The 231,340-nt window shown below is 44.1% G+C and overlaps 2 protein-coding genes across 2 annotated transcripts; both read right to left on the bottom strand.

Moving 5' to 3' along the window:
* Positions 1-35,758: 35,758 nt before the first annotated feature.
* On the bottom strand, positions 35,759-124,411 carry LOC311130371 (melanopsin-A-like; the record flags this gene model as incomplete). Its single annotated transcript, XM_084163095.1, has 10 exons — positions 35,759-36,007; positions 53,011-53,181; positions 53,271-53,466; positions 66,030-66,137; positions 69,705-69,869; positions 70,023-70,194; positions 72,385-72,588; positions 94,493-94,626; positions 95,400-95,545; positions 124,220-124,411. The coding sequence occupies 10 exons, from the start codon at positions 124,409-124,411 to the stop codon at positions 35,759-35,761; spliced, it is 1,737 nt and encodes a 578-aa protein (XP_084019221.1).
* A 13,086-nt stretch (positions 124,412-137,497) lies between these two features.
* On the bottom strand, positions 137,498-222,925 carry LOC311134702 (ubiquitin carboxyl-terminal hydrolase 54-like; the record flags this gene model as incomplete). The annotated part of the gene is made up of 21 exons (XM_084168468.1): positions 137,498-138,117; positions 138,438-138,666; positions 139,340-139,471; positions 150,264-150,400; positions 150,540-151,510; positions 154,143-154,350; positions 156,400-156,519; positions 157,218-157,379; positions 161,227-161,360; positions 161,504-162,098; positions 162,554-162,730; positions 163,303-163,482; positions 163,818-163,986; positions 167,254-167,403; positions 167,925-168,071; positions 169,746-169,851; positions 175,335-175,417; positions 175,589-175,702; positions 177,127-177,261; positions 184,451-184,543; positions 222,779-222,925. 21 exons carry the CDS (start codon positions 222,923-222,925, stop codon positions 137,498-137,500), a joined length of 4,809 nt encoding a protein of 1,602 aa, XP_084024594.1.
* Between the last annotated feature and the right edge of the window lie 8,415 nt (positions 222,926-231,340).

Genomic DNA, 231,340 nt, shown 5'->3' with positions numbered 1-231,340 from the left:
GACCTACCTACCTGTTGCATCATACTTTATAAAGCCAGGACATACAGTAACAGAGTCATTTCACTACAGGGCTCACATAAATGATTGAAAGCTAGGGTGTAGTTTGAGTCTAACCAGAATACCCAATCTATTACATCTTATATAGTGTTATATAGTGACGTTTTGGAGGAGTTATCCCTAAGAGACATTGTCTCTGTTTGTGTGTGTGTGTGTGTGTGTGTGTGTGTGTGTGTGTGTGTGTGTGTCTGTGTACATGCTTGTGTGTTTATACGTAGCGCACGGTTGTCCTCAGCCGTTGAGTCAACCACAGTGTGATGGGGTTACCATATATTTTGATGGGGCGTGTCTATAAGTCCTCTGACTAGCCATAACATCATTCAGGACTAAAAAGGAAGTGAGATTCCAGCTATGTAAACTAAACCTGAGATGCGGCTTTATCCACCCAGCAAAACCCATCTTGATCTTCCAGAACACAACACACGTTTTACACTGCCAAGGAACCTCAAGACTTCTTCGAGAAGCACATCAAACCGAACATTCAAGGGGACAAGCCGAGAGATGGAACCCCATGACTGGCTCATTATTCAGGTATGCTATCCATGCACAATCATGCAGCCTAGCCTATGGCTATGATGCTGCACTCAGAATAAGACAATGATGAGGATAACCCTCATGTTTGGGTACAAGGAACAATATTACTATTATTGCTGAGCATTGAACTTGTTATAATTATATTACCTATGGCCAGCACATTTAAATAGTGATAACACCAGGCCAATTAATGAACAATGGACAATACAGTATATTCGGAAAGTATTCAGACACCTTGACTTTTGCAACATTTTGCTACGTTACAGCCTTATTCTAAAATTGATTAAATTGTTTTTTTCCCTCATCAATCTACACACAATACCCCATAATGACAAATCAAAAACAGCTTTGTATATACATTTTTAGATACATGACATTTACATAAGTATTCAGACCCTTTACTCAGTACTTTGTTGAAGCACCTTTGGATATGACGCTACAAGCTTGGCACACCTGTATTTGGGGAGTTTCTCCCATTCTTCTCTGCAGATCCTCTCAAGATCTGTCAGGTTGGATTGATGCACCTGAGCTCAATTTCAAGTCTCATAGCAAACGGTATGTAAATAAGGTTTTTTATTTTAAATACATTTGCAAAATTGTCTAAAAACCTGTTTTCACTTTGTCATTATGGGGTATTGTGTGTGTAGATTGATGAGGGGGGGGGGGGGGGGAATGATTTAATGAATAAGGCTACAACGTAACATTTTACATTTACATCATTTAGCAGACGCTCTTATCCAGAGCGACTTACATGAGCAATTAGGGTTATAGTAATACATTTTTAGTGTTGATAAGCCCATAGATTTTTTTTTTTTCTAAAGCTACCTGCCACCCTGTAACAAAATGAATACTTTCCAAATGCACTGTATATGGATCCTACAGCTATCCTATTTTGTTTTACTATTTAGGCATTAAGGCTTGCATATCTGGGGGCGGCAGGTAGCTTAGTGGTTAAGAGCGTTGTGCCAGTATCCGAAATGTCGCTGGTTCTAATCCCCGAGCCGACTAGGTGAAAAATCTAGTCAAGCAAGGCACTTAACCATAATTGCTCCGGTAAGTCGCTCTGGATAAGAGTGTCTGCTAAATGACAAACAAAATATATATATCTGTCATATCTTATTTTTGTTTTCATCCTCATATTTTTTTCTTAATTACACACCCTTACTCATAAAGTCTGCTAACTTAATTGTTAAGGTCTGAATTGGTTACTTATTTTGTTTTACTTTATTATAATAATAATTGTTTTATACCTAAAGACCAAAAATATGCTGCTTAAGAGCAGGCTGCCACTCACCGCTATGCTACAATCCTGGAATTATAGTGCATGGGGAGGGGAACTGAGGAGGGAAGGCTGGGGGCTAGGGGGAGGGGGGCTGGGAAAGGGGGGCAGGGAAGAGGGAACGATTTATAGAAAGGGTCTTCTGGGTGGGGAGTGACCAATGGGTGGGTTTCCCTGTGGGTCCTGCTTTAGAAAAAAAAGAGCAACATCTTTTTTTGCGGCAGTGCAGCATGCCAGCAGTAACCGTCTCTGATTGATTGAGAGATTCAAGGAGCTATCGTTGTTAAATAACATAATAGATGTAAAGCATTGAATATTTACATTCATGCACTTCGAAATACATTTAGTAATTTTTTTTTTTGGGGGGGGGAGTAGATCAGCTTAATATTGCAGATAGATTGTAACTTCCATCAATGTAATTGTCTGCATCACTTCCAATCCCCCATGTTTTATATATATATATATATATATATATATATATATATATATGGGCTTATCAACACTAAAAATAACAAATACATTTTAGAAAAACAATGTAGAATTTGAAAGGCCTTAATATTCCTATCAAGCGTTCCAGCTGTCTTGATATACTAGCAAGAAACCATATTGATATAGCAATGCTCCAAGAAACACATCTGCTCCAAAAGGACACACATAGAATAGAGAATCATTTGTACAAACTGGCTGATTTATCACCATCCCCAAACAAAACCAAAAGGTGTAATCATAATGATACATAAGAAACTCAAAATCACCATCCTTGGTAAAGGTGAAGACCAAGAAGGCAGAAACACTTTCCTTAAATGTATCCATAATGTGTATGCTCCAAATTCACATATACGTTTTTTGATTCTCTGAACAGCATTTTGTTAGAATTAACTTAATTCCAACTGGTTATTGGGACAGACATGAATGCCATTCTGGACATGCGGGAAAAATCGAATAAGACCATCTACAATCCACAGGGAACCAAGGCTCTCCAACATATACTCTCCTATTACAACCTGGCATAACCCTAAAGCAAAAGAGTACACTTTCTACTCAAACAGGCCCAAAACATTCTCCCGAATCGATTTTGCACTATTATCTACTCCTCTATTTTATTTAATCAAGAACATTTAAATTTGACATATGAGCCTATCTGATCCTCATGCTTCTTACTGCCAGATACAAATGTCATAATATCCTAAAAAAAGAGTCACAAGATAGCGCTTTAATGAATCTTTACTACAAAATCCTATTTTCTGTTAACAATTTGAAACTAAATTGAATGAATGTATAAATGATTAACAAAAATTCATTTGACGATCCTCAGATCAACTGTATTTGTATCTGGGCTGAATAAATTACAATTAAAAGAAGATATTAGAATTGGAAAAGTTGTTAACAACGTTAGAGCGTTCTCAACAAACACTTTTTTCAGACCAGGAAGCGACTACTCTCTTAAAAGTCAAGTCAGAACTAAATCTATTGATAAGACAGACAGCAGAATTTGACATCCATCGAGTTAGACTCAACCATTACTGCCAGGGTAATCGACCCAGTTGTCTACTGGCAAACAAGCTTCGCAGTAATGATCAATTTGCGGATATTGCAACTATTGAATCTGAATCAGGTGAATGACTATCAGAACCCAAATTAATCAACCAAAGATTCTCCTGTTTTTTAAATGTATTACTATAACCCTAATTGCTCATGTAAGTCGCTCTGGATAAGAGCGTCTGCTAAATGATGTAAATGTAAAATGTTACGTTGTAGCCTTATTCATTAAATCATTCCCCCCCCCCTCATCAATCTACACACACAATACCCCATAATGACAAAGTGAAAACAGGTTTTTAGACAATTTTGCAAATGTATTTAAAATAAAAAACCTTATTTACATACCGTTTGCTATGAGACTTGAAATTGAGCTCAGGTGCATCAATCCAACCTGACAGATCTTGAGAGGATCTGCAGAGAAGAATGGGAGAAACTCCCCAAATATATATTTTGTATTTTACCCTATTTCGTCATATCCAATTACGATCTTGTCTCATCGCTGCAACTCCCCAACGGGCTTGGGAGAGGCAAAGATCAAGTCATGCGTCCTTCGAAATATGACCCACCAAACCGCGCTCCTTAACACCCGCCTGCTTAACCCGGAAGCCAGCCGCACCAATGTGTCGGAGGAAACACCGATCAACTGACGGCCGAAGTCAGCCTGCAGGTACCCGGCCCGCCACAAGGAGTCGCAAGAGCGCGATGAGCCAAGTAAAGCCCCCCCGGCCAAACCCTCCCCTAACCCGGACCAATTGTGCGCCGCCCTATGGGACACCCGGTCACGGCCGGTTGTGACACAGCTTGGGATCGAACCCGGGTCTGTAATTACCCGGGTCTGGCCCGGGTCTGGCCACTCTTCCATAAAGCCCAGCTCTGTGGAGTGTACAGCTTAAAGTGGTCCTATGGACAGATACTCCAATCTCTGCTGTGGAGTTTTGCAGCTCCTTCAGGGTTATCTTTGGTCTCTTTGTTGCCTCTCTGATTAATGCCCTCCTTGCCTGGTCCGTGAGTTTTGGTGTGCGGCCCTCTCTTGGTAGGTTTGTTGTGGTGCCATAGTCTTTCAATTTTTTTATAATGGATTTAATGGTGCTGCGTGGCATGTTCAAAATTTCTGATTTTTTTATATAACCCAACCCTGATCTGTACTTTTGGAGAGCTCCTTGGTCTTCATGGTGCCGCTTGCTTGGTGGTGCCCCTTGCTTAGTGGTGTTGCAGATTCTGGGGCCTTTCAGAGCAGGTGTATATATACTGAGATCAGGTGGCACTTAGACTTTATTTAACTAATTATGTGACTTCTGAAGGTAATTGGTTGCACCAGATCTTATTTAGGGGCTTCATAGCAAAGGGGTTGAATACATATGCACGCACCACTTTTCCGTTATTTATTCGTTCGAATTTTTTGACACAAGTAATTTTTTTTATTTCACTTCACCAATTTCCATTACATGAAATCCAAATAAAATTCCATTTAAATTACAGGTTGTAACGCAACAAAATAGGAAAAACGCCAAGGGGGATGAATATTTTTGCAAGGCACTGTCTATTGCCCTATGGAGACCATTGGGAAACCCAACTACCGACATTTCCAATGAAGGGATTTATCAATAAACTATCTGTGCTCCCGAAAGGACTGATCTTTATAATACATAAACAACTTTTGGAAAGCTCATATTCTGAGCTAGCCATGAAAAAAGTATGGTCCACAGATCTAATTGAATCTGAACAACCCTTTAACTGGAACAGAATATGGACAAATATTACCTTGGCATCCTGCATCAATTTATGTTACGTTTGTTAACAGACAGTATTTAACTCCATGGAAATGTTTTATGATGAAATTGGCCCCAACTCCCAACTGTTTACTGTGTCCCCTGAATCAGGTAGGCACATTCCTCCATATGATGTGGGAGTGCCCTGTAGTTAAATGCTTCTGGGGCAAAGTTACGAAATGTATAACTAATAATGTAAGCATACTGTGTCCATAATAAGTATATAGGTTGTAGGTTGGGAGCTTTTGTGAAAGAGCTCAGTTAGAAAGATATGGCATATAGAAGCAAACCCGATGGACATCATGAAAATGATCGGAGAGGTTGAGAGTAGAGGAAGTTCAGGAGAAAAAACAAACAAAATATAATTATTGTAAAATGTACTGTGTCCATAAAATGTATATAGTAAGTATAAGCTGGAAGTAGAGGCCTAAGCATTGTTGTTCACTAGTTTACTCAAAGTAGGGAAAGGGTGGTGGGGTTGGAAAGTAATAAAGGGGAATATATATTTTTTAAAGGATATGTATGTGTGTATGTATGTGTGTGTATATGTATATATATATATATATATATATATATATATATATATATATATATAAAACATGGGGGATTGGAAGTGATGCAGACAATTACATTGATGGAAGTTACAATCTATCTGCAATATTAAGCTGATCTACTCCCCCCCCAAAAAAAATAAAGTATGAAATGTATTTCGAAGTGCATGAATGTAAATATTCAATGCTTTACATCTATTATGTTACTTAACAATGATAGCTCCTTGAATCTCTCAATCAATCAGAGACGGTTACTGCTGGCAGGCTGCACTGCCGCAAAAAAAGATGTTGCTCTTAGATGGCAATCATTTCACGCTCTCCCAATTCGCCAGTGGCTACAGTTAATATTAGAAGTTAGTGACATTAGAATTATCAACAGCAAGAATGAATGGTGCTAGTCAAGAAACAATTGATGCATGGAGAAATATATTAATCTCAGTTAAAGCCCAACACATAAACTCAGCAAAAAAAGAAACGTCCTCTCACTGTCAACTGCGTTTATTTTCAGCTAACTTAACATGTGTAAATATTTGTATGAACATAACAAGATTCAACAACTGAGACATAAACTGAACAAGTTCCACAGACATGTGACTAACAGAAATTGAATAATGTGTCCCTGAACAAAGGGGGGTGGGGGGGGGGGGGGGGGGGGGGTCAAAAGCAAAAGTAACAGTCAGTATCTGGTATGGCCACCAGCTGCATTAAGTACCACAGTGCATCTCCTCCTCATGGACTGCACCAGATTAGCCTGTTCTTGCTGTGAGATGTTACCCCACTCTTCCACCAAGGCACCTGCAAGTTCCCTGACATTTCTGGGGGGAATGGCCCTAGCCCTCACCCTCCGATTCAACAGATCCCAGACGTGCTCAATGGGATTGAGATCCGGGCTCTTCACTGGCCATGGCAGAACACTGACATTCCTGTCTTGCAGGAAATCACGCACAGAACGAGCAGTATGGCTGGTGGCATTGTCATGCTGGAGGGTCATGTCAGGATGAGCCTGCAGGAAGGGTACCAAATGAGGGAGGAGGATGTCTTCCCTGTAATGCACAGCGTTGAGATTGCCTGCAATGACAACAAGCTCAGTCCGATGATGCTGTGACACACCGCCCCAGACCATGACAGACCATCAACCTCCAAATCGATCCCGCTCCAGAGTACAGGCCTCGGTGTAACGGTCATTCCTTCAACGATAAACGTGAATCTGACCATCACCCCTGGTGAGACAAAACCGCAAATCGTGGGAGGGGGGGGGGGTGTACGTTTGGGTGACGGAGGCCCACATCTTTTTTTGTTTTATTTTCCTGTTTATATTTAATTTATTATCACTTAAACTTTATGTATTATTATTATATTTTGAGTGGAAGCCTACAGGTACATGTTTTATAAACTTATAATTTGAAATGGATAAAAAAAAGATTATAAAAGGAGGGGTCCGCCTGAGTTTCCATATACCATTGTGTATTTAAACCCACGGTATCACCCCAGGATCCCTATCCATACACACACACCAACATACACACACACACACACCATCATACACACACCATCATAAACACACACACACCATCAGACTACTGATCACCTGCTCTGATTTTCCGAACCTTAGCACACATGCACTCAGTCACGCTCACACCCACACGTAAGCATTTCGTTGGACGGTGTATACCATGTGTATCCCTGTACATACAACTAATAAAACTTGAAACACCCTTCCAGGCTGGCCTACCATCCAGGACAATCACAAAAGGGAGGAGGTTTAATCCTAGGCGGATATAGTGTGCCGGGTGCCCTCCCTGGAACTCAGTCTCTTAAGAGAGCCAGTGCAGACCTAGTACCATTGGTCCTATTCCTGCCAAGTCAAACAAGCTCAGAGCTATAGTCTATCATCGGCTGTGTGTCTCTGAAACTCTCTGAAAGATAGGCCACCTGATGTTTAGGCAAAGGTAATTGTGTCTGACAGACACGTCAACCATAAAACACAGCATAAACTGAAGCTTCCTATTCAGGTATTCCTTTCTGAAAGTATTTTAAGAGCAAACCAAAATGCCTTTTTATGTGGGGACTATATATGTGACTTAAGTATAATGTTATCATAAAACAAAATATACAACCTGGGCTGTTGTACTTAGCTATGCTAATAATAGAGATCCTCATCAGAAGTATCTTGTTAGCTAGGCTGGAAAATATCTCTGTTACTTAGACTGAGGCACAGGATATGACAGAAGACTATATCCACCCAATCAGCTATGATATAACACTCGCTGAGTATGAGCACAGCTATTAGCTCAGTTATGCGGAACTTGAAGTTGTTGAGAGCGCAGCAAATGTTCTAGCAACTCTTGTCCCCTCCTGTTATAGCAACCCTCTGGTCAGGCGAGCAGCGATTGGCGTGTGACAGCCTGTGAGGTCATCCACAATGAGGTGGCTTTATCAGACAGTTGAAGGCATGCGATGGTAGACGGGTGGGGGTGAAGGGGTGATGCTCAGTCTCTCTGGTCTGCTAACTTCTGAGAGAGAGCCAGGAGCAGATTCTTTAATATGGGCATGGGAAAGCACTGGCACTGGTGTTGGTCTATGTATCTACTTGACTGCCTCCTTTGACTAGAATTCAATAACTCCCTCCACATTGCACAATCCTTGAGCCATATATATGTATACAGTTGAAGTCTGAAGTTTACATACACCTTAGCCAAATACATTTAAACTCAGTTTTTCACAATTCCTGACATTTAATCCTAGTAAAAATTCCCTGTTTTAGGTCAGTTAGGGTCACCACTTTATTTTAAGAATGTGAAATGTCTGAATAATAGAAGAGATAATTATTTATTTCATCTTTAATTTCTTTCATCACATTCCCAGTGGGTCAGAAGTTTACATACACTCAATTAGTATTTGGTAGCATTGCCTTTAAATTGTTTAACTTGGGTCAAACGTTTCGGTAGCCTTCCACAAGCTTCCCACAATAAGTTGGGTGAATTTCGGCCCATTCCTCCTGACAGAGCTGGTGTAACTGAGTCAGGTTTGTAGGCCTCCTTGCTCGCACACGCTTTTTCAGTTCTGCCATCACATTTTCTATAGGATTGAGTTCAGGGCTTTGTGATGGCCACTCCAATACCTTGACTTTGTTGTACTTAAGATAAGTTGCTGTCCATTTGGAAGACCCATTTGCGACCAAGCTTTAACTTCCTGACTGATGTCTTGAGATGTTGCTTCAATATATCCACATAAGTTTCCTTCCTCATGATGCCATCTATTTTGTGAAGTGCACCAGTCCCTCCTGCAGCACAGCACCCCCACAGCATGATGCTGCCACCCCCGTGCTTCACGGTTGGGATGGTGTTCTTCGGCTTGCAAGCCACCCCCCTTTTCCTCCAAACATAACGATGGTCATTATGGCCAAACAGTTCTATTTTTGTTTCATCAGACCAGAGGACATTTCTCCAAAAAGTATGATCTTTGTCCCCATGTGCAGTTGCAAACCGTAGTCTGGCTTTTTTATGGCGGTTTTGGAGCAGTGGCTTCTTCCTTGCTGAGCGGCCTTTCAGGTTGTCGATCTAGGACTCGTTTTACTGTGGATATAGATAATTTTGTACCTGTTTCATCCAGCATCTTCACAAGCTCATTTGCTGTTGTTCTGGGATTGATTTGCACTTTTCGCACCGAAGTACGTTCATCTCTAGGAGACAGAACGCGTCTCCTTCCTGAGCGGTATGACGGCTGCGTGGTCCCGTGGTGTTTATACTTGCGTACTATTGTTTGTACAGATAAACGTGGTACCTTCAGGCGTTTGGAAATTGCTCCCAAGGAAGAACCAGACTTGTGGTGGTCTACAATTTTTCTTCTGAGGTCTTGGCTGATTTCTTTGGATTTTCACATGATGCCAAGCAAAGAGGCACTGAGTTTGAAGGTAGGCCTTGAAATACATCCACAGGTACACCTCCAATTGACTCAAATTATATCAATTAGCCTATCTGAAGCTTCTAAAGCCATGACATCATTTTCTGGAATTTTCCAAGCTGTTTAAAAGGCACAGTCAACTTAGTGTATGTAAACTTCTGACCCACTGGAATTGTGATACAGTGAATTATAAGTGAAATAATCTGTCTGTAAACAATTGTTGGAAAAATTACTTGTGTCATGCACAAAGTAGATGTCCTAACTGACTTGTCAAAACTATAGTTTGTTAACAAGAAATTAGTGGAGTGGTTGAAAAACGAGTTTTAATGACTCCAACCTAAGTGTATGTAAACATCCAACTTCAACTGTATATAAATATACAAAAACAGTGCATTCGGAAAGTATTCAGACCCCTTTAATTTTTCCACATTTTGTTACGTTACAGCCTTCTTCTAAAATTGATTAAATTATTTTTTCCCCCCTCATCAATCTACACACAATACCCCATAATGACAAAGTGAAACAGGTTTTTAGAAATTTTTGCAAATGTATTCAAAATAAAAACAGTAATACCTTACTTACATAAGTATTCAGACCCTTTGCTATGAGACTCGAAATTGAGCTCAGGTGCATGCTATTTCCATTGATCACCTGTGGTAAATTCAATAGATTGGACATGATTTGGAAAGGCACACACCTGTCTATATAAGGTCCCTCAGTTGACAGTGCATGTCAGAGATAGTGGACAGAGTACGAGAGGAAAAGGTGGCGGAAGTGGATACTGAGTTCGAATCAAGCAGTGCATCAAGCAAAGTTGGTGAAGATGAATGTTCTGAATGGACAACAGTAGTAGCAAAAACTGGAACAAAAAGGAGAGTGGAGGACACGGGTATGAATGATAATGAATCATTAAGCTAGAAGGCGTGGATTATGAGTAAAGATGAAACTGTATAAAATATGAGAGCTGAAAGATGGAAAGTAGTTGCTCTGCAGACCAGCTCGGCTCTATTGCTTGTGTAATGAAGTCTATCTTGATTCTACAAAAACACTGGAAGTGCTTTATTTTTAATGAGGATAAGGACAATTTTTCTACAACAGGATGCATATGTGGGAAACCCGTTTCAGGTGTTGAAAAGAGTGAAGTATGCGCTGGGAAAAGTGGAGTCTGTCAGAGTGACCACGGGTGGTCTTATTTTGATTCATTGTATTTCTGAAGAAGAGAGGAAGATTGCAGGGAGCCTCAAAATAATCCGAACAATGGAAGTTTTGTGTTTTGAACTTTGGAGTAGAGCACCCGTCAAAGGAGTCATCTCAGGGGTGATGACGGATGTTCAGGTTGAATAGCTGAAGAAAATTCCTGGTGTAGTTGGTGCCCGTTGTCTGACCCGCTGGGTGAATGGAGAAAAAGAACAAAGTCTGTCGGTCCTGTTGTGTTTTGATAAAGAGCAAATATCTACGCATGTGAAGCTTGGTTATGTAAGATACACTGTTAGAGCTTTCGTCCACAATCCATTGCAGTATAATAATTGTAAAGGATTTGGCCATGTTTCAAGTGTGTGCAGACGGACAGAGTATATTGAAGAACGGTGTGTAGAAGGACGACAGTGTTGCAATTGTGGTGGGGATCAAGATCCCGAGTTCCTGGAGTGCCCTGTAAGGGTGAAGGAGATTGCCTCCCGAGTGGTGCAGCAGTCTAAGGCACTGCAGTGCTTGAGGCGTCACTACAGATCCAGGTTCGATCCCGGGCTGTGTCACAGCCGGCTGCGACCGGGGGACCCATGAGGCTAGGGGAGATTTGGCTGGCCGGGAGGGTTTGGCCGGCCCGGGATGTCCTTGTCCCATCGCGCTCTAGCGACTCCTGTGGCGGGCCGGGCGCATGCACGTTGACACGGTCGCCAGTTGTACAGAGTTTCTGCCGACACATTGGTGCGGCTGGCTTTCGGGTTAAGCGAGCAGTGTGTCAAGAAGCAGCGCAGCTTGGCAGGGTTGCTCTCGACCTTCGCCTCTCCCGAGTCCATACGGGAGTTGCAGCGATGGAACAAGACTGTAACTACCAATTGGATATCAAGAAATTGGGTAGAAAAAGGGGTAAAAACAAATGTTTAAGGGGTGAAGGAGATTGAGATGGCAAAAGTTAGAGCGGTCAATTTAATCTCCTATTGGGAGGCGATTAAAATAATTTAGTAAACAAGTGATGCTAGTGAAGATATGGTAGTGGATGCACCATAGCCTTTAGTAAATGTTTGCTGCCAGTCAAAAGAGACCCTGTGTGTTATTAAGGTGGATTTTGTGGCGTTCATTGCCAGAGTTATAAACTGTACGGCTCAAAGAAGTCTAAGAAACTGGATATTATTGTGGCTGCGGCAGAAAAGTTTTTGGGCTTAAGGATTTTACATCTGAAGACTTGCAAGGGGTACTGGCACCGGAAGACCCGCCCTCCCAGGTTCCCCTTGAACTTGTGTAGGGATCAGATCTGTTTAATTTTTTTTACAGAATAGTTGTTTGATTTAGTGTAGTTTATTTATAGATTTTTGGGTAGTTTGGTAGTTATTTTTTTTTTTTGGGGGGGGTAAAAATCCTGTTTCCATCCTGCACAGTAGATGGCGGGATGCACATTAAATTGTGCGATCACCAATATACTGAAGAAGAAGAAGAAGAAGAAGAAGAAGAAGAAGAAGAAGAAGAAGAAGAAGAAGAAGAAGAAGAAGAAGAAGAAGAAGAAGAAGAAGAAGAAGAAGAAGAAGAAGAAGAAGAAGAAGAAGAAGAAGAAGAAGAAGAAGAAGAAGAAGAAGAAGAAGAAGAAGAAGAAGAAGAAGAAGAAGAAGAAGAAGAAGAAGAAGAAGAAGAAGAAGAAGAAGAAGAAGAAGAAGAAGAAGAAGAAGAAGAAGAAGAAGAAGAAGAAGAAGAAAAACCAAGCCTGAGGTTGAAGGAATTGTTAGTAAAGCTCTGAGACAGGATTGTGTCGAAGGCACAGATCTGGGGAAGGGTACCAAAACATTTCTGAAGCATTGAAGGTCCCCAAGAACATTCTTTAATGGAAGAAGTTTGGAACCACCAAGACTCTTCCTAGAGCTGGCCGCCCAGCCAAACTGAGCAATCGGGGGAGAAGGGCCTTGGTCAAGGAGCTGACCAAGATTCCGATAGTCACTCTGACAGAGCTCCAGAGTTCCTCTGTGGAGATGGGAGAACCTTCCAGAAGGACAACCATCTCTACAACACTCCACCAATCAGGCCTTTATGATAGAGTGGCCAGACAGAAGCCACTCCTCAGTAAAAGGCACATGACAGCCCACTTGGAGTTTGCCAAAAGGCACCTAAAGGACTCTTAGACCATGAAAAACAAGAATATCTGGTCTTATGAAATCAAGATTGAACTCTTGGCCTGAATGCCAAGCGTCACGTCTGGAGGAAACCAGGCACCGGTCATCACCTGGCCAATACCATCCCTACGGTAAAGTATGGTGGTGGCAGCATAAAACTGTGGGGATTTTTTTCAGCGGCAGGGACTGGGAGACTAGTCAGGATCGAGGGAAAGATGAACGGAGCAAAGTACAGAGAGATCCTTGATGAAAATCTGCTCCAGAGTGCTCAGGACCTCAGACTGGGGCGAAGGTTTACCTTCCAACAGGACAACAACCCTAAGCACACAGCCAAGACAACACAGGAGTGGCTTCGTGACAAGTCTCTGAATGTCCTTGAGTGGCCCTGCCAGACCCCGGACTTGAACATCTCTGGAGAAACCTGAAAATAGCTGTGCAGCAACGCTCCCCATCCAACCTGACAGAGCTTGAGAGGACCTGCAGAGAAGAATGGGAGAAACTCCCCAAATACAGGTGTGCCAAGCTTGTAGCATCATACCCAAGAAGACTCTATGCTGTAATCGCTGCCAAAGGTGCTTCAAGAAAGTACTGAGTAAAGGGTCTGAATCCTTATGTAAATGTAATTTAAAAATATATATAAATTAGAAAAAAAATCTCTAAAAACCTGTTTTTGCTTTGTCATTATGGGGTATTGTGTGTAGCTTGATGAGGGGAAAAAACGTCATCAATTTTAGAATAATGCTGTAACGTAACAAAATGTGGAAAAAGTCAAGGGGTCTGAATACTTTCCGAAGGCACTGTATCCCAACCAGAAGCCATAGATTACAGGCAACATCTGCACTGAGCTAAAGGTTAGAGCTGCCGCTTTCAAGGAGCGGGACAATAATCTGGATGCTTATAAGAAATCCCGTTAGGACTAAAATCAAATCCTACTACACCGGCTCTGACGCTCGTCGAATGTGGCAGGGCTGTAAACTAACACTGATTACAAAGGGAAACACAGCAGAGAGCTACCAGACGAGCTAAATTCTTGAGGGCAATCAACACTGAACCATGCATGAGAGCACCAGCTGTTCCTGACGACTGTGTGATCTCGTTCTCCATAGCCTATGTCAGTAAGACCATTAAACAGGTTAACATTCGCAAGCTGCGGGGCCAGACAGGAATATCAGGACGCGTACTCAGAGCATGTGCTGACCAGCTGGCAATTCAATTACATTTTCAACCTATCCGTGACCTGGTCTGTAACACCAACTTGTTTCAAGCAGACCACCATTGTCCCCGTGCCCAAGAATGCCAACGTAACATGTCTAAATGACTATCGCCCTGTATCACTCACATCTATAGCCATGAAATGCTTTGAACGGCTCACATCAACACCATCATCCCAGACACCCTGGACCCACTCCAATTCGCATACCACCCCAACAGATCCACAGATTACGCAATCGCTATTGCACTCCACACTGCCCTCACCCGCTTGGACAAAAGGAATACTTATGTAAGAACGCTGTTCATTGACTACAGCTCAGCATTCAACACCATAGACCCCTCCAAATTCATCACCAAGCTCAGGACCCTGGGACTGAACACCTCCCTCTGCAACTGGGTCCTGGACTTCCTGACGGGCCGCCCCAAGGCGGTGAGGGTAGGCAACAACCCATCCGCCACGCTGACCATCAACATGGGGGCCCCTCAAGGGTGTGTGCTTAGTCCCCTCCTGTACTCCCTGTCCACCCATGACTGCGTGGCTGTGCACAACTCCAACAACATCATCACATTTGCTGACGACACGACGGTGATAGGACTGATCACCGACCGATGATGAGGCAGCCTATAGGGAGGATGTCAGAGACCTGTCAGTGTGGCGCCAGGACAACAACCTCTCCCTCAATGTCAACAAGACAAAGGAGCTGTTCGTGGACTACAGCAAACGGAGGGGCGAGCACGTTTTGAACTAACTACACTGCTCAAAAAAATTAAGGGAACACTTAAACAACACAATGTAACTCCAAGTCAATCACACTTCTGTGAAATCAAACTGTCCACTTAGGAAGCAACACTGATTGACAATAAATATCACATGCTGTTGTGCAAATGGAATAGACAACAGGTGGAAATTATAGGCAATTAGCAAGACACCCCCAATAAAGAAGTGGTTCTGCAGGTGGTAACCACAGACCACTTCTCAGTTCCTATGCTTCCTGGCTGATGTTTTGGTCACTTTTGAATGCTGGCGGTGCTTTCACTCTAGTGGTAGCATGAGACGGAGTCTACAACCCACACAAGTGGCTCAGGTAGTGCAGCTCATCCAGGATGGCACATCAATGCGAGCTGTGGCAAGAAGGTTTGCTGTGTCTGTCAGCGTAGTGTCCAGAGCATGGAGGCACTACCAGGAGACAGGCCAGTACATCAGGAGACGTGGAGGAGCAACCCAGCAGCAGGACCGCTACCTCCGCCTTTGTGCAAGGAGGAGCAGGAGGAGCACTGCCAGAGCCCTGCAAAATGACCTCCAGCAGGCCACAAATGTGCATGTGTCTGCTCAAACGGTCAGAAACAGACTCCATGAGGGTGGTATGGGAGCCCGACGTCCACAGGTGGGGGTTGTGCTTACAGCCCAACACCGTGCAGGACGTTTGGCATTTGCCAGAGAACACCAAGATTGGCAAATTCGCCACTGGCGCCCTGTGCTCTTCACAGATGAAAGCAGGTTCACACTGAGCACATGTGACAGACGTGACAGAGTCTGGAGACGCAACGGAGAACGTTCTGCTGCCTGCAACATCCTCCAGCATGACCGGTTTGGCGGTGGGTCAGTCATGGTGTGGGGTGGCATTTCTTTGGGGGGCCGCACAGCCCTCCATGTGCTCGCCAGAGGTAGCCTGACTGCCATTAGGTACCGAGATGAGATCCTCAGACCCCTTGTGAGACCATATGCTGGTGCGGTTGGCCCTGGGTTCCTCCTAATGCAAGACAATGCTAGACCTCATGTGGCTGGGGTGTGTCAGCAGTTCCTGCAAGAGGAAGGCATTGATGCTATGGACTGGCCCGCCCGTTCCCCAGACCTGAATCCAATTGAGCACATCTGGGACATCATGTCTCGCTCCATCCACCAATGCCACGTTGCACCACAGACTGTCCAGGAGTTGGCGGATGCTTTAGTCCAGGTCTGGGAGGAGATCCCTCAGGAGACCATCCGCCACCTCATCAGGAGCATGCCCAGGTGTTGTAGGGAGGTCATACAGGCACGTGGAGGCCACACACTACTGAGCCTCATTTTGACTTGTTTTAAGGACATTACATCAAAGTTGGATCAGCCTGTAGTGTGGTTTTCCAATTTTGAGGGTGACTCCAAATCCAGACCTCCATGGGGTTGATAAATTTGATTTCCATTGATAATTTGTGTGATTTTGTTGTCAGCACATGCAACTATGTAAAGAAAAAAGTATTTAATAAGATTATTTAATTCATTCAGATCTAGGATGTGTTGTTTAAGTGTTCCCTTTATTTTTTTGAGCAGTGTATTTTGCACTGACTATATGCACACACTGGAGTCTACCCACATACTCACACATACTTACACTGACACCCCAACACACACACACACACACACACACACATGTGCACACATGCATATTGACATACACTCCACATATGCTGCTGCTACAGCTCAGTCTATTATATATCCTGTTGCCTAGTCACGTTACCCCTACTTACAGTGAGGGAAAAAAGTATTTGATCCCCTGCTGATTTTGTACGTTTGCCCACTGACAAAGAAATGATCAGTCTATAATTTTAATGGTAGGTTTATTTCAACAGTGAGAGACAGAATAACAACAAAACAATCCAGAAAAACGCATGTCAAAAATGATATAATTTGAGTTGAATTTTAGTGAGGGAAATAAGTATTTGACCCCCTCTCAATCAGAAAGATTTCTGGCTCCCAGGTGTCTTTTATACAGGTAACGAGCTGAGATTAGGAGCACACTCTTAAAGGGAGTGCTCCTAATTTCAGTTTGTTACCTGTATAAAAGACACCTGTCCACAGAAGCAATCAATCAATCAGATTCCAAACTCTCCACCATGGCGAAGATCAAAGAGCTCTCCAAGGATGTTAGGGACAAGATTGTAGACCTACACAAGGCTGGAATGGGCTACAAGACCATCGCCAAGCAGCTTGGTGAGAAGGTGACAACAGTTGGTGCGATTATTCGCAAATGGAAGAAACACAAAAGAGTCAATCTCCCTCGGCCTGGGGCTCCATGCAAGATCTCACCTCGTGGAGTTGCAATGATCATGAGAACAGTGAGGAATCAGCCCAGAAATACACGGGAGGATCTTGTCAATGATCTCAAGGCAGCTGGGACCATAGTCACCAAGAAAACAATTGGTAAGTGTTGTGGTCAGATGAGACCAAAATCGAGCTCTTTGGCATCAACTCAACTCGCCGTGTTTGGAGGAGGAGGAATGCTGCCTATGACCCCAAGAACACCATCCCCACCGTCAAACATGGAGGTGGAAACATTATGCTTTGGGGGTGTTTTTCTGCTAAGGGGACAGGACAACTTCACCGCATCAAAGGGACGATGGATGGGGCCATGTACCGTCAAATCTTGGGTGAGAACCTCCTTCCCTCAGCCAGGGCATTGAAAATGCGTTGTGGATGGGTATTCCAGAATGACAATGACCCAAAACACACGGCCAAGGCAACAAAGGAGTGGCTCAAGAAGAAGCACATTAAGGTCCTGGAGTGGCGAGACCTTAATCCCATAGAAAATCTGTGGAGGGAGCTGAAGGTTCGAGTTGCCAAACGTCAGCCTCAAAACCTTAATGACTTGGAGAAGATCTGCAAAGAGGAGTGGGACAAAATCCCTCCTGAGATGTGTGCAAACCTGGTGGCCAACTACAAGAAACGTCTGACCTCTGTGATTGCCAACAAGGGTTTTGCCACCAAGTACTAAGTCATGTTTTGCAGAGGGGTCAAATACTTATTTCCCTCATTAAAATGCAAATCAATTTATAACATTTTTAACATGCGTTTTTCTGGATTTTTGTGTTGTTATTCTGTCTCTCACTGTTCAAATAAACCTACCATTAAAATTATAGACTGATCATTTCTTTGTCAGAGGGCAAACGTACAAAATCAGCAGGGGATCAAATACTTGTTTCCCTCACTGTATATGTACATAGCTACCTCAATTACCTCATACCCCTGCACATCGACTCAGTACTGGTACTCCCTGTATATAGCCATGTTATTTTTACTCCTTATTGTTATTCACTGTGTATTTGTTCCTCATGTTACTATTTACATTTTGTATCTCTAACATTGCATTGTTGGAAAAGGACACATAAGTAAGCATTTCACTGTTCGTCTACACCTGTTGTTTATGAAGCATGTGGCAAATAACATTGGATTTGCAGTGCACACATGTAAATCGGTTCAACCTGCCCAAGAAATGCCCACCCCACCCTAAACACACCTATACAATTATTCCACAATGAAGGAGCGGTAATGCACCTAACATGCTGACCACACGGCACGTAAGACGGTGCATGAGCATTGCAAAATACATTTACTCATACATGTTATTCAATCAGTTCATAAAAACTGCTCGCTAGCCAGGTGCTAAAATAGACCTTGGTTCTATTTTTGGTGCGCTCCAAGTCCCACCTAACCCATCTCCTCATTGGTTTTTAGGAGTATTTCAGGTATTATAACAACCCAATGTTTATATCCCAGGACAAATTAGCTAGAAACAGCAAGCTAGCTAGCTAAATGACCATGAATATTTCATGTGTTTCGACCTGTCTCAAAATTAATATAGTTGGTTCAGAGTTAGTTTTGATATTTCAACCTGAGTGTCTTGATCGCATCTGGTGTGGATTGCCAAATCAACATACGCGCGTGCCTGGTCTAGTCAGCATGTAATACTGTTATGTAGACCGCCATAAAACCCCAACGAAGAAGAACATTCCACACTGAAAGTTACAGGTGAGACTAGCACCATCCCACAGTTGATGACGCCAATGAATTCCTAGATGAGATGCAGCATAATTGAATGGGATTTTCAGTTCAAGCTCTTGCATGTATAACCAGAGAAAGTGCTGGTTTATGGCTGTTGTGACAGACAAACACGAGGTCCCGTCCAGTGAGCCTGTTGCATCCGCGACAAATTATTGTAAAGAGCTACAACTGCTTCAAATTCCATTCAGTTCATGGCTCACCGTAAAAGTTCTAAACACGCTGACGGCTTTTACTACCTGCCGTTGTTATTTGCGGTTCTCCTCTCCGTCCCCTCGTGTGTCGCAGCTATGTCACTCGGGACAGCTTTATCCGATCCCCGGGACCACGGGCTACGTCAACTCCCGGTAAAAGGGAGGGAGATTAACGGGGGATTTTCTTTAAAGTGGAATTATTAAAGCGACAGTCGTCTATCTACGGGCCATGTCAGAGACACATGTTGAAGCACCAAAACATAAATTAAAAAAGACGCACACTATTTCCATAAATAGAAGTCAGACAATTCCACACATGTCAATTGACCAATCAGATTTAGGACTAAACTGCCAATCTCAATAAACACCCTGCAGATTCACTGTATGCATAGTTTCAGTTACCCAGAAGTAAAATTCTCTCGCGAAAATTAGTCATTTCCTGTTTTCATCTGTCAACGAGAGTCTGTTCACGAGAGATTTCTGTATGCAGGTTTGGTGTCAATGTTGTCAAATGCACAGTAGGCACTAGGCAGGTAAATTCAGTATGGGTATAGATTAAAGTATTTATTAATCTCATTGCAGGGGAGATGACTGTCAGCTTGATGAAAATTATGTGTCAAGAAGATGATGAATATGGCATTTTCTATTCCAGGTGAGATAATGACAGAAAATAATGCCAGAATGTTTTCATGCATTGACTCTGTATAGCTCACCTCCTCAGAAATGCCAGCATAACCCAGATGTGTCAGTCACAGCAGACCTGGGATCAGTGAGGAATGAATGTACACAGGGGTCTGATCTCCTCCATGTCAGCCCTGGATGCCTCACCTGCCTCCCAGGCCCTGAGCTCTGAGCACACATACCCTCTCTGTGGGGGGAATCCAAATGGAGAAGGAAAGCCATGATTCTTCATGGTTGTCAATTCCATCGGTAAGGAAAATCATTATAAGTGTATTTTTCCTGCTTCAGAGAGAGTGAGGGTGTAAATACTAGAGCTGGGCGATATGGACCAAGATCCATATCACAATAAATTGACTGAATTATCACAATAACAATAAATTGAACGATACGTTTTTAAGAATGTGCACCACAGTTATGTTTTATATTACCCTTAAAACTACTACTACGACTTTGAATGTTGTAGCTATCAATTGTCCCATTAACAATCACCCATATTGCCAAAGTTATTTAATTTCAAACTTCACATTTCTCTAGTAGGGCCCTATAGGTTATTTATCGTAATGAATGATGTCAGCAAAATGTCCACGATAAGTGGTCGGTTTGTTCGGTGTCGAGAATGTTCGGTTTATCGTCCCAGCTCTAGTACAGTAAATGCAGTGGTATGCTATACATATAACCATAGAAAGCTACACCAATGCAAACATGTTACAAGTGATACAAGAATATCCCCATCAAATGAGGCATGTTACCTGATGTCTCAGCCTCTGTCCATCCAACCTTTTATACTGACCTTGTTCTGGGTTTGCGTGAAGAGCTCTGGCACACTGTAAAATTCCCAAATAGACCCTGAATCTACAAAAAAAAAATCTGTGTGATAATGTGTCACAGTATGATACATGCCCTTGGATGAGAGTGGTGCTAGATAGCCAACAACAACATAGGCAATTTGCACTGCAGACAGATCCATATCACACACCATATTTATCAATTTTCCTGAGTCCATTGCTATCATTAAACTGTAAATAATAACTGCATTAAATAATAGACCAGATACATATATACATTTTGTCTGTCTGGAGGATACTGTCTGACTTTTCAAAACACCTAAGTATGCTCAAAAAGTGTATGAAATAACAAGAGGCCTCACAGATAGGAAAACAACAATTTGTTTCTCAGAAAATCTGTCTGTTCGGTGAATAACAGCCTTTATTTACATTTACCAGATGCTCTTATCCAGAGTGACATACAGTAGTGAGTGGATACATTTTCATACTTTTTTTTCCATACTGGTACCCCGTGGGAATCAAACTCACAACCCTGGCGTTGCAAGTGCCATGCTCTACCACCTGAGCTACATGGGACTCAATCTATGAAGAGCTTATTTCCTGTAATCAAAGATACAGTATGGCAATGATCTATTTGCATATAGACCTACTCCAGCTCTGATTGGTTATGCCACACCGGTTTGTATATAGTATGGGCTGAGTCTTGTGCAATACAATCCTACTCTGATGTGTTCTGCCTACAACAAAATCTCTTGCATAGTTCGTTTTGTTTCGGTATGTTGCATTGAAAGTGGCTAATATTGCGTTGATTCGATCACATTTGCCACAGTAAAAGGAAACGTTGATAGTATTAACCAACAGGGAAAACTCTGTTACTGCGCACCCCCCACACGCGCGCAGCTTAGAGGGAACATTGGTTGAGACCCCAACTGAGTTCCAAAATATGAGGACCCTCAGTGTCCTCATATGTGTCACGACTTCCTCCGAAGCTGCCTCCTCTCCTTGTTTGGGCAGGCTTCGGCGTTCGTCGCCACCTGCCTTCTAGCCACTGCCGCTCCATATCTCATCATTCCATTTGTTTTGTCTTGTCAATTACACACACCTGGTTCATATTCCACTCATTAGTAAGTGTATAAGTGTTCCCTCTGCCCCCTTGTCCTTGTGGGTGATTGTTTATTGTGAGGAGATAGTAGCTCGGTTGAGTTCAGTGTATTTTGTATTGCTGGGGTATTTTCCCTGTGTGCCTGTTAATGCTGTATTATGGAATAAACTCTGTATACTGTGATTTACCCTCCTGCACCTGACTCCTTCAAATCATGCATCACAATATGTACTATGGCCCTGCTTGTGTCCATTCTTACATATAAATGGACAGTTGATTGACAGGTTCAGCCCTTAGGCAATCTCTTTCATTTTCCCATCATGTTCTGTAATGTGTGACTGATAGTATGAATCCATTATCAGGGACATGACTAGGGATGCAGCAAGCAATGCCAAAGCCCCAATGTACAGTGGGGAAAAAAAGTATTTAGTCAGCCACCAATTGTGCAAGTTCTCCCACTTAAAAAGATGAGAGAGGCCTGTAATTTTCATCATAGGTACACGTCAACTATGACAGACAAATTGAGAAAAAAATTCCAGAAAATCACATTGTAGGATTTTTAATGAATTTATTTGCAAATTATGGTGGAAAATAAGTATTTGGTCACCTACAAACAAGCAAGATTTCTGGCTCTCACAGACCTGTAACTTCTTCTTTAAGAGGCTCCTCTGTCCTCCACTCGTTACCTGTATTAATGGCACCTGTTTGAACTTGTTATCAGTATAAAAGACACCTGTCCACAACCTCAAACAGTCACACGCCAAACTCCACTATGGCCAAGACCAAAGAGCTGTCAAAGGACACCAGAAACAAAATTGTAGACCTGCACCAGGCTGGGAAGACTGAATCTGCAATAGGTAAGCAGCTTGGTTTGAAGAAATCAACTGTGGGAGCAATTATTAGGAAATGGAAGACATACAAGACCACTGATAATCTCCCTCGATCTGGGGCTCCAGATCTCACCCCGTGGGGTCAAAATGATCACAAGAACGGTGAGCAAAAATCCCAGAACCACACGGGGGGACCTAGTGAATGACCTGCAGAGAGCTGGGACCAAAGTAACAAAGCCTACCATCAGTAACACACTACGCCGCCAGGGACTCAAATCCTGCAGTGCCAGACGTGTCCCCCTGCTTAAGCCAGTACATGTCCAGGCCCGTCTGAAATTTGCTAGAGTGCATTTGGATGATCCAGAAGAGGATTGGGAGAATGTCATATGGTCAGATGAAACCAAAATATAACTTTTTGGTAAAAACTCAACTCGTCGTGTTTGGAGGACAAAGAATGCTGAGTTGCATCCAAAGAACACCATACCTACTGTGAAGCATGGGGGTGGAAACATCATGCTTTGGGGCTGTTTTTCTGCAAAGGGACCAGGACGACTGATCCGTGTAAAGGAAAGAATGAATGGGGCCATGTATCGTGAGATTTTGAGTGAAAACCTCCTTCCATCAGCAAGGGCATTGAAGATGAAACGTGGCTGGGTCTTTCAGCATGACAATGATCCCAAACACACCGCCCGGGCAACGAAGGAGTGGCTTCGTAAGAAGCATTTCAAGGTCCTGGAGTGGCCTAGCCAGTCTCCAGATCACAACCCCATAGAAAATCTTTGGAGGGAGTTGAAAGTCCGTGTTGCCCAGCGACAGCCCCAAAACATCACTGCTCTAGAGGAGATCTGCATGGAGGAATGGGCCAAAATACCAGCAACAGTGTGTGAAAACCTTGTGAAGACTTACAGAAAACGTTTGACCTGTGTCATTGCCAACAAAGGGTATATAACAAAGTATTGAGAAACTTTTGTTATTGACCAAATACTTATTTTCCACCATAATTTGCAAATAAATTCATTAAAAATCCTACAATGTGATTTTCTGGATTTTATTTTCTCATTTTGTCTGTCATAGTTGACGTGTACCTATGATGAAAATTACAGGCATCTCTCATCTTTTTAAGTGGGAGAACTTGCACAATTGGTGGCTGACTAAATACTTTTTTTCCCCACTGTACATGTGCAGACATGTTGAAATACATTTTATTGCATATTCAGTAGAGTTAGATTGTTACGGACTCACCAAGACAGATCATATGAAATTAGTGGTTTTTAAAAACCGATCTATCCAGATAGTCTTAGGGAAATATGGATGAGAACTCATGACTGCATGTCTCAAGACTGCATGTCTCTTCATAGTTGGATCAAGCTATGCTTATATTTTATGCATGTTGGTGAAAACTGCTGTTGGTGAAATACCTTCCATTATTTGTCAGGAGACCGTATCTGACAATACATTCTATCTTTGGTCAAAGTTCAATTAGCAACATGAAAAGGTTTAGGATGCCGATGTCAAGTGCAATGGAAACTCATTTTATCATTCACATGTATGGAGCCCATAGGGTCATACATTCTTCTCATACACATTGAAAAACGCACACATTTATCAGTTCACCCACTTAAGGGCGTACAGGCCCACTGCTTTTGTCATCTGAGATTTCCTGTAACTTATCTATGGAGGGAATGCTGTAAATAGAACCTGCATAACTGTCGCCCTCTCACCCTCTATCCTTCTTTCGCTCCCTCTCACCCTGTCCTATTCCCCCATGCACTTGCAGTCGCACACATATACACACAAACGCACATGCACACACACTAACAAAGAAAGCCACAACACGCCATTTCAAGTGCCAAATCTGTAACTATGAGATATATTTTGTGGAGAATATTTTCATAAACTGTATGGCTCTGAGTATTGATCCTATAGGTGTTTTGCAGTTCAACCTCTTACCAGAGGAGATCCGGTCAGTTCTGCTAGTGGCCAATGGCCACATACTTTGGGCTCAGAGGGTATCTAATGAGAACAAAGGGGATAACAATAATAATTCTTCATCCCTAAATTCACTACTGGGGGCCATAAATCTGCTGTTTCACAAGGCCGAGCCACCTGCAACTGTCCCTCACCTGACTCAGGAAATCAGAGGTTTTAAGGGAAGACCTCTGTGTGTGAGTGTGAGTGTGCATGCCAGTGCATGAGTGCATGTGTGTGTGTGCATGTGCGTGTCTTCACACAGCAGCCTTCTGATAACAGCATTCCACACTGGACCTCCAGGGAGAGAAGTCAATGAGGTAATGACTGCTGACAGGGAGCAGGGAATGGGCAGAAAGAGACTGGAGAAACCTCTAATGGTGAGGAAATTGCAACAACCACATACTGTGCAGAGTGGTGTAGTTGCAATTTTACATTTGCAATCATAGTAATTATGATGTCTGTGGACCTAAGCTGTCAAAACGTCTCACATTTTGAATCTTTTATTATCTTATTTGCCTCTTGTATTATTATTTTTTTGTATTTGTATTTTTTTGATTTTTTAAATTTATTTTAGGGGGGAGATCAGCTTTAATATTGCAGATAGATTGTAACTTCCATCAATGTAATTGTCTGCATCACTTCCAATCCCCCATATATATTTTTTTGCATACATACATACATACATACATACATACACATATACATACATACATACATACATACATACATACATACATACATACATACATACATACATACATACATACATACATACATACATACATACATACATACATACATACATACATACATATATAAACACACATATCCTTTTTTAAATATATTTTCCTTTATTACTTTCTAACCCTACCACCCCTCCACTAATTGGAGTAAACTAGTGAACAACAACGCTTAGGCCTCTACTTCCAGCTTATACATACTATATACATTTTATGGACACAGTCAATTTTACAATAGTTCATTTTGTTTGTTTTTACTCCTGAACTTCCTCTACCCTCAACCTCTCCGATCATTTCCCTGATGTCCATCCGGTTTGCTTCTATATGCCATATCATTCAAACTGTGCTCTTTCACAAAAGTGCTTAACCTATAACCTATATATCTATTATGGACACAGTATGTTTTACATTAGTTATCTTGTTGTTATTAGTTGTTATTAGTCCCAACCTTCAGCTCCATTCAACCCCTCCTGTCTATCTCCCTACACCATCCATATTGGATTTCTATTTGCCATATATTTTTCAACTGTACTGTGATGTTTCACAAAAGTTCTGAACTTTTCTATTTTCATTGTTTCTACAGGTGGTAAATTGAAAATAAAAATTTTTGCTAAAAGTATTATTATATTATTGATCGATTGACTATGACTTTTCAGATCACCCAGTACTGCTATCTGCAGGGTTAGCTCCAGGTAAATATTGCAATTCTTCAGCCATTCCTGCACCTATGACCAAAAACAAGCTACAAATGGACAGTACCAAAACAAATGATCCAATGATTCTCTCTCTTCGCAGCAAAATCTGCAGAGCTGGGAAGATTGTATCCCCCATATAAATAACATTCTATTGGTTGCAAGAATTTTATATAATAATTTAATTCTAAATCTTGAATCCGACGTCGTTCTGCGTATCAGGCTATGAACCATGTGCCATGGAATCGGTATGTGAAAAATCTCTTCCCAATTATTTTGCAATCTATATGGGATGGCTGTCAATCATTTGGTCCTTAAATGAAACTGGTATACTTTCTTTTCTATTTATCACAATTTTCCTTAACCAACTATGGTCTTTAATGCAGGGACGACAGACAAGTTCCTTACTTTTTCCCCCTTCCACTTTCCTCTTCCTTTTTTGCGGTAATGCTGCAATTATTTGGTTGTAATTTTGGGTAGAGCAGACATTTCCATATGTTTTCGTTAGCTGCATGTGCAACATACAGTGCTATGAAAAAGTATTTGCACCCTTTCTAATTTTCTCTACTTTTGCATATTTGTGATACTGAATGTTATCAGATCTTCAACCAAAACCTAATATTAGATAAAGGGAACATAAGTGAACAAATAACACAACAATTACATATTTATTTCATAAACAAAGTTATGCAACACCCAATTCCCCTGTGTGAAAAGGTAATTGCCCTCTTACACTCAATAACTGGTTGTGCCACCTTTAGCTGCAATGACTCCAACCAAATGCTTCCTGTAGTTGTTGATCAGTCTCTCACGTCGCTGTGGAGGAATTTTGGCCCACTCTTCCATGCAGAACTGCTTTAACTCAGTGACGTGTGGGTTTTCAAGCATGAACTGCTCGTTTCAAGTCCTGCCACAGCATCTCAATTGGGATTAGGTCTGGACTTTGACTAGGCCATTCAAAAACTTTCAATTTGTTGCTTTTTAGCAATTTTCATGTAGACTTGATTGTGTGTTTTGGATCATTGTCTTGCTGCATGACCCAGCTGCGCTTCAGCTTCAGCTCACAGACGGATGGTCTGACATTCTCCTGTAGAATTCTCTGATACGGAGCATAATTAATGGTTCCTTCTATTAAGGCAAGTCGTCCAGGTCCTGAGGCAGCAAAGCATCCCCAAACCATCACACCACCACCACCATGCTTGACCTTTGGTATGATGTTCTTACTGTGGAATGCAGAGTTTGGTTTTCGCCAGGCATTACGGGAACCATTACTCCACCAGTACTACCTATGATATCATTTCCGAAGATGGTTTTTTATCAATTAGTATATTTGAGTTTAACCACAATATTTGTGGCATTATTTGTTCTGTCGTTTCTGGAGGCTTAAATTGAAATTGCAACCAACTTTTTATGGCTTGTTTTAGAAATAGTGGTATTTGGGAGATGATTTCCTTTTCAAATAACTGAATGTGAGAGGTTGCTATCTGAATAAAGGGAAAAAGGCCATTCTTGAACATAGGGTGAGACAATCTTACTAATTTGCTAGAGAACTAGTTCGGATTTAAGTATTACTTTTGTATGACTGAAGCTTTTAGTGATTGGTCTAATCCTTTAATATTTAATAATATCTGTCCTCCGAATTCATATTCATTACATAAATAGGCCCATTTAATTTTGTCTGGCTTGCCGTTCCAAATCAAATGGAATATTTTTTTCTCATATAATTTAAAAAACTGTTCGCTAGGAGTAGGTAAGACCGTAAGCAAATAGGTAAACTGGGATAATACTAGAGTTAATCAGGGTGATTTTTCCACAAATAGACAGGTATTTACCTTTCCATAGTAGCAAGATCTTATCTATTTTTGCTAACTTTCTATTAAAATGTATTGGAGTGAGATCATGTATTTATTTTGGGATATGTATACCGAGTATATCCACATCACCATCAGACCATTTTATTGGTAAACTACACGGTAATGTAAAAGTTGTATTTTTCAGTGATCCAATACGTAATATAGTACACATCATAATTTGGTTGTAATCCAGAGAGGTTAGGAAATGTATCTAGATCCTCTGAGGCTGTGGAGGGATTCAAGTTGTGGATTTAAAAGAAAACATGAATCATCAGTGTACAATGACACCTTTGTTTTTAAACCATGGATTTCTAATCGCTTGATATTATTGTTGGATTTGATTTTAATAGCCAACATTTCGATGGCCATAATAAATAGATATGCCAATAGTGGACAACCTTGTTTTACTCCTCTTGACAGTTTAAAACTTTCTGAGAAATAGCCATTATTTACTATTTTACACCTAGGGTTACTATACATGATTTTAACCCATTTTATAAGAGATTCTCCAAAATTGAAATGCTCCAGGCATTTATATATAAACTCCAGTCGTACTTTATCAAAAGCCTTTTCAAAGTCAGCTATGAATAGCAGGCCTGGTTTCCCAGATTTTTCATAGTGTTCTATTGTTTCCAGTACTTGCCTTATATTATCTCCAATGTACTGTCCATGAAAAACACCTGTCTGATTGGAATGAATAATGTCCGACAATACCTTTTTAATTCTATGCGCTATACATTTTGCTAGAATTTTTGCATCACAACACTGAAGTGTAAGGTGCCTCCTTTCAATGGACTGGATCTTTATAGTTCCCACTTGTGTCTTGTTTCAGTAATAATGAAATCAGACCTTCTTCTTGAGTGTCTGATAATCTACCATTTACATAGGAGTGGTTAAAACATGCTAATAACGGTGCTCTGAGTATATCAAAAAAGGTTTGGTATACCTCAACTGGTATGCCATCCAACCCTGGAGTTTTCCCAGACTTAAAGTCTTTAATTGCATCCAGAAGTTCCTCCTCTGTAATTTTGCCTTCACATGAGTCTTTCTGTATGGCTGTTAATTTTACATTATCAATAGAAAAAAATCCATACAATTAGCTTCGGAGGAGATGGAGGCGACTGAAACGAAAACATATGCTTAAAGTACTTTGCTTCCTCCTTCAAAATATAATTTGGTGAATCATGGGTGACTCCGTCATTTGTAACCAGTTTCAGTAAATTATTTTTGGTAGCATTTCTATGTTGAAGATTAAAACATAATTTGGTGCATTTCCCCCCATATTCCATCCAGTTTGCTTTATTTTTGTAATATATTTAACTTGATCTTTCTTGAATAAGTTCTTCCATTTATTTTTGTTTTTCCTCTAACTTATTCTGATCTTCTATGGTACAATTGTTTAAAAATACTGACACATCATAAGGTGGAGGATACATAGAGTAAAATATATTTATTTAGAAAAAAAAATGTGAACAACACTGATTAGACATACTATAGCCAAAGTAACAAATCTACAATAAATCCTTTTTCATATTTCCAAACATATCGTCCTTTTCCTGTAAGATAGATGCTTGTCAATAATACAAATACACAAACAAATGTAGAATTAAACATCTGCATTTAAGCTCAACACCATTATACTACAGAACAACAAAATGGATTACAACTTAGCATTTGATAAGACTGAATAACATTTATTTGTAAAACATACTGCAATTGAATCTATTTTAGAAACACTTTCACCTCAGATACTGAGAGCAGAGCGGGAAAATAAGCTTTCATCGTTAGGAATACTTTTGAATCAACCTTTCAATTCCTCCATCTGGAGTGAAGCTGAACTCTCAAGTCTCTACTTTTCTGGCCATGAGACATTAGCTGTGTTCGAATACCCATACTAACGTACTGTATACTACATACTTAATGAGTATATACTACATACTATATACTATTAGTTAATTTTAGTATACTGTAAACGAACGGTATCGTTTCAGTTGAGCGTACTAGAGCTTCGCCAGTCTACCGGAAGTTGATGCTGTTGCTATGCAACCTCTTGCTAGCTTGTTAGCATAACAAATGACTAGCTAAACATTTTACAACTTCGGGTGTGTTATTAAGGGTGCCTTCGTAAATTCACTCTAGAGTGCCAGAGTGCGCTCTGGGGGTTTGTAAATTCAGAGTATTGTCAGATTGTCTGTTCGTAAATGTAAAGTGTTTCACTCTCGCAGAGTTCAGAGTGCACACTGGACGCTCTGACCGAGGAGTAGGGTTGATCCGAGCGTTCAACGGCAGTCAAGCGCCCAAGCTAACGTTGGCTAGTTACTTCCAGACACAAATGAGAGAACACATCACTCTGACCATTTTACTCGCCCTAGCAGAGCTGGTTAGGCTGTTTTCATGTTATCCAGAGCGTTGGTGACTGTAACTGTGCTGCTGGCTACAAGTAATTACGCATTTTTTGCAAACGTTAACTGACACCGGCCATCTTCAACAGGTGTTGAGTGTTCGTAAATTCATCAGTTATTCTGCGCAAGAGTGCTTTGAAATTGGCGTAGATAGCCAGAATGAACAATGTCCATTGAAACGCACAACGACTAACGTTATACCACTTAGCTAAGAATGATGTGAATAATCAAGTCAATAAACGTTGGGTAGTTAGTTAGATAGCAGATAGTTAATATACTGCCTTGCAAGTTCGATGTATTAGTAGCCAACTAACAAACTTAGGTAAGCTAACTAGCTAACATACCGGTACATACTGCTGTAATGCTATGCGGTTCATAAGGATAGCGTAGCTAACAAATTATCAGCCAACATAACGTGTATCGTAACTTATTTGAAAAGTCATTACTTTATTACATTGCTCAACATAATTAGTTAAAGCAATGATTTTGTATCCGCTCTCGGACTTCAGCTGCATTTTCTTCAAATCTGAAAACGTTGTGAAGCCACGCCCATTTCCTGAAGAATTGCATTATGCCCTAAAAGTACGGAAAAGTTTCCACTGCATGTATACTTCGTATTTTGCCGAATTTAGGGAACTTTTAGCATACTAACTATATCCATACTATGACCAATAAGCATACTAGCTTATATACTCAAACCACGTCAAAAATAGTATGGTTATTGCGGTTAGTGTGAGTATTCGAACACATCTATTGTGAATCACTAACCACGTTTCCATCCAGTTTTTATGCAAGTAAAGTCAAATCATATTTTTTTAAAATCACTACAGCTGTGAGCCTGTGATGTAATTAGGAAGTTTCGGTAAAATTGTATAAAACCTGACAGATAATTTGTTCGTTCGACATGGTGGGATCTTTTTGTGTCGGTGAAATTAATTATGCTAGAAATGGCGGTGGAAACACCTTTACGCGCAAATATTGATATAATAACCATCATATCGGAGTAAACTTGGAGTCATGCGATGATATGGTGTATGGTCCTCCCACTACGACTCGGGAAACCATGCAGTTTATTAGGCTACAGATGAAATAAGTTCTGATGAACTTCACATGCCTTTCCATGATGATCGATGCTTGACTGCTGTTTGACAAATAAAAAGTATCCATATTAATCTCATCATGTAAACTAGCCTACCCACACTGTATATATCTGCGAGCTGTTGTTGGTTAGAGCGCACATGCCAAAACCAAAGTTGGCACATTTGCTATTTAACGCAACAGTTTTTGTGACAAACTATTGGCAGAGCTGAAAATGTGATGGAAACACATTAAACTTTAGATTTTGATTCAGTAAATGAAAACTTACGCGAAAACTTACTTTTTGTGTGCACTACCTCATCACACGCTGGTTTTTATCAGCAACAAGTCCATTTGCTGGAAACACACCACTGGTGCAAAATAATGTGCATCTTTTCTTTATGCAGGTTTTTGAATATTCGCATGAAAATCTGTCGCCAATTAGATGGAAACCTAACTACTGGGAACATTATTTACACCTCACTGTGGGGCTTAAATCAGATGAGCTAGAATGTAGTGAGTGAAATAATACATTTCACACCTGTGGGGATCTATTTTCTCATAACTGGATGGGATGACTAACTTAGAAGGAATGCATTAATGATTAACATTTACATTTACATTTACGTCATTGAGCAGACGCTCTTATCCAGAGCGACTTACAAATAGTGGGATAACCACTTTACAATGTTTTTATTTTTATATTTTATTTTTATTAAAGCATAAAAGGTTTGTACTGTACTGATATGAATTGTTTCGCATAACAAGCTGTGATTCATGTGAGGAACGTTAGGGGGTAGGATGAGATAAGACTTGTATTTCTTACAGATAAGACTTGTATTTCTTACAGATACGAACACTGCCTCTTTGTTGTCTGTGAACCGTCCTTGAACGACGGTACTTAGAGTACAGTGGAACGGTGTCTATGGGCACTGACTCTACAGGTTGTTATAACAACTTATGCCTGGCAACAGTGTGCAACAGTGGAGCGCCAAGGGACTGGGACCAGCCGGTGCGCCAACGGATTGGCTGAGTAAGTCTAAACCACGCTCAGTCTCTACTCTGATAGGCCCAGCAGGGAGCGGGAACTATCTCCGTCAGAGTATTTTAAGAAGAACTCATAACAATGGCTTAGTTCTCTGTCTGCCCTGCGTGGTATTTCAGTGAACCTGTATACGAACCATCATACTTTTCATACATACATTTTGCATATAATAAATTTAGCTTGGATTGAATATCTCTTGATTATGCTTTCTCTTATTCCAATACCAGATTTGAAATACGCAATTTCTAACACACCTCAGAATGGTGTGTCACCATGTGTCACCATGAAGGACAGTTTCCCTTTCCCAAAACAGTATATGGATGCCACTGCCCACTGAGTTGCCAGTAAAATATAATAACCAAGCATGCAAGATCTGACAAACAGGCTTTCATGATAGAGCGCAAATGCAATTGCCAAGGGGTAATTTTATGGGCAAACAAGGGTATATTTACTCTGATGTATCAATCAACAGGAAGTGTGTTTCCCACTTCCTGGGGACAAGGCTCAGTGGGAAACATAATGTATCTCACTGAGATAGCTTTGTAAAAGAGTAGAAGGCCTGCTCATACAGGCAGATAAATTGCAAACACTGGGGAGGTGAGGTTATTTTCTGTTCGCATTCGACCATTCCAAATTGGAAAACAAAACAAGCACTTGCACTTCGCTCAATATTTTATGTTTAATATTTCTGAGCTATTGTAGAGTATGATGAAATCTTTCATACTCTATAATATCATTATAGTCACATATATTATAGTCGTGCTCTGTATTGAAACTCACTAGAGACCCAATTTAGTGTAAGCTATTTAACAGCTGAAGTATAATCAACAATAATGTCCCTTTTGCCCACCCATACAAGCACAGGGAAGGGAACATTGGATTCATATTCTACAACACTGCTCAAAAATTGTACAATTCACTTTACGGTGACTTCAAAAGCATCACAAAATTAATATCTAGACCTTAAAGTGCTTCTGCAGATCATTTTGAAGTTTGCTTGCACAAGGAGTTGAGTTATCATTATCCATTATTACAACATTTACATTTACATTTTAGTCATTTAGCAGACGCTCTTATCCAGAGCGACTTACAGTTAGTGAATACATATTTTTTTATACTGGTCCCCCGTGGGAATCGAACCCACAACCCTGGCGTTGCAAACGCCATGCTCTATCAACTGAGCTACATCCCTGCCGGCCATTCCCTCCCCTACCCTGGACGACGCAGGGCCAATTGTGCGCCTCCCAATTGTGAATCTCCCGGTCGCGGCCGGCTGCGACAGAGCCTGGATTCGAACCAGGATCTAGTGGCACAGTTAGCACTGTGATGCAGTGCCTTAGACCACTGCGCCACTCAGGAGTACAACTGTGCCATTAGAGCACTTTGCTCCATAATGAATTGTCTGATACCGATTCTCCCAATAATTACAATCAGAAAGACCCCCGTGGTACAGAAATATACAGTTGATGTCAGAAGTTTACATACACCTTATCCAAATACATTTAAACTCAGTTTTTCACAATTCCTGACATTTAATCCTAGTAAAAATTCCCTGTCTTAGGTCAGTTAGGATCACCACTTTATTTTAAGAATGTGAAATGTCAGAATAATTGTAGAGAGAATTATTTATTTCAGCTTTTATTTCTTTCGTCACACAAATTACTTGTGTCATGCACAAAGTAGATGTCCTAACCGACTAGCCAAAACTATAGTTTGTTAACAAGAAATTTGTGGAGTGGTTGAAAAACTAGTTTTAATGACTCCAACTGAAGTGTATGTAAACTTCCGACTTCAACTGTATTTACGTATGGTTATCTTAGTGTGGAAATCTTTTCAAAATATTAGGTATGTTGAAATTCAATACTCACTGGTAATAAATGCAGCTTCTTACAAAGCAAATTTTACACTGCTTAATTACAAGCATGATCTAAAAAGCAGGAGACCATAATAAATAGGCGACCACACACTCAGATGCGCATGGACTGTGTACCTGTACATATGAATACCTCTTCTTGTGTCGTCATTACAAGTGCTATCAGTCACTCTCTCTGACTCTCAACCATTGTGTCCTTCAGTCTGTCAGTCTATTTGGTTCCATCAAAACACAGTAGTACCAGTTAACACTAGTCTGGTGATTGAAGTCAGAGGAACTGATGAGAAACTGAGGCTGGAATTCAAATCCACCATAGATAATGTTAACGCAGTGTCTTTGTTTACCAACTAAGCTACTGCCCATGGACCAACCACTTCTTATTCTGTAAACTGGATGCATCTACAACAGTTAAAACCATTCTGTGATTTTATTTGTCCATGGGGAAAAGAGCTATACTGTGTAAATACAGCAACAGAATACTGTATTGCCCATGAGAAGGAATTTGTCTTGCACAATTAAAATGCAGATTCTATCGAATTCAGCCCTGAGTTGTGGATCTATTGTGCAGCATCCTAAACATTGTAATGCTCAAGACATTTAAGGCTCTCTTTCTCGAGGCCCATGGCCTGTGTGATAGAATCTGGGCTGACTACAGCCTGGACCCACATTAAGGACTTCAATCAATACCCTGGACCAGTGGTTTTCAAACCTCTCCTCGGGGACCCCCAGATGCTTCACAATTTTGTTGTAGCCCTGAACTACTGTAACACACCTGATTCACATAGTCAATGGCGTGATGATTAGTTGACAATTTGAATCAGGTGTGCTAGCTGTGGATTAGTTAACATACATGGAATGGCAGCGTCTCCCAGCTAAGATAGATCCCTCAGATAGCCATTTCCAGCTCAGCTCTGCCTTTTTTAGTAATGTCTGCATTACTTCACACAACAGTTCTATTTAATCTGTTTCAGCCTCTAGCAGATCTTTGAGGAGGGGACCTGGGCTAGGGGAAATGTTTGAAATAAGTTTGAAACGGGTTTGAAACAGTTGGGCTGCTGTCTGACTTTATGGACTTCCTTACGATTGTAGCTCACTCAAGAGGACCTGGTGAAAGCTTAGCAGACAACACAACCAATCCCATGTGATAAGAGACTCCCCTGCAGACAAAACATTTGAGTGGCCTCCCTGTTGATGACGGAGATACATTGTTTTAGTTTTAAAGTACTTTTCCTACACATTTTGCTATGTGGTGTAGAGAACAGTATGTTGAGACCTGAAATGAGTTCCTGGTTCGGTGGCCCAATGGCGGCTGGGGCCCCTAAGCAACCGCTTACGTCGCTTATGCCTGGAGCCGGCCCTGGTTGTACCACATTAATAAATCAACAAAACAAAACCTTTTCAGTAAAGAACATACAGCAAGAGTATTCACATGGGGGTTAACTTGACTTGTAGAAAAGTTGCATGTTGAGTACAGACCCTGGCATTTACTATAATTTATAATGTATTGTACATAAAAATTGGGGGAGGTTGTGATCAGATGAGTGGTGTAGAGGCGTCACTGTTAAAGGAGTTAGAGGGAAGTGTTGACCTCTGCTGGACACTCTCCTGTGGCTCCTTATTAACAGACCCCACATCTATACTGCCATTGGATGGCCTTGTACGGGAACCATGGGAACTGGCCCTAAGGACAGGTGGGGAGAGGCTGGTCTCAGAGGTGATGACGATGCTGGGAATCTGGCCAATCATTCCTCTCGTTACGATGACTTCTGACGAATCACCTGCCTGTCGAAGTCAAACAAAAGGTGAGATGAGAAACAGTGAACATATGATATGCCAAATGATCGATTTTTGCACCCAATTATCTATGCAACATGGCAATTTAAGACAAAGATTGGATTTCTGGTTTAATATTATTTTCCCTAAAAGCCGGTCTTGTATCCGAAGCAAATCTTGAAGATCTGTTTTCCTTTGTCTCCAGCCTGGTCATGTATTTTGGGTATGGGAGAAAATATTTTAGATTTTCTTCCTAATTACTCAGAGATCGATAGGGCCACCATATTTTATGACAAACAACTTATATACAGTATGTCCTCTACCATTAGCAACTGTAATTTCATTTATAGGGTAAATTAGTTGAATTTAAAATCACAGAGAACAGAACTACCGCAACGTTACTTTTGTGCCTGAAGGCGGTGCGGGAGTTAAAGGCGCTGCATGGCCGTGCAGCATTTACGGTGATACAGCCTCTGCAGAAGTCTGGGCATTCATACTTATTGCGGTTCGCGGAGCAGCGCAGAGCTGTCAAGTAGAGCTGTTGTCAAGGAAGTGAGTTCGTGTTTATATAGTACCTCCCACCCCCACCTACCGTCAACCAATCATGTCAATGCGGAGCAATACGGAGCCCTCCACATTGTTACAACATTTGTGAGGCGCACAGCGATGCGGTACCGAGTTCAATTTGGCCTCTGCATGCCTACGGAGGCTCCGCAATTGCGTCACACCCTCCATAAGGAGCCTCCGATCACATTTTCGGATCAAGCATAAATTGGCTTTAACACAGTTTTGGGACGGAAGTAACAGTTGGCAAGAAGCGCACAATATCTGTCTTATCGCCATGTTTCTGGTATGTAATGCTCATTACTTTCAAGAAATGTACTAATAGCCATAATTTCATGTTTGTGTTGATTTGAATAATTAATGCTATAGGTTAGAAATTTATGAAAATGAACCATGCGTCAACATCGCCTTACAATATTAATTGGACTAAAATGGATCACATCATCTCACTTCAATGGGAATGTAGTAAGATATGTTTTTCACCATTTTCAATGACTATTCATGCATAGCACTACCAATCAGGTGCCCTCCAGCTGTCCTTGTCATGCTCCTCGTGTCTTGATAGAATACATGTTTTTATACTCTTCACAAACGGCAAACTCATCATGCTTATCACATTTCTATGGCTTGACAAAAGGTAATTGACCCTGTTGGGATCTATTTTCTTGTAATTAGATGTGATGCCTAGCTTAAAAAGAATACATTAATGATTAAACATAATAGGTTTGTGCTGTACTGATATAGATTGTTTAACATAACAAGCTGTGACTAATGTGAGGAACCGTTAGGGGGGAGGCTGAGATAGATTTGTGACACACACACACACACTGCCTCTTTGTTAAACCGCTCAAGGACATGTGTACTGCAACAATGAAGAAGAGGAAACTATGTCTGAGGGTGCTGACTCTCGAGACAAGTTGCAAAAAACAACTAATGCCCGGCAACAGTGAAGCACCAAGGGGCTGGGACCAGCCTGTGTGCCAACGATATGCTGAGTAAGTTTAAACCACGCTCAGCCTCTACTCTGACAGGCCCGCTTTGAACGGGAACTATCTCTGTCAGAGTATTAAAATAATAACTTTGGGTTGGGACAGTTAGTTCTCTGTTTTGCCCTGTGAGGTGTTACAGTGAACCCGTATATACGAAGATTGCATTTACCATTTATTCGCTTGACTAATTATAATAATAAAAAAGCTGAGAATATATTCAGTGACTTAGTGTTAAATTCTGTTCTGATACCAGATTCGAATGACGCAACTTAACAACCCCCAGAATCATAATGATATATATTTTTAACCACTAACCTGTCCATAAAAGCTTATGTGAGAAGCTGATCGATCAAGTCAATTGATTAAGGCATAATTCTAATGATGCCATATATAATATTCAAACATTCAGTCACTTGTTGATATTTTGCTAACATTATGAAAGCAATATGAACTATGACAATGGCCTGTGCTTAAATATTATTTTATTCCAGGTCATTAGTTAACACTGTGTTACTTACGGCCCACCTGTATCTCCTGTTACTTCTCCCAGGCTAACACCCAAGACTAGCTATCATGATACTTGAAACCTATGCTGTCATTTAGTTTTGGAACCTTAAACAACTAAACAACTCTACAACTGAAAAACCCTTCCGGGTCCCCATTTTTTGGGGCCGATAACTCTGCGATACATGGGTGGACTGGGCTGTTTTTTTTGCAGGGACCTCGTTCTCCGCAATAGGAACGTGCTGACTTCACTATGTAATTCTAGCTTCTATGTGTCACGCCCTGGCTCTGGGGACACTGTTATGTTGAGCCAGGGTGTGTAATTCTATGTATTCTATTGCTATGTTGGGAGTTCTAGTTTGTATTTCTATGTTGGCCTGAGTGACTCCCAATCAGAGGCAACGCGTGTCAGCTGGTTGTCTCTGATTGGGAGCCATATTTAAACTGTCTGTCTTTCCCTTTGTTTTTGTGGTTTCTTGTTCTTATTTGGTTTGTGTTCAACCGTAGACATCACGTTATCGTCTGTTTTGATCGTGTGATCATTCGCTAATAAATATGTTCACCTTCAACGCTGCGCATTGGTCCTCCTCCTTAGACGATCGTGACACTATGTTATCGGAGAAAAGTGTTACTTTCGCCCATGTTACTTTCATCCAGACTCTCCTCTACCTACAATCCGTATTACATGTAACAATGATCTGGTTACTTAAAGGGATACTTCGGGACTTTGGAAATTAAGCCCTTTACTTCCCCAGAGTCAAATGAACTCATGGATACTATTTTATGTCTCTGCATCCAGTATGAAGGAAGTTAGAGGTCGTTTCGTGAGCAAATGCTAACTAGCGTTAGCAATTGCACTAACACTAGTTAGCAACTTCCTTAACTGCACGCAGAGACATACAAATGGTATCCACGAGTTCATCTGACTCTGGGGAAGTAGATAAATGGCTTCATTGCCAAAATCCCGAAGTATCCCTTTAAGACAGAAGGTTACTTAATACAGAAACAACAGTAGGGAGGTTTGTTGGGGAGGATGGGTGGGCACATAACGCAAACTTCTAGCAACCCAAAGGTTGCATGTTCGAATTGCATCAGGGACAACTTTAGTATCTTAGCTAATTATCAACTTTAGCTAACCACAACCATAGCTATTTGCAAATACTTAGCATGTTAGCTAACCCTTACCCCTAACCTAGTTAACGTTAGCCACCTAGCTAACATTAGCCACAAATGCTAACGCAAGAAGACATATGATACTGTATGACCGCTAAGACGTATGATACTGTAAGGCTGCTAAAACGTATGATACTGTAAGACTGCTATTCCGCCACCGGACCATTCGTAACATATCATACGAATTGGAGGACGTACTGTAACATATCATAAGACATGAAGGGACACAAAAAACATAATATAATGAGAATGGGTGTGAGAAAGCGTTGTTGTCTCTGCAGAGTGAAAGTCTGTCTCACGTCATTATAATCTGCCACTGCCGTTCCTACTCTGACATTATCAGCATTGACTACAAATTAAAGAGCAAGTGGCAATATTTCTCCCCCTGTAAGCCTGCCACCAGGCATGTCACAGAACAGTTAATTCTGTCTCTCATTGATAAGCCTAGTTAGTCTGCTGTGACATTTATTGAGATTAAACTGCAGTGATTTAATAAGGCCACTTGTTCCGTGCCATCCATATGCCTGCTGTCTGCTCATGGCCAAACCCTGCCAGACTGCACAGGAATGCACTAGCATCCGTCAACACTAAACGCACTGAAATCGTCTTTGGCTAAGGAGACACTATGGGAGCCCATTACCTAGCTGGGCTAAAGAGGGTAAAAAACAGGGGAAGACGTGTAATGTTATATTGCAGACTCAGCCAAGGTTTAATAGGGCACCAGTGCTGCTTTGTTGTCTATTGGAGGTAGGTAATGGCCACACTGGTCGATACAAAACAAGTGGAATTGACTGACACTTTTGGCTCATTATGGGTACTTACAGCTAGAGGCAAGCTGCAGTCTTTGTGACCTATGCCTGTCATGGAAATGTCATAAGAGCTCTAGAAGATACACAATTCAGGTCTTAGAGGTTGGTTCCTGCTATTATATTGAGTGATATATTGTAATTATGCTTTGAGTCACTTCAATGCTACACTCAATTAAATACCAGTCACATGTAAGTAAAGAGTTTAACACATAATTTTGCCTTAATAAAATATTTGATCTTGAATGGGCGGATAGCGACCACAACAAATCAGGCATGAAGTCCGGGTGACACACAGTATTAAGCATCTCCAAACATCTATCAAGTCACACCACAGATCACTTGTTACCAAGGCCCAAAGCTTTTAGTCCATCTAAAACACTTGGGTTTCACTCAACCATTAACTCAAAAGAGGCAAAGAGGATTTTCTAATTCAACCTGAAAGAGCGAATGCCCCTAAAAACCAACTAATCCCTTTGAAAACGGCCTGTGGCATCAATAGGAGTCAGAAACATTTATTCTAGTGTAAATATTGACTACAAAGTGTACGGTAAATAGGATAATTTTGGTCATAAAGTCAGTCTCGTCTAAAACAGAGTTTGGAACGAGTAAATTAAGGTTGGGTTTGGATTACAATTATGTCAACAAATCATGCCCCCTTTTGCCAAGCTCCATGTGCAAATTGTCACTTCGCCCACTTCACTACCATTCATTGAATTGGGCTCTGTTGATTCATCGGCCCCAACGTATTCAAAGGATCACGGCCGTTTTAGACTGAAAAGCCCTATACGGAATGACCATGCAATGCAGGATTTTGATAATCATTATCACTATCATCGCTAGCATAGCTGAAGTTAGCTACCTAGCTAGCTAGCTGGCTAATGTTAGCCTACCTCAATACAACTCAGATTTTGCTTGGAAATGATAACATTTCAAAAGAATACATTTTGTCATGATTGTGATGTCGCCAGATTGACTTTAGATGCAGTATAACTTTAGCCAGCTAACTTAGATTGAGGGGACCACTGTATTTTAGCTAGCTAACATTAGTATTGCTAGTAACTGTAATGACAAAGTTGTTTCCTACTAATTATTTGCCTACTTTAGCAATTTCATCGTATTTCCATGCCACTCTAAGTTAGTGTAATTTAGACGAAGCAGTCACATTAGCCTCCGAGGTGCAACCCATGTCTACGGCACAAATAAATATTGGATGCATGTTGGCACTAGCTAACTCATGTCTGACTACAACACTTTACTAACTAGCAACAACAAACTCAAACCAACCCAGGGCCATAGCAAAATATGTCACAGTTGCATAGTGTAACGGCTTCACTGGCTTGAATCTAATCCAACGGAGCCAGTCAGTCTACATCTGTAAAGCATTAAATTAGCTTCCAATCAAGATTACGTTATTTCTCGAGCTATCTTGTAATTGAGGGAGGATGACAATTGTTGACCCTGTTTATCTGTTAGACAAAGTGTACAGTTGGGTGCCAGACTGATCCCCTGGTCATGAACAGATGCTACCAGAAGGAGACCTACCAGAAGTAGTAAGGTGGGTATCATAACATGTCCATCAATGTGATTGCAATGGTTTAGCGACCTCCAAAAATCATTTCATTCACTGTTCACTTGCTATTTTCACAACTTGTCAGACAAGACCTTGTGACACCTCCTCCATTGTTATCAGAGTCTCCCTCGACTCCTATGAAAAGGACATGCCACTATGAGGCCTCTGATAGTGACCCCAGTTACTGCCCTGATGACACAGACAGCTTCATCAACCATGACAGGTAATGTGTGTTATGTGAAATGTAAAAAGTTGTATCAAAAAATACCCGGCTTGATAAACTAGTAGGCTAATTCCCCAGCTAAGCAGATACAAACTAGTAGAATACTTTTGGTTGTGAAGTGCATTTGCAAAAAGCTTTGTCCTTTCATTAGAACAAAATGCAATTTACCACTTGGCTGTCTATTATATCACCCTGTCACAGGCCCTCCCAGTCAACACCACCTCATAAGATTGCCTTCTGTAGTTGTTAGGGAGCTGTCCAGTTTGCAGCCGAACATGCAGCATAGAGAAGACCAGCAAGGGGGCCCACATCAGCATCATGCAGACATGCCCTCGCTGTGAGCGTTCCTATGAATGGAACTGTAGCCACATGTTGGCAAGTATCCAGCCAGCAACCTTCACCTTTCAGCAGCAACAGCTTTCACAGGGTCATCATTTGTACAAATACAGAAGGTAACCCACTTCATTACTTTGATATATTTGATAACCCAATTGTGAAACATAATTTATGTAAACAGACATTATTTGTTGCTTATTTTTTACTTCTTATATGCATATAAATGTCCAGGGCATAACCTAGTCTGATGGAACCAGCCTGATCGTCTGAAGTGAAATAGAAAGGTAAACGCAGCGATCAGGTTGGTTCCACCAGGTTATTCATAACCACCATTGATTATGTGATCAGTGCTCTCTCTTTCTCTGTGTGTGTGTGTGTGTGTGTGTGTGTGTGTGTGTGTGTGTGTGTGTGTCACCTATCCCTAACTGCCATTGGTAATAGGACAGTGACTGTGTATATGTGTTCACAGATGCATGAGATGCAGCGAGACCTGGCACTGAACACATCCACTCAACACATCCACAATGGGGTGATTACTAATAATACAGCACAAATGTCCAGTAATAGCAACTCCCTTTTTTGTGTGTCACTGATGAACACAGCCTCAACTCTGCCTATTTCTACAGATGGACTGGAGATGCTTTTGCCAGACGGCAGCCCCCTTGATGGGGAGACCATAATTGGATAAGTTTTATCAGTTTTTACAATATGTTTGTGTGTCAGATATCACCTATCCCTAACTGCCATTGGTAATAGAACAGGTGACTGTGTATTTGTCAGTGGAGGCTGGTGACATGAACAATTTAGGAGGATGGGAGACCCACGGGATAGGCGCGGACCGCACGGAGACGTCAAAGTGTGTTTAAAAAATCGTGAAAGACTAATTATTTTAACCTAAAGCATTTAATAAAGACATTTATAGTACAATCTTATGGGGAATGGGAATGAGAGGGCTACTTACACAGTGTTGGGAAGGGATCACAGCAGTGATTGAATGAGGATATGAGGCATGAGGTGAGGTGTTCAGAGGCTTGATTTCAGTGCAGGACAGGGTTTGAAGTGACCAAAAGTATGTGGAAACCTGGTCGTCGAACATCTCATTCCAAAATCATGGGCATTAATATGGAGTTGGTCCCCCCTTTGCTGCTATAACAGCCTCCACTCTTCTGGGAAGGCTTTCCACTAGATGTTGGAACATTGCTGCGGGGACTTGCTTCCATTGAGCCACGAGCATTAGTGAGGTCGGGCACTTATGTTGGGCGATTAGGCCTGGCACGCAGTCGGCGTTCCAATTCATCCCAAAGCTGTCTGATGGGGTTGAGGTCAGGGCTTTGTGCAGGCCAGTCAAGTTCTTCCACACCGATCTCGACAAACCGTCTAGAATGTCATTGTATGCTGTAGCTCTAGCCCGAACCATGAAAAACAGCCCCAGACCATTATTCCTCCTCTACCAAACTTTACAGTTGGCACTATGCATTCGAGCGCAGGTAGCGTTCTCCTGGCATCCGCCAAACCCAGATTCGTCCGTCAGACTGCCAGATGGTGAAGCGTGATTCATCACTCCAGAGAACGCATTTTCCACTGCTCCAGAGTCCAATGGCAGCGAGCTTTACACCATTCCAGCCGATGCTTGGCATTGCGTATAGTGATCTTAGGCTTGTGTGCGGCTGCTCGGCCATGGAAACCCATTTCATGAAGCTCCCGACGAACAGTTCTTGTGCTGACGTTGCTTCCAGAGGCCATTTGAAACTCTGTAATGAGTGTTACTTATGCGGCCTACCACTTGCCGGCTGAGCCGTTGTTGCTCCTAGACGTTTCCACTTCACCATAACAGCACTTACAGTTGACCGGGGAAGCTCTAGCAGGGCAGAAATTTTACGAACTGACTTGATGGAATCCTATGACGGTGCCACGTTGAAAGTCACTGAGGCCATTCTACTACCAATGTTTGTCTATGGAGATTGCATGGCGGTGTGCTCCATTTTATACACTTGTCAGCAACGGGTGTGGCCTAAATAGCTGAATCCCCTAATCTCCACATGCTTTTGTATATATAGTGATAGGCTACAAAAGCTATAGGTCATTTATCTTAATAATAGCTTATTCGGGGACTTGCTCTTGGCAGGCTTGCTCTTGCCAATTGCTGAAAGTAAAACAGGCCTACAGCAGCATAGAAAATGCATGTCGGGGGAAAGTTGAGGAGAGGAAGTGCATTGTTGTGATCACTGTTTCACTGATGCATTGTATATAGTTGCACAGGACATACAGAGATGAGCACAGTGAAAAAGAAGACCCAATGGAATTGACAAGAATAGGAAAAATGGAAATCACTTGCAAACCACTTAAGCAATGAGGCAATGATATGCTGTAAAAGATGCTCAGGCTAAATGGTGTTTCTTGTTTTTGAATTGCTACATTTATATAAGAGTTACTATATTAGTTTTCATTAGGCCTAGATGTACATTTAAGTCTACCCTTTAGCTACAGCTCAGCATTCAACACCATAGTGCCCTCAAAGCTCATCACTAAGCTAAGGATCCTGGGACTAAACACCTCCCTCTGCAACTGGATCCTGGACTTCCTGACGGGCCGCCCCCAGGTGGTAAGGGTAGGTAACAACACATCTGCCACACTGATCCTCAACACGGGGGCCCCTCAGGGGTGCGTGCTCAGTCCCCTCCTGTACTCCCTGTTCACCCATGACTGCATGGCCAGGCATGACTCCAACACCATCATTAAGTTTTCCGACGACACAACAGTGGTAGGCCTGATCACCGACAACGATGAGACAGCCTATAGGGAGGAGGTCAGAGACCTGGCCGTGTGGTGCCATGATAACAACCTCTCCCTCAACGTGACCAAGACAAAGGAGATGATTGTGGACTAAATGAAAAAAAAAGAGGACTGAGCACGCCCCCATTCTCATCGACGGGTCTGTAGTGGAACAGGTTGAGAGCTTCAAGTTCCTTGGTGTCCACATCACCAACAAACTATCATGGTCCAAACACGACAAGACAGTCGTGAAGAGTGCACGACAAAGCCTATTCCCCTTCAGTAGACTGAAAAGATTTCTACAGCTGCACCATCAAGAGCATCCTGACTGGTTGCATCACCGCCTGGTATGGCAACTGCTCGGCCTCCGACCGCAAGGCACTACAGAGGGTAGTGCGTACGGCCCAGTACATCACTGGAGCCAAGCTTCCTGCCATCCAGGACCTCTATACCAGGCGGTGTCAGAGGAAGGCCCTCAAAATTGTCAAAGACTCCAGCCACCCTAGTCATAGACTGTTCTCTCTGCTACCGCACGGCAAGCGGTACCGGAGTGCCAAGTCTAGGTCCAAAATACTTCTACAGCTTCTACCCCCAAGCCATAAGACTCCTGAACAGCTAATCATGGCTACGCAGACTATTTGCACTGCCCCCCCACCCCCACCCCATCTTTTTATGCTGCTGCTACTCTGTTAATTATTTATGCATAGTCACTTTAACTCTACCCACATGTACATATTACCTCAACTACCTCAACTAGCCGGTGCCCCCGCACATTGACTCTGCACCGGTACCCCCCTGTACGTGGTCATCTGTAGCTCAATTGGTAGAGCATGGCGCTTGTAACGCCAGGGTAGTGGGTTCGATCCCCGGGACCACCCATACGTAAAAATGTATGCACACATGACTATAAGTCGCTTTGGATAAAAGCATCTGCTAAATGGCATATTATTTATTATATTATATATAGCCTCCCTACTGTTATTTTATTTTACTTCTGCTCTTTTTTTCTCAACACTTTTTTGTTGTTGTTTTATTTTACTTTGTAATTAAAAAATAAATGCATTGTTGGTTAAGGGCTGTAAGTATGCATTTCAATGTAATGTCTACACCTGTTGTATTCGGCGCATGTGGCCAATAAAATTTGATTTGATTTGATTTGCAGTTGTCACTATGACAATGAACACAAACTGAAAGCACTGAATGGTCACTCTGAACCAGTATCTGTGTGTTACATGCTGACTAGACAGGGCACGCTCGTGCGCCATCGCACGCATGTTGATTTTGTCCATCCACACCAGACACGATCAGAACACGCAGGTTGAAATATCAAAACCAACTCTGAACCAACTATATTAAGCTAGCTAGCTTGCTATTGCTAGCTAATTTGTCATGTTTATAAACATTGGGTTGTTATTTTACCTGAAATGCACAAGGTCCTTTTTTTTGTATCTTTGTAGAATTTTGACCTATTGAGTCAATACATAATCGTGTGTTCTCTACTCCAACAATTAATCCACAGATAAAGGGGAAACCTAGTTCGTTTCTAGTAATGTCTTCTTCTTCTTCTGTGCACTTATATGGCGGTTGGTAACCAACTTTAAGGTGCATTACCACCACCAACTGGACTGGAGTGTGGAACTCAGTTCATATTTCAATCATCTACGTGGGTATATGCTCCTAAAAAGCAATGAGGAGATGGCAGAGGCGGGACTTGCAGCGCGTCAAGCGTCTAAAATAGAACCAAGTTCTATTTTAGTGCCTGGCTATGCAGACGCCCGCAAGCAGTTTGGATGAAATGATTGAATAACATGTATGAGTACATTTATTTTGCAACGCTCGCGACGCAATGCGGGCAGAGTGGTCAGCATGTTAGAGACCTCATGAATGGTCTTGTGGTACGACCTTATTAATAGGCAGCGTGCAGTAGGATGCATTGATCAGTTGATTGACAGGTGCAGGACTCTAGAACGATAAACTTTCCTCTAGTGTGGATGCTCACCAATGTTTTATAGTTATATAGCCTATAGTTTATCATTATAGTTATTGTTACAGTTATTGGCTTGGTGGATGGCCCGGGCCTTAAATAACTCTACCACAACACAACTAAAATTATTATCATAACAGAACTAGCCTACTAGTAGGTCTGTCTAGCTAACAATAGTGAACTTGAATTAAATAAATATAAAATTACACTTATACACTTCCACTTGTTTACTTCACTTTTATACTCTATAAACTGACTCTTTCAAATAATTTAATCTGGCAAGTTTGCCACCAGCACGCTGCAGTAGGGAAGTAAAGTGGAAGTCGATTCCATAATTTCCATTGTTTGGCCGTGCACATAGCACAGAACTTTTTGAGGATCTGAGGGCCCATGCTGAATCTTTTCAGCCTCCTAAGGTGGAAGGGACATTGTTGTGCCCTCTTCACGACTGTGTTGATATGTGTAGACAATGATAGCTCCTTAGTGATGTGGACACCGAGGAACTTGAAGCTCTCGATCTGTTCCACAACAGCTCCGTCGATGTGGATGGGGGTGTGCTCAGCCCTCCATTTCCTGTAGTCCACGATCAGCTCCTTTGCCTTGCTGACGGTGAAGAGGTTGTTGTCCTGGTACCACACTGCCAGGTCTCTGACCTCCTCCCTGTAGGCTGTCTCATCGTCGTCGGTGATCAGGCCTACCACCGTCGTGTCGTGTGCAAACTTAATGATGGTGTTGGAGTCGTGTGCGGCCACGCAGTTGTGGGTAAACCGGGAGTACAGGAGGGGCCTAAGCACGCACCCCTGAGGGGCCCCCGTGTTGAGGGTCAACATGGTGGATGTGTTGTTGTCTACCATCACCACCTGGGGGCGGCCCAACAGGAATTCCAAGATCCAGTTGCAGAGGGAGGTGTTTAATCCCAGGGTCCTTAGTTTACTGATGAGCTTGGGGGGCACAATGGTGTTGAACGCTGAGCTGTAGTCAATGAACAGCATTCTCACATAGGTGTTTGTCCAGGTGGGAAAGGGCAGTGTGGAGTGCAATAGAGATCGTGTCGTCTGTGGATCTGTTGGGGAGGTATGCGAATTGGAGTGGGTACAGGGTGTCTGGGATTATGGTGTTGATGTGAGACATGACCAGCCTTTCAAAGCATTTCATGGCTACAGATGTGAGTGCTACGGGGTGATAGTCATTTAGACAGGTTACCTTGGTATTTTTGGGCACAGGGACTATGGTGGTCTGCTTGAAACATGTAGGTATTACAGACTGGGTCAGGGAGATATTGAAAATGTCAGTGAAGACACTGGTCAGCGAATGCTCTGAGTACGTGTCCTGGTAATCCGTCTGGCTCTGCGGTCTTGTGAATGTTAACCTGTTTAACCTTTTACTGCAGTGGGCTTAATCAGGGTCACCCAGAGTGTTTCTTGGTAGCCTTAAACAAATCTACTTTCAAACAAAAAGAAAACACCTCAGACACATGGTTATGGGCTTTTAAAAAATGAAGACACCCGTACCATGTCAGATATAGAGTTGAAATGTATTACATTTTGAGTTTGCATCCCAATATTACACTTTATATACACTACCAGTCAAAAGTTTGGACAAACCTACTCATTCAAGGTTTTTCTTTATTTGTACTATTTTTTTACATTGTAGAATAATAGTGAAGACATCAAAACTATGAAATAACACATATGGAATCATGTAGTAACCAAAATATATTTGAGATTCTTCAAAAAGCCACCCTTTGCCTTGATGACAGCTTTGCACACTCTTGGCATTCTCTCAACCAGCTTCATGAGGTAGTCACCTGGAATGCATTTCAATTAACAGGTGTGCGTTCTTGAAAGTTAATTTGTGAAATGTCTTTCCTTCTTAATGAGGGGGGGGGGGGGGGGGGGGTTATTCAGAAGACAGCCCTATTTGGTAAAAGACCAAGTCCATATTATACAGAAGACAGCCCTATTTGGTAAAAGACCAAGTCCATATTATGGCAAGAACAGCTCAAATAAGCAAAGAGAAACGACGGTCTATCATTACTTTAAGACATGAAGGTCAGTCAATATGGAACATTTCAAGAACTTTGAACGCAAAAAACATCAAGCGCTATGATGAAATTGGCTCTCATGAGGACCGCCACAGGAATGGAAGACCCAGAGTTACCTCTGCTGCAGAGGATAAGTTCATTAGAGTTACCAGCCCCAGAAATTGCAGCCCAAATAAATGCTTCACAGAGTTCAAGTCACAAACACATCTCAACATCAACTGTTCAGAGGGGACTGTGTGAATCAGGCCTTCATGGTCGAATTGCTGCAAAGAAACCACTACTAAAGGACACCAATAAGTAGAAGAGTCCTGCTTGGGCCAAGAAACACGAGCAATGGACATTAGACCGGTGGAAATGTGTAATTTGGTCTGGAGTCCAAATTGGAGATTTTTGGTTCCAACCGCTGTGTCTTTGTGAGACGCGGTGTGGGTGAACGGATGATCTCTTCATGTGTAGTTCCCACCGTAAAGCATGGAGGAAGAGGCGTTATGGTGTGGGGGTGCTTTGCTGGTGACACTGTCTGTGAATATTTAGAATTCAAGGCACACTTAACCAGCATGGCTACCACAGCATTCTGCAGCGATACGCCATCCCATCTGGTTTGGGCTTAGTGGGACTATAATTTGTTTTTAAAACAGGACAATGACCCAACACAACTCCAGGCTGTGTAAGGGCTATTTTACCAAGAAGGAGAGTGACGGAGTGCTGCATCAGATGACCTGGCCTCCACAATCCCCCGACCTCAACCCAATTGAGATGGTTTGGGATGAGTCGGACGGCAGAGTGAAAGAAAAGCAGCCAACAAGTGCTCAGCATATGTGGGAACTCTTTCAAGACTGTTGGAAAAGCATTCCAGGTGAAGCTGGTTGAGAGAATGCCAAGACTGTGCAAAGCTGTCATCAAGGGAAAGGGTGGCTATTTGAAGAATCACAAATATAAAATATATTTGGTTACTTTATAAAAAACTTTTTTGGTTACCACATGATTCCATTCGTGTCATTTCATAGTTCTGATGTCTTTACTATTATTCTACAATGCAGAAAATAGTAAAAATAAAGAACAACCCTTGAATTTGTAGGTGTGTCCAAACTTTTGACTGGTACTGTTGTACATCACATAAGACTGAAATGTAAGAAAACCGTTTGACATAGAAACACCGGCTTTTCGGCAGCTTTTTTGAGGTTTATTAATTATGAAATTATGAAAAATATTATTAATGTTTCACCCATGAGGCCACTAGGTCATTTGACTGCAGAAAAGGGCTACAGGTCTTACTCACATCGGCTACGGAGACCGTGATCACACAGTCATCCGGAACAGCTGGTGCTCTCATGCATAGTTCAGATCGAGCATAAACCAGCATTGGCCGACATCCGCATAGCAGATGTTTTGATGGTATTTTAGGTGTAACTGCGGTATGAGCTGACAAATCGATGAGCGGTTGCTCTTGTGTGTCACCAACCACTCTCTGCCTTATTATCCCTACCGCATTAGAAGTTCAAATCGGAGATAGAAAGTGTAGGCTTTATCGATGATAGAGATAATGACAGACTAATGCATGTTGTCATGTGAATTTGGATGGATTTGGATTATAGCCTATGAGTCTAATCGAAGTGTAGACAATAGAACATCAATTATTCGAGTGTTTGAACTTGTAACGTGGATGCATGTGATTTTTCAGATATAAAGTTGGGTGTGGTTTCGTTACCTTATCATAGACACTGCATCCAACGGCAGTGTCTGCGATAAGGTAACGCAAGGAGCCACTTGTGGATTTGAAAGCTCTTACACGGTTTCACCTCCAACACCGCCACAACAACTGCTATGCGGATGTCAGTTAGTGTGGCTCTGATAGAATCTAGCCCTAAACGCTTTGGGGGGGTCAAACCTCTGAATACTGTAATACTGTGGCTCCAACCCAGATGAAAGCCAGCTAAAATTGATTAGACTTTTCAAAGTGAGTGAACAAGGGCAAATGCACCAAAGGGGGACAGTTAATTAACAGTGAGATCGAATCTCTATCAATAATTGTATCATAATGTTATAACAATATGTTGTAAAGACATTTAAGAAGCATTTTAAAGACAACTTTTCTTAGTCATGAACCCTGATAACACACATCATCTATCTCTATATACCCGCTTTACAGAAATGTCTGCTCTATGCCTATAAATAAAAAAAATGGATTCTAATCCTTCGATACAGATTGCCTCTACAAAGACTGTGCCCCATGGAGGTACCCTATTCCACAGTTATTAAAACCCTGCCTTAGCAGTTGCCATCACATTTTAAATGATAACACTGAAAGACACCATAAAGATGAACACACCCTTCAAACATGTCATAATTCGATTAGACATCTATGGTACTGCAAAGCCCTCCTAGAGCTTCTTCCCTGGAGTGATTTTCCGTTGCACCATTGTACCATCCTGTCTGTAACGAGGAGCCATGCGATTGGCTCACACAAGTCCAGGGGTGCATTACAAGCCAAAATATGGTTTAATTAACCCCCTAGAGTCTATTGGCGCACTGGTTGTGTCAATCTAAGTAACATAATAAAAAATCCCATCAAAATGTGTCAGTTTAAGCTAGAGATCTGTTTTTTTGCATGGCCTGCGTCTCAATCCACCGCATCTGCCTATGTCGCCCTTCCGCATATGCGGTGGAAAGTGGCAGAGCTACAGCGCTGTTTCTCAGGCCAGAAGACATCCCAAAAATCGGTCTTCTCACGAAAACGTCTGTAGCATCTGAGCGGTTTGGCCTACTAATATGACCACTCTATTGAAAGGGGAGACTCTCACAAACATGGTGGTGTTCTTCGCTTTGTTCTACGATCCCCACAAGCCCCACGGGACTGAAGTCGGTAACGCTGATGTGCTAACTTTTGTCTGTAGCATCCAAACCGTTTGGGCTACAAACTAAAAGTAACCCAGACAAATGAATGGAAGTATGGAGGTAGTTTTGTGCTTACAAAAATAAGGGGTTAAATATGTGTAAAAAAAAGAAAATATGGGCCTCCTGAGTGGCGCAGCACTCTAAGGCACTGCATCGCAGTGCTAGAGGCGTCACTACTAACCCGGGTTCGATCCCAGGCTGTATCACAACCGGAGTCCCATAGGGCGGTGCACAATTGGCCCAACGTCGTCCGGGTTAGGGGAGGGTTTGGCCAGGGAGGCTTTACTTGGCTCACCGCGCTCTAGCGACTCCTTGTGGCAGGCCGGGTGCCTCCAGGCTGACCTCGGTCGTCAGTTGAAAGGTGTTTCCTCCAACACATTGGTGCGGGCGGGTGTTAAGAAGCACGGTTTGGCGGGTCATGTTTCGGAGGACGCATGACTCGACCTTCGCCAACGGCTTAGACTTTAGATTTGTGGCGGATTACACAAAAATAGTAATTTGTACTTAGTTCTTGCCTAATTCCCATTCAAGTCTTATTGCATTACAGTAAAGACAGATTGCTGCAGCTGTTTTCAAGTGTGTTACTGTTTGATTAGGTGCTTCTCAGGTAGATGCACTGAATAATAGGTAACATTGGTGAGATTAACATGTATTGATGTTGGGAGAATAGCACATGTGATAGAATTAAAAGTGCCTTAATAATAATGAAATAATATAGAATCATAATGTATACCAGTAAGTAATATGCTATTAATTTATCTAAATGTTGATAATACGATCTGTGTGCTCTATTGATGTCTGATCTGAGTTTGATTGGTTATACCTAGGAATTCCTATAGGGGCGCACGGGGCTTCCCTGCTCACTCATTCCAAGTGACTTGAAGCCGAAGCTACATCTCTGTGTGATTTATTTATATATTTCAGGGTTATAACACACATAACTGCAAGTAAGGTGAGATTTTTTTTTTATCCTGATGTTGACTCTTACTGACCTCTACTGTGTTAGACATGTGTTAGACAACCATTCACACTGTTCTGCCTTTAGAGCCCAAAATATCCTCCACACATTCAGAACATTGTCAAACATGTGGAAGGGAACAGAGAGCAGGCTTGCCGCTTGACTTGACCTTGCCCTGATGTGTTAGTTACCTTCTCAAAAATGCCAGAGTCGTGGCTCTTCATCTTGGAGTTGAAGCTGGAGGAGCTGTAAGGCTTGAAGGCTGGGAGCTTGGCTGTGTCCTTGCTGATATCACAGGACACCTGGCGGCTAGCCGGCCTGGAGCCCATACTGGAGAGGTCAGCCTCCGTATCTGTCCAGCCCTGGGAGAAGGAACCATTACATAACCGTCAGACAGACACCTGGACAGACAGACAGACATATGCATGCATCAGGACATATTTATCCGTACTGATTCGCTGTCGGAGGCGGAGGAGAGGCGGGACTTGACGGTGCTGGTGCGGCGTAAGCGATCGCTGATGTCGGAGGTCTGGCTGGTGACAGTGGAGCGTCGGGTGGACATGAAGCTGCTGTTGGTGGAGCGCAGGTCACGTCTACGTACACACAGCAACACCCCCAGACACGGGATGTACTTGGCTATGGCCATCCTGAAGACAGAATGGAGGGGGCAAACTAAGGATATGTACCCACATGAAAAAATACTACAGTTTACTATCGAATACTACGGTTCTTAGTATCCCTCGATCATGTGTAGTACTTTTATTATAGAATGTTAGTATACTGTAGAACAGTGTTTCCCAACCCTGGTCCTCCAGTACCCCCAACAGTACCCATTTTTGTTGTAGCCCTGGACAAACACACCTCATTCAGCTCATTGAGGGCTTGATGATTAATTGACAAGTTGAATCAGGTGTCCTTGTTCAGCGTTACAATAAAAATGTGTACTGTTGGGGGTACTCGAGGACCAGGGTTGGGAAACACTGCTGTAGAATACTACAGTAAATACTACTGTATTATCCGCAACAACAAAAAACACTGTAGTAAATACTACAGTAATGTATGCAAAAACACTACACTTTTTTAACTACAGTAAATACTACAGTATTACATTTGCAAATATCACAATTTGTGCCACCCATAAGTGACAAACCTACATGCCAATATGCGAAGGTACAAGGTATTTTAGGAAGATACAGTATGTACATGAAGGCAGGGTAAAGTGACTAGGCATCAGGATTAGGACCACCACACCTGCAGTCATGAGTCATGACCGCAGTAAAATTCCATGTGAACGTTGAGTCACTGTAATATCCATTTATACACTCTGGACATGCCTTTGTAGTACGCAACTTGCTAACTACCATCAGATCCTAATGGGCTGGTACTATTGTCCCTCTAACCACTCTGACATCAATGCAAATGCAATCGAAAATCACAGGCCTATAGTACTTTTAAAACTCACCTCACTGAAGGCTGATCAATTTGAAGAAAGAACTTCAACAGCAGGTTGAAACTGAGTGTAAAACATGGTCATTGTGGATGTTGTTTCAAAGCCTAACACAACGAAATGAACAGTGCTTTATAAGGTGATGATGAATTAAAAACACCCATATGCATATTAGAGCTTATGCATATGCATATAATCAGGATAGATATTAATAAGAGTAAAATAAAGGACAGAGTAGCAGCAGTAAGTGATGAGTGTAAAAATGTGTGTGTAATATGTATGTATGTGTGTTTGTCTTGTGTCTGTCTGCGTGTGTGTGTTATGTCTGTGTGGGCGTATGTAGTGTATGTGTGTGGTTTTGTGTGGTAGTGTCAATGTAGTTTGTGTGAGTGAGTGTGCATATGGTTTGTATACATGGTCTAGTGAGTGTGCGTAGGGTCAGTGACTAGCCAGGGGCCTGATGTATCATGTCAGAGGAAATTATGACTAACACTGAAAACCTCTGGACATTCAGTACTACAGTACAACTCTTGGCATCCCATCCTATTCTAACTCCCTCTCACCGGCTGTGTATTCATGTTACCTGATGAAATTGCTGTACAATATGATCTTGTTGCCATCTGATGCACAGTCAAATGTCATACAAAATCAACACAGCAAAGCTCTCCCTCTCTGCCGTGCCAAGATTGTATTACTGCTGATGATATCTGGAAATGTGCATGTACACCCTGGCCCGTCTACTGTTGCTAGCCCCAAATCTGACTTGTGATCAGATTTCGGCTTCACTGATTTCTGCCCTCGTAAAAGCTTGGGTTTTCTGCAAGTTAACACTAGAAGCTTATAACCTAAAATGGATCAATTGAAAGTGTGGGTTCATAGCTCCAATCCAGATGTGTTGGTCATTACTGAGACATGGTTAAGAACGAATGTTCTGAACACTGATTTTAAAGTTTCTGGTTATAACCTTTTTCTGCAAGACAGATCTTCCAAATGTGGTGAAGTGGCAATCTTTACCAAGTAACACCTTCAGTGCTCGGAACACCTTCAGTGCTCCACCAAGTCTGTCCCCAAACAATTTGATTTGCTGGTTTTAAGCATGAATCTTTCAAATAGCTCTTTGTTTACTGTTGCTGGGTGTTATCGTCCACCATCAGCACCAGCCTGTACCCTACCTGCCCTAAGCTCTCTCCTGGCCCCTTACACTAAGTCTGAAATTGTCCTACTAGGCGACCTAAACTGGGACAAGCTTAAACCACCTGACCAATTCTTAAAACAATGGGACTCCCTAAATCTCTCTCAGATTATTACCAATCCCACAAGGTATTTTTTAAAAATGTTTTACATCATTTAGCAGACGCTCTTATCCAGAGCGACTTACAAATTGGTGCATTCAACTTATGATAGCCAGTGGGACAACCACCTTTTTTTTTTTTTATGATGGGGGATGGGGGAAGAAGGATTACTTTATATTATTCCAGGTATTCCTTAAAGAGGTAGGGTTTCAAGTGTCTCTGGAAGGTGGTCAGTGACTCCGCTGTCCTGGCGTCGTGGGGGAGCTTGTTCCACCATTGGGGTGCCAGAGCAGCGAATAGCTTTGACTGGGCTGAGCGGGAACTGTGCTTTCGTAGAGGTAGGGGAGCTAGCAGGCCAGAGGTGGATGAACGTAGTGCCCTCGTTTGGGTGTAGGGTTATCTACTAAGTAATTTTTCCAACAATTGTTTACAGACAGATTATTTCACTTATAATTCACTGTATCACAATTCCAGTGGGTCAGAAGTTTACATACACTAAGTTGACTGTGCCTTTAAACAGCTTGGAAAATTCCAGAAAATGATGTCATGGCTTTAGAAGCTTCTGATAGGCTAATTGACATCATTTGAGTCAATTGGAGGTGTACCTGTGGATGTATTTCAAGGCCTACCTCAAACTCAGTGCCTCTTTGCTTGACATCATGGGAAAATCAAAAGAAATCAACCAAGACCTCAGAAAAAAAATTGTAGACCTCCACAAGTCTGGTTCATCCTTGGGAGCAATTTCCAAACACCTGAAGGTACCACGTTTATCTGTACAAACAATAGTACGCAAGTATAAACCCCATGGGACCACGCAGCCATCATACCGCTCAGGAAGGAGACGCGTTCTGTCTCCTAGAGTTGAACATACTTTGGTGCGAAAAGTGCAAATCAATCCCAGAACAACAGCAAAGGACCTTGTGAAGATGCTGGAGGAAACCAGTACAAAAGTATCTATATCCACAGTAAAACGAGTCCTATATCGACATAACCTGAAAGGTCACTCAGCAAGGAAGAACCCACTTAAAAAAGCCAGACTAAGGTTTGCAACTGCACATGGGAACAAAGATCGTACTTTTTGGAGAAATGGCCTCTGGTCTGATGAAACAAAAATAGAACTGTTTGGCCATAATGACCATCGTTATGTTTGGAGGAAAAAGGGGGTGGCTTGCAAGCCGAAGAACACCATCCCAACCGTGAAGCACGGGGGTGGCAGCATCATGCTGTGGGGGTGCTTTGCTGCAGGAGGGACTGGTGCACTTCACAAAATAGATGGCATCATGAGGAAGGAATATTATGTGGAGCAACATCTCAAGACATCAGTCAGGAAGTTAAAGCTTGGTCGCAAATGGGTCTTCCAAATGGACAATGACCCCAAACAAACTTCCAAAGTTGTGGCAAAATGGCTTAAGGACAACAAAGTCAAGGTATTGGAGTGGCCATCACAAAGCACTGACCTCAATCCTATAGAAAATGTGTGGGCAGAACTGAAAAAGTATGTGCGAGCAAGGAGGCCTACAAACCTGATTCAGTTACACCAGCTCTGTCAGGAGGAATGGGCCAGAATTCACCCAACTTATTGTGGGAAGCTTGTGGAAGGCTACCCGAAACGTTTGACCCAAGTTAAACAATTTAAAGGCAATGCTACCAAATACTAATTGAGTGTATGTAAACTTCTGACCCACTGGGAATGTGATGAAAGATATAAAAGCTTAAATAAATCATTCTCTCTACTATTATTCTGACATTTCACATTCTTATGATAAAGTGGTGATCCTAACTGACCTAAAACAGGGAATTTCAACTAGGAATAAATGTCAGGAATTGTGAAAAACTGAGTTTAAATGTATTTGGCTAAGGTGTATGTAAACTTCCGACTTCAACTGGCATTGTTAACAAGCACGCCCCCATATAGAAAATGAGAATTAAAAACATGTTCAGTCCCTTGTTCAACCGTGATCACCATTTGGCGAAGGGCTCAGCACACAAATACTCAGGCTGACTGGCAAATGGGAAATAAGTTCAGGCAAATGGGAAATAAGCGCACTCAGGCTATCCGGAAGGCCAAAGTTAGTTACTGTACTTTAAGAAGCAGTTTTCTCTCCGTGGGTCTAACCCCAAGAAGTTCTGGAAAAAGGTGAAAGACCTGGAGAATAAACCCTCCTCTTCACAGCTGTCCATGTACCTTAATGTTGATGATGTGGTTGTTACTGACAAGGAGCGTATGGCTGAGCTCTTTAATCACCACTTCAAGTCAGGATTCCTATTTGACTCAGCCATGCCTCCTTGCCCGTCCAACACTTCCTCTTCTCCCAGCCTTTCTAATGCACCTCCCTCTTTTTCCCCTGCCCCGCTACACAGCTTCACCGTGCAGGCGGTCACTGAGTCTGACGTGCTAAAAGAGCTCCTTAAACTTGACCCCAAAAAACCATCTGGGTCAGATGGTTTAGAACTTTTCATCTTTAAGGTTGCAGCCCGTATCATCGCCGAGCCTATCCCTCACCTTTTTAACCTGTCTTTCCTCTCTGGAGAGGTTCCCAGTCTTGGAAGGCAGCCATTGTGCATCCTTTATTTAAAGGGGGAGATCAAGCTCATCCTAACGGTTATAGGCCAATTTCTATCTTGCCTTGTTTATCAAAAGTGTTGGAAAAACTTGTCAATAATCAACTGACTGACTTTCTTGATGTTTATAGTATTCTCTCTGTCATGAGCCTCTCACTCCACCGGGTTACCACCTTAATTTTCTTCCACTCTGCTCACCACTCTCTCTACTCAGCCTAACTAGCTCCACCTGTCCCTGCTCTGCTCTGCTCTAATTACTCTGCCAGCTGCGCTGCATTACCCACTACCTCTCCCAGTATTTAAGGCCCTGTCTTTCAGCTCTCCGGTGTCAGATCGTCTGCAAAGCTCACTCCCGGAACCTGTTTGCTCGCGCTTCTGGCTCACCCTGGTTTTGTGACCCCGGACCTGCCTGATTTTTGGATACTCTTCTGCCCCAGGAGATCCAGACCTGCTTCTGCCATTACGACTCCTGACTACTCTTCAATCCCGGTAACTCTGACCAGCCTTCTGCCTTGCTACTACGTATTTTGGATTTCCCTTGAACTGTACTGCTGCCTTGTTTCATTCCGCCCTGTTGTGTCTGTGTCTCCCCCCCCCAGGACTTCTGGACCACCCACCACCGGCTTCATAGGACGCATCGCTGCCACTGGGGGAGGCACAGACCCAGCACATTGGACGGGATCCCTGTTACCCCTGGAGCCTTCATTCACTCCCTACTTCCCTTTTCCCTTAAGTTTTAATAAACTTTCTGGTGTGACGCAATTGTGGTCCTCTGGTCGTCTGTCTGAACCGTGACAGTACGATCTGACCATTATGGACTCAGCGCACACTTTTCCCGACATGGAAACCGATGAGCATGAGCAGCAGTTCCAGCAGCAGCAACAACAACTCGCCATGATCATTCAACTCCTCACCAACCTTACCCCAGCCAGTCTGCCCACCAGCCCTGCCCCCGAGTTACCTGCCCCGGTCATTGCAGCCGCTGCTCCGGAACCCAAGATTGGAAACCCCGAGCGGTTCAACGGCGATTCAACCCAGGTCCGGCCATTCCTGACTAGCTGCCGACTTCAGTTCTCCTTGCAGCCAAGGACCTTCGCCACGGAGGGGGCTAAAGTTGGGTATGCCATCACTCACCTGACGGGCCGAGCTCGACTCTGGGGAACAGCAGAGTTCGAACGTCAAACCCCCGCATGTGCAACCTTCGACCTGTTTGCTGAGGAGATGCTGAAGGTGTTTGACCTGGATTCACCAACCGCAGAGGCGTCTCGTGAACTGTTCAGTATTCGACAAGGCAGACGTACAGTCGCAGACCATTCCATCGACTTCCGAACCCTGGCTAGACGAAGTTCTTGGAACACACCATCGTTGGTGGACGCGTTCTTCCATAGTTTGGCTGACTATATCAAGGACGAGTTGGTCTCCCATGAACTGCCTTCCACTCTTGATGAAGCCATCGCACTGACTGTCAGGATCGACAGAAGGATACAGACCCGTCGTCGTGAGAGGGGGCGCCAAGGTCCACCTACTACCGGCATTCGGAGAGATCCGACTGGGCTCCTGTCATCTACTGCCACTCACCCAGGTCAGCTTGATCAGTCTGAGCCTATGGAGATTGGGCGAGCCTCTCTCACTCCTGCAGAGCGCCAGCGCCGCTTCACTTCAAACCTCTGCCTCTATTGTGGAGGTGATGGACATCGTGTGGTAACCTGCCCTTTAAAGGGCCGAAGCTCACCGGGCATAGGGGGAGTCCGGTTGAGTTCAATGACCATCCAGTCCTCCGACCGCAAACCCCTGCTGCAAGTTCACCTCCGCCTCTCTGACTCAACTCACACCCTGGCTGCTCTGGTGGATTCTGGCGCCGAAGCCAACATAATGGACATCAAGCTGGCACGCCAACTGGGACTGGAGAACCTCCGTTTGACACCTCCTATTCCTGCCCGGGCACTGGACGGACACTTACTCGGATCGGTCACTCATGTCACGGCCCCGGTCTCGATGGGTCTGTCCGGAAACCATCAAGAAACTATCCAGTTTCACCTGCTCCCCTCTCCAGGCCAACCCCTCATCCTGGGTTACCCATGGCTCCGCCGGCACAACCCTCAGCTCGACTGGGTGACCGGGGTGATCAGGGAGTGGGGAGAGGACTGCCACCGAACCTGCCTGCTTGCTGCCGCACTACCCCCTCGGCCAGTACCTACTAACTCCGCTCCTGACCTCTCCAATGTCCCAGAATGCTACCATGGTCTCAGAGAGGTGTTTAACAAAGCAAGAGCCACATCTCTGCCCCCTCACCGACCGTACGACTGTGCCATCGACCTCCTCCCTGGAACAGCCCCTCCAAAGGGTCGTCTTTATTCGTTGTCTGCTCCTGAAAGAAAGTCCATGGAGGACTACATCAATGGCTCTCTGTCCGCAGGATTAATCCGTTCATCTTCATCTCCTGCTGGTGCTGGCTTCTTCTTTGTGGGGAAGAAGGACGGATCTCTTCGCCCCTGCATCGACTACCGGGGACTCAACGACATCACAGTGAAAAACCGTTACCCTCTGCCTCTGCTCACCTCTGCTTTTGAGTTGCTCCAGGGAGCCACTGTTTTTACCAAGTTGGATCTCAGAAACGCTTACCACCTAGTGCGGATCCGGGAGGGAGATGAATGGAAAACCGCATTCAATACACCAACAGGCCACTACGAGTATCTGGTTATGCCTTTTGGTCTCACCAATGCTCCTGCTGTGTTCCAGGCTCTAGTGAATGATGTACTGCGGGACATGTTAAACAAGTTTGTCTTCGTTTACCTGGATGACATCTTAATCTACTCCAGAAACCTGTCTGAACACACCCGCCATGTCCAGCAAGTCCTTCATCGTCTTCTGGAGAATTCCCTCTACGCCAAGGCAGAGAAATGTGAGTTTCACGTCAAGACAGTGGCCTTCCTGGGGTACATAGTGGCAGAGGGAAGTATCCAAATGGATCCTGCCAAAGTATCAGCAGTCACTTCATGGCCAGTTCCGGAGAACAGAAAGAAGCTGCAACAGTTTCTGGGGTTTGCTAACTTCTATAGAAAGTTTATCCGGAACTACAGTACCGTTGCTGCCCCTCTCACTGCTCTAACCAGCACCAAGCAACCCTTCACCTGGACCCCAGCAGCCGACAAAGCCTTCAGTACCCTCAAGGTGAGGTTCACCTCCGCTCCCATCCTCCAGATGCCTGATGTGGACCGGCAATTCATTGTGGAGGTGGACGCCTCGGATGTGGGAGTTGGTGCTGTGATTTCTCAGTGGGCTGCGGAGGATAGGAAGCTCCATCCCTGTGCCTTTTTCTCACGTCGGTTGTCCCCCTCTGAGTGCAATTACGACATAGGGAACCGTGAGCTGCTGGCTGTGAAGCTTGCCTTGGAGGAGTGGCGTCACTGGCTGGAGGGGTCCACCATTCCATTTCTCGTTTGGACCGATCATAAGAACTTGGAGTACATCCGCACGGCCAAACGGTTGAACTCCAGGCAGTCCCGCTGGGCCCTGTTCTTCACCAGGTTTAATTTCACTCTGTCATACCGGCCTGGATCACGCAACACCAAGCCAGACGCCCTCTCCCGTCAATTCCAGAAGGATGACACCCCCTCCAAGGACCCTGTGTCGATTCTGCCAAGTCCCTGCATCGTTGCAGCTCTGACCTGGGCTGTTGAGGAACAGGTGCTGGAGGCTCTCCGTAACCAGCCAGGTCCCAGCACTTGCCCAGCTGACCGCCTTTTTGTCCCCGAAGACCTGAGGTCCCAGGTCGTTCGGTGGGGACATGACTCCCGCCTAGCTTGTCACCCTGGCTCCACCCGCACTTACAACCTGCTCGCCCAGAGGTTCTGGTGGCCCTCTCTGAGGAAGGATGTACGGGAATTCGTCCAAGCCTGCCCCATCTGCAACCAACACAAGTCGTCCTGCCAGCCCCCAGCCGGATTGCTGCAGCCCCTGCCTGTGCCCAGACGTCCCTGGTCTCACATCGCCCTTGACTTTGTCACGGGGCTGCCCCCTTCAAGTGGCATGACCGTCATTCTCACCATAGTTGACCGTTTCAGCAAGATGGCACACTTCATTCCCCTCCCCAAGCTCCCAACCGCCAAGGAGACCGCCCAGGTGGTCCTGGAACACGTCTTCCGGATCCACGGACTGCCAAAGGATGTGGTTTCTGACCGTGGTCCACAATTCTCCTCCGCTTTTTGGAAGGAGTTCTGTCACCTGCTGGGAGCCACAGTCAGTCTGACTTCCGGATTCCATCCCCAATCCAATGGGCAGTCAGAGCGGGCTAATCAGGAGCTCGAGAAGGCACTGCGATGCATGACTTCACGCAACCCCCACTCCTGGTCGCAGCAATTGACATGGGTGGAGTACGCACACAATTCTCTGACCTGCTCTGCCATCGGTATGTCCCCTTTCCAATGTGTTTATGGATACCAGCCTCCTCTATTTGCCAGCCAGGAAGAGGAGGTTACTTGCCCATCTGCACTTGCTTTTGCCCGTCGATGTCGCCGCACCTGGTCACAAGCCCGAGCCACACTCCTCAGATCCGTTGCCAGCTACACTACCGGGGCCAACCGTCGGAGAATTCCTGCTCCCACCTACCATGTTGGTCAAAGGGTGTGGTTGTCATCGAAGAACCTGCCACTCAGGGTGGAGTCGCAGAAGCTGGCACCTCGGTTCATTGGCCCATTCCCTATCATAAGAGTGATTAGCCCAACTGCTGTCCGGCTCCAACTGCCTAATTCCCTGAGGGTGCACCCCACTTTCCATGTGTCTAAGATTAAGCCCATCCATGAGAGTCCGCTGGTCCCTGCTGCGCCTTGTCCTCCTCCTCCACGGCTCGTCGATGGTGGTCTGGTTTACACCGTCCGCCGCCTGCTTCGGTCCAGACGGAGGGGTAGGGGTCTCCAGTACCTCATTGACTGGGAGGGCTATGGACCTGAGGAGAGGTCCTGGGTGCCAGCTAGTCGGATTGTGGATAGGACTCTCATCACCGCTTTCCACCAACGGCATCCTGATCAACCTGCAATCCGTAGGGGCCGCCCCAGAGGGGTCCCTAACCGTCCTGCCCGCTCGGCTTCCTGTCCTGTGCCTGATCCTGTCTCGGGACCTGTCCCATCTCCCGACCACGGCCCTCCGGCTTCCTCCGAGGATGAGGACGTTCACTCGGACCGTTCGGAGGAGTTCTAGCCCTCCTCCGGCTCCCCTCCTCCCGCCCGGCGTGGTGTTGCTCTTGGGACTTCTGGGGCCGTCCCTTGGGGGGGGGGTTCTGTCATGAGCCTCTCACTCCACCGGGTTACCACCTTAATTTTCTTCCACTCTGCTCACCACTCTCTCTACTCAGCCTAACTAGCTCCACCTGTCCCTGCTCTGCTCTGCTCTAATTACTCTGCCAGCTGCGCTGCATTACCCACTACCTCTCCCAGTATTTAAGGCCCTGTCTTTCAGCTCTCCGGTGTCAGATCGTCTGCAAAGCTCACTCCCGGAACCTGTTTGCTCGCGCTTCTGGCTCACCCTGGTTTTGTGACCCCGGACCTGCCTGATTTTTGGATACTCTTCTGCCCCAGGAGATCCAGACCTGCTTCTGCCATTACGACTCCTGACTACTCTTCAATCCCGGTAACTCTGACCAGCCTTCTGCCTTGCTACTACGTATTTTGGATTTCCCTTGAACTGTACTGCTGCCTTGTTTCATTCCGCCCTGTTGTGTCTGTGTCTCCCCCCCCCAGGACTTCTGGACCACCCACCACCGGCTTCATAGGACGCATCGCTGCCACTGGGGGAGGCACAGACCCAGCACATTGGACGGGATCCCTGTTACCCCTGGAGCCTTCATTCACTCCCTACTTCCCTTTTCCCTTAAGTTTTAATAAACTTTCTGGTGTGACGCAATTGTGGTCCTCTGGTCGTCTGTCTGAACCGTGACACTCTCTGGTATGCAATCTGGTTTCCGCTTAGGTTATGGATGTGTCACTGCAACCTTAAAGGTCCTAAATTATGTCACCATTGCCCTTGATTCTAAGCAATGTTGTGCTGCTATTTTTATTGACTTGGCCAAAGCTTTTGATACAGTAGAGAATTCCATTATTATGGGTCGGCTAAGGAGTATTCGTGTCTTTGAGGGGTCTTTGGCCTGGTTTTCTAACTACCTCTCTCAAAGAGTGCAGTGTGTAAAGTCAGAACATCTGCTGTCTCAGCCACTGCCTGTCACCAAGGGAGTACCCCAAGGCTCGATCCTAGGCCCCGCGCTCTTCTCAATTTACATCAACAACATAGCTCAGGCATTAGGAAGCGCTCAACAAAGCTTTCTTAGTGTCCAACAAGCTTTCTCTGCCCTTAACCTTGTTCTGAACACCTCCAAAACAAAGATAATGTGATTCGGTAAGAAGAATGCCCCCCCACCGGTGTGATTACTACCTCTGAGGGTTTAGAGCTTGAGGTAGTCACCTCATACAAGTACTTGGAAGTATGGCTAGATGGTACACTGTCCTTCTCTCAGCACATATCCAAGCTGTAGGCTAAGGTTACATCTAGACTTGGTTTCCTCTATTGTAATCGCACCTCTTTCACCCCAGCTGCCAAACTAACCCTGATTCAGATGACTATCCTACACATGGTAGATTACGGAGACATAATTTATAGATTGGCAGGTAAGGGTATTCTCGAGCGGCTAGATGTTCTTTACCATTCGGCCATCAGATTAGCTACCAATGCTCCTTATAGGACACATCACTGCACTCTATACTCGTCTGTAAACTGACCATCTATGTATACCCGACACAAGACCCACTGGCTAATGCTTATTTATAAAACCTTCTTAGGCCTCACTCCCCCCTATCTGAGATACCTACTACAACCCTCATCCTCCACATACAACACCCGTTCTGCCAGTCACATTATTTTAAAGGTCCCCAAAGCACACACATCCCTCGGTCGCTCCCCTTTTCAGTTCGCTGCAGCTAGCGACTGGAACGAGCTGCAAAAAACACTCAAACTGGACAGTTTTATCTCCATCTCTACATTCAAAGATGCTCTTACTGACACTTGTGGCTGCTTCACGTGATGTATTGTTGTCTCTACCTTTTTGCCATTTGTGCTCTTGTCTGTGCCTAACAATGTTTGTACCATGTTTGTGCTGCTACCATGTTGTGCTGCTGCCATGTTGTGTTGCTACCGTGTTGTTGTCATGTTGTGTTGTTAACATGCTGTGTTGTCATGGGTTGCTGCCATGCTGTGCTGTTGTCTTAGGTCTCTCTTTATGTAGTGTTCTGGTGTTGCTCTTGTCATGATGTGTGTTTTGTTCTACTTTTTGTATTTTTATCCCAGCCCCTGTCCCTGCAGAAGGCCTTTTGCCTCTTGGTAGGCAGTCATTGTATATAAGAATTTGTTCTTAATTGACTTGCCTAGTAAATAAAGATGAAATATTTTTTTTAAACTATTTGTACATCCAACATGCAAGCAATAATTTACCTTGAGCAGTGATAAATTACTAAAAACCAAAAAGTACACAGCGGTAAACAATCTAGGTCCACTATATATTCATTCTTAGAATCCTTCCTGTGTGGTGAGAAGATTATAATGATGTCCAGTTGAGTTAACATCCAGGTTTATGAGTGATTGTAGAGTGGAGAGTTTAGTCTGATCGCTAGCTAACAGAGGCTATATCCTTCCTGTCTCTCAGATTTGATCGATTCTTATGGGATGGAATGGAATGGTTCACTGGGGTAGTATCACATTAGTGTAATAAAAAACAACAAAATAATAGCTCTTTGACTTTGTTGCTCAACGGAATTCCAAAATGGGGTTAGGTTGCGTAAGAAGATTTGACTCATAATGCAACAATAGAAACAACAGAAACCAATAGGTTTCATGTTTAATTGTTGTGACAGCAAGACTACGGTACCTGTACTTGGGGTGGGTGATGGCATAGATGATGGGGTTGTGAATGGCTGAAGCCTTGGCGATCACAGCAGGAACTGAGTTCATGTAGGGGGTCAGAAAATCTGCATACCTACAGGTGATATGGAGAAGACAGGGAGAGAAGGCTGTTAGGCTGTAAAGCAGAATTATACAATATATGAAGTACCTGAATGGTCAAGGTTTGAATATGTCGCTGCAGCATTGTAGTGTTTGCATAGAAAAATAATACAAACTGCTTTGGCTAGTGGAGCTTGCCCCTGAAGTTAGGCCAAAGACAAGTGTGTGGTCTACCTGGACGACCTCCTTGTGCATGCCGTATGGATCTCTGGCAAATCTGAGTGAGGTTCTACTTTCCATCCGGCACGTAGGACTCATGCTCCACCCCAAGAAGTGTCACCTACTGCAAAGGGGGGTCAAGTTCGTAGCCCATGTCATCGGGGCAGATGGAGTTGCATCTGATCCAGCCAAGGTGGTGGCGGTTCAGCACTGGCCGAACCACAAGGATCTCTCTGAGTTGACAAGCTTCGTTGGCCTAGCTTCTTACTACCAGAGGTTCATCAAGTACTTTGCAACAGTAGCCAGCCCTCTACACCGCCTTACAAACAAGGATCAGCGGTTCGACTGGGATAATGACTGCATGGCAGTATTCGCTGAACTGCGTCAGGCCCTTATCAAGGCTCCAGTCCTGGCATACCCCAACCCCCAGCACCCATTCATTGTGGACACAGATGCCAGCAATGTGGGCATTGGGGCCATTCTTTCGCTGGAGGAGTCAAAGCCTCAACCGTGCTGAGCGCAACTACTGTGTCACCCTGCGAAGGTTGTTGGCTGTGGTCAAAGTACCATCATTTCCGACCCTACCTCTACAGGACCCAGTTCCTCCTCCATACTGACCATGCCTCACTCACCTTGCACCTCAGCTTCCGAGAACCATAGGGCCAGGTGGCTCGCTGGATAGAAGAGTTACAGGAGTCTGACTACCAGATATAGCACCGGGCTGGTCGTCAAGCAGCAGACAGGAGCTCAGCACCATTGGAGAGCTGGAATGACCAAGACCTGAAGAGGGAGCAGGAAGGTGACCCGGTGTTGGCAACTGTTTGGGGCTGGTTGGAGACCTGGAACAGAGTCTCACCGCTGTGCCCCGAAACCAAGGCCTACTACTCACAGTGGGACAACCTTGCCATTCACAATGGGGTGTTGTTTCGAAGATGGAGGGAACCAACACACAACTCTGTGGTGTGGCAGCGGCTGGTGCCTCGTTCCATGTGTGGCCATGCCCTCAGAGCTGTCCATAGGTCAGTGTGGGCTGGCCACTTCGGGTACACAAAGACCCTCCAACTCCTCCAAAGGAAACTCTACTGGGCTGGCTGCCGCCAAGACACGGAACAGTATGTGCATGCCTGTGACACCTGTACTGCCCACAAAGGACCAACCGGACGCACCCATGCCCCGTTGCAGCAATATCAGGTGGGGGCCCCCATGGGGAGGGTTGGTGTGGACATCCTGTGTCCTTTTCCCGTGACAGAGGAAGGCAATCGATACGTACTTGTGGCGATCGACTATTTTACCAAGTGGCCAGAGGCCTACGCGGTCCCCGACCAGCGCACCACAACCACAGCCAACATGCTGGTGGAGGAGATGTTCTGCCAGTTTGGAGCACCGGAACAACTCCACAGCGATTAGGGGAGAAATTTGGAAGCTACAGTGTTGGCGATACGGACTTTGGCGATACAGCTGGCCACTCTCACCTTCAACGACCAGAAGGACTGGGACCGACTGCCATTGGTCTTGTGGGCCTATCGTTCAGCATTGCAGGAGTTCACTGGATGCACCACAGCAGTGCTGATGTTTGGCAGAAAACTACGCACTCCAGTGGATTAGTCCTTTGGAAGACCTTCAGAGCACGAGGTTCCTGGACACAGCCCACGACTTTTAACGGCATCGCTTGACAGAAGCAGGGGTAAAGCAGAAGGTATATAACACCCTCTGTCGAGGTCAGCCTTTCCAGACTGGCCAAGAAGTGTGGGTATATAGCCCCTGGCGCAAGCGTGGTCTTAGCCCGAAAACGAATGAGTCACTGGGAAGGCCCATGCATGGTTCCGGAGTGACTTTCTGACGTGATGTACTGCAGGCAGCTTCGGACTCATGGACGAGTTGTGGTCCTCCATCAAGATCGGCTGGCGCCTTACCAACCTCATACACCTTGTGAAGTGGAAAGAGAAGGTGAGATGGTGGTTACTCCTCACAGCCCTGGACCATAGGACAATGCAGCGGTTTCCTCACCTGAGGGGCAAGGTCAGAATGGGACTCCCCCACGGCAATCACAACGCTGCCGCTGAAGACCTCCAGGTTTCAGGACTTAGTGTTGGATTTCGGGGTTGTCGGGGACGACTGACCCCTTAGGTGGGGGCAATGTGGCGGCGGCAGCCTATTAGACTGCAGCTAGCGACTGGAACGAGCTGCAAAAAACACTCAAACTGGACGGTTTTATCTCTTCATTCAAAGACTCAATCATGGACACGCTTACTGACACTTGTGGCTGCTTCGCATGATGTATTGTTGTCTCTACCTTCTTGCCCTTTGTGCTGTTGTCTGTGCCCAATAATGGTTCTACCATGTTTTGTGCTACTATAATGTTGTACTGCTGCCATGTTATGTTGCTACCGTGTTGTTGTCATGTTGTGTTGCTACCATGCTGTGTTGTCATGTGTTTTGCCGCCATGCTGTGTTGTTGTTTTAAGTCTCTCTTTATGTAGTGTTGTGGTGTTTCTGTCTTGTCGTGATGTGTGTTTTGTCCTACATTTAACATTTTTATCCCAGCCCCCGTCCCCGCAGGAGGCCTTTTGCCTTTTGGTAGGCCGTCATTATAAATAAGAATTTGTTCTTAACTGACTTGCCTAGTTAAATAAAGGTTTTAAAAAATTCTGGCAAGAAACATCAAGCTTGTACACTGCCAGTTCGGTAGTGTCAATATGATTGATATAAGTGCATGTGATACCAAACAGTGTTGTCAACTTAGCGACTTTGTAGCTATGTTTAGCGAGTATTCAGACCCCTCTAGCGACACGTTTTCAAAAAAGCGACTAGTGACAAATCTAGCGACTTTTTCTGGTGTTATTGGAGACTCTGACGTGAAAGCACGTATCGTTCTTACTCTTCTCAACGAGCAGCGGGTGCTGCCGTAGGCCCCACCCCTGTCCCAAAGCACTCACAGGCAGCCCAGTCCTCGTGCAGCAGTCAGAGCAGGAGATGTTCACCCCTCCACGTCCAGACTGCAAATGAATCGCGCATGTGGGAAGCCGCCGCTGGCTGATCCCGCCCTGGCTTACATTCAGGGCGGGATGTAAATGTAAATTTTTTTTTTTTAAAGAATCGGCAGAAAAAAGTTCATTTGTAGTTCTAAACATATTTAGTGTGTTTTTTACTCACCTTTTGGCTCTCCCACGACGTTATTCCTCTCTCCTACAGCGTCCATCACAATGACATGCACATGGCCAATTATGCAAATTAGGAGATGACGTCATTTAGCGACTTTTAGGACAGCCAATAGCTACTTTCCTTACTGAGGAGTTGGCAACACTGACACCAAAGAGCCTACTAGAGTTCCACTAAGACAGGCACCATTTTGTTACAATACAGTATATATCAAAGCACTCACCCTGCAAATGCGGTCAGGGCCACAACGGAATATGGGGACCAAGAGATTACATAGAGGAGGATGACTATAAGAGCAATCTTAGCCATCTTCCACTCATTCTTCAACCGACGGAAACTCTTAATTGAGTCTCTGGTGCTCCCAGTGCAGTTGATCTTGGTTACAGCCCTATGACACACACAGAAAAATAAATGTGAAATGTGAAATGTGCTTCAGAGAATCCAATTTCCAGTAACTTACCACACACTTTTACATGTAATTTAATTGGACACACCTTCAGTGATATGTCTAGAGCAGCTCTCTGGTATCCAATCCACTTACCTGTTAGTTGTACGTATGGCTCTGAAGATGAAGAAGTAGCAGTACATGATGACGATGAGGGGGATGAAGAAGACAAAGGTGAAGAGCAGCATGGTGTAGGCACGCACTGATGGGGTGAAGGTCACATAGTCCCATGTACAGGAGGTCAACAGGCCCTCTGGAACATAGGCGCCTGGGAGGAGAGGGGGGTAAGGGAGAAGGGAGAAGGGGGGAGGGAGAGGAAGGAGAGCGAAAGGGGTAGAGAAAGGAGGAAAAGAGAGGCGGGACATAGAAAGTCAGAAAAGGAAAGGGGGAAAAGGACAGAAGATAAGTGGAGGGATACGGCACTGTCAAAACCTTTCTTCTTCAACACCACTTCAAAGTCGTCAACAAGTTGTCCTTCATGCCTCATCCATTGAAGCCCTGCTATGGTAAAACGTTCAGAGTGCCAGGGAAAGTTAAGGACACTCACATCAATAGGAAGACGCAGGAACATCAAAGCTTGGATCAAGGGAGCACTTCTGATGATCTAAACGCTCTGGACAATCAAAGCCTCAAAGTGTATAATGGTGCAGTTTTGTTTAGCTTTTATGTTATTGATGTTATTTCCCCTGATGGCATGGAATGACGTGATAATCAGCGGCGATGGGGCAGAGATGGGGCCGTCAGATGGGTTTAAGGAGACAGACGCCCTTTGTGTGGTCAGAGAGGACACGCGTACTGCGGAACAATGTCTGGGGTGGCATGTCTGCACATAGACCCCCAGGCTGCAGGGGGTAGGCAGTCCATGACCTGCTACCTCTCTCCCCAAACCCCCTCCACCCTCCACATTGTCTGAGTTAGCGTGTCGCCCTTAAGGCCCTTTCCAGCATGTCACCCATTAGCGTGCTAGACAGAATAGTGTTAAGTCAATTTGGAGCTGCTGGATACATTTGTTATATGCCAGAGATTCGCACAGTCATGGGGTGTGAGTCATTCTGACTACAGTATATTGTAAGGCCAGGCCAATGTGAGGCTTATGAGGGGCCCATTCCAGCCTGTTCGCCCACTAGTTTCATTCTCTTTCTTCTCACTGAGAGATCTCTGTCAGCTCAGCATACCTGATCCAATGCCAAAATCCTCATGCTTAAACTAAGCTACCGCAGACTGGAGTTCAAAGAGAGAACACAGAGCCAGGGGGAGCACTCTCTCTTGCTGTCTTTCTCTCTCTTGCTGTCTTTTTCTCTCTCTTGCTGTCTTTCTCTCTCTCTTGCTGTCTTTCACTCTCTTGCTATCTTTCACTCTCTTGTTGTCTTTCACGCTTTCTTGCTGTCTTTCACTCTCTCTTGTTGTCTTTCTCTCTCTCTTGCTGTCTTTCTCTCTCTCTTGCTGTCTTTCTCTCTCTCATGCTGTCTTTTTCTCTCTCTTGCTGTCTTTTTCTCTCTCTTGCTGTCTTTCTCTCTCTTGCTGTCTTTTTCTCTCTCTTGCTGTCTTTCTCTCTCTCTTGCTGTCTTTCTCTCTCTCTTGCTGTCTTTCTCTCTCTCTTGCTGTCTTTCTCTCTCGCTCTTGCTGTCTTTCTCTCTCTCTTGTTGTCTTTCTCTCTCTCTTGCTGTCTTTCTCTCTCTCTTGCTGTTTTTCTCTCTCTCTTGCTGTATTTCTCTCTCTCTTGCTATCTTTCTCTCTCTTGCTGTCTTTCTCTCTATTGTTGTCTTTCTCTCTCTCTTGCTGTCTTTTTATCTCTTTCTAACACATGCATATGTAGCACATGGGGATGTGTGAAACGTACTCCTCAGCGTGTAATGTTCCCACTTGCGCCAGCGAAAAGCTAGCTTTTCACGTGGTGCTGACTGGTAAGACGCTTCAGGAGGGCGGGCACGTGTGCTAGCAAGGCAGATGTCCTGAGTTCGCGCCAGGTATGGGCCGAATCCGGAGGAGGTGGTACTCGCTAAGCAAGCAGTGTGACGTCTTTTACAGTGGTGCCGTGACCTGGATCTACAGTTGCGCTCAGCTCAACGCTGGGGTCGCTGTTGAGTAAGTTTGAGGGGAGAATGTAGCACATGGGGATGTTTGAAACTTACTCCTCAGCCTGAAGTGTCTCCACTTGCACCAGCGAACAGCTAGCTTTTTGCGTGCCGCCGACTGGTAAGACACTTCAGGAGGGCGGTCATGTGTGCTAGCAAGGCAGAGGTCCCGAGTTCGCGCCAGGAATGGGCCAAATCGGGAGGAAGTGGTACTCGCTAAGCAAGCATCATGACATCCTTTACACATATACTGACACAATCATGACTCTTCCATACAGTGTATACAGCCCTGGCATCATATAACCTCATCCCAAGCTTGGCTCATGACCCAGGAATATGCTCTCTCTCTCTCTTTCTGTGTGTGTGTGTGTCCATGGACTTACTCCAGCCGAAGAAAGGTGGCAGGCTCCATCCCAATGAGTAGACCCAGGCAGCCATGAGGATGAGTAGGGCTCGTTTCTTGGACAGCACCCCGATGGAGGCCAGCGGACGTGTGATCACAAAGTAGCGGTCCACTGCTATCACCATCAGAGTGATCATAGAGCAGATCCCAAATAGAGCCCCACAGAATGCATACAGCTCACAGCCTAGAGGACACAGAGACAGTACAGTTAATTACTGAGATAAAGAAAGATAGGAGAGAGAGTCAGAGTACTGTTAATTACTGAGAGAAAGAAAGATAGGCGAGAGAGTGAGAGAGAAGAGAGGGTGAAAGAGAGAAAGAGAGGGTGAAAGAGAGAAAGAGATGCAGCATGTCGGTTGGTGTGTTGTAATGCCCCCTGTGGGTGATAGCACACTTTATAGCCTGGATAATAATGATAATGATCAGCAAAGAACCAGGTCAAACAGAAGGACAGCCTGCAGAGAAAGTGGGAGTTGCAAGGGGTAATACTGACCTCATCTCAGATTCACACCCAACACCCACCCTGCTGTGACACCCACCCATCTCCACTCTGCACAGAGCTGAACATATACCTCAAACAAAACCTCAATGTCTCACAGAATATAGATATTGTGCAACATACTGTATGTATGTATGTATGTAACTATAGACCACCCCACAGCTGTGTTAATACAAATCATACACTCCATAGGTCATGCCTTCCCTGGGGTTATACCTGTGTTAGTGTGGTATGGCAGTAGCCTAGGCTGTTGTAACACATCCTCACTGGTGGGTGATGCCAGGGAGGATTAGACGCCTGAATTTACTGGGGTAAATAGGGTTTAACAATGGCAGAAGTGGGAACACATGGTAGGTACAGCTCTGGTTCTGGCTATTTCAGGGTGATTTTACAACTACGTGCACTTTTGGCATGTCTTATTTTGGGGAAAAATATGTTTTTTGAAAAATACTTCTATCAACATAAATATTTTTCTATTTTTATCAGGAACCTTAAATGTGCTATTGGCTGTGACCATTTTATTCAATAATATATGTAATTGACTCCCTTTTCCCCAATACACCTTCTGCAGGTGTCATTACCATCACATCATAAAACATTCAATTTTAGTTTAAAACTGAATCACAAACACAATAGGATTTGGGATTATTTGGTTTATCTGTCTATAGGATTTGGTAATACCACATTTAGAAATAATTATTTTAATTCCTTATTGCAAAAATAAGCAATTACTTGTTGAAAAATGCAATTACCTGTTAAAATTGTTATGTATGTCTAATTTTTAAGTAGTTATTGAGAACAAGTAAGTGCTTTACACCTGTAGAAGACAGGAGTGTGATATCTAATGTGTAAATATATTTGTTCTTAACAAATATGCTATGATTGTGTTGGTAATGACTGTGTGGCGGCAATGACTAGGGTAATAGTAAAATGCATTAGTTGTTAAAAATAACTGGGTAGAAATGTATGTTTAAAATATGATTGATTGCTACAAAGACAGTGAAATATTAAGTGATAAGCAGTATTGAGCAAAGGTTCTACAGAAAGTCGCTATTTTGTGATGGTAATGACAGTGTTGGTAATGGGTGAAGTTACCCTTTAATTCCAGTGTATTTGGGGAGTTTCTCCCATCCCTCTCTGCAGATCCTCTCAAGCTCTGTCAGGTTGGATAGGGAGCATTGCTGCACAGCTATTTTCAGCTCTCTCCAGAGATGTTCGATCGGGTTCAAGTCCGGGCTCTGGCTGGGCCACTCAAGGACATTCAGAGACTTGTCCCGAAGCCACTCCTGTGTTGTCTTGACTGTATGCTTATGGTCGTTGTCCTGTTGGAAGGTGAACACGTCGCCCCAGTCTGAGGTCCTGAGCGCTCTGGAGCAGGTTTTCATCAAGGATATCGCTGTACTTTGCTCCGTTCATCTTTGCCTCGATCCTGACTAGTCTCCCAATCCCTGCCGCTGAAAAACATCCCCACGGCATGATGCTGCCACCACCATGCTTCACCGTAGGGATGGTGCCAGGTTTCCTCCAGGAGTGACGCTTGGCATTCAGGCCAAAGAGTTCAATATTGGTTTCATCAGACCAGATAATCTTGTTTCTCATGGTCTGAGAGTCTTTAGGTGCATTTTGGCAAACTCCAAGCGGGCTGTCATGTGCCTTTTACTGAGGAGTGGCTTCCGTCTGGCCACTTTACCATAAAGGCCTGATTGGTGGAGTTCTGCAGAGATAGTTGTCCTTCTGGAAGGTTCTCCCATCTCCACAGAGGAACTCTGGAGCTCTGTCAGAGTGACCATCAGGTTTCTTGGTCACCTCCCTGACCAAGGCCCTTTTCCCCCGATTGCTCAGTTTGGCCGGGTGGCCAGCTCTAGGAAGAGTCTTGGTGGTTCCAAACTTCTTCCATTTAAGAATGATAGAGGCCACTGTGTCCTTGGGGATCTTCAATGCTGCAGATATTTTTTTGTGCCCTTCCCCAGATCTGTGCCGCAACACAATCCTGTCTCGGAGCTCTACCAACAATTCCTTCGACCTCATGGCTTGGTTTTTGCTCTGACATGCACTGTCAACTGTGGGACCTTTATAGACAGGGGTGTGCCTTTCCAAGTCATGTCATGTCAATTGCATTTACCACAGGTGGACTCCAATCAAGTTGTAAAAACATCTCAAGGATGATCAATGGAGTCTCATAGCAAAGGGTCTGAATACTTATGTAAATAATGTATTTCTGTTTTTATTTTTAATTAATTGGCAAAGATGTCTAAAAACCGGTTTTCACTTTGTCATTATGGGGTATTGTGTGTAGATTGATGAGGAAAAATATAATTTAATCAATTTTAGAATAAGGCTGTAATGCAACAAAATGTAGAAAATGGGAAGGGGTCTGAAACCACAGTAGAGAAGGTGTTGGAAAAACCACAGGATGCCGAGTCTTTGAGTCTTTCATTGACAGGATTACTACTATAGCCACCGACGCCTAGGACCGGTAGGGCAGTCCCGAGTAGCAGGTGTGTAAGACTGCACCAGACATGTTTCCCTGTTTCAATAGGGACATATTGACTACAATGTTTTGGCTCAATTCAGTTATTTTATAAGAGCAGTTGTTATAGACATAAGGGTGAGGGGGCCCAGTCGGACCACCTGAAAGTATGCTAATTTCGTTTCATTATAAATTGGTTTTCTAGCCTATGTCTCCTTGTAGTGTCCAACAGTTCCACAGTGTTTATGGGGGAACTTATAGCCCACTTCGTTTGGGGAAGGGAGGTGGGGAATGTTTTTTTTTGTTTTTCATTTGTCCTTTACGTGTTGCGCCAGCCCTACTGCTACAATTGTAATGTATTTGAGGACCAAATAATAATTTCTTATGGCTACTGTTAACTCTACCCCTTCGCCATGATGTGGCGACATTACCCTTCTTTCGTGGAATGTATGAGGTTTGAAAACGAATTTGAAAAGAGGCAAAGTTTTTTCACATTTGAAATCTTTATCTGGAGACATGTTTTTACAAGAAACTCACATAAAGCATATGGAACAATGGAGATTGAAATTTTTTAATCTTTATGCACCGAATTTCGATGACCCAGGGATCTTTCGGAATGTTTTCAGTCTCTTAACAGATTCATCAACCACACATTTAATTACAGGCAGAGATATTAACTGTATTTTGGATCCTTATATGGATAGGCTTCCTGCTCGCCTCACCACTTCACTGAATTCCACTACTGTCTTGAATAATTTAATTGGAACAATGAACCTTGTCGATGTTTGGAGATTACAACACCCTACCGATAAGGATTATTCTTTCTTCTCACATGTGCATAAATCATACACAAGAATTGACTACTTTTTAACAGGCTCTAAATTGACATCTAACGTCACCTTTACCAAGTACCATAATATTATAATTTCCGATCACAGTCCCGTTTCATTACAAATGGATTTCGGCAGAACAAAGCCTCGATTTAAAGCTGGCGATTTAATCTAACATTAATCAATGATTAACAATTTCACCAACAAACAGCCAATTTAATTACGGACTATATGTCCCAGAATGATACTGCTTATGTATCCTACTCCACTTTGTGATAGGCATTTAAGGCTGTTATGATGGGCATATAATATCATGAGGCTACCATAAAAAAAGTTAGGCAGAGAAGATTATTTGAAATCGAGGCACAGCTCCCGGTGCTTGAGAGAGATTATATGGAAGCGCCCTTATCTTCCAAGTTGAATGACATAATAAAACTCAAATATGAATACAATACTATTCTCTCTAATTAAGTAAACACAATGTTATTCAAGATTAAACAAAAACACTTCGTGTTGGGTGACAAGCCGGATAAACTCATGGCGCGCAAGCTGAGAGGTATACAGGCCAATAGAGCTATTCATACAATTACATCTAGTACAGGAGCTGTTACTACGAACCAAAAATAAATTAATGCATGTTTCACAAAGACTCCCGGAGTCTTTACATTCAGTCAATATCTCCCTAATATTAAAGAAAGATAAAGATGAAACAGATCCATCTTCATATCGTCCTATTGCCCTCCTCGGATGCGACCTTAAGGTGTTTACTACATTATTTGCAAACAGACTAAATAAATGCATTTCGACTATAATTCATCATGACCAAACTGCCAGATTCTCATTTTCCAAACAGGTATTCCAAACATGACAAAGATGATAAAGTTGCCATTCTTGCACTTGACGCTCAAAAAGCATTTGACCAAGTGGAATGGAACTACAGTGAGGGAAAAACGTATTTGATCCCCTGCTGATTTTGTACGTTTGCCCACTGACAAATTAATGATCAGTCTATAATTTTAATGGTAGGTTTATTTGAACAGTGAGAGACAGAATAACAACAACAAAATCCAGAAAGACGCAGGTCAAAAATGTTATAAATTGATTTGCATTTTAATGAGGGAAATAAGTATTTGACCCCCTCTCAATCAGAAAGATTTCTGGCTCCCAGGTGTCTTTTATACAGGTAACAGCTGAGATTAGGAGCACACTTTTAAAGGGAGTGCTCCTAATCTCATTTTATTACCTGTATAAAAGACACCTGTCCACAGAAGCAATCAATCAATCAGATTCCAAACTCTCCACCATGACCAAGACCAAAGAGCTCTCCAAGGATGTCAGGGACAAGATTGTAGACCTACACAAGGCTGGAATGGGCTACAAGACCATTGCCAAGCAGCTTGGTGAGAAGGTGACAACAGTTGGTGTGATTATTCGCAAATGGAAGAAACACAAAATAACTGTCAATCTCCCTCGGCCTGGGGCTCCACGCAAGATCTCACCTCTTGGAGTTGCAATGATCATGAGAACGGTGAGGAATCAGCCCAGAACTACACGGGAGGATCTTGTCAATGATCTCAAGGCAGCTGGGACCATAGTCACCAAGAAAACAATTAGTAACACACTACGCCGTGAAGGACTGAAATCCTGCAGCGCCCGCAAGGTCCCCCTGCTCAAGAAAGCACGTATACATGCCCGTCTGAAGTTTGCCAATGAACATCTGAATGATTCAGAGGAGAACTGGGTGAAAGTGTTGTGGTCAGATGAGACCAAAATTGAGCTTTTTGGCATCAACTCAACTCACCGTGTTTGGAGGAGGAGGAATGCTGCCTATGACCCCAAGAACACCATCCCCACCGTCAAACATGGAGGTGGAAACATTATGCTTTGGGGGTGTTTTTCTGCTAAGGGGACAGGACAACTTCACCGCATCAAAGGGACGATGGACGGGGCCATGTACAGTCAAATCTTGGGTGAGAACCTCCTTCCCTCAGCCAGGGCATTGAAAATGGGTCGTGGATGGGTATTCCAGCATGCCAATGACCCAAAACACACGGCCAAGGCAACAAAGGAGTGGCTCAAGAAGAAGCACATTAAGGTCCTGGAGTGGCCTAGCCAGTCTCCAGACCTTAATCCCATAGAGGGAGCTGAAGTTTCGAGTTGCCAAACGTCAGCCTCAGAACTTTAATGACTTGGAGAAGATTTGCAAAGAGGAGTGGGACAAAATCCCTCCTGAGATGTGGGCAAACCGGGTGGCCAACTACAAGAAACATCTGACCTCTGTGACTGCCAAAAATGGTTTTTCCACCAAGTACTAAGTCATGTTTTGCAGAGGGGTCAAACACTTATTTCCCTCATTAAAATGCAAATCAATTTATAAAATTTTTGACGTGCGTTTTTCCGGATTTTTTTGTTGTTATTCTGTCTCTCACTGTTCAAATAAACCTACCATTAAAATTATAGACTGATCATTTCTTTGTCAGTGGGCAAACGTACAAAATCAGCAGGGGATCAAATACGTTTTTCCCTCATTGTACATTCTGACAGCAATAAATGAGTTTGGTTTGGGCGAGAGTTTTGTCTCTTGGGTTGAAATACTATGTGCGTGCCCAATGGCTTCAGTTCTCACTAATTACAATAAATATACCTCTCTGGGTATACCATAAACTGGGATAAAAGTGAATTCATGCCAATACTTTTCTATTCTGGAAGACAAAGGGCATTACTATTGCAGACCTTTACATCAATAATACTTTTGCCACATTCGCACAGTTGAGGGAAGTGTAAGAACTCCCCGCATCTAATTTATTCCGATATCTTCAGATAAGAAATTACATTCGCTTAAAGAAACCAAATTTTGTGTCACGATCGTCGTAAGAAGCGGACCAAGGCGCAGCGTGATATGCGTACATCTTTTAATGAGTACTTATTACCAAACACAAAACAACAAAACGATACGTGAAGTCCTAGGTAAATACACCAACATACCATAACTGGAACAAGATCCCACAATTAACAAGTGCCAACAGGCTGCCTAAGTATGGTTCCCAATCAGAGACAACAAGCCACAGCTGTCTCTGATTGGGAACCACCCTGGCCAACATAGAATTAAACGATCTAGAAAGAAACACATAGAAAACAAAACATAGACACTACACACCCTGGCTCAACATTTAAGAGTCCCCAGAGCCAGGGCGTGACATTTTGAGGCAATTACACCAGCCCGCGAACTGTATATTTTCATGAACCTCGCCCCTGCCTCCAAGAGTTTGCGCTCCAGATTTGTAGATCACTTTACAGCATATTACTCTGTATCCACACAACATTTGAAGGAGACATGGGAGGAAGACCTTGGTATGGCGATTACTGATGACAGTTGGGCTGATTGCCTTCGAGATATTCACTTGTGCTCGATAAACTCCTGACACCAACTTATTAAATACAAAGTGATTCACAGACTACACTATTCCTGTACCAAATTACACTTGTTTTACCCCTCAGTCTCTCCGATATGCCCTAAGTGCAAGTCTGCCGAGGGTACCCTAGGTCACCTCTTCTGGTCATGCCCCAAACTGCAAACATTCTGGCAGGATATTTTTAAGTGTTTCTCTGAAGTTTACAGTCGTGGTCAAAAGTTTTGAGAATGACACAAATACTAATTTTCACAAAGTCTGCTGCCTCAGTTTTGATGATGTCAATTTGCATATACTCCAGAATGTCATGAAGAGTGATCCGATGAATTGCAATTAATTGCTAAGTCCCTCTTTGCCATGAAAATTAACTTAATCCCCCAAAAACATTTCCACTGCATTTCAGCCCTGCCACAAAAGGACCAGCTGCCATCATGTCAGTGATTCTCTCGTTAACACAGGTAAGAGTATTGACGAGGACAAGGCTGGAGATCACTCTGTCATGCTGATTGAGTTAGAATAACAGACTGGAAGCTTTAAAAGGAGGGTGGTGCTTGAAATCATTGTTCTTCCTCTGTTAACCATGGTTACCTGCAAGGAAACACGTGCCGTCATCATTGCTTTGCACAAAAAGGGCTTCACAGGCAAGGATATTGCTGATAGTAAGATTGCACCTAAATCAACCATTTATCAGATCATCAAGAACTTCAAGGAGAGAGGTTCAATTGTTGTGAAGAAGGCGTCAGGGCGCCCAAGAAAGTCCAGCAAGCGCCAGGACCGTGTCATAAAGTTGATTCAGCTGCGGGATCGGGGCACCACCAGTGCAGAGCTTGCTCAGGAATGGCAGCAGGCAGGTGTAAGTGCATCTGCACGCACAGTGAGGCGAAGACTTTTGGAGGATGGCCTGGTGTCAAGAAGGGCAGCAAAGAAGCCACTTCTCTCCAGGAAAAATATCAGGGACAGACTGATATTCTGCAAAAGGTACAGCGATTGGACTGCTGAGGACTGGGGTAAAGTCATTTTCTCTGATGAATCCCCTTTCCGATTGTTTGGGGCATCCGTAAAACACCTTGTCCGGAGAAGACAAGGTGAGCGCTACCATCAGTCTTGTGTCATGCCAACAGTAAAGCATCCTGAGACCATTCATGTGTGAGGTTGCTTCTCAGCCAAGGGAGTGGGCTCACTCACAATTTTGCCTAAGAACACAGCCATGAATAAAGAATGGTACCAACACATCCTCCGAGAGCAACTTTTCCCAACCATCCAAGAACAGTTTGGTGACGAACAATGCCTTTTCCAGCATGATGGAGCACCTTGCCATAAGGCAAAAGTGATAACTAAGTGGCTCGGGGAACAAAACATCGACATTTTGGGTCCATGGCCAGGAAACTCCCCAGACCTTAATCCCATTGAGAACTTGTGGTCGATCCTCAAGAGGCGGGTGGACAAACAAAAACCCACAAATTCTGACAAACTCCAAGCATTGATTATGCAAGAATGGGCTGCCATCAGTCAGGATGTGGCCCAGAAGTTAATTGACAGCATGCCAGGGCGGATTGCAGAGGTCTTGAAAAAGAAGGGTCAACACTGCAAATATTGACTCTTTGCATAAACTTAATGTAATTGTCAATAAAAGCCTTTGACACTTATGGAATGCTTGTAATTATACTTCAGTATACCATAGTAACATCTGACAAAAATATTTCATAACACTGAAGCAGCAAACTTTGTGAAGACCAATACTTGTGTCATTCTCAAAACTTTTGACCACGACTGTACAGCTGTAACCTGATATGAGCCCTGGACGCTGCTGTTTTAGGCAGGTCACAGCACCTAACGACTTTAACCCACTGGGAACAGAAGACTGTACAATATGGCATGGTTATTGCAAAAATATACATTTTAAGGAGACTGTACCTGTTTTTAAAACCTGGTTAGCAGAAGTCACCAGTTTGCTACATATAGAAAAGATTCACCAAGATATCTCTGGCAGATCTAATACATTTGTTAAGATATGGCAGCCAGTGGAGGCTCCTCAGAGGAGGAAGGGGGGGACCATCCTCCTCAGTGAATTGCATGCGTGATCAGGGGTGTATTCATTAGCCGATTCTGTTGAAAAATGTTTCTTAAACGGAAGCAAACGAAACGGGGATAGAAATACCTGAATTTGTCCAATAGAAACTCTCGTTTGCAACTATTGGACTAATGATTACACCCTAGATAAGCTAGATGCAGGCAAGAGTGTGCAAGGCGGTATTGAATGTGTCACTGTCTGTCCATGTGTCACTGTCTTGTCATATCAAATTTCTCTCGACCTGTGTGCACCTACATTGTAAACTTTAATTCATAGGCTAGGTTGTAGCAACCTCATGATGGGTATAGGGAAAATTCGAGTATCATGTAGTAGCCTAAACCTATCGATGTTACATTGAACTGGGTGAATGGAATATGAATGACAGTCATCCAACATGCTGTAATAGAAATGAAAAAAATTGGCTTCCCTCATAATAAACGGCACTGACCGCCACTGATGGCAGCCCTTTTTAGCGTATCTTTTGCGTGAGGATGGGCAACACAACATACAACCTGCAACCCACCCTGATCCACTGTAATTATTTTTAATGCGGAGAATAATCCTTATACAGTATGTAAAATATCAATGAAGCAAGTTGCCCATTCCTTAAAGAGCATTGTTGTGTTGTTTTCTTTCTGTTTTTGTTGTGCTGTCTTCTGTTGAGGGGTGGGGGGTATTCTCAATGTATTGTTTGCTGACATTATCTGTCTGTTTGTAAAACTGAAAATTCCAAAAAAATATATATATTAAAAAAATAAAAAAATACATTTCTCTCAAAACACAGGGATGTCTATTGGCACGGACTAGTTTTATCAGAGAACCTTGGAGTTTAGGGAGTGGTCGAAATATACACACTTGTTACAAGGAGGAAAATGGGGGAGGGTCATGCTTTTTCAATTTCAGTCAGGGGGAGGGTTTAATATTTGTTTATTTAGTCCAGGGGAGGGTCATGTAATTTGTAATCGATTAACAAACCTAATGCAATGGTAAATCTAAGCTCTGGTGGTAGTGATATAGGTTTGGGGGGGCTGGGTTTTGATGAATAAACCAGTTGCGGGTGTGTCAAGGCTTGGCCCCTCACTGGCCAATCAGAACGTGCTCCATGGCTAAATATGTGGTTGCTTCAAATTGTGTATTTATGGTCTTTTATGTATTGCCTTGGAATCAACTCCAATTCCAATGTTAGTCCATTATAGTTTGTTAAACAGCTTACAGAAACGAAATAACAAAATGTTGACCCATCCCATCTTTGCTAAATATGTTAACTTGAACCAGTTTGCAGTCAACATTGTTCTAAATAATTGCATGGCTTCAATGTGGAAAATATATACATAGCATTCGCACTGATATAGGGGCTAGGCCTCCTGTAAATTTCATTATGGCGGACGTTCTCATTAACTAGGACAGCGTGAATCATTATAATAAGTTTGGTTTTAATAACATTTAATGAAAAACAAGCAATTTGTTAGTTTTTTTCAACAACAATAAATACATGTAAAATGTGACTGGTTTCAGGAAACTAGGCGTATGTCGCGTGACACTACTTCACAGGAGAGCCATTTGAAGGTAAACTTAAAAAAAAATTCTAAATGACTTTTTTGGCAGAAATGCCTTCTGGAACATGTGAACTTTCATGTACCTTAATAACAAACTTGTATGCCATCTGTAAATACTAATAACATGGTTAAATTATGAGCCTAGTTGGTTAAGCCACAGAAAAAGACAGCAACCTTCCCACTAGCCATGATTGGCTGAGATAATGAGTGGGCTGGACATGCCGAGAGAGGAGTTCGGATTGGTCTGCCATATAGAAGGCTTCTGTCTATTTGAGCTGGTCAGTATGTGTAGGTAATCCTGTCTAACGCTGCTTTAAAAAAAATGTATTGTGTAGTGGAGCTGCTTTAGTGTTGCTCTCCACTTTCTGGAGGATCGAGTTTTGAAATCAATGGAATTAGAGTATGATAGGTAAAGAGATGGAGAAAACACCTGTCTCCGGATTGCATCTTCAAACGAAGGGCAACCATGGCATCTGTGACAGGGAGATGGGTCCATCATTCATGATGTATACGGGTAAGATAGTCTAGCTAGCTACATTTTCAGATATTACACGTTTCTAATTTTGACAGAAAGTGGTTTCATTTCAAGTTAAAGTGTACTGTTAGCTAGCTAGCTAACGTTAGCTGGCTGGCTCGCTAGCTAACATTGCGTGGATGATGTTATTATTTCTATCTCAGAGCCGTTTGCTTGGCTAGTTAGAGCCTAATGTTAGCTAGCTAACATTGAACCTGGTTGGTTAGCTACCAGCAGATTCATGCAGGGTAGTAACGTCATGAGTTGGCACTATGGTTCGTTGTTTAACTAGCTAACGTTAGCTGGCTGGCTCGCTAGCTAATGTTGCGTGATGTGTATGATCTTACACGTTGTTTACCTAGCTAGGTTCATTGTTTACCTACAGTGGCTTGCAAAAGTATTCACCTCCCTTGGCATTTTTCCTATTTTGTTGCCTTACAACCTGGAATTAAAATTGATTTTTTGGGGGGTTTGTATCATTTGATTTACACAACATGCCTACCACTTTGAAGATGCAAAATGTGTTTTTGGGTGAAACAAACTAAATAAGACCAAAAATCAGAAAACCTGAGTGTGCATAACTATTCACCCCCTGTAAGGGTTGGTGTGAGGTGTGACCCAGGTGCGGTGCAGGATAGACAGTAGGCACTAGGCAGAGATGGTGAAACAAGGATCTTTACTGGTGGTCCCAAAACCAGGATACAAAATAACAGTCTTGTCACAATAAAATAAAGGAGGAGCAAATTGATCTCCAAAAACAGGCTGACAGCAAACATATGAAATACTAACTACGACTGAAAACAACAATAAAACAGGGAGAACACTTCTCAAGTACCTGTACATACGTCTCGCGATCAGACACTGTTTAGTACTGTTTGGCATCGAGAAACTAGCAGAGAAAACAGAGCAAGGGAACACAGGGAAGTGAAGGCATAAATACACAGGTGAACAGGTAGACACAGGTGACACTGTTAAGATAATTATTAGTCCAGACTGTGAATCCTCTCCTGTAACAACCCCCCCCCCCCTCCCAAAGTCAATACTTTGTAGAGCCACCTTTTGCAGCAATTACAGCTGCAAGTCTCTTGGGATATGTCTCTATAAGCTTGGCACATCTAGCCACTGGGATGTTTGCTCATTCTTCAAGTTGGATAGGTTCCGCTGGTGTATAGCAATCTTTAAGTCATACCACAGATTCTCAATTGGATTGAGGTCTGGGCTTTGACTAGGCCATTCCAAGACATTTAAATGTTTCCCCTTAAATCACTTGAGTGTTGCTTTAGCAGTATGCTTAGGGTCATTGTCCTGCTGGAAGGTGAACCTCCATCCCAGTCTCAAATCTCTGGAAGACTGAAACAGGTTTCCCTCAAGAATTTCCCTGTATTTAGCGCCATCCATCACTCCTTCAATTTTGACCAGTTTCCCAGTCCCTGCCGATGAAAAGCATCCCCACAGCATGATGCTGCCACCACCATACTTCACTGTGGGGATGGTGTTCTCGGGGTGATGAGAGGTATTGGGTTTGCGCCAGACATAGCGTTTTCCTTGATGGCCAAAAAGCTAAATTTTAGTCTTATCTGACCAGAGTACCTTCTTCCATATGTTTGGGGAGTCTCCCACATGCCTTTTGGCGAACACCAAACGTGTTTGCTTATTTTTTTCTTTAAGCAATGGCTTTTTTCTGGCCACTCTTCTGTAAAGCCCAGCTCTGTGGAGTGTACGGCTTAAGGTGGTCCTATGGACAGATACTCCAATCTCCGCTGTGGAGCTTTGCAGCTCCTTCAGAGTTATCTTTGGTCTCTTTGTTGCCTCTCTGAATAATGCCCTCCTTGCCTGGTCCGTGAGTTTTGGTGGGCGGCCCTCTCTTGGCAGGTTTGTTGTGGTGCAGTATTCTTTCAATTTTTTAATAATGGATTTAAATGGTGCTCCGTGGGATGTTCAAAGTTTGTGATATTTTTTTATAACCCAACCCTGATCTGTACTTCTCCACAACTTTGTCCCAGACCTGTTTGGAGAGCTCCTTGGTCTTCACGGTGCCGCTTGCTTAGTGGTGCCTCTTGCTTAGCGGTGTTGCAGACTCTGGAGCCTTTCAGAACAGGTGTATATATACTGAGATCATGTGACAGATCATGTGATATTTAGATTGCACACTGGTGGACTTTATTTAACTAATTATGTGACTTCTGAAGGTAATTGGTTGCACCAGATCTTATTTAGGGGCTTCATTGCAAAGGGGGTGAATACATATGCACGCACCACTTTTCCGTTATTTATTTTTTAGATTTTTTTAAAAACAAGTAATTTTTCTCATTTCACTTCACCAATTTGGTTTATTTTGTGTATGTCCATTACATGAAATCCAAATAAATATCCATTTAAATTACAGGTTGTAATGCAACAAAATAGGAAAAACGCCAAGGGGGATGAATACTTTTGCAAGGCACTGTAGCTAGCTAGCTACATATCTTAACAAAATACTATTATTACTATGGAAGTAACCATTTTGGGTGCATTCGTAAATTCAGTCTGAGTATGCCAGAGCGCAGAATAACTGATGAATTTACGAACGCACAACACCCATTGAATATGGCCGGTGTCAGTAAACGTTGTCAAAAAAGCATAGTTAAATTGTTGCCAGCAAAGCTGGTTAGGCTGTTTTCATGTTATCCAGAGGTAAAAAATGAACCATAATCCCAATTTTGTGTCTGAAAGTAAATAGCAAGCTAGCCAATGTTAGCCAGTTAGCTTGGGTGCTTGTCTGCTATTGTGAGGTCAGAACGCTCGGATCAACCCTACTCATCCACCAGAGCGTCAAGTGTGCGCTCTGAACGCTCCAAGAGCGAAACGAGATGGGTGGGGCTAAAGCTTAAGAGGGTGTTAACGATGCTGAATGGGTGTAGACAAAGAAGAGCTCTTCACTAGGTACCAAAACATTCGAAGGCCATTTTCTCAAAAGTGAGATTACAAATTTATCAACTTTCAAAGCAGAATTACTTTCCCATTGTTCCCTTAAATGCAGTGTATGATATACCATTTTGTAGCTCTGTGTCTCTGCTTTTATCCAATGAAAAAAACACAATTTCAAATTTTGCTACATAAGACCGAATCAAGGTGGTCTGTCACAAATGTAATGATATCATAAAATCGCCAGGATTAAAAAGACAACCAGCCTTCATTATAGTAGGCCTAGGGTAAGGGTAGCCTATGGAGGGATTTGGGTTTTAAAAATGGGAAATGGGAAACAAGTAATTGTTACAGTAATTGTTACAGGAAAATAACTTCTAAATATGAGGTTTACCAGTATTCACAGAGGTTCTCATGTCTCGTTTCATGATGGGCATGGACACATGTAGCCTACACCATGGAGGGGGTTATACGCACCTCCAAAGCATGGCTAAAATAATGTAGGCCTGCCTACAATACATAGATAAAAATGGAATGTCAGCTCACTGTTTTGCTCCTCTCAAATTTGATATTTTAATAAAGCTTTGGTGATTAAGATTTATTTCCAAGCAGTCTCACAAGCCAAACCGTTTATCGACAGTTTTGACTAGCCTACTTGATTGCATTGGGCAGGACAAAAAGAATACAGCCTTCATTGAGAGGAGGGTAGGATATGCTTGGTTTTTAATCAAATAAATAATAATGTGTATGTTTCTAAATACGAAGTATACAGGCACCAAAAGCACATTACTGTTGTTCCATGCGCAATGTGCGTCACGCTGGATATGCTGTGATTCCGCTGTCAAAATTTGTGCCATACTCAACCGTGCTTTTGGTTGGTCTTAAATATGCCTACCAGCGCTGACTAAAATTAGCACTTTGTATCATGTTTTTAAGGACACACCTAAAATATTTCCACCCCTCCCATCTGAGCGCAAGCAAGCTGATATAAGACAGGTAAATTACCCATCTTTACGCAACAGTTTGAAAATAGCAGAGCGCTGGCTTTAACAGGTCGAAATTGCAAACTAACGGGTGTTTGACACTAGTGCCGCCTTAAATAAATAGAGCCGTGAATGTTGTGGTGTATTGAGAAATGTATTATGTGTTAATGAGTTTAGATTTAAAATGGTTGCAGATAGCCAATGGGATTTGTATGCAGAAGTTGAGTTATTTGAATTAAGAAATGACAATGGGGTTTCCGTTCTTGCATTGAAGTGATTGGATTACGAGATGCAAGGGCGGTAAAAGTTCAATGATGTATAGGAGAGTTGGGCTGAAGACACTGTAGAGAGTAGTTGATTGGAATGTGTTGAGGAGAACATGAAATAAATCAGTTCTGGTTATTATAAGTACGCTTCAGAGTCTTCAGTAAAAGAACCCAGCATCTTAGGATGCAACAAATGTCATATTGCTCAGTGTTTGATCTTATTATATGCTGCCCCTCATCCCTGATTATTTACTGGGTGCGCAATATCAAGTGTGCCTAGTGTGGTCCCAATCAAATGATCCATAGCCTATACTATAGGCTAAAGGCCTAGGCTATACGAAGAGCATGAGAAACACAGGGCAAAGTTATATTTCTAAGAAAATGCACTTCCTTCCCGAGTTTTTGCGCTGCTGGGATGGTGTATATAAAACTAGGCTACACTGCATTACACACTGCAATGGATACGCTATGCCAATCATGAGCCCTGGCCCAAAAATTTAATATCTGTGTTCGCGGACTAGGCCTACTGATGTCCTGTTCAGTTTAAGAGGCACAGCGCGAAGATGAGAAGGAGGACTGGAGCTAAGCTTGCTACTGCTGTAATTGATTTGAATAAAAACAATATGTTTCGTTGCCCATATTGAAGCTATTTATCAGAGTTATTGACCTCACAATAAGCCATATTCAGCAGCGGAGATGGACAGCGCATGGGTGCTGAAAGTAGGCTAATTCTAGAAGTCCTAATTCATTTAAACAGTCTTCATTTTAATTTGACTTTAGGCTACTAACAACAAGAAGGCTTTGTGTTGGAGTTTATTTCTTCCAATTCAAGAAATAAGAGGTAGGCCTATCTGTTTGACAGACGAAATTCTAGTCTACTATTGCGGTATCTGAGGAATTTATGACTTTGCTAATGGTTTCAAATGGTTTTAGAGGATGTTGACTCAGCTTAAGGGAGCATCTGGGGAGTAGTTCTATAGGGGCACCCTAAAGCAGAGGAAGTCTGTTAGGTGGAGTCCTGGGATTGGTCTGTATGGGAAAACACCCATATTATGTTACATAGGGCATAGGATATAAACACCACGGTTAAAACAAAGGAGGACAGAACAACATATTACAGATTGGGTCGTTGTTCTCCAGATATTCTGCAGATATCTGTAAATTGATGCTGGAACCCTTTGATATAATTAAACCTTTATAATCAAAGTACAGCGTCAGCGGATTTCCTTGTTTTCACAGCATAATTAGCAACGTTTTCTCGACACCACACTATCCATACATTTTCTCAGACAATTCCTTCAGTCACCATTCACTCCTTAAATATATGTGTCAGTGAGTGAAGGGCTTGGTGTGTTAAGTTAAAACTAGGGCTAGAAACAAGCTGTAGAATTCTGGGAAAAGACGTGACTCCGATGCATATGGGATATCTTTGGTTTGGTTTTATGGAATTCAGAGGCTGCGCTACAACCTTCTATAGCCGAGGAGACAAAAAATGGACTTTGCTTGGGAAGTAAATTAATTGACGTTCAACATTTCAACTGGCTATTAAACAACATACTAACTCTAAATCAGTCAGGAGCAAGCAAGGAAGCCAAGGAAGGAACGAAAATGTGTTATTTAGGCTATATTATTATCATTTCACGGCTATAGCCTGCCATTTAAGAAATACCTTGTGAAGCATTTCTGACACGCTACAGGCTGGCAGGAGCACTTTACATTTCAACAACACATCAATAACAGCACTTCAACAACATGCCTATTCATTTTTGTTACAGGAGGGGGTCGAAGTTCTGGAGCGACCCACTAGGTGTCATCCTGCGACAACCTTAGGCACCTCCTCACTCACTGTCTCTACTAATCAGTATCCTATTGGTGTCACCTGTGTCTACCTGTTCACCTGCGTATTTATGCCCTCACTTCCCTGTGTTCCCTTGCTCAGTTTTCTCTGTTAGTTTCTCTATGTCCAGCAGTACTACTCAGTGTCTGATCGGAGACCTATGTACAGGTACTTGAGAAGTGTTCTCCCTGTTTCGTTATTTGTTTCAGTCCTAGGTAGTATTTTGTATTTTGGCTGTCAGCCGGTTTTTGGAGACTTATTTGCTCCACCTTTCTTTTATCGTGATAAGTCCGTTATTTTGTATTTTGGCTTCGGGACCACCAGTAAATATCCTTCTTTCACAATCTCAGCCTACTGCCTACTGTATATCCTGCACCGCACCTGGGTCACACGTCACACCAACCCTTACAGAAAACTGAGACAATATGGATCCAGCGGAGGCAGCACAGTATCAGAGCGCATTGGCAACACAGGGAGCTATGCTGAACCAATACGACTGCAGCCTGCAGCAGATCATCGAGAATCTCTGCCAGCTGATGATCCGCGTGCAGAGCCGGGTGGACACCCGACCAGCCCCGGCAGCCGGCGGAGCGGAAGACGGGGCAGCGGCGTCTCCAGTCTTGCCTGCGACATCGCGGGAACCCCGCCTACCACCTCCAGAGAGGTATGACGGACGTCCAGAGAGCTGCAGGGAATTCCTCACCCAGTATTCCCTGGTATTCAGCCTACAACCCTCCTCCTTCCCGATGGAGAAGGGCCGGGTGGCCTACATCATCACTCTGTTGACGGGTCGGGCCCTTTCCTGGGCTACCGCGGAGTGGGAGAGCCAAACTCCAACATGCTACAACACCTACCAATTAACCCGGGAGCCACGCAAGGTGTTCGACACCTCCCAGGTGGTGTCGGGGCACGAGGCCGGGAGGTGGCTCACAGCCTGTCGGCAGGGTGACCGTTCGGTGCCGGACTACTCCGTGGAGTTCCGGACCCGGGCTCGAGAGGCAGGATGGGAGGAGACTGCCCTGGTCGTCCTTTACGTTTCAGGGGCTATCGGAGGGGATGAAGGACGAACTCTCGTTCAGGGAGCTGCCTGAGCGACTGGACAGCCTCATGGACGTCTCGGTGCGGGTAGACAATCAGCGTTGTGAGAGGGCGCATGAGAGAGGGATGACGCCGCAAGGCGCGCCTCCACGTTCCCCTATTAATCCGGAGGCTTTCCTCCGATTCAGGGAGGAGATGCCTCAGGAGGAGATTATGCAGCTGTGGCGGCGCGCTTGTCCAGGATGGAGAGGCAGAGGCGTCTGTGCCAGGGACGTTGCCTGTTCTGCGGCCAGGCAGGTCACCACTGCGACTCACGGGAGGGCTCGCTAGCATCGGGAGGGGTGCTAGCGAGCCGGAACCGAAACCCCAACTCCAGAGACTCCCAGACTTTTTACCCCTTCAGGTTTCAGTGGGCGCATGCACTGGTGGATTCTGGGGCCGCGGGAAACCTGATGGACGCAGGGCTGGCCCAATGGTGGAGCTTTCCGTTACTCTCCCTCTCCGAACCGGTTCCGGTCATGGGCCTGGACGGCCGGCCGTTGGGGTCGGGCTTCATCATCCGGCGCACTATCCCCATGCGTGTCCGGGTGGTGGGTGGGCTATGGGAGGATATCCAGTTTTTCATTGTGGACTCTCCGGAGTGTCCCCTCATCCTCGGGCACTCCTGGCTGGTCTCCCACAAACCCCGGATAGACTGGTCCAAGGGGCGGCTCATGCAGGAGGGAGGCTCCGCTCCTGTCCTGTTCTGGTCTCCACCGACCACTCATCAGCCCAAACCACCGTCCCAGACCACCTACCAGTCCTCACCTCTTCCCCAGGTCCCGCACTCCGAACCGCCTACCGTCCTAGCGGCGGTTGCCACCGGGAGGACGGCGGCTACAGACTCCGTTACCGGCCCAGACCTGGCAGGCGTTCCCCGGGAGTATTGGGATCTGGGGAGGTGTTTAGTAAGAGGCGTGCCAAGGGCCTACCTCCTCACAGGCCATACGACTGTGCTATCGATCTCCTGCCGGGCACCATGCCCACACTAGGGCGATTGTTTTCCTTGTCCCGGCCGGAGACACTGGCCATGAGGGATTATATCGACGAGGCACTCGTCTAGGGTCACATCTGTCCCTCTACCTCACCCTTGGGAGTGGGCTTCTTCTTCGTGGGGAAAAAGGACGGTGGGCAGCGGCCGTGCATTGATTACAGGGCGCTCAACGACATCACGGTTAAGAACCGCTATCCACTCCCCCTGATGACGACGCCATTCGAGTCGTTGCAGGGAGCCCGGGTCTTCACCAAGCTGGGAGGGGGACAAGTGGAAGACGGCTTTTAACACACCCAGTCGGCATTAGGAGTACCAAGTCATGCCGTTTGGTCTAGCCAACGCGCCTGCGGTGTTCCAGGCGTTGGTCAATTACGTGCTCCAGGACCTCCTCAACTACAGCGTCTTCGTGTATTTGGATGACATCCTAATATTCTCAAAGGACATGAGTGAACACCAGCAGCACGTTCGGCAGGTCCTCCAATGCCTTCTCCGTCACCAGCTCTACGTCAAGGCGGAGAAGTGTGTGTTCCACAAAGAGATAGTCTCCTTCCTGGGGTTCATCGTCACCCAGGGGGACCTACGGATGGACCCAGCCAAGGTCAGCGTGGTACTGGATTGGCCCAAGCCCTCATCCCTCAAGCAACTACAGCGGTTTTTAGGGTTTTCTCATTTTTATAACCGATTTATTCGCAATTTTAGCTCCTTCGCCTGGACCCCGGAAGCGGGGAACGCATTTGATGCGCTTAAGCGGTGCTTTACATCGGCCCCGGTCCTAGGGCATCCTGATCCGTCCCTGTCTTTCATTGTGGAGGTGGATGCTTCAGACGTTGCGGTGGGAGCAATCCTGTCCCAGCGGTTCCTCACGGACGGTAAGACTCACCCCTGCACGTTTTTCTCCCGTCGGCCGTCCCTGGCGGAGCAGAATTACGACGTGGGGAACCATGAGTTGCTAGTGGTCAAGCTCGCCCTGTGGGAGTGGAGGCATTGGCTAGAGGGGGCCGCCCATCCATTCGTCGTATGGACGGACCATAAGAACTTAGCCTACATTCAGGGGGCCAAGAGGCTCAACTCGCGCCAGGCCAGGTGGGCGTTGTTCTTCACCAGGTTCCGGTTCACCATCTCATACCGTCCGGGGTCGAAGAACACCAAGCCTGATGCGGTCTCCCGGCAGTTCGACCCCATGGACCTGGTGGAGAGGGATGACCCCATTGTCCCCAATGCCCTGATTGCTGCATCAGTTTCGTGGGGAATCGATAGGCAGGTCATCCAAAGCCAACTTTGATTGAAATGTTGTCACGCCCTGGCTCTGGGGACTCTTTAATGTTGAGCCAGGGTGTTCGTTTCTATGTTTAGTTTTCTAGGTTTCTGTTCTAGATCGTTGTTTTCTATGTTGGCCAGGGTGGTTCCCAATCAGAGGCAGCTGATTCTCGTTGTCTCTGATTGGGAACCATACTTAGGCAGCCTGTTTGGCAAAGTCAATTGTGGGATCTTGTTCCGGAGAGGTTTGTGTTTCTTAACCTTAGGACTTCACGTATTGTTTTGTTGTTTTTGTTATTGTTATTGAAGTACTCATTAAAAGATGTACGCATATCACGCTGCGCCTTGGTCTGCTGCTTACGACGATCGTGACAAATGGATGCAGATAAAAAGACTCAAGGTCTGCCTTATTGTCTGTATCTCTAGGCAACAACTCATTAACTAGGCTTCCATCCACCTTTGAAAGATTTTCAAGCGGATTATCAAATATTTGCATGAAAAGATATGCACCTTTTAATGGATAGGAGTGTTTCCATTAAACTGGCTTGTTGTGGATGAAAAGCTGTGCATGATGAAGTAGTGCATATAAAAATCACTTTTTTGCATAAGTTTCCATGAAATTAATAAAAAACAGAAGTTCAATGTGTTTCGCAAAAGACTATAGGTTACATGATGAGATAAGAGAAAGATCACTTTTATTTGATAATTGCCAGCCAAGCACCGATCATCATGTCACCAGCATACAAATAATGCCTTCGATATGTATTGGAAATTTGCATCAAGCTCATCAACGTGCACTTAACCACCATATGTGTGTTCATAATAACTTAATCCATCTGTCTAATAAATGTTTCATTATTTTTTCACATTGTGGTGGGAGGACAACACAACATATCATTGCGTGACTCCAAGTTTACTTTGACATGATGGTAATTATATCAATATTGGCGCATAAAATAGTTTTCCACCGCAATTGTCATATAATCTATTTCACAGACAAAGAAATGATCCACCCTTCTCTAGCGCATTTTGTTTTGCCAACATTAGGAAGTTTTGACTGAAAAATTAGCTGTTTCCATCAGGCCTGTCATTAGTTTTTTTTATGCTTCAGTTAATTAATCCGCATAAAATGGTTGGAAGGAAACATGGTTTACGGTAACATTCTCCTCTTTCTCTCTTCTCATACACTTCTACCTCTTGCCATTCTCCACCTTTTCTGTTCAATTTAATTACCTTGGAATCAATTCCTTCATTTAATCTCCTTCCAGTCTAAGAAAGAAGCTAGGTTTCCTTCCAAGTATGCGTCCACACTTTCTATGTTTTTTCTTTCAAGTAATTTATAGATTTTTTTCGGTTTCCTCAGAAACGTCTGAGTGGAAAATAATTGACCTCAGACGTGTTAGGAGGCTGTGTGGAGTACCTTTCTCTCCGAAGATCCATCTCTTATGCATGGAGGTGGTGAAGAAGATGGGTGCCTGTGTGAGGCACATCAGGAGGTCAGTGATGGCCAGGTTAATGATGAACATGTTGGCCGGAGTCCTCAGTGACCTGCTCCTGTAGAACACAACACATACAGCACAGGGAAAGGCAGGATGCAGTATTCTGATTCAATTTAACACGCACATAAACCCCAGCATAATGCTGTAACATTCCCACAAATGGTAGGTCAGTGTAATGAAATGGTAATTGTACTGAAATTACATAGTTCCTCTCTGTCTGGTGAATAAGTTATTATTGACAACTATTTATCTCTGCAAAGAGCTTGTGCCATCAATTTGTCCAACATGTACTACTTACAATATATCTGCATATGATTGTGTGTGTGTGCGTCCGTGGGTGTCTATATACAGAATGGGTCATCGTAGTGGGAGAGAAATGGCATCTCCACACAAAGCATTGAAAGCGAAGCGCGTTACACAGAACAAAGAGATGTCAAGGCAAGTAGTGTGGGATGAAGGAAATACAACTGTGAATGTGTAAACATTTGCAATTGCAGCCTGTGCGACAGTTCATTTTATTCTACAATAATGTATATTGCCCTCCTTTACATAATGTGTGGGCTCAGGAGGGAGGATAAATACCCTGACCTCTTTACCTCTCTTTACTCACAATGCTGATCAACTGAGACACACTGATAAACAACTGAGACTACAGAGCGACGTATGACAGATGGAAGGATAGTGAGACAGTGAGACGAAAAATCTCAGCATTAACTGTACATTCTCTTGCTGCAAGAAACTGCAACAGAATTCAAATTGATCAAATTATAGGTGTGTGTGAGAGAGAGATGTATAGTTACAGTACAATGGGAAGCTCCTGTCCCTTACCTGCTGAAGGCATAGATAACCAGAAAGTTGCCCACCATGCCGGTGATGCCGATAGCCAGTATGACTGCCCCTATGGTGTAATGGACATGGTCAGGTACATCCACAGTGGGGAAGGGGTGGCGAGAGGCCTCGTGCACCATGGCCACCTACAGGTAAAACAAAATAACTGTATTTAAACAGGAGCCTGTTGGCATAACAAAACTGTGACAAATTAATTATATCCACTTATGAATAATGTAGGAAGAGAAATGAATAGTATACCCAAAAATGATGGTAGGTTGTAAGTAATAGGCAGACATCTATTTGTCAGCAATTTTAGCAAATTACTGTACTGTATTGAAATATAGTTATCATTGTCCATTGGGGAAATGTTGTCTATATTGAAATGTACATAAACATGGCAACTCTTTAGACCTGAATAATGACAGACCAATTCCGGTCGTCATTCTAATCCACAAACTCATATCAGCACATAACACAACTTCTTGGCTTCGGGACTTCAGATGCATTGACTAAATAAATTATCATTGTGAAAAAAAATATTGGCATGCAGATAATTCAGTTCTTAATGCAGCCACATCAAATTGGACACACATACAGTACACGCCTGTCTTCAAACTGACTTTGACATATTGCAAAATGACAGTTTGGGCTACACACTACTATTACCCCTCTGTGAAAAAGTTAAGACTCTCACGTACACGTACATGTCAGGTTCTTTGCTCTAGGATGCCCACATGCCTCACAAGACTCGTCTGAAGGTCCCCCGGTAAAAGTTGAAAAAATTAATGGAAGTATACAGTATATGGAGACTGTTTAGTGCCAAAAATAAGAGGTTAAATACATGTAAGAAAAATAAAAAAAGTTTCCTGATCATTCTTATATCTCTCAGATATAGGACAGACACTTCAGAACAAACGTCCTTTATATTTTTGGGGGGGGACTGTCTGTTGTTCCATGTAGTGAATATGTTATTCAATGTGCTTGTATGGGCTAATAGCAGTAAGGCCAAATACAAATCTTCATCAAATAATTGTAATAATAATATATATATATATATATATATATATATATATATATATATATATATATATATATATATATATATATATATACACTTCAAGGGGTCTTAAAATTCAAAATCAAATAGCAAAGTGATCCTTGGTATGACCTTCTTAAAACAATTTAACTTAGTAGAACCCCCTTCTCCTTTGATCCCAGGAGACCAAACAGCTGTGGGGAAGCTGTACACATTCAACACATGACTGGACTGATGTAGGCTAGGACAGGATTTCCCAAACTCAGATTGTATTCTGTCTGCCAATCTTTTCCATAGGATCAATTCATTAAGTTCAATGATCAAGTTCATGTGCTGGTTAAGTGGACATAGTTCTGTTAAATTAATTGTATTTAGTCTCATATACAGTAATTCTTATTAATGAACAATGTACAAATTGGTTTGTTATGAGACAAGCATGGTGATTTAACAAACCATCATAAACTGAGGGCTCAATATAGACAATCAATACCCTGCTGGTGTTTGCAACACAAGAAATTGACAGACATAAGTTGCAAGTCATTATCTCAAAATGCAATACTGTTGCTTTGCCCTCCCAAGTCCAATGCCAAGGATGCATTCACAACACTGCCAACAAACAGAGAACATCTCCTCTAATTGAATAGAGTGCCATTCATTGTGCTGTGAATAATGTGAAGAACAGGATTGTACACCTCTGTACATTTCAGGATTGTACGTTTAGATCACTGGGAAAGAAGTAACCTATTGTCAGATGTCTAGTGGAGGTTGTTTCTATTGACTTTTGTTAGCTCCCAGAGATACTGCTGTAATTGATTTTGAGGTGCACCTACAACCCAGGTTTGATGGCTGTGTTCGGTAAATACTGTATATGGTCTCCTACAGCTCAATAAGTCCTCTATCTGAAAAGTGCTGATTTTGAAAAGCCCTAAGTCACTCCTTACAACCTTTGTCAGGTAAACTGCAGAAAAGACGCCCACGAGACACATAATGGCCCCAAACAATGTCTGGCAGACAAGGTGAGACGAAACAATAAAAACAGACCAAACTAATCTCCTTTGAGTCCAGCCGGCCAAAAGCCCATAGAGCCACAAACACAAGCCACTCATCAACTTGATCAATTTACTTGGAGCAAAGGCAACTGTGAAACAGATGACACAGACATTTCTATTCCCACCATGTTTCATTTTCATGCACAAGCTAATTATGAACTACACTGAGTGTAAAAAACATTAGGTACACCTTCCTAATCTTGAGTTGCACACCTTTTGCCCTCAGAACAGCCTCAATTCGTCGGGGCATGGACTCTACAAGGTGTCGAAAGCGTTCTACAGGGATGCTGGCCGATGTTGACTCCAATGCTTCCCACAGTTGTGTCAAGTTGGCTGTACCCCCAAGTACTTCTCTGCAGCTGCCACCACAACATCTATTTTCTGTGACTTACGTTCCATCTCTGCGGTACAGTTGATAACCATTGCTATGAACGCTAAGAAGCTAACCTTACTAAAACATATATCACTCATTGGCCTATCCCTCTGTTCTGGCACAGATCTACTATTCACAGGGATCCTCTCAGAATCCCTCACCCTTGATCCATCCTCCTCTCCTTTCTTCATTGCCTCAGCATATGACATCTTCTGCAGTACTCTGACCCTGGCCACCTCAACCTGCCTCTCTCGCACCAGACACCTCTGATCCCCACCTACAGTTGAAACACACAGCTTTTTCCACCAAAACGACACATTCCTCTGTCCAATGTCCTCCTGCACACTTTGCAAATCTCTGAATCTCCCTCCTACACACTGCTACAACATACCGATAATATTGACACCTATAACACTGCAGTGTATTTGGCACAAAAGCTCTAACAGCATAACTCATACAGTGCATTCAGAAAGTATTCAGACCCCTTTACGTTTTCTACATTTACAGCCTTATTCTAAATTGGATTAAATAGTTTTTTCCCCTCATCAATCTACACACAAAAAACAGGTTACACATCAAAGACAAAGCAAAAACAGGTTTTTAGATTATTTTGTGAAGAAAGAAAAAGGGATGAAAAAATTTACTGAATGACACTGAAGAGGTGCAGTGCATTCAGAAAGTATTCAGACCCCTTGACATTTTCCACATTGTTACGTTACAGCCTTATTCTAAAATGGATTCAATAGTTTTTTTCGCTCATCGATCTACACACAATACCCCATAATGACAAAGCAAAAACAGGTTTTTCAATTTATTTGCAAATTTATTTAAAATATATCACAGAAATAACTTATTTACATAAGTATTCAGACCCTTTACTCAGTACTTTGTTGAAACACCTTTGACAGTGATTACAGCCTCGAGTCTTGGGAATGACGCTACAAGCTTGGCACACTTGTATTTGGGGAGTTTCTCCCATTCTTCTCTGCAGATCCTTTCAAGCTCCGTCAGGTTGGATGGGGAGAGTCGCTGCACAGCTATTTCAGATCTCTCCAGAGATTTTCGATCGGGTTCAAGTCCGGGCTCTGGCTGGACCACTCAAGGACATTCATAGACTTGTCCCGAAGCCACTCCTGCGTTGTCTTGGCTGTGTGCATAGGGTCCTGTCCAGTCTGAGGTCCTGAGCGCTCTGGAGCAGGTTTTCATCAAGGATATCGCTGTACTTTGCTCCGATCATCTTTCCCTCAATCCTGACTAGTCTCCCAGTCCCTGCTGCTGAAAAACATCCCCACAGCATGATGCTGCCACCACCATGCTTCAACGTAGGGATGGTGCCAGGTTTCCTCCAGAAGTGACGCTTGGCATTCAGGCCAAAGAGTTCAATCTTGGTTTCATCAGACCAGAGAATCTTGTTTCTCATGGTCTGAGAGTCTTAAGGTGCCTTTTGGCAAACTCCAAGCGGGCTGTCATGTGCCTTTTACTGAGGAATGGCTTCCGTCTGGCCACTCTACCATAAAGGCCTGATTGGTAGTGTGCTGCAGAGATGGTTGTCCTTCTGTAAGGTTCTCCCATCTCCACAGAGGAACTCTGGAGCTCTGTCAGAGTGACCATCGGGTTCTTGGTCACCTCCCTGACCAAGGCCCTTCACCCCCGGTTGCTGAGTTTGGCCGGGCGGCCAGCTCTAGGAAGAGTCTTGGTAGTTCTAAACTTCTTCCATTTAAGAATGATGAGGCCACTGTGTTCTTGGGGACCTTCAATGCTGCAGAAATGTTTTGGTACCCTTCCCCAGATCTGTGCCTCGACACAATCCTGTCTCGGAACTCTACGGAAAATGTATTCGACCTCATGGCTTGGTTTTTGCTCTGACATGCACTGTCAACTGTGGAACCTTATAAAGACAGGTGTGTGCCTTTCCAAATCATGTCCAAACAATTGAATTTACCACAGGTGGACTCCAATCAAGTTGTAGAAACATCTCAAGGATGATCAATGGAAACAGGCTGCACCTGAGCTCAATTTCGAGTCTCATAGCAAAGGATCTGAATACTTATGTAAATAAGGTATTTCTGTTTTTTATTATTAATACATTTGCTAAAATTTCTAAAAACCTGTTTTCGCTTTGTCATTATGGGGTATTGTGTGTAGATTGATGAGGATTTTCTTTTTATTTAATCCATTTTAGAATAAGGCTGTAACGTAACAAAATGTGGAAAAAGTCTGAATACTTTCCGAATGCGCTGTATATCCTAACACTACTTAATCAGGTAAAGACTCTGAGTCAAAGCTCAAAAGAACAGACTGTGTCACCTCTGTTTCACCACGCTCCCCACCGGATCTGCGTCGCACCAAATGGCGGGCGTCACAAACACCAGGACTCTTCAACTTAAATTGCTCCACCTCCACACTTAACACTACACCAGACAGCATTCCCTTCAATAGTGCCCTGTATCTAAGCGCAAAGCAAGATACAGGTCTTTCACCAAGTTATGTCGCACGGAGCACCTGCTCCCTCTGATCTGAAGAAACACAAACAAACATCACAAGTCCACTTCGGGTTACCTTCACCAACTCAACAGCACCCACCATATTTTCCACCCAACCTGAAACCACCCATGGATCAGCCAAAAGGCCTGGTTCCACCCTTCAAAAATCTCTCTCCCACTGGATCAAAAGTATCTTTATCATAACCATATCCATCAATGTAAGGCTCGGGCTCCAAGTTCCTCACAAAACCTTCTACCCCTTCCATTTCATCTCCAGAACTCGATCTGGCGTCCGGCTCTTTCTATTTTAACATGACACCAATCTTCCTCAACAGATTCAAACCCATCCTCTGCCTCCATCAGTCTTTTCAACCTCCTCTCTCTTTCCATCCAATCCTCCTCCCTTAACCAATTACCCGACACCTGAAAATATTCAACTTTTCCAAGACAAAATCAATTTTTTGCCTCCTTGAGAGACATGCTAAGCCCAGTACTCCCTCCCGTTAACATGCCTCTCACAATTCATGTCTCAATTGTGTCAAGGCTTAAAAATCCTTCTTTAACCTGTCTCTTCTCCTTCCTCTACACTGATTGAAGTGGATTTAACAGGTGACATCAATAAGGGATCATAGCTTTCACCTGGATTTGTCATGGAAAGAGCAGGTGTTCCTAATGTTTTGTACACTCATTGTAGATAACATTCAAGGTATGATTCCATTTCATTACAATCCACAGGATGAATGCATTCCTATTCATATCATGATAAAAAGCTGGGAGAAAAAAAGAGGGAGAGGTTTTATTCTAGCTTTCTATCTAGGCCCTACACCCAGCTAACAATATTCTAGGGAGAGAGAATGATTTTGTAATGTTACCCGTAATGTTCCCCTGATGTTTGAGTGCCCAGTTTTCCGTTAGTTAGGGGAACATTCTATATATGTTAGCAAAAACCTCCTGAGAACTTATTTAGCATGTTTTGGCGTTAGAGTTAGGAGAACATTCCCTTAATATCAAACAGAACTTATCCAGAATGTAGTTACCATGTTCTCAGAATTGTAAGGTTCTGTATTTATTTTCTTAGTCAACCTTGTGTTCTTGAACGTAGCCCTGTTTCTTTGTGTTCTTGAACGTAGCCCTGTCTTTCATTTTTGTTCATTGATTTCACCTGTGTTAGTTACTCACCTGGTCTCATTAGCTCCTTATTTAGTTCAGTTCATTCTGTTTGTGCCTTGTGAGTTATTGTTCGTTTTGACTCTACTAAGCCTTTTCCTAGCTTGTTTGTGAAAACCTGTTATAGCCTTTGGTCCTAGTTTTTGGCTTCTCCTGCCTGTTTGCCTACCTGTGTATGACCATTGCCTGCCTGTGACCACGATTCCTGCCTTCTGCGAAATAAACACCTGCTGCGCTCTGCGCGTGAATCTGCACCTTTTTCTCCCTGAGTGTTCATTACAAGAATATCCAATATTAATGTCCTAGAAACATTTCATGGGACGTTGCAAGAACATTCATGTGTCCAGTTTTCTGAGGCGCATGGAAGAACAGTAAAGACATGACACACAGCTCAAAAAGCATCCCTGTTGATCTTGTTTAGGGACAGTACAATTATCCTACCTAGACTAGCCTACAACACCACAATGCAATTAATCATTTCATTATTGTTTTCAATCGAATACAAAATTCTACTCTAGGCTGCAGTGAATAATGGCACAAAAGCCCTGTGATTTGAATGTTTAATTCAATTTGGATCGGTTGTGGACGGCTTCAATATAGCCTAAATATTTATCATTTAACTTTTAAAATGTATTACCTTTTATATGTGGCAGAAACACAACCAGTCACAATGTTTTAATCTGATTAGGCTACTTCAAAAGTCTCCTGTAGGCCTGCATGTGTTCATCCAAAATATAATTCCAGCATCCTCAAAATTGCTTGACATTAACCAGGTTTCCATCCAACCTTTTTATGCGAGTAAAGTAGCCTACATGTCAGATAAAAAATGTCATGACATCATGAGAAAGCATGCAGTTTATTAGGCTACAGATGAAATAAATTATGATGAACTTCACAGGGTGGTGAAAGTGCACAGTGGTGAGGTTGATGATCCTTTCAATAAATATTGAGGGTCTTATTCTGATCACGATGATGATCGATGCATGGCTGCCATTTGATCCAAAAAATGATCTTGCACTTTTGTCCATAATAATCTCATGTAGTAGGCTGTACCTGCGCTGTATCTGCAAACTGTTGGCTAGAGCGCATGTACCAGTACCAGAGTGATTACATGCAATTATTTTGTGTGACAAAACCATCAGTAGGCTTAGAGTTGAAAATGCGATGGAAACCCATTTAACTTGGAACGATGGAAACTCATTTTTTATTCGGTACATGGGAATTTAACCTCAAAAGTAATTTTTATGTGCGCTACGTATTTACACACAGACTTTTATCTGCAACAAGTCAATTTGATGGAAACACAACTCCCTTAGCCAGTAGGCCTAATTGCCAGCTTTTGGTAAAAAAATAAGAAAAGCCTGATAAGTAGTGGGACAAATTGTCCAGGAGAGGCTGTCTATCATAGCCTACACCCCGAATTCGCGCTCCAGCACCATTCTCACATGCCTTGCGCGCACGTGTGCCTTCTGTTGAGGAGAGAGCGAGATAGGAGCCTTGGCCTAGGGTACTGTTGATTGTGAAGATGGAGTAAAACAAAAGTTAGAGGAAAAAGAGTATGCCTATAGTGAAAAGCCTACAAGGGGAATATAATACAAGTTTTAATATTGTAGTGGACTAAGATGCCAAATGCAGCCTACTGTGCAAATCCCTATTCAGGTAGGATGTAATTTTGAAGCGTACATTTATTTAGAATAAATATTTTAGCATTATTATTATTATTGTATATCATTGTTATTATTGCAAGTATATTTACTAATCGAAACCAGTTCTTTAAATATGCTAAACCTGTTTTGTTTAATTCTGTTGAGACATTTTCATTGGCTAAATTAAATTCGATTTGTCTTTTTAATTGTGTGCTCCGTATGTAGTTTAAGATAGGTTATAAGTAGGTCTGTTGTTGGACACGTAAGTCTGTAGGCCTATGCACGCAATGTCCTGATGCGTTTAATGCTCAAATCTCCGACAGCTGAATCTTGAGGTGGACAATTATTGTTTTAAGAAAGTAGCCTAAAAACCAATAAAGAAATAGGCTATACACTTTTGCATATGCTACACATGGAAACCCAATGAATAGAGTTCAAAATGTAAATCTTCACGGTCACGTTGTCCGGTGCCAAATTTTCCTAAAGGATTTTAGAATATTCGCATGAAAATCTGTCGCCAATTGGATGGAAACCTAGCTATAGACACGCGTAAGACTCTGGCAAGTGCACTAGTCCAGTGCCACATTGATTATGCCTGCACATCATGGTTCACCAGCAGTCCCAAACATCTAAAGAATAAACTACAGACCACCCACGCAAGCTTGTAAGATTTGTACTTAAACTCCCCCCTCATACTAATCTAGAGGTTGAGCATTTTTTTATCTGTATCTCTGTATCTATGTAATTGTATATGTATTTATGTTTTAAAAAATAGGGACCACAATGGAAATAAGTCCCTGACTTTATTGTGCAATCCCGGTCACATAAAAAAATCGTTGTGTATATATGGATTGTTTTGGGGTGATAAAATCAATCAATCAATCAATCCAAACTTTGCAGCGGCCATTTGATGAATGGAAAGAGACATTTGTTACAAAACACCAAAAAGTTAAATGACGTTTGGAGATTGTCAGGACAAGTCTTCAATACTGGGTAAGCCTACAAGATAGGGAGTAGGGCTGTCCCCGTCTTGGTCGACCAAGAGTCGTCTGTTCTTTCAAACAATCAAATGTTAAAACGTGTATTTTTCCATAGGCCTATAAAAACACCCTATCTGTTTTAATAAAATCAACTGTATGCACTGAGCTTGTCTGATACTTTAAGCACACTGTTTGATGAAATAATTAAGACACACAAAGGACTCAATAGGGAGCCCGACGGCAATTGATTTGGGCTGGGCACAGACTTGCTATGCTGTGTTTTAAAAAAAGACAGTGAGTGACTGTGTGACTGGCACACATTTGCTCTCCTCCCTGCTGCAGTGACCAGGGACCATAGCATAGCAACGGTGTTTATCGCACTGTCTGTGTTGCTGAAGCTGCAACATAATTACAGCAATTTCTAGTTTCTTACTTGTTTTTTTCTCTGACTGAAAAGTTCTGTTACTGAAATCCCTAATTTGTTTAGGAAAAACATTCCCTATTCCCTCAACCCTTGCTCTCTTTACGTGACACATGTATGCGTCACATGCACATGAACAATAGGGCCTGACCTATAGCATATCATAATAATATCAATAAATTGGTTATAACAAACTCCAACACTGTAACACGTAACAGCATAAGGGATGTGGAGGATGTGAAAAATAAACGTGAAATGTGGGAATGTTTACTGGTTGCTCAGGAGGGAAAGGGGAAGTCCAATGTGTGGTAGACATTTGACTTAGTTGTGGAAGTTTACAATATTTTTAAAAAATCTGATCGTTTGGAACAGTGTAAACAACACTAAATAAATTATAAGTGTAACAGAGAGTGTTCTAAGGAAATATGCTTTTAAAGCCTTTATTACTGCAAAGACTAAAACCAGTCGCATGCGTTCCTGAATGCAATTGCCGACATGTTGCAGTTTATTTATTGTTTAGGATTATTATTCAAGGCTTCCTTTGTTATTTCATTTTAAAACTAAAAAACTTGATTTCAAAGCATGAATGACTCATATGCTGTGTGATGACATGAACAAATGAATGATTAATTGATTAATACAGTAGCCTATATGCTATAATAAAATACAGACCTAAGTAAGTTACGGTATTAAGACAGCTAAACAGGATGCACTCTTAGGCCTACAGCTCGATGGTGGTTATACAAGGCTACTAATGATAATTACATTACTTATTATTATAATGATGATCATAATAATAATAGTAATAATAACAATATGAAAGAGAAATGGGAGGGACTGAGAGCTAGCAGCCTATGTGTGACATACAGGTGCCGTTAGATAATATATTATTATATTTCTGCCCGTTTGGAAATGTCACGTCTACTCCCACTCCCCCTCTCCGGTGCTTGACTTCGCCGGTCTACTAACTACCGATCCTGGCAACCATCATTACGCACACCTGCGTCTCATCATCAGTCACACCTGGACTTCATTACTCGTCTCCCGAGTGGCGCAGTGGTCTAAGGCACTGCATCGCAGTGCTAGCTGTGCCACTAGAGATCCTGGTTCGAATCCAGGCTCTGCTGTAGCCGGCCGCAACCGGGAGACCAATGGGGCGGTGCACAATTGGCCCAGCGTTGTCCAGGGTAGGGGAGGGAATGGCCGGCAGGGAGGTAGCTCAGTTGGTAGAGCATGGCGTTTGCAACACCAGGGTTGTGGGTTCGATTCCCACGGGGGGCCAGTATGAAAAGAATATTGTATGCACTAACTGTAAGTCGCTCTGGATAAGAGCGTCTGTAAAATGTAATTACTCCCCTGATTACTTGTCCTTTATGTAGCACTCTTTTGTTATCAGTCATCAGGTAGTATTGTTTGTGTTTCCATGTCAGACGCTTCTCTTGTTTTGTATCGTTCCACGTTCGTTATTATTAAACGCACTAACTGCACCTGCTTCCTGACTCCCTGTGTCTACATTACAGGAACAGTGTAAACAACACTAAATAAACTCTAAGTAATCAAAGCAATTTTTTTTTGTAAACAAACTATAGTTTTGGCAAGTCGGTTAGGACATCTACTTTGTGCATGACATAAGTCATTTTTCCAACAATTGTTTACAGACAGATTATTTCACTTATAATTCACTGTATCACAATTCCAGAGGGTCAGAAGTTTACATACACTATGTTGACTGTGCCTTTAAACAGCTTGGAAAATTCCAGGAAATTATGTCATGGCTTTAGAAGCTTCTGATAGGCTAATTGACATAATTTGAGTCAATTGGAGGTGTACCTGTGGATGTATTTCAAGGCCTACCTTCAAACTCAGTGCCTCTTTGCTTGACACCATGGGAAAATCAAAAGAAATCAGCCAAGGCCTCAGAAAAAAAATTGTAGACCACAAGTCTGGTTCATCCTTGGGAGCAATTTCCAAATGCCTGAAGGTACCACGTTCATCTGTACAAATAATAGTATGCAACTATAAACACCATGGGACCACGCAGCCGCTCAGAAAGGAGACGCGTTCTGTCTCCTAGAGATGAACGTACTTTGGTGCGAAAAGTGCAAATGAATCTCAGAACAACAGCTTGTGAAGATGCTGGAGGAAACAGGTACAAAAGTATCTATATCCACTGTAAAACAAGTCCTATATCGACATAACCTGAAAGGCCGCTCAGCAAGGAAGAAGCCACTGATTCCGGCAACATCCCACCGGGATTTTGGGAAAACCAGCGAATTTATTGAAAGTTCCAGGAATTTTGCAACCGTAGTTGCACCATTGTTCTTACATAATATAACCATATACAATTTCAGTAGTACGTCTTAGAGTGATGGACTGTCCATCCCCATGGCCACAGCAATGGATTAGTCCACTGAGACAGGCGCAATCAGACGGGTGTCTTGTGCACCATGAAAAAAATAACATATTTGTAACTGCTCAACTAAAGAAATCTCAGTCGACCAAAATGGGGTCAGTTCTAGAAGGGAGGGATGTCTTTTTTGTTTGTCGAGATTGACATAGTCTATTATTGTGGTGTTGAACATGCAAACCATCATATTCAAGTGCCCGAAGTCAGTATGCTTTGTTAATTGGTTGTGTGGTGCATTGGCACAGAAACCTGTTGGTGGAAAATGTATTGAATATATTTTATTTTATTATAAATATGGCACTCAAATGTAGAAAATCTGATTTCCACCTAGCTGATCATTGTTTGCAGCTGGCTGTGATCATAGTGTAATTAAACAGGCAGGGAAAGTGAGCTCATATGTTGTGGTCGGCAAACCCTCAACCTTCTGGCCCGTATCCCTGCGTGGCATTGACTGTGCCACAAAAGCATGCTGAAGTGGAAAAGTCGATATCAACGTTTATAAAACACAGGGTCGCTACACTTATTGTTATTTGTGGTCGTAAACATTATTTTGAGTTAATTCTATGAGGGGGTCCAAAAAAGTGTTCAGTTTATTTTACAGTACAAGGTGAGGGTCATGTGAAAATATTTTTTACGTTGGGGGGGGGGGGGGGGGTCAATTAATTATTTATGACACCTTGAGTTTGTGACAAACTTGTTGGATGCATTTGCTGTTTGTTTTGTGTTTCAGATTATTTTGTGCCCAATAAAAATGTATGGTAGTTAATGTTATTGTAAATAAAAATAGAATATGTTTCTAAACACTTCTACATTAATGTGGATTCTATCATGATTATGGATAATCCTGAATGAATCGTGAATAATGATGAGTGACAAAAAGTGCGGTAATTTCTAAACGGTTCACTCGTTATGGATGAAAATACCCTAAAATTTAAGCTGACAATCTGCATTTAGTCCTCATAGTCATTGCATATTTTCAAATCCAAAGTGCTGGAGTACAGAGCCAAAACAAACAAAAATGCCACTGTACCAATACTTTTGGAGCTCATTGTATGTAGGTTGAAAACACTGTATGTTAAAAGCACTTTGTGTGTATCCCTAACCTTGCCAACAGACAAAGAGCTGTGAATGGATCAGTGGTTCAGCAATCAGTGCCTTGATGGGCTCGGCCACAGTAACAAGGGGTGGTGTGTAAAAAATATTTTTTTTTTTTTGGGGGGGGGGGGGGGGATGTTTCTTTAGGACCATCAGGCAACATCCTAAAAACGTATTTAAGGATGTCCCTGGAACAAGCTTTGAACTAGACAAAAACCTCCAGGGGACAATAACAGAACGTCCTGTTTTAAATGACATTGGACACATGAATGTTCTTGCAATGTTCCCATGAAACGTCTCTAGGACATTATTATCTTATATTCAGAGAACATTGCAACCTATTCTGGGTAAGTTCTGTTTGACATAAAGGGAATGGTCTCTTGAAAACAGTCCTTGCACATCCCTGGAACATTCCTATAAAAATGTTAGGTAATGAACGAATGAGACTCTTAAGAGAACGTCTCTAAAGTTGTGGGAGTGTCTGTTGTTAGCTGGGTAGTGCATGCTGGTTTCCGCTCTTGCCATTTTAATCAGCGGCTAATTTAGACTTGGGCAGTCAGTGACATTAATTCATCAACTAGGCTCCAGGGGAAAATAAAAACTAGCTGGACTGTGACTGTAGACATCTGTAGACTGTAGACAACTGTAGAGTTATACACCCCCGATTTAGACCATAATGCTGTTTTCAACCTTTTCCTTTTCTCTACAAGGCTGGAAAAAGATAAAAATAAAATTATTATTATTATTAAGTGATTATCCAGCCTTAAAGCACTAAGCAGACTAACTCTGCTAATAATCATCTGGAGTCGTTTGACTCCACTGTGATAATTACTGTCACATTCACTGGCCATCTGAGTCGCACATTTAAATGAACTTTTCTGATCTTGAATATGAATGAAGAGCCATTTGGATTCAAAGGCTTGAAGGACAGTTTCCCTATTCATTCTCACAAATTAAAATCAATACGCAAACATCACAGTTTTTTTATTCTTCTCCATCCTTCATGTTGATCCGGAGGGTCTCCGGAATGGTTTTAATGACGAGAGCATTTGGTTGAGTTAGTAGCTCAGGGCATGCAGGGTCAACTTCCTGCTCGACTGCTCTGAAGCAGCCACGGGAGAACACAAATCAACACGGATAAATGTCCCCACCAACAAAGGCGTGATGGAATAAATAAGACCAGGCGAAATCTCCCTCTGTCATTTCAAATCTCAGTCACTTCAGACTGAGTGGAATGTACGCATATGAATGGTGGTCTCACACTACCTCACTCTAACAGAGAGAAAGGGGTGCAGGTAAGAACAGGGTGAAATACAATGATGGGGATGAGAAGGAGGAGGAGGAGAAAGAGGAAGAGGAGGGGGAAGAACAGGAGGAGACGGGGAAGGAGGGGGAGCAGAGGAAATGGAGGTCAATTAGGAGGAGGAAATGGAGGAGATGGAAGAGGAGGAAGAGGACAATCATTATGAAGAGGAGGAGATGAAGGAGGAGGAAAAAGGAGGAGGAGAATTATGAGGACAATGATGATGATAATGGCACCCACACAAATACACCCGGACAGTAGTCCAAGGCCACTATCTCTGTAGACAAAGACCTTGAATTCCTCTGATAACTTCAGATGAACCAAACCCGTCTGTGATGCATCCCCCAGGTGGAAGTTTTTGACAACCACTAGGAGAACTGTTTGAACTAGGTTTAGACTAAAGCCCGCACACTTTGCCTGCCCACAGATCAAACAGGAAGGAGAGTCAGAGGTGCTACATCAGACAGTCAGAAAGGGTGGGATCATGGAAAAGATATGTCGTGGACGGAATACCAGCATACGTCAGGGGTGATAAGGGAGATATGTCTGGGATAGTGTGGGCTTCTCCAGCAAACTTACACAACTTTCAAAGAAAACAATGTCCAACTCTCCACGTCCAACTCTCTGGGCCAATGTTAAGCTGAAGATCCTAACTTTTATGGCAGTCAATAATCTTACTCTGTCATCATCACACCATCTATTTGATCCACTGACACCTTGGATAAATCCACTGGAATGATTTTACCAGGAGCGATTACTAGCGGTATTGCAACTTGTTTTCCATTATGACTATTCACTCCAAAAAACAAAACAAAAAAACAATAGTTGTTTCAACTAAATATTATTAAGTAACTGGTTCCACAGCCTTTCTTTTGGTTTACTAAACTTTTTGGTAAAAGTGTTACCTGAACTTAGTTCGCCCAAACTTAGCTCCAACAGGAGAAAACGTAGGCCAAAATGATCTCAACTTAAAATTATGTCTTTGCTCAAATTGTCTCATATGTTCATTCAACAAAAAATTATTATTTGGGCATTTTACCTAGAACTAGTTGCACAGTCAGTGCATTTAACATACAATGCTGCCCAGTGACACAAGCCTACCAGACGAGCTAAATCACTTCTATGCTCGCTTCGAGGTTCTCCCACTTAAAAAGATGAGGGAGGCCTGTAATTTTCATCATAGGTACACGTCAACTATGACAGACAAATTGAGATTTTTTTTCTCCAGAAAATCACATTGTAGGATTTTTTATGAATTTATTTGCAAATTATGGTGGAAAATAAGTATTTGGTCACCTACAAACAAGCAAGATTTCTGGCTCTCACAGACCTGTAACTTCTTCTTTAAGAGGCTCCTCTGTCCTCCACTCGTTACCTGTATTAATGGCACCTGTTTGAACTTGTTATCAGTATAAAAGACACCTGTCCACAACCTCAAACAGTCAAACTCCAAACTCCACTATGGCCAAGACCAAAGAGCTGTCAAAGGACACCAGAAACAAAATTGTAGACCTGCACCAGGCTGGGAAGACTGAATCTGCAATAGGTAAGCAGCTTGGTTTGAAGAAATCAACTGTGGGAGCAATTATTAAGAAATGGAAGACATATAAGACCACTGATAATCTCCCTCGATCTGGTGCTCCACTCAAGATCTCACCCCGTGGGGTCAAAATGATCACAAGAACGGTGAGCAAAAATCCCAGAACCACACGGGGGGACCTAGTGAATGACCTGCAGAGAGCTGGGACCAAAGTAACAAAGCCTACCATCAGTAACACACTACGCCGCCAGGGACTCAAATCCTGCAGTGCCAGACGTGTCCCCCTGCTTAAGCCAGTACATGTCCAGGCCCGTCTGAAGTTTGCTAGAGTGCATTTGGATGATCCAGAAGAGGATTGGGAGAATGTCATATGGTCAGATGAAACCAAAATAGAACTTTTTGGTAAAAACTCAACTCGTCGTGTTTGGAGGACAAAGAATGCTGAGTTGCATCCAAAGAACACCATACCTACTGTGAAGCATGGGGGTGGAAACATCATGCTTTGGGGCTGTTTTTCTGCAAAGGGACCAGGACGACTGATCCGTGTAAAGGAAAGAATGAATGGGGCCATGGATCGTGAGATTTTGAGTGAAAACCTCCTTCCATCAGCAAGGGCATTGAAGATGAAACGTGGCTGGGTCTTTCAGCATGACGATGATCCCAAAGACACCGCCCGGACAACGAAGGAGTGGCTTCGTAAGAAGCATTTCAAGGTCCTGGAGTGGCCTAGCCAGTCTCCAGATCTCAACCCCATAGAAAATCTTTTGAGGGAGTTGAAAGTCCGTGTTGCCCAGCGACAGCCCCTAAACATCACTGCTCTAGAGGAGATCTGCATGGAGTAATGGGCCAAAATGACAGCAAAAGTGTGTGAAAACCTTGTGAAGACTTACAGAAAACGTTTGACCTGTGTCATTGCCAACAAAGGGTATATAACAAAGTATTGAGAAACTTTTGTTATTGACCAAATACTTATATTCCACCATAATTTGCAAAAAAATCATTAAAAATCCTACAATGTGATTTTCTGGATTTTTTGTCTGTCATAGTTGACCTGTACCTATGATGAAAATTACAGTCCTCTCTCATCTTTTTAAGTGGGAGAACTTGCACAATTGGTGGCTGACTAAATACTTTTCCCCCCCACTGTACAGTTGAAGTCGGAAGTTTACATACACTTATGTTGGAGTCATTAAAACTCGTTTTTCAACCACTCCAAAAATGTCTTATTAACAAACTATAGTTTTGGCAAGTCGGTAAGGAAATCTACTTTGTGCATGACACAAGTCATTTTACCAACAATTGTTTACAGACAGATTATTTCACTTATAATTCACTGTATCACAATTCCAGTGGGTCAGAAGTTTACATACACTAAGTTGACTGTGCCTTTAAACAGCTTGGAAAATTCCAGAAAATGATGTCATGGCTTTAGAAGCTTCTGATAGGCTAATTGGCATCATTTGAGTCAATTGGAGGTGTACCTGTAGATGTATTTCAAGGCCTACCTTCAAACTCAGTGCCTCTTTGCTTGACATCATGGGAAAATAAAAAGAAATCAGCCAAGACCTCAGAAAAAAATCTGTAGACCTCCACAAGTCTGGTTCATCCTTGGGAGCAATTTCCAAATGCCTGAAGGTACCACGTTCATCTGTACAAACAATAGTACACAAGTATAAACACCATGGGACCACGCAGCCGTCATACCGCTCAGGAAGGAGACGCGTTCTGTCTCCTAGAGATTAACGTACTTTGGTGCGAAAAGTGCAAATCAATCCCAGAACAACAGTGAAGGACCTTGTGAAGATGCTGGAGGAAACAGGTACAAAAGTATCTATATTCACAGTAAAACGAGTCGTATATCGACATTACCTGAAAGGCCGGTCAGCAAGGAAGAAGCCACTGCTCCAAAACCACCATAAAAAAGCCAGACTACGGTTTGCAACTGCACATGGGGACAAAGATCGTACTTTTTGGAGAAATTTCCTCTGGTCTGTTGAAACAAAAATAGAACTGTTTGGCCATAATGACCATCGTTATGTTTGGAGGAAAAAGCGGGAGCTTGCAAGCCGAAGAACACCATCCCAACAGTGAAGCACGGGGTTGGCAGCATCATGCTGTGGTGGTGCTTTGCTGCAGGAGGGACTGGTGCACTTCACAAAATAGATGGCATCATGAGGAAGGAAAATTATGTGGATATATTGAACCTACATCTCAAGAAATCAGTCAGGAAGTTAAAGCTTGGTCGCAAATGGGTCTTCCAAATGGACAATGACCCCAAGCATACTTCCAAAGTTGTGGCAAAATGGCTTAAGGACAACAAAGTCAAGGTATTGGAGTGGCCATCACAAAGCCCTGACCTCAAGCCTATAGAAAATGTGTAGGGAGAACTGAAAAAGTGTGTGCGAGCAAGGAGGCCTACAAACCTGACTCAGTTACACCAGCTCTGTCAGGAGGAATGGGCCAAAATTCACCCAACTTATTGTGTGAAACTTGTGGAAGGCTACCCGAAACGTTTGACCCAAGTTAAACACTTTAAAGGCAATGCTACCAAATACTAATTGAGTGTATGTAAACTTCTGACCCACTGGGAATGTGATGAAATAAATAAAAGCTGAAATAAATCATTGTTTCTACTATTATTCTGACATTTCACATTCTTAAAATAAAGTGGTGATCCTAACTGACTTAAAACAGGGAATTTTTACTAGGATTAAAAGTCAGGAATTGTGAAAAACTGAGTTTAAATGTATTTGGCTGAGGTGTATGTAAACTTCTGACTTCAACTGTACATATTACCTCAATTACCTCGACTAACCAGTGCCCCCACACATTGAATCTGTACCAGTAGTCCCTTTATATAGCCTCCCTAATGTTATTTTATTTTACTGCTGCTCTTTAATTATTTGTTAATTTTATTTTTTGCTTATCTATTTTTTACTTAACACTTATTTCTTCAAACTGCATTGTTGGTTAAGGGCTTGTAAGTAAGCATTTCACTGTAAGTTCTACACCTGTTGTATTCGGCGCATGTGGCAAATATAATTAGATTTGATTTGATTTATTGCTACACTTTGCACTTCAAAGTAACCTCAGCTCTGTTAACAGCACACGCAAGAAAAACTATTTTATTTATCATAGTGTTTAAGGAGTAACATTAAAATAGAGTAATATGCTCCACTAATATTAGATAACTTAAACAAAAAATGCTTAAATAAGTAAATCAAATCAATTATGAGAGAATAGTCAGATTAACTGATAACTGACATAGACATGGTGGCTTATCAGAATGCCATGCATCAAGAGGTTGTGAGTTCAAATCCCAGATGAGGACATGTTGAATAATAATGACTGTATAAATGAACATGCATAATGTACAGTGAGGGAAAAAAGTATTTGATCCCCTGCTGATTTTGTACATTTGCCCACTGACAAAGACATGATCAGTCTATAATTTTAATGGTAGGTTTATTTAAACAGTGAGAGACAGAATAACAACAACAAAATCCAGAAAAACGCATGTAAAAAATGTTATAAATTGATTTGCATTTTAATGAGGGAAATAAGTATTTGACCTCTCTGCAAAACATGACTTGGTGGCAAAACCCTTGTTGGCAATCACAGAGGTCAGACGTTTCTTGTAGTTGGCCACCAGGTTTGCACACATCTCAGTAGGGATTTTGTCCCACTCCTCTTTGCAGATCTTCTCCAAGTCATTAAGGTTTCGAGCCTGACGTTTGGCAACTCGAACCTTCAGCTCCCTCCACAGATGTTTATTTTATTTATATTTTCTATGGGATTAAAGTCTAGAGACTGGCTAGGCCACTCCAGGACCTTAATGTGCTTCTTCTTGAGCCACTCCTTTGTTGCCTTGGCCGTGTGTTTTGGGTCATTGTCATGCTGGAATACCCATCCACGACCCATTTTCAATGCCCTGGCTGATGGAAGGAGGTTCTCACCCAAGATTTGACGGTACATGGCCCCGTCCATCATCCCTTTGATGCGGTGAAGTTGTCCTGTCCCCTTAGCAGAAAAACACCCCCAAAGCATAATGTTTCCACCTCCATGTTTGACGGTGGGGATGGTGTTCTTGGGGTCATAGGCAGCATTCCTCCTCCTCCAAACACGGCGAGTTGAGTTGATGCCAAAGAGCTCCATTTTGGTCTCATCTGACCACAACACTTTCACCCAGTTCTCCTCTGAATCATTCAGATGTTCATTGGCAAACTTCAGACGGGCCTGTATATGTGCTTTCTTGAGCAGGGGGACCTTGCAGGCGCTGCAGGATTTCAGTCCTTCACGGCGTAGTGTGTTACCAATTGTTTTCTTGGTGACTATGGTCCCAGCTGCCTTGAGATCATTGACAAGATCCTCCCGTGTAGTTCTGGGCTGATTCCTCACCGTTCTCAAGATCATTGCAACTCCACGAGGTGAGATCTTGCATGGAGCCCCAGGCCGAGGGAGATTGACAGGTCTTTTGTGTTTCTTCCATTTGCGAATAATCGCACCAACTGTTGTCACCTTCTCACCAAGCTGCTTGGCGATGGTCTTGTAGCCCATTCCAGCCTTGTGTAGGTCTACAATCTTGTCCCTGACATCCTTGGAGAGCTCTTTGGTCTTGGCCATGGTGGAGAGTTTGGAATCTGATTGATTGATTGCTTCTGTGGACAGGTGTCTTTTATACAGGTAACAAGCTGAGATTAGGACCACTCCCTTTAAGAGTGTGCTCCTAATCTCAGCTCGTTACCTGTATAAAAGACACCTGGGAGCCAGAAATCTTTCTGATTGAGAGGGGGTCAAATACTTATTTCCCTCATTAAAATGCAAATCAATTTATGGGGCGGCATGTAGCTTAGTGGTTAAGAGCGTTGTGCCAGTAACCGAAAGGTCGCTGGTTCTAATCCCCGAGCCGACTAGGTGAAAAATCTGTCGATGTGCCCTTGAGCAAGGCACTTAACCCTAATTGCTCCTGTAAGTCGCTCTGGATAAGAGCGTCTGCTAAATGACTAAAATGTAAAAATTTATACCATTTTTGACATGCGTTTTTCTGGATTTTTTTGTTGTTATTCTGTCTCTCACTGTTCAAATAAACCTACCATTAAAATTATAGACTGATAATTTTTTTGTCAGTGGGCAAACGTACAAAATCAGCACGGGATCAAATACTTTTTTCCCTCACTGTAAACATGTGTTGAATATGTAAGTTGAAAACACTGTGTGTGTAACCAGTTGCACAGCTTTTTTTTTTTTTATGCCCAAATAAATATTAATAATCTAGTTAAATGAACATATGAGACAAGTTGAGCAAACACATCATTTTAAATTGACTGAATTTTTTGCTGAAGTTTTCTCAAGTTTGGGCCAACTAAATGTTTTTAGTTCAGATAACACTTGGACTGAAAAGTTGAGTAAACAAAAGAAAATACCTGTGGAACCAGTTACTTTATAATATTTGTTACTTGATACAACTAGATTTGTGGGTGTTTTTATTACAGTGTGGTATTGGATGAGAGGTTGGCAGCCAATAAGATACTTAATTCTCAAAAATCTAATTCAACAATGCCAATAATGTTTTCAATTCGACTTTTGCTTTCATTTTTACATTTTCATTTTAGTCATTTAGCAGACGCTCTTATCCAGAGCGACTTACAGTTAGTGAGTGCATACATTTTTCATACTTTCAAAAGCAGTTCAAACATAGAACATGTAAGAATGAACTATAGCCATTGAATTATACAGTGGAAATATACAGTGCATTATAGGGAAATAATGCACACTTTAGAATGACCTTCAAGGCAATTAGAAACAAGTATTCAACAATGCCATGGTATAAATGGGAAAACGTTAAAAAAAAATACACATCTGGCAAGCACTTTATTTCTCTATTTCCTTTTATTTCACTTAGCCGGGACAGTTTCCATCATTCATATTATTATATGCGATAGATGACTCTCATGATATAAACTCTGTAGTCTCTGGCTACACATTTGTTTGAAATGTTTTTCTATAGAAGACACCCTGATTCAACAAAAATGTATTTGGGCCAGCCAGGAGGTTCAGTCAATGTGGGTATTCTTCCGCATGATATCAAAGTGCGCTGGATCACAGGAGGGGCTCAACAAAAAAGGCAAATATCTTAAAAGCGTTGCCCTTTCAATGAACAAATAAGCAGTGATACATCATGCATGAAAAATAACATTGAAGAAAATACCCAACAGGGTTTTTGAAAAGGCACCTAAGACAGGGAATCTTTGCTTTCTGAGCTGTAAAATTCTCTAAAATTCTCTCTGACCATATTTAGGTGCATGCAGGTCAGCTATGACACCGTTAGATACCAATACACAGTACTATACTGATCATAATCTGATGTTAATGGGTTGCAAATAAATCGTAGCACTGGTCATTATCCCCAAAACAGGGCTGGCAATTCCGAACTAAAAAGGTACAGCACTCAAATGACAGTTAGAAATCTCAAAAGCTTTTTAAACATTCTGGCTAATGAACATGCTTCAGATTGCTTGCTTACTACATATAGCCCAGGAGAAGGACTTCTGTCATAGTGCCACTAAAGACCAACTGAGATCTGGCTGACTGACTAAAGAGTTCCTTCCTGGCACCACTATTCCGCAGAGGTTCATTAAAACGTTTTGTTGAGTTTGATCATTTCTGAATAGTTTTGCTTATTAAAAAGCATACCTCTATAAGGGGATGATAATGCTCCTGTTGTAACGTTGATATCCTCAGGGACTCTTTTCTCTTTTCATTAGTGAAGAGGCAGCTGTGATTTCTTCCCACACGAGAGCAGACTACACTGCTGCCTCACACGCACAGCAACGGGAGCTTTATGTTGTGTGATTGTGTGTGCCTGCGCGTGTGTGTATTTGTGTGTGTGTGTGTGTGTGTGTGTGCGTGCGTGCTAAAGGCAGTCAACCCTATCTTTAGGAAGGAGATATTGCACCATCATACAGAACCTTGAGTCTTACAAAATACATCAGGGTATACAGTATTTGGGTCATTGTGTCTCCATAGTTGAATATTTTCTAACAACATCGATTACATTATGGAATCCTTCTCGTTTCATCCTTTATTGCACCTGTACAGTCTAATTGTCAGTTCTAATCAAATCAATCAAATCAAATATTATTTGTCACATACATGTGTTTAGCAAATGTTATTGCGGGTGTAGCGAAATGCTTGTGCTTCTAGTTCCAACAGTGCAGTAATTTCTAACAAGTAATATCTAACAATTTCACAACATATACCCAATACACACAAATCTAGTAAGGAATGGAATTTAAGAATATATACATTTATGGACAAGCAATGACAGAGCGGCATGGACTAAGATACAGTATAATATTATAGAATACAGTATATACATATGAGATGAGTAGTGCAAGATATGTAAACATTATTAAAGTGACTAGTGTTCCATTTCTTAAAGTGGCCAGTGATTTCAATAGGCAGCAGCAGCCTCTAATGTGCTAGTGATGGCTATTTAACAGTCTGATGGCCTTGAGATAGAAGCTGTTTTTCATTCTCTCGTTCCCAGCTTTGATGCACCTGTACTGACCTCACCTTCTGGATGATAGCGGGGTGAACAGGCAGTGGCTCGGGTGGTTGATGTCCTTGATGATCTTTTTGGCCTTCCTGTGACATCGGGTGCTGTAGGTGTCTTGGAGGGTGGGTAGTTTTCCCCCGGTAATGCGTTCGGCAGACCGTTTCCGTACCAGGCGGTGATACAGCCCGACAGGATGCTCTCAATTGTGCATCTGTAAAAGTATGTAAGGGTTTTAGGTGCCAAGCCAAATTTATTCAGCCTCCTGAGGTTGAAGAGGCTCTGTTGCGCCTTCTTCACCACACTGTCTGCGTGGATGGACAATTTCAGTTTGTCAGTGATGTGTACGCCAAGGAACTTGAAGCTTTCCACCTTCTCCACTGCGGTCCCGTCGATGTGGATAGGGGGGTGCACCCTCTGCTGTTTCCTGAAGTCCACGGTCATCTCCTTTGTTTTGTTGACGTTGAGTGAGAGGTTATTTTCCTGGCACCACACTCCCAGAGCTCTCACCTCCTCCCTGTAGGCGGTCTCGTCATTGTTGGTAATCAAGCCTACTATTGTTGTGTCGTCTGGAAACTTGATGATTGAGTTGGAGGCGTGCTTGGCCACGCAGTCATGGGTGAACAGGGAGCAGAGGAGGGGGCTGAGCACGCACCCTTGTGGGGCCCCAGTGTTGAGGATGTATGTCTCTTTCTGTCTAGCTTGTGGAGGATATAATTGTGCTCTTGTGCTCTCTGACCATAATAATTGCCCCTGAGGGGATTAATAATAAAGTAATATCGAATTGAACTGATTCAGTGCTGACTCTAATGCTATGTTCGAAAACTTGCTGATGCCAACAATATCTGATTACCATTTGCATGAATTGACAGCTTTAAAGCTACTGAAGTCCTGCCATCCTAGTACATTAGGTCAATTAATTTAATTTGGTGTTAATTAGGAGCAGAGACTGTTAAGGTCTCCCTCTTTAGAATAGTAATTACAAGGTGTCGCTATCAGAGCCAGCGATCAGTGCCGTGGTGGGTGGTAATGAGTGAGAGAGGCATGTGAGTGTCAGTGGGAGACTGTGTTTTCAAGGCCACCTATTCCAGAAAGGAAACAGAGTGTTGAATAACTGTCCAATCTTCCCCCTACTCCTCCTCCACCACACATGAATTCCAATGTTCTTCTGAAGATGGAAGCCATTTAACTAAACTCCAGACAAATATTAGGCTCATAGACAAATATTAGGCTCATATGAATTCATATATGAAGCTGACATCCAAAAGGAGCAATATTGTAATTTGTCTGAGGACATAGGAAATAGGAACCCACAGCCAAGTCTTACTACAGTAGTCAGCTCAAAATCCTGAGGGAGGTATGGGAACAATTCTCTATCACATTGCTCTTCTTGTTTTTCTGTAGGCCTAATTATTATCAATGTAAATGTAGTGAGTGATTTGTAATAACCAAGGCAAGGCAGTAATTGTTTTTCTTTAGTTGAGTTTTGCCTGTTGCATGATAAAACAGTGGCTCTAACCCATCAGACAGTCTAACCCAGAGTTCTTATTATACAGTTATTACACAGTTATTACATAGTTATTACATAGTTATTACACAGCCACCGTGGTACAGTCCCACTGAGAGAACCTCCACACAGCATGATTAGGATTTATATCACTTCATATAAAAGGCACCTTCAAAAAAAACAATTTCAAAATACTGAGATACATACAGGAGGTTAACCGCTGCTGTAGATTCACAATTCATTTACACTACCAGTCAAACGTTTGGACACACCTATTCATTCAAGGGTTTTTCTGAATTTTTTACTATTTTTTTACATTGTAGAATAATAGTGAAGACATCAAAACTATGAAATAAGATATATGGAGTAATGTAGTAACCAAAAAAGTGTTAAAAAAATCAAAATATATTTTATATTTGAGATTCTTCAAATAGCCACCCTTTGCCTTGATGACAGCTTTGCACACTCTTGGCATTCTCTCAACCAGCTTCATGAGGTAGTCACCTGGAATGCATTTCAATTAACAGGAGTGCCTTCTTAATAGTTAATTTGTGGAATTTCTTTCCTTCTTAATGCATTTGAGCCAATCAGTTATTTTGTGACAAGGTATACAGAAGATAGCCCTATTTGGTAAAAGACCAAGCTCAAATTATGGCAAGAACAGCTCAAATAAGCAAAGAGAAACGACAGTCCATCATTACTTTAAGACATGAAGGTCAGTCAATACGGAACATTTCATGATCTTTGAGAGTTTCTTCAAGTGCAGTCGCAAAAACCATCAAGCGCTATGATGAAACTGGCTCTCATGAGGACCGCCACAGGAATGGAAGACCCAGAGTTACCTCTTCTGCAAAGGATAAGTTAATTAGAGTTACCAGCCTCAGAAATTGCAGCCCAAATAAATGCTTCACAGAGTTCAAGTCACAGACACATCTCAACATCAACTGTTCAGAGGGGACTGTGTGAATCAGGCCTTCATGGTCGAATTGCTGCAAAGAAACTACTAAAGGACACCGATAAGAAGAAGAGACCTGCTTGGGCCAAGAAACACGGGCAATGGATATTAGACTGGTGGAAATTTGTCCTATGGTCTGGAGTCCAAATTGGAGATTTTTGGTTCCTACCGCCGTGTCTTTGTGAGACGCGGTGTGAGTGAACGGATGATCTCAGCATGTATAGTTCCTACCGTAAAGCATGGAGGAGGAAGTGTTATGGTGTGGGGGTGCTTTGCTGGTGACACTGTCTGTGATTTATTTAGAATTCAAGGCACACTTAACCAGCATGGCTACCACAGCTTTTTCATAATTTTGATGTCTTTACTATTATTCTACAATGTAGAAAATAGTAAATATAAAGAAAAACCCTTCAATGAGTGGGTGTGTCCAAACGTTTGACTGGTACTGTATGTGTGGACATGTTTGCCTGTCTGTCTCACTGTCCGACCAGCATCTGAGCCTCTATCCTCTCTCTTCTTTCAGTGCTGTACAAACACACTCTGATAGAGATAAGACATACAGGTATATGCTCATACACACAACATTTCATGCTGAGAATGTATGGCACACAGTCTGACAGGCTAATCGTCTGTTATAGGAGGAGGATACTTGTGGACACAGTGTCTGTGGTTCTCCACAATCCCATTTCTCGATGGACCTCCATTCTTCTAATCTGGAGATTTGAATTGGAAAACCACCATTTGAAATGGTTGTGGTGGTGTAGAAATAAGAATCTCAGTGAGCCAATGCCTGACTCTAGCTTTGCTTGCCAGGCTTATAGTATAACAGGCTACACATGGCTGGGGATGAGACGACCATGACTCTTGTGAACTTTCTTTCCTTTGTTTTTGAATTGATCTTTCACTGTCTGAGGCCAACTCCGATACATATATAATGATTGATGGTAAACTTGAGGAGTTTTCTGAATGTATCAAATTTTTCTTTCTGTCGTGCTAAAGGCCTCTGGCTGGATTACCTGGGCGATTGGTTTTTCTGTCATGTGCGTGTACAGCTCAGTGGAGGAGAATCGATTGAGACAGGCGAGATGCTTCAGGCGTTGCGTTTACCTAACGCCCCAGCATCAGAGTTATTGATGTGCTGAAGCCAGTCACGGTGCCTCCTCTATGGGAACATCTGTTGGGATTTAAGGCCGTTATTTGGAGCGCTCCTCATGTCATCATTGTCTTTCAAATGTAAAGGCTTAAATACCACACAATAACTAGGTGGGTTTTTTAGTCATGCTTCAATTAATTACTAAATGGAACAGCGATTGCTAAATGAATTTACTGAGTATTTAGAGTGTGAAGAAGGCACGTGAGACTCATGTAGAAAGATTTTAAGTGCCAATACCGGTATAGCGTTAAAAGGCCAATATCGGCCGATAATATTGGTGAACCAATATATCGGTCGGGCTGTAGTAATCAGCTATTGGGGATTAAGAGAGGAGTTTTGGGGAAAGGCCACAGGGCTGAAGGTCAGTGACCATCAGCCATTCTCAGGAGGCAGTGCGCCGCCTGCTGCTCCAGCTGTGTCATGATAATACAGTACTGTACAGCACAAGGTGACTAGGAGGATTGGTTATCGCATTCCAGAGGTTGGCATTACACTGGCTTAATTTAATCTCTGGAAGGCCAGTTTTATGAATCAACAACCCTAGTCGCTCTGGAACAAGTGTAAGTGGATTGATATTTTGTTATTCACGTTTATATGAATCACACACGATAGACATGGTGATTATCGAGTGCCACTAACCCATTTTCCAACAGCCGCCGGCGATATCATTATGTCTGGCTACAGATGCAGAAGTGCCACAAGAAATCAGACATGTCAAGTGCCTATGGGGCATACAGAATTAATTTCTGTCTATTAATATACATTTAATATTTTTTTTGTATTGCACAAATTGTCAACCTTCTGCAGTGCCTCGTTTCCTTCAGGAATGAAGAGGGACGGGTACATTTTCCCAAGTGCACATCTAATCACAAACTGACAGTCCTGCTATTGTTCCACAATATCAATGAAGTGCTCTTTCTATGCAAAACCCAACAATGTATTGCAACGCTCGAGCCACTCAGCATCTGTCTGTGTATGCCATGGAGACTTCTCTCTCGAAAGTTGACGGAGGCAGTTTAAGTGCGTGTGGACAAAATGAAAACCATAAACCCCAGAATTAACATGTTTTTTTATTTTGTGAAGGGATTTTATGCAATGCTGTATGTTGAGCTAAGATAGGGATATGGGAGGGAAAGCAAGAGGGTGCAGCTAAAATTAATCAGCCATCACTGAATGAAAACATTCACATCAAATTCCAGCATGAAAGTAAAACAAATATATTCAGGACATTATTTTAATTATTTTGAATTAAACTCAGTTTGTTTCAAGGATTTCTACACTGACAGGATGGTTCTGATTGAAGTTGTGCGGTCTGTCTTATTGTGATGCTCAGACATCCCTTATCTGAATGCAATCCCTCACAGCTGTGTCATCTCAGTGACAGGGACAGACTAACAACACAGGGAAATGCCATCAGAATGTACAGAAAGCCATCTTGATATTTGATCAAAGTTGGCAGGTGATATTTACCCACCAAAAGGGCTCTGCACCTCATTTACCCTTAGATAAAAAAGCTCAGCATTAGTATTTACACTGTGGGTACATTCTTTAAGAACAATTTAGTAAGACAGATGAGAATGCAAGCTAGACAGTTACATTCAATACCACACAAATAACTATGAAACACACATACACACACAAACACACACACTATACTATTTGACTGTAAGTGTAATGAACATCTTGCTTACTTTTCATTTTCTAGTCAGATCTGCACTGTAGAACAGGACACTCTGTATTGCAGGGTGAATGTATAAGCATTTTTGATAAGTCAGATCTGCCCCCAGAGAAGAATGGTATTCATGCATTTCAGAACAGCTGTCAAGAGAGAGCTTTTTCCCTGTAGGCCTAATGTGCCTATCATGCAAAAATATCCGTTATTTTTATGTATGTCCATCTGAATTGTTGATCTACTTAGATTTTCTGAACAAGACAAGGCAATGTCATTAAGAAATTATAGCTTCATCAGTCATTGAAATAAATAATTTGACATGAGGAACAGCATGTACAATCATAGCAAATTCTTACAACCTTACTCAAACCAAACCAAACAACTCAACCCAAACGTATGTCCTGCATGAATGATCAGGCTACTTCGACTATTTATTTCATTTTCCTGGGGCAGAATAAACAGGTGAAACACTTACAGAGGTGGTAACAGACGGCAGGTCCACCAGCGGGTACTCATTGACCACCGTGTCGCTCCAGGAGGAAGGCGTCTCCACGATGCGCGTGCAGTTCGGGTCCTGGAACCGACACGAGATGCCCTTCCGAACCGAACGCAGGGCGCCGCTCATCGCTCCTCCCGCGCCATCAAGGACGGACAGGCCACCCGACATGGGTTGTAGGTGGGAAAAGAGAAAATAGCCCGGAGTACTGACACACAAAGCTGTCCGGTCCGTGTTCCAGCAAGAGGCAAATACATCCAGGAGATGAGATAACTTCTCTTGTTGGCTCCACAGTGGGAATCTGTTTTGGAAAGTTATCGATTCTCGATATAAATGTTGACTGTAACAGTTTACGTTGGTTATGGGTCTTGATATTGGTAGTCGGTGAGACACGGTGGTATAAAACAGTTTGACAACCGCAGAAGAGGATGGAGCTCCATAGGCGGTTGCGCGCGTGCCACCCAACCCTAATAGTACTTTTTTTTTTACATGGACATATTTATATAAGTGAGAAAGCCGCACATGCTCTCTTTTTTCTCAATGTCCTCGCTCTGAGTTGCCACTCCCCACCCTTGTACTGTAATGATGGCACACTTTCTCATAATGTTGGGCAATAGAGCATTCTGCACTAACATTAATAGTCGAGCACTCTGCACTAACTTTAATAGTCATTATGTTGAAAAATGCTTTTAAAGAGAGTGTGATTGGTGTGCCAGACCAGTTGTGAGAGTCAATAGGCTACACATGGGAGAGTACAAAAGCTGAAGAGCATATGCACATCTAGGTACTTTTTTGCAGGTGCTTGAGAGGGGCGAACTGAAAAATAAAAAAGGAAAACGCAGCACACTGCTGTTCATGCTCCCATGTGATTTTATTGATACAACTTTTCGACCCGTAAGGCTTCACTGGCTGATGAAGACCTAAGGGTCGAAACGTTATATCAATCAAATCACCTGGGAGCATGAACAGCAGATTACAGAGAGTATTCACACCTGCAGTCTTGACTTTTGCAGTCTATCTTCTCGCTGCCTGGGGAGAAAGTTGGTCCTCACCTGGCCTGATCCTCTCTGATAGCTGCAGACCAGGAACCTGGCCAGAGGCACTCACACACACATCCCATGTCAACAACTGTACCTGTCACACTGCAACAGCTAGCTCATCTGTTGTGGTGTTACAACCCGTTTTCCCCATTATTCACACAAGGGATTGTGTCTATGTCTACACACACATATTTAACCCCTTTTTTGGATAGGCACAAAGTGGTTGGATGGAGACATGTTGGGCTGGGGGGAATGGGATAGGGAGTTGAGGGTGGAGGCCCACATTTAAATGACATTTACATTTTTCGCTGGCATTGGACGTGGGAACGGGAGAACCCTTTTTCTCTCATTCTGGACGATATCTCTTAATAAATATATTTATTTCTATAGGCCTATGCGTTATCTAATTTCAATGGAACTATGGCATCCGACCACAGTGCCAACAAGACCATGATCTTAATTCTGGATGAATTGTAGAGGTAGGCCTATCATTGTCCATAATTACTACCTCAACTGCCCGGTGTGATTTCTTTTTAGAGGGCAGGACAACCTTGACGTTGGCTTAATCTATAGCTTTTGTTGTCAGGATTTGTTTACACTTCAAGGATATCCGTACCAGATGTGTCTTCGACTACTAGGCTAGTGGCAAGGCCCCCAAAATGTTGAAATACCCCTACCCGAGGTATAACAAAACACAACCATGTTTTTCCATATCTCTAAGGTCTGAAGTTGTTCATGTTTTTAGCTTTATCCTTTGAAAATAGAAACGTAAAAAGATTCTGGGGATGAGCATGCGCATCTTCAATATGTACCCATTGTTCCTCTTTAATGCATTTAACTATATGTCACAAGTATAAGCCTTGGGTAGCAAGGTGATACAATTCCGCATCTGCAGTGGAAGGTGGTACATATTGAATGAATGATGTTTCCACCTCCATGCTTCACGGTTGGGATGGTGTTCTTGGGGTTGTACTCATCCTTCTTCTTCCTCCAAACACGGCGAGTGGAGTTTAGACCAAAAAGCTATATTTTTGTCTCATCAGACCACATGACCTTCTCCCATTCCTCCTCTGGATCATCCAGATGGTCATTGGCAAACTTCAGATGGGCCTGGACATGCGCTGGCTTGAGCAGGGGGACCTTGCGTGCGCTACAGGATTAATCCATGACGGCGTAGTGTGTTACTAATGGTTTTCTTTGAGACTGTGGTCCCAGCTCTCTTCAGGTCATTGACCAGGTCCTGCCGTGTAGTTCTGGGCTGATCCCTCACCTTCCTCATGATCATTGATGCCCCACGAGGTGAGATCTTGCATGGAGCCCCAGACCGAGGGTGATTGACCGTCATCTTGAACTTCTTCTATTTTCTAATAATTGCGCCAACAGTTGTTGCCTTCTCACCAAGCTGCTTGCCTATTGTCCTGTAGCCCATCCCAGCCTTGTGCAGGTCTACAATTTTATCCCTGATGTCCTTACACAGCTCTCTGGTCTTGGCCATTGTGGAGAGGTTGGAGTCTGTTTGATTGAGTGTGTGGACAGGTGTCTTTTATACAGGTAACAAGTTCAAACAGGTGCAGTTAATACAGGTAATGAGTGGAGAACAGGAGGGCTTCTTAAAGAAAAACGAACAGGTCTGTGAGAGCCGGAATTCTTACTGGTAGGTGATCAAATACTTATGTCATGCAATAAAATGCAAATTAATTACTTAAAAATCATACAATGTGATTTTCTGGATTTTTGTTTTAGATTCCGTCTCTCACAGTTGAAGTGTACCTAGGATAAAAATTACAGACCTCTACATGCTTTGTAAGTAGGAAAACCTGCAAAATCGGCAGTGTATCAAATACTTGTTCTCCCCACTGTATTGATGCTCACACACACACATACACACTCGCACACACACACAAACACATGCACACACACAATCCCCATATATGTTGCTGTTACTATTTATTATATTGATCCTGCTGCTCAGCCACTTTACCCGTGATTATATGCATGTAACTACCTCAACTATCACCAGTACCTCTGCCATCGTTATTGATATTGTTCTTGTATATAGTGTATTGTATATTGTTGTGCTCTTTCTTTACTGGCATTGACATTCTTTTTATTAATTTATATATATACAGTACCAGTCAAAAGTTTGGACACACCTACTAATTCAAGGGTTTTTCTTTTCTTTTTACTATTTTTTACAAAACAATGAAATAACACATATGGAATCATGTAGTAAACAACAAAGTGTTACACAAATCAAAATATATTTTATATTTGAGATTCTTCAAAAAGCCACCCTTTGCCTTTATGACAGCTTTGCACACTCTTGGCATTCTCTCAACCAGCTTCACCTGGAATGCTTTTCCAACAGTCTTGAAGGAGTTCCCACATATGCTGAGCACATGTTGGCTGCTTTTCCTTCACTCTGCGGTCCGACTCATCCCAAACCATCTTAATTGGGTTGAGGTCGGGGGATTGTGGAGGCCAGGTCATCTGATGCAGCACTCCATCACGCTCCTTCTTGGTAAAATAGCCCTTACACAGCCTGGAGGTGTGTTGGGTTATTGTCCTGTTGAAAAACAAATGATAGTCCCACTAAGCCCAAACCAGATGTGATAGCGTATCGCTGCAGAATGCTGTGGTAGCCATGCTGGTTAAGTGTGCCTTGAATTCTAAATAACTAACAAACAGTGTCACCAGCAAAGCACCCCCACACCATAACACTTCCTCCTCCATGCTTTACGGTGTGAAATACACGTCTCACAAAGACACGGCGGTTGGAACCAAAATCTCCAACTTGGACTCCAGACCAAAGGACACATTTACACCGGTCTAATGTCCATTGCTCGTGTTTCTTGGCCCAAGCAGATCTCTTCTTCTTATTGGTGTCCTTTAGCAGTGGTTTCTTTGCAGCAATTCGAATTGCAAAAATCTATGAAGCTGGAGACTCTTATCTCCCTCACTAACTTTAAGCATCAGTTGTCAGAGCATCTTACCGATCACTGCACCTGTACACAGCCCATCTGAAATTAGCCCACCCAACTACCTCATCCCTATATTGTTATTTATTTTGCTCATTTGCACCCCAGTATCTCTATTTGCACATAATCTCTTGCACATCTATCATTCCAGTGTTAATAATAATTGTAATTATTTTGCACTATAGCCTATTTATTGCCTTACCTCCATAACTTGCTACATTTGCACACACTGTATATATGTTTTCTGTTGTATTTTTTGACTTTATGTTTTGTTTTAACCCCATATGTAACTCTGTGTTGTTGTTTTTATCGCACTGCTTTGCTTTATCTTGGCCAGGTTGCAGTTGTAAATGAGAACTTGTTCTCAACTGGCTTACCTTGTTAAATAAAGGTTAAATAAATAAAAATAAAATTTGACCATGAAGGCCTGATTCACACAGTCCCCTCTGAACAGTTGATGTTGTGATGTGTCTGTTACTTGAACTCTGTGAAGCATTTATTTGGGCTGCAATTTCTGAGGCTGGTAACTCTAATGAACTTCTCCTCTGCAGCAGAGGTAACTCCGGGTCTTCCATTCCTGTCGCGGTTCTCATGAGAGCCAGGTTCATCATAGCGCTTGATGGTTTTTGCGACTGCACTTGAAGAAACTTTTGTTCGTGAAATGTTCCGTATTGACTGATCTTCATGTCTTAAAGTAATGATGGACTGTCGTTTCTCTTTGCTTAATTGAGGTGTTCTTGCCATAATATGGACTTGGTATTTGACCAAATAAGGCTATCTTCTGTATACCCCCCTACCTTGTCACAATACAACTGATTGGCTCAAAAGCATTAAGAAGGAAAGAAATTCCACAAATTAACTTTTAAGAAGGCACACCTGTTAATTGAAATGCATTCCAGGTGACTACCTCATGAAGCTGGTTAAGAGAATGTCAAGAGTGTGCAAAGCTGTCATCAAGTCAAATGGTGGCTATTTGAAGAATCTCAAATATAAAATATATTTTGATTTGTTTAACACTTTCTTGGTTACTACATGATTCCATATGTGTTATTTCATAGTTTTGATGTCTTCACTATTATTCTTGTCACGATCGTTATTAGAGGCAGACCAAGGCGCAGTGTGATAGGCGTACATCTTTTAATGAGTACTTTACACCAACAACAAAACAACAAAACGATATGTGAAGTCTAAAGGTTCACCAACACAAACCTATACAGAACAAGATCCCACAATCAACTGTGCAAAACAGGCTGCCTAAGTATGGTTCCCAATCAGAGACAACGAGCAACAGCTGCCTCTGATCGGGAACCACCCTGGCCAACATAGATCTAAACGATCTAGACAGAAAACAAGGAACAACTAAACATAGGAACTAACACCCTGGCTCAACATTAAAGAGTCCCCAGAGCCAGGGCGTGACAGTACCCCCCCCCCCCCCAAAGGCGCAGACTGGCTACGCGCACCACTGGCTTGGTGCGGGGAGCAGGAACAGGCCGGACCGGGCTGGCGACGCGCACCACTGGCTTGGTGCGGGGAGCAGGAACGGGCCGGACCGGGCTGGCGACGCGCACCACAGGCTTGGTGCGAGGAGCAGGAACAGGCCGGGCCGGGCTGGCGACGCGCACCACAGGCTTGGTGCGAGGGACAGGAACAGGCCGGACCGTACTGGGAACACACACCACTGGCCTTGTGCGGGGATCAGGAACGGGCCGGACCGGACTGGTAACACACCCCAGTACCTCTCGCCGTGCCTCTACACTCTCCTTCCCCCTCATGACCAATGGCCCCCGTAACCTGGTGGCCTCCTCTTCTAGTCCGTAAACTCGCCCTGTAGCTGCCTCCAGCAGCCCCGTCGTCCATGCCGTGTGCCCCCCCAAAAAAATTACTTGGGGTTGCCTCTCGCCTGTCCGACGACGGCCCGGTTGGCGCCGCTTCTCCTCTCCTGCCTGGGCATCCTCCCTCATCGCCCTCCGGTAGCGGACGGCCTCCTCCTCCGTGATCTTCCCCCAACCGAGGAGGACATCCACTAGAGTAACCTCCTGTTCCTTACCCGGCGTTTGTTCCTGAACACGCTGCTTGGTCCTGTTTTGGTGGGATCTTCTGTCACGATCGTTATTAGAGGCAGACCAAGGTGCAGCGTGATAGGCGTACATCTTTTAATGAGTACTTTACACCAACAACAAAACAACAAAACAATATGAGAAGTCTAAAGGTTCACCAACACAAACCTATACAGAACAAGATCCCACAATCAACTGTGCAAAACAGGCTGCCTAAGTATGGTTCCCAATCAGAGACAACGAGCAACAGCTGCCTCTGATCGGGAACCACCCTGGCCAACATAGATCTAAACGATCTAGACAGAAAACAAGGAACAACTAAACATAGGAACTAACACCCTGGCTCAACATTAAAGAGTCCCCAGAGCCAGGGCGTGACAATTCTACAGTGTAGAAAATAGTAAAAATAAAGAAAAACCCTTGAATGAGTAGGTGTGTCCAAACTTTTGACTGGTACTGTATATATATATATATATATATTTTGATAAATTTTCTATTTACATGTTGTATATATCTTTTTTATATTGATACTGTACTGTTGAGGAAGAAGTTGCAAGTAAGCATTTCACTGAATCGTTTACACCTGCTGTATCCTGTGCACGTGACAAATAAACTTTGATTTCACACACAAACACACACACACACACACACACACACACGCACACGTACACGCACACACACACACACACACACACACACACACACACACACACACACACACACACACACACACACACACACACACACACAGTGTTAGACAATCAGCAGACTGAGGTCTGTTAGTGTCTAGTAGGAAGATTTTGCATCTAATATTCCCCCCAAAATCCCAGTATTCTGTAGCCTGGTCCCAGATCTGTGTGTGCTCTTTACAACTCCATTGCTGTCATTGTCAAGCCAAGATTTATGTAAGAGAGAGCAGCTCTCCAGTCGGGTTGGTCTGTGACTCCGGGTAGAGGAATAAGGCAACCTCACAGAGAGTTACACACAAGAGGGAACTTTATTTCCAGAGGACATAATGTGATGGATGTGGTTCTGTACAAAAGAGAGATGAATGAATATATAAAGATAGCAATACAACTCAATGGGGAGTTAAACAGTGAATAGCAAACTAGAGCAATCTACAAGCAAAGGACTGTATAAATATGAGCACTACCTGAGGATGTTTACAACAAAGCCATCATAAGAACTAGCAATGATAACTACAACCAATAACTAGTATAAGTACACAACAAGTTACAATAGACACACTCAATTCTGTCCACGCACTCCATCACACATGTCCACTTGGAGAGAGACTGAGGAGGTTCTGACCTGAGCAGGCAGAAGGGCTGTTGGGTGTCCGGCCCCCTAGCAACCTGACAAGTCAGCAGAAACAGACATCCAACAGGCTAGTTATTCTGAGTGAAAGTACACTGAACAGAAATATAAACGCAACATGTAAAGTATTGGTCCCATGTTTCATGAGCTGAAATAATAAATCCCAGAAATTTTCCATAAGCACAAAAAGCTTATTTCTCTCAAATGTTGTGCACAAATTTGTTTACATCCCTGTTAGTGAGCATTTCTCCTTTGCCAAGATAATCCATCCACCTGACAGGTGTGACATATCAAGAAGCTGATTAAACAGCATGATCATTACACAGGTGCACCTTGTGCTGGGGACAATAAAAGGCCACTTTAAAATGTGCAGTTTTGTCACACAACACAATGCCACAGATGTCTCAAGTTTTTGAGGGAGCATGCAATTGGCATGCTGACTGCAGGAATGTCCACCAGAGCTGTTGCCAGATAATTGAATGTTCATTTCTTTACCATAAGCTGCCTCCAACGTCGTTTTAGAGAATTTGGCAGTACGTCCAACCAGCCTCACAACCACAGACCACGTGTAACCACGCCAGCCCAGGACCTCTACATCTATCTTCTTCACCTGCAGGATCGTCTTACGGAGGGTGTGGGGGGTACTGAGGAGTATTTCTGTCTGTAATAAAGCCCTTTTGTGGGGAAAAACTCATTCTGATTGACTGGGCCTGGCTCCCCAGTGGGTGGGCCTGGCTGCCAAGTGGGTGGGCCTATGCCCTCCAAGGCCCACCCATGACTGCACCCCTGCCCAGTCATGTGAAATCCATAGATTAAGGCCTAATTTATTTATTTATATTGACTGATTTCCTTATATGAACTGTAACTCATTAAATTCTTTGAAATTGTTGCATGTTGCATTTATATTTTTGTTCAGTATAAAAAAACTAGACTAAACATGACTACAGACTAAAAGTTCATTTTTAATTAAAGCCACTGAGCCACTGCTGATTACCATGGATTAGTTATATTTACCTTTGAAGAGAACTGTGCCGGCTTACAGTCCCTGGGGCCACAGGCAGGATGTGCTTACAATAAAGATATTTAATTATGTGGTGTAACAGTGGTGTAATAGGGTATGAGGTTAGAAAGAGGTGTATGAGGTTAGAAAGAGGTGTATGAGGTTAGAAAGAGGTGTAGCCACAATTATTGTCAGGCAATGTCATACCACATCAAATAATACGTGCTGTACATCACTAATAACAGCATCATCATCATCATGCACTAATAACAGCATCATCAGGTGGTACTGATCCTCCCTCTCAATGGGACCGCTTCCACCCCAGTGGACTCAGGGCTTCAGCATGACTAGCACCTGACACAAACACCACCAGGGAGGCTGACAGTGTCCTGACCCACTTGCCCCAGAACTGTTGGTGCACCTCTCTATTGGCCAATAAGCCTCACTGGGAGAGGGGAACATACTGTATCCCTAGAGTAACCTGATTTTCCACATCTTCAAAAGCCAAATGGGAGAGATGAAAGCAGCAATTCGGCATTTGGAAAAACAACAAAGTGGTCACCCCACCACCTTTTTTGGTAAACAGCTAAGAAAGGGTGCTGGAGAAATGAAACCACTCTCAAATTCATAGACAGAGCTGTGAAGATGGATGTACCAATGGATGTACCAATCCTGGATTTCCGATTGTTTTTGACTGGGGTACAAGTGACCTCTCTTCACTCTTTCTTTTCTTTTCATTGTGAACTTGTATTTATAGGGTTATTTGCAGGAAGATGCAATGAAAATAAACTTTATGGACCTTGACTGAGGGTCTTTCTTTCGTCTAAAACTCTGCCTCATCTATCACCTTGCCTCAACTTAGACAGAAGCTGATCAGCTGTGGAGATGAACTTCTCTTAAATAGGTAAGAAGAACTGATTTAAAGGAAATAGTGTTACCTGTATAGACAAGGTGAATTGTCATGGTCACCATGGAGTCGAGCAAGAGAAGAAGGTCCCAGAGCAAAAGGAGCAAGAGAAGAAGGTCCCAGAGCAAAAGGAGCAAGAGAAGAAGGTCCCAGAGCAAAAGGAGCAAGAGAAGAAGGTCCCGGAGCAAAAGGAGCAAGAGAAGAAGGTCCCGGAGCAAAAGGAGCAAGAGAAGAAGGTCCCAGAGCAAAAGGAGCAAGAGAAGAAGGTCCCGGAGCAAAAGGAGCAAGAGAAGAAGGTCCCAGAGCAAAAGGAGCAAGAGAAGAAGGTCCCGGAGCAAAAGGAGCAAGAGAAGAAGGTCCCAGAGCAAAAGGAGCAAGAGAAGATGGTCCCAGAGAAAAAGGAGCAAGAGAAGAAGGTCCCGGAGCAAAATGAGCAAGAGAAGAAGGTCCCGGAGCAAAAGGAGCAAGAGAAGAAGGTCCCAGAGCAAAAGGAGCAAGAGAAAATGGTCCTGGAGTGCAATCTGCAGTGGCTACCAAACGCAAATGTGGACCGACCAGTATTTACCCCACTCAGGAGAGAAATGGCTCCTTCAAGAAGATTGCAGTTCAGCCTGTGAACCAACCCTCTCCATCATCCAGCTGACCCTTAAGGAGTTCTTCAAGGACATGTGGAGTTTTTCAGCCATGAAGTAGTCGCTCACACTTCTACATGAGAGCATGGTGGAGCAAATTCTTACCTTCACTCGAAGGAGAAATGAGGAGGGAGGTCCTCCTCTCATATCTAAATACATTTCTAGAGGTCTGCAAGCTTGTGGATGGATGTTTACTGGAGGCTTTGAGACATCTGGACCTGCAGCCAGAGGACTATGGTAGGAGCGTCAGTGCATCTGATGTGCTCAAGACAATGTTGCAGATGCACCTGCAGGAAAGAGGAGAGCAGAGGTGTGAGGACAAGGAACTGCCAAAGCTCTCTGAGCCAAATGTTGCTGTCATGCAAAAACTGGCATTCACACATGACCTGTCATCCGAGGTACAAGTCAGCTAGCACTAAGTTTGTTTTTCTTCCTATTTACCTTTTCCAAAATTCTCAAATTGGGGTGCTTTAGGGGGTTTTACAAAGGGAGGGAGCAGGATGTTGTTGTACAGTCATTATCACCCTTATTGGCCACAAGCGGAAGCTAAAAATAATTTTAGTGTCCGGGAAGAACTTTGGGGCCTAGTTGTAGCCTACAACTTCCTTAAATTAACGTTTTTAGTGCAAGAGATTAGAGCAGCATAGCAAAGTCACAAAGAAACAGACAATCTTCATACTCTGCTCCTGGTTGGAGCAATTTATAACAACTTTATTGCAAAAATACAAGTTCCATCTGCTAGCACATCATTTACAAACAAAGTCCAAAATGGAAATCTGTCAACCCTTCCTTTATACTACCAAGAAAACCCATCCTTTTAACATTTAAGGTTGAAGGCTATCATTATCTGTACACACATTTACACTGTTCAGTTGTCGCAGTATCTATTTATTAGCATGTTAAAAAAATAAAATGGACACATCAGTTACCTTCTGTTCTACTGGTAATCCACGAGGGGGCAGTGTTGCATAAGGTACACAAACTAAGGATTCATTCCTTTTCATTAAAATGACTCTCACTAAAGTGGCACTCTTTGGTTAAGTGTTTAACATCTGCAACAATCCAGTTACATTTCAGTTTCAGAGACTGTTTTCCCTAAAGAAGGCCAACACCACTCACACCCGATGAATTGCACAACAGTTGTGCATCCTAAATTCTGCATTAACTATATGATTTTAGAAGTTGTTTTATATTAAGACACTCAAAACCTTTCTTCCATAAGCTCCATTCTCTTCATATTCCCTCAGTCATATCTACATTGTAGAAAGATAAGTGTAAAAATATTCCAAAACAAATCAGCAATATCGTAGATAGCAACAAAACATAATTTTGTAATTTCCTTCATTTCAGATTGTAGATAACCTAACTGTATTTTGTAAGATGTAGCTTGCTTTTCCTCACAAGTCAAAAAAGCAACTTCACTGTAATTGGGACTCTAATGATCCATACGTTTACATCAGATCTAAAGTCTGCCTCAAAAACTAGGCAAAGTTGGCTTTTGTTGTATTTCAGAGCTATAAATCAGCATCTTAGTAATGTCTGGGGTGAGATTTGAATTAGGAACATTAAACTAACCATCTCCGGTGATAGCGCATCACAAAGATAAAAGATCAAGAAAAATGGCTCTAGCATTCAAGATTCAACTAGTAAGATTTGTTAAAAGCCATTGAATTGACAGTTTTATAGTCAGTTCCCATTATGTTCTCTTTAAAAGTATCCTAAAACACAGATGTGTACACTGTCATTACGTTTTCTCTAAGAGTGTAAACCTCTGTACTGTACCTCCTTAGCACTCAGAATCACCATCTAACTTACACAAGTACAAAAATAGGCTAACATTGAGCGTCTCCCGTAACAATGGGAGAAATGTCAATAGAATTAAAACAGCAACAGATACAATTATCCTAACACTTCTAAAGTGCACTAAACTTGTGTTAACGCAGTTAAGTAAATTCATTGCTCTAAATCTCATATATACTTATTATATTGTACACGAAGCCGAGTGATTCCCTCAGTCATAGATCTGCTGAACAACCATGCATAGCTGCAGGGCTGTGAAAAGCCTCTCTAACTGAGAGATACACAGGCCCATTCTGCAAGAGGGCTCTAGTCACCAGACAGTGCTAGCTAGTTGAGAGAATGCAAAGTACAGCAGGTCTATGGCAGAGTATATACAGGTTAGGCCGATAGATTAGTTTGATCATATATACACTACTTACCCAGAGCTCCCTAAAAATTATAAATACAGTAATACAGTAAGTAAATACATCTGAGAGCTCAGAGGGTCCTGTTTTAGTGTCAGTATACATTGAGGATACAGTATACATTGTATTGTCTATCCAGACAGAGAAGGGTTGGTATGAGAAAGCAGCCTTATGATGCATCTATTTCACTGTTTCACACCTGTTAAGAGTTTTAATGAGTGACAAGAAAACGTGTAAAACTTAAACTGTATCTCTCATTCTGCCTTGCCCTCATCCCCACCATGTAACTCAACTTCCATCTTCATTCTTCATCTGTAACAGGCTTCCTCAAACAATGGGTTAATTTGCGACCCCTGGGAACATCAGTGTAACCCTAAACTCCAGCTGTGTTGGTGCTGATGTGTTTATGGGGGAATGAGGGGTGTCCTAACCTCCCAGAAGCACAATGCCTTAATGGCCATGTACTCTTATAATCTCCGCCGGCACAGCTAGAAGAGGATTGGCCACCCCTCAGAGCCTGGTTCCTCTTTAGGTTTCTTCCTAGGTTCCTGCCTTTCTAGGGAGCTTTTCAGAGCCAACATGCTTCTACATCTGCATTGCTTGCTCTTTGGGGGTTTAGGCTGGGTTTCTGTATAAGCACTTTGTGACATCTGCTGATGTAAAAAGGGCTTTATAAATACATTTGATTGATTGATTGATTGATTCATTGAGTGCCTCTTGCCATCTACCTCAGTTGACACTATGCAGCCCCACTTCTACCCAGCCTGGACTCGGTGACCTTCCAATGCTGGATCACATAATCTTTAAATAACCTTAGATGACGAGCAGCCATAAAGGCTAAATATAAACTCTATAGAAATAGACCAGGTTAAGGACCAGATATAGTGGTTGGCCTGTCTGGTTAAAGAGGGTTGGGGTGGGATGGGGGGTGGGGTTATAGTATCAACATTAATTGATGGAAAACGAAAGGACCACAATCTGCTAGAACAATGTGCCCCAAGATTGCTGTGAGTCTCCTTAACTGCATTCTACAAATAGCCCAACGGGAAACAGTGAGAGAAAGAGGGTGTGTGTGTTTGGAGTAAACTGGGTCTGTTTGTAAGGTGACGGTGAGCTGGATCAGCTGACAGGCCGGAAACGGGCCATGTAGGCCCCACAGGACTGGCAGTAGTGACGGGAGGGCTCGGTGGGCAGCTGTTGGCACAGGGAACAGAGCTGGGCACTACCGGGGCCACGGGATGATGCCCTCATACGGGGGTGGTCATGCCTCTGGGTGGGCTGATGGAGGTGGTGGGCATGCCGCATGGGCATGGACGGTGGTACCATCCTGTAGTCGGGGGTCCTCCAGTCATCATCCGGGGGTACGTCCAGGCGGAGGGGCTGGTTGGAGGTCTCGCTGGAAAGCCGGTGGTGTTGGGGTTGTAGGCGGGAAGGTAGGGTTCCATTCGACCTGCTGGATTGAGGGGGCTGCCTGTAGCCATTGATGGTGCCACTAGGGGGGGCAGAGCGGCAGGGGTGGGAGAGGGTGGCATAGCCCGTGTCTGTGCGGCTGTAGTACCCAGGGCCCGGGTTGGGTCCATCCCTGGGCCGGGGGAGAGAGGAGGACCAGGATGGAGGTGCCCTGCGAGGTGCCCGCGGAAGCGTGCCGTTGCTCAGTGCAACACTGTGGTAGTTTTCACGGGAGAAAGCTTCACCCCAGTCAAACACAGCCAGAAACTGGTCTCCCTTCTGGTGACCTCCTGTGGGGGCAGAAAATCATTAGAACACAGCAGAGGACTACCACAGTAGAGGCCCACTGGGAAACACACTGGACAATCAAAGTTCTGCAAATGGGTCGCATTGTTTTGTGCCATAGTCTACTGTTCTACCCCTACATGAAAATATAATTCATTATTGAAAATGACCTAAACCCTGTAGTATGACCGGACATACATAGACAATGAGAGGGATAAAAGTCAAAGTGAGTGTTATGTGATCCACTTCCCATGGCTGGTAGGGCCAGCATGGTGCTGTGGTCTGATGACTGGAGGTGGTGGAGGTCGAGGAGGCTGATGGTTACCTGAGCGTCCCAGATAGGGCCCTGTGGAGGGGGGCCGTGCTGCCTGCTGAGGGGGGTGCTGGGGCAGTGCTGGGGGGCTGTAGTGATGGTTGTTGTGGAGGTATTGGTGTTGGGGTTCGGATGGAGAGAGGTGGGTGGAGGAGGGAGGGGGGTGCAGGGAGGATGTGCTAGGGTGACGTGCGGGGACTCGGGAGTCTGTATGCTTTGGCATCCTGGTAACTGGGGGCTCCTTTTTTTTAGTAAAGGTTCAGGGTGAGAGAGAGAAGAAGAGAGAAAAATAGAGAAATCCACCATAAGGTGAGAATGCCCAACAGTTGCGAGGCAGGAAGGAGAGGAGGATAAGAGGAAGACAGATGAGTTAAAACAGGGACAGCTGACCCACACTTCAGTGAAAAGGAAAACAAAACAAAACCAGTCAGGAATTCAATGGCACTACAAACCTCACCATCTATTTATATAATGCAACAGTGCCATGTCTAGTGCTGTTCTTTGTTCTTCAGCCAAAGAATGTAAGCTGAACACAAGGTTAAAAGCTTAATGGATGAACTAAATTAACAAAATGCCGCTTCTAGCATTTTGCTGAGTGAAGATCACACCACTAGGGGCTCTATTACAGCACACCATGGCAGTTGTATTATGTGAACACCAGATGGCATTATGACATTATGAAACAATCACATCCACTGGGAGGGAGGTGTGATGATGATGATGATGAGGTACATTGATGGTACATGACATGATGATGTAATGGTGTGCTCACCCAAGGTAACACAGACAGCACTGAGTGGGAGTGACAGCTGTGGCCTTTCCAAGTCAGGAACTGAGGCTCACGTGTGAGGCTCTGTGTTTGTGTGTATGACATATGCACACTGTGTGTGTGCGTGTGTGTGTGTGTGACTCACAAAGCTGCGGGAGTGGGCGAGGAGTTTGGGTCGTCCCCCTATGACGGTGCCACTCAGACTGCGGGCGATGCGGCGGAGGTTCTCAGCACTGTAGTTCTCGTCATCTCCCTGTGGTTGCTCACATGACCCAGGCTACAGGGACACAACAAACACATTGTGTCAAACACACTCCTACACACACACGCATGCACAACAGGGCTCGGCATTCAGGGCTGCCCGCTGGCCTGGCACATTCTGCCGAGCTCACCAGGCCAGTTAATCAAGCTTTCATATGGCCCGCTTGGGCCAGCACATTTTCAAACTCCAAAACAGACAAATAATATTTTTTATTTGTATTTAATCCTTGACAATCTTCCTGACGTCAGACACTCCACACTTGTTATCAATCAGCATTTGGTTTCCAAGCAGAGGCATGAATGTCAAACTCTCCCATTCCGTCTTGAGTGAGCCCTGCCTCAGTTGCCTAGGCTACGTCCTGGCTACTCGTGCCAGACCAATTTCAGCCGAGGCAGGAAGCCTGTCAATTCAGAGTTTCATATCGGCACGCGCAATCCAAAATAACATAACAAAAATCCTTTACATGCTTTTCAGTCTTTTACAATATAAGACATCCTACATAGCGATGTTGTTATTAGCAAAGAAAGGTTTACGTAGGCCTACACTATGGAGCTGCTTGCTTGTCATGACATGACAATTATTTACACAGATCACTTGTTGGCTAAATACAGGAAGAAATATAAATGTATTAGACATAAATAAATAAAATATAGGTGTGGGTTAAAACACATTCAAATTTGTGTCAAATAGCATACATATCCAATGAATAGCCCATTAAGAAATAGATGTGGGATTCAGTCCAGTCAGGATCCGAATCAGAGCGTGCCAATCATGGTCCGTGCTATCCGGGATCCTACCCCAATGGTTAAGGTAAGGGTTAAAGTTAGGGTTATGGTTTGGGTTATGGTTAGGGTAGGGGTTAAGGGTTTGTCAGCTTGTCAGATGACATTGAAAAAAATTTAAGCGCACAAACTAGGCTACAAGGGAAAGGCGAACATAAATTAATTACAGTGTATCATAGTAGAAAATAGAGAGGGAGAACGAATAGAGAAACCAAAACAATGTTTCTTATCCGTGCCAAGTGCCTGGTAAAAAAGAGAAAAGCAGGAGGGAGGATGAGCTAAAGGAAAATAACAGGGACTATGAGCAAAAAAGAGTGCGGAAATTTCACGACAGCTATGATGGAAACAGGAAATTGTGGTACAATTTTATAAATGCCTAATGATAATTTGTTTGTTTGACATGATGGGATCTTTTTGTTCGGTAAAAATAATGATGCGAGAAATGGCGATGGGAATGCATTTACGTGCAAATATTGATATAATATGCCTAACCATCTTATCGACGTAAACTTGGAGTCACGCGATGATATGGTGTGTGGTCCTTCCACTATGACTTGGGAAAGCATGCAGTTTATTAGGCTACAGATTGAATAAATTATGATGAACTTCACATGGTGGTGAAAGTGCACGGTGATCTTGATGCTCCTTTCCAATAACTATCGAGGGTCTTATTCTGGAAACATGATGATTGATGCTTGGTAGAGTTGAAAATGCGATGGAAACACATTTAATTTTAGATTTTTATTCGGTACATGAAAACATATGCGAAAAAGTACATTTGTTGGAAACACACCACTAGCTAGGTTTCCGTCCAACTTGAGACAGATTTTCATGTGAATATTCTAAAGTCTGCATAAAACAAAATCCACATTTTCCCACCAGAGATGTGTTTCCATCAAACTGACTTATTGTGGATAAAATTATGTACATGATGATGTAGTGCACATCAAAATAACTTTTGCAGTTAAATTCCTATGTACTGAATGAAATATACAAGTTAAATGGGTTTCCATCACATTTTCAACGCAACTGATGGTTTTGTCAAAAAAACTGTTGTGTTATCAGTGGCGTGTAATCATGGATGCCAAGGGAAGCCAGGCTTCCCAAAAAAGTTGACCAATAAAAAAATACAAAAACATTAAATAATTTATATTTAGTCTCTCTGTGTTTCATAATTTTCCTTCAATTCACAAGAGGCTGAATCTATCTCACCGGAGAAAGCAACTAAGCGAGTGAAACAGCGCCCCTCTGTCTCTCTACGTGTAGGCCATCTCTCTGATGCTGTCTGGTCCAAACGAGTATGACATTGTTGTCGCCCATAGCATTGAATGGAATGCAAGGGAAGCCAGCGAGCATTTGGCCTCCCTTGATAAAAAAGTATACAAAATTTGCCAATCAGCGTTGAGCTAAAAAAGTGTCATGGGAAGCCAGCTTGGATTTTGGCGTCACTCCTATAATAATTGCGTTGAGAGCATACATCATTGACTGAAACAACTTGAACTGTTGCATCTCGTTATGTTGTTGTCCTCCGGTGGCTAGCTAGCTAGCTAAAGTTGGCCCTTTCCTAAATTAGCCATGGATGGAGATAGGGATTTGGACTTGTGGTTTTACTTAATTCTCGGTAATACATTACTTAATTCTCCGTAATACATTATTTATCCATTAATTAATACATTGCCCCTGGTCTGAGAGGATGGAAGTTCAATATGTAGCTAGATAAATGACGTAAATGTAAATGTAATGTAGAAGGCTAATGTTAACTAGCTAACGTTGCCCATGAATGGAGGTTAGGCTAGCGAGCAAGCATTTTAGCCAGGTAGCCTAGGACAACAAAATATAAAAGCGTGTACTGTATGACAGAGTGATAGACTGTTTCATCAACATGAAAGAGAGGAGGATGGCATTGGCGTTTCTCTACAAGTAGGGTGAGTCAACATATTTTTCTACTTGCACGAACGTGCACACACACAAACACGCACAAATTAGAAGCATGGACAGCCACATCATATTTAGCTTACGTTGATTGGACTAAATTGTTTTTGGTATCTTTTAGTTGTCACTGTACTAGACTAAGCAGAGGTGTTGATGATGTTGAAATGTTGAAGTTGAAATGGTGCTGGAATAGTGGAGGCAGCTTCTGTTTTCTTTTAAACTTGTGGTAACTCTCTGTGGTTCTAAATCAATAGTTGTTTAGTGGTCCAAAAATGTTGGAAACATTAACTTGCTTGACCATGCTGTAGGTCATGTAACTGTTTGTTACATGCAATATGCTTTGTGGACTAAACCGGACAGAGGTTGCTATCCGTTTTTGTGATAAAACAAAGGTGTGGTTGAATTTATTCTGCCACTGTGTCTTCTTATTGTCTCTGCCTTTAGGCCTATATATCACGGTTGCAAGGCATATGAATTAACAGGTTATAGAGCAAACAACGCAATTATCACAACATATAGGTTGTAATAAAAAAAAAATTCGGGCTTCCCCAGTGATTTTACCCACGCACTGCTACTGTGCGTTATATAGCAAACATGCCAAGTCTGGGCTTGGGTGCGTTCTAAACAAAAGCTTGCAGATACAGTACGGGTAGGCTACCTAAATTATGAGATTATTATGGATAAGAGCGATATTATTTTTATTTTTCAAACGGCAGCCAAGCATCGATCATCATTATCTGTAAGTCGCTCTGGATAAGAGCATCTGCTAAATGACGTAAATGTAAATGTAATGTCACAAGAATAAGACCCTCAATATTTAAAGGAGCATCAAGCACACTTTCACCACCCTGTGAAGTTCATCATAACTTATTTCATTTGTAGTCTCATAAAATGCATGGTTTCCCTAGTCATAGTGGGAGGACCACACAACATATAATTGTGTGACTCTAAGTTTACTTCGATATGATGGTTATTATATCTATATTTGCGCATAAAGGCATTTCCACTGCAATTTCTCACATAATTAATTTTACAGACACAAAAAGATTGTCTGTCGGCATTTATAAAATTGTACCAGCATATCCTGTTTCCATCAGCCCAGTCGTGACTTTTTTCATGCGTCATGTAATTCATCCGCATGAAATGTTTGGATGGAAACCTAGCTACACTGAACAAAAATATAAACGCAACATGTAAAGTGCTGGTCCCATGTTTCATGAACTGAAATAAAAATATCCCAGAAATGTTCCATACGCACAAAAAAGCTTATTTCTCTCAAATTTTGTACACAAATTTGTTTACATCCCTGTTAGTGAGCATTTCTCCTTTGCCAAGATAATCCATCCATCTGACAGGTGTGGCATATCAAGAAGCTGATTAAACAGCATGATCATTACACAGGTGCACGTTGTGCTGGGGACAATAAAAGGCCACTCTAAAATGTGCAGTTTTGTCACAACACAATACCACAGATGTCTCAAGTTTTGAGGGAGCGTGCAATTGGCATGCTGACTGCAAGAATGTCCACCAAAGCTGTTGCCAGAGAATTGAATGTTTATTTCTCTACCATAAGCCGCCTCCAACGTCGTTTTAGAAAAGTTGTCAGAACGTCCAACCAGCCTCAAAACCGCAGACCATGTGTAACCACGCCAGCCCAGGATCTCCACATCCGGCTTCTTTACCTGTGGGATCATCTGAGACCAGCCAACCGGACAGCTGATGAAACTGTTGGTTTGCACAACTGAATAATTTCTACACAAACTGTCAGAAACCGTCTCAGGGAAGCTCATCTGTGTGCTCGTCGTCCTCACCAGGGTCTTGACCTGACTGCAGTTCCGCGTCGTAACCGACTTCAGTGGGCAAATGCTCACCTTCGATGGCCACTGGCACGCTGGAGAAGTGTGCTTTTCATGGATGAATCCCGGTTTCAACTGTACCAGGCAGATGAGTGTATGGCGTTGTGTTGGCGAGGGGTTTGCTGATGTCAACATTGTGAACAGAGTGTCCCATGGTGGCGGTGGGTTTATGGTATGGGCAGGCATAAGCTACGGACAACAAACCCAATTGCATTTTATCGATGGCAATTTCAATGCACAGAGATCCCGTGACGAGATCCTGAGGCCCATTTTCGTGCCATTCATCCGCCGCCATCAACTTATGTTTCAGCATGATAATGCACAGCCCCATGTCGCAAGGATCTGTACACATTTCCTGGAAGCTGAAAATGTCCCAGTTCTTCTATGGTCTGCATACTCACCAGACATGTCACCCATTGAGCATGTTTGGGATGCTCTGGACCGACAGCGTGTCCCAGTTCTCACCAATATCCAGCAAATTTGCACAGCCATTGAAGAGGAGTGGGACAACATTCCACAGTCCACAATAAACAGCCTGATCAACTCTATGTGAAGGAGATGTGTCACGCTGCATGAGGCAAATGGTGGTCACACCATATTCTAACTTGTTTTCTGATCCATGGCCCTACTTCTTTTTTAAAGGTATCTGTGACAAACAGATGCATATCTGCATTCCCAGTCATGTTAAATCAATAGATTAGGGCCTAATACATTTATTTCAATTGACTGATTTCCTTATATGAACTGTAACTCAGGCAAATCTTTGAAATTGTTGCATGTTTAATTTATATTTTTGTTCAGTGTAGTGGAAAAATGCGTATATTTTCTTCATGCGGATTCAAGAATATTCGCATGAAAATATGTCGCCAATTGGATGGAAACCTAGCTACTGGTCAGAATGTTGGCCTTGGCTGGGACATCATGAGGATAGAGGGAAAGTCTTCTGTACGACTTGCCGGTCACTGCCAGTTTATGCAGACAAGTGAGTGAAATATAGTTAGTGTATATAATAAGAACCTAGCTATAGACGGGTTGGTTGTTTAGCAAGAAAACCGACGCATGCACAAATATGGTGCAAAACAGAAGCGGTTGGCTTAGATTGTTGACATCATGTAAGCTATATTTAGTCTCCAATGTTTATTGAAAACATACATTTGCACAATGAGCACTTGGTGTCTCTCAAATGTAGTGGGGCTGTAGTGGAGCGGGTTGAGAGCTTCAAGTTCCTTAGTGTCCACATCACAAACACACCAAGAAAGTCGTGAAGAGGGCACAACAATGCCTTTCCCCCTCAGGAGACTGAAAATATTTGGCATGGGTCCCCAGATCCCCCAAAAGTTATACAGCTGCACCATCGAGAGCATCCTGACCGGTTGCATCACCGCCTGGTATGGCAACTGCTCAGCATCCGACCATAAGGCGCTACAGAGGGTAGTGCGTACAGCCCAGTACATCACTGGGGCCAAGCTTCCTGCCATCCAGGACCTATATACTAGGCGGAGGAAGGCCCCAAAAATTGTCAAAGACTCCAGTCACCAGTCCAGACTCAGTTCTCTCTGCTACCACACGGCAGATTGTAATTGTAATTTCCCCTTGATAACATGTTTTAAGGCTAGTCGACAAATAGCATAGCATCCTGTCAATCTTTGTTGTATGATTGTTGGGATTCAGCACTATTCAAAAGACAGCAGGTGGATAGACGCACTGGGTTTGACCCCCACGCCAATAGCGTAGGACACAAGGTCTGTGAGCAGAGGGAGAGGTCAGCGCATCCCAAACCCTGTGCTGGCCGGTGTGCACCGCAATGGTGAGATGAATGTGGAGTTTGCTAAACAAATGAAAAACATGTTCCACATGAGCTACTATGTAGTGATAAAGGAGAAGTCTTTCACAGACTTTGCGGACCTTGTAAAGCTGAACATGAGGATGGGGTCGGATATGCCCAGCTGCTACCTGTCTGACAAAGCCTGCGCAAGGTAGGTTTCTGGAATGGGAAATGGAAACATTAAGTAAAAAATTTTAAAAGAACAAAATGGAGGTAAGCACTAAATGATTTCACGATTTTAACTTTTTCCCCCCAGGTTTATGGTCGACATATTTCAACAGCTTAGAGAGCCATGGATGGATGAGTTGAGAAGCACCAGGTTCTTCAGCTTAATAATAGATGGGACCACAGACAATGGCAACTTGGAGAACAAGATTGTATATCTCAAGTTTACTAGAGAGGGGAGTGTACGGCAGTTCTTTCTGGGCATCCAAGACGTGGCCCATGCCAATGCTGATGGGGTCATTGCAGCAGTTGACTCAGGTACATTAATTTACTGAAAAGTGAAAACAATGGTATCCGCCATTCCTGTCCCACATGTATTTAATTTCAAATTGCCTGGTTTGTGTGTATGCTTTCGTTTTTTCAGCAGGCTGATGTGCCAGGATGAAGACACCTGCTCGTCTTTCTCTGTGCCGATGGAGCCGCTGTGAATATAGGGAAGAAGACAGGGGTAGCTGCCAAATTGAAGTCGAGGGGTCTACAACACCTGCTTGCCATCCACTGTGTGGCACACTGGCTGGAGTTGGGCATGGTTGACTCCATCAAAGACGAACCACTAATGAAGAAGCTGCAAGAGCTGTTGCAGTTTCTCCACATGCAGTACCAGGTATATACCCTGTAGCTCAGTTGGTAGAGCATGGCGCTTGCAACGCCAGGGTTGTGGGTTTGTTTCCCATGGGGGGCCAGTATGAAAATGTATGCACTCACTAACTGTAAGTCACTCTGGATAAGAGCGTCTGCTAAATGACTAAAATGTGAAATGTACCACTACTGCCCGAGAGGCACTGAGGGAGCTGAGGATGCTGGGAGAGGCACTGGAGGAAAAGGTTGTCAAGCCTACAAACCTCAAGGGGGCCAGGTGACTGCCCTACATCCACAGGGCAACTAAAGTAGGTTGATTCCATAAGATGCTGATCTAACACCAGACAGCATCTTTATTGTTCTGATTTTCATTGTTGTGATCAATTCCCTATGAATAACAAACATAATAACATGAAATCCTCTTCTCTATATTCTGTGTTCTAGTTACCCGGTGTTCGTGGGACATTTTGAGGACCAGATAAGCCCTGAGCGGACACCCCATCCATGTGACGCTGTGGTGGGAAGGGCGACCAACATCCTCAAGAACCTGAAGGACTTCATGAATGTTCAACTTCACATTGGACATTCTGAAGGCACTCAGCCTTCAGTTTCAACAAGATGAGCCTACTCCTGATAGGTAATGTGTTCAAATCAGCAAATCAGTGAAATAACTTACCTGAATAACTTACCTGAACTTAATCATAAAACATGTTTTAAATGTGTTCACATCGGTACATCACTGAAATCATTTCTCACCATACCTGAACTTGACTTACCTGAACCTAACACACAGTACCGGTCCAAAGGTAGGACACACCTACTCATTCAAGGGTTTTTCTTTATTTTCACTATTTTCTACATTGTAGAATAATAGTGAGACATCAAAACTATGAAATAACATATACAGAATCATGTAGTTACCAAAAAAGTGTTAAACAAATCAAAATAGATGTTATATTTTAGATTCTTCAAAGTAGCCAACCTTTGCCTTGATGACAGCTTTGCACACTCTTGGCATTCTCTCAACCAGCTTCATGAGGGATGCTTTTCCAACAGTCTTGAAGGAGTTCCCACATATGCTGAGCACTTGTTGGCTGCTTTTCCTTCACTCTTTGCTCCAACTAATTCCGAACCATTTCAATTGGGTTGAGGTCGGGTGATTGTGGAGGCCAGTTCATCTGATGCTGCACTCCATCACTCTCCTTCTTGGTCAAATAGCCCTTACACAGCCTGAAGGTGTATTTTGGGTCATTGTCCTGTTGAAAAACAAATGATAGTCCCACTAATGGCGTATGGGATGGCGTATCGCTGCAGAATGCTATGGTAGCCATGCTAGTTAAGTGTTCCTTGAATTCTAAATAAATCACTGACAGTGTCACCAACAAAGCACCCTCACACCATCACACCTCCTCCTCCATGCTTCACGGTGGGAACGACACATGCGGAGATCATCCGTTCACCTACTCTGCTTCTCACAAAGACACGGCAGCTGGAACCAAAAATCTCAAATTTGGACTCCAGACCAAAGGACAGATTTCCACCGGTCTAATGTCCATTAATCATGTTTCTTGGCCCAAGCAAGTCTCTTCTTATTATTGGTGTCCTTTAGTAGTGATTTCTTTGCAGCAATTCGACCATGAAGGCCTGATTCACACAGTCTCCTCTGAACAGTTGATGTTGAGATGTGTCTGTTACTTGAACTCTGTGAAGCATTTATTTGGGCTGCAATCTGAGGTGCAGTTAACTCTAATTAAGTTATCCTCTGCAGCAGAGGTAACTCTGGGTCTTCCTTTCCTGTCGCGGTCCTCATGAGAGCCAGTTTCATCATAGCGCTTGATGGTTTTTGCGACTGCACTTGAAGAAACTTTCAAAGTTCTTGAAATGTTCCGCATTGACTGACCTTTATGTCTTAAAGTAATGATGGACTGTTGTTTCTCTTTGCTTATTTGAGCTGTTCTTGCCATAATATATTTTGATTTGTTTAACACTTTTTTGGTTACTACATGATTCCATATGTGTTATTTCATAGTTTTGATGTCTTCACTATTATTCTACAATGTAGAAAGAAAAACCCTGGAATGAGTAAGTGTGTCCAAACTTTTGACTGGTACTGTATATCTTGTCTATATAACATCAGGAGAATCTCACTGGAACCTGGAGTCCAACAGGCAAGCATGCTGAGAAGTGTCATCCACTGGGATGTTCCATGGGGTCCAGCTGGAGAAGATGAAGGAGGAAGACACTCTCAGCCAGGAGAGAACAAATGTAACAGGTAAATAATGATAATTTGCTGCAGAAAGCTGTAAATACAGACATACTATGTTGGAAATAGTTGTTGGAAATAGTTGTTCAAATAAGTTTAATTCTAAATGGAGAAGCCACCATCAAGCACATGGAGTCCAGGCTACTGGACCTTTCAGCTGACAGCCTTATAGCTAGATTCTGAGTGCTTGACTATGGTCCGTGGCCACAGCTTGAAGCCACTCAGGACTCCAGAGAGAGCTTTATCATCCATGGCAGAGATTATGTGGAGGTCCTGTGCCTCCATTACCTGGGGCTCTTGGCACGGGAGGGGGGTCACTCCTGCTTAGGTCCAGGCAGAGTACCGGCTCTATAAAATATGGGCCAAGAACCGCAGGGTGCCACTGAAAATATTCCAGAGAGGTAAGCTGTACTTGAATAATATGGGCTTTGTGCTAAAAGTTGACTGACATGAGTGTTAACACTATTAACTCATTCAATTTTGTATTTTTCTGATGACTTGAAGAAGAGATTTAGGTGCCTGGGCATCCTGGTGGATATCTATCTCGCAATGGCCATCAGCACAGCTGTCTGCGAAAGGGGATTCTCCTGCATGTAACGTATCGAAACCGACTGGAGGTCCTCTCTGGCGACAACTCAGCTCAGCCACCTCATGTTCATCACAATTGAGGGACCAGACCTTGATGAATTCAACGCAGAGCAAGCTGTTTTGAAGTGGTGGGGGTTCACTGCTTGGAGAGGAAGACAGAACCAGCCAACAGAAGAGGCTCTGGAGAGAGAGAGCTTGAGGAGTTTGAGATGAATGGGGGGAGGAAATGAAACATGGGGGGATGAGGCAATCAAATTCATACAATGAAATGCTTTTCATAAAATCTTTTTTTTATAACAAAATTTTGTATCCGTGTCTTTTTTTCAGTTATCACAGGTCATCATGATGAGTCGAGGTCCTCCCTTTACAAAACAAGACTGCAGTCTGACCATTCATAATAATCAGAGCCTAGCATCCAATCAAAACAGTTATGAATATGCATGTTTGTTATGCTGCACCACACCACCAATACAATATGGGCCAGTGGTTACAATGTTGTGGCCAGTAACTTTGAAAAGCCACCCGGTGTGCCACTGGCAAATTTACCTGAATGTCAAGCCCTGCACAAATACATGCATGTACAGACATAGGGACTGACCCACACACATCACTCAGATACAAACTTCACACATCTGCACCAAATCATCAGCCTCAACACACATCACTACACACAGCTTCGAACATGCCTCAGCACACACAGCCCTGAAACTCACAATCAGCCACATGTAGGACAACGAACACATGCACGCACACACACCTTGTGGATGCCGGCATTGGGGTGTTGTGTAGGGCTGCTGGTGTAGCCTGGCGTTCTGTAGGCATGTCTCTCTAACTCGGCTGTGGGAGTCTTGGAGCGGCCAGATGCAGCCAGCCCAGACAACATCTTCCTAGCCGCTGCAGATAAAACACAGATACACAGTATTAGTCATGGACAGCTCTCTCCCACTTACATTTTCTCACTCATCATCTCTAAAAAAAATTGCTTTTTGTTTTACAGTTGTAATATACATCACTGATCAGTGAGTATACTTACGTTGCTTGTTGGCAGTGGGCTGGGGGCTGACTCCGCGTGGGGCCCGGGGCAGGCTGGGGGCCTGCAGGCTCGCCTGGTACAGAGAGTCCAGCTCCGACAGCTCCTCACAGGGCGACCCCACCACAGGGGCAGCCTGGGAGTTGTAGTAGCGGGTCACATTCTCTGCCCAGCGCTCCACTGGCATGGCGGCAACTGGCCTGTAGTTCCCAGATGCTGGGGAAGGGGTCCGCCCTGGTCTGATGGGGGCGGATGGGGGACAGTGGGAGTCTGTGGGAGGGGCGTAGAATGGGGAGTCGATGGCAGCCGGCTGGTCCTGGCTCCAGCAGGACCAGTTACGGGTGGGAGGGGGAGGAGGAGGGCCGAGCCTGGAGGTGTTGGAGGAGATAGGGATAGGGGAGCTGTGGTTCTGATGGGCTGGAGGAGGCTGAGAGTGGCCCAAGGCTGGCGGTCTGGGGTAGGCATCCTCCATGTTGGCGTCGCCCCTTTCCTCTGAGGTGTGGCTGACTTGGGAGGGTGTCCTGGAGTGCGGGCGAAGGGTGGGCAGAGTCTGGGCGGGGGGGTTACTGTTCCAGTGTGAGGGTGCAGCTGGCTGGTGGTTGGGCAGGGCTGGGGTCTGGTCATGGCCTCCCTCAGTAAGGCTCTCGTCCCAGCCGTCCACACACAGGGCAGGCAGGGACACGGCAGCGTGCTTGTGGAAGGGTCTCACATGAGGGCAGGAGTTATCTAGCACGCCTGACATCTCCAGTCCTTCCCAGCGCCCCCTCGCCTCCGCTACGGACCCCCCTGCGGGTGACCCTGTGTGAGGGCTCGGGGGCATAGCGACAGGGGAGTGGCTCAGGGGCTCAGGGAGTGAGTTTGTACTGGAGGGGAGGGGCTTAATGTGAAGAGGAGAAGGTGTGTTTCTGGTGGCTTCCGGGACTGCTTCCTCCTGGGCGTCTGTCAACAGTATTTGGATTGGGACAGGCTGTTCACTAGGAAGGAAGAGGAAAGAGGCTCATGTTATGGGCTGGTTAGTGAATCATGGCCAGGCATCTCTCACATGCCTGTGCTCTGAAACAGAGGAGGATTTTGTATTGTATACAAAAAATTACTATATACTAATATGTACAGTCGTGGTCAAAAGTTTTGAGAATGACACAAATACTAATTTTCACAAAGTCTGCTGCCTCAGTTTTGATGATGGCAATTTGCATATACTCCAGAATGTCATGAAGAGTGATCAGATGAATTGCAATTAATTGCAAAGTCCCTCTTTGCCATGAAAATGAACTTAATCCCCCAAAAACATTTCCACTGCATCTCAGCCCTGCCACAAAAGGACCAGCAGAGTGATTCTCTCGTTAACACAGGTGAGAGTGTTGACGAGGACAAGGCTGGAGATCACTCTGTCATGCTGATTGAGTTAGAATAACAGACTGGAAGCTTTAAAAGGAGGGTGGTGCTTGAAATCATTGTTCTTCCTCTGTTAACCATGGTTACCTGCAAGGAAACACGTGCCATCATCATTGCTTTGCACAAAAAGGGCTTCACAGGCAAGGATATTGCTGCAGTAAGATTGTACTTAAATCAACCATTTATCGGATCATCAAGAACTTCAAGGAGAAAGGTTCAATTGTTGTGAAGAAGGCGTCCGGGCGCCCAGGAAAGTCCAGCAAGCGCCAGGACCGTCTCCTAAAGTTGATTCAGCTGCGGGATCGGGGCACCACCAGTGCAGAGCTTGCACAGGAATAGCAGCAGGCAGATGTGAGTGCATCTGCACGCACAGTGAGGCGAAGACTTTTGGAGGATGGCCTGGTGTCAAGAAGGGCAGCAAAGATGCCACTTCTCTCCAGGAAAAACATCAGGGACAGACTTATATTCTGCAAAAGGTACAGAGATTGAACTGCTGAGGACTGGGGTAAAGTCATTTTCTCTGATGAATCCCCTTTCCGATTGTTTGGGGCATCCGGAAAACACCTTGTCCGGAGAAGTAAAGCATCCTGAGACCATTCATGTGTGGGGTTGCTTCTCAGCCAAGGAAGTGGGCTCACTCACAATTTTGCCTAAGAACACAGCCATGAATAAAGAATGGTACCAACACATCCTCCGAGAGCAACTTCTCCCAATCATCCAAGAACAGTTTGGTGACGACCAATGCCTTTTCCAGCATGATGGAGCACCTCGCCATAAGGCAAAAGTGATAACTAAGTGGCTCAGGGAACAAAACATTGAAATGTTCGGTCCATGGCCAGGAAACTCCCCAGACCTTAATCCCATTGAGAACTTGTGGTCAATCCTCAAGAGGCGGGTGGACAAAAAAAAAAAAATCAAAGCATTGATTATGCAAGAATGGGCGGCCATCAGTCAGGATGTGGCCCAGAAGTTAATTGACAGCATGCCAGGGCGGATTGCAGAGGTCTTGAAAAAGAAGGGTCATCACTGCAAATATTGACTCTTTGCATAAACTTAATGTAATTGTCAATAAAAGCCTTTGACACTTATGGAATGCTTGTAATTATACTTCAGCATACCATAGTAACATCTGACAAACATATCTCATAACACTGAAGCAGCGAACTTTGTGAAGGCCAATACTTGTGTCATGACTCCCGAGTGGCGCAGTGGTCTAAGGCACTGCATCGCAGTGCTAGCTGTGCCACTAGAGATCCTGGTTCAAATCCAGGCTCTGTCATAGCCAGGGTAGGGGAGGGAATGGCCGGCAGGGATGTAGCTCAGTTGGTAGAGCATGGTGTTTGCAACGCCAGGGTTGTGGGTTCGATTCCCACGGGGGGCCAGTATGAAAATAAAAAAAAGTTATGTATGCACTCACTAACTGTAAGTCGCTCCGGATAAGAGTGTCTGCTAAATGACGTAAATGAAATTCTCAAAACTTTTGACCACGACTGTATACCTTACACATTTTCTAGGTCTAAAACTTTAGTGTGTGTGTGGTGTGTGTGTGTGTGTGTGTGTGTGTGTGTGTGTGTGTGTGTGTGTGTGATGTTTCTGTAACAGATGGACTCTTTAGAGCTTTGGCACAGGTGAGCCAAGGGGATGGCGGGGGTGGCTCAGAACTGGACCCCTGGGAGAGGCACTCGTGTCTGTGGACCCCCTAGGACCTGGCCTCACAGCAACCTCCACAATAACTAAACAGTAAACACCCACACACAACCCTCCAAACAACATAGAAGCACTAGCTACACTTTCACTGAATAAGAGGTGGCATTGCAAATATTTGAAAATCTTCAAACACAAGGGTAAAATTGTGTGTTAGGAAAAAATGATGTTGTATTAATGATTAGAAGTAGGAATCAGATTAGCACACTGTTAAAACTCCAAATACATAGGCCTACCGTAAAGAACCTAGGTTAAATAAAATAAAACAGCATTTCTCACTTTGTTTGTATGCACATTGAGCACACCTTCTACGTACAAATCAATGGTGTTTTTCCTATACTACCTGCAAAGCATTTAGCATGTTAAAGAATAAACCAGGACTGTGTGATCCCTTGTTCCACTCATTCCAGAGCCACATGAGGAGCTCAGCCACGGGTGTGGGCTGAACAGGTGAGGTCAGGTGGGGGACGGGAGTCACAGGACACAGACAGGAGACAGTGCTGGTACCTGGGGGGGCCCTGGGGAGAGGGACAGGGCTGATCCTGCTCCTCTGTCTGCTCCTGATCCTGTTGCTGGGGTCTGTCTTCCTGCTGCTGCTGTTGCATGCGCTGCTGCAGGCCCCGCGCTCTCCTTATGCACTTTTGCAGCCGGGCCTCAGCCACTGTCCTGCTATGAGTGTTAGCGCCACCCTCATGCATGGGAAGCCTGAGTTTAGCTACAGGGCGAAAAAAAAAGGAAGGAAAGCATAAAATAAAAAAATAAAAATGCAGAAAATAAAGAGCTGCATTATGGGGATGCATGCAAAAACACTTGGCACAAAATTAAATAATACGATTAGACTGTTGAAATAATGAGGTGGGTTTGGGAGGGGTGGGTGGGTTTTGGGGTGGGGGAGGACACAAACAGGCAACACGCTTGGTGAGTAAAATGGATGTGTGTGTGTTGTACATTAAAATGAACACAGGCTGATGATACACACTGGGGAAATTAAGATCCACAATGACTCTTAACAAAATATTCTGTTCATACGGCAAATGGTTAAATCATATAGAATAACGTTAAATTAATCAAATCAAAGTGAATTATGTTAAGGAAAAAATATTATATTGATCGTTTTAAGCTGAGCCCTTCCCTAGGCGCAATATCTAAGAAGACTGAGAAGAAAATAAAGGCTGTTCCTTGGTATTTTGACTCATATCATGGGGCTGAATTGAGAAATTGTATTTTTCAAACTCTTTGTCTTGGTTAGCGGGCGAAATATCTTTAGTTCAGACGTTTTTAGTACTCGACTTGCTGTAGATCTTAAAGGGAGAAATGGAGGAATGGGCTTTGTGAGACGAGTTTAGTGGGTGCTGACAAGGGAAATAGTGGGTGTGTGCGTGTGAGAGAGAAAGAGTTGGGTGTGTGAGCATTCCTCCGTGGATGAGTCAGGAGTATCAAACACACATTCAAGACGCTCACGACAGAGACAGTGAAACTGTGAATGTCACATCAATACACAGAGACATTAGGAAACGAGGACAAACACAGACAGAGAGACACACACCACACTAACAACAGACTCACTGCCATGTTGACATAACAGACCCAGGCCACATTGTCCTTGGGAAGACTTGGTTGTCATAGCGATGGGTTCCCATACCCCCTTCCACCCCCTGACCCCTCCCTCTCTGCGCTGCCAGGCAGGCTAGTAACCACGGTGATGGGTAAACACCCCGGCGACTCGCCTCGTTTCATTATCATCAGACAGAGACAGTTGGTAGGCAGAGGGCTGCTGGCCTTATCAGCCGTCCCAAACTTATGTTTAGACAGACCAAATTGTCCCTTCCCCTAGTCATTACTCATTCAAGACTGCTCCTGCTCATGTTTGTGGGGGGTTATTTTAGGTTCAGGACTCTTATTGTAAGTCTGACTGAACAGAAAGCACAAATGTCCAAATATTTGGATAAAAGAAGAGCTATAGTTGCGGGCACTAAAGGGTTTTGCAACAAACTATCGCTAGGAGACGATAGAGCACCGTGTTGCACACGCATTGCAGCAAGTATTCTGGCAATACCATAAAGTAGCACTCCAGTCTCATTTTCACCTCATTTAACACCTCATTTACTTAAAAAAAGGGACATCTCAATAGGTGGTCCAGGTAAGTCATGACATAGCACAAGTAGGGGGTGGACTTCCCTCTTTTGTTCTCTATTGCTCCTCAAGCAAAGGGGGAGGCCGATGAAATCACAACTTCTAATCAGACCAACTCCTTGAATGCCCTACTCCTTGAACTTTGTAGTTGTGTCTACCCTTAGTGTGGTCCTCTGTAGCTCAATTGGTAGAGCATGGCGCTTGTAACGCCAGGGTAGTGGGTTCGATCCCCGGGACCACCCATACGTAAAAATGTATGCACACATGACTGTAAGTCGCTTTGGATAAAAGCGTCTGCTAAATGGCATATTATTATATTATTATTATTATTAGTGTGTGTACTTTACTGTATTTATACTTGGCATATCGCTTTTCAACAGTAAAAGTTCAAAAATCCCTGGAGGATATCTTTAACCTTTTTGTTATAGATAGTCATATGACTGGTTCAAACCAAGTGACTCTGTGGCCTGGAAGTAGGTCTTTGTCATATAGGACACTATACCCCCACAGGTGAAACCAACTGAGACACACATAGACAGACACACAGGTAGATAGGTATGTGGTGGTATAGTGTTATAGTGGGTCGGCTGGGCTGGCAGCAGGCACAGGGAGGCAGGTTAGGGCTACTTACATACAGCTTTGTTAACCACAGACAGAGCGGCAGCCACCTCGCCAGTCTGCTCCAGTCGCAGAGACTGTTCTAGCAGTAGCTCAGCGTCCGACACACACCTCTCATAGCCGTCCCCTTTGCCTAAGAAACACAGATATGCACACCCACACCAAAAGCAAAGCTCTTTAAACAATCCCAAAAAGCTATTTAAAACAAAAAAAAGGTACACTGTGGGGGGTTGAGTTAATGATATGTCTTTGCAACCCTTTGAAGATTAAGGACTTATTGTTGACTTCAGAATCGCAGCAGGCTCGCATGACCTAAATGAGTGAATACTGTTACAAGCCCCACTAGTTCATCCGATTTCTCTCCACTACAAACGCAGCGAACATTCAAATAGGCTTTTTAATCCTTTTACACTGTGACTGGGCCACTGGCCGGCCACACATTCTAACCCTCTGAATGAGGAAACTTCCAATTGTGTTGGTGGGAGAACAATGCTCTTTTTTGTTGGACAACAGCAGTCCCACTACGCAGCTCACTCCGGGTGCTTTAAACATGGAGCACTCAGACACCTGCTACATAAAGACACACACACACACACACACACACACACACACACACACACACACACACACACACACACACACACACACACACCAGGCAGTGTGGGACAGGGCTGCCTCCACAGAACAACTGATACAGAACCCTGACCCTGTTCTCTTCTGGTTTCCACATGCTGTACTACATGGGTCACCAAGCCTGTTACTCATGAGCTTCAGAGTGGAATTCCTCTAGCTGAGCACCAGGTTGGGGCTGTGTCTGGTCTGGGGCCTTACCCTGGTTCTGTAGCTCGTCCAGGTCCATGAACTTGCTGGGTCTGGGGTTGAAGCCCATGGCGGCCTCTTTCTCCTTCTCCTTCCTCCTCTGTAACTCCTGCTCCCTCGCTCGCCTGGCCACCTCCTCCTGCAGCTCGTCCAGCTCGCTGTGGCCTTCTCCTGCTGTGTGACACACACACACACGTTAATATCGTAGCTTTCTATAATGTTCCCTGTTCAATAGCATTATAAGACAAGGCAGGGGGAAGAGGTGTGAGGAGTGACATCACACTTTGAGCAAACAGAGATACAGCGATGAATTAAAATAAACCATCTGCTCAGAGTTCACAATGTAAATACAGTGCATTCGGAAAGTATTCAGACCCCTTTACTTTTTCCACATTTTGTAACGTTACAGCCTTATTCTAAAATGGATTATATCGTTTTTTTCCCGTCATCAATCTACACACAATACCCCATAATGACAAAGCAAAAACAGGTTTTTAGAAATGTTAGCAAATTTATTTAAAAAAATAAAAGCGGAAATATTACATTTACATAAGTATTCAGACCCTTTACTCAGTACTTTGTTGAAGAGCCTTTGGAAGCGATTACAGCCTCGAGTCTTCTTGGGTATGATGCTACAAGCTTGGCACACCTGTATTTTGGGAGTTTCTCCTATTCTTCTCTGCAGATCCTCTCAAGCTCTGTCAGGTTGGATGGGGAGCGTCGCTGCACAGCTATTGTCAGGTCTCTCCAGAGATGTTCGATCGGGTTCAAATCCGGGCTCTGGCTGGGCCACTCAGAGACTTGTCCCGAAGCCACTCCTGCATTGTCTTGGCTGTGTGCTTAGGGTCGTTGTCCTGTTGGAAGGTGAACCTTTGCCCCAGTCTGAGGTCTTGAGCGCTCTGGAGCAGGTTATCATCAAGGATCTCTCTGTACTTTGCTCCATTCATCTTTCCCTCGATCCTGACTAGTCTCCCAGTCCCTGCCGCTGAAAAACATCCCCACAGCATGATGCTGCTGTCACGCTTCACCGTAGCGATGGTGCCAGGTTTCCTCCAGACGTGACGCTTGGCATTCAGGCCAAAGAGTTCAATCTTGGTTTCATCAGACCAGAGAATTTTGTTTCTCATGATCGGAGTCCTTTAGGTGCCTTTTGACAAACTCCAAATGGGTTGTCATGTGCCTTTTACTGAGGAGTGGCTTCCGTCTGGCCACTCTACCATAAAGGCCTGATTGGTGGAGTAATGCAGAGATGGTTTTCTTTCTGGAAGGTTCTCCCATCTCCACAGAGGAACTCTGGAGCTCTGTCAGAGTGACATTTACATTTACATTTTAGTCATTTAGCAGACGCTCTTATCCAGAGCGACTTACAGTTAGTGAATACATATTTTTTTATTTTTTTATGTATTTTATTTTTTTTTGTTTTTTTTTATATACAGTGGGGAAAAAAAGTATTTAGTCAGCCACCAATTGTGCAAGTTCTCCCACTTAAAAAGATGAGAGAGGCCTGTAATTTTCATCATAGGTACACGTCAACTATGACAGACAAAATGAGGAAAAGAAATCCAGAAAATCACATTGTAGAATTTTTAATGAATTTATTTGCAAATTATGGTGGAAAATAAGTATTTGGTCAATAACAAAAGTTTCTCAATACTTTGTTATATACCCTTTGTTGGCAATGACACAGGTCAAACGTTTTCTCTAAGTCTTCACAAGGTTTTCACACACTGTTGCTGGTATTTTGGCCCATTCCTCCATGCAGATCTCCTCTAGAGCAGTGATGTTTTGGGGCTGTCGCTGGGCAACACAGACTTTCAACTCCCTCCAAAGATTTTCTATGGGGTTGAGATCTGGAGACTGGCTAGGCCACTCCAGGACCTTGAAATGCTTCTTACGAAGCCACTCCTTCGTTGCCCGGGCGGTGTGTTTGGGATCATTGTCATGCTGAAAGACCCAGCCACGTTTCATCTTCAATGCCCTTGCTGATGGAAGGAGGTTTTCACTCAAAATCTCACGATACATGGCCCCATTCATTCTTTCCTTTACACGGATCAGTCGTCCTGGTCCCTTTGCAGAAAAACAGCCCCAAAGCATGATGTTTCCACCCCCATGCTTCACAGTAGGTATGGTGTTTTTTGGATGCAACTCAGCATTCTTTGTCCTCCAAACACGACAAGTTGAGTTTTTACCAAAAAGTTCTATTTTGGTTTCATCTGACCATATGACATTCTCCCAATCCTCTTCTGGATCATCCAAATGCACTCTAGCAAACTTCAGACGGGCCTGGACATGTACTGGCTTAAGCAGGGGGACACGTCTGGCACTGCAGGATTTGAGTCCCTGGCGGCGTAGTGTGTTACTGATGGTAGGCTTTGTTACTTTGGTCCCAGCTCTCTGCAGGTCATTCACTAGGTCCCCCCGTGTGGTTCTGGGATTTTTGCTCACCGTTCTTGTGATCATTTTGACCCCACGGGGTGAGATCTTGCGTGGAGCCCCAGATCGAGGGAGATTATCAGTGGTCTTGTATGTCTTCCATTTCCTAATAATTGCTCTCACAATTGATTTCTTCAAACCAAGCTGCTTACCTGTTGCAGATTCAGTCTTCCCAGCCTGGTGCAGGTCTACAATTTTGTTTCTGGTGTCCTTTGACAGCTCTTTGGTCTTGGCCATAGTGGAGTTTGGAGTGTGACTGTTTGAGGTTGTGGACAGGTGTCTTTTATACTGATAACAAGTTCAAACAGGTGCCATTAATACAGGTAACGAGTGGAGGACAGAGGAGCCTCTTAAAGAAGAAGTTACAGGTCTGTGAGAGCCAGAAATCTTGCTTGTTTGTAGGTGACCAAATAGTTATTTTCCACCATAATTTAATTTTTTTAAATAAAAAATCCTACAATGTGATTTTCTGGAATTATTTTTCTCATTTTGTCTATCATAGTTGACGTGTACCTATGATGAAAATTACAGACCCCTCTCATCTTTTTAAGTGGGAGAACTTGCACAATTGGTGGCTGACTAAATACTTTCTTTCCCCACTGTATATATATATTTTTTTTTTACTGGCCCCCCCGTGGGAATCGAACCCACAACCCTGGCGTTGCAAACGCCATGCTCTATCAACTGAGCTACATCCCTGCCGGCCATTCCCTCCCCTACACTGGACGACGCTGGGCCAATTGTGCCCCGCCCATGAGTCTCCCGGTCGCGGCCGGCTGTGACAGAGCCTGGATTCGAACCATGATCTCTAGTGGCACAGTTAGCACTGCGATGCAGCGCCTTAGACCACTGCGCCACTCAGGAGACTCAGGTGACCATCGGATTCTTGGTCACCTCGCTGACCAAGGCCCTTCTCCCCCGATTGCTCAGTTTGGCCGGGCGGCCAGCTCTAGGAAGAGTCTTGGTGGTTACAAACTTCTTCCATTTAAGAATGATGGAGGCCACTGTTTTCTTGGAGATCTTCAACGCTGCAGAAATGTTTTGGTACCCTTCCCCAGATCTGTGCCTCGACACAATCCCGTCTCGGAGCTCTAAGGACAATTCCTCCGACCTCATGGTTTGGTTTTTGCTCTGACATGCACTGTCAACTGTGGGACCTTATATAGACAGGTGTGTGCCTTTCCAAATCATGTCCAGTCAATTGAATTTACCACAGGTGGACTCCAATCACAGGTGGACTCCAATCAAACATCTCAATGGAAGATCATTGGAAACAGGATGCACCTGAGCTCAATTTCGAGTCTCATAGCAAAGGGTCTGAATACTTATGTAAATAAGGTATTTCTGTTTTTTTTTAGTATTAAATTTGCTAACATTTCTAAAAACCTGTTGTTTGTAGATTGATGAGGGGAAAAAAATCATGTAATCAATTTTAGAACAAGGCTGTAATGTAACAAAATGTGGAAAAAGGGAAGGGGTCTGAATACTTTCCGAATGCACCCCAAAACAGTCACAATCCCACATAAAAATACACTTTCCCACACACATTGTGGGAAACACACACACACACGGATGGACTCAGACCTACCAAGGCTTACGTGACTGTTGTCCCTGCATGAAGCCTTGACGTCCTGCAGGAGAGCACTGCTGCTTTTAGACTTGGGCACGGTGCGCCATGATGGACCTGAGCTGGAGCTGGAAGGCATCTTCAGACCGGTGTCCCTGAGAGAGACAGACAGAGAAGTCAGTCATACAATACACAGTTCATCATGTAGCTATCAGTCTGTGTGAGTCTACCCTTTTCAGATATGTGAGTTACTATCATCCGGAATCTTTCCTAGCAGTATGTATATACTCTACTGTACCTATGTGCATTAGCAGTATTGGGTCCCTCACTGAGAGGTATGTCCAGGCTAACAGGACTGTTACTGTTCCTCTCGCTGCTCTCATAGCCGCTCTCCATCCTCTGGATGAGCCTGGGGGGCTGCTGCTCCATGTTATGGCCCCTGGTGGTTGGCAGGGTCCAGGAGGAGGCCATATTACCAAAGGGCCCCTGTCCTTGTCCAGTGACTGACCCTGTGGGGCCCTCGGCTGGGGCCCCACTGTCTTCAGGCAGAGTGGCCCCTAGGGGACTATACCCAGCCTGTCTGCGTCTCTCCCTGCTGAAGATACTGTCTATATTGAGGGCCTCTCTCCGGGGCCTCCAGGCCGGTCTGTATCGTCCCCCGGAGGAGCTGGACTTGGACTCACTGCTGGTGCTGTCGGCCTCCCAGTCTCTGGCCTTGGTGGTGGCCCCTGGCTCGGCCCCTAGACCCCCTAGGGCCCCGGAGCCCGAGGAGGAGGCGGAGAGAGGGCGACTGTGGATGATGTTGCTCATGGTCTCCTTGAAATCCCTCAGTCGACTGGAGGAGGAGGACTTGGGTGCGGTGCGAGGTGCCTGTTGCTCCTTTAGAGTCTCACCTAGAAGCCAGGGAGACAGGAGAGAGAAGAGGAGGGAGATGGAGGGAGGGAGACAGACAGAGAGTGGGAGATAAATACATTAGTGGTGTGATGTCATGTGTTGATGGGGAGTGGCGGAGAAAGCGAGAAAATAATAGGATGAAAGTGCAACGTGAGTGACAACTTTGGTGATAACGGCTAACTGGACAGAACAAGAGAAAAATGTTAAGGACACACAGATTACAGTATACTACAAGATACCCTACTCCTGTACCTGTACCTGATCTTTTTGTTAAATATGTAAAACCAAAATACTATGAACTACCTGCGAAAGACTAGAGGCACGGATTCTGATGAGCTCTAAGTTGCTAGATACAGTCATCATGCCCTTCTGTCATTGGTCACTTGTCCCCTGGCTCTGCCATGTGATTGGTCCCTAGTCTCTTGGCTCTGCCGTGTGATTGGTTCCTGCGTACCCTCGCTGTGGTAGCCTGCCGACGAGGCTTCGTCGGTCTTAGAGCCCCGACTCCTCTCCTCAAGTCGCCGCGGACGACTAGAGCTCCGCTTCCTGTCACTGGCCCCGCCCTTCCTGTCCACTGTCCCGCCTTTCCTCAGAGAGTGGCACTGCACTGGCCCAATGTCCGTCACTTGGCCTTAGCAACAACGAGAAGCGAGGGAGGACATTTTTTATGACCGTTTACATGGTTATGACATGCGTGACATGATGACACATAATCCATGATCAACATGATTGGGTAATGGATGTGGCTTTAATCCTCTGTACAGTACACACAAAACTGTCTTGAGTATGTTTGGGTGAGCATTACATGCTTAATCCTAAGTAGTTGCATGTGTGCATACATTCAAGGTAAAAGCATTAATTAATATACAGTTTAGTCTGTGTATATCAGAGGAGGCTGGTGGGAAGAGCTATAGGAGAACGGGCTCATTGTAATGGCTGGAATGGATTCAATGGAATGTGGTTTCCATGTGTTTGATACCGTTCCAATTATTCCATTCCAGTCTTTACAATGAGCCCATCCTCCTATAGCTCCTCCTACCAGCCTCCTCTGGTGTATAGGCTTGGGAGTATACTCTCTCTGTGTGTGTGTGTATGTGTGTGTTTGAGTGAGCTACAGACCATATGTATGTTTGTGTGTGCATATATATCTACCCTGTCTGTGTGTGTGTGTGCATGCTACTACTGAATTCCTCCTCCTCCTACCTGTGGTCTCCAGGCTGCTGTGGGAGGCTGGGTCGTTGTTTGGGTTACAGATGATGGTTCCCTGGGATTCGGAGGAGAAGTGGCTGGCCATGGACTCATGGTGGGAGTGTGAGTGCTTGTAGGAGTAACTGTCAGTCGACGAGTCGGTGCGCGTGTCACTGGAGATGGACGGCTCCCGACCTGAAGACAAGCACAACAGCATGACAGTGGAATAGACACAGACAGCCATCAGAGATAATAATGAGAACACACAAGCCAGAACTTAATCAGTACAGTACAGAGAGCAGTAAACAAATGTTTTCAAGAAGGAGAAATACATGGTGTTTAAATTGCATTTGTTTTCCTTTAAATACTTTTAGCTGCCTGGAGTACCATATGGGCGGGTTTTGCACTTTTGGGACTATTTCATTAGTTCCATTTGAAAGAAAACAAATACTTTTTGAACCCAGGTGTGGTATGCAACAGCCTTCCTGTGTGTGTAGCAGTGATCTTGTGTGATGCGAGGCGTCTCGTACCTGAATCCTCGCTGTCGTAGTAGGACCTGTTGAAGTGGTGCAGGTCCAGGCGGGAGGGCAGGTCCTGCACTGACACGGGTGTCCCTCGGGGGTCAGCGTAGAGCAGTAGCAGGGGCTGGTAGTGGCCCTTGATGCACCGAGACACCACGTCCTTCCACTTGGGACCGATCTGCCAGGAAGAGAGGAAACTATGTCACTACTTTCCAGGGAACTCAAAAAAGGTGGTTAGATGGGAGTATTCAGCCCATCCCTGATGTGAATCTCAAACTGTTTGGAAAGAGTAAAAAAGAGAGACATCCAGAAAACTACACACAGAGCGAAGACCACGTAGTCCCTTGTAGCTCAGTTGGTAGAGCATGGCGCTTGCAACGCCAGCGTTGTGGGTTCGATTCCCACAGGGGGCCAGTATGAAAATGTATGCACTCACTAACTGTAAGTCGCTCTGGATAAGAGTGTCTGCTAAATGAGTAAAAATGTACAGTACAATAGCTACTGGGTAACATTAACGGACTTTGTAAGCGCCAGAGAGGCCATTTTCCAACCCCTCTTACCCCGACCTGGTTTTCCAAATGCTCTGCCCTCGCTCAGCACAGGAATCTGTGACAGGAAGTCCCGATAGCCCTACCGTATCAGCAAAGTATATGCGTTTGAAAGCGCAAATGTGTGTATGGGTCTACAGAGTTGGCCGCTGTGCTCTAGCTCTCTATTGGCCACGCCCTCCTGTCCAGCTGGCCAGATAAACAATGGAGGGATATCCTTGTTTTCAGGTCACTTTTGTCCAAACCCTTACTGGCTCACGTGCTGGCTTTACAGAGAGAGAGAGCGATAGAGAGAGAGAGAGAGAGAGAGAGAGAGCGAGAGAGAGAGAGAGAAAAGCTGCTTTGTAAGCAACTATCCAGGAGTGAAAGTACAGCACATACATTTATGTGACTAAAGCCATGATAGGAGAGAGGAGAAAGAACGGAGAGGGGAGAAGGTAGAAGGGAGAGAACGGAGAGGGGAGAAGGGAGAGAACGGAGAGGGGAGAAGGGAGAGAATGGAGAGGGGAGAAGGGAGAGAATGGAGAGGGGAGAAGGTAGAGAATGGAGAGGGGAGAAGGTAGAAGGGAGAGAACGGAGAGGGGAGAAGGGAGAGAACGGAGAGGGGAGAAGGGAGAGAATGGAGAGGGGAGAAGGGAGAGAATGGAGAGGGGAGAAGGGAGAGAATGGAGAGGGGAGAAGGTAGAGAATGGAGAGGGGAGAAGGTAGAGAATGGAGAGGGGAGAAGGTAGAAGGGAGAGAACGGAGAGGGGAGAAGGGAGAGAATGGAGAGGGGAGAAGGGAGAGAATGGAGAGGGGAGAAGGTAGAAGGGAGAGAACGGAGAGGGGAGAAGGGAGAGAATGGAGAGGGGAGAAGGGAGAGAATGGAGAGGGGAGAAGGGAGAGAATGGAGAGGGGAGAAGGTAGAAGGGAGAGAACGGAGAGGGGAGAAGGGAGAGAACGGAGAGGGGAGAAGGGAGAGAATGGAGAGGGGAGAAGGGAGAGAATGGAGAGGGGAGAAGGGAGAGAATGGAGAGGGGAGAAGGTAGAAGGGAGAGAACGGAGAGGGGAGAAGGGAGAGAATGGAGAGGGGAGAAGGGAGAGAATGGAGAGGGGAGAAGGGAGAGAATGGAGAGGGGAGAAGGGAGAGAATGGAGAGGGGAGAAGGGAGAGAATGGAGAGGGGAGAAGGGAGAGAATGGAGAGGGGAGAAGGTAGAAGGGAGAGAACGGAGAGGGGAGAAGGGAGAGAATGGAGAGGGGAGAAGGGAGAGAGGGGAGAAGGGAGAGAACGGAGAGGGGAGAAGGGAGAGTACAGAGAGGGAAGAAGGGAGAGAACGGAGAGGGGAGAAGGTAGAAGGGAGAGAACAGAGAAGGGAGAGAACGGAGAGGGGAGAAGGGAGAGAACGGAGAGGGGAGAGAACGGAGAGGGGAGAAGGGAAAGAACGGAGAGGGGAGAAGGGAGAGAACGGAGAGGGGAGAAGGGAGAGAACGGAGAGGGGAGAAGGGAAAGAACGGAGAGGGGAGAAGGGAGAGAACGGAGAGGGGAGAAGGAAGAGAACAGAGAGGGGAAAAGGGAGAGAACGGAGAGGGGAGAAGGTCGAGTACAGAGAGGGGAGAAGGGAGAAGGGAGAGTACATAGAGGGGAGAAGGTAGAAGGGAGAGAATGGAGAGGGGAGAAGGTAGAAGGGAGAGAATGGAGAGGGGAGAAGGTAGAGTACAGAGAGGGGGAAAGGGGAGAAGAAATTGAAGAAAGGGGATGGAATAAAGGAGAAAGAGCCATACCAGTGGGGGAGGGAGGGACTAGGTAGAGAGAGCGGGAGAGAGAGGAAAAGAAAGACGGGAGAAAGGATTGGAGCGAGCCAGAGCAGTGGGAGAGAGAGGGCTCGGTGCCCACAGAGCTGTGTGTCATTTCCCCCCCGCCCCCCAGGAGAGGGGACGAGAGACACGCCACAGCTGGGCCAGCAGGCCAGGCATGTGGAACTAACTAACTAACGCCTCTGCTCAATGCTCACACACCTCGTCACACTGAGAGAGGGGACCTGACCTGGAACTGCAGGAGAAGCCAATCAGAACTCACACCCATGACTGGTCACAACACTGCCGCAGTGTGAACCACCAATCAGAGTTCATCCAGATGACCTCATGTGACAGGCTTTGGCGTCCTCAGAAACTCTGCAGACCTCTCATTGTCCATGATAAAGACTGGCAGGTTACATGTGTCTCTCCATGAATAATTGTACATACATGTTGATTGTTGTTTTTGATGTAAATGTTGTCTGGCGTGAATATCCGCTGAAGGTTAATAAAGTAAACTAAACTATTCCTATGACAACTATCCCTCCTTGGGCTGTGATGACAACACCGCCAGTGTCATCGATAAAAAATAGATCAAAAACAACCCCAGCTCGCCAGTGAGTCAACAAGCGGGCGAATAATGTAAACTAATGGAACTGGGGTGAAATTAGCGACAAACATAGCGAGAGAGAGGGCTTTGAATAGAGCCGACGGGCCAGGCCTCTGTTTAGCAATGAAAGAAAACATCAGGTATTTCGCTGTTAAAAGATTCATATCCTCTCCATCTTGACACAGCAACTGGAGAGAGAGACAGAGACAAAGACAATACGCTGTAAAGTGGAGGATTCACATCTGAGAGGATTCCAAAAACACTTGTATGGCTCATGTTCATCTCACAGTAACATCACCCAAGTGAGGAGCACTGTATAGCCAAACATAGCTTGTATGATTTTCAACTACAAACATACCAGAGGAAGAATAAAACACAGAAACTACACAGTAAAAACAAATGGTTAATGGTTTTGGTTAGGATTAGGGGTAAAGGAATCCCATCCTACATCGGTGGATAAGGGCAACTTCTGTAACCATTCACCCAGATGGATTTTTTATTCGTTTTTTTTACCTCTTTGACATGTGCGTCGTCAAAGTACATCCACTTGCGTATCTTGGTCTGGAAGAAGAAGGTGGAGTAGTGCTTGCCGTAGTAACACACCATGCCCACCAGGTAGAGCTCTGCCTGCTTGGCCTTATCATCTGTCACCCTGTAGAAGAGCTGAGGGGGACAGGGGAGAAGACTCATGTTCAGCCCCATAGGGAAATGAAAAATACACTGTACTGCAATACTGTATATCTAAATAATATGTTTTCCTCCTGGTCAAGTCATATGGTCAGGAAGAAATCTGGACCTTACAGTAAGTAATCCATCATTCATTTTACCTGTCATATATTTACATTAACCAAGGCCCAGGTTCCCCAAACAGACATCAGGAATATTGGTATCAGATCACAACACAACTCACAGACGTACCACTTCAGAAAAGCTCCAGAGGTTCTCAAAGGTTAGCTCGCTTTTACAGCAGGTAAACACCATGAACAATTCATTAGCGAGGGAGATGGGAGATGGTGCCTGACTGTGTGTGTTGTGTCATAGTATAGAGTATAGAGACATCAGAATGCTTTTTATGCACTCTGGTGTCGGTGGCTAGAAACATTACAGCACACACAACCCAGTATAGCATAACTTTGTGGCATCATCTGAAGAAAACTGTAAGAGTGAGTGTGCGTGCGTCTTACATCCCCCAGGCGCAGGCAGGTGCCCAGGCTGTGGATGACGTCCTCTGCCAGGTCTGAGTGGTCAGAGTCCCACACCAGACCTATGGTGATAATCTCTGGAGAGTTCATCAGTACCCGACGGATACGCAGCTTCTCCCCACAGTTACTCTGAGGTAGAGAGAGAGAGAGAGAGAGAGAGAGAGAGAGAGAGAGAGAGAGAGAGAGAGAGAGAGAGAGAGAGAGAGAGAGAGAGAGAGAGAGAGAGAGAGAGAGAGAGAGAGAGAGAGAGAGAGAGAGAGAGAGAGAGAGAGAGAGAGAGAGAGAGGGAAGAAGAGGGCGCGTGAAGAGGAGGGGGGAGAAGAAAGGTAGGGGGCAAGAGATGGAGTGGAAGAGACAGAAGGGGGGAGTGAAGGAGGGGGCCAAAAATGAGACATAAATTGAGCATAATAAATCACAAATATCTACACAAAATCCTCGAACAAACTAAAAAATCCTCAAACAAAGTCTACCATGACTCATTACGTACTAAGTTGACAGTGATCTTTATCCATTTAGCTAATTCAGTGTTGACGATGGTTCAATTCAGGGCACCCCTCACAGTGAGCTATCTGAAAAGGTCAGCTGGCTGTAGGCCAATGACAACCCCCAATTCAAGTGTCACTTCTATGCCCATTACAGAGAGACAGCCTTCCTTTATACATACACTCTACCCACACACTGGGCCCAGCAGCATGTGGCGGTCCTTAAGAGAAGGTTACCACAGGACTCCTTTCATAGAGCTGATTTTGGCCAAAGCGGTACAGTGTGTGTGTGTTTGTTTGTATGTGTGTGTTTGCGTGGGAGAAGGACGCATGTCACCACATGCACCTGCCATCTTGACCTGCTTTGCCGGAGAGGGGCAAAATTCCCTCCTCTTTTGTGTGTTTCCCAGAAGTTAGGCTGGAAACAAGCAGGCGGCAGGCCCCCTGAAGGGCAACGATTGTGCACGCGCCATATTTGACATAAACAGAGGAGACTTTCTCACAGCACAAGCGAGCACTGGGGTTTCTCACACACAGATCAGCGGGAGAAGCCTCAAAGTCAGCATATACTAACATATTTCTGAAAAATGCCTGTAATTGTACAATACTGGGGCAGCTCGTTATAATTATGTAGACTCTAGAGTTTACCATTAGAGAGACTAGAGGCTTTAATGTTTGATAAGATAAAGCTGGGAGGGAGTATCAGAATTATAAGAGTCATGTTTGACTGGGAGATTTCATATGGTTTACATTTTAAAACGCTAATACTTTGAGCTGCTCATGTTGATCCACCCTGGTCCTTTCAGTTCAGTTAGTCGAAGCACTGAGGACCGTGGTGAGCTTGGCTGACCTCAGAATAGTGTTTACTGCCCATGTGATGACATGAAGTCCCTCTGAACCAGTCCGCCCACACTCAACACAAGCCTCTGAGTTAGATTGTGTGTGTGTGTGTGTACACGCAAGTGTGAGAGTCATTATATATTTCTTGACTAAAGAAACCTGCAACAAGACATTAATATTTTATCTTTTTTCACCATCATAAGTAAGAATATTTCTGGTGTGAATGTAATATATATAGTGGCTGTAATATAGTGGAATATAGTGGCTATCACAGTTGTAATATGGTATATGGTGTGGAACAAGCTTTCCCCTAACAGCATGACAGCGGAGTCCCTGCTCATCTTCCGAAAACTTCTGAAACTCTACCTCTTCAAAGATGAATGCACTAATTGTAAGTTGCTCTGGATAAGAGCGTCTGCTAAATGACAATAATGTAAATTTATGGTAAGGTGTGGTAAAGTGTGCTTGTACACTAACTCACCGGACAGTTGCGTAGGTCTCCTATAGTGCTGGCGTTGCGGAGCAGCTCTCCAAACATGTCTGGTGTGGGCTTGTCTCTACACTCCAGCATCCTCACTGCCTGGTTACTGTAACACAGAGAATAAACAGAACACACACACTCAGACATCTACAGTATGAGACAACACACACTCAGACATCTACAGTATGAGACAACACACACTCAGACATCTACACTATGAGACAACACACACTCAGACATCTACAGTATGAGACAACACACACTCAGACATCTACAGTATGAGACAACACACACTCAGACATCTACACTATGAGACAACACACACTCAGACATCTACAGTATGAGACAACACACACTCAGACATCTACAGTATGAGACAACACACACTCAGACATCTACAGTATGAGACAACACACACTCAGACATCTACAGTATGAGACAACACACACTCAGACATCTACAGTATGAGACAACACACACTCAGACATCTACAGTATGAGACAACACACACTCAGACATCTACAGTATGAGACAACACACACTCAGACATCTAGACCTTGCAACACCAGGGTTGTGGGTGTGATCTGTGGGCCACAATTTGTATTTATTTTATTTCACCTTTATTTAACCAGCCAAGATAAAGCAAAGCAGTGCGATAAAAACAACAACAACACAGAGTTACATATGGGATAAACAAAACGTACAGTCAAAAACACAATAGAAAATCTATATCCAGTGTGTGCAAATGTAGTAAGTTATGAAAGTAAGGCAATAAATAGGACTGTGCAAAATAATTACAATTTAGTATTAACACTGGAGGGATAGATGTGCAAAAGATGATGTGCAAATAGAGATACTGGGGTACAAATTAGCAAAATAAATAACAATATGGGGATGAGGTTGTTGGGTGGGCTAATTACAGATGGGCTGTGTACAGGTGCAGTGATCGGTAAGCTGCTCTGACAACTGATGCTTAAAGTTAGTGAGGGAGATAAGAGTCTCCAGCTTCAGAGATTTTTGCAGTTCGTTCCAGTCATTGGCAGCAGAGAACTGGAAGGAATGGCGGCCAAAGGAGTTGTTGGCTTTGGGGATGACCAGTGAGATATACCTGCTGGAGCGCATACTGCGGGTGGGTGTTGTTATGGTGACCAATGAGCTAAGATAAGGCGGGGATTTGCCTAGCAGTGATTTATAGATGACCTGGAGCCAGTGGGTTTGGCGACAAATATGTAGTGAGGGCCAACCAACGATAGTGTAGAGGTCACAATGGTGGGTAGTATAGGGGCTTTGGTGACAAAATGGATGGCACTGTGATAGACTACATCCAATTTGCTGAGTAGAGTGTTGGAGGCTATTTTGTAAATGACATCACCAAAGTCAAGGATCGGTAGGATAGTCAGCATGTTTGGCAGCATGAGTGAAAGAGGCTTTGTTGCGAAATAGGAAGCCGATGGGCAAGTTGCAGCGGAGGGTGCAGAGCTGGTGGCCAGGGTAGGGGTAGCCAGGTGGAAAGCATGGCCAGCCGTAGCAAAATGCTTGTTGAAATTCTCGATTATCGTAGATTTATCGGTGGTGACAGTGTTTCCTAGCCTCAGTGCAGTGGGTAGCTGGGAGGAGGTGCTCTTATTCTCCATGGACTTTACAGTGTCCCAAAACCTTTTGGAGTTAGTGCTACAGGATGCACATTTCTGTTTGAAAAAGCTAGCCTTTGCTTTCCTAACTGATAGTGTATATTGGTTCCTGACTTCCCTGAAAAGTTGCATATCGCGGGGGCTGTTCGATGCTAATGCAGTACGCCACAGGATGTTTTTGTGCTGGTCAAGGGCAGTCAAGTCTGGGGTGAACCAGGGGCTATATCTGTTCTTAGTTCTGAATTTTTTGAATGGGGCATGCTTATTTAAGATGGAGAGGAAAGCACTTTTAAAGAACAACCAGGCATCCTTTACTAATGGAATGAGGTCAATATCCATCCAGGATACCCGGGCTAGGTCAATTAGAAAGGCCTGCTCACTAAAGTGTTTTAGAGAGCGTTTGACAGTGATGAGGGGTGGTCGTTTGACCGCGGACCCATTACGGACACAGGCAATGAGGCAGTGATCGCTGAGATCCTGGTTGAAGACAGCGGAGGTGTATTTAGAGGGTAAATTAGTCAGGATGATATCTATGAGGGTGCCCATGTTTACGGATTTAGGGTTGTACCTGGTAGGTTCCTTGATAATTTGTGTGAGATTGAGGGCATCTAGTTTAGATTGTAGGATGGCCGGGGTGTTAAGCATATCCCAGTTTAGGTCAAATACTGTAGGGGAGAGTGGGGTAAGTTGAGCCAAAAAAGGTTAGTTGAGCCACCCTTGTTTCTAGGAAACCATACACAAACTTAATAATGTGACTAAATATTTAGTCTTTGAAGGAAAAAAGTATTTGAAGGAAAAAAACACATGAAAAAAGTGGCAAGCAAGTTAGGTCCAAAAAACTGATTTTCACAAAGTCAAATGAATGCATTGTGTTATTGGTTTCATGATGCTTGTATCTAAACCAAAGTTGATAGTTTTAATATTGTTTTATACATCAGTTGGGGTCTCTATAAGCTACAATACGAGGTTCTAAACATAGCACGGAAAGTGCATCCTTGTAGCTGTGTGGGCTAATATAGTCTAAATGTTTGCCTTGGAGTAAGTTGAGCCAATGGCCGCCATACCCCATACAAATGATGATTACATATTTTTGCAATATGTCTTGAACTCAAGATAGTGCATTTTTATTGTTACAGAGCAGACATCATCATGCCCTGTGTATACAAACGTAAAAAAAGCAGGGGTCTAGCCCCCCTTGACGTTCTTGAGAGAACAGCCAAGGAAGTGAGAGAAGGGAATAAGTGCATTCGAGCAGCAGCAAGGGATGAAATAATTGACCAAATGACACTGAAGAGGTACAGTGCATTCGGAAAGTATTCAGACCCCTTGACATTTTCCACATTTTGTTACGTTACAGCCTTATTCTAAAATTGATTAAATTGTTTTTTTCCCCCCCTCATCGATCTACACACAATACCCTGGCTTACCTGGTTAAATAAAGGTGAAATAAATAAAAAAAATAAAAATAAAAAATAATAACAAAGCAAAAACAGGTTTTTCGTATTTAAAATAAAACACAGAAATACCTTATTTACATAAGTATTCATGTTCTCCCATCTCCACAGAGGAACTCTGGAGCTCTGTCAGAGTGACCATTGGGTTCTTGGTCACCTCCCTGACCAAGGCCCTTCTCCCCCGATTGCTCAGTTTGGCCGGGCGGCCACTTCTTGGAAGAGTCTTGGTGGTTCCAAACTTCTTCCATTTAACATTGATGGAGGCCACTGTGTTCTTGGGGACCTTCAATGCTGCAGACATTTGTTGGTACCCTTCTCCAGATCTGTGCCTTGACACAATCTTGTCTCGGAGCTCTACGGACAATTCCTTCGACCTCATGGCTTGGTTTTTGCTCTGACATGCACTGTCAACTGTGGGACCTTATATAGACAGGTGTGTGCCTTTCCAAATCATGTCCAATCAATTGAATTTACCACAGGTGGACTCCAATCAAGTTGTAGAAACATCTCAAGGATGATGAATGGAAACAGGATGCACCTAAGCTGTTTCGAGTCTCATAGCAAAGGGTCTGAATACTTATGTAAATAAGGTATTTCTGTATTGTTTTCTAAAAACCTGTTTTCATTTTGTCATTATGGGGTATTGTGTGTAGATTGATGAGGATTTGTATTTATTTAATCCATTTTAGAATAAGGCTGTAACGTAACAAAATGTGGAAAAAGTGAAGGGGTCTGAAAACTTTCCGAATGCACTGAACATGAACCTGTGAGAAAGAGAGGCTATGGTATTGTAGCAGAGGCACACAATGTCTTATCTGATGACATGGAGTCTGAGCTTGCTAAACATATCAAGAATTTTGCGGCCCAGTTTCATGGGCTTAATAGCTTCAGTTGAAACAACATCCCTGTCCCAGACAACTGGTTGAGAAATTGAAGGGTAAGTGATATTGAACAGAGAGATCTACATGTATATCTGAATGTTGGCATACATTTAAGATATACAATATATCACACCCCCATTCCATGAATTTAACTTTGACCTACCAGCACCATCAACCCCTGTCACAGGACACCATCACCCACTTACCCCAAGGCGGCTCAAATATAAGTAGATATCTTTGTTAGAAAGAACACTACATCACACTTGACGTAGTGATGCTGAATGTAAAAAATGGCTTACCCCATTCTCCCCTACAGACTGTGTTAAATGTAAGTCACTTTTAGATAAAAACATCCTACTAAAATAGAGAACACTACAGCTACAGCCTTAACACTGGTGCTACTGATCATGTGACTGCAGGGCGTTAGACCAGTCGTTTGTCTACAAGGTGACTCTTTGTTCCGTTCCCATTCTCTCCAGATCTCTCTGGAGCGCTCTCCACCTATAGAGGTGCACACCTCAAAGACACTCCAGGGTTATACTGTAGCTTTGCTCTGTGCTCTGGTGCAGGAGAGAGGCCTGTTATTGGCAAATAAAACATTGTCAGGATACAACATACTCCTCTGAGGGTTAGGGGTGAGTTGGTGCGTGTGTGTGTGTGGGGGGTGGGGGTGGGGGGGGGGGGGGGGGTGTCTCTAAGACAAAGAGAGAGAGGCTGGTGTTGATGTTGGGCTCATAACAGGGCCAAACAGCATTGAAGAATTAGATAGAGCCGACACAGTACACATAACAGACTAATCACTTGGAATATTAATGTAGACATTTCATCACTTTTACATAAGAAGTTTGCTCATAAGATAACAAGCACTCTGGGCTGATTGGCTGGCTGCTACAGCAGCAGCAATACAACAGATGGAGGGAGAAGAAGAGACTGAGATGATGCGGGGCTCTCCTGAGGGCTTTGCTGCAGACATCGCCACAGCTGGAGACACAGGCAGGCATGCAGCCCCTGGCTCACTACAGCTAGTCTGCAGCCTAACGGAGGGATGCAGATGAATCATCCCTCCTTCCTCTCTTCCTCCCACAGCCCAGAGAGGTTTTGCAGACAGGTCATAATGCCATGATGAAGAAAGCTATTACCCATTCCTAGGTGACCTGATTTCTAACCTGGCGGGTTACTTCTCTTTAGAGGAAGAGAGAGAATGCATGTTCGGTCGCCATGGTGTAAATCACGGTCTCTAGGCCGAAGGAGCATTGATTTTTTGCTCTGCTCAGTGGAAAAGAGACCGGAAAAGCTTTTCATTCTATCATCTGTTTGTGGAGTGAATGGAGCATAATTCAAATGGAGAGTAGTGCCCATCAATTGTCACTTTTGTATGAAATTTGCCCCTATGTATGGTGTTAGTCACCTAGTCAGAACTTGTCAGAACCGGTCAGAAGGAACCCCCTTTAGAACTAGTCTGAACCAGTCAGAACATTAGTCAGAACCAGTCAGTACCAGTCACAACACTAGTCAGAACCCATCAGAACTATTCTGAACCAGTCAGAACATTAGTCAGAACCAGTCAGAACTAGGCAGAACCAGTCAGCCCAATGCTGTTTCCCCAGTCAAAGGGTTACTCACCAGAGGGAGGTGGTGGAGATGTAGTGCACCATCTGAATGAAGGGCAGTGGGTCAGAGGAGGCCCCACAGCTGCTGCACACACACTGCAAACACAGAGTTACAAGACTAAGATAAGCACAGCTGGCTTTACTTCAGTTAATGACATAGGAATGGATGGGGGGATCAATTCTGAGATGAAAAGAAAATGGATTGACTGATAATATAAATAAGTTAATGAGGCTTGTGTTTGTACTGAGGCTTGTGTTTGTGCTCACCTGTTCGAAGAGCGTCATGGCAAACTTCTGGTGTGGGATGCAGTGCTTGGCTGTGCAGATGTCCTCTTTGGTCTCGTCTGAGATGTGGAAGTGAATCCGCATTAGGATGTTCTCCTGTGAGGGCAACAGGTAAAGACAGTCATGTTAGCTTTATCCCTGTTTGTGTTTGTGTGTGTAAGAAAGTGTGTATGTGCTTGCCCACATATGTTTTTACTTAATCACATTACTACATCATGACAAAACCAACACACAAAGAAAATATCCTCTTGACAAAATCTTGAGAAAACTTCTATCCACTTAAAAACAATCTTTTGATATATTTTTTTCATTAGTCCACTGTTGATACAGTCTCAAAATGTTTTGCACGTCAGCAATCATGTTTTCAAGATATAGGACTTTCAAAAAGCAAATTGTAACTTGCCACATCATCATGATGATGCAAAATGCATCATTTGCCCTTGAGCAAGGCACTTAACCCTAATTGTTCCTGTAAGTCGCTCTGGATAAGAGCGTCTGCTAAATGACTAAAATGTAAATGTAATTTGATGCACAATCATCATTATGATGATGTAGCAAGTTACAACTAGTTACAACAAGTCCTATATCTTGAAAACTTGATCGCTGACATGCAAAACATTTTTGGACTGTTTCAACAGTGGACTAATAAAAAAATATATGTTTTTGAATGGATTATTGTTTTAAATTCAGTGAAGCAGCAAGGTGCTGCACTACAAAACACACAGAGGCTCTGGTTGGCCATACTGGGCTAATTTACTGGGTGATTTATCACTCTAACTGCAGGCAGGACCCCTCTGAGCGGTGGGATCGCAGCAGATTTCTGTAGCACTGCAGAGAGAGGGTCTCCTGGGGGAGGTTCCAATGTACACTTAGCATCTGCCTCAGCCCACCATCCCACCGCCTCCGGAATGCAGCCGCAGCCAGATATCCCGAATAATACCGTATGTTCCCGGTTGTCAGCAGAACATAAAGAGAGGTGGAGAGAGAGGTAGAGAGGAGAGAATAGGCCCAGAGAGGGTATAGGGTAGGGAACAATCCTCTGGCTGGCTGCCTAGCTGTGTTGCTTATAAAATGGGGGAAATAAATAAATGACTCTTAACTCGTTTATTCCTTTGTGGTAGTGTGGTAGAGGCTGGGTGGACTCTGCTTCATGTCAATGGGACCAGGGAAAGGCCCTGTAGACAGCTCTGCATTGCAACATCCCAGAGAGAAAAACACTTCCCACACTTTTCCTTTGTTCTCACAAAGTAAATAGTGTCCCTGCCATTGTTTTGTAAATGTTATAATACTGCAAAAGTCTGGTTTTAACATGGAGCATTTTGTTATGAGATCACTTTTTAGCGGATCTCTTAGCTCTGTTCTGTTTGCTAAGCATGCAGGTGTATTAGAAGAGAGAAAGCAGAAGTGTAAGAATGAAGGAGAAGTGAGGGATGAGGTAAGTCATGGAGGAATAAGGGAGCGGAGAGAGTGAGGGGGTAAAGTAGGAAGAAGTGGAGGAGTGAGGGAGGGTTGTCTCTTACGAAGCACTCTGCAGCGTCGTCCATGATGCCCAGCTGGAAGCGCTGTTCGTCCTGGAAGGTCTTGGCCAGGGCGCTGCGGAGCACGTCAGATGGCAGCACCTTCTCACTGCTGAACTGGAACTGAGCAAAGATACTCTAGAAACAACAAGAGACACAATAACACAGCTGGGTCAATAACACTGTAACACTCTCTGGAATAACAGGAATGGACTCAACAGAAAATATAAACTGATTGTACAAGTCCTTCATATCAAGTTAGCAGGGTTCACACATTTTGACCGCAACAGAGTGGTTCAAGTCCTTTATATCAAGTTAACACTAATTTCCTACAGTGTATAATAGGTATAGCGTTAATCAGTATTTCCAAGGTTATCTTGCCAACCTCTTGGCATGACGGTAGCAAACTACGTAGGCTGACGAAAATAACACCTTTATCGCCAAGACAACACCATCTCCCACAGTTCACCTTCTAACCCTAACACTTAATCACAGCTGGCCATACTGTTAGACATACAGTGGGGGAAAAAAGCATTTAGTCAGCCACCAATTGTGCAAGTTCTCCCACTTAAAAAGATGAGAGAGGCCTGTAATTTTCATCATAGGTACACGTCAACTATGACAGACAAATTGAGAAAAAAAAATCCAGAAAATCACATTGTAGGATTTTTAATGAATTTATTTGCAAATTATGGTGGAAAATAAGTATTTGGTCACCTACAAACAAGCAAGATTTCTGGCTCTCACAGACCTGTAACTTCTTCTTTAAAAGGCTCCTCTGTCCTCCACTCGTTACCTGTATTAATGGAACCTGTTTGCACTTGTTATCAGTATAAAAGACACCTGTCCACAACCTCAAACAGTCACACTCCAAACTCCACTATGGCCAAGACCAAAGAGCTGTCAAAGGACACCAGAAACAAAATTGTAGACCTGCACCAGGCTGGGAAGACTGAATCTGCAATAGGTAAGCAGCTTGGTTTGAAGAAATCAACTGTGGGAGCAATTATTAGGAAATGGAAGACATACAAGACCACTGATAATCTCCCTCGATCTGGGGCTCCACGCAAGATCTCACCCCGTGGGGTCAAAATGATCACAAGAACGGTGAGCAAAAATCCCAGAACCACACGGGGGGACCTAGTTAATGACCTGCAGAGAGCTGGGACCAAAGTAACAAAGCCTACCATCAGTAACACACTACGCCGCCAGGAACTCAAATCCTGCAGTGCCAGACGTGTCCCCCTGCTTAAGCCAGTACATGTCCAGGCCCGTCTGAAGTTTGCTAGAGTGCATTTGGATGATCCAGAAGAGGATTGGGAGAATGTCATATGGTCAGATGAAACCAAAATATAACTTTTTGGTAAAAACTCAACTCGTCGTGTTTGGAGGACAAAGAATGCTGAGTTGCATCCAAAGAACACCATACCTACTGTGAAGCATGGGGGTGGAAACATCATGCTTTGGGGCTGTTTTTCTGCAAAGGGACCAGGACGACTGATCCGTGTAAAGGAAAGAATGAATGGGGCCATGTATCGTGAGATTTTGAGTGAAAACCTCCGTCCATCAGCAAGGGCATTGAAGATGAAACGTGGCTGGGTCTTTCAGCATGACAATGATCCCAAACACACTGCCCGGGCAACGAAGGAGTGGCTTCGTAAGAAGCATTTCAAGGTCCTGGAGTGGCCTAGCCAGTCTCCAGATCTCAACCCCATAGAAAATCTTTGGAGGGAGTTGAAAGTCCGTGTTGCCCAGCGACAGCCCCAAAACATCACTGCTCTAGAGGAGATCTGCATGGAGGAATGGGCCAAAATACCAGCAACAGTGTGTGAAAACCTTGTGAAGACTTACAGAAAACGTTTGACCTGTGTCATTGCCAACAAAGGGTATATAACAAAGTATTGAGAAACTTTTGTTATTGACCAAATACTTATTTTCCACCATAATTTGCAAATAAATTCATTAAAATCCTACAATGTGATTTTCTGGATTTTCCTTTCTAATTTTGTCTGTCATAGTTGACGTGTACCTATGATGAAAATTACAGGCCTCTCTCATCTTTTTAAGTGGGAGAACTTGCACAATTGGTGGCTGACTAAATACTTTTTTTCCCCACTGTAAGAGTCCATAAGGGCCTACATCAGTTAACAGCCATTGGAAAAAGTACTAGTATAGCTTTGTACTCCTCAATTTCACTGTACTGACTCAGTGTTCAGTTATTCAGTAGGGCAGTGGTTCCCAAACTGTAGGGCATGCCCCAGAGTCCCCCCCCCCCCCCCCCCCCCCCCCCATTAAAAAAAAAATATATTATATATACACTGAACAAAAATATAAACGCAACATCTAAAGTGTTGGTCCTATGTTTCATGAGCTTGAAATAAAATATCAAATTTTGGGCACAAATTAGTTTACACCCCTGTTAGTGAACATTTCTCCTTTGCCAAGATAATACATCCACCTGACAGTTGTGGCATATCACAAATCTGATTAAACAGCATGATCATTACACAGGTGCACCTTATGCTGGGGACAATAAAAGGCCACTCTAAAATGTACAGTTTTGTCACACAACACAATGCCACAGATGTCTCAAGTTTTTAGGGAGCGTGCATGCTGGCATGCTGACTGCAGGAATGTCCACCAGAGCTGTTGCCAGATAATTTAATGTTCATTTATCTGGAGGCGAAAGAAACGCACACCTATTTAGGCGAGGTACTGGCTAACGGAGTAAAACTTAAAAAAGAAAAGGAGCCGCACACTCTAGGAGCTCAGATGCAATAATTTAATAACCTAATAACCAACGTTTCGACAGACAAGCTGTCTTCATCAGGGTATAGTGACAAACACTGCGGGTCACTAGTTTATATAGTGTCAAAGGACACACACAGGTGTCTGTAATCATGGCCGGGTGTGGCCTGATATCATTGGTTAATTCACAGATAAACAGAATATACAAAAAACATGAATAGATAGCATACGATGATAGATACAACTTGGCTACATGTTCATTTATCTACAATAAGCCGCCTCCAATTTGGCAGTACGTCCAACCGGCTCACAAACGCAGCCCACATGTATTGCGTCGTGTGGCTGTGCGGTTTGCTGATGTCAATGTTGTGAACAGAGTGCCCCATGGTGGCGGTGGGGTTATGGTATGGGCAGGCATAAGCTACAGACAACGAACACAATTGCATTTTATCGATGGCAATTTGAATGCACAAAAATACCGTGACGAGATCCTGAGGCCCATTGTGTGGCCCGTTTTTTTTTAAAGGTATCTGTGACCAACAGATGCATATATGTATTCCCAGTCATGTGATATCCATAGATTAGGGCCTAATGAATTCATTTCAATTGACTGATTTCGTCATATGAACTGTAACTCAGTAAAATCAAATGAAATTATTGCATGTTGCGTTTATATTTTTGTTCAGTATATATTGTTGAAAAGTTGTTATATTAGAATGCACTAGTAGAATCCTCTTGTCATGTCAGTCATTGCATACCTTAGAGAGCTATTTATAATTTGTCAGAAATGTCCAGATCAACTAGCCCATGTCAGCTAATGTTTTTTAGCTCATAGATTTTGTTGTAATGTTTGAGTCACTCAAATATCACATGAACACACATTAGACATGGCAAAATGTATAGAATTGCAAGAAAATGAGCTTTAAAATTGCAAGGTGTGTGAACAGTTTGTGTCATGAACAGTGCTTGTGCCCATAGAAATAGACGTGGCTCGTGCATGCAGGGGAGTGTGCGGGATGTTCCCCAATGCTGGAAGGGGGGCCTGAGTGAAAAAGTTTGGGAACCCCTCTACTAGGGCATGACATGTTCAGGTGAAAGACATCTCTTAACACAACATAGACTTACTTATAATTTTGGGACCTGTTTGGGACCTGTTCTCTTCACTATTTATATAAACACCATTGGTCAATCTGTTAAAATATTTACACTTCATCTTTATACTATTATGTATGCTATCGCCCTGACTGCTGATCTGGCTGTGTCAAAACTACAGTCAGATTTTATAGCTATTGCAGGAATACCTCGCTGATTTAAAACTTGTGCTTAATACGATTAAAATGAAATACATGTTGTTTTTACACTTCCGTAAGAATGTTTCAGATGAACTACATGTTCACTCATTACATGATTCTCTTATCGAACGTGTTTCCGCATATAAATACTTAGGCATTTGGATTGATATGGATTTGACGTTTAAAAAACATATAGATGAGCCGGTTAAGAAGCTAAGATTTAAAATTGGCTTTTTCAACAGAAACAGATCGTGCCTTTCTCTAAGCAGTAGGAAGCAGATTATTCAGTCAACCTTTTTATCTGTTCTTAATTATGGTGATATTATTTATCAAAGTGCAGCTGCTACTACTCTTAAACCTTTGGATGCCATCTACCATTGTGCCCGTCATTTTGTTACAGGTGACAGTTTTGATACTCAAAGGTTGGCTAGACTTCGCTAAAGACCTGTAGATCTCTACATTACTTCCTTTTTGTTAACAAGGCCCTACTTCATAATCTTCCGTCTTATCTAACTTTGATGTCGAAGTATAGACACCTGAGTTGTAACCAAAAAAGTGTTAAAGAAATCAAAATATATTTTATATGTGAGATTCTTCAAATCGCAACCCTTTGCATTGATAACAGCTTTGCACACTCTTGGCATTCTCTCAACCAGCTTCATGAGGTGGTCACCTGGAATGTATTTCAATTAACAGGTTTGCCTTCTTAATGCGTTTGAGCCAATCAGTTGTGTTGTGACAAGGTGGGGGGGGGGGGGGTATACAGAAGTTAGCCGTATTTGGTCAAAGACCAAGTCCATATTATGGCAAGAACAGCTCAAGTAAGCAAAGAGAAACAACAGTCCATCATTACTTTAAGACATGAAGGTCAGTCAATACAGAAAATGTCAAGAACTTTGAAAGTTTCTTCAAGTGCAGTCGCAAAAAGCATGAAGCGCTATGATAAAACTGGCTCTCATGTGGACCACCACAGGAATGGAAGATCCAGAGTTACCTCTGCTGCAGAGGATAAGTTCATTAGAGTTACCAGCCTCAACACAAGTGATTGTCTGAAACGCACTAAGAAGGAAAGAATTTCCAGAAATGAACTTTTAAGAAGGCACACCTGTTAATTGAAATGCATTCCAGGTGAGCACCTCAACACGCACGCACGCGCACACACACGCGTACACACACACACACACACACACACACACACACACACACACACACACACACACACACACACACACACACACACACACACACACACACACACACACACACACACACACACACACCTCCCGAGTGGTGCAGTGGTCTAAGGCACTGCATCGCAGTGGTAGCTGTGCCACTAGAGATCCTGCTTCCAATCCAGGCTCTGTCGTAGCCGGCCGCGACCGGGAGACCCATGGGGCGGCGCACAATTGGCCCAGTGTCGTCCAGGGTAGGGTAGGGGAGGGAATGGCCGGCAGGGATGTAGCTCAGTTGGTAGAGCATGCATGGCGTTTGCAACGCCAGGGTTGTGGGTTCGATTCCCACGGGGGGCCAGTATGAAAAAATAAAATAAAAAATAATGTATGCACTCACTAACTGTAAGTCGCTCTGGATAAGAGCGTCTGCTAAATGACTAAAGTGTAAATGCAGGCACACAAACACGCGCACACACACGTCTGCCCTGCCACTGCACCTCAACTTGTCTTGCATAAGGAAGAGAGAAGAAGAAGAAAAGAGGTGGGTGAGGTGAGAGAGAGAGAGAACAGGAGAGGCAGAGAAGGAGGTGGGGAAAGGATAAATGATCATAGCCTTATAATTCTACTCAAATTAAATGCCTGGCAGAAATGCCCTGTAATCGACCCTTCAAATGAGCCCTGGTGAATTCTGATAAGGCTGATACATCAAGGGAGAGAAAGAGAGAAGGAGGGAGAAAGACGGGAGGGAGAGGAAGATGGAGGAAAGGGGAAAGAGCATAGGGGAGAGAGAATGAAAGAGCAGAGAGAGAGAGAGATGTAGTGAAAGAGAGAGAGAAAGTGCAGCGGGAGCAACAGAAGTACACTTACTCCTGACTAGGACTCTGAGGTAGACACTACTGTGAAATCAGCTAACCTGTCACAGTCAAAAGGACCAGACCTAGTCAGTCGGTAGCTATAAGGATGGCCTCGTTAAAACCACAGGGCTCTTTCATTCTCAAGTCCTGCCGGCTGGCCAGATCCAGCTGCTCTAAGCCATGCCTGCCACGCAGACCGTGTGGAAACAGAGGAATCAGACATGCCTTCAAATGTCACCATCAAACCCCTCCGATGGGCCATGCAGCCCTAATGCATCGCAGCTCATCACACCACTCAGTTCCACAAGTGTCCATTAAATCTGCATTTGGGGGTAAAAACCGCACACGGCTGAGTGTGTGGAGTGCCATCCTACAGCCACTCAAAAGGCATTTACCTCGACTGTCTCCTCTGGTGTGTGTGAAACTTGCCTCTTCATTAAGATGGAATCAATGACTCAAACCAGGAAAAACAAACCTGCTGGCCCACAGGATGAGTATTGTGGTGTAATGGAAGTAGCATAGTGGCAAAGCTAGTCTAGTTCTGCCAGCCAGGCAAAGAGACAGACAATCATAAATGGATTTGGAATGCCTGACAGAGAGTCAGGTACAGAGTAAGACTAAAGTTAGAAAGACCACCCTCACACAGACAGACAGAAAGACAGACACTTACAGAGACAGACATACACTCACACAGACAGACAGATGGTCTTGTTGAGACATATAGAGATGGTCATTGGTCACTAGGGGTGGCCCGGTTTTGCTATTCGAACGATTATAACGATGACCGAAGTAATTTGGCAAATAACAGAGAGAGAGAGCGAGAGAGGGGGGAGCTGGCTAAAGCCAATGATCTACATTCAGCGGCCTGTCCAGATCAGAGAGAGATCTATGGTACATAATCCATAACCACTGGCCAGACATCCAACCACTGTCTGTCCACACCAGGGGAGATGACTTAGTTACTTCCCATTTACATGTTAAGAAACAAATATTCACATCCCAGAACTCCCATTCAAAGTCATGGTCAGCTCTCAGGGGGCACAGCCATGCTTAAGAACTAAATTCACAAAAGTAATTTGAAAAATAACGTATTTGATCGAAGATTTACTGTTGAATATAAAATACAATAGTCCAATACCAAAATAACCATCCTCTATCTGCATTATTTGGTAGACATTACCTGGATTCATTAATAAGTGAACCACCTCTTCTCCACCCCCAGGCCTCCCTCTCATCTCCACCCACATATCTAGCCTCTTACCTTCAGGGCACAGAAGATACACGAGTCCTCCATGCACTTGTGTGTGGTCAGCTGCCGGAAGCTCCGGCGAAAGATGTCCAGGTGCCACAGGACCTGTGGAAAACGACAGAAGAAAGAGTGTGACAAACTGACATACAAATGCTCCTCAGGTCGGACCTCACAACTCCGGATTACCTGATTTCTAAATTAAATCTACTGAGTAAACAACATAAAGGTGTTATAAAGGAAATGCAACGGGAGCGTGTGACAAACATTTGCTCCTCTGCGTCGCCTGCTGTTGACTTTCCCACCCTCTATAAGTTCCAATGCTTCGCTCCAAAAGTCGAAGCTTTTCACAGATTCAAAACCCTTAGAGAGAGCACGGAATGTCTATCTGTGAAAATCTAAAGTTCTCTAAAACCAGTGGAATTCCCTTGCTAACTCGTATCTACTTTTTTATTAAAAAGAAATGCACTGTTGGTTAAGGGCTGTAAGTAAGCATTTCACTGTAATGTCTGCACCTGTTGTATTCGGTGCATGTGGCCAATACAATTTGATTTGATTTGATTTGATAAAGGATGTCCCTCCCTGGATTTGAGGTTAGTTACACAACCACAGTGGAGCCCACTGCTGTCCTGTCCAATCCCCTGTTGGCTCTGAGAGCCCACCACTGCTGCACTGGCTCAAGCCCATCCAATAGGAACAAGAGCAGGTCCTAACCAATCAAATCCCTGATGCCTACCAGGCTCTTAATCCCCTCACCAGGGGAGGAATCCTGCACGCCTCACCAGGAGTTACGGGAGGAAGATGAAGAAAGAAAGAGAGAGGGGGAGCGAGACGGACAGAGAGGAAGCTAGAGAAAGAGAGTATGTTCTAGACCGAGGGAGAAGGGAGAGAGGGTGGAATAGAGAAAGAGAGAGAGAGCGCGAGGCGAGAGAGAAAGAAAGAGAGTGTGTGTGTCTTGAGTACGTGAGTGAGAGAGCACCAGGCCCCCGCTGAAACCCATCACTTTGAGGAATGTACGCTTGCCCAGGTCGGGCTGAGATGCTGGGTGTCAGCGGAACAAACGCGGCCCTGGCAGTTTCCCGTGGGGAGGCTCCCTGGCATACCATCTCCCATCTGGCACAGTGCCTGAGCAGCCCCAGGGGAACGGGGGTCCAGGGCACACCCCCACTTGTTTAGTGTCTAACCCGACGTCACAGCGCCCATGCCATGGTCCTGCTGCCACGTCCACACACCACAGAGCTGAATTATAGACAGGCCTGTCAGTGTCACGGTTCAGACAGACGACCAGAGGACCACAATTGCGTCACACCAGAAAGTTTATTAAACTTAAGGGAAAAGGGAAGTAGGGAGTGAATGAAGGCTCCAGGGGTAACAGGGATCCCGTCCAATGCGCTGGGTCTGTGCCCCCCCCAGTGGCAGCGATGCGTCCTATGAAGCCGGTGGTGGGTGGTCCAGAAGTCCTGGGGGGGGGAGACACAGACACAACAGGGCGGAATGAAACCAGGCAGCAGTACAGTTCAAGGGAAATCCAAAATACGTAGTAGCAAGGCAGAAGGCTGGTCAGAGTTACCGGGATTGAAGAGTAGTCAGGAGTCGTAATGGCAGAAGCAGGTCTGGATCTCCTGAGGCAGAAGAGTATCCAAAAAACAGGCAGGTCCGGGGTCACAAAACCAGGGTGAGCCAGAAGCGCGAGCAAACAGGTTCCGGGTGTGAGCTTTGCAGACGATCTGACACCGGAGAGCTGAAAGACAGGGCCTTAAATACTGGGAGAGGTAGTGGGTAATGCAGCGCAGCTGGCAGAGTAATTAGAGCAGAGCAGAGCAGGGACAGGTGGAGCTAGTTAGGCTGAGTAGAGAGAGTGGTGAGCAGAGTGGAAGAAAATTAAGGTGGTAACCCGGTGGAGTGAGAGGCCCATGACAGAACCCCCCCCCCAAGGGACGGCCCCAGAAGTCCCAAGAGCAACACCACGCCGGGCGGGAGGAGGGGAGCCGGAGGAGGGCTAGAACTCCTCCGAACGGTCCGAGTGAACGTCCTCATCCTCGGAGGAAGCCGGAGGGCCGTGGTCGGGAGATGGGACAGGTCCCGAGACAGGATCAGGCACAGGACAGGAAGCCGAGCGGGCCGGACGGTTAGGGACCCCTCTGGGGCGGCCCCTACGGATTGCAGGTTGATCAGGATGCCGTTGGTGGAAAGCGGTGATGAGAGTCCTATCCACAATCCGACTAGCTGGCACCCAGGTCCTTTCCTCAGGTCCATAGCCCTCCCAGTCAATGAGGTACTGGAGACCCCTACCCCTCCGTCTGGACCGAAGCAGGCGGCGGACGGTGTAAACCAGACCACCATCGACGAGCCGTGGAGGAGGAGGACCAGGCGCAGCAGGGACCAGCGGACTCTCATGGATGGGCTTAATCTTAGACACATGGAAAGTGGGGTGCACCCTCAGGGAATTAGGCAGTTGGAGCCGGACAGCAGTTGGGCTAATCACTCTTATGATAGGGAATGGGCCAATGAACCGAGGTGCCAGCTTCTGCGACTCCACCCTGAGTGGCAGGTTCTTCGATGACAACCACACCCTTTGACCAACATGGTAGGTGGGAGCAGGAATTCTCCGACGGTTGGCCCCGGTAGTGTAGCTGGCAACGGATCTGAGGAGTGTGGCTCGGGCTTGTGACCAGGTGCGGCGACATCGACGGGCAAAAGCAAGTGCAGATGGGCAAGTAACCTCCTCTTCCTGGCGGGCAAATAGAGGAGGCTGGTATCCATAAACACATTGGAAAGGGGACATACCGATGGCAGAGCAGGTCAGAGAATTGTGTGCGTACTCCACCCATGTCAATTGCTGCGACCAGGAGTGGGGGTTGCGTGAAGTCATGCATCGCAGTGCCTTCTCGAGCTCCTGATTAGCCCGCTCTGACTGCCCATTGGATTGGGGATGGAATCCGGAAGTCAGACTGACTGTGGCTCCCAGCAGGTGACAGAACTCCTTCCAAAAAGCGGAGGAGAATTGTGGACCACGGTCAGAAACTACATCCTTTGGCAGTCCGTGGATCCGGAAGACGTGTTCCAGGACCACCTGGGCGGTCTCCTTGGCGGTTGGGAGCTTGGGGAGGGGAATGAAGTGTGCCATCTTGCTGAAACGGTCAACGATGGTGAGAATGACGGTCATGCCACTTGAAGGGGGCAGCCCCGTGACAAAGTCAAGGGCGATGTGAGACCAGGGACGTCTGGGCACAGGCAGGGGCTGCAGCAATCCGGCTGGGGGCTGGCAGGACGACTTGTGTTGGTTGCAGATGGGGCAGGCTTGGACGAATTCCCGTACATCCTTCCTCAGAGAGGGCCACCAGAACCTCTGGGCGAGCAGGTTGTAAGTGCGGGTGGAGCCAGGGTGACAAGCTAGGCGGGAGTCATGTCCCCACTGAACGACCTGGGACCTCAGGTCTTCGGGGACAAAAAGGCGGTCAGCTGGGCAAGTGCTGGGACCTGGCTGGTTACGGAGAGCCTCCTGCACCTGTTCCTCAACAGCCCAGGTCAGAGCTGCATCGATGCAGGGACTTGGCAGAATCGACACAGGGTCCTTGGAGGGGGTGTCATCCTTCTGGAATTGACGGGAGAGGGCGTCTGGCTTGGTGTTGCGTGATCCAGGCCGGTATGACAGAGTGAAATTAAACCTGGTGAAGAACAGGGCCCAGCGGGACTGCCTGGAGTTCAACCGTTTGGCCGTGCGGATGTACTCCAAGTTCTTATGATCGGTCCAAACGAGAAATGGAATGGTGGACCCCTCCAGCCAGTGACGCCACTCCTCCAAGGCAAGCTTCACAGCCAGCAGCTCACGGTTCCCTATGTCGTAATTGCACTCAGAGGGGGACAACCGACGTGAGAAAAAGGCACAGGGATGGAGCTTCCTATCCTCCGCAGCCCACTGAGAAATCACAGCACCAACTCCCACATCCGAGGCGTCCACCTCCACAATGAATTGCCGGTCCACATCAGGCATCTGGAGGATGGGAGCGGAGGTGAACCTCACCTTGAGGGTACTGAAGGCTTTGTCGGCTGCTGGGGTCCAGGTGAAGGGTTGCTTGGTGCTGGTTAGAGCAGTGAGAGGGGCAGCAACGGTACTGTAGTTCCGGATAAACTTCCTATAGAAGTTAGCAAACCCCAGAAACTGTTGCAGCTTCTTTCTGTTCTCCGGAACTGGCCATGAAGTGACTGCTGATACTTTGGCAGGATCCATTTGGATACTTCCCTCTGCCACTATGTACCCCAGGAAGGCCACTGTCTTGACGTGAAACTCACATTTCTCTGCCTTGGCGTAGAGGGAATTCTCCAGAAGACGATGAAGGACTTGCTGGACATGGCGGGTGTGTTCAGACAGGTTTCTGGAGTAGATTAAGATGTCATCCAGGTAAACGAAGACAAACTTGTTTAACATGTCCCGCAGTACATCATTCACTAGAGCCTGGAACACAGCAGGAGCATTGGTGAGGCCAAAAGGCATAACCAGATACTCGTAGTGGCCTGTTGGTGTATTGAATGCGGTTTTCCATTCATCTCCCTCCCGGATCCGCACTAGGTGGTAAGCGTTTCTGAGATCCAACTTGGTAAAAATAGTGGCTCCCTGGAGCAACTCAAAAGCAGAGGTGAGCAGAGGCAGAGGGTAACGGTTCTTCACTGTGATGTCGTTGAGTCCCCTGTAGTCGATGCAGGGGCGAAGAGATCCGTCCTTCTTCCCCACAAAGAAGAAGCCAGCACCAGCAGGAGATGAAGATGAACGGATTAATCCTGCGGACAGAGAGCCATTGATGTAGTCCTCCATGGACTTTCTTTCAGGAGCAGACAACGAATAAAGACGACCCTTTGGAGGAGCTGTTCCAGGGAGGAGGTCGATGGCACAGTCGTACGGTCGGTGAGGGGGCAGAGATGTGGCTCTTGCTTTGTTAAACACCTCTCTGAGACCATGGTAGCATTCTGGGACATTGGAGAGGTCAGGAGCGGAGTTAGTAGGTACTGGCCGAGGGGGTAGTGCGGCAGCAAGCAGGCAGGTTCGGTGGCAGTCCTCTCCCCACTCCCTGATCACCCCGGTCACCCAGTCGAGCTGAGGGTTGTGCCGGCGGAGCCATGGGTAACCCAGGATGAGGGGTTGGCCTGGAGAGGGGAGCAGGTGAAACTGGATAGTTTCTTGATGGTTTCCGGACAGACCCATCGAGACCGGGGCCGTGACATGAGTGACCGATCCGAGTAAGTGTCCGTCCAGTGCCCGGGCAGGAATAGGAGGTGTCAAACGGAGGTTCTCCAGTCCCAGTTGGCGTGCCAGCTTGATGTCCATTATGTTGGCTTCGGCGCCAGAATCCACCAGAGCAGCCAGGGTGTGAGTTGAGTCAGAGAGGCGGAGGTGAACTTGCAGCAGGGGTTTGCGGTCGGAGGACTGGATGGTCATTGAACTCAACCGGACTCCCCCTATGCCCGGTGAGCTTCGGCCCTTTAAAGGGCAGGTTACCACACGATGTCCATCACCTCCACAATAGAGGCAGAGGTTTGAGGTGAAGCGGCGCTGGCGCTCTGCAGGAGTGAGGGAGGCTCGCCCAATCTCCATAGGCTCAGACTGATCAAGCTGACCTGGGTGAGTGGCAGTAGATGACAGGAGCCCAGTCGGATCTCTCCGAATGCCGGTAGTAGGTGGACCTTGGCGCCCCCTCTCACGACGACGGGTCTGTATCCTTCTGTCGATCCTGACAGTCAGTGCGATGGCTTCATCAAGAGTGGAAGGCAGTTCATGGGAGACCAACTCGTCCTTGATATAGTCAGCCAAACTATGGAAGAACGCGTCCACCAACGATGGTGTGTTCCAAGAACTTCGTCTAGCCAGGGTTCGGAAGTCGATGGAATGGTCTGCGACTGTACGTCTGCCTTGTCGAATACTGAACAGTTCACGAGACGCCTCTGCGGTGGGTGAATCCAGGTCAAACACCTTCAGCATCTCCTCAGCAAACAGGTCGAAGGTTGCACATGCGGGGGTTTGACGTTCGAACTCTGCTGTTCCCCAGAGTCGAGCTCGGCCCGTCAGGTGAGTGATGGCATACCCAACTTTAGCCCCCTCCGTGGCGAAGGTCCTTGGCTGCAAGGAGAACTGAAGTCGGCAGCTAGTCAGGAATGGCCGGACCTGGGTTGAATCGCCGTTGAACCGCTCGGGGTTTCCAATCTTGGGTTCCGGAGCAGCGGCTGCAATGACCGGGGCAGGTAACTCGGGGGCTGGGCTGGTGGGCAGACTGGCTGGGGTAAGGTTGGTGAGGAGTTGAATGATCATGGCGAGTTGTTGTTGCTGCTGCTGGAACTGCTGCTCATGCTCATCGGTTTCCATGTCGGGGAAAGTGTGCGCTGAGTCCATAATGGTCAGATCGTACTGTCACGGTTCAGACAGACGACCAGAGGACCACAATTGCGTCACACCAGAAAGTTTATTAAACTTAAGGGAAAAGGGAAGTAGGGAGTGAATGAAGGCTCCAGGGGTAACAGGGATCCCGTCCAATGCGCTGGGTCTGTGCCCCCCCCAGTGGCAGCGATGCGTCCTATGAAGCCGGTGGTGGGTGGTCCAGAAGTCCTGGGGGGGGGAGACACAGACACAACAGGGCGGAATGAAACCAGGCAGCAGTACAGTTCAAGGGAAATCCAAAATACGTAGTAGCAAGGCAGAAGGCTGGTCAGAGTTACCGGGATTGAAGAGTAGTCAGGAGTCGTAATGGCAGAAGCAGGTCTGGATCTCCTGAGGCAGAAGAGTATCCAAAAAACAGGCAGGTCCGGGGTCACAAAACCAGGGTGAGCCAGAAGCGCGAGCAAACAGGTTCCGGGTGTGAGCTTTGCAGACGATCTGACACCGGAGAGCTGAAAGACAGGGCCTTAAATACTGGGAGAGGTAGTGGGTAATGCAGCGCAGCTGGCAGAGTAATTAGAGCAGAGCAGAGCAGGGACAGGTGGAGCTAGTTAGGCTGAGTAGAGAGAGTGGTGAGCAGAGTGGAAGAAAATTAAGGTGGTAACCCGGTGGAGTGAGAGGCCCATGACAGTCAGTCTCTGTTAACTTAACCGTCCTGCTTCTATCTCTCTGTTCCCCCTATCCCAGACAATACCTACTTACAGTATCCCTTTTCCTAAAAATGCCTCTCATCTACTCACCTATCATTCCACCAAACAATGCTTGACAATCTTCACACCAATCATGATTCACCCAAAATTGTCACCCTATACTGTGCAGTACGTCAATACTTTCTACAGTGGTGGAACAGCTATCTAAACTTTTCCATAAGAATTTAAAACTAAAACATGGTTTCAATCAATTGAAACATCAATCATGATCCACCCAATTGTCACCCTATACTGTACACCAATACATTTCTGCAGCGACGAAACAGCTATCCAAACTTTCCCATAAGTATTGAAACTAAAACATGGCTTCAATTTAAACTCAAACAAAATTACTTGAGATATAGTGAGTGTGGTCAGGCATGAGTAATGCCTCAGCGAGCAGCAAGTCTAAAGCATCTGTTGGCCTCCAACAGGGCCAGGTTTTTCAGCACTAGTACCCAGTGGAGCAGGTTAATAGCAATCAACAGCATTGATCATGACAGGCCTCCAAAGGTCAATATAGCTGACCTCTAACGGTTTCTGCAAGGCAAAGGACTCCTCCAGGACTACTCCAGCACAGTGAGAACCAATTACACTTACCGGTGCATGCCTCCTCGGGCATGAATATACAATATGTCCAAGTGTGTGATAAAACCATATCATGGTCACAACATTTTAAAGGACTTTAGCTTAATACAGCTGGTGTATAAGATGGTTGCCTGGAGAAGTTGTAAAAAGTGCTGAGGCGGTTTGAAGAAAATGTTGTGACACTGCTGACTGATATAAGAAGTACAAAAGCTGTGAGATTGAACTATAAAACGAATAGATGTTCCTTGATTCACAATTACCAACAACAATCATATCCTGACAGACATGCAATAATTTCTAGCTATAAAAAGGCAATGTGTCAAATACATGATTTAAGTGGCCCAAAACGTTTTTTTATTGGCCTATAAATTCAGATTGATTACTAGGCTACATTCCCAAAATGGTAACCTTCCAGAGCTTTGTCGCTATGGACAGCAAAACATTTTGTTATGTTTTGTTGGTACTGCATTACCTTGAGTAGACTGTGATTCCAGCCAAATTTGGGCCTACGGCTGGGGTTTGGAAATGCCTGCATTGAGATCAAAACATCCCAAAGAGAGGAGGATTCTATCTTGAGAAGAATCTTAAAATGAGAAGTTGCTGGTGGTGCTCCCCATTGTAGAAGCGCTCAGAAAGTGACTTTTTGGGCCTGAATGCCAAAACATTAAAGAGATAAAGGTGCTCAAAGTTTATCTATTTTGCATACCCCACCATACCATGACATTTACATTTACATTTACGTCATTTAGCAGACGCTCTTATCCAGAGCGACTTAGAGTTAGCACATATATTATTTTATCAAACCCACAACCCTGGCGTTGCAAACCATGAGACAGACATCCATGTGTCTACATCAATGGAAAAAATTAACGGTTGAGATTAATATAATTTCAAATCTTACAAAAAGGGCTGTCAAACTATTTTACAATTTATTGAGGATTTTTTTTTTTTTTAATATTAGGGCTGACCCCAATTAGTCGATTGTATGGTCGTTAGTCTGTTGGTCGACCGAGATTGTTTAGTCAAGCAGTAACAAAAAAAAAAAATATATATATATATATACAGTGGGGAGAACAAGTATTTGATACACTGCCGATTTTGCAGGTTTTCCTACTTACAAAGCATGTAGAGGTCTGTAATTTTTATCATAGGTACACTTCAACTGTGAGAGACGGAATCTAAAACAAAAATCCAGAAAATCACATTGTATGATTTTTAAGTAATTAATTTGCATTTTATTCCATGACATAAGTATTTGATCACCTACCAACCAGTAAGAATTCCGGCTCTCACAGACCTGTTCGTTTTTCTTTAAGAAGCCCTCCTGTTCTCCACTCATTACCTGTATTAACTGCACTTGTTTGAACTCGTTACCTGTATAAAAGACACCTGTCCACACACTCAATCAAACAGACTCCAACCTCTCCACAATGGCCAAGACCAGAGAGCTGTGTAAGGACATCAGGGATAAAATTGTAGACCTGCACAAGGCTGGGATGGGCTACAGGACAATAGGCAAGCAGCTTGGTGAGAAGGCAACAACTGTTGGCGCAATTATTAGAAAATGGAAGAAGTTCAAGATGACGGTCAATCACCCTCGGTCTGGGGCTCCATGCAAGATCTCACCTCGTGGGGCATCAATGATCATGAGGAAGGTGAGGGATCAGCCCAGAACTACACGGCAGGACCTGGTCAATGACCTGAAGAGAGCTGGGACCACAGTCTCAAAGAAAACCATTAGTAACACACTACGCCGTCATGGATTAAAATCCTGCAGCGCACGCAAGGTCCCCCTGCTCAAGCCAGCGCATGTCCAGGCCCGTCTGAAGTTTGCTAATGACCATCTGGATGATCCAGAGGAGGAATGGGAGAAGGTCATGTGGTCTGATGAGACAAAAATAGAGCTTTTTGGTCTAAACTCCACTCGCCGTGTTTGGAGGAAGAAGAAGGATGAGTACAACCCCAAGAACACCATCCCAACCGTGAAGCATGGAGGTGGAAACATCATTCTTTGGGGATGCTTTTCTGCAAAGGGGACAGGACGACTGCACCGTATTGAGGGGAGGATGGATGGGGCCATGTATCGCGAGATCTTGGCCAACAACCTCCTTCCCTCAGTAAGAGCATTGAAGATGGGTCGTGGCTGGGTCTTCCAGCATGACAACGACCCGAAACACACAGCCAGGGCAACTAAGGAGTGGCTCCGTAAGAAGCATCTCAAGGTCCTGGAGTGGCCTAGCCAGTCTCCAGACCTGAACCCAATAGAAAATCTTTGGAGGGAGCTGAAAGTCCGTATTGCCCAGCGACAGCCCCAAAACCTGAAGGATCTGGAGAAGGTCTGTATGGAGGAGTGGGCCAAAATCCCTGCTGCAGTGTGTGCAAACCTGGCCAAGACCTACAGGAAACGTATGATCTCTGTAATTGCAAACAAAGGTTTCTGTACCAAATATTAAGTTCTGCTTTTCTGATGTATCAAATACTTATGTCATGCAATAAAATGCAAATTAATTACTTAAAAATCATACAATGTGATTTTCTGGATTTTTGTTTTAGATTCCGTCTCTCACAGTTGAAGTGTACCTATGATAAAAATTACAGACCTCTACATGCTTTGTAAGTAGGAAAACCTGCAAAATCGGCAGTGTATCAAATACTTGTTCTCCCCACTGTATATATATATATATATATATATATATATATATATATATATATATATACATACACACACACACACAGTGGGGATAACAAGTATTTGATACACTGCCGATTTTGCAGGTTTTCCAGAACTTAATATTTGGTACAGAATCCTTTGTTTGCAATTACAGAGATCATACGTTTCCTGTAGGTCTTGACCAGGTTTGCACACACTGCAGCAGGGATTTTGTCCCACTCCTCCATACAGACCTTCTCCAGATCCTTCAGGTTTCGGGGCTGTCGCTGGGCAATACGGACTTTCAGCTCCCTCCAAATATTTTCTATTGGGTTCAGGTCTGGAGACTGGCTAGGCCACTCCAGGACCTTGAGATGCTTCTTACGGAGCCACTCCTTAGTTGCCCTGGCTGTGTGTTTCGGGTCGTTGTCATGCTGGAGGACCCAGCCATGACCCATCTTCAATGCTCTTACTGAGGGAATGAGGTTGTTGGCCAAGATCTGGCGATACATGGCCCCATCCATCCTCCCCTCAATACGGTGCAGTCGTCCTGTCCCCTTTGCAGAAAAGCATCCCCAAAGAATGATGTTTCCTCCTCCATACTTCACGGTTGGGATGGTGTTCTTGGGGTTGTACTCATCCTTCTTCTTCCTCCAAACACGGCGAGTGGAGTTTAGACCAAAAAGCTCTATTTCTGTCTCATCAGACCACATGACCTTCTCCCATTCCTCCTCTGGATCATCCAGATGGTCATTGGCAAACTTCAGACGGGCCTGGACATGCGCTGGCTTGAGCAGGGGGACCTTGCGTGCACTGCAGGATTTTAATCCATGACGGCGTAATGTGTTACTAATGGTTTTCTTTGAGACTGTGGTCCCAGCTCTCTTCAGGTCATTGACCAGGTCCTGCCGTGTAGTTCTGGGCTGATCCCTCACCTTCCTCATGATCATTGATGCCCCACGAGGTGAGATCTTGCATGGAGCCCCAGACCGAGGGTGATTGACCGTCATCTTGAACTTCTTCCATTTTCTAATAATTGCGCCAACAGTTGTTGCCTTCTCACCAAGCTGCTTGCCTAATGTCCTGTAGCCCATCCCAGCCTTGTGCAGGTCTACAATTTTATCCCTGATGTCCTTACACAGCTCTCTGGTCTTGGCCATTGTGAAGAGGTTGGAGTCTGTTTGATTGAGTGTGTGGACAGGTGTCTTTTATACAGGTAACAAGTTCAAACAGGTGCAGTTAATACAGGTAATGAGTGGAGAACAGGAGGGCTTCTTAAAGAAAAACTAACAGGTCTGTGAGAGCCAGAATTCTTACTGGTTGGTAGGTGATCAAATACTTATGTCATGCAATAAAATGCAAATTAATTACTTAAAAATCATACAATGTGATTTTCTGGATTTTTGTTTTACATTCCGTCTCTCACAGTTGAAGTGTACCTATGATACAAATTGCAGACCTCTACATGCTTTGTAAGTAGGGGAAAACCTGCAAAATCGGCAGTGTATCAAATTATTGTTCTCCCCACTGTGTATATATATATATATATATATATATTTGCGCCCATCTCACTGAACTAATCCATTGCAGAGGCCTAGACTAAAAGCCCATTTATGCTTGATTAGAAAATGTGGTTGGAGGCTCCATATGGAGGGTGTGATGCAATTGCAGAGCCTCCAGAGGCATGCAGAGGCCAAATCTAGCTCTGTACCACATCGCCATGCACCTCCCAAATTTTTTAAACTCAGTTCCTTGACAACAGCTATGAACTGCTCCGCGAAGCGCAAGAAGTATGAACGCCCTGACTTCTGCCGTAAATGCTGCATGGCCAATGCAGACGTCGGATTAACCATGCGCCGAGATGCACAATGCACTTCTCTCTCCAGAATGCGCTCTCTCCCGCCAATTTGTGCACATTCATTGTTTCATAACTTCATTGTGTGAATTGTTTGCGTTTGAGTGTTAGTGTATATCAATTCCATATTTTTATATACAGTATCTCACAAAAGTGAGTACACCCCTCACATTTTTGTAAATATTTGAGAATATCTTTTCATGTGACAACACTGAAGAAATTACACTTTGCTACAATGTAAAGTAGTGAGTGTACAGCTTGTATAACAGTGTACATTTCCTGTCCCCTCAAAATAACACAACACACAGCCATTCATGTCTAAACCGCTGGCAACAAAAGTGAGTACACCCCTAAGTGAAAATGTCCAAATTGGGCCCAAAGTGTCAATATTTTGTGCCACCATCATTTTCCAGCATTGCCTTAACCCTCTTGGGCATGGAGTTCACCAGAGCTTCACAGGTTGCCACTGGAGTCCTCTTCCACTCCTCCATGATGACATCACGGAGCTGGTGGATGTTAGAGACCTTGCACTCCTCCACCTTCCGTTTCAGGATGCCCCACAGATGCTCAATAGGGTTAAGGTCTGGAGACATGCTTGGCCAGTCCATCACCTTTACCCTCAGCTTCTTTAGCAAGGCAGTGGTCGTCTTGGAGGTGTGTTTGGGGTCGTTATCATGTTGGAATACTGCCCTGCGGCCCAGTCTCCGAAGGGAGGGGATCATGCTCTGCTTCAGTATGTCACAGTACATGTTGGCATTCATGGTTCCCTCAATGAACTGTAGCTCCCCAGTGCCGGCAGCACTCATGCAGCCCCAGACCATGACACTCCCACCACCATGCTTGATTGTAGGCAAGACACACTTGTCTTTGTACTCCTCACCTGGTTGCCGTCACACACGCTTGACACCATCTGAACCAAATAACTTTATCTTGGTCTCATCAGACCACAGGACATGGTTCCAGTAATCCATGTCCTTAGTCTGCTTGTCTTCAGCAAACTGTTTGTGGGCTTTCTTGTGAATCATCTTTAGAAGAGGCAGGCTGACCCCCCACCCCTTCAAACTCTGCAGGAATGCTCACAGCACTCATACGTCTATTTCCCAGAGACAACCTCTGGATATGACGCTGAGCACGTGCACTCAACTTCTTTGGTCGACCATGGCGAGGCCTGTTCAGAGTGGAACCTGTCCTGTTAAACCGCTGTATGGTCTTGGCCACCGTGCTGCAGCTCCGTTTCAGGGTCTTGGCAATCTTCTTATAGCCCAGGCCATCTTTATGTAGAGCAACAATTCTTTTTTTCATATCCTCAGAGAGTTCTTTGCCATGAGGTGCCATGTTGAACTTCCAGTGACCAGTATGAGGGAGTGTGAGAGAGATGACACCAAATCTAACACACCTGCTCCCCATTCACACCTGAGACCATGTAACACTAACGAGTCACATGCCACCGGGGAGGGAAAATGGCTAATTGGGCCCAATTTGGACATTTTCACTTAGGGGTGTACTCACTTTTGTTGCCAGCGGTTTAGACATTAATGGCTGTGTGTTGAGTTATTTTGAGGGGACAGCAAATGTACACTGTTCTACTAGCTCTACACTCACTACTTTACATTGTAGCAAAGTGTCATTTCTTCAGTGTTGTCACATGAAAAGATATACTCAAATATTTACCAAAATGTGAGGGGTGTACTCACTTTTATGAGATACTGTGTATATATATATATATATATATATATATATATATATATATATATATATATATATATACATACTACCATTCAAAAGTTTGGGGTCACTTAGAAATGTCCTTGTTTTCGAAAGAAAAGCAATTGTTTTGTCCATTAAAATAACATAAAATTGATCAGAAATACAGTGTAGACATTGTTAATGTTGTAAATGGCCATTGTAGCTGGAAACGGCTGATTTTTTATATATCTACATAGGCGTACAGAGGCCCATTATCAGCAACCATCAGTCCTGTGTTCCAATGGCACGTTGTGTTTGCTAATCCAAGTTTATCATTTTAAAAGGCTAATTGATCATTAGAAACCCTTTTGCAATTATGTTAGCACAGCTGAAAACGGTTGTGCTGATTAAAGAAGCAATAAAACTGGCCTTCTTGAGACTATTGTGGGTTCGGTTACAGGCTCAAAATGGCCAGAAACAAATAACTTTCTTCTGAAACTCGTCAGTCTATTCTTGATCTGAGAAATTAAGGCTATTCCATGCGAGAAATTGCCAAGAAACTGAAGATCTCGTACAACGCTGTGTATTACTCCCTTCACAGAACAGCGCAAACTGTCTCTAACCAGAATAGAAAGTGGAGTGGGAGGCCCCGGTGCACAACTGAGCAAGAGGACAAATACATTAGAGTGTCTAGTTTGAGAAACAGACGCCTCACAGGTCCTCAACTGGCAGCTTCATTAAATAGTACCCGCAAAACACCAGTCTCAACATCAACAGTGAAGAGGCGACTCCGGGATGCTGACCTTCTAGGCAGTTGCAAAGAAAAAGCCATATCTCAGACTGGCCAATAAAAAGAAAAGATTAAGATGGGCAGTCTGAGATATGGCTTTTTCTTTGCAACTCTGCCTAGAAGGTCAACATCCCGGAGTCGCCTCTTCACTGTTGACGTTGAGACTGTTGTTTTGCAGGTACTATTTAATGAAGCTGCCAGATTTCAATTCAATTTAAATCATGTACCAGCTAAATTGCAGTGGTCTGAAGGGATAGGTCCATTCGATTAATTATATTTATATGATTGAAATGACACCTACACTGTATTCAAGAGCATGTTGTGTTTCAACCGATGGTGGGCACAACACAAAAACCTCAGATGATGTAAAGTAGGGTCTAAGCTACAACATATGCGAATATGAAAACAATCTGAGTTTACCGTTTCTTTGATAATTGACGTTAAAGGTTGAAAAACATACCTTTTATTAAAAAACATTTATTTCAAGAAATTATTAAATAGTTTGACAACTCTGTTTGTAAGCTTTTAAATGATATTAAACTCAACTGTTTATATTTTCCAGTGATGAAGACATGGATGTCTCATAGTATGGTGGGGTATGCAAAATGGGTCAACTTTGAGCACCTCTATCTCATGAATGCTTTGGCATTCAGGTCCAAAAAGTCACTTTCTTATGACCACTTCTTCCATGGGCAAACATGTATGGAACGTTTTGTTTAAATCAAAAGGGATGCTGTCAAGAATGGAAAGAATTCAAATGGATTAACCCTGAGGCCAAATATGTGAGTTTCAGTTTCAACTAGACTAAAAGAGCTGTGAGTTGGGGTTCAATGCCCATCAGTCAGACAAAAAAGTATTACACATAAATGTATATTCCAGAACATTCTATCGTTGCACAAAACATTCCAAACATAAGCAACATGAAAACTAGAAATTGTAATGTGTGTGTGAAATACCCTTCAGTTATTTTTCCAGAATTGTTGGAATGTATGATCAGTTTATCTACAAGCTCCCCCTGCTGTGTTGCCACTGCGTAACCATGTCCCTGATAATGCCTTCAATCTGTCAATCATACCAGCTATCACTTGTGATAAAAAGGGTTCCAGGGAACTGATCCAAAAGCGAGAAGCAGAAAAAGCGTGATGAAAGGCAGAGATAAGCTGACTGGAAGAGAAGCGAATCGATGATATAACAAAATGAGCACAATTCCAGCCTTAATGCTGCCATGATGACAGCACTCAAGGCAGGATTAGGGCAATTCCACAATAACAGAATTACGCTGAGACTCAGATTTTTCACTTTAAAATGTATGCCAAACAAAAAAAATTGATTTCTAAGTTTAACAAACCATAGAACTCCATGCACAAGGACTACTTTGAACAATTTACACAAAAAATGTCACGAAAACATATTTACTGGAAGAACTGTGCAGATGCAAAGTTTTGTAACAGAATTACAGTAAAATCTACATCAGCTTGATATGCGACCACATTTTCCAAAAACTCTTAAATATCTGCTCCGAATTAAGATTAAAAGATGTCTGTGGAAATAATTGGGTGTCAGCTATGGCGTGACAACTTGAGTTTGAAAAAATCTATTTTGGTTATTGAACTACAGTAAGTGAAGTGGATTTACACCCGATAACAGAATTACATCACGGGTCTCTGATCTGTACTACACATAAATTAATCATCATTATGGATATGAATGTCATTCTCTTCCTGAATTGGTACACAAAGGTAGAAATATGCAATATCATTATTTGCATATACAGTGCCTTGCAAAAGTATTCATCCCCCTTCGCATTTTTCCTATTTTGTTGCATTACAACCTGTAATTTAAATTGATTTTTATTTGGATTTCATGTAATGGACATACACAAAATAGTGCAAATTGGTGAAGTGAAATGAAAAAAATAACTTGTTTCAGAAAATTCTAAAAAATAAATAACGGAAAAGTGGTGCGTGCATATGTATTCACCCCCTTTGCTATGAAGCCCCTAATTTGTATTTATTTATTTTTATTTATTTTTTATTTCACCTTTATTTAACCAGGTAAGCCAGTTGAGAACAAGTTCTCATTTACAACTGCGACCTGGCCAATATAAAGCAAAGCAGTGCGATAAAAACAACAACAACAACACAGAGTTACATATGGAATAAACAAAACGTACAGTCAATAACACAATAGAAAATCTATATACAGTGTGTGCAAACTACATCCAATTTGCTGAGTAGAGTGTTGGAAGCTATTTTGTAAATGACATTGCCGAAGTCAAAGATCAGTAGGATAGTCAGTTTTACAAGGGCATGTTTAGCAGCATGAGTGAAGGAGGCTTAGTTGCGAAATAGGAAGCCGATTCTAGATTTAACTTTGGATTGGAGATGCTGAATGTGAGTCTGGAAGGAGAGTTTACAGTCTAACCAGACTCCTAGGTATTTGTAGTTGTCCACATACTCTAGGTTCTACCCGCCGAGAGTAGTGATTCTAGTCGGGCGGGCGGGTGCAAGCAGCGTTCGATTGAAGAGCATGCATTTAGTTTTACTAGCGTTTAAGAGCAGTTGGAGGCCATGGAAGGAGTGTTGTATGGCATTGAAGCTCGTTTGGAGGTTTGTTAACACAGTTCCAATGAAGGGCCAGATGTATACAAAATGGTGTCGTCTGTGTAGAGGTGGATCTGCAAGTCACCAGCAGCAAGAGCGACATCATTGATATACACAGAGAATAGAGTCGGCCCGAGAATTGAACCCTGTGGCACCCCCATAGAGACTGCCAGAGGTCCAGACAACAGGCCCTCCGATTTGACACATGGAACTCTATCTGAGAAGTAGTTGGTGAACCAGGCGAGGCAGTCATTTGAGAAACCAAGGCTATTTAGTCTGCCAATAAGAATGCGGTGATTGACAGAGTCAAAAGCCTTGGCCAGGTCGATGAAGACGGCTGCACAGTACTGTATTTTATCGATCGCGGTTGTTATATAGTTTAGGACCTTGAGCGTGGCTGAGGTGCACCCATGACCAGCTCGGAAACCAGATTGCATAGCGGAGAAGGTACGGTGGGATTCGAATTGTCGGTGATCTGTTTGTTAACTTGGCTTTCAAATACTTTTGAAATGAAGGGCAGGATGGATATAGGTCTGTAACAGTTTGGATCTAGAGTGTCACCCCCTTTGAAGAGGGGGATGTCCGCGGCAGCTTTCCAATCTCTGGGGATCTCAGACGATACGAAAGAGAGGTTGAACAGGCTAGTAATAGGGGTTGCGACAATTTCGGCAGTTAATTTTAGAAAGAAAGGCTCCAGATTGTCTAGCCCAGCTGATTTGTAGGGGTCCAGATTTAGCAGCTCTTTCAGGATATCAGCTATCTGAATTTGGGTGAAGGAGAAGCGGGGGGGGAGCATGGGCAAGTTGCAGCGGAGGGTGTGGACCGGTTGGCCGGGGTAGGGGTAGCCAGGTGGAAAGCATGGCCAGCCGTAGCAAAATGTTTATTGAAATTCTCGATTATCGTAGATTTATCGGTGGTGACAGTGTTTCCTAGCCTCAGTGCAGTGGGTAGCTGGGAGGAGGTGCTCTTATTCTCCATGCTTTACAGTGTCCCAAAACTTTTTGGAGTTAGTGCTACAGGATGCACATTTCTGTTTGAAAAAGCTAGCCTTTGCTTTCCTAACTGATTGTGTATATTGGTTCCTGACTTCCCTGAAAAGTTGCATATCGCGGGGGCTGTTCGATGCTAATGCAGTACGCCACAGGATGTTTTTGTGCTGGTCAAGGGCAGTCAAGTCTGGGGTGAACCAGGTGCTATATCTGTTCTTAGTTCTGAATTTTTTGAATGGGGCATGCTTATTTAAGATGGAGAGGAAAGCAGGCAGAACATCCAGGCATCCTCTACTGACGGAATGAGGTCAATATCTATCCAGGATACCCGGGCCAGGTCAATTAGAAAGGCCTTCTCGCTGAAGTGTTTTAGGGAGCGTTTGACAGTGATGAGGGGTGGTCGTTTGACCGTGGACCCATTACGGACGCAGGCAATGAGGCAGTGATCGCTGAGATCCTGGTTGAAGACAGCAGAGGTGTATTTAGAGGGTAAATTAGTCAGGATGATATCTATGAGGGTGCCCATGTTTACGGATTTAGGGTTGTACCTGGTAGGTTGCTTGATAATTTGTGTGAGATTGAGGGCATCTAGTTTAGATTGTAGGACGGCTGGGGTGTTAACCATATCCCAGTTTAGGTCACCAAGCAGTACGAACTCTGAGGATAGATGGGGGGGCAAGCAATTCACATATGGTGTCCAGGGCACAACTGGGGGCTGAGGGGGGTCTGTAGCAAGCGGCAACAGTGAGACACCTATTTCTGGAAAGGTGGATTTTTAGAAGTAGAAGCTCAAACTGTTTGGGCACAGACCTGGATAGTATGTTAGAGCTCTGCAAGGTATCTCTACAGTAGATTGCAACTCCACCCCCTTTAGCAGTTCTATCTAGACAGAAAATGTGGTAGTTCGGAATGGACATTTCTGAATTTTTGGTGGCCTTCCTAAGCCAAGATTCAGACACTGCTAGAACATCAGGGTTGGCAGAGTGTGCTAACGCAGTGAATAACTAAAACTTGGGGAGGAGACTTCTGATGTTAACATGCAAGAAACCAAGGCTTTTATGGTTACAGAAGTCAACAAATGATAGCGCCTGGGGGGTAGGAGTGATACTGGGGGCTACAGGGCCTGGGTTAACCTCTATGTCACCAGAGGAACAGAGGAGGAATAGAATAAGGATACGGCTAAAGGCTTTAAGAACTGGTCTTCTAGTGCGTTGGGTACAGAGAAAAGGGGCAGATTTCCGGGCATTGTAGAATAGATTCAGGGCATTATGTACAGACAAGGATATGGAAGGATATGAGTACAGTGGAGGTACACCTAAGCATTGGGTAACTATGAAAGAGATAGCATCACTGGAGGTACCGATTTAGCCGGTCTCCGCGTGTATGGGGGGTGGGACAAAGGAGCTCTCTGACGCTGGTTGAGCTGAACTTGGGGCTCTACAGTGAAATTGTATAATAAGAACTAACCCAAACAGCAATAGGCTAGGCATATTGACATGGGAGAGAGGCATAACGCAATCACAGGTGTTATTCGAGAGGGCTAAGACAACAACTGGTAATGATCTGGTGCAACCAATTACCTTCAGAAGTCACATAATTAGTTTAATAAAATCCACCTGTGTGCAATCTAAGTATCACATGATCTGTCACATGATCTCAGTATACAGTGGGGAAAAAAAGTATTTAGTCAGTCACCAATTGTGCAAGTTCTCCCACTTAAAAAGATGAGAGAGGCCTGTAATTTTCATCATAGGTACACATCAACTATGACAGACAAAATGAGAAAAAATATTCCAGAAAATCACATTGTAGGATTTTTAATGAATTTATTTGCAAATTATGGTGGAAAATAAGTATTTGGTCAACAACAAAAGTTTCTCAATACTTTGTTATATACCATTTGTTGGCAATGACACAGGTCAAACGTTTTCTGTAAGTCTTCACAAGGTTTTCACAAACTGTTGCTGGTATTTTGGCCCATTCATCCATGCAGTTCTCCTCTAGAGCAGTGAGGTTTTGGGGCTGTCGCTGGGCAACACGGACTTTCAACTCCCTCCAAAGATTTTCTATGGGGTTGAGATCTGGAGACTGGCTAGGCCACTCCAGGACCTTGAAATGCTTCTTACGAAGCCACTCCTTCGTTGCCCGGGCGGTGTGTTTGGGATCATTGTCATGCTGAAAGACCCAGCCACGTTTCATCTTCAATGCCCTTGCTGATGGAAGGAGGTTTTCACTCAAAATCTCACGATACATGGCCCCATTCATTCTTTCCTTTACACGGATCAGTCGTCCTGGTCCCTTTGCAGAAAAACAGCCCCAAAGCATGATGTTTCCACCCCCATGCTTCACAGTAGGTATGGTGTTCTTTGGATGCAACTCAGCATTCTTTGTCCTCCAAACACGACGAGTTGAGTTTTTACCAAAAAGTTATATTTTGGTTTCATCTGACCATATGACATTCTCCCAATCCTCTTCTGGATCATCCAAATGCACTCTAGCAAACTTCAGACGGGCCTGGACATGTACTGGCTTAAGCAGGGGGACACGTCTGGCACTGCAGGATTTGAGTCACTGGCGGCGTAGTGTGTTACTGATGGTAGGCTTTGTTACTTTGGTCCCAGCTCTCTGCAGGTCATTCACTAGGTCCCCCCGTGTGGTTCTGGGATTTTTGCTCACTGTTCTTGTGATCATTTTGACCCCACGGGGTGAGATCTTGCGTGGAGCCCCAGATCGAGGGAGATTATCAGTGGTCTTGTATGTCTTCCATTTCCTAATAATTGCTCCCACAGTTGATTTCTTCAAACCAAGCTGCTTACCTATTGCAGATGCAGTCTTCCCAGCCTGGTGCAGGTCTACAATTTTGTTTCTGGTGTCCTTTGACAGCTCTTTGGTCTTGGCCATAGTGGAGTTTGGAGTGTGACTGTTTGAGGTTGTGGACAGGTGTCTTTTATACTGATAACAAGTTCAAACAGGTGCCATTAATACAGGTAACGAGTGGAGGACAGAGGAGCCTCTTAAAGAAGAAGTTACAGGTCTGTGAGAGCCAGAAATCTTGCTTGTTTGTAGGTGACCAAATACTTATTTTCCACCATCATTTGCAAATAAATTCATTAAAAATCCTACAATGTGATTTTCTGGAATTTTTTTTCTCATTTTGTCTATAATAGTTGACGTGTACCTATGATGAAAATTACAGGCCTCTCTCATCTTTTTAAGTGGGAGAACTTGCACAATTGGTGGCTGACTAAATACTTTTTTTCCCCACTGTATATACACCTGTTCTGAAAGGCCCCAGAGTCTCCAACACCACTAAGCAAGGGGCACCACCAAGCAAGCGGCACCATGAAGATCAAGGAGCTCTCCAAACAGGTCAAGGACAAAGTTGTGGAGAAGTACAGATCAGGGTTAGGTTATAAAAAAATATCAGAAACTTTGAACATCCCACGGAGCACCATTAAATCCATTATTAAAAAATTGAAATAATATGGCACCACAACAAACCTGCAAAGAGAGGGCCACCCACCAAAACTCACGGACCAAGCAAGGAGGGCATTGATCAGAGAGGCAACAAAGAGACAAAAGATAACCCTGAAGGAGCTGCAAAGCTCCACAGTGGAGATTGGAGTATCTGTCTATAGGACCACTTTAAGCCGTACACTCCACAGAGCTGGGCTTTATGGAAGAATGGCCAGAAAAAAGCCACTGCTTAAAGAAAAAAATAAGCAAACACGTTTGGTGTTCGCCAAAAGGCATGTGGGAGACTCCCCAAACATATGGAAGAAGGTACTCTGGTCAGATGAGACTAAAATTGAGCTTTTTGGCCATCAAGGAAAACGCTATGTCTGGCGCAAACCCAACACCTCTCATCACCCCGAGATGTTTTTCCATCGACAGGGACTGGGAAACTGGTCAGAATTGAAGGAATGATGGATGGCGCTAAATACAGGGAAATTCTTGAGGGAAACCTGTTTCAGTCTTCCAGAGATTTGAGACTGGGACGGAGGTTCACCTTCCAGCAGGACAATGACCCTAAACATACTGCTAAAGCAACACTCGAGTGGTTTAAGGGGAAACATTTAAATGTCTTGGAATGGCCTAGTCAAAGCCCAGACCTCAATCCAATTGAGAATCTGTGGTATTACTTAAAGATTGCTGTACACCAGCGGAACCCATCCAACTTGAAGGAGCTGGAGCAGTTTTGCCTTGAAGAATGGGCAAAAATCCCAGTGGCTAGATTTGCCAAGATTTGCCAGAGACATACCCCAAGACACTTGCAGCTGTAACTGCTGCAAAAGGTGGCTCTACAAAGTATTGACTTTGGGGGGGTGGGGGGTGGGGGGGTCGGGTGATTAGTGATGCACGCTCAAGTTCTGTTTTTTTGTCTTATTTCTTGTTTCACAAAAAAAAATCCAGGTTTTAAGGCAACAAAATAGGAAAAATGCCAAGGGGGGTGAACACTTTCGCAAGCCACTGTATGGGTTTTATTCTACACCCTGGCTAATATTGTAATGAACTTCGCCACAAAACAAGGCCAAATTTGGTTGGTCCGGACCGGACCAAATCTGAACCAATCATCGATGTATATGTTTCACAAGTTTGGACATCACAGTACAGAACAGTAGAGCACAGTATAGTACAGCACATCATAGAAGAGTACAATACAGTATAGTACATTATACTGTACTCTGCCCTAGTGCTCTACTGTACTGTACTGAACTATACTCTACTTTTCTTTACTGTACTGTACTCTACTGTGCTTCACTGTACTGTATGTACTGTGCTGTCCAAACTTGTGAAACATAGACAATGATTGGTTCAGATTTGGTCCAGACCGGACCAAAAATAGACGTCTGTAGACGTTGAAATCAAGGCCGGTCCGAACTGGCCACAAAATCGACGTCTGTGGACGTTCAAATCAAGGGCAGACTGACCAAATTTCAACTACTTTTCAACCTCCATGGACGTACAGTGTTGGTCGGTCCTCAGTGTGTGCGGATGCTGGTTACAGTAAATGGAAAGAGAGGGGGCTAATGGGTATGTGTCAGTAAGAGCCGAGAGAGGTAACATTAACTGGAGAGAGATAGAAGAGAGAGGCAGAGAGAGAGAGAGAGAGGGAGGGGTTGTCCAGACTGTTTTCACACTCTCGCTTTGACCACCAGATGACAGAAAGAGAATAATAACAGTTGAAGATAACAGTATACCAGTGGAAGGGAGGACTGTAGCGGGTGATCCAACTGTGGTTTGTGACTACTATGATTTCCCATTGTAGCCAATTCGATTGCAATAATTCCGTTACTGATTTTTCTGTAATTCTGTTATCAATTTGGAACCTGGAACCAAATAAGGGACCTCCTATGTGGGTTCTATACTGAACAAAAATATAAACGCAACATGCAACATGCAACATGGTGGAACAAGCTCCCTCACGACACCAGGACAGCGGAGTCACTCACCACCTTCCGGAGACACTTGAAACCCCACCTCTTTAAGGAATACCTGGGATAGGATAAAGTAATCCTTCTACCCCCCCCTTACCCCACCCCCCCAAAAAAATAAATAAACATATTGTAAAGTGGTTATCCCACTGGCTATAAGGTGAATGCACCAATTTGTAAGTCGCTCTGGATAAGAGCGTCTGCTAAATTACGTAAATGTAAATGTAAATGCAACAATTTCAACGATTTTACTGAGTTACAGTTCATATAAGGAAATGTGTCAAATGAAATAAATTAATTAGGCCCTAATCTACGGATTTCACATGACTGGGCAGGGGTGCAGCTATGGGTGGGCCTGGGAGGGCATAGGCCCACCCACTTGGCAGCCAGGCCCAGCCAATCAGAATGAGTTTTTCCCCACAAAAGGGCTTCATTACAGACAGAAATACTCCTCAGTTTCATCAGCTGTCCGGGTGGCTGGTCTCAGACGATCCTGCAGGTGCAGAAGCCGGATGTGGAGGTCCTGGGCTGGTGTGGTTACATGCGGACTGCGGTTATGAGGCTGGTTGGACGCACTGCCAAATTCTCTAAAACGACGTTGGAGACGGCTTATGGTAGAGAATTAAACATTAAATTCTCTGGCGGCAACTCTGGTTGGCATTCCTGCAGTCAGCATGCCAATTGCACGCTCCCTCAAAAGTTCAGACATCTGTGGCATTGTGTTGTGTGACAAAACTGCACATTTTAGAGTGGCCTTTTATTGTCCCCAGCACAAGGTGCACCAGTGTATTGATCATGCTGTTTAATCAGCTTCTTGATATGCCAAACCTGTCAGGTAGATGGATTATCATGGAGAAATGCTCACTAACAGGGATGTGAACAAATTTGTGCACAAAATATGAGAGAAATAAGCTTTTTGTGTAACCAAAAGTAACCAAAAGGCTAGTAAACAAAAGGTCGCTGGTTCGAATCCCCGAGCTGACTAGGTGAAAAATCTGACGATGTACCCTTGAACAAAGCACTTAACCCGTAATTGCTCCTGTAAGTTTCTCTGGATAAGAGCATCTACTAAATGACTAAATGATGAGTGCAGATAATGAAGGTATAGTACATAACTTCTCCATATGGGATTGATAGGAGAGCCAAAGGAAGACAGGTGTCTGTCTGTATGGTAACATGGGACAGAGCTGCTTGTTACTGCAATGTTCCAGCCCGCTCCCTCATCCTGATCAGATGTCAGAACAACACAACAACCCTACTCCTCATCTGAGCACAGGCCCAACTACTACAATTCACAAACGTGCCATTTCTATTGGCCCTGTAGGGCCCTGAGGTATTCCCAGCCTACATCACTTTGGTCACAATTATACAACACTTGCATGCCATCCTAAGCTCAACACATTCGTTCCCAGGTTTGCATGTCCTTGTTGGACTGTGGAGGAGAGGGTTGATAGGGGGGCACACGACACAGATGCTGCTCTCCTACTGGCCTCGAACCATCTCCCCCGGGCCTTGTTCTGTACATGCTATGGAAATGAGAGAGGCAGGAGGGCATGACAAAGTCATCCCGACTGGACAGCTCTGGAGAAAATGATATCCCAGCAGAAGAAAAGAGCCGTTGTTGTTTCTGAATTATCATGAAGTGCATGTGAAAAAGAGATGGCAGAAAAGAGAGAGGGACTGATGGAAGGAAAGAGGGAGGGATAGAGGAAGAAGGGCTCTGTTGAACCCCAGGACATCTGTTTCCTGAGATGGGATGTCAGGTGATATATTACTCATGTTTGGTAACATTTGATTTGGATAGTCCATCTGTAGATGCTCTATAGACCATCTACAGACAATCAGTAAAATTTCAACTAACTATCTACTAACCCTAACCCTAGCTCTAACCATAACCTAACCCTTAACCCTTACCCTAACCCTAACCTTAACCCTTACCCTAACCCCTATTCTAAACCTAACCCTAACTGTAACCTTAGGAAGCAGTTGCTTATCAACATATAGTTTGTTGATAGTATGACCATCTGTACAGCAACTACAGATGGAAAATCCAGACTATCCAAATAAAGTGTGACCCTCATGTTTTCCCAACACTGCACTTAAATCAGAACTATGGACAGTCTATCTATTGTTAAAAAGAAGGTGTGCTGCTCAAAGCAACTTTAGGCTAGAAACGTGGCGAAATCAGAAAGACCCATATTGTGCAAGTAATTACTGTAATCAAAACAAGCATCACAAAGCAATTGTGAACAGCAGACAAATGCTCAACTCAAGCTGTTAATTTGAGTCTCCAGGGATGATTAGGTCATTGGAAGTACTGAGCTGCCACCTGGAAGTAGGCATGCTTTGCTTTGTTTGCTTGCTCCAGTCATGAATCGTAATGCGAAATGGGTTAAGTAATAGTTGCTTTTTCCTTCCTTCCATCTCAAGCCCTAGAACCCATGAAAGACAGATGGCCAAATACCCAACACACAGGACCATTAGATTGGCCAGATTTCCATCTGATGAGGTTTTCAAAATAAAATAAAGAATCACAGACAGAGGGATGACATGGGCCGCTTCTTTTCCGATTTGGAATATCAGAGAGTATTGTGGAACTGTCCTTTGGCAAATGGAATTTCCTATTTCAAATGGAACTGGGTCCTTCAGTGCTAAATTGGACAGCTTATAAAAAAGAGTGACATGATTTACCCCTGGGATTTATGGGACATTCAATGAACCGTTCAATGCAGTGTGACTTACATGCTCCCATGCCCCTTTCTTTTCCCACGATGGCTTTAATAGGAGCTACTAAATTAATCTATTACAACCAGATATTTGTGCAGACAGTCACAGAGCAGACCATTTACTGTGATAGTCAGCCAACATATGTGATCAGTCTGGATGGGAGTGAGGGAGAAATAAAGAACACAGAGAAAACTGAGTTGCAAATCTTGTTGCAGAAAGATTTTTCTTCTATAAGAACACAATAACATATTAAAATGAATGAATAAATCCTTGCAAACTGCAGCCCCAACTGTACATAATAGGCTGTGAATTAAATACAGTGCCTTCAAAAAGTATTCATACCCCTTTACTCCACATTTTGTTGTGTTACAGCCTGAATTCAAAATGGATTAAATATTATATTTTTCTCACCCATCTACACACAATAACCCAGAATGACAAAGTGAAAACATGTTTTTAGAATTTTTTGCAAATGTATAGAAACTTAAATACAAAAATATCTCATTTACATAAGTATTCACACTGAGTCAATACTTTGTAGAAGCACCTTTGGCAGTGATTACAGCTGTGAGTCTTTCTGGGTAAGTCTCTAAGAGCTTTCCACACCTGGATTGTGCAACATTTGCCCATTATTATTTTCAAAATTCTTCAAGCTCTGTCAAATTGGTTGTTGATCATTGCTAGAGAACCATTTTCAGGTCTTGCAGTATTACTTTAGTTCCTTGTTGCAAACAGGATGCATGTTTTGGAATATTTGCTTTTCTGTACAGGCTCCCTTCTTTTCCCTCTGTCAAATACGTTAGTATTGTGGAGTAACTACAAGGTTGTTGATCCATCCAAAAATCATGTTAAACACTTGTATTGAGTTCATGCAACTTATTATGTGACTTGTTAAGCACATTTTTACGCCTGAACCTATTTAGGCTTGCCATAACAAAGGGGTTGAATACGTATTGACTCAAGACATTTCAGCTTTTCATTTGTATTAATTTGGAAAAGTTTGGAAAAACATAATTCCACTGACATTATGGGGTATTTTGTATAGGCCAGTGAGAAAAAAAACTATATTTAATCCATTTAAAATTCAGGCTATAGCACAACAAAATTTGGAAAAAGTCAATGGGTGTGAATACTTTCTGAACGCACTGTAGATGCTGAATGCCAGGTGTTAGGAAACGAGACACTAGAATGTTGCAGTCAATCTAAAGATACTTTATACATGTTTTCATTATATCCTGTTTAAAGCGTACATATCAGTCTTGACATTCCTTTTGGATTCCATTTACATGATAGGAAGCTAATACTTAAAACGCCAGAAGGTCAGTCCGTAATCTTAAACTGGGTCATGGGTGTGAGTTACACTCAGATAGGTGTTTACAAACACAGGGGGTCGGTCTCTAGATGCTACATTTCTCCTCCTCTAATGTTTTCCCGTAACTCAACTGGTTCTTATTATGTGCCTCGGTATGCAGGTTTCACTTTCAAACATTTGAGCAAGATGTGGGCTCCTTGGGGGATCGGGCTTTCAGCTTGACCGTCCCCCAGCCTCTGGAATGCACTCCCGGACCACCTGAAGGCACCACAGACTCTGGGCTACTTTAAAATGGGCGTAAAGAGCTTTCTCTTTAGGAAGGCTTTCTGTTGATAGCTGTGCTCCTTGGTGTCCTTGTCCCATGTAGCGTCAGCTGGGTTCTTTGTGTCAGTTGCCCTGTCTAGTTGTGTCAAAAAATTTTAACATTCTATTTGGTTGTAAACAATTATTTTATGCACTTTGAGATTATTCTGTATAATGAAAAGTGCTTTACAAATGTAATAAATAATTAATTATTATTATCATCTTTGGGGACTGAAAAATGTCAACTCAAAGACAATGGCCTTTTGTGTGTCCCTGCACTGCATGCCTCAAAAACTCATGATGAGATAAAAATGTAGCAGTGATGTTAGAGAGGGGTAAAGCTAAAGATATTTGTTTGGGCAACAGGCAGGTATTCACACTGTAGTGCTGAGCGATTAGGTTCGGTTTCTGTTCGATTATCAATAAATAAAATCACGGTTTTCGGTTTCAATAATTTTTTTAAAACATTAAATGCACTATGCATTATGTGGGTTGAATGCTATAACAACTGTGGTGTACCACAGACAAGCCACCAGGGGGAGACTCGTCGAGGCCTGGTGACAGACGGAGTCTACATCATGCGGCGGTGGCTCCCTCTGCTGGAAGTGCCAGGTCTCGACGGGTCATCCGGCCAGGACTAATTGGGGCTGATTGAGGCTGGTGAGTAATCAAGGGGCTGATTGCTCACCAGCTGTACGGGGCCCATAAAGCTGCCAGGAGGAGAGCACACGGGGGGGTTGGAGGTAGTGAGAGGTTGCTACCGGACAGACGTCCTCACGGTCTGATAAAACCGAGGGGCTCTGTGTTCTACCCCAGAGGAGACAGCATTCCTAAGAGCCCAGAAGGCGGTAACCCGGAAGAGGTCTCCTGGAGGAGACCTGTTTATTTTCTTTTTCTTTATTGTTTTAAATAAACACACTTGAAACTGAGGTATCACACTTGGGTCTGTGTTTGATCTATGTAAACGTCTTGATCAAACCCCCAGGTCTGCCATAAGTGGTGGAGAATGCGGGCAAGTCTGACAACGTGGTCAGACCAGGGTTGACATTTACGCAGTATCAGCATGGCCGAGTTGATAGCTCAGTTCATTCGGGCCCAACAAGCGCAACAGGACATTCAGGAACGAACGCTGGAAGAACAGTGTCTACAAAATGTCCGCCTGCTGGAGGAAGTCAGGAACCTGCGAGGAGAAACGCAGACCGAATCGCATCCCAATCAGTTTTTAATCAAGCTAACGGATGATGACGACATCGAGACCTACCACTGCACGTTCGAACGGACAGCACTCCGGGATGGATGGTCCAAGGCGAAGTGGGCGAGTCTGCTGGGCCCGTTCCTGTCCGGAGACGCCCAAAAGGTGTACTATGACCTCAACACCGAACAGGCGGCTGACTACGACTGTCTCAAGAGGGAGGTACTCAGCTGGTACGGGTACAGCCTGGCCCGTCGGGCCCAACCGGTCCACGACTGGAGGTTCGTGGCCGAAGCTTCCCCCCAAGCCCAGATGAGCGACCTACTGCCCATCACCAGGGCATGGCTCCTAACCGATGTAGCCACCCTTCCCGTTATCAACAAAGTGGTCATGGATCACTTCTTACGGGCGCTACCACCCAACATGAAGAGGGCGGCGAGGCTACGCACGCCCCAGACCTTGGAGGACCTCTTGGGAGCCGAGGAGACACACCAGAATACAGAGGCCCTGCTGAAGGGGACGCAGGCCGAGTCTGGGAGCCGTCGGAGGGGTAGGAAGGACGACCCCACCACCGTACTCCCCAATCCGACAGTCAGCTGGGCTAAAGGACTGCAGACCCGAGGAGAGACAGCCATGGGAGAGTCGAACTGCTGCCGATGACCCCAGGTGGTTGAAGACCAAAGGAGGTGTTTTGAGTGTGGCATCTTGGGACACCTCGCATGGAATTGCCCGGGTCGAGAGGAGTCGATGCCATCAGCGGGCCCCGGAGCCGGAACACGCAGTAAACTACGTCACATCCTGTTGGGCCCACAGCGAACCACCAGCACCCATAGTCCCGGTGAAAGTGAACGGTCACCACACCCACGCTCTGTTGAATTCCGGGAGTGTGGTAACGCTCTTAGAAGCGCGCCTGCTGGCCCATCCGACTGACCGTGGTGAGGAGATGTCCGTCTCCTGTGTCCACGGCAACACCAAGCGGTATTTGACCAGGCAGGATACCATCGTGACGCCACAAGGGAGCTGCCAGATGAGGGTGGGTGCCGTACCTGAGTTGCCAGTACCCCTCCTCGTGGGACGAGATTGTCCGCTGATCGCGGCACAAGCTGGGAAAAAGAGTACGAGCCGGTGACCAACGAGAGCGGGGACGGACCGTCGCCTGCACGGCCCGGAAGCAAGCGATTGCCAACCCAGTGTCTATGGACCCGGAGTTGGGGTCCTAGGGGGCGCCGGAACCAACCTCACCTGGTGAACAACCGGAGGAGGAGCCCATGCTCCCCCTCCTCGATTTCGAGGGACCCTCCGAGACACCGGCCCTGAGCCCCCTGAGGGGACAGTTCGGGACACCCCAGTGGGAGGATCCGAACTTGAAAGCTGCCGTGGCCCAAGTGACTGGCGATACCCCCATTTCCAAATAAAAAATAACCTGTTGTATCATCGGAGTTCTGTTTGAACGCATTGCCATGAACATAGTGTGCCACCTGGTAAAACGGCCCAAGGACACCGGTACATCCTGGAAATAGTAGATTATGCCACCCGATATCCTTAGGCCATTCCCCTACGGGCAGCAGCCTCCAAGGGAATGGCCCGGGAGCTGTTCCACCTCTTCAGCCGGGTGGGCATCCCAAACGAGATCTTGACCGACCAAGGTACCGAGTTCATGTCCCGACTAATTAAAGATTTGTGTGGTCTCCTACAGATAAAGCAGATCCGGACCTCAATCTTTCACCCGCAACGGTTCAATAAAACGCTCAATCAAATGCTGCGGAAGGTCATCAAGCGGGACGGGAAGAACTGGGACCAGCTAATATCCCACCTAATGTTCTCAATTCGAGAAGTGCCCCAGGCCTCCACTGGGTTATCCCCTTTTGAACTTCTCTACGGGTGGAGACCCCTTGGTCTACTGGATCTCGCCAAGGAGGTGTGGGAAGCCCAGCCGACCCCTTACGCAGTGTGGTGGAACACGTAGAGGCGATGAGGGAGCGGATGACAGCCATATGGCCAGTGGTAAGGGAACATATGGAGAAGGCCCAGCACGCTCAAGCCAAGGTCTATAATCGGGGTACCCAGCCCTGAGAGTTCCATGTGGGTGACAAGGTGCTAGTTTTGATCCCCACTGCAGAAAGTAAGTTCCTGGCCACATGGCACGGGCCGTACGAGGTGACAGAGAAGCTGGGACCCGTAAATTACTCATTGAACACCACGTCTGCACCCAGGCCGCAGAAACGGTACAAAACAGGCCATACCGGATCCCCGAGGCCTGAAGGAAGGCAGGAGGTGGAGGGTATGCTGAGGATAGGAGTCATTGAGGAGTCCTACAGCTCATGGTGCAGCCCCATCGTGTTGGTGCCCAAACCGGACGGTAGTCTGCGTTTCTGCAATGACTTCCGGGGGTGAAAGACATCAGTTTGTTCGACACCTACCCCATGACGAGGGTGGACGAGCTTATCGACAGGTTGGGAAAGGCCCGGTACATCAGCACTCTGGACCTGACCAAGGATATTGGCAGGTACCCTTGGCAGCTTCCTCCCTGGAGAAGACGGCATTCTCAACACCGGACTGCTTATACCAATACCGGGTCCTCCCGTTTGGTCTCCATGGATCCCCACCCACGTTCCAGCGCCTGATGGACTGAGTCCTCAGACCCCACCAACAGTACGCAGCGGCCTACTTGGATGACATCATCATCCACAGCCAAGGTTGGGAAGAGCACCTGACGTGCCTCCAGGCTGTACTGGACGCACTCGGGCAAGCCGGGTTGACAGCGAATCCCAAGAAATGCAAGCCGGGGTTCGAGGAGGTGGAGTACCTGGGGTATTTGATCGGACGGGGGAACGTCAAGCCCCAGGAGAGGAAGGTCCAGGCAGTTCGTGACTGGCCCGTTCCCTGCACCAAGACACAGGTCAAGTCCTTCCTGGTGCTGGCGGGATACTACAGCCGGTTTATCCCCAACTTTGCAGCTATAGCCTCCTCTCTTACCGATCTGACCAGGGCCCACCTCCCAAAAAAAGTGAAGTGGTCGGATGAGGCCAAAGCGGCATTCAGGCGCCTGAAGGAAGCCCTGTGCTCCCATCTAATTCTCGTGACGCCCAATTTCCAGGTACCGATGCTGGTGCAGATGGATGCCTGCGACACGGGACTAGCTGTAATCAGTTACATAACCAGCAAATTGATTGTAATCAGATTACAGATACTTTTGAAAAACTAGATGATTACTTATTGGATTACTTTTAAATTCAGAAAGGATGTTTGCGACAAAAAAATACAGTTTTCTCAATGGCATCCAATTCAGCATTGAAAAAAGGCGCAGGTTTAAGTTTGCTTCACCTAAGCGAATCTGACCACAAGTCAGAGACCACTATGATGACAGACCAAATGCGTTTGATGGATCCCTTTTGACTTCTTCAAGATACAGCCTAGTATGTGTGTCAGTGTGTGAGTGTTTGTGTGTGTGTGTGTGAGAAAGAGAGAGAAGGCGAGAGATACAGAGATAGAGAAAGAGAGAGAGACCTTGTATTACCCCTTCCTCTATCCAAAGCTTGTGTCAAATTCTATCTGCCAGTGTGAGCTTCTAACAGAGGGAGAGCAGGAAGCACTCCACTCCTCCTACAACTGACAGGCACCCCGACAGACACTCTTATCTAAGGCAATAAGGTAGACTCTCTCCTCTAAGGCAGTATGGCAGGTACAGTTGAAGTCGGAAGTTTACATACACCTTAACCAAATACATTTAAACTCAGTTTTTCACAATTCCTGACATTTAATCCTTGTAAAAAATTCCCTGTCTTAGGTCAGTTAGGATCACCACTTTATTTTAAGAATGTGAAATGTCAGAATAATAGTAGAGAGAATTATTTATTTAAGCTTTTATTTCTTTCATCACATTCCCAGTGGGAACTTGGGTCAAACGTTTCGGGTAGCCTTCCACAAGCTTCCCACAATAAGTTAGGTGAATTTTGGCCCATTCCTCCTGACAGAGCTGGTGTAACTGAGTCAGGTTTGTAGGCCTCCTTGCTCGCACACGATTTTTCAGTTCTGCCCACAAATGTTCTATAGGATTGAGGTCAGGGCTTTGTGATGGCCACTCCAATACCTTGACGTTGTTGTCCTTAAGCCATTTTGCCACAAATTTGGAAGTATGATTGGGGTCATTGTTCATTTGGAAGACCCATTTGTGACCAAGCTTTAACTTCCTGACTGATGTCTTGACTTCAATATATCCACATAATTTTCCTTCCTCATGATGCCATCTATTTTGTGAAGTGCACCAGTCCCTCCTGCAGCAAAGCACCCCCACAGCATGATGCTGCCACCCCCGTGCTTCACGGTTGGGATGGTGTTCTTCGGCTTGCAAGCTACCCCCTTTTTCCTCCAAACATAACGATGGTCATTATGGACAAACAGTTATATTTTTGTTTAATCAGACCAGAGAACATTTCTTCAAAAAGTACAATCTTTGTCCCCATGTGCAGTTGCAAACCGTAGTCTGGCTTTTTTATGGCGAATTTGGAGCAGTGGCTTCTTCCTTGCTGAGCAGCCTTTCAGGTTATGACGATATAGTTTTACTGTGGATATAGATACTTTTGTACCTGTTTCCTCCAGCATCTTCACAAGGTCCTTTGCTGTTGTTCTAGGATTGATTTGCACTTTCTGCACCAAAGTACGTTCATCTCTAGGAGACAGAACGCGTCTCCTTCCTGAGCGGTATGACGGCTGCGTGGTCCCATGGTGTTTATACTTGCGTACTATTGTTTGTACAGATGAACGTGGTACCTTCAGGCATTTGACAAATATTTTTTCTTCAACGACTTGGACGCAAAGGATATCCTACAGACACCTGACAAGGCCCAAATCCCCGTCATTCGCATGAGAAAGAGACGGAGATATCGTGGACGTAGGTCGGGGTGCCTTGTAAGGATCCGACGGCGAGCGAGTAAACTGCCTCTTCCATCAATCCTGTTAGCCAATGTTCAATCATTTGAAAATAAATTAGATGACCTAAGATTACGGTTAACCTACCAACGGGACATTAAAAACTGTAATATCATATGTTTCACCGAGTCGTGGCTGAACGACGACATGGATAACATACAGCTGGTGGGATATATGCTACATGTCACGATCGTTGGTTAGAGATGACCAAGGCGCAGCGTTGAAAGTGAACATATCCTTTATTTATACAGATCACACGATCAAAACAATAAACGATAACGTGACGTCTACGGTTTAACACGAACCGAAATGAACAAAAACCCACAACACTAAGGTGAACACTGACAGTTTAAATATGGCTCCCAATCAGAGATAACGAGCCGACAGCTGACACTCGTTACCACTGATTGGGAGTCACACGACCAAACAATGAAACACAACCAAATGAACACACCCTGGCTCAAAATACACAGTCCCGGAGCCAGAGCGTGACACTACATTGGCAGGATAGAACGGCTGACTCCGGTAAGACAAGTGGTGGTGGTCTGTGTATATTTGTAAACAACAGCTGGTGCATAAAATCTAACACTAAGGAAGTCTTGTAGTGTTGCTCGCCTGAGGTAGAGTATCTCATGATAAGCTGTAGACCACACTATTTACCAAGAGTTTTCATCTATATTTTTTGTAGCTGTCTAATTACCACCACAAACCGATGCAGGTACTAAGATTGCTCTCAATGAGCTGTATAAGGCCATAAGTAAACAGGAAAAAGCTCATCCGGAGGCAGCACTCCTAGTGGCCGGGGACTTTAATGCAGGGAAACTTAAATCCGTTCTACCTAATTTCTACCAGCATGTTAAATGTGCAACCAGAGGAAAAAAAACTCTAGACCACCTTTACTCCACACACAAAGACGCGTACAAAGCTCTCCCTCGCCCTCCATTTGGAAAATTTTACCATAACTCTATCCTCCTGATTCCTGCTTATAAGCAAAAATCTAAAGCAGGAAGCACCAGTGACTCAGTTAATAAGGAAGTGGTCAGATGACGCAGATGCTAAGCTACAGGACTGTTTTGCTAGCACAGACTGGAATATGTTCCGGGATTCTTCCGATAGCATTGAGGAGTACACCACATCAGTCACTGGCTTCATCAATAAGTGCATTGATGACGTCGTCCCCACAGTGACCGTACGTACATACCCCAACCAAAAGCCATGGATTACAGGCAACATCCACACTGAGCTAAAGGGTAGAGCTGCTATTTTCAAGGAGTGGGACTCTAACCCGGATGCTTATAAGAAATCCCGCTATGCCCTCCGACGAACCATCAAACAGGCAAAGAGTCACCATCTCTGACGCTCGTCAGAAGTGGCAGGGCTTGAAAACTATTACAGACTACAAAGGGAAGCACAGCCGCGAGCTGCCCAGTGACACAAGCCTACCAGACAAGCTAAATCACTTCTATGCTCGCTTCGAGGCAAGCAACACTGAAGCATGCATGAGAGCATCAGCTGTTCCGGATGACTATGTGATCAAGCTCTCTGTAGCCGATGTGAGTAAGACTTTTAAGCAGGTCAACATTACGGATTACCAGGACGTGTACTCTGAGCATGTGCTGACCAACTGGCAAGTGTCTTCACTGACATTTTCAACATGTCCCTGACTGAGTCTGTAACACCAACATGTTTCAAGCAGACCACCATAGTCCCTGTCCCCAAGAACACTAAGATAACCTGCCTAATTGACTACCGACCCGTAGCACTCACTTCTGTAGCCATGAAGTGCTTTGAAAGGCTGGTCATGGCTCACATCAACACCATTATCCAAGAAACCCTAGACCCACTCCTATTTGCATACCGCCCCAACAGATCCACAGATGATGCAATCTCTATTGCACTCCACACTGCCCTTTTCCACCTGGACAAGACAAACACCTATGTGAGAATGCTATTCATTGACTACAGCTCAGCGTTCAACACTTTAGTGCCCTCAAAGCTCATCACTAAGCTAAGGACCCTGGGAATAAACACCTCCCTCTGCAACTGGATCCTGTACTTCCTGACGGGCCGCCCCCAGGTGGTAAGGGTAGACAACAACACATCTGCCACGCTGATCCTCAACACGGGGGCCCCTCAGAGGTACGTGCTCAGTCCCCTCCTGTACTCCCTGTTCACCCATGACTGCATGGCCAGGCACGACTCCAACACCATCATTAAGTTTGCCGATGACAACAGTGGTAGGCCTGATCACCGACAATGATGAGACAGCCTATAGGGAGGAGGTCAGAGACCTGGCCGTGTGGTGCCAGGATAACAACCTCTCCCTCAACGTGATCAAGACAAAGGAGATGATCGTGGACTACAGGAAAAAAAAGCGGACTGAGCACGTCCCCATTCTCATCGACGGGGCTGTAATGGAACAGGTTGAGAGCTTCAAGTTCCTTGGTGTCCACATCACCAACAAACTATCATGGTTACTTTTTATTTTATTTTTTACTGTAGTTTATTTAGTAAATATTTTCTTAACTCTATTTCTTGAACTGCATTGTTGGTTAAGGGCTTGTACGTTAGCATTTCACGGTAAGGTCTACACATGTTGTATTCGGCGCATGTGACAAATACAATTTGATTTGATTTCTAACATACAGTAGGCCTGCGCCCAACTCAGAATTGAATTTATTTCCTAGAATCCTTTCTATATGCCGATATTCACACTTTTTTGAAAAAATTATTACTTTTTCAACAAAGTTATGCCTGTTAAGCCATGTGTAGGCAAACAAAGAGACAATACTAGAGAATAACTTAATGAAGCCTAGTTAACGCACAACATTTAATTTCAGACAAAAAAAGTACTCTTTTTGCTCCCGGGCTCTCGATGTGCTGTCTCTGCATATTGTTATGGCTTCCAGCAGCAGACAATACAATATCAGCTCCCCCCCATCTGTCTCCTGACTCATAAATTACACTAATTTGTAGCTTTGAAGGTATTATCAGTCAGCTAAGCCCCTGTATTTCTATATGGCTGATTAAATGGTAATCCAAAAACAGAGAAAAAACTAATGACAGGTTGTTTGGCTGGGTAATTATGGTGTGTGGCAGCATCTGTCTGACAGTTGTTTATGGGGTCTAAAAGCTTGGCTTAAGTCACAGGCGAGTGAGGCGACTGACTGCCTGGCAGGCACCATACTAAGCTGAGGAAATGCCTTTCCCATCTTCCCTGAATTACGGTGTCGGTGGGTCCTCCCAGTAAAGCTGGCAGTGCCTGGGCAGCAATCTCATGGAAGGCAACGGTAAGCATTTTCTCAAGCCACTTGTGTGCTTGTTCAAGTTGAATCCTTCTGGATGAGAGAGTGGACATGAGTCTCCCACCCACTACGTCAAGTAAAGTGTCTTTGAGTACACTAATGAGAGGCTGGTTAACCAGGCATTTCATAAGACTCAAGCCTACTTCACCAATCATTTACTTAACATCCTTCAAGGATGACTTGGTGACTTGTTGGTGTGGTGAATTTTAAGACAACTAAATAATGGATAGTTTTACAGTAGAACAAATTAATTGCTGTTATTGTTGTTTTACATTGATCTATTATCCATTGACATTGTATGGGACAAAATTAAAATCTGTATTTACGGTATTGCATCAGTGGAGGGATTAGTCTAGAACAAAGGCTGATTATAATGAGATCTATCAAATAGTTTTATAACGCTGACAATAACCCTGTGTAAACTACCCTGAGAATGTGGGTATGAGAAGCCAAAAATATGGGAAGCAGACTGAGTGGAAAACATTACCACACTGAAATATTTAAAGATACACTTAGAGCATGAAGTTCTGGGGACATACTCTGTGTGTATATCATGCCACATTAAAGTTATTGCTTCCCCCTCTCTGTCATGTCAAGTGAGGATAGAGAGAGAGAGAGGACGAGAGGAAGTTGTGTTCCACTATAGTTTCCTGAGGGTGCCACACAGGACTTGTCTATTACTCTATACAGAGGGCTGAGGTAAACCTCCACTCTACCACACTGAATACATGCTGTCAACAGACAGATCACACCCTGCAGCCCACACATAACAAGACCAACACAAACACTTCAGAGCTAAGCAGAAAAATGAATGAGAAAAACAAATATTTATGTGTGTTTGTGTGTGTCTGTGTGTGTGACCCTACCTGCAGTGCGCTGTTGAGGAAGCAGCTGTTCTGGCCCGGCTCGTTGCTGAGTCCTTTACTGGGGGCGATGGACGTCATAGTGCGTGGGGTAAATATCCCCTGCAGCCCGCCGCTTCCGGACGCAAAGTAGTTCCTCTTCCAAGACATGGTCCTGGCTGTGAGTCACCTCTCCCCCGTGATCAACACGCAACAGTCCGCCCCAGTAACAAAACACACAGGGCCATCTTTGCAGAGTGGCAGAAAAAAATGGAGAGTGAAATGTGTAAAATGGGGTAGAGGAACAGTTTTCAAATGGTTTGTTTTGTCTGATGGGTTCCAGAGACTCTAATGTCCCTATTGTAATATCAGGCAGGTTGTATCCTGTCTAGTCCAGTCTTCAGAGAGAAAAAGCGAGTGGAATCTTCTCAGGGTTCAACACTCATCCTCTACCTTTCACACTCCCAGACGTCTGACACTAGGGGCCTTGGTGATGGTAGTTGTCGTTGTTGTTGTTTCTGCTGCAGGTGTGTCGCCCTTCACTGGTGTCTCCTGCACAGCCAAGTACAGCCGAGTCTTAGCTCCTCAACGACAGAAGCTCTCTATAGAACAGGCCAATTGGGAGAGAAGTGAAAGGTCAGGGGTCAGTTTATCTTCCCTCCTGCTCTCCTGAATGTATGAATGGAGCGGAGCTTCCCAGTTCTGCAGCAAATCTGCAGGGAGAAGAAAAGAGAAGTTTATGAATGGGCTCCCCCCATCGCCTCTCCCAACCACCTAAAGTCACAATATAATGAGATACAGTCAGGTCCAAAATTATTGGCACCCTTGATAAAGATGAGCAAAAAATACTGTATAAAATAAATAATACAAATACTGAGCTATATTGTATGCTAGAAATATTGAAAATTATATTATTTTATATGAATACAATTGTGCAGAGAAAGAGACGTTGTTTAACAAGTAATTAAAAAAACAATTCTAAAAAAGACGGGTCAAAATTATTGGCATCCCTGTTTTCACTACTCCAGCACCCTCCCCTTGCGAGGATAACGACACTGAGCCTTTTTCTCAAATGTTTTATGAGATTGGAGAACATATTGGGAGGGACAGAATCTTTCCAGATTCTTGATATCTTTCGTCTGCACTTATGGACTGCCCTTTTTAATTCAAACCGCAGGTTTTCAATGGGGTTCAAGTCCAGAGACTGAGATGGCCATTGCAAAATGTAGATTTTGTGGTCAACTAACAATTTCATTGTGGATTTTGATGTGTACTTGGGGTTATTGTCTTGCTGGAAGATCCACTTGCGACCAGGTTTCAGCTTCCTGGCAAAGGCAACCAGGTTTTTGGCTATAATGTCCGGGTACTTGGTAAAGCTCATGATGCTGATTATGTTAACAAGGGCCCCAGGACCAGTGGAAGCAAAATAGCCCTATAACAAAGATCCACCACCATATTTTACAGTAGGTATGAGGTTATTTTCTGCATATGCATCTGTTTTTCGACACCAAACCCACCACTTCTTTTTTTATTACTTGTTAAACAGAATGTCTTTATCTGAGCAATTGTTATTAGTAGAAAATAATATAAAACCTTTTTTTTATTTTTTATAAAATATAGCTCAGTATTTGTATTATTTATTTCAAAGTCTTTTTTGCTCATCTTTATCAAGGGTGCCAATAATTTTGCACCTGATTATATATTTGTCATCCCATTTGCGGAGAGTTCAAGTGGGAGAATAGGATCAGTCGAAGCCCACCCCCCACTGGGTATCCGCACGCTGTCTGCACATGTGCCTGGGACTCCAATCCCCCCTTCACTCCAGCACACACACACACCGTACGGCTAATGCCTTGCGGAGATGTGGTAGTGTGACGTCAATCTGCAACGAGTGGCGCAAGTCTGAGGCACTCTAATCAGACTTCCACAGACAGGCTAAATAAAGCTGTGCACCGTCTGCACGGTGGACGGCCACACGTGTGAAGGTGAGGATGAGGAGGACAACGTGCAGAGAGTGGTAATTCCACAGTATTTGCATAAAACCCTTGTTATCATTGTCATACAGGTGAATATTATATATCTTCTCTGCTTAAGCCCATTGCCCTTGGTGAGATGGAAGGCAAGTTAGGGGGCTTTACATTAGGTGATCTTATTCAGCCATTCATTCAAATGCAATCAAACACTTTAGTAACACTGTATGAAAACACACACACTCTGAGCAGCCACATAGAAGGTGATGATAAGGGGATTCATATAGGATGCTAATATGCTGCATAAGACATTGCTGTTATGAAACCCTAATGCCTATGGTAACATTTATGATACTATGCAACATTTATGAGGTTTGCTGGCTGGAATTCTGAGCTCTTGGTGGTTTGTACAGATGTAGGATCTTAATTTGATTACCATGTTGTTGCAGAAAATGTCCTGCACAGAAGGAAATGCAAACTTTTAGTGTACTCCAGGTTTAAAAAGGCTTCTAAAGTTTGCAATTTCCACTTTAACATTTCAGACTTGATTTCAACCCTTACAAAAATCTCCATTAATTATAATCCACAAAATAATTAACATTTCCTGTTGCTGCAGGATTATTGTCCTGCTGTGAGAAACTGGTCAAATTAACATTCTATATCTGTAAGTAGGCTCTTTCTCACAAGTCCTTCCATTTCGATCATCATCACAATGTGCTTTTAATGGTCCGACTTGAGGGCAGAGCATTGTGAGATAAAAGGGAGAGGGATAATGAAAGAGGTAATAAGGCTGAGGTACAGAGGAGGAGTGCAAGAGTCAGTACATTCCTTTCCAATCACATTTTCTGAGCAGAGCTATTATTTGTTGCTGTGATGAACCGAGCCTTCCTCCGCTCCTCTTCTGCTCCTCCTCCTCCTCTCTTCCAGGTGTGTTTACCCAGCACTCAATGACAGGCTGACCTGTACTCATGATGTCACCAGACCACATGTCTGTCTTTCTGCCTGTCTGTGTTTGCTCTTCACAACCCGGACCCGAGGCACCGACTGGCAGGATCAACCAACCTGTGGTGTACAATGTACAGACTATCTGACTCTCACAGACACAAAGTTTAGAGTTTCGTGTTTGCAGACACCAAAAGAGAAACATTAATATTCACGAATGAGTCATTCATAAACCATCACTGTTAAATGTGGGAGGAAAGGTCCGCCTTCCACACACTTAATGAAAAGGCTTTTTCGACACAAAAAAACAGTGACTGTGTAAGCAAGTAAAGACAAAGTCACCATCGCTTATTCAATAGGATAGACTTGGTGATCTTAGGGCAACACTGAGAGCAAGACTAAGGCATGTGCCCGTGTGTGTGTGTCACAGGAGGTTGTTGGCACCTTAATTGGGGAGGATGGGCTCGTGGTAATGGCTGGAGCGGAATCAGTGGAATGGTATCAAATACATCAAACACATGGTTTCCATGTGTTTGATGCCATTCCATTTACTCCGTTCCAGACATTATTATGGTGTGTCTCTACTCTGCACGTGCATGTCTTCGCAAGAAGTGCTTGTTTACTACAAGGAGGAGGAAAAACAGCCCATACACCCCTCCTGTCCTCTCTATCCCACAAGCCAAGTAAATGGTACTGCCAGAGTCCAAAACAGTTCCTCTGCTAGACAAAAACAACACTTTCAGTGCTTGTGGTGGGAGTAAGTGAAGGCCTGAGCTGAACAGACACACACTCCCACTCTGGGACTGGCTGGCTGGGCTGAGGGCTTGTGTGGGCGTTTCCTATAGGTGGGCGGTTGTGCAGCAGCACAGGGAGGAGAGGGTTCAAAGGGGGGCTTAGCCATTTCTGTAATGAGGTGGCTTGTTATCACCAATGCTGGGTGAGGGCGGTGGGTAGTACGAGGTTAAGGGGGTTCGTAGCATGCTATACAGCTAACTACCGTTTTGTTGTGGTCCGCGGGGTGGGCGAGAGAGTTCAGTTAAGAGGCAGGTCATGAGGGCAGATTAGCCTGATCAGACAATGCCTAAGATTAGTCTGTCCCGTTGTTCAGGGATCTGTCTGGTCCTGGGAGGGAGGAAGATGTGACTAGCCTAGCCGCTACGCTGACATGAAGCCCATATTAGCTCCACCATAGACACAGATGTGTGCTGGGCTGTAGGAGGCTCCCTCAGCACGGCCCATGACTACTGTGCATTTGCAGTGGTAAACAACACCACATGGCCAGGGACAGCCACAGGGAGCCAGTAAACATGCTGCTAGTCTTAGATACCCATGGAGTAAGATCAGATTCCCTCCCTCCCTGCTGCCTGCACATGAGCTCATTACAGACCGCTCAGATAAAATGTTCTCAAAAAGCCATCAACATCACAGAAGTGACCACAAGAGCTGAATGATTCCTAAGCAGAAGGCTAATTAGGACACTACATTGGGACATGTAGCGTACATTGTGAAACTACAATGCAAGCATAGCCCTAGCGTTCCATAGGTGTGATTCCTCACGAACCCAGGAAAAAAAGCCCATGATTTGGGGGATTTTCATGACATTTAACCCATAGAATGGTCCTTTGGATAAAGTATTGTTGACAGATATTTGTAGATATTTGTAGATACTGAATAAAAATATAAAACGCAACATGTAAAGTGTTGGTCCCATGTTTCATGAGCTGAAATAAAAGATCCCAGAAATGTTCCATACGTACAAAAAGCTTATTTCTCTCAAATGTTGTGCACAAATTTGTTCACATCCCTGTTAGTGAGCATTTATCCTTTGCCAAGATAATCCATCCACCTGACAGGTGTGGCATATCAAGAAGCTGATTAAACAACATGATCATTACACAGGTGCACCTTGTACTGGGGACAATAAAAGGCCACTCTAAAATGTGCAGTTTTGTCACACAACACAATGCCACAGATGTCTCAAGTTTTGAGGGAGTGTGAAATTGGCATGCTGACTGCAGGAATGTCGACCAGAGCTGTTGCCTGATAATTGAATGTTAATTTCTCTACCATAAGCCGCCAATGTCATTTTAGAGAATTTGGCAGTACGTCCAACCGGCCTCACAACCGCAGACCACATGTAACCACGCCAGCCCAGGACCTCCACATCCGGCTTCTTCACCTGCGGGATCGTCTGAGACCAGCCACCCGGACAGCTGATGAAACTGAGGAGTATTTCTGTCTGTAATACAGCCCTTTTGTGGGGAAAAACTCAATCTGATTGGCTGGGCCTGGCTCCTCAGTGGGTGGGCCTGGATCCCAAATGGGTTGGCCTATGCCCTCTCAGGCCCACCCATGGTTGCTCCCCTGTCATGTAAAATCCATAGATTAGGGCCTAATTTATTTATTTCAACTGACTAATTTCCTTATATGAACTGTAACTCAGTAAAATCGTTGAAATTGTTTCATGTTGCGTTTATATTTTTGTTCAGAATAAAGCATAATTGAGAAATAATTAATCAAAATTGCCATATCTGACATTTTGTCCTTACCCAGGCCTCATTTAAGACTACATAATGTTTCATATGTAGGTGCTATAACGCAAATATTGGTGTCATATGAAGCTTTACCTCTTGCTCTGAAATATGAGTGGTATTTTGATTTCAATAAAACATTTCTTACATTATTTATGAATATAGAAAATATAGCATTTTTGATATGGCATATTTTTCAATATATTGTTGAACATAATATACTCTACGGCATATCAAAGTTCCAGAATGGGATCTCTGCTGTCAGAATAAGATTAGCCTACATGCTTTTGAGTAGGCCTAAATATGAAAGATTAGGAGAATCAAAAGCCGAAAAAGGAATCAATACCCATCTATCTGCATAAAAATTAATAATGGTCCTTCATAAGAAAGATCCATTCTAATGCAAACCACATAGGATGATGCTGGACATTTGTGGGAGTGTGACACTGACTTGGCAGTGCACACAGTGTGACTTTGAGACCCACCAATTTTTACGCATTTTATTGAACTTTATTGAAGCGAGACAGAATACCTCCTGAAGACATTAATGGGCCATTCAACACTAATTTCACCCATCCTGTCTGCCATACATCACAAACATAAAGCGGGAAAAGGCTTCTTCAAAGATTCGCCATTAAATAAAAAAAGCTTTATGTCCCAGGAAAATACCAGTCGGGTGCTTGAGAAGTATCAACAAGAGTAAAAAGCTGGTTAAACCTTAAATAGCGTTATACTGTCTCGAACATTGCCTTGTGCCTTGTAATTCCGTTACCAAAAACCCACATACAGTGCCTTCGGAAAGTATTCAGACCCCTTGACTTTTTCCAAATTTTGTTTCGTTACAGCCTTATTCTAAAATGGATTAAATAGTTTGTTCCCCCCTCATCAATCTACACACAATACCCCACAAGTTTTTTGAAATGTTTGCTAATTTATTTTCTTTTTTAAACTGAAATATTCAGACCCTTTACTCAGTACTTTGTTGAAGCACCTTTGGCAGCGATTACAGCCTCGAGTTTTCTTGGGTATGACACTACAAGCTTGGCACACCTGTATTTGGGGAGTTTCTCCCATTCTTCTCTGCAGATCCTCTCAAGCTCTGTCAGGTTGGATGGGGAGCTTTGCAGCACAGCTATTTTCAGGTCTCTCCAGAGATGTTCGATCGGGTTCAAGTCATTGCTCTGGCTGGTCCACTCAAGTACATTCAGAGATATGTCTCGAAGCCACTCCTGCGTTGTCTTTGCTGTGTGCTTAGGGTTGTTGTCCTGTTGGAAGGTGAACCTTCGCCCCAGTCTGAGGACCTGAGCGCTCTGGAGCAGGTTTTCATCAAGGATCTCTCAGTACTTTGCTCCATTCAGCTTTGTCTCAATCCTAAATAGTCTCCAAGTCCCTGCCGCTGAAAAGCATCCCCACAGCATGATGCTGCCACCACCATGCTTAACCGTAGGGATGGTGCCAGGTTTACTCCAGACGTGACACTTGGCATTCAGGCCAAAGAGTTCAATCTTGGTTTCATCAGACCAGAGAATCTTCTTTCTCATGGTCTGAGAGTATTTAGGTGCCTTTTGGCAAACTCCAAGCGGGCTGTCATGTGCCTTTTACTGAGGAGTGGCTTCCATCTGGCCACTCTACCATAAAGTGCTGCAGAGATGGTTGTCCTTCTGGAAGGTTCTCCCATCTCCACAGAGGAACTCTAGAGCTCTGTCAGAGTGACCATCGGGTTCTTGGTCACCTGCCTGACCAAGGCCCTTCTCCCCCGATTGCTCAGTTTGGCCGGGCGGGCGGCCAGCTCTAGGAAGAGTCTTGGTAGTTCCAAACTTCTTCCATTTAAGAATGATGGAGGCCACTGTGTTCTTGGGGACCTTCAACCTTTTTTGGTACCCTTCCCCAGATCTGTGCCTTGACACAATGCTGTCTCTGAGCTCTACAGACAATTCCTTCGACCTCATGGCTTGGTTTTTGCTCTGACATGCACTGTCAACTGTGGGACCTTACATAGACAGGTGTGTGCCTTTCCAAATCATGTCCAATCAATTGAATTTCCCACAGGTGGACTCCAATCAAGTTGTAGAAACATCTCAAGGATGATCATTGGAAACAGGATGCATCTGAGCTCATTTTCGAATCTCATAGCAAAGGGTCTGAATACTTATGTAAATAAGGTATTTCTGTTTTTTACAACAACAAAAAACAGTTTCCACTTTGTCATTATGGGGTATTTTGTGTAGATTGCTGAGGTATTTTTTATTTTATTTGATCCATTTTAGAATAAGGCTGTAACGTAACAAAATGTGGAAAAAGTCAAGGGGTCTGAATACTTTCCGAAGGCACTGTATCTTCAATATATTTTCTAATTTATCTCCCTCATGAGGAGGGAGGATAATGAAGGTTCACAGAAGTAACAAGGTAGGCCTACCAATATGTTTTTACTGATATCAAGTTTGTTCATGAAATATTAAAACTCGTAACGCTGTTACCAAATTGGTAACGGAATTACTGCAATTGAATTGGCTACAATGGGAAATCATAGTGGTCACAAACCACAGTTAGGTCAACTACTACTGTCCTCCCTTCCACCGGCATAATGTTATGTTCAGCTCCTAACTGTTTTTTGTTCTCTTTCTGTCGTCTGCACAACCCCTCCCTCTCTCCCTCACTCCGCCACACTTTCTCTCTCTCATTTCTCTGTCTCTCTCCAGTTAACGTCACCTCTCCCGGCTCTTACTGACACCTACCCTGACAACTACCACCTACCCTCTTTCCATTTACTGTGACAAGCATCCTCACCCACTGAGCACCGACTGACACCGGACGTTCCATGGACGTTGAAAAGTAGTTGAAATTTGGTCAGTCCGCCCTTGCCGGACCAAATCTGAACCAATCATAGACGTCTATGTTTCACAAGTTTGGACAGCACAGTACAGTAGAGTAGACCACAGTACAGTACAGAACAGTAAAGTAGAGTACAGTACAGAACAATACAGTAAAGAAAAGTACAGTACAGTATAATGTACTGTATTGTACTGTACTCTACAGTGCTGTACTGTGATGCCCAAACTTGTGAAACAAAGACGTCTATGATTGGTTCAGATTTGGTCTGGTCCGGAACAACCAAATGTGGTCTTGTTACGGGGCGGAACTCA

Source organism: Coregonus lavaretus (genome assembly GCF_964263955.1).
Source record: "Coregonus lavaretus genome assembly, chromosome: 1".
Lineage (NCBI taxonomy): Eukaryota > Metazoa > Chordata > Actinopteri > Salmoniformes > Salmonidae > Coregonus > Coregonus lavaretus.
This window is presented reverse-complemented; position numbering and strand designations above follow the sequence as displayed.